Source organism: Plectropomus leopardus, chromosome 18, assembly GCF_008729295.1.
Source record: "Plectropomus leopardus isolate mb chromosome 18, YSFRI_Pleo_2.0, whole genome shotgun sequence".
NCBI lineage: Eukaryota > Metazoa > Chordata > Actinopteri > Perciformes > Serranidae > Plectropomus > Plectropomus leopardus.
Window position 1 is genome coordinate 20,750,375 of NC_056480.1, and position 288,358 is coordinate 21,038,732.

General features: G+C 39.7%; 4 protein-coding genes across 9 annotated transcripts; 2 read left to right on the top strand and 2 right to left on the bottom strand.

Annotated features, from left to right (window-relative positions):
- Positions 1 to 18,995: 18,995 nt before the first annotated feature.
- Positions 18,996 to 138,581, top strand: atxn1a (ataxin 1a). Of its 2 annotated transcripts, XM_042505915.1 has the most exons (5): positions 18,996 to 19,066; positions 53,505 to 53,692; positions 100,370 to 100,485; positions 123,373 to 125,746; positions 129,889 to 138,581. In XM_042505915.1, the coding sequence occupies exons 4-5, from the start codon at positions 123,896 to 123,898 to the stop codon at positions 130,489 to 130,491; spliced, it is 2,454 nt and encodes an 817-aa protein (XP_042361849.1). In that variant the 5' UTR covers positions 18,996 to 19,066; positions 53,505 to 53,692; positions 100,370 to 100,485; positions 123,373 to 123,895; the 3' UTR covers positions 130,492 to 138,581. The 2 variants fall into 2 exon arrangements, with proteins under 2 accessions (XP_042361849.1, XP_042361850.1); XM_042505916.1 differs by lacking the exons at positions 18,996 to 19,066; positions 53,505 to 53,692; positions 100,370 to 100,485 and adding an exon at positions 114,746 to 114,928.
- Positions 138,582 to 141,408: 2,827 nt separating this feature from the next.
- Positions 141,409 to 151,627, bottom strand: gmpr (guanosine monophosphate reductase). Of its 3 annotated transcripts, none has more exons than XM_042505954.1 (10): positions 151,334 to 151,421; positions 149,624 to 149,802; positions 147,667 to 147,786; positions 147,139 to 147,222; positions 146,080 to 146,253; positions 145,904 to 145,985; positions 145,117 to 145,223; positions 143,958 to 144,000; positions 143,708 to 143,867; positions 141,409 to 142,138 (listed from the first exon to the last, which is right to left on the bottom strand). In XM_042505954.1, exons 3-10 carry the CDS (start codon positions 147,709 to 147,711, stop codon positions 141,955 to 141,957), a joined length of 879 nt encoding a protein of 292 aa, XP_042361888.1. In that variant the 5' UTR covers positions 147,712 to 147,786; positions 149,624 to 149,802; positions 151,334 to 151,421; the 3' UTR covers positions 141,409 to 141,954. The 3 variants fall into 3 exon arrangements, with proteins under 3 accessions (XP_042361888.1, XP_042361889.1, XP_042361887.1); XM_042505955.1 differs by having other exon boundaries at positions 149,624 to 149,805; positions 151,334 to 151,409; XM_042505953.1 differs by lacking the exon at positions 149,624 to 149,802 and having other exon boundaries at positions 151,334 to 151,627.
- Positions 151,628 to 161,363: 9,736 nt separating this feature from the next.
- On the bottom strand, positions 161,364 to 183,206 carry mylipa (myosin regulatory light chain interacting protein a). The gene is made up of 7 exons (XM_042506869.1): positions 182,998 to 183,206; positions 181,059 to 181,249; positions 169,212 to 169,397; positions 166,816 to 167,013; positions 166,513 to 166,677; positions 165,061 to 165,478; positions 161,364 to 163,094 (listed from the first exon to the last, which is right to left on the bottom strand). Exons 1-7 carry the CDS (start codon positions 183,082 to 183,084, stop codon positions 162,900 to 162,902), a joined length of 1,440 nt encoding a protein of 479 aa, XP_042362803.1. The 5' UTR covers positions 183,085 to 183,206; the 3' UTR covers positions 161,364 to 162,899.
- Positions 183,207 to 233,674: 50,468 nt separating this feature from the next.
- dtnbp1b (dystrobrevin binding protein 1b) lies at positions 233,675 to 275,641 on the top strand. 3 transcript variants are annotated; one of them, XM_042506586.1, is made up of 5 exons: positions 262,162 to 262,201; positions 262,327 to 262,512; positions 268,764 to 268,931; positions 272,726 to 272,869; positions 274,460 to 275,641. In XM_042506586.1, the coding sequence occupies exons 2-5, from the start codon at positions 262,461 to 262,463 to the stop codon at positions 274,798 to 274,800; spliced, it is 705 nt and encodes a 234-aa protein (XP_042362520.1). In that variant the 5' UTR covers positions 262,162 to 262,201; positions 262,327 to 262,460; the 3' UTR covers positions 274,801 to 275,641. The 3 variants fall into 3 exon arrangements, with proteins under 3 accessions (XP_042362521.1, XP_042362520.1, XP_042362522.1); XM_042506587.1 differs by lacking the exons at positions 262,162 to 262,201; positions 262,327 to 262,512 and adding an exon at positions 233,675 to 233,732; XM_042506588.1 differs by having other exon boundaries at positions 262,170 to 262,512; positions 272,735 to 272,869.
- The last annotated feature ends 12,717 nt before the right edge of the window (positions 275,642 to 288,358 follow it).

Below are 288,358 nucleotides of genomic sequence, written 5' to 3' on the forward strand. Positions count from 1 at the left end.
CAGGTGATAGAGCGGCAGTTCAATCCCTGGCTCATCCAGTCAACATCTAAAAGTATCCTTGGGCAAGAAACTGAACCAGTGAGTATCAGTGTGTTGGTGTGTTTTAAGGTTTAAAACTATTTTGCAAGTGGAACCTTGTACAGTAACCTTGCTCACCGGGGTATGAATGTGTGTATCAATGGGTGAATGTGACAAGTAATGTGAAAGTATTTAAGAGTGGTTGAAAGACGAGAAGTGCACTCTAAAAGTGCAGGTCATTTACCAATACTATAAGTGAGCATAGGTGTAGAAATTTGTCCCCATCAATAAAAACATGAAAGTAGCAAATACATTTCCACCTTGAAAAGATGAAAGATTTGTTAGGAGTTACGCCTGAAGAGAGATACAGTAAGGATTAGAGGTATGTATTGAGGATACTTTTATGATTCGCCAAGTTAATGATGACAGCGAACTGGAAAGATGCTAATTATAACCCAGTGGATGCAGAGACTCAAAGGGGTTTACAAGATGTAATAAATGACAGCAAGTCTGCAACTGAATATGGACATTTTTACACAATGGTAAGTAAAGTTTAATCATATCTGAGGTTTTCATCAAGTAGAATGGCTGGTTTTATAGATTTTATTATATCAAAATATTATTTAAAACAGTAAAATAATGCAAATACTGAAACAAAAATCTATGACCTTGTAAGTGAGGAAGATCTGTGCAAAAAAATGGAATAGTAAATGCCAGAGTAGAAGAAAAGGAAGATAGCTGGAGCTGAGGAAGGTAACAGAGAGAAGAGCAAATAAATCAGAGTTGTTGCCAGTATTAGCAATTATTGTGAAACAACTCCTCCCTTGTGAAGTGAATATTAGATTACATCCTATTAACAGACAGCTGTGTCTGTGTTTAGACAAACCCAGACATTCTCTGTATCGCCCAGCAGAGGGAGTTCCCTTTGAATTTACTGTCTGTCTCTTTGCTCCCCAAAGCTGGCTCTTGATTGGCTCTCAGTGGCCCGGTGTCTGAGGCAGCTCAGCCAATCAGCGCGCTTCTGGGCCACAAACATCTGAAGTAGTAATAATGTGGAATGTGCTGGCTCGGCATGAGCTGTCAACTAGAGCATGTAGTACTATACTATATGCGGATAGAGGGAGGAGACGAGTAAGAGAGGAGGAGGAAGTGGTAAGCACTCGATGACAGAGCAGTAGTCTTATTGTGTGGTGTGTTAATGTGTGTGTGAGTGTGTGTGTGTGTGCAAAGCAGAACTGTCAGCTGTTCTGTGTTGCCTAACATCCACAAATGCACCCCACCCTGAGTGCCTCTCCCTCTTGTGAATTCACACACACACACACACACACACACACACACACACACACACACAAAACCCTTTTTTCTCTCACATGTACACTCTTGCACAACTTGTACCCACACTGACTTGTGAACAATTACACAAAGCCTTTATCTCATGGTGTGTGTCAATGTTATGGGGACATAAATCTGTGAACACAGTCACATTGTGGGCTGTGTACTTCCTTTTGCAGAAAAAAATGCAAGTCACCTTAACTAGAATCATTAAAGTTTACAGTGAAGACTCGGGCTAAGGTTATGGGGGGTTAGGGTTGGTTTAAGTTTAGGGTAAATTTTGGTTGGAGAAAGCTAATTCCTTAAACAAAATTATGATGCACGGGCACTTACTCCTGTTTTTGTATAGACCTTTTACTGTGATAAACAGTGTGACGTTTTCTGTTTGGCAGGGCTTTAACAGTTTACCACAGATGATAGCCAGCGCTAGCTAGTAAGATTTGTTGGCTTGTTTTTCAAAATGGGGGAAGATGATGCAAGTCTTTCTGAATATGTCAGGTGACTGTCTCTCCTGGATCGCAAGTGTTACTTGAATAAGTTAACACTGACCAATGGGAGCAGACTATATATTTTCACTCAGCGAATGGATGATTTGACAGGATTGCTGACGTTGGAATGGATGAACATTTACATGAAATTAAGTGGTTATATTGAAGACAAACTGAGGGCGTACAAGTCCTTAGATGGCTTTAACAATGTCTTAAGCAGTCATATACAGGACTTGGAATACCATTATTTAGCCAATTAGTTTTGTTTTGTGCAGCTGGAAGTCGTGCCCAGCCGGTGGCGAGGAGAGCAGACTGTGCTGTGCACACTTACTGTCAGGTAAGGTAAGTAGTGTTTACTGTAGGCATGAATACTGGATATCTTTGTAATGCTAATTATTTAGCGCATTAGCTAACATTAGCTTTGTTAGCAAAACAAAATGGAGGAAACTTTTTAATTGCTACATTTATCTGTCCGTTTTTCTTTATCATAGACTGTATATAAAGATACTGTAGATGACATGACAGCTCCTCCAAAGTGAAGTTAAAACAAAAATCTTTACAAGCAGACTTTGGTTTTGATGATTGCCACCATCCAGTCCTTACATTATATCACATTTAACCATAATTTTTTTTTTTTTTTTTTGGTGGGCAGTAGCGGCTGATATGTGATCAAATTTCAGTTTTGAACAAATAACTCCTTCTGTGCTGACACCCAACAACACAACAAAACAACATTTTAAGACTCCTGCGTAGCCTACAACTCTGTGGTGGTGATTCATGTTTCTATCCTCCAGTTTCCCTTTGTTTTGCCTCCAGCTAATACTATGACGTCATCGTGACACCAGCCTTAAAAGGGTTTATAGCTTCATGATTACAACAAATATCCCAACTATTTAGGGCATGGTCAGGGTTAGGGCAAAGTTAGGGTTAGGTTAATTCGCCAGGTATGAATGTAATGTCCTCTGAAGTGAGGGGAACAAGATTGCATGTGTGTGTGAGTGTGTGCGTGTGTGTGATTAATATCAACATACTGAACATACAGTACTGAGTTGTGCATCTAATCCCTCAACAGACTGACTCTGCAGAGCATTTGTGTCCTTGGTGAAGCTGTGTTGATACTCGGCAGCTTGACACAGAAGTTTCACAATCCAGGCCCTGACAGCCAGCAGTGACCCAGGATTAGTGCCTCTTCAGTGGGGCCTCAGCAGACACACCACCTGGTTCCCCCTCATGGAGGTATGTACTGTATGCAAGGAGTCCCACAGATCTAAAATAATCCTCTACAGGCTGCTGGTGCAAGCGAACTGTATGTTCATATGTGTAGATGTGTATGTCTGGAGACGGAGAGCACTTACGCATGTTTGGGTTTACTGATTTTTCTTGGTGGCAGTGGTGTGTCGTGACGTTTTTTTGCTGGGTGGCCCAAGTGGGGCATTGACTTATGCAGGGTTAACATGAAGAACAATTGCTGCAGTGGGCACATGCATTTTTGTCTCCACTGCCCTAACATTGCAGTCGCTTACATTGCAGTTTATAGTTTAGTTAATTAGTTAAGATAAATAGACCTATCAATCACAACACAACACGGTGACAACACTCAAATGTAAAATAAAACTTTGATACTCTGGCACTGCCTCTCAAGACTATAAGAGAAACTTCAGTTGACTCGTCAAACAGTTAAAACTGATGAGGCAGATAGCCAATCATAAGATGTGCCTTTTATGCACCTATAGTTGATAACTAGTTTTTAACATAGTGTGGCATACACACACTGTTTTATTTAGGGATACACAATATTAGATTTTTGCCGATGCTAATATTTTCCAACTGATTTTGGCTGATAGCTGATGCCCATGCATGCACTTTTTTTCCATCATGGCAGAGAACATCAAGCCTCTCCTGTATTGGGATTAACATTAATATGCCTACTCTTATGATAATGACCCAGTGGCAGATGTAGATATAAAATACAGTGCTTTTCAGAATGTACACAATAAGTGGACAAAATAAGAAAACTCTTACAAGTGACATGTAAAACATGCCATATTTGTTTTTATGTAACATTTTCATCAAACAAAACTAAAAATTCATCCTACACAGGGCAAATTTGACCCGTTTTGACTAATTAATGTTGCATAATTAAAAGTGTCATCTTAACGGCAAGTCATATCCGCAGAGATGTTTATTCAGTGCAGATGCCAATATTTCATTGTGAAGCCTTTGTCTTCTGACACTGACAATGTAACAATATTATCGCGCATCCCTAGTTTTATTCTGTCATTGAATGTAGATGCACAAGTTGAAATATTCAGACAATAACACACAATAACAACATTTTAAAGTCACAGCACGTGCTTTTAGATGGAGTGACTTGTACTGTGCTGTTGTCAAGTAGTCACATTCTAAATGTCAGCATCAGTTACAGCATGAAATTTGAGAGTAACTGAGCTGATTGTTGCCATAGCTCAACTATTTCCATCCCTCCTCACATATTCTACTGTATAGCAGTTATGTACGGTATGCACTCTAATCATGTGTAGTGTGTTTTCGTGACTGTGTGTGTGTGTGTGTGTGTGTAGAGAGAGAGGGGTGGCAGAGTTACAATCTGATGGGTCATAATCTGGCCTGCTGACTGACACATGTTGTTAATGCAGGGTCAGCTACTGGAAGTCTGATATTAATAGAATGGAAAACAAGCACACTGACCAACACAGGCATACGCACACACAGACATAACACATGTATGCATAGTTGTACACAGGACTCAGATTGAGGTACAACATTCTACTGATGGGATAAGTCTTGTATGATTCAGTTGTTGGCTAAATACTATTCGGCTCAAAATCTCTTTTTAATAGAGGCCTTTATACAGAACATATAAGCTGCCTTCAAAAGGAACTCATGAGCTCAGGCTTACGACATGTCACGACATAGCCTACGACATTACTGAAAATGCTGGCAAACACCGCAATTATTAACCTGCAGCTTTCAAAAAAATTCCACTTACGATTCAATACCACATAAAGAGGATTTCTTCTTGTGAACATGGTAAAAGCGACCCCATTCGAAGGCAGCATATAAATGCACTGAAGAGACAGTTATAGTATATAATGTAAAGTCTTTTATGGTCATAAGTAGCAAAGTGACATCAAGTATAATAGCTGCCAAATAAAGCCATAAAGCTATGAATAGTAATAATGGAAAATTAAATGTATGCGCTCAGGTTTTCAAGGGTTTTGGTTGTCCCTGATGGATGAGCTGTCTCAGTATTAGAAGGCCGCGTGTCTGAACATTTCCATCTCAATTAACTCTGCTCTTTATCAATGCTAGTTTGAGCTCCTCTACCTTCTTTTTCAGCTCATCCCCACCTCTTTCTTCCCTGCCACTGCTGAGCAAATGTTTTACATATTGCCATTATAGTTTGCCATTTCCTATTTTCCCTTTTGCAAAGCACTCTGTCCTTACCGGCCACAGTTATTCCCTGCACTTTGACTTAAAAATCGGTGTCCTGTCCTCCATCAACCTGAGTTTTTTTCTCCTTTGCTTCTTGTCACACACGGTTCATTTCAGGACACATATTTTACAACAGGGAAAGCAGATTTCATAATCTGTAAAAATTGGTACATCATCTCATAATTAGCTGGTGTATAAGGAGGATGTTGAGTATGTATTGGCATGTGATGAAATGTGTCGTTGTCCCACATGTATACATGTAATAATTCTGCCATGTTTGGAGTACTCTGCCAAAGATATTTATAGCAGGCCTATTTGGAAAACCCCTCCTTTTCCACGGTAAATGAGTCATGTAGCATGCCTCAGCACACTCAAAAACTCACACAAACACACACACACGCACACGCACACACACACACACACACACAAGCTGCAATGCATGACCCAAATACGCATGCTATTTGAAAAGCCAATGAGTTTAAGCTTGTGTCAGGTTGCTGTGGCATTTGTAGGGCAAAGTATGCCCTGCGTTTTGTTCTTTCGGCTTCATATCAAATAAAGCCTGTGGCGGATGCTGAAACAAGCTAATGATCCATGATCAGGCGAGCTAGAATACTTATAAAGAGTCTGCATATAATTGAAAATCCCGAGAACTACTGTAAGAAATGAAAGAGGAAATGATCTATAAATAGAGACCAAAGGTTGTTTGAACAGAAGAAGAGAGCAGACAGAAAACAAGACCTGATAGCTAACAGTAATTTGAATTTTACAGTTCATTCTGTATGTGTAACAACCACAAATGTCCTGTGTCTAATAATTCACATTGTATCCTCGTATGAGGACATCATTTATATTTCATGAATCTATTCATCCAGAAATCCTCACAATGCTCTCTGTAAAAACAAACATTTGACCATCAGCTGATGCACATCAGGAAGTCGGAGGGAGTGGAATAACATTCTTGTCTCACTTGATTTCATCTGAATGAAAAACTGACTTGGAATATGATGTTGTGATAGAGCGAACATCCAAGCAACGAGGTGCTGGTGCGTGTTATCAACCAGCAAGCAAGTTATGAAAAAATGATATGTAAACACAGTAAAGATATGCTTTTGCTGTTGTGTGTTACCATTATTGCTTGAGAAGTAGCTTCTCTGTATACATAAGCACCTGATCAACCCTTTGAAATCTGGATCGTCATTACTTTGCCTGTGCTGCATTGAGATGCCTTTTTTCAAGCATTTAAACCTTTGAAACCTGAGCAAATTAGATTCATTTCTTTTGAAAACCTGAGGCAAAAAAGGCAACGAGCATCCTGGCAAGAAATATCACAAATTGTGAGAATTACATAAAATGTGATGAGAAAAATAAGCTGAAAGAGAGAGATAGAATGAAAATGATCAAAAAACTAGGGAAAAGAGCTATATAGTCATATATATTTATCTTAATTATATGTAAAAAAAAATTCCAATTATAGTACAAAAAATATATGTATATATTGTCTTAGCACTTTTTTCAGATTATTTTGTTTTTCTTTTTTACTTTCCTTTTTTGCTGATTTTCATGAAATTTTCTTGTAATTTTTTTTGCAAATTTTTGGGTCATTTCTTGTGAAGTTGCTCATTGCCTTCCTCTTATGTTCTTGTAAAAAATCATGCCCTTTCAGACCCTCTTTGCAACTATATCTCTAAAAAGCAACTAGCGACAGATTTGGTGATTTAATCACAGCATCATGGAAAAAGAAAGAAATATATTGTAATTCATTTCCGAGTAATCACAGTCAAAGGCTCATCCACCATCAGCTCTCCCCGTTTCTCCTCTTGTGCTTGTGCTGTAGGTGTGTGAGGCAGCGAGAGGAAGAGGGGGGACGTTGCTCAAAGTGGGAGTTTAATTGTAGTGACTTTCTATGGTTACTTTGGTTACATTACACTCTCGTTCTCTCTGAATAGATAGACAGAAGAAAGAAACATGCCATGCCATTGAAATGTTATTTTACAGATGAAAAATTAGTGACTTTCCAATGCTTCCGCGAATGCATGTTGACATTACCAATATGCAAAAAAGCATATGGTGACATCTGACGACTTCTATCAACTTTTGGAGCTAGTGCTAGCTACTTATTTGGAAAAGAGATGGCAACACTGACGGCAGCAGTGCTGACAGAGCTAACTGTTTAAACGTTGTGTGGAACCTGAGGGTGGGCGCTACACCTCTGCAATGCTGCTGTCTTGATATTAGCGCAGCAGTTTTTAGCTAGTCAGCTGGATACACACACAGGGACCCACATGCACTTACATGCATGCACAGCCATCTTTCACAACAACGAACAGAGAAGCTCAGATTCAGATCACAGAGAGGTAGCATGACTTCATTCTTTGCTCACTGCGCTGTTACTCCATTGTATCTTTACACAGCAAATGACTCTTTGCTGCTGTATACGCTCTGAATATCATATAGAGCTACAATAATTGTTATGTTAGAGTGGCTTTGCAAATTTTACCATACAGTGGTGCATTATTATACAAGGTCTCAATTTACAGATGATCCTGACACAAGGATGTTGTAAATAATCATCATACCACAAAATGTAGACAGTTTTTTTGGGATAGAGCGTCACATGACTTTTGACGACCGTTTTGCACTAAAATTAACCAGTAAACATGTACATTTACAATCTTGGGAAATGACTACCACACCAAAAAGTAAGTGACAACATTTTCCCACATTTGCTGTAATACATAAATCCACACTCCCCCGTGCACAGATAACACATAAGCACACATAATCACATGCAAACATTAAGGTTCACTGTCATCAGTGAGAGCAGACAGTGAAAACACACTCAGTAACTGCTGGGACTCTTCCTCACTGAGAGAGCTTTTCTCCACTTATGACAACCACTACACATGCAGAGAGAGAGAGACACAACGATAAAGATTAATTGATGGTGAGTTTGTAGAAGTGCAATGTTATCAAGCCTCTTGTGGCTCGGCATCCAGGGAAGCAGTGTGTTGAAGAGAGAGCAACTTTATTGATTCAAGCTTTTAAAAGGCCTTTGCAATCGAGCGTCTAGACGATCTGGCCTTGTGAATGTTTGTGTCCAATTGAACTTGAAGAGTACAGCAGTCTGATAACTGTGGTGGCAGAAAGAGTGAGGGTGACTATATAGAAGAAGAAGTGGCTTTTTCTTGATAAGTTTGCATCACAGTCAGGCATTTGCATTTCACTATAACAAGGGCATTGTCAAGTCTTATTACTGACACAGACCACTACTGCAAGGTTCACTTGAAATGCGTTGAACTGGATGTACTTATAAAAGCTGGAAGATGGAAGAGCAGAAGCACTTTAAAACTTGCTCTGACTGTAGTTACATTTCAGTGATTTAAATAAGAGAACATAACTGTAAAAACAAATTATTTAGGAAAGTTAGAGAAAAAAATGCAGAAAGAAGCCAACTGGCAACAAGAAACTAGAGATGATCTTGCAATGGATTTACACCAGCAGTCATGCCAAAACGGTGTGTACGGTGCAATGGACATGAGAGAAGTGTGTTCGGCCAACACGTTCTCATCTCAGGTTGTCGCATATCGCCCCTTTGCAGTAGATTGCCATGTCTACATATTACACTCTAACTATCTTTCTGCATCTGCTGTTGATGGCCTGGGATGCCACTACGGTGATGTCATTTAAACAAAGTTGCGTGTTGGAGTTTGTTATATTCCAAATTTTAATACTGACAAGACGATTTTCATTTTTATTGTAAATGCATAAAGGTTCCAAATATTGGTCATCGGTCTCATTAACCACTAATGGGTATTGGCTTTGAAAAAACAATATCTGTTGACCCCTAGTATTGTTCCTCTTATCTTACTGTGTGTACGTGTGTATTTTCCAATTTGTTTAAGATGGCTATTACACCATAGCTCTGTATAATGACACCTCAAAAAAAGGATCTTCACTGTATTTATATTGTAAGTCTTTTACTTTATTACATTTTTAACATCAAACTTCTGATTCATGTGTGTTCTTCTCATAACCCTAAACTTGAAGTTTTTGATCTTCACAAAATCACTGAGGGCCTTAATTACCACTCGATGAAAAGCCTCTCTCAGAATGCCAACTTAAGAGGTGTAAAGATGCAAACTTCGCCTCAGCACACAGTACATGAATGTACACAGAAGTCATGTGAGAAACAGGTAGGCAGAGACAGGGAAGAGTAGAGAAGGGTGGCAGGAGGTCACTGTGGACACAGAGGTGGGACACTGGAAGGTGCTAATGATGGCGGTCACAGGGTGAAGCCACAGAAGCAGAATTGATGAGTGACCACGACGCATTGGGATCGATGCATATGGTAAGACGGGGCAATTGCAACAGTCTGCTGTCCTCCAGCTCAACTTGTCCTCTAACAACATTTTCAACATGAGGCTCCAGCACCATTATTGCTCAATCTGTTGATTAAACGTTTTTAGTTTAGATTTAGCCAATGAAATGTCAGAATATAATGAAAAATGACAATCTCAGGGCACAGGGTCATATCTTCAAATGAGTTTTGTCAGACCAACAAATCAAAATCCATAAATATCCAAATTCTAGTTGTTTAAAATGGAAAAAAAAAGACATTTTGAGACTGCTTATTTTTTAATTCTCAGAGTTGGGATGATTGACATTACTGTCTATCTCCAGGAAGTCACTGCTCCCAACCAAACAATAGTTTTGCATCTGACCCCTTGTATAACCAAAAAATTAAACAAATGAGGAACTGTGAGCTGTAGAGGTGCTGGTTGGCACAGGCTAGCTGTTACCCCCTATTTTCAATATTTGCAGATGCTCTTCTAAGCTAATCAGTGGCTATCTGCATAATATTTATCCTATAGATGTGAAAGCAGTATCAATCTTTTTATCTAACTCTTGGCAAGAAAGTAAAAATTTCCAAACTTTTGACAAGTTTACTAGTCCTTTCAACATTTTGTAGGCTTTCATAGGGATTGTTGAAGCCTAAAATGCCTGATTTCACAGCAACTTTTCTAAAAAACTTGGGATGCACGTTGCAATGTTTTTAAGTGTTTTTTTTTTTTTTTTTTTTGGCAATAAAATTTCAGGAGCAAGTGAAAATGGCAAAAATTGTTGCAATTCTTTGGGTATAATTAATTAAAAACCAAAGACAACTTGTTCCAACCATAATAAAGTGGCACTGTTTAAGTAACGCAGGTTAGATTTAGGCAAGTCAAGTTACTGCGGTTTAGGTTTAGGAAAAGAACCATGCTGAAGACACACCTTACCATGACTCAAAGTTCACTCAAATTTCACATGCAGTTCTGATCACCAGTGTTCTGGTGAAGTCCTGGGGTAAAGTCCTGTGCTTTGAGACCCTTCTACTGCCTCCTAAGTGGACTGTTTGAGACCGTTTCCTTCTTTAATACAGTCAGCACATTGGTCTTGCAGTCTTCCAAGTATGTGGGTTATGCATGGACTTCTGGCTCATCATTAAGTGGGATATGTACAAACTTTGGTGCATTGCTTTTGATAGGAAAACATACTGAGAACAGCCTGCCACTATCCATGCATATTTAATGTAACTCACATTGATTCTGTCTGCAAATGCAATAGATCTGGATGTAACAGCTTCGGTCATTATAATTTGTCTAGTCTGTTGTCCATGTGCTTTAGTCATTCTCTGGATGTGTGTTGCAGTAGAAAATGATTTGTTAATCAGTGTGGTTTATGTTCAACCACAGTGTTGCGTACATTGCAAAACAGTTTACATGCTTGCAGAACAACAGAGAAATTACCTTGCTTGGTGCTTGGCAGTAATTTTTGTTAGTAAATGTGAGACATTTGTGTTGTATTTATCTGCCTATCTTCACAACCAGGAACAAGTGAGTTTGGTGACGTTATGAGTCACTATATTTTGGGTAAAAACTCGTTGGAAATGATGATTATGGTTAAAATTACTTGAAAGTTGCGATGATAGGACCAAACTGCAAGGTTATGCAAAATTCACGGTGTTAAATATGTCTTAATTGTTGCAATCAACACATTTCAACATCCTGGTTGAGTTGCTGATCATGGCTACTAAGTTTGAAACAAACAGCACAAAGCCAGTTTAACACATGCTCAGGTAAAATGAGGGAGATCAAAGGGGCTCTCTGCTCTACTTTCCCGTCTGGGATCTTTGCCTCTGTCTCTGTCATTCTCCCTCTCACTTGTGTTGCAGAAAGTAGCTCCTCAGAGTGGCAGTTTCTCTTTCTGTTCCTCCAACACAGTCACACTGTCATACACAAAAGGAAAATCAGGCAGACAGGCAGGGTGTAAGGCGAGTGCTACAGATTTGTCGGCTTCCTCACTCCAGCTCATCTATTATCCAGCTGACTCCTCGCTGACCCCCGCGTTGGTGGCTGTGTACTGTAAAGGCCTGCACTGATATCACTCACCACTGTTTGTATGCATGTGCATGTGCACTCTAGTGTGTTTGTGTGTGTACAAAAGTGTGTCCCTTGCCTGGTCAATAATTAAAGTGACTGCTTAGAAGGAGGAGAGTGGCGCGGGCGTAACAGACGTTTCTTCTAGCCTTATTAATTCACAAAAGATAGCCGAGGAGCGTCTTCATTTATGATACATGAGGGGCTGGTGTTTTTATTTTTGGGGGAGTTCGAACACAGACACCACATTTACAGAAACACCTTTTGCAGAGAGAATTACAATCAGGGTGAAAGTAGAATTGAATATATTCCACCAAAAATGATTTTGCAGTTTAAACAAGAAGTGGAAGGGGTAAAACAACACTTAAGAGTCTCTATAATAAGTAGAAAAACATTCTGTGTCCCTGTAAAATTGCAGTCTCGTCTACAAAGGCAGCAGTCTAATAATAAGTTCTTGGTCCAGAACTAAGAGCCAATTATTTTCTCGTACAGAAGGAACACACACACACACACACACACACACACATACACAGCACACTCTTCTATACTCTATGCCTCTTACTCCACCCATCTTTGTTTTATCAAAAGCAAAACGTGATGCCATTTGTGATCATACTCATGCAATACTCATAGCAACAGTCATATTTCTGTGTGCATGCATGTGACAGAGCAAACACTGTGTGCATGCTGGTGTCGGACTGCACTTTGAAGTGTATGTTTCTCCACTCCAATTAGGTCTGGACTTTTTACACAGATCACATTAAGACACTCCAGATTACTTCCCAAAATCTGCCTGCCCAAGACAGCCTGATTGAATTGGCTGCTGTTAATACACAGATTAGGGAACTCTCTTTGCATCCTAATCCTCCCCGCTCGTTCTCCCCTGTCGCAGAATGGGGAAGGTGTGTGAGAACAGGTTAGCCGATAGCAGGCATTCACTGTAGGATTACACTTGCAAGGGCAACTTTAAGCCTGTGTAATTTGGTTGTTAGAGAGGTTGTGTGAAAGTGGTGGTATGTTAGGAGCTTGTGATTGTAGATTGATTAAAAGGCTGCAGAAGCTGGATTTGAGGTTTTTTTTTTCACGTTTGGAGTTCAATAGACATCACATATAAATCACAGTGTACAGTAACTATGAACAAATGGGGGGAAAGAAATTGAAAGCAATTGGGTGCAAAAAGTAAAGTTCAGTTTATTGTTGTATTTATTATGCAATGAAAATAAAGACAAAATAGAATCCAATGCAATTTTGGACTCCAGATCACACAGCACACACATGCATACAAAACTTTTTTCAAATATATTTAAATATAATTTAGTGATTCTGAACTAGGTGATCTAAAAGGATTTGGCAGTTTCTTGGGAGTACTGTCTCTATAAAAAGTTGAATATGAACATTTCTGCAGAATTAATTATCTAACCCCCAAACACCACACATTGAGAGTTTATTGCAATATTTTTGACCAAGTACACTGATATCAAAATCAGAATGATATTGTAGGGTTGACTATTGGTGCTTTTACAAAATATTTACACAATGAAATCGATAAATATTCATCATTAACGCGGATATTATGACTAAGTGGTTAAAGGCAAATAAAGCAGCAAGAACGTTTTTTTTGTAATGCAGCCTTTAAGACCAGGAGAAGACAACACAATACTACGATATCAAATATCTAAGACGATATTTAGTCTCATATCACAGTATCAATATGATATTAATGTATATTTCCCAGCCCTGAAATAAAATAATGGATAAATAGTTCAAATAAATGAATGGATAAACAGCTGATACAGTTAAAAGTATTGGATAAAGGTTAAAACAGCTGTTATTTATTGACAAACAGTTTCAAATTTTTTAGATACCGGTTGAGGTAATGGAAAAACAGCAGTAATAGAGAGCTAACATGAAGGGGCAGTGGATTCCCATTGTTTGAGAAACATCAAGTGACATTTAATGAAGCTGTGTAATTTAATTACAAAATAGATCTAATTTTAATCTGTTACAGGAACTGCGAAAAATATATTCAATGAAATTGCAGTCGCTAATCCAAATATTGAATATATTCTTTTTGGTAAAATGTAGATTAAAACTTTCATTCTGTGGCTTTGCATGTTTTTTTCCGGGCAGCAGTGACTTCTTTTTGCATAGCCCATTACATTTTTCTGCTTTATTACCCAGTTCAAAGCATTTGTTAGAAAAGTAATCAAAAAGTAATCAAATGCAATAAGTTATATACTTTTGATGAAATAATTAAAATAGTGATTTTACTTATTAAATTTTAGATGGGGTAACTCATAATTTGTAACCTAAAACATTTAAAAAGTAATCTTTGCAACACTTTGACAGGGCTCTTATGGGTATGTTTGATTAAAAAAAAAAAAAAGGTTAGGATCACTGTCAAAAAGAGTAAAGCTGTGGATATTAATATATTTTTCCTAAGTGGATATTACTTCATGGCATGAAATAAAAGAATGAAGAAAAACACTTCATTTATTCATCTTGTGTGGTGTTTGATAAGATGCTTTCTGTTATCTCGCCCTGAAACTTGTAAACACTTCCACATCTGAGCAAAAGGGGGTGCAGTGAGCAGCTGTGAAACACACCATGTCTGTGCACGGAGGGAACTTCAGCAGACAATGAAGCCTTGAAATCTGAAGTGACAGCTACTTTCAAAGCATACAGGATGAGCTTTCCTCTTCGACTAAGAAAGTCTTTGTTGGATTTTGCAGAGAATTTGAAGAGCTGACACGTCAATGCAACTGCCTACCCTTTCTCCTGCTTATTTTTTCACACTGGCTGAGCAGGTAAATGGTAAAAAATGAAGAAAATACAGTCTAAATGTCTGAAGAGCTGAGTTGCTCAATAGCTGAGTGTACTAAGTTAAGTGGCATGTGCTTCAGTCCCTCTGCTACGTTGTTACTCTGCTGTCAGATAAAGCGCAGATGTCCGTGACCATTAACATCTTTGAAAATCCCTTAAGAGCTGCTTCCAAAGGCGGGTGATTGTTAATTATTTATCTAACTCAGTGTGTGTTTTATGTTTGGTGCGTTAGTTATTCATATCCCAGGTGAAGTGTCAGATCCTTTGTTTGTGTATACTTGTCAGTTAAGTGGATGTCTCTTATTTAGTTGTATGGTTTTGGCTGGATACACCCCTGTCTTGGTTTTCTGGTCAGGAGAAGTTAAAAATGAACACAAAAATTGTATTTTTTCTTTTGACAGGGACATATTTCATAATAGGTTGAACAGTGATGCTATAAAATCTCATTTTTAATATTTAGTTTGGCACTATTCGACCCCAAAAGAAAACTTTCTGACAGGTGGAGTTAAAAACTGGCATTGACATTTAAAATATGAGTCACTGAATCTCACAAAATAGCCATACAGGTATGCAGGCTCAAACAGCCAGCCTCCATTTCTCAGGGCTCTTCCCATACGCGCCACACCTGCTACACTTTATTGTCCCTGAGTGTATACTGTTCACACTTGCTACACACACAGATACATCTCAAGGGAGTAACCCAACCCTCCAAGAATCTGCTCCTCCTTTGGGAGCAGTTCTTTATTATTTCTCAAGCACGCCATGGCCTTACACGAGACACACACACACACAACTATGTGTTCTCATTATACTCTGAAGGGTGCAAGTCATTCAAATGAAGACTTTTGCAGACAGGCAAAACTCTGCAGGTCCTTTCCAGCTGCTGAAAGAATCTAACCTGGAGCTTTCCAAACATCGAGCCATTCATCAACTCACTGTAAAAGTGAGTAGGTGTATACGTGTAACTACATGCAGAGACAAAACAGAGAGTAAAGACTGGAGCGAGTGCATGCTTGTGTGTATGCAAATCACTGTATGCATGCACTTCTGTGAGCTAACAAGAGCCTAAGCAAGGCTATTATTAAAGGTCCAGTGTGTAGGATTTAGAGGAATATATTGGCAGAAATTTAATAGAATGTAATGAATATGTTTTCTTAAGTGTACATTCACCTGAAAATACGATTTTTTGTGTTTTTGTTACCTTTGAATTAGCTGTTTATATCTTTATTGGGAGCGGGTCCTCGTCCATGGAGTCCACCATGTTTCTGCAGTAGCCCAGAACTGACAAAACAATCATTATCTCTAGATAGGGCCATTCACATTTTTGCATTTTGGCTGCTGTAGTTGGCAGCTCATCCATGACAAGAGAATCAGAAAAAAACCCATATTTTTTTATGTGTGTTATTTAGTATTTTTATTGGTTTAAATGACTGGGTCCATTTATTTTGGACAAACGGAACGTAAATAGCAGACACAGGATACCTAGAGTGTAATATATAGACGCAGAAGTCCACTGCAAAGCGGCAACATGATTTGGGATGAGAAGATATTGATAATGAAGACTTGCGCTGTTCTAACTGGGAGAAGTTTCAGCTGGTTGCAATCTGCAAACCTCATGACCAGATGCCACTAAATCCCTTTAAGTCTTACATCTTGTTTCCTTTAATCAAAAATCAGGTTGACTTTGGTGATTTATTCAGAAACATGTTGTCAGCTTACAGTTTGTCCTGTACGCTGACCTTGCACATACACGGCGTGGGCAACTCATACTGTATACAATGTGAAAGTGACTCTAGAGGAAGCGCTACAGGGACTTAGAGTATCAAACAGCATGTATACAGTCTGCATTATAAATGGTTGCGAACTGAAACTTTTCACTCCTGTCTCCATTCAAATATCGAAGTCTATTCACTGCCAGACGGTGTCTCTTTATTTCTATGCATCCAGGCCATGAATGTAACGCTAGCCTCCTGGCACACAGGGCAGCCTACCTCTCTCCCTCTTTGTTTGGCATACATGTGACAAGGGCACAATAGAGCGCTGCACAAAAGGCCACTTATTGAGTGACTGGCAGGGAGTGGGATACATCCCAGATCATCTGTCACTCTGCAGCCTTGTGCACCCTAGGCTCATGGTCAGTGTCAGGTTGCACTCTCCTGTGACGAAGAGGCGAAGGCGCTTGTTGCCATAGTGAAAATCTGGGAGAGGTCACAGAGGTCAAAGTGATTTAAAAAAAACCAAACATTGATAGAGGGGAAATGTTAGTCTCAAGCCACAGTACGATTTATAGAGTTTATACAGTTTTAATACGTCATGTAGAGGAAACATTTAAACCTCCCAAGTCTTTTAATATAGTCAAATAAGTGAGTGAGCCACAGAGAGCCAAATAAATTTAGCAGCTGAATTAGCAATAACTGAATCATGTCATGAGTGAACATCTTTCATCAGCATGTTTTCTAATACTGCATATATTTCTGGTTGTGTGTGTGTGTGTGTGTGTGTGTGTGCATGTGTGCATGCGCGCGTGTGTAAGCCTCTCAGATTTTACAACTTGTCACTGTCAGCTGACTATCAGTCAATGCACTATGATGAGCTGATTCTTTCTGACATCTCCAGCTCTCTACCTCAAATGTCTGCCATGACTTCCTGACCTGTTGACAGCAGCTGAGGAACATAACGTAAAGACATGATGGTATTCCCAGCATGCAAAATCAAACACAGGACTGTCCTCATTGCAATTAACGGTATTTCAAAAATTCTAATGTCAAATACATATCTTGAATGCGGACTGTATTCATTTTGTCAAAGAGACAGTTTTGTTTTTCCCGGCAATTTTTGAAATTGCTTCATATATCTGATATTTTAGAATCTCAATACATTTTGTGGTCCCAATTTTGTATATGTATGTATTATTTAGTAACTTTTATTTTTTGTGTTCCATGCGTGATATTGTATACATAAATGGTCATAACAGTGTTCATGTTTTTTAAAGGTACAGTGTGTAGGGTTAAGTGGCATTGAGTGATGAGGTTGCAGAACTGAAACTTTACCCATGTAGGTGAAGTGTGTAGAAGAACTACTGTGGTTAATGCAAGTTGCCCATTAATCCTACATACTGGACTTTTAAGGTTTATTATCCATTCTACACACTATTGTTACTACAGTTCAATTTTTGTGCACAGGATCAAAAGGATGATCCTGTCTTAAAACTGTGATGACAGAACAAGAATCTAGGCAGAAGTAATAATTCCACAATATAAAAAAATGCATTACAAGTAACAGTCCTGCTTTTAAAAGCTTACCTAGGCTCAATAAAAACTACAAGTGTATTATAAGAAAAAATGTACTGAAATTATCAGAGTATTCATTGTGCAGCAGAATGACCCTAGTCAGTGTGATATGTTATTTCATTATTGTCATTATTGGATTATCATTCTACTATACCGTTGGGTACTATAATGTTTAACAATGCGTCACATTTTAGTTCACAGCCAGTTGCTGAATTGTTCAGTGACACTGGATAAAAGTTTTACAAAACTAACTTACTAACTATACTAACAGATTATCAGCATGGCTGATTGTTGGAGCCGATATTTGGCAATTTGCTGATTATCTGTATCTGCGTTTTATTTTAATAATTGCCGATACAATTAATTGATTAAAAATTGCAAAGCCAGTGTCAGCATAGGAGGAACCTTTACTCTGTAAAACATCAGAAAGCAATTTTTATTTATTCATTTTTTTCTTTAAATTTTCACTTGACTTTATTAAAAAAATGCTGGGAACTTGCTGCATTTGATGTTTAACATTTCAGTATTTATTAAACATTTGCTAAAGGCATTTTAACAAAAGTTTTGTGTTGGAGTTTGTAATATTCCAAATTCCAAATATTGACATAAAACTTTTCATTTTTATTGTAAATTTATATTGCTTCCAAATATCAGTTATCGGTCTCATTAACTACTAATAATCTGTATTAGCCCTGAAAAACAAATATCGGTTGACTCCTGATGACTTTTTTTTTTTAGTAAAGTTAGAAAGCTCCTTATCATATTGTATATTTAGAATAATATTCCAAAAATAGATCATACAAACACACACACACACACACACACACACCAACACACACACACACACCAACACCTCTGGAATTTATTATAATTACTGCAGCGCTATGAATATAACAAACACTTGAACTAAAAATGGCATATGCACTGTGCATTCACACGCCCTAGTGCTGTCAGTGAACTTGTAATTCAGTCTCTGTTTGCTCTGCTCCGAGCCCTCTCATATTTTTGCATGAGTAGCTTACAAACTGCTCCATTTTTGAACTTCTCTCCCTTTCTCCCTCTGCCCCTCTCCCTCTCCCTCCCTCCCCCCCTCTCTCTCTGAAGGTGGGGGCAGAGAGCTATTAGCTGCTCGCTGCAAACATCATTAGGAGGGGAGACGCTTTCCACCGTCAGCGCCGGAGCAGAGCAGGGGAGCCCTGGCAACAAGGAGAGACACAAACTCAGCAGCCCGTTACACCCAACAGTAAGTCACACAAAACTGTTCATTCAGTACTCGTTTCGCCAGCCTGTCATTGCTTTCACCGTGACACTTTTCGTCATTTTGGAGCTGTGGAGAGAAAATGGCTGGAAGAACTGGGCAGGGTGGCGCTGGTTTACTTCAAAGCCTCGGAAAATGTTTACTTCGCCCTCTGACCTATTTTTAAGTGACTAAACAGCACGGGAGCATGCGGGGTTTGTGTGCGTGTGCTTGTCATTTCGGAACGTAAATGCAAAGTAGTGTTTAAGTGAGGCGAAAGAGAGCGGACGTTTGGCCGGATTGTGACCGAGCGAGGAGCGCGTCCGCCGGGCGAGCTGGAGTCGGGCAGGCGCTGTACTTTCAGTAACTGCGCCACTCGACCTCGGTTCAAACATTTGCTCTTTGCAGACTGTTTCTAAGCGCTGAACATTGACATACACTGTCAAATAATGTCGCTTCAAGCCGCATGTGTCTTCTTTTGAACTCTTTTCACACTGACAAGGACTGTCAAAGGCAAGCATTACATTTTTATCTACGTTTCACCATCGCGGAAGTGTTTTCTCTACACGAAAAGAGGCGAACAACAACTAACCACAGTCCACATGATTTGTTCCAGTGTTTGCGAGAACGTAGTTACATCTATTTCGCATGTTCGGAGCGTTTTTGAAATGGTGCGTATATAATATGGTACTACACAGTGTCTTACATTGCCAGCTGGTTGTAAAGGACATAGGGGTTTGTGATTGCTGGACTACCCGTGATGTCATTCATCCTAGCTTGGACCATTATATAACGGGACTGTAGGGAAGCCTGTGATAGCAGGCTATTTTTACTCTGTTTACACCTCGGAGTTGCACTCGGGGTAGGCTTTGCTTCCCAAGTGGTAGCCTATGCTTTCACTCACATTATGAATTTAATATGGAATCCAAATGAGACCAAGTGGATGGACAAATGTAGGCTAACTGCTTGAGATTAAAAGCTGTAGCTCTTGCCCACCAGCTGCATTTAGACTTTTAACTTTTACCTTTCTGATGGTGTGTGTGTGTGTGTATTTATTTGGTATTTGAACAAAAAAGTCCTCCACTTTACTAGTTGATTATGTCTCTTCTTATCTTTGGAGCATGCCCTGTAGCCTACTGAGTTGCCTTCCCTTAAGCAATGAATGGACTTGTAACCTTAGGGTGCTACAAGTACAAGTATCTGTGCAAAAGAAATACTCACACTTATAATATGACAGTGTATTATAGTAATACATACAAAACCAGGAATATGGAAATTGTAAACTATTCTGCATGTAAACCCAATACATTACTATTTTAACACATAATCTGGTGCAACAGACAACTAGTATGGAACAGTTTAAAGGGAGATTTTGACCAAAATTCTTCAATATTGTGTCAAGTCCTTTCCCTTTATCAGACTGCTGCACAAAAGAGTCAGAAGGTTACTGGAAACATACATATACTTCTAAAACTTTTTAAATTTCTTGTGCAGCATGTTAGTCTTAGCTACTGCTTTTATGCACAGTAAAGCTGGGCAATATATCAAAATTATGTTGACATCGTGATATGAAACTAGATATGGTCTCCGATTTTTAAATTCCATCATATGTGTTGTCTTTTCTTAATAATTTTAAAGGCTGCAGTACAGTAAAGTGGTGTAATTTTATAAATTTACGAGACTGTTTGAACTGTTTTATTCTTCACCTTTACCGGCTTAGTCATTACATCAACATAATGATTCTTTATCAAAAATCTCATTGTGTAAATTTTTTGTGAAAGCACCATAGTCAACAATAAATCTCTGCACAATCAACATTTAGATATTTGGTTTAGATATTATGATATTTGATTTGATTTTTTCCACAGACAGTGCACCCAAAACACATGTAATTTTGCCAGAATATTGCTTCAAAAAAGATCCATTTATATCCACCTGCAGCTTCTTCATTAACCCGTTGTAATAATATTAGTTTATTTAGCAGAATTCTGGTAAGAAACACCTTTTTTGTTTTTGAAACCTTGGTTTTTCATGTTCTCTATGGTGTCTCTGTTGCAGCAGGTCATAAGGAGGAGATGGAGTAACCAAGTGGTTAGATTGAAATATAAAGTTGAGCATCAACTCTGTAACAAGGATTAATTCGATGTCAAAGACTGGGGAGGAGGTAGATGATTTAGCAAAGTGTACCCAGTAGTAATCCCTGTGGAACACCACGAGGAGGTCTTTGAGATCTTGGGTTTAGATTAGACTTTAGTTCTGCTTGAGAGAGCAAGCAAATTTGTACAGCATAGGTTATGCCAACAAGGCATAATTGTTTTAGCAAGTTTTTTTGAGAAACCATGTTGAAAGCCATGTTTAGAAAGGAGTGGGAACGGAGTTTGAGCTGTTGTCTGTTGTGCTGTGAATTTGAACAGGGCAATTTAGGGGCTGTGACAGTTATCGCCTTGCAGATGTGAGCTAAGCTGAGTGGAAACAGTACATTCCAGGATTTCAGAAAAGAATTTCAAGGATGGGATGGAACAAAAGTTAAACTTCAGCACCAGGTCTGTCAGAATAGGTTGACAGCTAATGTCTGGAAGTATTAAGGGTGGTGAGTACATGACCAGAGGAGAGATGTTAATGCTAAGGGTGGAGTGTGAAGACAGACAGGCTTCTATTGTACAAGGTAGGTAAACAGAGGGTATAGTGGTGATATAGGTGGGAAGGTAAAGGATTAAACAGGTGCTGAGCTTACAGACATGTCTATGAATCAAATGTATAATTATTTAACCCAGTAGAGAGGGTATGAATTGAATATTGAGGGAACAGTAGAGGGAGCAGTTGTAGTAGGTCACCAGTTTTTGAACTTTCAGATTGAAGGAGAAAGGGTGTTGATTAGGTTGATAAGAGCAGGTTCAGTATTTTTCAGCGGGGACTTCTGCGTTAGTTATGATGCTGAACACCGAGGCTTTGTGATAGGGACAGACCATACTATAGTGCTCTATTGTGCAGTCATGCCACTGTGAATCAGGCGTGCTTTTCCACCCACCTACCACACACACACACAGACACACACACCCGCGCGCACACACACACACGCGCACACACACGCACACACACGCACACACACGCACACGTGTACTTTACCACTGCCACCATAGCCTTTGATTCCAACCGCCACTCACTTTCAAATGGTAATGAGAGGCAATTAGAAGCCAATGTGTCCTAATCACAAGCCATTTAACTGAGCTTGGCTCATTTGTCAGAGGCATATGTGCACACAGACACGCGTACTCAAACACACATAAACACACACATCTCCCAGATCATGCTAGAGTCCTGTCTTTGTCTGTGGAATTTACTGCCTATGTAAGGGAAAAGAAGAAAGTTGTGTGTTAGTGTGTGTGTGCGCGCGGGTGTTGGAGAAAGATTTCCAGGTAATGATTGGGTGGAGATTTCACGGCTGAATGAACAAGTGCCAGAAATGGCTTTATGCTCTAACCTGCGAATACAGGCAGAGTGAATGATGTCGAGGCGGGGCAGAGGGATCAACCAATGGCTGCAACAGGTGTTTGTGTGTGTGTCTGTGTATATTTGTAGATAAGTTAGTTGTAATAACAACACTTACTCTCAACATTTGCTCAGATAATACGTTTGACAGGTTACACACTGCAGGCAGAGGTGTTGTGAAGACTGAATACAGCATCCTTTACCCGTATCCCCTAAGATGTTTAAAGTCTGCATGGGTGAGTAACCATCCTCATCCTGTTCTTGTACATTTGGCTTGCATTGTCCTCTGCCAGATCATGGTGTCTTCATGTAAGCAAAGGCAAAAACAAACAAACCCTGCTCTGCACTGAAGTGTGCAAGAGCTTTTAAGTGGTGTCGGGGCAGACTGATAAGGGAGTAGTAACCAGAAAGAACAGCGTGTAAATCATGCAACATCAAACAATGATCTGTTGAGTACAACATCACTTCAATGAGAAACTCTCACTCTTATGTACAGCCAAAGTTTGCTTCATGTACCCTTTTATTGCCTCCATACAGCCCTGACTACAAACTGTCATGTGCACATTGTGCAAATGTGCTATGAGGAGCCATAACAAACATTGACACTCGTTGTAATAAAGTAAACATACACATTAAAATATTTTGTCTTTTGCAACTGAATCTTCAACAATAACACTGAAAGGAGACAAAGCAATGCACACAAACAAATTACACACAAATTACAGGTCTAGAGAATGTGCTTCAGCTAGCCACAATTTTACACATATCGATTAGATATTTTTGTCCCCCTGTATCCTTCCTCCACTCTTTCCTTTATATCTCTGGCTCATGTTTTATACCACTTTAGTCTTTTTTTTTTTTTTTTTTTTTTACTGGGCAAAAACCTAATAACACCCACTAACATCTGGCTTTTGTATTTAATCGGAAAAGTTACAATCAGCACTCCCGGGACAAATGACTCAGTAGTTACAGGTATTTATTAGCTGTTGCTCTGATCAGCAGTGATAGAAATAAGACCTGGGAGGACGGGCAACTTTTAACCCCTTTGTCGGCACGATGCAGTGATATGCATTGAGTTTGAGAGAGAGACTAAATAGCTAAGATATTGTATATACAGCACTGTGCAGAAGTTTTAGGACACTCTAAACTGTGGTAGCTTAGCAAGATCATAATCATTGTATTTTGGTAAAGAGAGCAATGAGAAATAAAATTGTATAATCATTAAAACCTTGCTAAATCACAAAATTTAGGGTGCCCACAACTTTTGCACAGTCCTGTATAATAGAAGTATCCGCCGTAGCATTTTTACTGGCCTCCATGCTGCTTCCTACTCTTTTCTAACCTTTTTTCAGTCCCGTTCGTAATGTCAAAGGTCACATGTCAGGACCTGCATACACGCACTAATTTTGGTTAAAAAAGGCGTATCTGTGTGATCATGGAAATAATGTCAACACCTATTTTACTGCATTCACACCAGACTGTTTTACAAGTTAATCACTGGTTTTCTCCTTTTACACAAGAAACTACATGAGCCACACAGAAAAAAGAAGAACAGCCACGCAGGTAGCATGGGATTGAAGTGGGACCAAAAAAAAGAGTGTGTGAGAAAAATCATTTTGAAATAGTAAAGAGGGGTGGGTGGTGATGGGGGCAGATCAAGAGATTGAGCTGTCTGGTTGAACCATGCAGTGCGCTCAGACCTTTTCAGCTTTTCCTTTCATCCTCCTCTATTCACGAGCGCTCCGAGTACACATGCATGCACACAAGAGAAAGGACACCCTTGCACACAGAATGCTGCTTTTAAAGGGGATCAATGAGAGTTTTTTGTATTTTGTGTGAAAGAACATTCCACTATGTGTGATCGTGTATGCCTTTATCGCTTAGTGCACAGTCTTATGTTTCTTAGACTGCTGTTTGTACAGGACTGTAATAGTAGTTCAGTTGAGATACCACGATGGGCACTTGAATCCGCAATTAATCTTTGAGGAGTGAAAACATGTCATTGGTAATATGAGGGTCAATGAGGCTACATTTTTATGGTCTTGTGAATCACTGAACTTCACTAATGCACTTGTTGAAGTCCCATTAGTCCTTTTTAAAAGTATAATTCAATCAAAACATTCATTATATCATTCCGAGGGGATCTTTGTTCGGTTTATCACTTTAGAGTGCTTGTGGGTTCATACTTTGTGTGTGTGAACATCAGAGGGAATGTATGAATTTGCAGTCTATGTGACCTTGTTTCCATGTTTGCCGTCTTTATTTTGTAGTGGTAATGTAATCAATAACAATCTTCTGAATGACTGAGGTAGTTGCCGTGTCTGAATGAGAAAGTGAGAGAGGGAGAGAGAGACACACACACACACAGAGGGACAGAGGACTGAAGCCATCCTACAAACTTGTGTTACATTGTCGGGGTCGATAAGCCGCTGCATGGCTCAATAACCATGTGAAAAAGCGAAGCTGGCTTTGGGACTTAGTTCAGCCGTGTGTTGGCTTTGGCTCTGTAATGGCTGCCAGTGTAGCTGACATGATATACAGTTGTATATATGCCAGGAGGGCTGCTGTAAAAGGCTAAACTGGACTGAAGTATACTGTCTAAGTGATGAGGGGGTGCTCTTGTCGGCAAATAACAAGCTCTTATGCTACAAATTTGGGTTCCCGCATCAATATTGAATCTAAGTAACTCATTAAATCAGTTAAAATCCTCAGAGCTGTTTCATAAACCGTCTCTAGGAAGATCATTACTGTGCCGGAGCTATACATCAAATGTGATACCTCGTGTAAGTCATCATGTGATAGTTAATTCAGTATGCTACTCTTGTGATCTCGCTGCCTTGATTCATATTTGATTACATTCCAGGCAAAGCTCGGCTGAGAGGAAAGGGTTTTAAGCATTGGCCTTTTGAGGGCCAAGCTAAATGAGGGAGAACCTAACTGATAACAGCTGTTTAAATGGTATTATGGTGCATAAAAGAGCAATGGCTCTTAGCGCTCTCAAATGTGGCGCACTAAATGACAAAGCTACATTTCAGGGATTGGAATCTAGTTTTGTTGCTCAGATGGTTATTCTCCAAGTCTACTCATCTCGCCACTTCAGAAATGTTTTGTTGTCTCATGTATGTTTTTGCCTCTGTTTCTTCAGTTTTCTGTGTCTCACTGCATTCTTGCACAGTTTTACATACTCTTTCAGTCTTCTCTTCTCTTCTCTTCTCTTCTCTTCTCTTCTCTTCTCTTCTCTTCTCTTCTCTTCTCCTCTGTCTTCTCCTCTCCTCTCTTCTCTTCTCTTATCTTCTCTTCTCTTCTCTTCTCTTCTCTTCTCTTCTCTTCTTCTAGTCTTCTAGTCTTCTAGTCTTCTCTGCCTTATCCTTATCAGAGGCAGTAGAGGATTACAGTGGGGAGTTGACACTGACTGGCAGTCAGACAGCTCCTGCAGACTCCTCTCTTCCCCATAGAGCTCCAGGCCTGGGACAGGGATAAGCTGACAACCTGGGACACAGCCAGATAGATAGTGATGAGGATGAAAGATGAAAGAAGAATGCCAGGGATTGGGGTCATGTACATATATTGGAGCACAGATGTAATGATTTCTATTACCTGAACAATAGCATCACATTCACCAGTGTTGTCTGTGCAAAGACTTTTATAAAAGTTTAATGGCAATTATTTATGCTGATTCAAAATTTAATATGAGTTAATTTGAAGGTCCACTGTATAAGATTCAGAAGGATCTATTGGCAGAAATGGAATATGATATAAGTATGTTTTCTTTGGTGTATAATTATCTGAAAATAAGAAGTCTTGTGTGTTGGTTACCTTAGAATGAGCAGTTTATATCTACATAGAGAACGGGTCCTCTTCCACGGACATCGCCATGTTGCAGCACCATGTTTTTTGCACCATGTTTTTTCCAGTAGCCCAGAATGGACAAACCAAACACTGGCTCTAGATAAGACCATTTGCGTTTTCGCGTTATCCACCATAGCTAGCAGCCCCTACGCGACAAGCAGTGTTAAAAAAAAACACTAATTTTTAATCTGAAACTGCTTTATTCAATGTTTTTACCATTTCTAATAATTATTGGGCCCAGTTGTTGTGGAGAGGACAAGACCTCATGTGGGTTATTTGTCTGTTGGTAAAAACCTCCTGAATATCTGGATCTTAAGTTAAAAGAGTAAAAGGTGAGCACACATTAGCAGGTGCTGTGCTAGTGGTCTGTGTCTGACATCCCGAACAACAAAGGAACTGCTACAACTGCTTTATTCAGTGTTTTTATCGGTTTCAATACTGGATCCAAGAGGAAGAGACCTCTGTGGATAATTCAGAATCTGGTAACAACAAAGACCACTGAAGGAATTCCTACCAGTTTCAGCTCATCACCGCTAAATCCCTCTAAATTTTACACACTGGATCTTTAAGGTATGATAAACCTTTATGCTGGATTAAAACATATGCATTTGGGTTGAAAAGGACAGATTATGTGCCTTTTGTACTAAATCTGTTTTAAGAAAGTACCTTTCAGTTCATAAATGACTCTACTATGTCTATTTTTATTGCTGCTTCTACCTCTATTGTTGGAAGTGAAGCCCCCAGACCCTCCGCTGCATGGTGGGTGTGTGGGTATCAACAATTACTTAAGTGTGAGCCAGGAGGATATGCATCGAGAGAGAGGAATTCAATAACAGGAAAATGGCCAGTGATAGAAACAATCCCTGGAATACCAAAACCCACCCTTCACCAGTGTTGATCTTGGCATGAGCTTGCTTTCCATTACTACTGTTTACTCCTTAGGATACTGATGTCCAGACACGGCACATGGCAGTACGGGGAGGGTCGGTACAATGCACCCTCAACATTTCAGTGATGGTTTGTGATGTGGCATGTGCAATGACGTCCTGAGTTCCAGTCTGTCCACAGGCAGTTGTGATCACTGTCCCCCTCTTTCTGACAATGCACTGGTTTGTGACTTGAGTCACCATATGGTCAGGGGCATGCATGGGTGGGCACTGAAGGACAGGTTGAGACGAGCCTGTGCAACGAACCACAGGCAATATTTAAAACAGCGTCTGTAAGGCTGAAACTATTTCCTCTCCGACAAAGCTGTGGTGTGGTTTGAATAGAGCAAGTTCCTGGATGCATGTTTGGATTGCTGGCTCTCTCTGTCCATCTGTGTGTCTGTCCGGCTGGCTGGTGGTTGTGGCTTGGCCAGTTCATCTTTTTTACTGGCTGGATGGTTGGCTGGATCAGCTTCATCTGGGTGGACATGTGGCTGCCTGACTCGCTGGCTATTATTTCTGGCCCTTTCTTTAGCTATGTAGTAAGCTCATGACATTGGAACAGGGACGTTTGGCTATGACAGTCAGGGAGGTGTGCTAAAACACTGCTGACAGAGATAAGACCTAGTGAGCCAGGATGTTCCCTGCCCGTCCATGAGCCCCATGAGTCCATCACCAATTAGCCAACCGTATCAGGACCTCTACAGAGAAAGCCCTTTTCTTTATTTATCTTTCCCCATCCAACTCTTCGATAATATTCTACTTTGACAAAGTTTTCTCAGTGACGTGCTGTTCGATGAGCACCCCTTGAAAGTAACAGGATTGTATACATTGTTGGCTGAGGAGAGGCGACTTAATTGGAGCTATAAATTACACAGACATGTTCTAAGATGGTGGCATCACTCTTGCACAGTGCAAAACAAATATGGCAGGGCATACCTAAAGGAATTCATTTCTGTCTATTGTTGTGCATGGTACTTCAAAGATAAAATAAAGGACATTCAATATCTTGCTGCTCTTGCTCTTAAAAGTTTTTAAAAATTACAGAGCCTATTTTTAAGAAATGTCACCATTAATGCACCTCATATTCAGTCGCTCCAGGATTTTTGTGTGCCGTTTGTGTGTTGTTGCCTGAAATTCCTGGTTTCATGGCAAATTTTTAAGCAAAATTGCAATGGATATTGTGAAGTTTACAGTTAATGATTGTCTAGAAATGTCGTGAGCAAGTGAAAATTGCAAGAAAAGTCATATTGCTGTCATGGATATTGGATATGGAGTCATATTGCAGACTGATTGAACAAAATTCTAGGGTTGCACAGAATTCACAGCGATTGACTGAATGTGCGGTAACTGTCGCTAGAGACTGCATATTACTGTAGTCCTTCTCATGTTTTATAATCATGTTCACTCTCTTACTTTCCCAACTGGCCACCAACATCTCTAAAAGTGGATATTTAGTTTAATTTAGGTTGTGACGTCAGGTGAACAAAATCCAAGGTCAGAATGTCTAATACCAGAGTCAATTTGATGTAGAATACTGACGAAAGATAACGCTGAAATTTTGTTCTTTTTAAGTTGTGTTGTAGAGTAACCGAAACCCAGCGTTTTCCAAACATCTCATTTTGACTTAGAATAATGACGTTAAGTCATGAGGTATAGAGACCAAATGTCTGCAGAATGTCATAATGATAACGTCCACACAACGAGGACTTCTGACTTCATTAGACATTTAAATTATCCTCAACGCAATTTTCATTCCAACCGAAATTCAACATCTGTCCAGAGTTAGTTAAGCAAATTCTGACATCATATTGACGTGCGTTACCAGCTGGGTTGTGTCTAATTTCAGCTGTTATTTGTTACGATACTTGAATTTCAAACTTTAATTCAATATCTTAAAGAATATTGATACTCAATACCATTTTTTGGAGAAGGGCATGCAATTAATTGTTTTTATTAAAAGATAAAAAGCCTGTAATATGACAACAATGACTGTTCTTTTCAGGGTTAATAGCAGAGAGCAGCAGAATGACTGCAGTTATCAATAAGAGTGAGTGAGAAAGCACAGCTGGCACTGGTGTATCAATACTGTGAAAAATTAGTATTGAAACTCTTCAAATATTCCGAATCAATATGTACAGATAAATTGAGATTTTTGACAGCACGTGTGTATGTGTGCATAAGGTAAGACTTTATAGTGTGATTGCAGGTGTTTGTGTCTTCAGCAGCTCAGGCTGGTGCGTTAGCCAGAGAGTGTGTTCATCAGAGAGTGAGTGTGTACAAGGGTGAGGTGATAAGCTACGACACAGATAAATGAGGTTAATGTGAGGTTTCACTGTGGCCCTGCCAGGTCTGTCTCTCTGACACTGTCATCTACTATCAAATGCCACAGTGGGGGAGTTAACTTTGCTGCAAAATTGCTCAGTCATACTTTCTCTTGATGTGTATATTGTTTCAAGTAATGCAAAAGGAGCCACATTAGTACACGTTTATTTTCACAAAACTCGTGATGCTAGAACAAGACGAGACACAGTTATTGACAGGCCTACACAGGGCTTGCATAATATACAGACATTCAGAGCAGCTATTTGCATGTGTGACATACACATAAACACGCAGAGTTGGTGCAGCTGTGTGTATGCTGGTGCACACACCCATTGCAGGGGCTTGCCCAGGGAAAATACCTGTGGTAGAAGAAGAAAGTTGACCTAATGGGAAATTACTAGGCATCCTCATCAGACCAAAATAACTGCTTAATGGCTCTTACAGGAATTGTCAAACTTCCCAGATGTCAGATCTTAATAAGCCATAGTTAGAGTATCAGGTGGTTTTCAAATCATTATCATCATAGAACAAATAGGTATCTTTTAAACTCATATCTCACCTCATACTGGAAACTCAAACTGGAGGTCTAATTTGCTAAATCATATAGAAAGAAATGGTGACGGCCAGTAATTTCAAAAAGACATTTCCATAAATTGAATGTAAAAAACATGTATCACTGTGTGCAGTCTGTTTAATGGTCTGACTACTTTCAGTGTTAGTTTTTCTCCTTGTAGTTGTTTAAGTATTTACAGTTACTCTCCAAACCAACAGTAAGATCTTATCAGAAATATCTAAAGATTTCTTCTTCATATTGATGTTTTAATTCAAGTTTTAACTTGCTCTGAAGTTGAGATGGTCATATGTTTCAGATGATGTTTTCATTGCAACGGCTCCTCCAACCCCTATAAGCACGTAAGTTGCTTCATTCCTACCCTACAGTAAGACTTTTAGAAGCATTTAATATCCGCCCCCACCAATGGCAGTAGATCAACACATGCTCATACTTAAACGACAGAATAGGTGTAAATGACAGGTGAAGGGATACTTTGCTGATATTCAACCAGGTCTGTGTCCCCGTGGTGTGTGTAGTGCAGATAAACAGGGTTTAGTGTTTTTGTGCTGCTAGCTCCCACATCTCCCTGCCTGTCCACCAGCCTAGATTCGCCAGATGACACAAAACACGTCACTGATGGTGCAAATTGATGTGTTTTGCGTAATCTTGTGCATTTTTGCTCAAGGCACAGGCGAGGGAGCTCCAGGAGCAGGTAGCACAGGGGGTGCTTGAACAACGTTCAAGGCTTCAAAACGACAGTCCACAAACCAATGGGTGACATGATGGTAGCTAAGTCCATTATTTTTGCAGTCTGATTTTTAAACATGCAGTTAATGTTGTGAAACTGTTGCAGTTGCACAAAAACTACTGGCTTAGGTTTTCATGTTAAAATAAGTTAAAATAACTATATGTGTTGCTAACCTAACATGCGTGGCATCCAGCCCAACCACCTCCCTTTTTAGCTCCATGTCACCTGACGTCCTCCTGTACTTTCGTCATAATTACTACCACCACTAGGGGTCGCCAACTAAAAATAAACATATATTTATGTTTAATATTTGTCGTAATTAGGTTCTTGTACAAACTACCTATGTGGTCCTATTTTTGGGGGAGGACAGTCTTATCTGTTGTGGTAATATTTTGGGTATTATGAGGACCATAATAGTGGTTAAGGGCCCAACAGATAAGTTGACTAGACTTAACTTTTAGTGACAGTTGTTGATATTTCTTACATGCTTGTTTGCTACTGTTTTTCTCTGATAGCGTGCCCCATAAATGTCACAGCAGTGCAACTCAGATTAAAAAATATAAGTTCCCATGCTGCATTTACTACATTGTTTGATCTGTAATGTGTTCTGAAAGTGCAATATTTCCCACAGCTCTTGAAAACATCCTGGATCGAGGCAGATTCAGAATGGGCTCCTTTTACGCTTGCCTGTCAGATGTGTAGTGGTAACCACTAACCTAAAAAGAAAATAAAAAAACCTCCCCGCCTCCGATCAAACCTCTCACCACCAATTAGCCTCAAAACCCAACACCAGACAATCTTTTTGAGAGAAAATATGCTTTTCTTCCCCTTCATCTTTCAACCAGTGCTTTGGTTTTTGAGGTGAGCAGCGCCCAGCTTTGGTTGATGCTACATAACGTGCCATTAGTTCTGCTAGCGAGGTGCCCCCACACTACCTCTCGCGTGGCTGCGTGAGATGGATAGCTGAGTGTATTTGCAACCTGACAGGACGCACTACTGTAGAATACTGCTGAAAGTGTGTGTGTGTGGGGGAGAGAGTACAGAGGCAGTGTAACCCTTTTAGGAGGCACTCCATGGATACCATTTACACTTACTGAAAGCAAGAGGATGGGTGTGCAGGGAGGGGGAAGAGAATTTGTGTATGTGGGTCAAGGGTGGGGACGTAATGAGTAAGAGCATGCAAAATTCATGTTGTTTCGGGACATCGAACTTGAACAAAATACAGCTGTCAAAACTGCCACCGCTAATTCGGCACACATTACTTCATATGCAGACGTTCACACACTGCACTGAGAATCCTAAGAGTTAACTGTGAGATAGTGGTTTAACTCTTAGATATCAGCTGACTCTTTGAAGGTAAAAGACTGTAAATGAACCAAACAAAATCAGACAAAAGTCCCTAATTTTGTAAAAAAATTCTAAAAGTGAATTTATGTGCTTGGCTCTCAAAGCAATGCAAAGCAATTTAAATTCAACTTATCAACTTAAATACTTTTGAGTTTGTGTCTTGGCTGATTGTTCAATTCTACCACTGTTGATAAAAAGTAGATGATATTCAATAGATTGCTCTGTGTTAGATCCTCCAATGCTCATTCACCTTGATAAATTCTAAGTGAGGTAAATGAAACAGCTGTTTGCTTGGTTTTCTCAGTACTTGAGCATAAACACTCACAGCACTTGAGACATTATCTTACATACTAAAAAGAATAGAGAGAACAGGGCACCTAATGTGCAACTGATCGAAAAGACTGTTCCATTTGTTAAACTGGATGGCACTCAGAGAGCACAGACCTCGACCAAGGCCAAATGCTCTATCTGGTGATGTTGACAATGCAATGTAAGACTTTCAGAACATTAACTGAGCTGCAAACTATTTTATGTCCCCATTAACTAGCTAATCTCTGCCACTCTGCACCACCTTGGCTCCGCTTGCCCACGAGAGTGGCGCTCAGTGTGAGCGGCATCGAATGATGACACTTTTAGCTCTGCTAGCACTGTTGCTGTTGTTAGCATTTTTATGTTGTGTTCACACTACAAGCAACAAGCTATGAGTCATTTTTAATGGAAGATGGTAACATGACGCCCAATACACTACAAAGGAAAGTTGAGCTTGCTTCAACTTTTGTCAGCGCTTCAATGTTGTGGTAAAGCATCACCCAATCATATGATTTGTTTTTAGCAGTGGTACTGTTATTTAACTTAGTTGGCTGATATTATGTTATGATATTAAGTTTTCTGTATATTGCGGTGCACACTGGGATGCAATGGGGTGTCAAAATCTGATGTTAAAATGGTGCTCAGACATTGAAAAAAAGCACAGATATATTTTTTTGACCAAATAAAACTTAAGTTCAGTCGAGGTGCTTTGAGGCACGTAAAAGACACCCAAGCCTGTGATGACGTAACTACTTGAGCAACACTTAAACAGTGACTTGGTGATAATGTAGTTTGTCACACTGTTACTTTGTTGCTCATAGTGTGAACACAGCATTAGGCTGTTAGCACCGTCATCCCAACCCACGGTTGCAAGACAGCCTTACATCACTGTTGCTGTTGTTATCACTGCATTGCTAGCCGCCACCAATGTCATTTGGATCTTTGAAATTTAATAACTTTCTCCTTGGCCTTTGCTTCACCCTTCCACCAAGTTTCACGGAAATTGGGCCAGTAGTATTTCTGTTATTCTTCTGATAAACAACAACAACTGCACAAATCAAACTGAACACATGACCTCTCTGCTGGAGGTTATGATGATAAGAAAAATGGTCAGCCTCTTTGTTCTTGGACATGAGACAGTGCAAGGTTTCTGAAAAAACTATTATGGCAACATGGAAGCAAACACACTGCTGAATTTGAAGTTTGGTCAAACTGACCTGAACTCCATGACCTTTTTTTTCTCAAGAACTACATTGACCCTGACCCCAGTGAGGGCCACAATGATTCACTGTAACACTGAACATCAGCGAAGATCTAACACCCTCCCAGTGGATTAATGCTTAACTGGTTTGAACTTACCGCCGCTTATCATTCCGTTTCTAATGAGATATTCAAGAACTCAATGAGGACATGATTTTGCGAGCTAAAGCCAGATTACACATCCTCCCCATGATCCAGGCGTTGTGTCCTAATAGGTTCACTCCTCTCTGTGTGCATCACACATATTTTATAGTGTGAATATACACTGCTGTACGTAGCGAGGCATGACAGAATTGTTGCTACATAAATAATTGTGCAAGAGACACTGTTTTTAAACCTTACAGCTAATTGCAGATGTTGTCATTGTGCACAAGAACAAGGCAGGTGTTTGTTCTGGAGGTTGGCTGTACGTTTGAGTTTTGAGGAGGCATTGCTCAACTAGGTTACAAAGTATGAGCCATAGTCTTACAGCTTGATAGTTAGTGCTGACTGCTTGTGTTTGTATTTGGCTTCCTGGGTGATGGCTATATATTAATAGTTAGGGAACTTAAGATGTCAGGAATACCTAAGAAAAAGTCTTGCAAAATACTGCTCTGTGTCAATTCCTCTATTTACAGGGCACTGCAGGCTTAGGGCTAAATGCATTAGAAACATGACAACTAACAGGGTGTGTATGTGTGCGTATGTTTCACTTCCTATCTGCTGACCAGCAACAAATCTAGGCTTTGTCAACATGACCCTTAGGCTATCATTTGTGGTGTTGCACCTCGTTTTTCTGAGTATCCAGTGGTGATGTTGAAACAGAAGCACCCATTTTCAGCTGAATGATCAATCAAAAATTGGACACATCCACAAGTTCAGAGATTCACATTGCAAAAGTGCTCTTTGAATCCCCAAATCACAACACAGAAACTCAAGTCCCCCTCTCCCACTAACACCCTATGGTCTAATTCTCGGAAACCTTGCACAAGACCACTAAGAAGCTGCTGGATTTGCAGGTTTTCTATTTGAACTTTTTGCAAAGGTTTTTTCTCCATCCTAAGTGTGTTTGCCAAAAGCAACACATGATTAGTTTCCACCAATAGTAATACTGCTCTGTCCCCTCTGGTCCAGCTTTGGAGAAGAGATTTGTAGGGTTTATATTGTTGTTTACTTATAATCTTTTAAAACTGAGGCACAGTTTCATAATGCCTCGTAAAAGTAGTAAGCTTGTGTCCTGTGCTCATTTATACGCTTTTCTGTTTGTAAGCCCCACGAGACGTAAAGAAAAAGATCTCGACCAGATGTGGCTCAGCTCAGCTTGTCTGGTTTTCTTAGATTATTACCTTTGGCTGCGCACAGTGAAAGATTTGTAACTTTCAACAGTGTCACTTTTTTATTTCCACCACAAAGTAACTGAACAGCTTTTGTAAAATACATCTTTTTTTTTGGCGAACTGACAAATATGATGAAGCTATAAGCCAGTTTTCTCGATGACAGAGATAAAGCATGTACTAAAAACTCAAAAATAACTATACTGATACTGATGTGGTTCATATGGATTTTAGCATTTGAGAAAATCATGCACATGCCAATTTTGGTCCTGTGCAGTATATCTCAGGCATCTCTTCTCACAAATCCATGTAACTGGAGATAATAGAAGTAATTTCAGCCATGTCTCCCAGACCAAACTGCTCTGAGTCATGGAAGATTTCCAGCCTGATTCTTAACATTTGTGTATGACTCAGTTGGAGCTGGCTAAAATATGTCTGACCATCTTTTAGGAGGGTTGTTAAGTTTTGTTTTGTTTTGGGAACAGAGAAAAATGCTGAAGTTAATTCAAGTACTTTGTTCCAAAATATGACTGCAATTCCTACTTACCCAGTCTACTGTGGGTTGAGTACTAAAAAAATCTCTACTGTAGTAAAAGTACAATTACTTCCATAAAACATGACCCAAGTATAAGTAAAAAAATACTATTTTAGAAACCTACTATAGTAAAAGCAAAAAATACTTTAATATATTACTCAAAGTGCAAAGTACTTTCTGGTGAAAAAATAATGAATTTTAATGCGATAGAGCAGGTAGGCTAATCAGACCAATAATGATGACTTTCATCTATAAGATTAAAATTTGAACAATCTCCGACTGTGTTAATCTCTTCCTCTCTAGCCCTCTCTTTTGTATCATAGCATCAAAGATTAAATCACATGTGAAAAATTAACATAGTTAAGTTGACTAGCTGACTACATTTTCACCTTAAATATGTGCAGCTTACTTCAATGTGCTCGCAAAGTTTAGAAAAGGAGCTTGTAAAAGCAGAGATCTCAACATATTTCGGGAGGCACAGCAAGCACTTAATTGTGTTGCTGTTTGTTTCGATTTTGGTATGGAACATGTGCTCAGGGATTGTTGCTGAAGGCTGCCTCTGGGTTTTTCTTTGTCATCATAGCATTGCGGTCAAAAGACGGGTGGTGCTTTTTTTCTTCTAGGCAACTTGTCATCTACATCTACACTCAATCCTCACATTTAGAGCAGACTAGTTGTAACAAAACTATAAAAGAAACATAATAATTACTCATTATTAAAAAGAAACTGCTTTTTAACTCATGTGTTACTACCCACCCCTGCCTATAAAAGTGAAACTGTACTCGATAATTCAGAAAATCTAAAATCATGTACAAAATCATGCATGTACTGTTGCAATATGTCTTTTGGTTATCTAAATAAAAAAAATTGATTTACTTCACCAGAATATGTTTGAAGGTCAGAGTACGATTAAAAACCGTTATGTAAATTCTGTGAGGTCTAGTTTTGGCGCCCACAAAGTTTGCAGATGTTTGCGGTGAAAGGTTCACAGATCACAAACTCAGTGTTCAGATGATCCCTCAACGGTTGAGCTAAAAGTGTTACAGAATATCAGAGTGATGCAACAGCTGCATAATGTCTGACCATGATATTTCTAAATAATATCTCAGTAAGCAGCATTTTGAAATTGTGCATCAACAGCACGACAAGCATCGTGACCACTCATTTGACTTTAATGAGGCCTTTCAATTCCTGGGGATGTTTTTTTAATCCTTTAAATTGATACTTTAATATGTGCTCAGCTGACAAGCTTTGTATTACTCACTTTTAAAATATGCAGTATTGCATAGTGAAACCAATCACTGCTACACTTTAAATTAAAATTTGATATATCACATGCAAGATTTCACAGATCCTGTTAACATATTTTGTCCGACTTGAGGGTTTCCTCGAGCAAGTTTGTGGACCCCCACTCAGTCCACAGTGAGGAACATAATGTCTCATTTTTGGGGTGTTACTGAATGCTGCTATAAAATAATAATGTCCACCATCCTGTTAAGTGCAAAACACCAGGAAAACATTAACTCAGCGGGTCAGTGAGTGGAAAGGAGGTGGCTGATATTTTAAAAATTTGGTCATTTCTTGTGGCAAGCACCAATAACTGGTTGGCTCTTGTGCTTTCCTTTCCCCTGCTGCTCCATCAGGGGAATCACTCAATTATTGAATGCTATGTGGCTTGTGGATGTGTAAATGTGTGTGTGTGTAGCCATGCACACTTATTGGACATAGAGCTTGTTGTATGTGAGTGTGTGTGTGTGTTTTCGAGGTGGGTTGAAAGGAACTGCAGTAATTTCACAGAGTGAGAACTGTGCGCCTGCCCCACTTTCAGTCTTTTAATCATGTATAGACACTCGGGGCACTACTGCGTGAGTGTGTGTGTGTGTGTGTGTGTGTGTGTGTGTGCGCACACGTGTGTGTACTGTATCCGTATAAATTTATGAGTGTGTGAGAGGGTTTTGGTACAGTATGTGTCATGGTATATTGCACTTAGAACTCCCTGAACCTAGACTTCCCTGTGTGTGTGTGTGTGTGTGTGTGTGTGTGTGTGTGTGTGTGTTTTTCTTCCTAATGCATATGTCTTTTCTTGTTCACAGAGAGGCAGAACCAGTCATCGCTGTCCTCATTTAAACTTTCGTAACTGATTTTGTTGGCAGTGATTTTTTGGGTTGAACTTTGTTTGATTGTTATGCCAAAATTAATTAAAAGTTAAGTTTTTAATGCAAAGACTGCAGAGACTACAAGAGCAAAAATGCTATCTAATTGTATGAATTTTGTAAATTAAATAAAGGGACAGTTTACCCCAGTATCACAAAAGGGCATATTTTTTACTCATACATGTAGTGCTATTTATCAGTCTACATCGTTTCAGTTTGAACTGCAGAGTGTTGGACATATTGGCTGTAGAGGTCTGTCTTCTCTCAAATATAATGGAACTAGATGGCACTCAGCCTTTGGTTCTCAAATGGCCAAAAAAACAATGTAGCAAACAAACAAAACAATGTAGGGGCTGTACCTGACTCAGAATTATGTCAGTTGCATCAGATGTTGCTGTTCAATACAAATATTGGACAATTTGTTTTTGTTCCATATGAAGGTTTAAAGTTTGAACAGGTCCAGCGGGACATACAGTGTGACTAGGCATGCGCAACAACATTTTTTGCCAACAATAGGTATCAAACAAAAGTCAGACTTGCTTTTGCTTGATATGACAGATATGGCTGGCTTTGCTACTCGTGTTAAGTTGCTGTGAGCTTTAAAGTCATCACTTCTAAGCAGAAGAGAGAAGATAATGTCATCTGGTGCAGTCTTTTCCTCCTCTGTGCCCCTGCATCATGCATGCACTTTGCAACTGCTTGTAACAAAGAGTAGAGCACTAACTCCGCAGCAAAAATCTGGGAACCAAAACGCCCCTGGAAGCACAGCACACTGACTAGCAAAAAAAAAGAAAAAAAAAACTGTTGGACTTGAAGCCATCTCAGTCGACTGAGTGGTCTCTGACTGCTGGTTTGAATCTCCAACTTTCAAGAGGCAGCCCTACCCCAATACATTTTAAAAACTCAACAGCAATGTCTGTTTCCAGAAAGTATGACTTGGTTACTCAAGATAATCCACAGATCTTGTGGGCAATTACATAAATGAACTATTTTTTTCTACCAACTTACACCCACCAACACTATCACCACACAGATGGATGTGTGCATCTATTCATTGACAAGAAGCTTGTGACAGTGCAAGACGTTAACATTAATGGCGTCCTCTTCGGCTGAGCTGTAACATAAGCTACTTCAGTGGTGCTACGTGAGCTAACAGCAGGTGCACGTTTCCTTCTGCATGGTGATATGGTTGGCAGGTGTAGTTCGGTAGAAAGAAAATATTTCCGATATGAAGCTGCTCACATCAAGGTCTGTGGATTATCATTATTTCTGGAAAGAGAGATTACTGTTGAGTTTTTCAGTTGTATTTTTTTCTTGGTGCATTGAGCGCCACAAGCCGAGTACCATGTAATTTTAACATATTAGAGATACCAGCCGTAGAGATGTCTGCCTTCTCTCACACCAAAACAGTCTAGATTGATAAACACCACTATAGAGGCATAATATGAAATTTTGTTTTTGGGGTGAACTGTTCCCGTAAGGATAGACAATAAATCTCATGATTTCATACAAAAATACAGACTCAGATTGTTGGTCTTAATATTCCACATTCATTATTACTTCAAACAATCTGCGTGTCATTTAGAGTTGGAAATTTAATTAGATGTCAAATAAATTTAGTAGTGGCCATCAGCAACTACAGTCTGTGTGACATTGTGTATGTGTGTGTGTGTGTGTTTGTGTGAGTGCACATTTTATTAGTTGGACCCTCCAACAACGTAATATCAGTATGACCTTGTAGCAGTTTGTAGCCCCATGGTGCCCATTCCTGTGACTAACACCTATCTTAACAAGCTGCCACAAGCAACGGCACTATTGTACTTGAAAAGAGCACAACATAATACATATCTGCTTTAGCATACCACCCCTCTAAGCGTGAAGCAGTGTGTTGTATTTTGTAATATGCAGAGAGATGCAGAAAAAGTGGATATGATATTTTGAATCAGATATTTTTTCTTTAAACATGATACCATGTCTCAGTGGACACCATTGTCACCTTAAGGTATCTATCATCTTTAAAAATGGAGCAGTATTTAGTTCTTACACGATGAAAGTATTGAGCCACGGGTTCCCTCATCAGAGCAGTAGACACACTAAAAGTGGAGTAAAAGGGGAGCTATTATGCTTATTTTCAGGTTCACATTCGTATTTTGGTTCTCTGCTACACGAGGGCTGTATACCGGACTCAGAAATATGCCAGTCAAATCAGATTTGGCTGTTCTATACGAATATTGGATGATTTGTTTTATTTTTCATACAAAGTTTTAAAGGCTGAATGGAGCTCCATGGGATGTTCAGTTTGACAGTGGCATCCATGTCATGGAGTAAACATGCTAACAGAGTTAATGACAGATCGCAAATACGCAACAACATTTTTTGCAGACACTAGATATCAACAAAAGCCAGAGACTGTGTTCTGTTAACTTGCTGTGAGCTGTAAGCTCATCACTTACTCACCTTATGGTGCAGTCTTTCTCTCCCTTTGTGCTGCTGCCTGCATGTCCGCAGCTGCAAAGAGTAGTGTGAGTCGAGAGTGCTCACTTTGCAGCAAAATCTGGGGACCAAAATATCCCCGGAAGTACACTGCACAGAAAAAAAAACGACTGCTTGACTTAAAGCAATTTCAGACAACGGAGGGTCACTGATTAATAATTTTAGTCTCTGACTTCCAAGTGGCAGCCCTTAAAAAAACAATTAATTTTCCTCATACTGTCTGTCCTGGAGCACCTATATTCAATATATGCCTGAGACAGTCCATTTTAGCGCCTGTATTTTTAACCCCCGTCCTCCAACATACCCAGTCTGCTCTGAATTGTCTTGTTTCTGGGTCTTCTGTATCTCTGCATTTCCCCCAGTTTCTCCCATGAGTGTTTCACCAAGTCCCACCGTACTGTGCTGTGAGTGGTTAGCACTGCATGCTGTGATTGGTGAGTACTTGTCACGTCGGTGTCAAGGGTTACAAGAGTACCAAAGTACAAGCCAATCACAGCGGACTTGGTAAAAAAACTATGGCTAGCGTATAGCAGCACTGTCTACCTTAAAATTTCCAATAAAAGCTTCTAAACCAAAATCCTCACAACCTGACATGTTTCAGCAGGAATGCGTTTAGAAATAAGGGAGAAATTAACAACATCGTCAACCAAGTTTCCATGTTTACATGATAATAGCATGTAGCTACATGTAGCAGTGTATGTAATGTAAACACTTGAAGTGGTGTGCCTGGAGCAGATGACCGTATAAGGAAATCCATCACAAGCTGACATCAGCCTGAAAAAAGAGGAAAAACGTTGGAAATGGAGTATTTAGAATGGCCTGACGCCTGAGGATTTTTCTCATATGGATTACTTTTACATACGGTTATGGCATTATTTACACTTACAAATTGCTCAAAAATGATGTGTGGTTTGGCTTAAGGGGGATCTCGCTCTTACTATTTCTTTTCTCCTGTGACATATAAACCAAGTATTTGCTTCCTGGACATGGGAATACATTAAAAAAAAACTAGAAAAGCAACACACAACCCAATTTAACTAGTACATGTATTATTTGTTCTTCTTTACTTCAGTCTGCCAGGGGTATATTTGCATTTTCTCGTGGCTCTTTTGTGTGTAACTGCAGGGAGAGAAGAGGTCACACTAGACGTGTCTGAGCCTGGCCCCTGCAGCCAGGACAGCAGTGCTGTATATCTCCAGCCTGACAAGTATTGACAGTGTAGCTCACTATGGAATGCTAACAGCCAGGCAGGGTGTGGCTGCGCTGTGTTTAGCTGCTCTGACCCTGTGACCTTGGTTACATAACTGATTGTCAGTCTTTTGTAGGAGTGAGAGAGAACAGCTTTTCATGATGTGTCATGCAGCTGACATGACATGACATGACGCAACATACAGTCATAAGAACCACCTATACCAGCCTTAAATGCCACATTGATCTTTGAGTTGAGTTTTTCATTTCTGAGTTTTGTTCCCCTGGGCTTGTTTTTTGATGGTTTTGCACATCAAATGTCAAATTAGCTTGTTGCATTCATACTTTGGCAAAGGCCACCAAGGGCATCATACACACACACAGTCTCACGTACACACATGCGTACATATCTATATACACACACAGCACTAGCAGTCAAGGTTAAACAAAGATAAGCAGACTTTATTTGGGTTAAGGGCAGTGCAGCATGTTGGAAGTGAGCCACGACCTGACACACACACACACACACACACACGCACACAGTACACACACCTGTCAGCGTTGGCGTCTGCTCAGTCCTCTTTCTTGTAGTCTCCCTGTTCCTTTGTCCTCTCTGTCTTGGTCATCAGACCTTGTAGCGGGATCTCGAGGGACAGCTGGTGGGGCAGTGTGAGCACCTGCACTTTGTGTGTCTCTGTGTGTGCATCTTTATGTGTGCGGGGCTGGGAGGGGGTACCTGCAGTGTTCTGGCCAAGTGTCTGTGTATCCATGTGAGTGTGTGTTTAGTGTGTGTTAAGTGTGTGCATGTGAGCACCTGTGCTGCCAGCAGGAACCTGCCACAGCCGTGGTGCTTGATGACGTGTGCTGGTGACTTCCTAAGGTCGTGCTGTGAACCCCATAATGACTATTATCCTCTTCAAGTCAACTCACCTCAGTGTCCAGAGAAGGATGTTAAAGTATTTGGTGCATTACAGAAATATGATAGGTTTGAATTATGAGCACAAAAGCAGGACACAAAGGGCCATTTGCACAATTACAGCATAACTCTTTTTCTTTTTTTAACTTCCAGATATGGGAATTGATAAGATTTACAAGATGAGATTGATTGATAAGATTGATAAGCTATTGTTCAGATTCTTTATCAATTACCTTGTTGATTCCTGATCAGTTTTGTGTGTGGGGAAAAAAGTAGGCCTACACAAGTTTTAAGCATCCATGCAAGTGTTTCATTATCTCTGAGTGTTAGAGGTAAAATGAGAAAATGTTTGAACAGCATTTGTTTTAGGTTTTCTTAGTCAAAGAAAAAAAATCAGCTCAGCCTGTCTGCACTAATAGGATATTTACCATCTGTAACGGACGTGCTGCTTGGTTAGGAAGCAGAGGAACTTAAGCATAGATGGTCAAATACACGGCATTCCTGTAATTCACTGATACTGAACTTCAGGCCTGTGGGCCAAATCTGGCCTGCAGTAGGGTGCCAGGTGGCCCTCTGATCATTTTCTAACTCACATTGGAAAAAAGTCATTCACACTGGGAATTCTTTTTTGTACTTTGAATTTAAATAAGTTGCCAGAGTGCACAAAAAGCATCAAAACAGAGCTTGTTTATCAAAAAAAGTGCCAACGAAGGATCCCCCGACCCCCTCAGACAAAGGTCTGTGCTAACTTCGAATGTCCTTATATCCTAGAAATTGGCCCCTGGTCTCCTGTCATTTTGCAAAAGTGGCTCCCGGGCAAAGCAAGTTGAGTGTTCCTGTTGTAATTTAAGCCAATGTTGCGCAGAAAGATGTTTCAGCATATTTCTGGTGTTTCCTCAGTTACTTGAAATGATCATTTTACAGACAATACAAGCTGCACTGTTGTTATCTTACTTAATGAAATGAAGCCATGCTTTGGGCTGTTTCTTCCTTTCCGCTATGACTTCTTGTTGCAAATTTGCCTGCTGCATAGACGCATGAGTTTGCAATGTGCAATTGTTATTAAAAAAAATACGGGCATCAGTTAAAGGAATTGATAAGGTCGTATGCAAAAGATTCCAATGGATTGGATAGTTTGGAGCCAGTTCTTGTTTCCCTTCTGTTCTACTACTAATATTTAATTTCCTCTAAAATGAATTATTCTTCCACCATTCAAAAACAACTTAAACTCCGTCAGCATATAAAATAGATACATTTTACTCTTCAGAATGAGTCTTCCAACCAATAGCTTTGACCCACTATCACCATCAGTCACGCTGACATGCAAATTAAGTATATTTAGGGTTGTTTTGCATCAGTGTCCTGCAGTGCGTGACATGTTCATTTGACATGGTTTGAGTCTGGTATACTGCTGAACCTGAAATAGCTCCATCTGATCTTACATATTACTCTCTACCATGTGCTGTCTCATTAATTAGATTTGCCCTCAAACAAAGATGCTTTTTAAAAAAAGTTTTGTGCTTAATTGGTAAAGGCAATTTTTGAGATTAGCCCATTTCTTCTCTGATACAAAAATAAATGTGCATGGAAGATTCCACATCAAAGTTTGCTGCCATGACCACAGAGTTTGTCCTTAACCAATGAACTTTAAGACTTATATAAGCAATCTAGCCATCACAAAGAAACAACTCTCTCACCGCCTTTAAAAGCGTGACGGACAAGAAAAAGAGTACAGGTTGACTCGTCATTCAGAGCACTCTGACAGGAACAAAATTGTGGGGGCGAGTGAGATTAAAAGTTTGTGTCAAGGCGCTAAATGAGGTCTCATGACACCTGCTCCTACAGCAGCAGTTTGTATCCCCTCACTTTAATATGGTGTTAGAACATCTGTAATCCGGCCATTATACCTGTGGTCTGCTTTGCTGTCAGATTACTGCTGGAGAGCAGGCCTGTCGCACAAGGACTGTTTACTATCCTTCATATTTAAAACATTTCAGAATGTGTTTTTAATCGGATGGATGGTTCATATTATTTTGTGTCTACTTTGAGAGGGAAGTTAAGTGCACATGATGTTTTGGGCTGGAAAGTACATGTGATCAAGTGAAGAAGGGATGATTGTGTAAAGATGACATTGAGAGCTTTCAATATTAATGTTTTCCAGATTGTGTGTTTGTGTGTGTGCTACATGCACAGTGTTTGAGCGTGAGAAGAAAAAAAAGACTTGAGAAATGATCAAAAGCAGTAATTACTATGCATGCGTGGGCAGCATATATGTCTTTTGAATGTTTGTAAAAATGTTAGTCAAAGAACGCAGTTTGTGTGCGTGTGTGTGTACCTCTTTGAAGATGTGATTGTGTGTGTGTCCCCGCAGGCCCCCCTCCCAGCATATTTCTCCTTATCCTGTTGTTGGGATCTTAGGGGGGCGATCAAAGCTGGGCCCCCTGCGAATCCTGCTTCTTCAGGCCCTCTGCGCTAACGCAGCTCTACTGAGGAATGCTGAGTAATTCCCTCAGGTAGCAGCCTGCGCTCTGATGTTCCACGTTTGGCGTACTCTGTCAGTCTCACTTACACATGTTCACCTCATACCACATGTGTGCTCACAGGTTAATAGTGTACATACATGAAGAAAAGTAAAGGTGGAGAATTCCTCTTTTTTGCTAACTCAGTGTTTTCTCTTCCAGTGATTTTGATCTCTTTCACACACTTTTCTTTTATGCAGCATTCAGTTCTGCTCTGTATTTTATTCCCCCTGTGCTCAAATCTCTGTCACGTGTCATGGTCAGTGTTGTTATGTTGTGATGTGTTGCCCTGGAGAATACTAGTATTAGAGTGGAGGGATGAGGAAAGGAAATGAGAAGAGTAGATACAAATACAAGAGGAGAAATAAGGAAAGGAGAGAAGAATATGAGACTTCAGGAGAGAAAAGAGGACAAAGGAGGAGAAGAAATTAGATGAGAAGGATGTTGGATTTGATTTAAACTTGGTTAGTCCACATTAAAAATCCCCTGGTTTAAGTGTTTGGAACTAAAAACACAAATACAGATAAAAGACATGCACTACTATTAGCATCCCCTCAATACTGAAATCCAAAAGCTAAACTTCACTTGCAGATCTCATTCAAAACATGCTGATTGCTCAGCCTCCAGTACGCAGCAGCTTTCTTGAGAACCGCTCATCCAAAGAACTTCATACTCGACACTGCACTTTTTTGGGTCCTGAGTAATACACCTGTCCCAGCTTAGAGGTGCTTCCGCCTCCTTTCTGAAGTATAACCAGGAGAATCTGTGTAGCTTCGTTGCTGGCCTCGAGCTCTGTGGCCTCCTCTTGTCTTACCCCAGCATTCTCACCCAGATTTGCTCTCTAGTAATGACATTTGGCACCAATGGATTTAACGTAGTTTTTAGTACTGACATAATGTGGTCTGTACCCTTTAAAGTACCACAGTGGGTACCCAATCCTATTAGCAATCCGCCAAGTGTAAAGTTGTTGGATGAACGGTTATCGAGAAAATTAAAGGACAAAGACAGACAGACAAGAACTCCTTTCATTTTGATTTAATTACAAGCAACCTTGATACCTTGTTAGTTCGTTATCAAGTTGACTTTGTAAATTCGTTTGTGAAGTAATGTGACCCCCATCATGGTATTAAACAGCAGTTGTTATTTCATAACAAGTCTAATGACATCAGGAGATGCTCAATAAAAGTCCCCACCTGTGGAGGCCTAATAGAGGGGAGTTCAAGAGTGAGCAAGTTTATTCAGCCTAAACTTCTGCAGGATTTTTCCAGATGATGATGTCTCAACACTGTGTACATGCTGACAAAATAGGAGTGTTTTATGTCTTCATTTATCTCTGCACATCAGTCTGCCTTATCTAAGTTGTGTACAGTGTGTCAGGGTGTCATTGTCTATTTTAGCCACACTACTATCTGTGCTATCTAGGTTGCCAGGCACGCTGTTGCATTGTAAGCATATTGTGTGAATGGTAGTGGAGACGTGTCTGTGTTTATCAGCAGGGTAAAGCATGACCATCAGATACACAGAAGCACATTTGGGTAGCTTTAAAGAGAGCTGCACTTTGACCTGCAGTGATAGTGCTGAGGGTTGGTGAGTGAGTTGCATAACCAAAGAGCTAGTTCATGTTTCTCTCTATGTCGCATTGAACGTGTTCTTTTCTCTCGCTCCGTCTCACTGCTTTTCTCATTTGTATTTATTGAGCATCACAGGCATAATAGTTCACAAACAGTATTGGCAAAGCAGTTGCATGTAATTAATTTAGACAATAATGAGGCCTGGTTTATGTTTGAACATGTGTTGGCAACAAAACAGAAAACAGATGAAATCATTTAAACGGCGAATAAATATGCAGATGTTGACAATGACTGCAGTTGCACGTAGTGCATATAGTTTAGCAAAAACATCAACAGTTCCTGCACCAGTGGTTCCGTTTTGATTTATTGCATTATAAAAATACTTTATTTAACTTTATTATAACACTATTTAAGTAAATTTTAGTATATAAGTATTTTATTTAATTTAAATATCACAGTACTTTGACTTTATTGTAACAGTACTTTATTTTACTTTGTTAAAACAGTACTTTATTTTACTTGATTGAAAAAAGTACTTTCTATAACTTTATTATATCAGCAGTTAGTTATTTTACCATGATGGTACTTTATTTAACTTTATTGTGATAGTTTTTTATTTAACTTTATTGTAACAATATTTTTTTTTAACTGTTGTAACAATAGTTCATTTAACTATAGTAAAACATTATTTTATTTGACTTTATTGTAACTGTCCTTCATTTTACTTTATTATAACAATATTTTACATATGATATATATGATTTTATACCAGTTCTTTATTAGCTTTATTATTACAGTATTTTACTCAACCAAATTATAGCAGTTTTTTATTTAACTGTTTAACTTAATTGTAACAATACTTTGTTTAACTTAATTTTAACAGTAGTTTATTTAGTAGGTGTTTTGGAGTACACATAGTGTAGACAAGATTTCAGAATATAGCGATATATATCGTGTATTGCAATGTAGCCATAAAATACTACAATATTATTTAAAGGCCAAATCACTAAGCCTTCTGCCATGACAGTCAGTGATACATTGTAATGTTACTCTAAGTTTATTAAGCGGAGCTACAACTTTAAATTTGGTCTGTGAGAAATCATTTATAGACACTAAATGTGGAATATGTGTCCATTTCTAACTCTCATTTGTGTAGATTTTTCCTGAGGCTACATGGTGCGTTGTGGAGAGTCTTACACAGGCATGAATCAGTGATAACTGTCTAGTTATCTGAAAGAAGTGCTTCAGTTGCTCGTGCATGACTTTTGTGGATGTAGAAGTAGGTTGGTACAGACAGGGTTGTGTTCAACTAACCAGCCTATTGTTGGCCAGTTTGTTGCTGGTCTTTTTGTGTGCAGCTAGTGAACCCGGAGTCGGCAGTGCAATCCAAGAGCTTTGCAACGCTGCACTTTCCTCAGTCCTTGGAAGCCAACACTTATGACGCATTTTAAACCAGAAAAAAAACAGCTTGTTTGTTGCAGTGTATCTTTTGCAGAATAGCCAAGTAAAAGTCAGTTCTAGTGGAATTCCCTTCTGAGGACAGTTGCCTTCTGGTGCATGTGGTCCATTCCTTTTATTCCACCGTTTTATTTTTTCTTCATCAACACACAAAGATACAAATAAAGAACAAAGGCAGCATAAGGAAGGATATGCCTATGGAGCCAAACAAGCCCACAAGGGAGCACGGAGTGCCCTCTGAGCCTCCTGAGAAAGATTCTAATTAATATTCACATAAATAGAAGCAAAAAAACTGATAATGTGTGAAAACAGAAACTGATCAGACCTAAAATGCGACAGAGATGTATAGGTAAACCTTTCATATGAAGGACAGTGATGAAAAACATGATATACAAGCTCTAAATACCTAGAGTCAAGTTTCTTGTGCTCCTCTCCGTCTAGTAGCGGTGTGGATGTTGTCGACGGTAACAGAAGCATTAGCCAGACAAGCTGGGTCAGAGTGTAATCCTGCAAGAGATACTGCTCTGCTCCCCATTACACAACACACACACACACACACACACACACACACACACACACACACACACACACACCACCACCACCTATGGCTCTGTTGACAGCTGTGCTTGCTGTGTCTCTGGGTGTGCGTGTGTACTGTGCGTGTGTGCATGTGTGTCCAACCCTGTGTGAAACAGAGGGACAACAGACAGGGGACCAATAGAAAAGCAGACTGAAAGGGGCAGGGCACGGTATCATAGGTGCACATGGAGATGTACACACACACACACACACACACACACACACACACACACACACACACACACGGCTGCCAGTATTATTGAGCGTGTGGTGCGACAGACAGGGAACTGAATCCTAGGTTGCTGAGTAGGAGGAAAAACTTGCAGTTGTGTGTGTGTGTGTGTGTGTGTATTTACAAACCTGTATGTGATGTGTGTATGTGTGTGCACATTCGGACCACACTTTTCCATGAAACAGATAGACAAGGTGAATCCAGGTGAAAGCTCTGTCCCCGTATTGATCTCAACCCAGAAATCCAAAGATAGATATAAATTTATAGGTGGAGCTGTGTTAAGAGGATTTAAGAGTTAACTGATCATTCATCTTTTCTTACATGCCAAACATATGTAAAAAAGTATTTTTTACATCAATTTACTGTTTTTCTCTTTCTGTAAAACCAGGTAAAATGGTTTTAAATACTTGATGACTTATCCTGTACTTATGAGCGTTTACTAAAGTTCATTATATAGAAAGAGACTCGGGCGGCAAGCAAGGCACAGCGGTCATATAAAACCATATTTCACCATTTGTGGGCCATAGTAGATAACAGAGCAATATCGAGAGATATAGAGAGAGATTTTTTTTTGGATATCAGTGGGCAAAACCGTTATTTTTATTTCCAAATCATGTGGCTTAGGTCTTAAAGGCTGACCAAACTGAGAAGCATCACCAGCAAAGTGTCTCCAGCAAAGTGTCTCCAGCAAAGTGTCGCCAGCAAAACCATTGTTTCCTTATGGTACAGCATACCTGTTGGGTGCTCCTCTCTTGCTGCCATGCGGTTCTTTTATCTGGCAGTTTTTGGATGCATATAAGAGTTAAAATATTTTCAACTTATCCACTCAAGGTGCAGAGTTGCACCGCTTGTCAGTGTTACTTTTGGCCACGCAGCTCCACGCAGCTCCACAGACACTCCCAGCTGTTTTTCCAGATGCGTTTCCAAGACTTGTTTTAGAGTAGTCGAACATGGCAAGATTGCATCTCGGTGTCATCTGCCCCAAATTTATTTCTCCTCCTGATCTAAAAGCGATGGCATGTGTGTGGAGCCAATAGTCCGCTCAGCAGTGGACTCTGGTGAAGCTCTGTATCGTGCTTAAGTCTAAGCCTGCCCAGTTTTTAGTGGTCCAATTAAATGTGAAGGATTTGATTTAAGAAGTAACGATTTTACGTGTGATTGCAATTTTAGTAAATCAGGCGAATTACTTTCTGAGTTACTCCTTTTCAAGAAGCATAATGCACTACGTGTATTTCCATGTTCAGTATTGTGCGTAACTGTATCAATATTTCTGTTGTAAAAAGTCTGAATTGTCCTTCTAGCTCTGTACACTTTCTACACTTTTAGTGTATTGCTCTGCAGCGTGGTTGCTCTGAGTCTCCACATCAGCTGTCAGTCAGGCCACTTTACTGACTGATGAACGAATCATGCTGTTACATAAGTTCACTCCCCACTTCTGTTTACACACAAAGTTCACAACCTGCATTTTCATGATCCATGCTGGGAACGGTTTAACAGTGCTGTTAGATGAGATCAGGTATGTTTACAATGCTAATGAAGTCTGCACTAAAAGTACAGAGAGTTCCTACAGTTTTAAGTTTGGACAAATAGTCTACTGTTTTAGACAGCCTTTCATGAAAAGATCATCTCTTCAGCAGTGAAATACTCAACTACAATGTTGATCATTTTCACAGTGTCATTTTGATTCACATTAAGTGATGCACGTAGAAACAGATAGCATGACAGTCACAAGCCAGGGAGGATGAGGTTGAGGATCTGCTGATCTTGTGTTTATTATCTAGGCTGTGACAGACAACAGTGCACTCTCTCACAGGCTCAGCATATTGTATGTAGACTCTTAAATAACAAGATTTCAGACAATTAGTGTGCTAAAGCTGCATGATCAATGCTTTCATCGTGTGTTTTTGCTTTTGCAAGCGTTTCTTTGCTGTGGGTTCATAAGTGTGTGTGCGTGACTGTTAATACTGTATGTATTCATTTACGTGTGTATACAGGGTGTTCTACAGGTTTCACACGCCTGCATGCCCGTGTGTTTACCGAGTTTGTCTCAACTTAGTACAAACAAGAAAAGTGTGCTTTAGTATCAGTGTCTGTCCCCTGGGCCTCGTTGTCACATGATCAACTGACCTGATTTTGTGTTGCCAAGGCAATTCCTTGTTTAAGGGTTCAGCTTAATGCTCAGCTCCGCCCCGTGACCTTGGGACATGTCTTTGTCACTATGGTAACAGCCTCCAGGGTTACTGTAAATGAGATAATTGTGTTGGATGGGTGCACCAAGTGTTTTTCTCTGTGCTTGTGCATCAAATCATGCACTTTACTACATTTATTTAAACAAGGAAGATTAACTCGCGCCTGTATGAGAACACCCCGCAACATGGTTTTAAAGTTAGATTCACACCTTAGTGATACATGATACAACCGTCCTCTGCTCAAGGCTACTGTCGAGTGTCACTGGAGTAGTTTGATATTAAGTGCTAGTTGTAAACAGAAGTTATAGCCGTGCTTGAACTGCAAGTGTTTGACCTATTTGACTTAAAATAGCTTTTGTTTCCTTAAATGATGTTTCTGCAGAGAAGAAAAGGAGAAGTTTGATACTGTTAGTATTGTCAGAGACATCACAGGACTTAAATACACTGACTAGTTACACATGCAAAAAATATTCTGATTTTTACCCTTATTCCAAAAAAGATAATATTCCTACTAAGCTTTTTATATGTCTAATGAAATGAATATTCCACTAATATTCCTGTTAACATACTCCCATTACTGTGCCTTAATACATTATTATATTGTTTATCATACCAAATTTGGGAAAGTGAAATAGCTGTCACTTATGCCAGGACTTTTAAAAAAGTTTTCCATCTGTGGTTGACTTGTTCAACATAGCTCCACTCTTTCATATAATATATCGTATAATTCAGCACAATACCAAAATGGAATATCCAATTCAGTTAAATTCTATTTATAAAGCCTAATATCACAAATAACAATTACAACACATGACATCCCTGTGTCCTTAAACCCTCACTGCAGATGCCCCCACCAACCCTCTTTAAATATCAGTTTCTATGAAATGGTGTTGAATCAGTGTATCTTTAATGACAAATTTTGTTGCTGTTCAGTGCTTTAAAGAAAAAAAACCCAAATAACTATTTGTAGCTAAAAAATGTAATTACATTTTAACAACAAGTCTATCAGGCTATGAACTAGACAACAGGAAAACAAACTAAACAAACTAAATTTTGTTTCCAGAGAAATCCTAGTTTTATTTACCAGCTTCCATTTCATCATAATAGCTCTCAGTTGGCTGGAGGCATTTGGTCAAAGTGAAACACTGTCCTCACCACACAGTGAGCCAAGTTCATGAAAGAGACCTAAATGCCTCCAAATGACTATGTTTTTAGTTTTTGAAAAAAGGAGGACACACGCCTCTAACCAGTGTCTCATGCGGGTAAACAAAGCGTGGTTGCCATGCCGATGGGGCGTCAGTGTATAAATAGCATGGGTGTTTGTTCTGAATACTCCTGAGAGAGTGAGAGAGGGAATAGCACAACAGGGAACCAGTGATAGCCACTGTACGAAATCACAGCCACATTTACAGATGCACAAGTCATATAGGCTTGAACAACGACTACTAGCATGGATGTTACTTTTGAGCATTAGACTCCGTTGATCTCTGTGGGACACTGTATAAAGTACGACTGTGGTGACAAAAAACATGCATCCAAAGTCAACAAGTTGTATCTATCAGTATTTACACACATTTAGTCACTTAAGTAACCATATATGTTTGTATAAACAGCCGTTGCATATGCCACTTGTATCTCCTTAACTTTACTGTATATGCTTTTCTTTAGATGTTGATTTACTTTGAATCCGCTTTATTATATATAAATGGCAACTATTTCTGGGTTGCAAGATCAACCTGCTACAATGAAACAGTTGACTCAGAGGTGTACAGGCGTACATAATGAAAGAAATGAATGCACAGTTGCACATGAAATAGGATGTTTTTATGCAGAGATGGACACCTGTAATTCTTTATCTGGCTGAATAGAAAAACAGTTTGACAAAAATATAGAACAACAAAAATGTTGGATGAGCTGTGTCATCAAGGAATATTTGAGAATTATTTAACACGGATCTTTCATCACCATCGAAAAGGAGTGTGTTGGTAGCAAAATACTGTATATAACAATGTATCTATGTTCCTTTTTATGTTCCTGTGTTTGTTGGTTCAGTCCGGCGCTGTGCATTATGGTAGTTGTTTTCTACCTCTTGAGCAAAAGTGAATACCACAGTCGTTTTTCACTGTTTTTTCTGGTCATGTAGCACCAATTTCAAAAGTGTTTGCATCTTTCTTCTGCATAGACAGCCATAATTTTATGAAAATACCATCTTTCCAGCAGTGAAATACTTATATAAATGAGCATATTAGTAGTAGTCTGAGTGTCTCTACCTCACATAATAGTCTGCACAACTGTCATTAAAACTGAACACAGATCATTTTGTGGAAAATAACAGTTGGCTGAAGGTTAATTGCATAGCAGGGGATTTGGTTATTATGTAGTGATAATTGAGCTAGAACAAGCAATAATCATGCAGGAGAAATAGTAGAATACAGTAAGGAACACTTTGAGAATAGTGTTAACGTTATCTCCATCTCTGTGTTTCCCTGCAGGGAATGGTAACAGCACCTGCAGACAGACAGACGTGGACAGTCGGCGCAGGCACCCGGAACGCTTCCCTCCCATCGGTGGAGAGATCCAGACTTCACACCAAGAATTGCAGCTTCAGTCGGTTGTCAGCTCTCAACTGAGCAGCAGGCTCCACCTACTCCGCCCAAGTAGCTCTGCCTCCTCTGCTCAGGTAGGACCGAAGCTTCTTATCCATACTGTGTTTGGTTCAGTCCAACAAACTCTGTTGCATTTGCCTGTTTGGTGCGGTTTGTTTTGGCTGGTGTGAAAGCTGCCAATCAAACTCAGCTTTCACATCACAAACAAACGAACTGCACCAAAATGGAGCAACCAAGGAGTCCTGTGAATTTATATATGACTTTAACATGAATTCAAAAGCTAAACTGCTGTTAAATCCATCTGCTGATGGGGAACCTTTAATGCATTGATCATATAAGCCTGCATAAGAGATGCATAAATATATGCAAGATCATTTGGTAACCATGGTAACACATATTCATAAGCATTTGATGGGATTTGCTGGGATTTTCTCCAATCAATCAGGAAGTTAAAAGAAATTAAAACGTGGTTTGTCGATTGATTGTACTTCAGCAGATTTTGACAGCGAAACGTAGTGACCACAGAGTCATTATTCAGTCATAATAGTACTCTGCAAACCCCCTTTTTAAGCATGTTTCTAAATGTTTGTGTTAATTCATCACATACTAGCTCCAGTTGCAATTTTTTTCTGTCATCTCTCATGTGATACCTGAAAAGAGAAATACATGAGATGTAGCAAAGTGCTGCCTGACCCACTGTTGCTCAACAGAAGAAGATTTTTCAGCATGAGTCCATCATTGCTTTTACATGGACATGAATAACCCATTTATCATTGATTTGATTGATAACTGGAGTACTCTGATGTATACACGTAAGGTGAATAACCTAGTTTCTCTGTGCTCATGTAAATACCATATCCAGAATATGATCATAACCGGGATAAGCCTCATGAGCAGATTATTCATGTACATGTAATCCCACTGCATGTAATGCTGATGATGCAGAATGACATTTATAGAAACTGTCCAAGAAATTAGTTAACTGTCCATATGACTATATGTAACATCATACTTACACCTCTTGGTTCATTAGTCGAAAGACAGTATGAACACAAAAAGGACCAGAACTAAGAGGCAACAATGTATCTTGTTCTTATTTGTAATAAGTGAATGCTGGTAATACAAAGTAAGTAATGCACACCACCCTGAAAATTAAACATACATTACACTTGAATAAAAACAAGGTCCTCCTCACAACTTAAAGGATTTCACAAACAATATCCAGTTCTCCTCTCATTCCTTCATTCCTCTGTTCATCCTCCCCTCATTCCTTACTTTATAGTAAGCAACCAAGATGCGTAGAGGAAAGCTAGCTGAGTAAAAATATACATTTCATGTAAGAAATGTAGTGGAGTAAAAGTAAAAGTTGACAGAAATGTAAAATACTTTATTCCCCGAAAAACCTTAACAGTTGTAACAAAGCATTATTACTTTGTTATATTACACCACCATATATAAGAAGAAGTGATATGCTTTTTTAAGTATTCTGGTTTATGTATTTTTCTGTGGTCTAGAGGATGAACTTTTCTGGGTCTGTCTGAGCTCCTATCCGTTCCTCCTCTCTTCTTGTATTCATTTGATTTGTCTTTTGATTGTTTTCTTGACCCTCCCTCTGATGTCTCTCAACTTTCTCTTCTTCCAAACTCTCTCCCCTCCTCTTCGTCTCTATCCATTCTGTATCTGAGCTGTCTCCTCTCCTCCTCCTCTCTGTATCTTCACCCTCCACTGTATCCATTGAAGCTCCTCCGTCGGTCCTTTATCTCCGTCTCACCAGCTGTGTGTCGAAGCTTCCTGCCCCCTATGAGAGAGAGTCGAATGAATAGAGGGGCTTACTGAGAACAGTGAGGAAGCCAATCCTTGCCTTTCGTCTCATTGAACGCATCTCTTACTCCACTCATGTCCTTTCGTCTCCTCTGTCCTAAAACTCTGCTGTGACCAATCTTGTCTCCTCTGCCTCCTGCTGCGCCTCATGTCTCGGATGGGGTTATCTTTACGGAAGATGCATTAAATGAGAGAAAAAGATACACACAAACACACCCAAAGCACAGACTGGATTTCATTTTTCCAATTTTCGATTAAACTGCTGATATTCAGATGACTAATTGGTTAAAAAAAGAACCCTTAACCCAAAGAGAAGTGTCCTCTGAGTCCCAGTTGCAGCATACCTGCTTGTGACTCCACAGTTTTTTGTTTATCACCCTTCAGCGATGTACGGTTGTACTTGACTTACCAACAGCATCATTAGATTCAGCTGTGAGGTACCTCAGCGTGCTCAGGGACTTATCTTCATAACTATACAAATATGTTTTGAAGTACGGACTAATTAGTTTATTAAATTAACTTTGTACCAATTCAGAGCGCAGTAGCAAAGAGGGGGCATGAAATAAAGAGACCTTCTGAGAGAAAGTATAAAGGAAAGGTAAGATTTAGATGAAACAAATGCAAGGAAAGTAGGTAATTAAATAAAAATGCTGAATATAAAGTAGCCTTCCAAGTAATTTTTTTATGTTTTCTCACTCACAGAGTTTCAACCTCTCTGTGCCCTTCCTTCCCTCCCTCTCTCCTTTCTCCTCCCCGTCTCCTCCTTTCTTCACCCATCAGTCTTGTTGAATGGAAATTACACATTTACACCCCCTGCTTCTTTCTGCTCCCCCTCTCTTTTGTAAATGCGCTGTTGACAGTCGCCTTTCTCTTAGCAAAAAAAGCCTCCGAAATGAGCAGATGGAGGGCTGACAGTCTCGAAGCTCAAACAATGACGCTGGGCGGCAAGTCGTGGCGATCAACACATGTCAGAAAATGGATGTTAATGGGGGAACCATATACAGTCTGTCAGTCTGTATATAGGGGATGGATCCATTGTTGTCTCGCCGCCTGTTGAGGATGTAGAGTCAGAATCCAATCGCCCAACATTTAACAAATGTGTTAATGTGTTTGGCAAGGTTTACAGCAAGTTCAACTTCAGAATAATCACACTATTAAGTAATACTGTACTTTTTATGAGTGGGAGTTGAGCTGGTGCTAATGTGGCTTGTGGTTTGCTTGTGTGTTCTAACGATTGATCACTCTAATATGATTTTTACGTTGAATCCACTCTGAGAAACAATACATATTGTTGTTTTTGCCACATCTGAGCTATTTTACTTTTTAATTTATCTTTTTTTTTAAAAAATATCTTTTTTATAAAGACTTTGTGTTTAGGGCAGAGCAATATGAAAAACAAGATCAACCAGAGGATTTTCTTCTAATAATGATTTGTCTCGCAGTGCCTGTATACTTTTGGAAAATCCCATGTCAAGTTATATTATTGACAGATCGTTGTTGGACTGGAGCTGTTCTTCCCAGCTGCATTTTTAAAAAAATCACTGTTTTTAATATACTGTGATGTTCAATGTGCAAAGAGAGCTGAGTTTAGCTCTGACAAAATGTAGCAAAAGATATATTTAAACAGAAACGGTCATGCGTTAAACATCCTTCTGTGTAAAGCAGGTGCACAGCCTGCTAGTACTGCAGGGTTTATTCAGTTTAATTAAATGAGGCTTCATTTTGGGATAACTAGTATCTTCATTGCCAAAGGAAGTGTCACATAAAAACAAAATATTTAGATACAGTAAGTAAAGATTTTCCAAGATTTGGTTTATATACGCACTGCTGCTGATTAGATAAACCTCTGACACACCACCAAATGGGAGAAAACATACTTCAAAACCTGTTGCACATCGTTTCACCCCTTTTCTAGGAAACATTGATTAATCTGCAAACCATAGCAAAATGATGCTCACTGTTTTGAGATTAAAGGTGCCCTACATTAAGTTATTGTAAGTTGGTGGAGTATTCTTATGCAAGTTAACAGGTTTGCCTAGCCAGAATTGCCAAAAATGATGAAATTTGTGTATATTTAACACAAAAAGTGGTAATGATTTGGCATACATTCTTATTTTTTTCTTTGTAATAGGCTTTGCATATTTGGAAAGAACAGTGTCATCTGTTAAATTGACTGGAGACAGTTTGTAATTATTGCACAGGGCTGTGGGGTTTAATTGAGCTTTTCTTTTAAGGGAATTTAAGGGTGTGTGTGTGTGTGTGTATACGTGCATCTGTCTGTCCCCAGCTGATCTTGCAAACTACTGAACCTATCAGCCTAATGTTTTTGGTGCACATTTGACTCAAACTCCTAACTTTTAACTAAGTTAGGACTTTTCTCAATGGCCGCTAGTCATCAACAACATCACATTGCAAAAGGTATCTCTGGCAACTGGCTAAGCTAAACATAGGCCTGACCCCTCTGCTGCAGGCCAAATTTTGCCTTTTTGTCGTGGCACAAAGACAGATATCCATAGAAAAGTTCGGTCTCATTTTGAACTGCAGAATCTGCAATGAAGAAACAATTGGGTTAGATTTAACTCCTCTTTGTTTATCTACTGGCATACACACTGGTCACACTGCCCTGCACTTTCTGTACCCCACCTAAAACCCCCCAGACACACCTGGTCACACACCACCTTACTAGTTTACCATTGTTTTACCACTTTGTGTTTGTAGCCAAATTGAGTCCTGTCACCTAAATGGTCAGGATTTACAGAAACAAGGAACAGAATCAGCCCTGTCTGCTGTTTCTAGACTGGGAGCATCACATTGATCTGCTCATTAACTGTCTTACATTACTGGCCAACTGTAACTTTAAATTCAGATAATCCCCGGGGCATGTTTGCAAAATACTCTTGGCTTTGATTTCATTATTGCAGAACTGGGCTGTGATACGGGAGAACGAGTAAACTTATTTATGTCTTGCAGGGGAAATCTGACAGCTTTATATGGATTCAATCAATTTTCAGAGATTGATTTTTTTTTTTTTCATTTGAAACTGAAATTACTCCCACCCACTTTCTCTTGGTGAGACTCAATGCAGCCTGCAGCAATGGCTCACAGTAATCTCAAAGATGTCAAATTACCAATTAACCCTGCAATGCTCTCCCTATAATAAAGCTTCACAAGAGCCTTTAGATGTCCAACAATGCCAGGGGGTATCAGTCCTTGAACAAATGCTCACTTTAAAATAAACTCAGCCTAACATCAGAAAAGTTTATGTTGATCCAGCGGCCTGCTGAAAGCTGGCGTTAATACTAGGGATGGGAATCACATTGTTACTCATAATGCGATACTTTCATGATATTGCGATTCTTCGATAATCAATATATTGCGAGATAATTCATCTACGATATATCACAACATTTGTTACTAAAGAAGAAAAAATACCCCTCAAAAGGCAAAAAGCAGTACTTATGGTTTTATTCACTGCATTAAGGAATTTGACAACTGAAATGAAACAACACACAACAAAGTGCATAATCTTAGCATAGTGCCTCTTACACACACTGACTGAGACTTTTCCATGACGTGAGGCATCATTCCAGTGTAAAAATGCAAAAGGCCAAACTGCCAAAAAGCAGAACCGTTCTGGAGTTGGTGTGATACTGCTGTATTTCCACATTTATATAGCACATAGCACATATTCCACTCATTTATGGGGCCTTGCAAGCCATTGTATTGTCAACAACATGGCCCTGCAAATTTTTCACAATAAAATGCCTTTTGTTAACAACTAATGGGATTCTATAAAGAGAAACGTTGTCAGAGAGCTTTTATTTTTAAACACAGATGGGAAAAGTTGAGTAAAGTAGATGTATTTGTATTTCTTCATGTCTGTGATGGGAAAAAACATTGAAACTGTAGTGAAAGGAGGTATAAAGTCAGTATGACCATTAAAACTCCATGTTCACTGTCCATTTTTGCAGAAAACCGTGCATGTCTCTACGTAAAAATCGGTGAGACTCTATTTCTCTAGATGTTCAGCAGTTGAGTAGCAGAGAGTGTGCTCAGTGTGGCTGCTCTAATCTGTTATTACAGGCACCAAAATATAAAAAATAAGTTCTGCAACGCACACATGCTGCTCATGCAGGCAGTGTGGCCCGGCGGAGACTTGGGATGCAGCTACTGATTTGTTTTTCGCTGCTGTCCGCAATTCTTTGCTCTGTGAGTGTTTGTTTTTTCTTCTTCTTCCCCATCTTCCTCTGCTGTTCACTTTAGAGTTTAGAGTGCCTGTATGTTTTAATGAAAATATAGATATTTGGTGCCAGTGTACCGTTAACGTCTCACAATATATTGCAATATCGATATTTTGTCCCACCCCTAGTTAATACAAGAAATTCCTTTAAACTCCACTCATAAGTTTCCTGTAGTAACACACCTGTTACATTCTGTGCAAATTGCTGCCTTCAGAGGGTTAAGCAACCTGAGTAAATGGAAAGGTCCCTTCTGTCTCTCTGTGTGTGAGCATGGATTTCCCCTTCTCTCTTTCCTTGTAATAGCTGCGCTCTGCTTTATTTGATCTGGGCCCCTGCTCTCATAGTGGGATTGAATTGGGTTTGGAGAGCAAGGGGAAACACACACACACACACACACATATACACACACCTGAGACTGCCAACTGCTACAGCAGCTGCCCAGGAATGAAGCAGGGAGAGAGATAGAGAGAGGGAGGGAGGGGCAGGGGGAAAGTAAGATACATGAGGACAAGGGAGTCGTGCGAAGGGACGGCTAATACGGGAGTAAAAGAATGACGAGAGACAAGGAAAAGAATTGAGTGGTAACTTGCATATTAAAATGAAACTTCTAATGTGGTACTGGCCACAGACAGGGAGAAATGATTAAATCAAGACACATTTTAACACTGATTCATCCTATTTTCTTTGTATCTCTCTTTTCCTTTCCTTTCTTCTGACTGCCTTGTTTCGTCTGTCCTCTATTACCGCCCGCCTCCCGAGTGTCTCACTCAGTCTCAGTTTTGTCTCGTCGTCTTTACTTATCATGCTGCCCCTCTCCCCAAACACACTCTCTGACACACACATACTGTGGCTGTCTCTGCACACTAAGCAATTAGTTAATTACCTTGCCCAGTGTCGCAGAGTTCATCCAGACTGCTCTTTTTTTTCTGGATTACTAAGAGAAGAGAGAGGTAGAGAGGAGAGCAGGCAGAGAAATGCAGAGTGGAGGAGAGAATGAAAAGAGTGACGTTCTCAAAAGAGCGGACCTGGGGCTGCCTATTGTGTGTGTAGCAACTCTTAACAAGAGAGAAGGAAAGAGGGCATTTTTTAGGATATTTCACAGATTTGTATGAATGTTAGAAAATAAGAAATACTGTCTCGAGATGGAAGAGTCAGCAGTGCAGAAGAGACGATACCGGAACTAGAAAGTTTTTAACGAGCTATATAAATCAGATTTAACTTACTAACTTGCTTTAACAAGCTTTTAGTGTGACTTCATGCAACTGACACGAAGAAAGAAAAGGATAATACATTAAATACATTACATTTTTTTAAAGGTTGAATTGCAGATTACAATAAAAAACACACAATAAGTTTTTATAGGTGCTAAATCATTGGACTTGAGTTTCTCGAAGACGCTTTCATCCAAGAGGCCTCATCAGATCTGAACTAAAGAGGCTTTTTAGATGAGAGGTTAAACGTCTTCAAGAAACTAAAGCAAGTGCAGTTGCTTTTGATTTAGCACCTAGAATTACCATGACATGGATGATTGAAAATCTTTACCAATACACAATAAGTCGATCGTGATGAATTTTCTCTATCTGAATAATCGTGAATATTGCACCCAAAGAGACTGCTGAGCAACCAACAATTAAAGAGACTTTGCAAAAACAGGCTGCATATGCGCCACTCTCCTACAACGGAGAAGATCTCAAGAGATCATTGGCATATTTCCTTTCAAAAGACATGAAGCCTATCAAATAGATGAAAAGCCTGGCTTCTTAACATAGTTTGTTTTCAATAGAAATGATGTTCTCTAGGAAAGGATTTGAGTCCTATCTGTGATGCAAAACAAATATTTGTTTCTCAGTAAAATGTAAGGTAAAGTGATTCCAGTATGTTTTAGTACTATTTAAAGAGTTTTAAGCATTTGTTGATAATCACAATAATATTGTTACTCAAACTGATTTGAGCTGAGATTTTCATGACATGAAATTTTCATTTGGTCCCATTCCTAGTTACAAACTAACATGATGCATGCATTTAGATGGTCTGGTTGCCATGTGCATACCTGTGTTTCCAGGGCTGTAGGGCTGGATTTATAACGCGCACGCAACTGTTAAGTTATGTTTAGTTTTAAGGTTATGTAATGACTGTTCCCACAGTGGCCAGTTTACACACGTTAGGCAACTATAACAGTAAAATGAAAGGATGCTTTTCCTTTTTACTAGTTAAAAGTTAGCAACTATGGACTGAGACAAAGTAATTTAATCCACTGTGTCACTCAAAGGCTACTGTCGGCAGCTTTTAAGGTGGGAAACTTTCATGCATGTTACTTAGTGTAATCAATCAACACACTTAAATGTCGATATCATAACTCTGACCATTCCATTTGTTTTTTGTTGCCTCTCTTACATGACATTCACTGAAGTGATGATTGGATATTCAAGCACAAAAAAAATTGTATATGAATTTCAAGCAGATTACACGCACTGTGAATACTCTATTTCCTCACTTGTAATTAGAGTTACAAAGAGCAAAAAAAAGTTTATATTTATATATGTTGGTTTTAATTAAGTCACTCCAACAAATTTACATTGAAATCACTCACAATCCAGTTTTAATACCAAGCAACCTTATATGTGGTCCAGACCAGAAGCTGTTTTATACACCTTTTTGCAAGGTTGCAATGCTCCGCCGCACAGCAGCACAATACATCTTCTGTCCTTCTCTATCGCCAGACAAAGTAGTTATGTCATAGTATTGATAAAAACAGCAGTTTTTTTGTGCACAGTTGATAGACTCATAAAAGAGTATTTCAGAGGGTGAAAAAAAGGCTCTTTGTGTTCTGAGAACCACAAAATAAAAATCAAATAACAATTTTACAGTAAACTTCTGCAGCAGCTCCTGATGTTTCATACAGGTGCCGTCTGTTTACAAGAGAGGGATGTTGAAGTCAGGTTTAATAATCATACAGGGGGCCAGTGGCTTCCCCCATAGGAGCTAATCAATGTGTGTATGTCTGCTTGGCTCAACCTCCGTGTTCCATAACACAGCCCTGATAAACATCACTGTGTGTGTCTTTCTGCAAGTGTGTAGTTGTGCATGCCTGTCAGCATGTTTGTTGTGTTAATACAGCATATACCTTCATCTATACGTGTCTGCATCTGTGCGTGTGTATACTGGACAGTGGCGGGGGCGTATGTATGTAAGAGGTAGTTTGTGTTTGTGCACCACAACATGCTGAATGCAGATGTACGAGAGCTGTGAAATGTCATGTGAAGCTGCGGGGTATTGACTGGAATTTGGCCAGCAGCATGGAAAAACATGTTGCTGTAGGTCGTTACTAATGAACCATACATGTGCTGGAACATTCTGTGTGTCTGCAAATGTGTGTGTGTGTGTGTGTGTGTGAGGGGATGGGGGCGGATGCTTGTGTCTGCATTTTTGTGGCGTGTACTGTATCTTTGTTAGAGTGACTTAATGTAACCAAGCGCTTACTCTTAAATTGGTATTTAAGAGCTTGATAAAGTGTGTGTTTTAGGAACTAAAGAGAAGTGTGTGTGTTATTCTACTCTGTGTGGGTGCCATTATTCAAATAAGTCTGCTTTCGGCGTGATTAATCCACTGTCCTTCCCAACTCCAACCCACTTTTGTTGCTCTTTTCTTTGTTTGCTCTTGATTCCCTTTTGCTCCATGGCATTAAGCAATGAGTAATGATGACTGACATCATCTCTGGCTGGGCTAGCGCCGTCTAATTGGCCAGAGCGATCTGATTGCATTAGATGTTATTCCTTCAGGGTATTCCCTGTCCTCCGCCCCCACTTTGAAAGATATCCCTCATTGTTTTCATGGAGGCAACTTATTGCTTTTTGTGTGGCATTTGTTTTATTGTATTCATTGTAGGAATTCACCGGTTGGTTGTAAGCAGGTTGAGAAAATTAGCACTTTTGATTTATGGTTTGTGCGTTTTAACCTGAAAAGTGACTAATGTTTAAAGCTGTGTTTGCTGTCGAGCTTTGACTGGACTTGTTAATTGCTATCATCGAAAATGCACGTCTCAGGATACCTAAAGGATATTACAAACGCGCTACGGGGACACTAATATACCACTGAAATGTCTTTGGTTATTGTGTGGATGCTCTGGGTGCTCGTGAGAGAAAGCAATAAAGGTTGAAAAATGAAGTTGCGCTTTAGATTTACTAACAGCCATGAGAGGCTTTTTCCTCCACTCATCTCTCTCTCTGTCTTCTTGGTCTTCTTCCTTTCATGGCAGCGGCTTTGAGAGCCACCTTTCCAAGTGAGGTAAAATGATTATAGTAATGGATGCCCCCCACTCCAACCTTTCTCTTGCTCTCCTTCACAGTCACTACTCTGTACATTCTGTTCTGTGCATTACCGCGGCCCCGGGGATGCCCTCGCTCTCTGCGGCTTAATGCAATCACACCTCCAGTATAAGTGTGCAGAGAGAGAGAGAGAGAGAGAGAGAGACAAGGGAGAAGAGGAAATAGGGGAGATCTGAAGGGGACGGGTGTGTGGTGACTGGCGGGAGTGATCACATCAGAGGACGATAATTACCTGCACACAGGCCCGACAAGTCATGCAAATGAGATAATTTACAGATTACTCTGTCAGTTGAGGTACCTGTATAGTTTCTTGGCACAAATGTCATCTGTATAATCAAGGAACTACTAATTTCCTGTTGCCTTTTACGAGCAATTTGATTATGATAGTTTTTCATGGTTGGTATGCACAGAATGTCTATGAAACCTGACACGACACACCCTTACACTAGGTGCATTTCCATCTACCTCTTTTTATGCACATTTTAAATTTGTGCATTATAGACTGGAAATGCCAAAATTAAAAAAAAAAACAACAAAAAAAAACATTTATTGCAAAAAATCTTTAATTAGTAAGAATTGTTGAAAGTTTTGGAAAAGTCATGCAATTTTGTTGTGCGTAATGAAATTGTTACAGTAATCTCCGTTAGATAACCCTCTACATAATGTAACATTATGCCAAATTATTTTCTGTAGCTGCTGACATAACATAGCTCTAAAATATGCAGATGTGTGTCAATTTTGTTTTACCATCAGGTGCGTTTCTTAATTTTATCCCCATTCTTTGTCTCTCCCTTCAGCTGATACTAGAGTTTGGATCTGATACGGTTGAAAAAAGCCTGGAAAGTGAGCCAAGACATTTTTTGTTTATGATGAGTCCTTAAAAAGTCATAGAAAGGTTTTAAAAAATTTTGTCCATGGCAATGTGTGGGAGCCTTATTTATGTTATTGAAACAGGTACAGCAAATAAATGATATACCGTCATTGTATAGGCCACTAAAAAGCTCTTAGTCGTCTCTGGATGGCTTTTAACGCGCTTATGCACACAGTGCTGTTACCAAAACTCTTCCAAGAGCTAGCTCTAACAACTATAATATTAGTCTTCTAAAACTCTCCACTTCTATTGTCCAGTTTGCTCTTTATTATTATAATCCAATGCTTTCCTTCATTTGAGGTTTGACTGCTGCTCTTCTCATAACGCTATCTCACAGCGCCCACTTCTGCAGTGGCACCTCATTGGAGAGGTAGCATCACCTACTGCTCATCTTGATGAACCAACTCCCATTTTTACATAACATCAGTGGATGGAAAAGTGCATAAATTCACATTGTCTTTTGCCAGTTGTCTTAAAATTTGGTTAAAACGTGTGCTTCATTTGGATGCGAACACTGATTAGCTGAAATGGTCATAAAATGCTAGGAAAATTGTTTTACTGTAGACTTTGAAAAGGTCACAAGTTCTACAACATCACATTTCTAAAGAAAAAATACCCAAGTTTTGCTTTTCTTTAGTTTTAGGGCTGTACCCAACTCAGAATTATGCCAGTCAAATCAGATTTGGCTATTCAATGAAAATGTGACTATTTGTTTTGTTTTCCGTACAGATTTTAAAGTCTGATTGGGCTCTGCCGTAATACGTTATAAAGTAAACAAGTTTATGGTGCAACAACATTTTTTGCTGAGACAAGATATCACACTAAAGCCCGAGACTATATTGTATTAGGTTGCTGTGAACTGTAAATTCACCATCTTTAAGCAGCAGTTCTTTTCTCTCTCCTCCTCTGTGCCACTGTCAGCACGTCTGCTGCTACGTTTTATCAAAAGGTAGCATTAAAGTCAAGAGCACTCACTCCATAGCAAAATCTGGGGACCAAAATGACTGAGGGAATGTCTGACTGATAATCTGAATCTCTGGCTTTCAAGGGGCAGCCCTATCATTTTCATGTGTAAAATGATGACATGAAAAAAAGCAAACCTCAACTCAAAAGCAAAAAAGCAAAGTGGCATGCGTTCCCAGGTGTTTTAGTATATCATTGTATGCCTTGATGTTCCGATGTAGTCAGGAGTTCATGATGACAAACACTTTCCCTCCAGGAGCAGTTGAGCTCAGTTCAGCAACTTCAGCTTTTAGTGAGATGAATGGGGATGGCCTTTGTGGGGCCTAGGAAGTCCTTATGCTGAGACCTATAGAAAGCTTATTGCTTTTACAACTTGGCTATATGATAAAGTGCCATCTTTCTGACCACCCACTCGCTCCCACCTACAGTTTGCTCTCCATATCTCACTGCCTCTCTGTATGTTACTCCGGCGCTCGGCCTTGTTGCCTCTCTTCCTTCTTCTCTTTTCACCTCTTAGTCAACTTTCCCTTCATTTTTCTTTCCTTTTCATCTTTCTGTGCGTCTCTATTTCTCTTTTATCGTCATGGCTCTCTAACTCCTTGCCACTGACTTTGCTACACTCTCCTCTCGTCTCCCTTTCTTATACCCCCCTTGCAACACTGTGACATTAACAGCCAATGTCAATTCCCTTTTATTCTGTGGTTGGCATGGCTGAGCAGACACTAAGTGGTGTTTGTAATTGGCAAATTGGTTGGCAAGTTTAAGCTCGTGATCTGCTGCTGTCCTTTGCAGTTCAGTTCAGTGGAGTTCAGCTCCAATCACTGCCTCCTACCTTCCTACCTTCTGTGAGAATTACCTTGAGAAAACCAATCAGGCTGACTTACAGGAGGCACAGAGAGAGATTAAGTTTTTAGTTAAACTTATTTATATATACAGCTCTGCTCACACAATAAGAAACATGTCTGTTGTGCTCACAATTGTATTTTTTTTATTAGTGAGCTAATGTTAGTACTATATATTATTGTGTGGACATTTTCAGATCTACATTAGCATCTAGATCTACATCTAGCAGTTATTTTGTTATTCTTCTTATGCTTGTTTTTTTATACTAAGTGATTTTATTCGCTGTTGTTGTAGCATTCATTTTAACTTGTGCACTTGTGCACTTTGGTCAACACTGATTTTTTGTATTCCTATTCACACCAAGGAGACACTTGGTGTGAATAGGGTAAAGACTGAAATAGATTATAGATATAGTTTGTAAAATATGCAAATGAGCCATTATCTAATTAAATATGCATTTATTAACATATATATTTCCAAACCAAAAATATGAGCATTTGATAAAACCAGGTTCAAAATTCAAAATTTTTTATTTTTTTTTTTAGATTTTTTATAGAGGGAATTTTGTCCATCTCTTTTTTTTTACCACCCCATAAATCACAAAATACTGTCCACAGTTATCTTTTCTTTTTTTTTTTTAGGAATAAAATGTAAATATGAATGATGTATTAAATAAACCCTCAGTAAAGACCATTAGGATACAGATAAGAATAAAACTGGAACATCTGGAGTGTGTAAGTGCCACTAATGTTGAGATTTTTTGCTCTGATTGCGAGGAAAAACTAATTTAGAGAAAACAGCATTTAAAGATACGTATTGTATGTTTGTTTTTTTTAAACAAAAAAAAAGACACTAGGGGAAAAAAATTAACCATTTAATACCACCATGAAATGTCCCTACTTGATTCCTACATTAACATAATTATTCTTTGTATTTTTTAAGTTTTCTTTTGAAATTTTACATTTTAGAGGTTAACTAATTAAATATGTGCTTTTTGCATATATTTCCAGAACAGAAATCTGAACTAAAATAAAACCTTAATGTGTATTTTTAAAGTTTTAATTCCAGTGGTCTGAAAGAAGACATGATATGGAAGCAAAATATCCTAAAATCCCACCAGTGCATGAAAAAAGTAATTTCACCAGAGGTGTCTCACCTTAATTGTGTTATATGAATGAACTTATATATAAAAAAAGGTTTTACCTTTGGATTCTGGCTGTCTCTCTCAAAATATCACTCCATTATTCTTGTCCTGTATATTGCTGTATATATATACCAAGCCTTCCCGCCATCACAGAAGTGTTAGTGCAGTCTGTACAGCAGAGCTGATGGATGGCCACTTACGAGTATCCCCATATACTCTCCACTTATGCTGCTGTACTCAATCCTTTTATGTGTGGAGAGGTGTGGGCTAATAGCCCATTGAGCCAAACTAGTTTTCCTTCACTTGGGGGAACAGAGTGAACTTGGGGCTAATGTGGCGCCCTGTGGCTTCCTGAATGGTATAACAATGGCAGATGGGCTTCGGTTGAGGGATTTTAATGGAATCATCCAGGGTGATAGCCAGCAGACATTTTTCAACCTGAGAGATTTTCAAACTTAAGCTATTTGTTTGTACACACTAACAAAAAAAGAATCAACCATGACCACTCTGCATTTGTTTCTGGTGCTCTAGCTCTGTTACCATCCCAAAGAAATGCTGATCACAGTTTTCTAGAGCTCAAAGACACCATCAAATTGCTGAATTCATCCAACTTACAGTCCAAATAATGACAATATTAAATGTAATGTCATATATAACAAATAAAAGCTGTACATCCTCACATCTGAGAAGTTGAAACCAGCAAATACGTGGGATTTTTTCTTAAATTACCCAAAATGGTTTCCAGGTCCAGGTTCCCCACATAATTAGAATCTGTGTGTGGTGGTATCGTCAAACTTTCTTTTTGTGTGTTTGTGTCCCTTTCTGATCATTCTATGTTTCCTCCATGATTTTGGAGGTTTTTTGCTGGTTTTCCATGAATGCAGCCCAGGCAGAACTCTTCATGATTTTTGTTTGAGTTGCAGGGTGATGAATTGAATAGACTATTAGTTTGTGGTTGGATTATTCAGAATGGAACAGATTAGATCGATGGATAGGAGGAGGAGCTTCTGCAAAAAGGAGTTAAAGCAAACTTTTTAACGAAGTGCTGGACTGCGGGGTGCATGGTTTTCATGAGAATGCAGACAATTTCCTCTGTGTGTGAGTGTGGCACTCTCAGAATTGTAGATATATATATATAAGAAAAAAAAAGAAGTGCATCTAATGAACGGTAAAGCTCCTCCACAAATAGTAAATCTATATCTGGTGGCAAATACTGTAATTGGGGCGTTCCGCCACAAATAAATGACTGTTTGGGAAACCCTGCAATTATTATTATTATTATGATGATTGACTAATCAATTGATAAACTTTCCTCATTTTAGCTCCAGCCCAATTATAAGAGACAGGAGTTCCATCACATTGTGCTATTACTACTTGCAATAAACTTCTTTTAAATAAACAATGTTTTGGTCCTTATACCCTCATCAGAGGGTGAAGGAACAAATAATATTCCAAAAGACATGCAGACAACACCTTCTCAGTTGTGGCTAATCAGAGGCCAAGAGCTGTCACTGCAGTCAGTCCCACTGTCAGGGGGAATTTCACCTGTCAGAAGGTGCCTCCCACCATCAAAGGTGAATATTTTGGGCAACATCTGCATCAATATACACATAACATAACATATATTTAAAAACAATCTATCAACACATTATAAAGGGTTTGCATAAGCCTCCACATTCTAGTTTTTATCTTTAGCCCAAAAGAAAGTGCACTGTATCTAACTCTTGGTAGAAGAAATTATTTGGCCTCCGAAGAAATGCATATAGCATCGGCAGCTGAATTATACAGAAGAAAATAAATCTTCATAGCCCTCTTCATATTTTCACCATCTCTCCTTTAAATAAAATGTCTTTGGACCTTGAATGCATTTTACAACACGGCCCCCTTCTCAGCAATAATTCAGTGCTGCGGTGCTACACTCTGGTGGGACTTCATACAGTATTGTGATAGCCTCAGATAGAGAATGTGCTGTACACATCACGGAGCAGCACAATGCCGTGAGCCTGCCACTGTACATAACTGCAGGCTGCGTTGACTGGTGCAAGAGAGGTTACGTAAACATACACAGCGAGGGAGGATAGATCTGCTGTCATGTCACATTCTTAAATATGTGTTAAAGCAGAGTTTGTGGCTGGAAAATGGACAGTGAATCAAATGCATGTGTAAATAGACTGCCATAAATAGAGAGGTGAGTCAACACTGTTACTGTGCAAAGTAAAACATTTTTTTTAAACTGAAAATGATATCTGTTTTACACATTCCTCATAGAAGACTTTTAATAGGTCGTCCCGAAATTAAAGAAGCATTAGTATATATGAGAGCAAAGCAGACCTCATAATTGAACCATTAATTACACTAGTTAGTTATTTACGTGCTGTTGGAGGGAACGCTCCTGTCTTGATTGTGCAGAGATACCACACCGGGTTTTCTCACCACGACTCCAGAATAACCTCTGAGCTGCTTGAAGGCGCTGGCAAGTGTGTGTGTGTGTGTGTGTATGATACAGTACGTACGGGTGTGTGTGCGAGTGCGGAGGTGTGTGTGAATACGTTTGACAGCAAGGATTACATAACAGAAACGCCTGCTGCTGCAGGTCACCGTGAATGACAGCAGAAGACACACACACACTTGTAAATCATTACGAATACAAACGTGTCATAGCTGCACATACTCACTAACACACACACACACACACACACACACACACTCCTCCTCCTGTATGCTATTAGTGTTCTCTCGTCTTTCCATCTGGTCTGTTTGATCTGCCGCCTGATTAGCTCATTTATACATACAGTACATATATAGTGTATATGATGAAACTTTTACCCACAAAACAGTAATATTTTTCTGCTTGTTATCTTCAGCTGGTTGACATTTCGAGTAATTGCTTTCAGGGAACAGTGTTTGTTTCCCTTCTACTGTCTTCGTTGCAAATTTCAGAGGGAAGCTGCACAATTCCTGGAAAGTGTTCAGCATGGGGCAGTGCATGCACATCATCCCATCACACGAGGATGCATGAGCAAAGCTGCAGACATGGCTCTCAGTTGCAGCAGTAAGTCAAGGTTCCAGCTGTCTGTTTCTGTGTTCAGGACTATTGACTTCTGTTGCTGCACACATACATGCACACACACAAACACCCAGGAGTTATTCTGTTGCCAGCTTTGTGTAGGTATTTTTAGTGGGGTCATGGCTGTGTCTGTTTTCTCAGGTACAGAGCACTCTGGACTCTGTAAACTTGAATGAAGAAAAGGAGCGATTATATATAAAGATGTAAAGCAGTCTGTTTCTCAGCCCTCTCCTCTCACTGCACCAGGCATACTAATGAATCTACATAACTCCTTTAATAGTAATCCATGTCTGAGGTGCACTGAGACCCCCATGCACACACAGTCATCCTTTTGTGAGCTTTTGCATAAATGCACACTTAGAGAAAACACAGTGTTTATGAGCCACGATGACGTGCCGTGTGAGGAGGACACGCGGGTCCAGTTTGGGCACAGATTCTATTCTAAATGAAGCAGGAGTTAGTGAATTATTGAAACGCCTGTCCTCTTTCTCAGCTCCCTCTCCATCTCTCTCTCTTCTCTCCCTCTTTAGATCTCATTTTTCTCTCCCTCCATTCCTCTTTCTCACACACACTCTCTCTTTGCTTCCTTCTTTTTTTCCTTCTTTATAGTTCTCTATTAGATAAGCGGTCAGATTGATTTGTGAACCAGAAGCACAGTGTGTGTGTGTGCATTTGTGTGATTTGAGTGATGTTGGTTAATCCAGTGTTGTCCTTGGGGAAAGATTTGGCCCATATTACAGCCTGCTATTACTGTGTCTAAAATCTCCTGTGCATTGAGACAGTCATTATTTACTGTTGTGCTTCGTCCCAACTCCCTCACTAGCATTTCTTTGATAAAGCTCCACCCAGATCTGCAAAAGCAAATACAGAAGGACACACTGAGGCTAAAAAATACTTTAATCTTTAGTTACAGTAAACTGGCAAATTGCCCACTACATCAGTGTAAATAGTTTATGCTGTCTCCATTATTTAAAGAGAAAAGAGCACCTTCGATACACCAGACCTTTATAAGTATAAAGTCTGTCATTTTACAGCTGTACTTAAGCATTAAACATGCTTTCAATAGTTCTGGAAAACAAGTAAATAATCATTTCTTGACCACTTTCTATTTCCTGTTTCCTAGCAGGATAAATTATCTGCTCAAAAAGGAACTTCTTTCTTTTATTGTTTTTCCATTTAAAAAAAAAAGAATAGAAAAAAAGAAAGAAACAACAAATTCTCATACCTAAACAACAGAATAGGTCCTTTGCAGAAGACTCACTGAACGACATATGTCCAATGGTGCCAACCGGCAACCTCAAAGGCTGCCAAATAAAGCCATAGTGCCAAGAACTTTAGCTCATCAAATTGCCATTTTAGGCTGTCTCCAAAAGCTTGATGATCTAAATCATCAACTCTTCATTTCAAACACACACTGCATCAAAGTTCAGACAGAGAGAAACAGAGAGGCGTTGTATGATGACAGTAAAACACACATGCTGTACATGCAGTCTACCTCCCACCATCATCCCAAACAGAGGTCATAATACTACACTGTTTACCACCCACTGGTAATGACTGATCAACAGTCACAGACATGTAGGAACAAGTGGGAAAATACTTTTACACATATTCTTCCCTCACCCCCGTCGTCTATCACCCGGGGCTTATCGCTGACAGCGGCTGTGCCCTCTGCTGTCTCTTCCTGCCTGTCACTCAGACCTCCAGATAAACGCAGGGCGGGCTGGCCACAGTGCTTCTTGTTTGTATAGATTTAGTTTCATGTATTAGTAGCTGCTGCCAATTCAAATGAATATTTGAAGCGTGTTAGATGTATATTGCGGCTCAGTGTTGGCAGTGAGACGGGTCTCTGTCCTTGTCTCAGTGACAGGAGTTGATGAATGGTGCTCTAATAACCAGCACACTCTGCAGGGAATGCATGCTATGTTGAGCATGTCAAACGGCAGCAATTGTGTCTTTTTGCTGATGTTTTAACTTGAAAGGAAAAGATGGAGATGACAGCCAGGATTGATACAAAGAAAGGTTTTTACTCAGATGATGTATGGATGACTTCTTGAAGGTTGTTTTCATTCTTCCTATTTACATAAGACATTCCACAGATTCCAGTACAAACAGCTCAGTAAAGGAAATAAGACCGCAGATCTACTGCTGTCTACCGTTTTATTTCATCTCTCTCTCTCACTTTCTCTGTTTATTTTCAAATACATTTTTGACTTTACTCTGACTCAGATATGGTCCAGCTTCCCAAATCTCAAACCTAAATTTAATATTTAATTCAATATTTAAAATATTCAAATATTGCTTTACCATTACTCAGTAAGCTAGTTCTTTTATGTATATCTGCTGTTCAGTGGGTTGATATCTAAGTTAAATTATTCTGCAATGTGGAGCTTAAATGGTGAAGTGATTATTTCATTAGTCAATCAATGGAAAATTAATCAGCAGCAGTTTTGAAAATCAATCAGTGAAAAAGAATCACAATTTCTCAGCCTCTTAAATATGAAACTTTCCTGCTTTTCTTCCCGAGTAATCAATTTTTGCTCTGGAAACCGGGTGACTGCAGGCCCTTAAATAGTCTTAAAATGCCTTAAAAACACATCTTATGAATATATCAGTGTACATATTTTTTTAAATATGAGGCCATTAAATTGTATTAAATTGACTTAATGGCGTTTTAATTGTCACAAACATTTAATTTAATATCATTATCTATCTTGTAAAATCTTTTTGTTGAAATAAGTCAAGTCCACATTTGTGATGTTACAAGTCTTTGAACCTACCACTGAACCAAATACTGTCTTTGAACTCTATACTTGCATTTACCTGTTTGCAAAATGTAGATTAACCTTACTCGCTCTGACATTTCAACATATAACCTATTTCTGTACTAAAACCTTAATACTTACCCACAATGTTTGAATTAGAAAAAGATGATTCATCCAAAAAACAGTCTTAAAATTGGTTAAAAATGATCTTAAAAAGGTCTTAAAAATAATTAAATTTCAGTGTGTGATAAATTTAGACACTCTGTGGAAAGTTGTAAGAACCATGTTTCAATATTTAAGAAACTTAATAGACCAAACGATTGATTCATCGAAAAAATAATCGGCAGTTTAACTGATAATAGAAAGACATTTTAGCTGCAGTAGTGTTATGTAGGACACTAGAGATTTCCCCTTGAGGCCATGTTAAGATTTATGTAATTTAATTTAACCAACCCTAAACCAAAGACCAACAGCAGGAGCATTGCTTTCTCTTTAATCTCTGCTCTCCAATATTGATACGAGCTGTCATTGGTCCAGTTATTTATGAGGCCCCTCCCTGGTATTTTTCCATTGGCTTTGGCTCCACAGTAAAATTCTTCTCTAGTCAAATCTGATCCAGAGGAGCCTGATTTTCAATTGTGTGTCAAAAACAGAAAGTGCTTTTCAGGGAAAAAAAGCCTATGTACACGTATGGATGTTAAACAGCCTGTTTGCTTTTTATTTCTTGCTTTCCCTTGTTTCTTTCTCTTGTGCTTTCGTTCCCTCCCTCCCAGAACTGCAGCCAAAGACTCTTTCCCATAACCTCTTCAGACCTCTGTGTGTATGCCTGTGTGTGTGTTTCTGCACAGAAGCCTTAAATAAGGGACAGATCGAAAGGCATTCAAGCCATGTAGACACACCCACTTGTGTGCACACACTTATATATACAGTGTGTATATATATATATATTATATATATATATATATATATATATATATATATATATAATATATACACGCACAATCACACACACATGCACAGTACAGGCCTTATTACATAAACCCCGGGGACTTGTGTAGGAACTATTTCCTGTTTGGGGCTGGGGAGAAGGGGGAAGTAATGAGGATGCAATATGACGTAACAACAGTGGTGGTCTTCCTGTGTGCTCTACTAGGGCCTGGGTGTTACCCAGAGTTTAGTTTTCCATGGCCATTAAGTGACCATGTGTACAGCTGCCATTAGCTCAGCGAATTCAGATATCCTGGGACCAGTAAAATGATTGTCACTCGGAAATTATGAATCATGATCTTGCCGTTTATGAATAGTCTGAGAGGCCTGGATGTGCATATAGACTGTTTAAAAGAAGTAAAGGTATCCACGATGGTTTGTGGAATACCAAGTTGAAGCCTCAAGTTGGCATTTTGGCCGTCACCATCTTGTTTTTTGGAGCCAGAGGTGAACATCTTTGGATTAGAGGATGGAGTTGATGATGAAGGATGGGACACTATGCCTGCCCACCCATACAGACAAACTGCCCCGACTACACCTGGCTCCTGGCTATGCCGTGTAAAGTCACTGCTAACAAAGTTAGCCTCCAGATTCAAGATAAACATTACAGCTAAATGTAAAAGTAACCTCATTAAAAAAAACATGGGAAACATCGAAAAACAAGTTCACAGCTATTTAAATATACACAGTGCCATGGTTGCACAGAGCTATGCCTCTATGTGGACTTACGGGACGCTGTGATAGCGACTTATCTCTCATAGGGTAGTTAATGTTACTCTAAATGTGGCCATAATTTACAAAATGAATAAATTGATGCTGTATTGAAGAAGATTTGAAACTAAAGATAGAGACCAGAAACACATTCGGAAAATGATTTTTGCACAGACCTCTGTACTTAAGCATGAGGTGAGAGTGTAGTTGCCTCCTGCTGGCCATTAGAAAGAAGGCAGGTTTGAGGCACTTCAGCACTGGCTTCACTTTTCAGACCCAGAAGCTACATCTACATCTTTTATACAGTCTTAGGTTGCTCCCACATCAAGTCACTAATGCACTTACTTTCATTTCATTCATATATGAATTTTTGTAGTGGTCATGTGACTACTATTGTATAACTTGTTATCAAAGGCATTTTTAGACAACTTAACAAAATGTGTCAGTGGTAGAAAACTCCCAAGTGCTCGATCATATGTGTATTGTTGTTTATAATTTTATGAAATATTTTGTCTAGATTAGAGAATCAACAATTGCTGCCACTTATGGTCACAATTGTTAACAGAACATTAAACACAGATGTTCAGTTAAGTTTGGCATATTTTGTTAAATGGAGACGATCATGTTTTTATTCCCCATTTTCAGCTTGGCGAAGGAGCTATTGCTTTGGTCACGATATTTCTATTGCTAATTTAGGAATTGCCTTTTCTTTGTACATGCTGTACTTTTTGCATGTTTGTGTGTGTGAATGTGTTTAAACACATGAAAATCACTTTTTGAGAGGTGAGGGCATGAGCTGTAAGATTTCCTCTTTTTAGACCACACATCTCCACTGAAAGCAGTTCATTTTATTCTTATATAAGTTTATACATTTCATGTTTTTTATGTTTAAACTGAAGTTAAAAACTTTCGACTTACTTCAAGTCTTATTTTTTTATTACTCTGTTTATTATTGTATGTTTTAATTGTAGCATAAGAAATGCTTTTCAGTTTATAGGCTGTTGTGACCTGTTACCTTTGGAAGTGTTTGTGCAGTGTAATACAGAAATGTTTGAAACGTTCCCCATTTTTATCATGAAAATTAGGGATGCAAGATATTGGATTTTTTGCGAATATCAGATATGGTAATATATATAAAAACTTGTTTGGCCAATGACCAACTTATATCCACTTTCTTTCGCCACCTAATTTTAGTGATCATCTTAGTCTTAGTCGAATTAGCAAAATATACTGTTATTGTGATGGCCCATAAGCAGACAGAGAGATTAAATACGTGTATAATATTCATTCATTGTGCAAACTTAGAAACAGCGTGTCAGATATTTCATTTTTAAGCCAATACCGTCCAATACCAATGAAGTACCAATATTATTATGCAGCCCTAATGAAAATAGTTGACCAGAGTTGCCAGTGGGCAAAATGTTACCTCAGCTCCCAGCAAGACTATTTTTGACACTTGCACTACAAAGTAAAACATGACTTCAGGTACCATTATACCCCAACCTAACAAGCAGGAAGAATAACTTTAACATCTCTAACACCTCAACTGTGGAGTTGAGAATGCATCAAAGTGTGTGTTTTGATCTTTGTAATAGCTTTCAAGACAGCAAAAACCTCCTCTAATTGCTTGTATTAAAATGCACTGTTTTTCAGTATGTGTCATGGTCCTTAACCACACCGAATCCCATTAAAAGTTTAATTGTGAAGCAGCTGCAAATATCTCAAAGGATATAAAACTTGCAAACTGGCAAAATAACCCTTGTTCAATATTTTTGTAGATATCAAAGTGAATGATAAGATCAAATAAAAGTCATTATTTCAGTTTTTCTAACTGTGAACACTACATAAAAGGAAAACATATAAACCACAGGACCCCCCTCCCCCAGCCTTGAGAGTGTCAAATAAAGTTTTACAATCAGGAAATAATTAACAGCAATGAGTTAGGTGACAGCTGCAGTAGAAAAGCTGGGAATCACGATTACAGCAGGCAGGATGTGAGCTCCAGAGACTTCCTCTTAAGGTGTGAAGTCATCTGCTAAAAACAGAGGCAATGTAGCACCTCACTCACTGTGTGGCTCTTACACATTCACCTTGAAACAAAAAAATACACCAACTTGCGCTCACACACTTTTGCACATGCAAAACTGTCCTCCTGTGTGTTCTGTGCAAACAAAAGTGGGAATAAAGTTAGAGTATAGATGGTCATAAAGTAAAACAATAGTACACTGTAGTGCTCTGAGTGGATCTCTATGTGTTGAGCAGAAAGGGAAATATTGGATGTATTAATACTTAGCAATAAAAGCTTTGATATTTGAAAGAAAACAGTAACAGGTGGTATCTCCTGGTTTGTATTAGATTAGAAAGTGTTACTGCACAAATGCATCATCTGGTATTTTGCATGATTGTTCTAACAATTTAAAGCATTATTTGGTCTAATTTGGACTTTTTGCAGCCTTGATTTGCAGTGAAATATCTTCTTCCCTTTTACTGATTAGTTACAGATCAGTAGCAGCAGGGAGGGCAAATAATGAAGAGCGGTAATTAAAAAGCATCTCACAGTTGATATACAGTGTAATGGCAATGCTTGCTATCACAGTTTGTTTGACTCTGATATATGCAGCGAAAAAACACTGGTTACCTTAAAATAGACTGGAAAGCCATGCTTTTCCTCTCCATAGCAACAGTTCACTGTTGAGCACTGACTTGGAGTTGATGGAGTAGATTCTTTCAGCACCTTATTTACTCTGTGTGTGTATGTGTGTGTGCACACTGTATGTCTTCCTCTGAGTGTGTCTTTGTTTATTTGCGGACGAAGAGTTCCAAGACGTTGTTTGTTTGGTTGAGTCCATCTCTGTGGAAACCAAAGAACTAGGAGTGAAACTTTGGCTCTTGCTAAACCCGATAACAAAGTCTTCACTTTCTGCTGTCAGCTGTCAAACCCCCAGAGAGCCTTACCACATATGTACGATATACAGTCCCTATACAATTAGCAATGCGTGCATTTCTGCAATAATACATTTAGGAAGAACAAAATAGTACAAGTAATAATATGTGCACAGTAAAAACAGGCTGTATACAGGATTGCACTCAATTACCTTCCTTTAACTAGGCATGCACATGAACCCAGGAACCGAACTACTGTAGATGACGCTGTATCTATTTGTAGCTTCAGGGTAGACACAAACACACACACACACAAGTGGATACACAGACACACACACACATTGAGCGTGTAGTGTCAGGCACAGCAGGGGTTGCATCTCTCCAGATGGCGGGAGCCGCCCACACACTGCCAGTTGTTATACAATATGTATTGTATAACAGCAGAGAGCAACAGGCCCCCTCCCTGTGCATAGAGAAGCAACACACACAAACACACACATCCAGTCATTCAGGCAGTGAACACATATATGCAGTCACTCTCCATTTACAGACACATAGATAGAAACATAGTGGAAAGTTTTTTGGGTTTTCACTGTAGTAGCCCCCAGCCAACCAGCCTGTTAGTCACCAGGCTCTTCAGTGATCCAGGTATTCAGTCAGTGGGTTTGTCCCCCTGCTGTTAAGTCATTCATGTATTCAGTCAGCAAACTGTCAGTCACACAGCAAGACAGCTGTTCAGTAAACAGCCAGCCAGCCAGTGAGATGGATAATCAATTTGTCTGTTTGCCAGTCATACAGCTGTGCAGTGAGTCAGACAGCTGTTCGCTTAATCAGGTCGTCAGCCATTCACACAGCTGCGCAGTCAGTCAGTCAGCCAGTCAGACACACATTCTCTCACTTGTTAAGTTTTATGTGTAACATTAGTTTGCAAGGTTAGACATTTAAATTACTTTTTATGTTAACTAAGTAGCACAAATACAATCTACTACTTACTGACATTTATGAGCAAGCATTGGACAGTTATCGACAGCAAACCACAAAATTTTAGATTTTTAAAGCATGAAACAAGAAATTTATAAGTATAGTCAATGTAAAATTGTAACGCACCAGATCAGCAAACAGACATAAAATTGCAGCTACAGTAGGTATGCAGAGGAATACTACTGTAGCTGCATACCTATTGTTAAAAGGAATACTTCACCCCCAAAATGAGCATTTGGATATCAATTACTCACCCCATGTTATGTTGAATTCTTAAGAAAAAAAAGCCTTTTTTCTTGCATGCCTCCATGATGACTGGAGAATCAAAAACAGAAAAAAATCTTCATGAATTAAAGTCATAGGGGTCTGCCTTTAACAACAGCAAAATCACATCAAAACATTTGTTCACAATGTCTCACATAACTAGTATAATCAGTCATATGCTCAGTGCTTCCCAAACAGAGAGCCCTTTTTAACAGGAAACTGGACGAAAAGTCAAACTTAATCTATGCTTTAGTCAAAGCCAGACTCCATTGAAAAAAATCTGTAATTTTACTTCGCTGAACACAGGAGCTGCTGGTCTACCGCAGCCTCGATCAGTCAATTAATTTGTGTAATTGTTTTTTTTTTTATGTTTTAAAGGGTTAGTTCACTTTGCTTAAGAGAAACAATAACACAAACAAACTATGATCAAGGCAGCAGTAGACCAGCAGCTGTTGTGACCAGTGAGGTAAAATTACTGTTTTTGTCAATGAATGTGGCCTTGAAGAGAGCATGAATAAGTTTACTTACCATGCAGCTCCTTGTAGGAAAGGGCTGTCTTTTTAGGAAACACTGAGTATACGACCAGATAAATGATACTAGGATTATGCTGCATGAGTGAGTTTGTAATTGAAGGTTTTCATATAAACGCAGTTGACTATGACTTTAATATTTGGTGAGTAATTGACATACAATTTTTTTTTTGGAGGGGGGTGAAGTATTCCTTTAAATGTACACAGTATTATGTGGTTCTGTCAGTTCCTCTGACAGCCGCACACAGAATGCTGGAAGAAACACGGGCTGAGCTGAGTTTCCGTTGCTCTCTCGCTGTTACTTTTGTCTGTTTTTCTGTCTGCCTTTGACTCAGCTCTGCACACTGGCTTCTCTGTTTTATCTCAGCTTCACTTTGTTTACTTTGTGTCTGTCTGTGTCTCTTGTGTCTTTGAGTCACTATGCATTTCTTTCTTTCTTTTTTCTTTCTGTAGCCATAATACAGCACTATTTCACCTCTCATTCATATACTCTGATCTTTGCCACTGCATTGTTTAGTCACTGTTTTGGGTTAACCTATATACAGTAGTTTTACTGTCTGTATCTAGTCAGAAGTGTGTGTGAACGTGGTAGATTCGGCTCTGCACTGTCTCAAAGCCTGATATAGGTTTTAGTTTTTCTACTGATGATAGGGCACAATGGATTTATAGTAATTATATCTCCTTTATCCTCTATCTCACTCACTTACTCACTCACTCTCTTCTTCAAGCCTCTTTTAATTTCTGTCTTTCTCTCTCTCTCCCTGTCCACCTTTCCTTTTTCTTTCTCCTCCCTTGTTCCCTCTTTCCCTTCAGGCTTCTCTCTCTTTTTACGAGCATTAACAAGAGTCATATTGAGAAGTTATTATAAAAGCTCTTTGAGAGTCAACCACTGTGCCCCTGCAATCATATGACTTCATTGCAGTATATCCTCACTGACACATGCACACAGAGACACACAGCTCCAGTTAACACACATTTATCTGTGGGTGTGCAGTGTGTGTCTCTTTGTGTGTGAGCGAGCCCAGAGCACCATGTGATGATGTAATGAGACAGTGAGCAGAGCAAACTGCGGAATCCCCTAAACACACACACACGCGCGCGCACACGCATGCGCGTGCGCGCGCACACACACACACACACACACACACACACACACACACACACACTGAGAGTGAGTTGAGCATATAGGAAATTCCCTCCAGTCAAACACTGAGTTTTCTCTTCATCGGGTATACTGCAATAAATTGTTCTAGTAGCTCCCCTCTGTGCTCTAGTTTTCAGCCCCCCCCAATAACTTTAACATTTACCCTTTACATTATCTGTGGGTGTGTTTCTCCACAACACTGTAAGTCTGAATGACAGCAGCGTCAGCTTTATGATCACACTCTGTATGCTGAAACAGAATATCGGTGTGTGTGTGTGGGTGTGTGTGTGTGTGTGTGTGTGTGTGTGTGTGTTTGGACTTTACAACTATAAACCGGATTGCCTCACCTACCTACTGAATGACGGACAGTGAAGGAAGTCAGCTTGGGCGGAAGGTGTGCTGTGCAGATACAGGGAGGTGAAGGACAGTGAGGGTGGGGAGAGACAGATGGGGGAAGGGGTGGAGGGAAGAAAGTGGAAAGAAGGACGAGTGCAGCATGAAAAGGGAGTAAGAGAGAGGAGGGGAGGGAGAGGAAGGGAGATATTTATGCAGAGAGGGAGATAGGACAGGGAAAATTTAGACTAGAACTCAGTGGGGGGGAGTTAAAAGGAGGGAGTAAAAGAAGAGATGAGAAGATGGCTGTGTTCTCTCTCCATCCGACATGGACATGAATCATGTGCATTTGTGACAATTGAGGACAAGTCCACACGGACACAGATATGTTTTTTAAGTGTTTTCTTTTCACTCCTTTGCCCCCCCCAAAAAAAAACCAAAATCAAAAAAAATTCCATCTACACAAGCACTGATTAAAAAATCCAAATGAAAACACAAACCCATAATTGAAGTATTGTCAAGAGCATGCCAAACCAAGAGGGGGGATAAAACCTTATAGAAGTATTTCAGCAATATTAAGAGCTACCTCATATAAAACTATGATGTCTATGCAGTAAAATGATGCAAATACTTACAATAAATTGGTGCTACATGATTAGAGAAAACTTTTCATGCCTCTTTCTGCTTTTGGAGATTAAAGAGGTAGGTTAATATCGCTTTGTTACTTATTTTTTAGTATGTAGTATGACATCGAGAGAAGATGAGGCATAACAGGAGGACAAATCGAGAGAGGAATGAATGTCATCTAGGTTGCGAGTGGAAGAGGATGGAACAGAAAGAGAATGATAGAGAGGAAATGGAAAGAGAGATATAAAAAGACAGGATTTTACAAGGCTGTTATGTCATGTTGACTTTCATGCAGAGAAAGAGAGAGACTGTGTGGGTGTGCATTATGTTTATGAACTCAATAAAACATCCTCACCATCCCAATGAAGAGGACAGAACACACGCACGCATGCACGCACGCACGCACACACACACACACACACACACACACACACACACACACACAGAGTGGTGTTCACACATGCCCACAAACTAAGAGCTTATGGCAGCAAGCCATAACGACCTTCCATCAGCCAGCGCCCAGTCATAGTAATGATGTCATCCACACACACACACACACACACACACACACACACACACACACACTTAGAAACCAATGCATTATACATATTCAGTCTTTCACATCACTCACCAGACCTCCAACACACCTGTGCAGCATCCTTTGATAAACAGCAGATTAATATCATGAGAGCATCTTCACTGAAGGCTTTTTTACTAATTGAAGTCGCACACAGTGAACACAGGTTCAAATAGCTCATATGTACATAATGCGTACAATTGTGCATGTACTGTATACACACCTTATTATGTCCCTTTTACTGCAGACAATTTGATTTCTTTTAGTAGGAAAAGTAGCAGTCTTACTAACATTAATAATGTGATAGTGTGACAGCGAGCCAGCATTCACAGCAGCAGGACCCTAAACTTAAGCAGCTAAATGGAATTGAGTGAACATTGATTTTGTGATTTACAACTGTGCTTTTACTGTGACATGTCAGAAGACCTTTTTTTGTAGCCTCACACAAAGATTTAAGAGATGCAGGTTGACATTCCTGTACACAAGGTACCATTAAGATAAGTACCTTGTTAAGGTACCATCAGTTATGATATTGTGAGAAACCACATTATATTATATATTATTTTAAGGCTTAATAATATTTGAGAAAAAAATGACATTACTATTACTTCATAATTTTCACACGCACAACCACACACACAAAAAGAGCAGACTCCCTATTAACCAGTTGAAGTGGCTGTATGCAATTGTGTGTATATGTGTGTGTGTGAGAATGCATATGTGTGGACATCAACGTACGTGTGTATGCACAGTTCCCATGCAAATGTAGTCCTCAAAAACAGTGGGGTTATAAATAGATGTGGCTCAGTGTGTGACTGCCGAAAAGAACCCACACTCTTAAAGGAATATGACGCCCATTAATGTGTGGTGGATTTGTGTTTGTTGGCTTTTTCTTGTATGTGTCCCTCCCTCCTGTCTTTCTTGCCTAATATCCAATTCTTTCTGTTTTGACATTTACCTCTATCACCTAGATTTTACTGAAAAAGTACCCTGTTACCTGATTTAAGAGACTGTTACCGGTTTTATTTACACACTTTTTTATGCACTAACAGACAGGAAGCAGGTTGTATAAAATTATCTCTAGAAGTCTTGTAAAAACCTAAAGACTGCTGTGCTACCAGAACATGAAACATCATGGCCTCTTTATATTGTTGCATGTGTGCAGCAACTTAGAAGATGTGCTGCATCAACATACACGTTCTCATCAGAGCACAGTTGCTAACGCTCTGTCAGTTAACCAATTGAGCGTGGAATTGAGCTGCGTGTAAAACATCCTTCGAGTACTCATTTGACAAGTGTGTTCAGTATGCAATAGGCCACACATGAGTAAACGGACTCAGAGGGGCCACGGCACTGTAGTACCTGCAAGCCTTGGGAGTGGAGGGTGGGCCACAGTAAGACACAAAGTGACAAGAGTTTGAGAAACAGTGATGAAAAGGCAGTGAGAGAATTGGGCGGTTTGTGAAGAGAAAGACGGAGACAAAGAGAAAATGCGGGCGGGTGAAACTACTGAAGAGAAACAGAGTTAACAAGGCGTGCAAGAATATTATTTCCCCAGACCAAGCAGCCCCGGTAACAACCACAGCAAATAATGAGCCCGACTTTATCAGCCGTGCAGATTGGTGATAAAGCCATGTACAGCTCACATTTTCACGCTGCCGAGGAAGACTCATCTTTTAAGCAGCGAGAAGAAACACGGCAATGTTAGGTTGTGAATTTTCTCTCGGGGCAAAGGTGCAGAGAAAAAGCAACCTTTGTCAGCTGTCTGGAGAGAGAAGGTTTCTTTTAGTAATGCCTTTCATTCTGTAATTCATTGAAGAATAAAGGATATGATTTTGAATATTAAAACATGTGAGTAAAGATGGCATGAGAAGCATCAGAGCAGTTTTATTTAGCATCTTATTGATATGATAATTACATAAATTCACATCATAGTTTAAATTTTTGGCTTTTATCCGCTTTGATTCTTGTAAAATGCACATGACGTATTGCACACTGGTTTTGCAAACATATCCGACTATAGGCCTGCAGCTGTTCTCCCAAAACATGTCTTTAATACAATTTGTGTAATTTCTTCCTCTTTCCTTTTTTATCATCTGTTTTTTTCTTCCTCAGCCTCTTTCTCTCCCTTCATCTGTCTGTCTGAGTTTGTAGTGTATCATTACTTTGGTTCAGAGGAGGGTAGCACAGAGCTTGTCTCCCAGCAGGGTGTATAGTGTGTGTGTGTGTGTGTGTGTGTGTGTGTCCCACCAGTGTTGGTAGCAGTGTCTCAGGAGTGCTGCATTAGCCTTTGAAGATGTTAGAGAGACAGAGAGAGAGAGAGAGAGAGAGAGAGAGAGAGAGAGAGAGAGACTCAGACAAGTTCCTCATTCTTTTATCATACTCAGCCTCAACTCGGTTTCTTTGTTTCTTCTTTTGTGTTTTGCCTCTTTCTTTTATTCATTCTCTCTGTTATCACCCCACCCTCATCTGCTACTGCGATTTTTTCTCTTCTCTCTTTTTTTGAAAATCTATCTTGGGTTCAAAGATACTCTGTGTTCATTCTGCAGCGCTGCGGTGTGTTTGAGTCTGGGTTTAACTACTTTTGATATTCTCACTTCCTGTGCAGACAGAAAATGAGTTAGGCCACCATCCACACTTTTGAATACTCATTGATAAAATGTGACCCCCCCACAGCCAACCACAGGGATTTACATTTAAGATGACACGCTTATGTAAAAGGAAAAGAACAAGACTGAAAGGTATAGTGAGTAGGATTTATTGGCATTGAGTGGTGAGGTTGCAGAATTGGGGGGATCAATCATAGCATGAAGACTGATTTTAAACAGCTTGTTTTTCAAAATGTAGTCCACAATGTGTGGCCTGCCATGACATATTGGTTAATCAAGCAAATTTATTTCGCATTTTTTCTGTATCTTATGATGACAGCGCTATCATACAGTATGCACAAAACTATGCAGGGGAAGGTGATGCGTTTTTAGAAACAGATGGTAAATAAGCAGAGAAATAACCACCGAGCAACAGGCATTTTCTGCTAGGTAGTCAACATGGCCACAACAAAGAAGTGTACAGTTGTCAGCGATGGCAGCTGTTTTAAGAGGTGGTAAAAGTTGAATACTGTTTCACTCATGTTGCATTTTTTTTCATTTTTATGTGATTTTTTCCTTTTTTTTAAATAACCCGTGACGTGAGTAGCAGGTGGCCCCCATGTGTTTTGACATCATCTAATATAGCCCCCATTTAAAAAGTGTTTGGACACCCCTGGTGAAGGAGAACTGTGGCGGCAGACCTAAAAACATGAATTGCCCTATCAGGAGCCAGTTATGATTTGTCTGCTCTGGGCTGCGGTAGAACAACATGGCGGACTCTGTGAAAGAGGACCCGCTACATATCAAGATATAAAAGGCTCATTCTAGGGTACCAGAAACACAACACTTCTTATTTTCAGGTCATTACGAACTAATGAAACTAAACTAATGGTTGTGATAATTATGTACCATTTCTGTTATTAGATTCCTCTCAATCCCACACACTGGACCTTTAAGAGGACACGACTCTTACATTAACCTGTGAACTTCCCTTATTAGATGGTCAGTCTAACCGTGAGGCTGCACTGCTGCCCCATTTACAAAATGGGCCACAATCAGCAAGAGATTTTATATCATTAGCTACTAGGTTTTTCATTTTGTAATATGTGATCTCAGCGGAAATGAGACCTCTAACCTTGGCTGTGAAATGTTTCATTCATTGAGCATAGAACTAGGTATACATACCCCGCATATCTATCATTTTCTCAGCAGTGGTGCATGATAACACTTAATATTTCAGCTGCATAGGACTAATTATTAAATCAGTATTATAATCATCAAAGCACTTTTCGTGTTTCCTGTTCTTCAAAGGAACAAGAAAGACAGTGAACAGCATTTCTGTTGTAATCTCTCTGGAAAGCTACCAAAATGAGTGTGTGTTTACAGTATTGTTAATAGAGCTGCAGTATGAGATGGCCTCCAGCTGTGCTGAGTGCCTCTTAACTCTTGGTCGCTTTATATCAGAGCTCAAAATCCAACCTCCAGTGGTTAAAGTAATGCTTGTTTCCTCCTGACTATTGCTATTATGACGTTTGTAGTACAATGGAAACTTTCACTGACATATTTGGCTTCAACCCTTTCAATTGCTGTTAGGCATTGTTGGCTCCTGCAAACCTTTCAGACGTCTCACTCTGTTTGAAGTCTGCTGAAGAGCCTGATAGGTCTCAGCTGCTCAGGTGACAGGTTGAGCCGTGATTGTTTTTTGTGACGTGATGTGAGTATTGTGTCTCAATGAGTGGCCATCTGAGAAGCCTTTTGGTGTGTAGGTGTAAGATTCGTAAACTGATAGGGCACGTGTGAGAGGTTGAACAGACTATCTTCTTTCAAGTCAGTCAAAGTTTCTACACTACTGAGAAAAGATGCACTAGAAAACTTTATTCTTCCCTTGATTTCACCAAAGACGCCAGCAGAATTTGCAGACATGCCCCAGAGATAAGCTGCAGACAAGAACTAGGAAGGTAACTTGCAGTAGAAAGAACTGAGAAATTATGGGGGCAACTTGTTCCAAAGTGATCCAGACTGAAACAACCAAACCTGGAGAATAACACACTCCAACAGCGCGCACAAGAAAAACCCCCTTCTACAGCCCGAAGCCCCAAAACTCAAAGAAATGGACTTCAGTAATAACCTGTTTTATGTTTTTCTGAAAAATTGTCCATAATAACTGGCTGCCAGGAAACCATGGCTGCCCAGACAACAGAGGAACAAAGAGTCAGTTTCAACAGAGAATGATGAGCATTTTTGTCTGATTCCTGCTTGGTTGAAATACAGACATAGATATCTGCAGATTACATCCTCACCTGCCATCAGCGCAGAGAAAGAGCAGCTTTTACACCTGCTGCAGCTGTAAATCTGATCCTGAGTTTTGCATTACAAAATGTATTTGCATGTGGATGCATTCATTGTATGTATATCAGTACGCACTGTATGTAAATTCCTACACTCTGCATACATGCAGACATGCATTTCTGGATATTTTCCATTTGACCTATTTGACAAAACTGACTAATAAACATCTGTGCAAATTAAGCAAATTTGAATCACAGAAAATAGGAAAGAAACAGAATCTAGTGGAAAAACAGAGAAATTGGCTGCAAAAATTGCCTAAAGAAATATGATAAATGAATCCTTCCTATTCATTACTGCACACAACACACACTTTGTGTGATTATAACACAATCTAGATAATCTCTGTTCTAATGTCAGTTGTAAAAGACTATTTAACTTTGTTGCAGCATTAGAAGCAGTAGTCGCACAACAATTTAGTAGACAAAATAAGAGCCAGACGGTCAGGCACTGGTGTGCGTGTGTGTGTGTGTGTGTGTGTGTGTGTGGGTGTGGGTGTGTGGGGGTGTGTGTGTGTGTGTGTGTGTGTGTGTGTGTGTGTGTGTAATGTGCTTTTTTTCTGTTTGATTATCTGTAAAGCAGTACAGTATGGAGTGGAGACATCTATATGTACTAGTGCATTACATACACACACACACACACACACACACACACACACACACACACACACGAACATAGAGCAACAAGGTCCAATTGTTGGTTGCTGGGCAATGAGCTCACAGCAGTCGACCATAACAACCCCTCTCTCCATCAATCAGCTATAGAGTGCTCTGCTCTAGTAATGATGTCATCACACACACACAAACAGGCACATGCACACACAGACCACACACTTATCTCATCCTCTTTGTTTTGACCTTGGGTTGCTGTGTGTGTGTGTGTGTGTGTGTGTGTGTCTGTGCTTGTCTGAGTGTGTGCAGAGTGTAAGAGAGTGGTGATTGTCATTGCCTTGCAAAATATTGCAGGAGAGGATGCAATCTGCTTATGATATGGGCTACATTAATCTCACACACATCATGTGCATTACACATGCACACAGAGCTTGTTGCAAAGACTAGACAGTGAGTTTTTAAACTATAATTTCTCTTTGAAAGGTTGTCTAGAGTGTATGTTTTTATTATTTATTTCTTCGTTTTAATCAAAATGTTCCACAGCACACTCAAGTGGTTACACACAGGCACACATTGTAAGCCGAGGAGCACCGTCTCATTTACATGAACAAAAGTTGCCTCAGAATGTAATGTGCACATCTGTTGTACAAATTCACAACATGTTGGTGATACATGCCAAAAGGCATGTGGTGTGTATGTGTGAGCTTTAAGAGCCTCAAGAGTACTGTGGCATTTAACACAAAACAACGGATATAAACAGGGCATGTTTTGTCACACATGCACTCCATGAACAACACAGAGATTATGTAGTAATTATGTAGTAAAAGTCTGTATGTGCATTATTTCCCCCTTCCTGTTAATGCAAAGTGCCCCCCCAGACTGACGTAGGAAAGGATCTGGCCTTGGCATAAAGTCTATATATATATATATATATATATATATATATATATATATATATATATATATATATATATATATATATATATATATATATATATATATATATATTATATATATATATATATATATATATGTATGTATGTATGTATTGGGCGATACATTTTTGGCTAATAATGGGAAATTTAATCAAATTATAGCTTTATTCCAATAATCAAATTATAGCTAATAACCTAACCGTGGCTTCTTTCATATCAGCTGTCTGATGCACTCTAACATTCTCACCTATTATCATAATTAATGCTAGTGTGGCAATGGTTAAGCTACCGTGTGCCAGTCGTAGCGCGCGTGACCGAGGTTGCTGATCCCTGCTCTAACCTGTTGACAAGTCTGTTTTACCAGATTATATCGAAGCATTTAATTTCAATTCTTAGGCAAAATGCTCTACAATATCCAAAGTGTGTTTGGGAAGCTTTTTGGCGTACTAAAATTTGAAGAGTCAGAACTGTTGTTTGTTTCTGTTGTGTTAACAATAGTGATATTAGTTAGATTTGGTTAGGTCAGGACCATGGAGTATTAAATCATTCATATTTTCTCTCTACATCTTAACCTCTCTTACCCCGAGGTGTGCCAAAACTACTGGTTATAAACTTCTGTTCAAAATATAAAAATGTAAAATTATCAGTTATCTAATCAGTTTCAGCCATGAGAAGCAGGTTGTTGGTATTGGCTGTAAAAAACTAAACAAAAAAAAAAAAAACAACATTGTGTATCCCCAGTAAAATCATTTAAAAAGAAATGTGCTCTCACTATCAGGCACACAATAGCTGTCCACAACACTGAAGGTTTTCTTTAACACAGATCAAAGATCAATATTTTAAGTGTTCAATAATTTTTAAAATAATGCCTGACGAGGTTCTTAAAATTATAAGACATCACAGAGCCATAGAAACTGCGAGGAGACTGACCATGAAACTGAGCCTTTGTCAATTGCACACACACAAGCAAATGTGAGGTGTATCTGCTTGAAATGATACCTTCTTGTACCTACACGCAAATGCACAGACACACTCACTCTTGCGAAACTAATTGCTCCAAGATGATGCACACACTACCACACACTCATGCACACATTCTCTGGGTCCAGCTGTGTCTCTGCCAGGCTGTAGGGCAGGGGGCCAGCACAGTGAGGTGAAGAGAGTGGCAAGAACACTAACTGGCAAATCAGTGGCCAATTAAAAACGCTCAGCACTGTGTGTGTGTGTGTGTGTTTGTGTGTGTGTGTGTGTGTGTGTGTGTTTGTGTGTGTGTGTGTGTGTGTGTGTGTGTGTGTGTGTGTGTGTGTGTGTGTGTGTGTGTGTGTGTGTGTGTGTGTGTGTGTGTGTGTGTGTGTGTGTGTGTGTGTTGTGTGTGTGTGTGTGTGTGTGTGTGTGTGTGTGTGTGTGTGTGAGTGAGTGTCCTTGTTTGACTGCCAAGGATAGGGTTGGCACAGAAAGCACGCTTCCTATTCTCTCAGCATGCCCCCTTAACGCAGAAGCTTACACACTAACACACACACAGCCTTGGATTTGTCTTACCCCATTGTCTTTATTTGGGACAAATGAATGCATGTCCTTTCTCTATCTTTGTGTGGGAGCATGCATTTATGTATGTGCGTGTGTGTGCTCCACCCACAAGTAAAGTTGTATAACCTCACAAATTATAAAGCTCAGAGAGTACACTCTACTTTATTATGTGAGAGATTGTCATGAATAGAGAAGGTGTTGGGTGTTGACATAGTGACTGTGTGTCTGTGAATGTGTGGAACAAGTGAAAACAGAAAGTGAAAGAAACCTTAAAGCAACAGCTGCCTCCTTGAGCTGAGTTGTCAGCTCATCAGACATCAGGGTCCAGGGTTGTTTTTTTCTTATTATCTTTTGAGCGATGGAGAGTCATGGCTACAACCTGATCCAACCCACAGCTAAATAATTGACTTTACTTTTCTTTTAAAAACTCTCATGGTTTCTCTTTTTCCCACTATTATGACATGCTTTTCTGCTAAAAATTACAGTAAAGCGCAACGTGATTGATCATTGTCATCTGCTGATTTTGTCTCGAGATGCATGTTTTTTGCTGGACAGCAACACTGTTTTGTCATTTTGAACCACGTTGATAAGTGTTATTTTTCATACAAGTGTAATAATATCTGTAATTTCAGAAACGGTTATGAATTGTTTAAGTTATTTTTCTTGCTACTTACTGGCTATCTAGCATCTCAAATCTATCCTGTCAGTCTTTGGGTTTCCCTTTTTGACTGACGAATATGGACTGCTGCCACCTACTGGCATGAGAGTTATTTCCTCCCACACAGGTGCAGAACGTATGTGCTAGTTGTTCATTGGCTGTACAGTAGTTTTTGCAGTGTGTACAAGTGTAACTTTTTGGCTGAGACACAGGTGATGAAGGTCAAAGTCAGCTTTCGTTGCCAGTAGTTTTTTATCAGTTTGCTATGTGGGCTTTAAAAGGTATACCCTCACCCCTTCATCAACACTACCATGTGTTCAAAACCAGGATATTATAAAACATTAGTATTACAATACCTTTTTTGTGCAATTTTTTTAAACAATATTTTAAAATGTTTTACAGCAGTTTTTTGTACAGTTAAACTGTCAATGTTTAGTTTTAGCCTCACCTAAGTATAAAAGGGTTAGTGGGGATGCATCATCCCACTTTATATACAGTCTACACTTTAAGCTCACTATATCAGTTGCATTAGTCATTCCGTTTAGTTATCTGTTTTAGCAATTTATAAGTAAATTTTTGTTAGCTAACTAACTGAACCATGTCGTTATTATTTTTAGCCACTTTTTAAGCATTTACGTGATACTTTTAGTTCATTGTTTAGGCACTCTAATTACAATACATTGGTTTATCCCCCAACATGCTAGGCTAAACCCTGTTTGTGGTAACCCACCATCGTTCTCCCTCTTTTCTCTTGCATGTTAGCATTCTGTCATGTTCATTCAGGCTATCATCAGTTCCTGCAGTGTTGGTACTCCAACTTGTGTCATTTTATTTCAGCATAACCAAGCAGCCATAGATTCAATCCACTTTTAATACACCCACTATGGAAAAATCCTGGATTAGGTCAGCTCTCATTTAAGAGAGTGGGTGAGTAGCATGACCTCCATCAGTTAAACTTTATGTAGTGTGCCAGTGGGCTGTAGATCACTCTCAGCTTGTAGCAGCAAATATTTGTTAGTACAGTGTGTGTGATTGCAAATATCCCTGATTGTCACTCGCTTGAGCTTTATATGGGAGGATTACTGAGCAGAGAATAGCTATAAATGGTGCCTGATTGGAAAGAGTTGGGAAGTGGAGGGAGAAAGAAGAGAGAGAGAATTGTAAACCTGGAAACGTTGACCTTTATTTTATGTTTGTCTTTATTAAATGATTTGTATTTGCTTTCTGGCTTGTGATCTTTTTTTCTTTTTTTCCTTCCAACGGTGTATCATAAAATTGGATATTAAAAATAGTTCAGGTCAGCAACAGGAATTTTTGTTATGGCTCTGAACCTCACACAGCTGCCACGTACACACTTCCAGTAACTCAGAGAAAGAGTGTGGAATGGTAGATAAAGCATGGCGGTGAGTAAAGGACACTGGTCTTTCCAGACATGTGTGCACCCAAGATAACATTCCTCCCTGCTCTGAGCACCTTGAACCTTCAGAGGGCTGATTCCTCACTTGTGGTATGGCAGATATGTTGGAGTCTAGGAAAATAGGGTTGTGGTTGAGGAAGGCATTTCCCTTACATTACAGTGATGGTCAGTCTACACACACAAAAACGACTCACTGCATTCTTCTGCCTCAGCCAACCAAACAGCTGTCAGACACTACGTCAGCTCCCGAAGTATTCTGTCGGTGTGTGTGTGTGTTCCTGTGAGTGTGACATGATTGATGTGTACTACAGGATATGTAATTGGTCTAAGCAAATAGAAAGATAAATTGAACGCCGAAGGCGTTGAGATGTTCCCTCACTTCACTCTAAAAAGGTTCATTTAGAGAAAGTCAAAATAGTCATCAATACAGAAATGTATTTATTCATTCATTATTCATTTTTCTGTGATCTGTTCCAAGTTTGCGTTTATTGTTTTTCTAAAGAAACTAAAGATGAAACGACGCGTGCTTCCACAGATTTTAAGACTCGTGATTGGCTGCCAGCCCACTACGAGCCAGTGCCATCAAAAGAGACTGCTGTCAGCTAGCGAGTGCACCCATGGAGGTAGCCTGCATTCCCACCGTCTCACTTACCGCAGTTTGGAGACTACAATGCAGGAAAGTTTACTAATCTAGCAAGAAAAAAAATCTGTTAGCTAGGTAGCCTACCCGTAGGAGTACCCAGCGTTCACTTCTTTTCAAAAGTTTGCTTTACTGGTGGGTAGTCAGAGGGCGGCCCAGCCACTCTGTGTTATTGCAGTGTGTGCAGGCAAAAGTCCATTGGAAATCTCTGCAAATAAAAAGGAAACTCTGGGAGCTTGCGGCAATACGGAAAAGCCGAACACCAGAGCTTCCTGCTCCCACCAGTGGCTAAGCGGGTAGCTCTGGGCACATCGTTCATCTGCAAACTTTGCGTACACTCTAATGGATGAGCTTGTTGAAAACCTCAAAGGTTTACTTTTATAAACCTTAGAAACTCCCATTCAGCCAGCAACTGTTAATAGAAACAGATTAACACAGGGGAAGCATATCTATGTAAACAAGACATAATGAAGACAATAAAGAAGGTAGAGGCGGACTGAAACCCAATGTCCTGCCTTCAATGAGAGGGACAAGACGGGGTAGAGTTCCTCAGTGTTTTTGGCAAGGGTGGTGTTCATAGCCATCGATGAACTGAAGCTTTGCCATTTTGCAGCGCACCATGTGCTTTCGTAGCAGTAGGCATTGATGTCTGGCAGCCCATTTTTGCATGATGAAATGATAGATGCACCCAGTTCTACTGTAACCTTTAATCTCACTTTTATCCAGCAAGAGTTTGGCCTCCAACTCTGTATTTTTCACAGTAACTGAGCTACTGTGGGGATTGTAAACTTCAAAAACATTTTTGGGTAAATCTTTTGCTGATGTTAGCCTTTGAACCCAGTACTTGTGGTTCCACACTCTACAGCCATTAAAAAAAAAGACCAGCACTGTTAGGCAGAGCTTGTACAGTAGGCAAAGGATCTGGCAACAACTATGGTGATTGTGGGTGGACGTTTTTTTTTTTTGACTACACTTGGCAAAGAGAGAATGGGAAGAATGCGAGCCCTTAAACAGATGAAGTGATAGTTGAGTGGACAAAAGTATTCATGGTGTAACCACGCCAGAAAGTAGTCAAGTACCGAGAAACACTCACACAGAGAACACTTGTCAGACATGTTGAATATTATCATCACCTTTTGATCCAGATAACTGAACACACATGCACACAAAAATGAACTAGAGCTGTGAACCCATTCACCTGCTGTGGCAGAATACAACACCAGGACATGCACATAAAAGACTATACTATTGTCCCTTTTCAAGTGTTCAAATCACTCATTTGGGCTTTTGAACACTGTGTCCAACATTCAGCTGTACAGGCAAACCCTCACCTGTTATATCGTTTAAAGTTCCTCCTGATGACAAAGTCAGGTAGATGCCTAAAAACATCTTTGACCACAGTGTTTCAAAAGTGAGGTAGATGCCAAAGAAATACTATGCACTATTGCTGTAGGTATGTTTTGGTTATTTATGGACATCTACTGTAGCACTGACTCTGCTTGTAGCTGTTTGTTTGAGGTTGAATGCACTTACTGTATGTTACTTTGGAGTAAATTACGTATCTGCTAAATGAATGTAATGCAATGTTGTGTAGCTACAATACAGAGAACAACCTCAAAGCACACATGACTGACATAAAAAAGCCACAAAGACACACTGAGCATTGCAGGTGCTGGCTGCTCCTCTGTACTTTGCAATTCAATCAGTCACTGACTTAATTTGGTTTACTCTGAACCATTTCTGACTAATTTGGCCTGCTTGATTTCTGGATTGGACATGATGCATTGAGACAAAGTGTCTTCAGTTTTGTGTGTGTGTGTGATAGAGAGTGTGCACTGAGGGGTGGTGTGTGTTTGTTGTAAGACGAAGCTTCTAATCAGGCTGAAAAGCATTTTTATTGCATTTATATCAGCACTGAGCACTTAAAGTCATGTTTACTGCTCATTCTTTTCATTAACAATCAAATTGCTCATCAAAACAAGTACTGGGACTGGTTGTACATTTTAATTGCATTGTCCTTACAGTTGTTATCTTTTATCATCATGACAATTTTTTTATTAGTTACATCATGTATTATGTTTCTCCCTCCACTTTAGACTAAAAATTAAAGTCATTAGACAAGATGCCTTTTTTACTTCCAGCAACCATTTTAATTTGAGTATAATTTAATTTAATTCTGTATATTTTATTTAAGCTTAACCCACTAGAGGCTGTGGTTTATAGAGATTTTAGAACAGCAAACAATGTGGAACATCACTGTAACCCACAGCCTTAGGTGGATTATTAAATATATAAATTGGTCACTACATATTCCTGACAATGTTTCGAGAAATAAGCACACAGTACCAAAAAAAAAAAAAAAACAACCTAGTAATATATTTAGAACAAATAATCATTCTTCTTTGCCAGATATCCAACAGAATTGCCAGCTTGTTACACTAAGTTTCCATCTTCAGTATGACACTGTGACCAAACTGAATTCTGTGGGGCAGGGCTTTCAATTTTCCCTTACCAATCACTAGACACCAAGTATCCGTCTCAATCGAACATCATATTAAGTCTACACCGATTTGTAGTTTTGTCAACATACTTGTTTTGCGGGGGTTTTAAGAGTGGAACAGAGCAAAATAAAACAAAAGACATATTGGGCGATATTGAGCAGACCTGATGATTTAGAGTCTCAAAACTGTGTTTATCATAGAGTGCTCGCCATTATTTTTATTACTCCTTATTTGCTCTGGTGCACTGCTTGATTAGAGCTTGGCACCTGCGTTAGTCACCTATGGTGCTGATTGGCTAATCGAGTACCCCGTGGCACTCATTGGTTATTTTTTATTTTAACGAAGAAACCACTGTTTCATGTCGAGATGCCAGGCAAATCAGGCAACGCAAACTCGGTCGAGTGGGTGTAGACCACCAAGGCAGCATCCGTCCACCAAGTAATATAGCACTTTAGTGGCATTTAGTAGAATGGTTGCCAAGAAACACACAGCGCAGTGGAAAGTGCTGACTGTGTTACAAATATGTGGCAACTTTGAGCCAAAGAAGTTCAACCCCCATGGGCTTTAGTATACCTAATGTTAGGAGTAATTGGGGGGGGTGGGGGGGGTGGCTCTTATCGTGTTGCAGTTACTTTATAACCACATATGTATCTAGCATCTGCAACTATTAGACTCTCATCATTTGTATAAGTGCAGCCTGTTTACTTGGTGGGTAACTAAACTCTTTTGTAACCACAAGTGACAACATAGCGAAATTTATACACAAGTGAGCATAGAATGCTTTGAATAAAAATATGCAAGATAGCTAATGTTTCACTGATGACTTACCGTAGATCAATGGTATAGTTTGTCTGCTTTGGATGGAGATAAGGGGCTGGTGGATTGGGCAGCAGCACCAACAAGTATTTCTCCAACCAAATGCTCCCTAGCTGCACAAACATAAATCCCTGTATGCTTTCTTTGTTTCTTGTGTGGTGGTCTTTTCTTTCATTGAATAACATTGTGTAATTCTAACCGTTCTCATCTTTGCAGATAATAAATGATTTAGGCTTTTCAGGCTCTTTAACTCTGTGTCTTATATGACAATGACTGTCTCAGTAATCCTGTGTGTTTATAGAGTATTTTATATCAGTTTTGAACGTGGCTCAGCCAATCATAATCAAGGACTGTCTATTCTATAATTAGTATTATCTCAGACTGTCAGTATGTTTCCTCTCACAGTCTCATTTCTTAGAATCAGTGTTTTTCTTACATTTGTTAAACAAAATTAATTCCTGTTAAATACATTTCGTTTCTTTTAGTTAGTGATTCGCATGTGTCTCAGAGCCGAGCCATAACAGGTGATATATTTAAAATTGACATCATTAAAGACTCGGGTATCATCGTGTTTTCCCTGTAAGTTAGCAGAGTTTTGGAATGAAACCCTCATTCTCTGTCCTGCTTTGCCCTCCCTCTCACTCTTCTCCTCCTCCTCCTCCCTTTTCCGCTGACATTTTTCAGCTTTCCATCCTCCCCGCTGTGCCTCTCTGACTGTGCCAGTGTTGTCCTCCCAGTGAGTTTCTATCTGCCTCCTCTCCTCCACCATCTGTTTCTCTCTTTCTGTCTCTTTTTCTCTCTGCTTCCCCATCGCCTCTCTCTTCCTCTGTGTCTGCTTTACCTCTTCGGCCTTTCTATTCTCTCCATCTGTCTTCCTTCCTGTCACCTCTGGATCTCCTACTTATTCTCTCTTCTTTCAACTTTTGCTGTTTCTCTCTCTTTGTTGCTGTCTCGTATCTCTCTGTCTCTCCATCTCTTATCTCCATCCCTCTTCCTCCGTTGCCTTTTTAACACCATATGATAGACTCCTTTGCCAGTTGGTGTCTACTAATCCGTGGCCTCGGTACACATCTATTTTTTCTTCTTCTGTTACTGCCTTACACACATTACGAACATCTTTAGAGCACACAGACCCTGCTGCTTTCTGTGTGCCTTCAGCTTAATGCATATGTGCTTACATTCTTAACTTGAGCCTGACAATATACTATATTACTGTGGAAGCATATTGATTTTCCCATGTCTGCCATACTAGACTTTCTCTCATTATGCATCTCCCTCTCTGTCCCATTATCATACCTCATTTCCACCGCAGCTCTCAATCCCCTGTAGAATAAAGTCATCATGCATAACATAAGAAGTGTGCATGGAATGATATATTTCACCATTGCTAATGTAGCACACACACACAACCAGCCACCTGCTGTAATTCCCTTCTCTGTCTTCTTAAGGCAGCTAAAAAAAACACTTTCCCACAACTAGACAGCAACACGCACACACAAACACACTCCTGCCCACCTCTTTCCGTGTCTTCAGACATGTAAGAAGTGGGTCAGTAGGATGTTTGACGTCCCACACACCTCTATACACACGCACAAACCCTCACAAACACACTCACAAACACTGCAGCTGACTAACAGCAGGGAACATGTCTCTCGTTTCCCCGTAACATCCCCATCATTCCACCACAACCTGCCTAATTAGTCCCACAGAGTGTGTGCACACTGTCGACGATCAGCCGGTCTGTCTCTTATGCCGGTGTGTGGGTGTCTGCTTAAGTCAGCTTGTTGCAGATTTGATGTCTTTAAAGATGCACTGGAGTTTCTTTTTTTTCCTCCCCATGAATATGACAGGTCCTGTTTATAATGATGACCTGTATTTGCATTGCGGTTTTTAAAAACAATAACACATTATGCTGACAGCAGCAAATGAAAGCTACAGAATGAAAAGATGCACAGTGAAAATGTCAAACAATTGTAAGGTTTAAAGGGCTTAAGAGAGTGTTAAACATTCAACAGGAAGAACCAAAATGCTTAGAAGCCTGTCAAGAATATACATACAGTGCGTTCTTAGTGGTCTTTCACTGAATATCCTAATCTGTGCCCCATTTGTTTTGACATAAATGACAGTAATAGATATATAAATGGTATGTGACACTTTTTTGATAAAAAAAAAAAGTTTTACTTGATTTTCTGTGCACAGTGATCTGTTTTTATGCTGTGGTTGAAGGCATTATGTTTTCGGGTTGCCCATCAGTCCTTCCCATTCTTGTGAACATCATATGCCAAGAGGGGCTTCAGGAAATTTCTTCAAATTTGGTTCACTTGTACTCAAAAATGAACTGATTAGAATTTGGTGGTCAAAAGTCAAGGTTTTACTGACCTTGCTCATTCTCGTGAATGCGATATCTCAAAAAGGCCTTCGTGAAATTTCTTCCAATTTGGCACCGACATTCAGTTGGACTGAAGAATGAACTGGATAGGATTTGGTGATCAAAGGTCATTCCATTGGTGTAGTGGTAGTTTATGAGGTGGGTCTACTATTAGGTAGATGGGTAGAGTAGTGAGGAGGAAAGTGGGTATTCTCTCTTATATATCCTCGTGGCTTTTTGGCTGGAAGGTGGGTATACTGTTAGCCACCAGAAAAAGAAGTGGGTATACTCTGTATACTTGAGTAAACCCTCCACTACACCACTGGTTGCGTCCGTCCCATTCTCTTGAACCTGATATCTCAAGAATGAAATGATAATGAATTTGGTGGTCAAAGGTCATTTGTCCTCACAAAACATGTTTATGGCCATAACTTAAGAATTCCTCCACTAATTATGACAAAATTTCACACAAATGTCTAATAGAATAAAATGATGAAGTGATGACATTTTATATGCAAAAGGCCAAAGGTCAACTTCACTGTGATGTTCTGCAAAAAACACTTTTCTGGCCATTACTTAAAGTCATATCTCAGTAACAGAAGCAGAGACATTCGGTCAGATACTAAACTGGTGACTCTAATGTTATCCACCTTGAAACTGTGCTGATTATGTAGCTCTTTTGTGCTGCTTGGTTGAAAATGTGTGTAAAGCATCTATGTTTTAGAATATGTTGCTTTGTTCCAGCAAAGCAACATATTGACATGACTGTCATGACATGACTGTCATGGCTCCATATGAGTCTGGACAGACATGGAGATAAACTGTAAATGTAACTTTACTGGTTTGTGGAGGCACACAACCGTGAGGCAGTAATTCTCGCATTTATACGGTTATGTCTGCTCTTTTTTTCTCGTCATGTTAGTTAACTTATCACCATCAATAGTCATCACCGCTGTGCTTTTATAGCTCTTTATTGTGGGAGCTGTACAAATATGTAGACAAAGAAAATCACAGGGCTGTTGTGAGGGACAAATGTCTTGCATGTTGTCTGTTTGTTGCCAGGAATCTGTTTGAAGCAAGATGTGAGAATCCCATATTGTTGTTTATGCTTACAGATCAAAGCTGACTTACATATGTGGCTTTGGTAAATAAACCTTGTGAAGCATGTACAATGATAAGTACAACACAGTAGTGTGTCCTGTCTTGTTATTATCTTTCCTTTTCCTACTTGAGTGTCAACTTTTGTTGTTGTTGTTTCATCCACCAGGGAGTGCTGAGTCCCTGAGTCAACACACTGCATTCTGGGATAGTCTGGAACCCTCTCCATGGGCTGTACCACCTGCTGACAAACCAGGGGGGTCTGGAGGAGTTGTGTTGAATGAGGTGAGATTGTCCCTGCCTGCATTTAAATAATTCCAGTTTTGCTATGTAGGCTGGTTTTATGAATAGATGGAGACATATCATGTTTTTAGTCTAGCTTTATTTGAGGTTGTTAAGCTCAAGGACAGTGGTTCACTGCGTACTGCTGAATCATTACTGACAAACTGCTACCTTGTTGCTATTACAACCTAAAAGCTGCTAGTCTGACTATCATGTTTAATCTGATGTTATTAGTTCTGACATCAAGGACTTTTCAGCCCTTTGTTTTCTTCATAGCCAAGAATCTTGCTTTGCTGATAAACCTGTCACCCTGGTCACAGCCCAGATGCATGTTAAGTAAAGTGCATTTGATTTTATGTGAGTGAAGCTGCAGCTAATCACATGCACAGCTTCGAGTGAATGAACCAAGGTTTTCCTCTGCGTTGCTTTGAGATGGTTCAAATTAATGACTCACTCTCATAATCCTCATCCTCTGTCTTGTAATATAATGGCTCTTTCTAACCTGTGTATGAAAGTTAAAGAAAACAGTAAGAAAAGATAAGAAAGTATCTTTCAGTTACTGAAATGAAGCTAAGTTTGTTTCCTGCATGTGTTGTTATAAGAGGAAAGGCAATTTTTAGGGTAAAGGCCCAGACACACCAAACCAACATCAATAATGTCCTGTTGTGTCACTTCATGTGGCCTGTGACTCGGTCAAAAAGTTTCACCTGAACACATCGCAAAGACTACAGCCAACGGCCAAGAACATGTAAATGTGAGAGGAAATAACGCTCCTTAGCAGCAGGCGGGGGTAGTCTGTATTCATCACTGAAAAAGGGAAACCAGAAAACGGACAGGATAGATTCAAGATGCTAGTTAGACAGTTAGACAGCACATTAACAACAGGATCAGATATCAAGAAAAGAAAGGATATTTACCATGCCTTAGCAAAACAATATCTCAAACAATTAAGAACTGTTTCTGCTGAATATCTCAGTGGCTAAAAACTCAGATCTTACTTAATTAAACGATTTTGTTTTGATCTCACACTCTCATAAATTTGTGAAATTTTGTTTACTTTACTCACGTCCATTTCTCATCTTGTGCACAGAGCTAAAATGCCAATCAGAGTGATTTCATTCAACCTAATTCACATTCAACATGCTGAACCAGCCAAAACAAAGGGGCCGACAAGGGCCAACTAGTGCCAATTGTGTGGGATACACCGCCAAAACTGTAGGGCAACAGACCCTTACTGACTGCCCAACACTGACCAATGGCCGGCCATGGCCTGGTGTGTCAGGGCCCACAGGGGGAAGCTAGTCTACTTAGTGACTGTGTGTTTGTTTATTAGACTGTTTCTGAGCTGTGTGCAATATATTTTCATGCATAACACCTTCAGGAGCCAGTTAGTGAGGGGTCTTCTTGCAAGAATGGAAGCCTTATTGGCAGTGCTTGAGTGTGAAAAACACCCTATAAATAATGTCTCTGTGAGGCCTTAGGAAGGGGAGCATGTATTGTAGTTTATCACTCCGTTTCTATTCATTACTTATGTGTGTGTTTAGATATCTAATTTCTACACATGTTCATTGATGTCTGCCATTCTTTAAATTACAAACGAACCACAAGCTACAACCGCTTTGAGTTTCCTCTGAATTACTTGCAGCGCAAATAGTCTCTTTTTTGTGGTATTATTTATTCCCAGAGGAGAAATTCTCTTTTCACTTTCTCCCCTTCCACGGGGAAGTAAGATCGCAGGGTCAGCTGCAGAATAGCACCTTTAGAGCCGCTGGCGATTATCTTGCTCGCAGACATTTCTGCAGAGCAAATGCTCGAGGTCAAGGATTTGAACTCTGGCCTTCTGGTTGATGGATAGTCTCTCTATTTTGTATAAGGCTTTCTTCCCACGGGTTGAAGAAAATCAATATGAACAAACATTTAAGCAAAGTTTTTCGAGTTCTCTCCCCCCAGATTTCCTTGCGTGTTTGGAGATGAGTCTTATTTTCCACTCTCCTCCTTCCCTGAGGGACACTCTGCATGTCTGTTTACTGCTGTCGTGAGCAATAAACATTGGACACGGATGACTTTAATAACAAACACTAACCAACCTCCACCAGGAGCCTGCACACAGAGTGGAAGATTAATGTTTGACTTTACTAGAGTGTCAGGATACTAATTGGCAGGTTAAGTCTCAAGGCAGCACTGATCTGTCCAGCTATGAGCTAATAATGCATCACAAACTAATTAAAAACATTTCATTATTGCACAGCACAGGCATCAACAGTGCAGATATTAAAAAGTATTAATGGGTGAATGTTCTGAGCAACGACCTGAACTGTTGAGAAAGGCTGAAAATCTAGAAGTGCAGTCACTGCTAAATTAATTTCTCTTTTTAAAACTTAATTTTTTTAAAAATTTTTTTTAACTTTTTTCTGCATTAATGAGTGATACAATTTAATTAGGCTAAGAGAAGAGTGGCTCCCAAATTCGTTGATGGAATAGTTCACCCCCTAAATGACTATTTGTACATTCAATTCCTGTTTCGTGGAATTTGTGAATAAAAACATTGTTTTTCTTGCATGCCTTCAGTGAACAAATAATTCAAATACAGAGAAAATTCTTGATGTATTGAAGTCATAGGGGTCTGCATTTAACAACAGAAAAAATATATAAAAACATCTGTTTACAAACTCTCACATGGCTCTTGCAGTATAATTTAAGTCTTATTCATCCAGTTGTACTCTCAGTACTTCACAGACAGATGGTCCATAACAGTCACAGGATGATTAATTGATAGACAAACGATCATTTGAGTGGTCAAATATTCTTTCAAGGCAGCTTAGTCACAAATATTATTAGTTGGTCAAAATCAGATCTGTGCAATGCTTTGTTAAAGTTCTTTGAGATGCAGATATTTGAGAAAGAGAAAAGCACTTCATGTTCAAACAACCCTAACATGCCATTTTTAAAAGAAGTTTAAATGCCTCATTCTAGGTGATAACTCATTGTGAACGATTTTAGAGTAGAAACCATGCTGCTGCCTGTTGTTCTGTTGCCTCAACACTGGGCGCCTCGCAGTGGGTGTGCACTCTGGTCCTCGCCTTAAACAGACATACTTACTTGAGTGAACTGCCACATGCTCATGTATGTACACATTCACAGACTGAGCACTCTCATTCACCCAACAGGAGCAGAGAGTTTGGAGAGTGCTGCAGTTTCCCTGCTGGAATCTGTCTGTCTTTCCTTCTCACTTTCTTTCTTTGTCTGCTCCTTCTATCTGCCACCTGGTTCATTTCAGTTGATTTCAATGAAGCTTTATTAGCGTGACATACTTGACCAGAAAGAGAGAATTCTGTTTTTTTTCTCTCAACTGAAATTCAAATGTGCTTTTTGGCGTGATTGTGTATGTACAGTACTGCCAAAGCATGTTGTACAAGGTGTGCAATGGAAGTATGATAATTGAGAAAATGTGCTTCTTTCTGTTTGCTTCTTTCACTGTGCTGATTGAAGTGTGTGAGGCTGTTCTTCCCTCCTTCACACTATCACACTCTTTCTTGTTGAATCCAAAGAGTAAAAAGTGTGAGTGCCTGAGTGTGTGTGGGTGAGGGAGAATGTAAGAGAGTTGGTGCTATTCTTGGCTGGTTGGGGAAGTCTTGGCTCCCTGGCGTATGGGAAAAGTGCTCTTGGCAAGTCTCAAACCGAGGCATTCCTTTATGCTGTCCTCTCGAAACACTCACACACAGAGACAGATACACAAACTTGTTTTTGTCACTTAGGTGGACTTTGTATTATCCTCTGAAGGCTTAACCATAAACGCTACATGCTAAACCGAACCCTTACATTAACCAAAAACCAAAGACTTTACCCTTAAATTTAATGGTTTACCTTGAGTGGACACGACCCACAACATGAGTAATAGAAGAACACACCCACACACAAACACACACCTACACACACACACACACACACACACACACACTAAAGGGACTCAAGGCTACATTTACATGGTCCTGTAGTTCGTTGAGTTTTTGCTTCTTTTTTCATTCTGTCCTTAGAAGCATGCTTACTCACACACATACACACATGCAAACACACACACACACGTGCGCACGCACACAGAGGGGAGAGAGAGTAAGTGCAGTCTCAAAAGAGAGATTTCTAGTAGTACTACATTATGCCCCGAGGCCCCAAGCCAGAGTTTCACTGTCACTCAGAAGCACACACGCACACACACACACACACACACACGCACACACACACACACACACACACACACACACACACACACAACACACACACAGACAGCGTTCCGCATAATATCCTCAAATCAATTGCCTAAGGAGGGAGGTTGTCTGCATGACTTCTATCAGCTAATAGATCTCTTAAGTCTCTTTCTCGATGTCCCTTTCACTCTCTCTTTTCTCTCTCTCTCTCTCTTCCTTTGTCCCTCTCACTGCAGTGCCACTACAAGGTGACATCACTGTCTCTCTCCATCTTTTTTTCTGCTCCTCCATCTTGTTATTTTAACCTACTCTCTTTCTCCTCTTCCACTTGTCCTTCTCTCCTCTCCTCTATTCATCCATCCCTCCCTCCTTAGTCCCTCACTTGTTTCCTATGAATTTTTTTCCTCAAACTACAAACGTGCACAATGTCAGTGGTCTTAAAGGCAAAAGTTGTGTTTGGCACTGAGTCAGGGTCAAAGGGTTTTATGCACTGTGTGTGTGTGTGTGTGTGTGTGTGTGTGTGTGTGTGTGTGACTGCCACAGCACCTAAAACATGTTATTTTCAATCCATGAGACAGCTGCATGCATGCAGAAGAATTTTTGCCCTCAAATGTTTTTTTGTCAGTACACACACACACACACACACACACACACACACACACACACACACACACACACACACACACAGCACTCGCTGGTCTTTCCTTAGTTTGAAAAGGTCCGCCCAGAGAATGTCACCAAAATGGAATTTCCTTTCATCTGTGTTTGTGTCTACAATGTGTGTGTGTGTGCGTGCGCATAGGAACTGCTGAAAATAATGATGTTGAAAGAAAGTCAAAGATGAGTGAGGAAAGTGAGAAAAGCACTGTGAAGTGTGTGCAATCAGTGTGTCCGTCTGTCTGCTCTCTTCTTGTCTGTCGCTGCAAACTCACTCAAATGTGCTCAAGTGTGAGTGCACACTTGAATATTTTAACAGCAGTCTCCATATGCAAGATGATTTGTTAAGTCAGGGGGCGCTGGAAGGTGCATAGTTAACCACAAACATAAACTATGGCTCAGCTAGTTAGTTACAGAATTTTGTAATCAAGATGCAAATAAGAGGAATTATAGTTATATTAAAAATTATATTATTATTTAAGTATTAAGGAAAATTGATTATTTCCTATTTAAGATGAGTAAATCTTTGTTTTTATATAGTTATTTAATTTTTTTTTTTATATTTCACAATTTAAAGTCATTTACTGTTTAAAGTTTACTTTTCTCATATTTACTGTAACTGTACAAAGTCCAGTGTGTAGGATTTAGGGCCATCTATTGGCAAAAATGGAATAGAGTATTCATAACTATGTTTTTGGTAGTGTGTAATCATCTGAAACTCAAAAATGTTGTGTTTTCTTCACCTATATCTACATACAGTAAGGGTCCTCTCAGTAAGGGTATTTTACTGTCCGCCACCAAATTCTTCTACTCGCTTGGCACTCGGGAGAAGTTTCAGATCTGCAGCCTCACCACTAGATGGCACTAAATCCTACACACTGGACCTTTAATTGATTTTGTTTATTGTTTAGCTATTACATGTATTTACTCTCAGTAATCTTAAAAACAAAATACTTGTTTACATTATTTGTTCATAGTATAGACCAATATATTAACATCAGTATTAACCTCATAAATTCAGTATCAGTAAAGCCCTAAGTGGTATCACATTGATATTTTCAATGTGATACCATTTAGGGCTTTACTGATGTTTGAATGTAATAACTATAACAACTATACTGCTAATTAATACAATAACTTAACTATAATAATATTAAGAAAGTGCAGTAATAGTCAGTAAATCACTGAAAAACAGATGATATCACTTTAATAGGATTTAGACAGAGACATAACTCTATTGTGTTTAGATGTTAGTGCTTTTTCCTGTTTGTTTTGATGAACTCTGTTTCAGATCTGTCTCCTAGGAATGACATTAACTGTATATACAACTATTTCAAAACTGCAAAAACAGTTTTGGGAAAAGGGTATGCTGAGCAAATTACGTTTTCTATTAACATAATGAGGAAATGTTACTTTTAACATTTTATTTGCAAGTTGCAAAAATTTTAAAACTGAATAAATCAAAAAAATGTTCACTGAAAAGGTATTAAAGGTGTTTTTCAACAAAATAGGCCAGTCTCCAACACAGTAATCACTCATACTGTAACCAATATTGCAGTCTTTTCTTAACCTCTACCACTGTGCTTTTGTTGCCTCAACCTAAGCAGAGAAAGAAATCTGAATGCAAACCAAAATTCTGGTGCTGAGGTCCTGAAATCTGTACGCCCTACTTTCTCCCTAAACACACCTCCTTACGAATTCATGCTGTAGATAAATGTTTTGTTTTGTTACCTGAAAGAAAAGTTGTCTTGAACATAATACAGGCAGTGATTTCGTTGCTACAACGTCATTAAGAAAGCAATTTTGTAACATACAAACATAATTTCTACGAGACAGGTTTGTCTGTGTGCATTCATTTCAAACCCAAATGTATGAAATTACGTGGGGTCTTTATTGCATATTATTTTTTATGTTTCTTTGTCCCTGCAGGACTCTTGTTAAGTGCACACAGTGTGTTCTCTCTGTAGTAGTTTAATGTTCGCACCGGTCACATTTGACATCTTAATTTTCCGTCATATTTTCGCGACTTAAATCATCCCTTTGTTAGTGGCATGTACAGTACATGCTGCACTCTGTAAAAATCAGCGTGGCTTTTCAGTATGATTATATACATTTGATTGTATCGACTGAATGGACGTTTATAGGGGTCTGTGTATTTTCTCAAAGTCTTTTCATCATGCAGCTCTTGGCCCCAGGAGCTGGACACACTGCTGGGCAGCATGCAGACACCTGTGGAGTGTGTTGTGATTGTGAGTTTGTTTGTTTATTTGTGTGTGTGTGTATGTGTGTGTGTGTATGTGTGTGTGTGTGTGTGTGTGTGTGTGTGTGTGTGTGTGTGTGTGTGTGTGTGTGTGTGTGTGTGTCTGGCTGTGGAATTTGTTGTCTTGATAATGGCTGAGTTCGATTCGGCTCCGATGTGTGTACTGCATGTGTGTCCTGTTGAGTCTCGGGTTTTGGATGTGTGTTTGTGTCGAGCAGAGGCCTTTGATGATTTTGTGCAAGTCTGCGTGCTCAGCTAGTGCTGCTGCCTGTCTGACATTTTTGTCCTTGTGCCTTTTGAAAAGGTGGAACACATTATTCCCAGACAAGGACGCATGCTGAGCAGTCGCCCACCTCTCCTTCATCCACACAATGCCCACCGCCATGCCCATTCATGCCAATTAGTGCCAGTCTGCCTGCCTATGCCCATTACAGCTGGGCAGTTCACCTTGAGCGCACATAACAGTGTGGCTCTCTGCCCTAGATGTGGACACATGCAGGCACCATAAGGAAACAAAAAAGGTTTTGCTTCTCAGTCTTTTCTGACATGAAAGAGAAAGTAAAGTGAGTGTGCTGCTGGCAAGCCAATAAAGCAGCATTAGTCTACAGTTGTGTGTTTATTACCATTTGTCTCCACAGGCATTCTGTTTAGCGCTGTGCTCCCTGCAGCACCTCAAAGTTGCACATCCCACACACCTGTCAGCCCGTCCTCAACCTGACATCAGCCGAGAAATTATCACACTCACGTCATCTGATTTCCTGCTTGTGTTTCTCTCCCTGTCCCACCCACATGAAAACATCATAGGAGTTTAAAGATGAGGTGTGATAAACATTTAAGAGGATTTGCTTTAAATGAGCTTTACAGATAGACTTTTTTTTTATGTGAGTACTGAGTGGTTTATCATCAGATTAATCAATAATGAATAGTGTGAGTTGCAGCCCTATAGCTAAAAGAAACAGGGTTTGTCTGACTATTATTATAATAATAAGAAAAAATGCTATTATCACAATCAGGATTTAGGGGGATCTATTGGGAGAAAGGAAATTTAATATTTATTACTATGCATGGGCAGATTATAAGACAATGGGCCACTGGGCACAGAGATACAAATGGCCCCACCGACTCTCATAGGAGCAAGACACAGTCAGTTTCATGTGACTTCATGTGACTGCAGTTCCTTTTCATCACTTTGTGGTCTTTTTGAGTCTCTTTTTGGTCGATGCGTGTTAATATGAATGATACTTTGCAGGCTAGTACATTGTATCGTATCGTATTGTTAAGGTCAGGGGTGCACCTGGGCCTGGGCCTGTGCCTGGTAGGCCTATTCAGTAATCCATGTTTTCATCAGTAAATAAGCACCTAAAACAAAGGCTATTTTTTTGCCTAAGATTGAGCCCTTCATGTCTACATTGCGAGTGGGTCTTCCTTTATTGAGTTCTCTATGTTGTTGTACAGTAGTTTAGAACAGACAAACCAAACATATGCTCTAGAGAGGGCTTTTGCCCCTGCATTTATAAGTTACCTGAAAGTCAGAACTGAGGTGGGTGTATAGTTGGTTGCAATTTGCTGCCAAATCCTACATACTGCTCCTTTAAATTTCAAGTAATGTTTAACTTTGTCATCCAAATTGAAAATTTACACAAAATATAAACTTGGCCCTTTGGAGAAATATTTCATTGTTCTTAATTTGCTAACTGTGCTATCAAAGTATGTACAAAAATCTGACTTGTAAATTCTCTGTAGCTTATTACAATTTTTTAATAGTAGAGCTGTAGCTGTAGCGGTGTACTGTGAAACTGCCATGGTATGAAAATTGACAGTTATCATACTATGTTAATCTGCTTGTCTATGGTTTTAAGAAACAAAACAAAATGACAGTCTAATCTGTGTGTGTGCATCTCCTTTTCTCTTTGCCTGTCAGAATTTTTAAAAAATGCTTCCATTTAAAAAAAAAAAATGGTTTCAGGTTTCATTACATTAAAGTGTTTTTCAACCAAAGAAACCCCTCTGCTTTTATTCCTTCGAGGGTCATTGTTACACACTGAAACTGTGATATTTTCTGAGACAGCTACCGAGCTGTGAAAATCTTACACAGTTGCTACCCTACATGTGAGGCTCCTATGTTGAAGGACCAGACAAAGAGGTGATAGCTGTGTGGGTAGAGTGAATGAGTCGATGGTGTAATGATGAATGGAGTTCGAATTACATTTATCTCTCCCTTTTCTTTCGCTCTTCTTTTCTGTCCTTTACTTTTCTCTTTCCCCTTTTTTCTCCCTGCTTCTGCCTCTCCTCCTACAAGTCTCCCATACTCCTTTTGTGCAGTAACACACATTCTCTGAACAGGATTATAAACACTTTTTTGAAATAATATTTGGGTGTTTATGTCTGCGTTTGCCCTTGAATGAGTGTGTTGGACTTTTGCCTGCGCATTTGTGTGTCTGAGTGTCTGCGATGGCTGCTATTGTTTGTGTGTGTGGGTGTTTGCGAATGCATGCTTTGTATGTGTGTTAAAATGAAAGAGTGAGAGAGAGAGCACCAGTTCATGTTTGCGTGCACGCGCGCGCGTGTGTGTGCACATGTGCACATCTGAATGCAAATTTACGCATTTGTGCGTCTGCGTGTGTACTCAGTAGGATTATACAGCAATAGAGGAGCTTAGCAGTGATTTGCCCATCCATTCCAGTCCCTCCCTAATCCTGCACACACACAGATACACACTCACACATGCACACTTCTTTGTATGTGTGTGTGACTAGCAGGGATCTAATAGTGTGTGTGGATTAGTAGGTTTGTGAATGGGATGTGGCTTGGGCTGAAGTAGCACACTACACTGCCAGCAAGTTAACACAGCCTGGCAGAGGGTTTGTGACAGAGGCAGAGAGGTGAAGGGGTACGCAAAGTGAGAGATATTTGTGTGCACGATGCATGGGGCACTGTTGAAACAATTATGTAACGATTACAAAAAGGTTATGAATGATAGATTGTGAGGAGAGAGTGGACATGATGTGATAAAGGTGTTGTAATAAGGGCGTGACTTTGTAAAGCCAGCCTTGCAGAGTTCATTTGTGGGTGTTTGTGACCATTAGATGGCTCTGCACCTGCTGTCTCTCTCACACTCACTCACACTCACACACACACACACACACACACACTCACTCACGCGCGCACACACACACACACACACACACACACACACACGCACACACAGACAGATGGAAAGACATGGATAAACAAGAGAGCTGAGACTTTCTCCGACAGAGACAGATAGATGGATAGTGTGTGTGCGGTTGTGTTGTCGTAACCACAGTGTATTTGAAGTCTGTGGGGGCGACTGAGAGAGTGGGGGAGAGTCAGTATCTGTGTGTGTGAGAGGGAGGGAGCCGTCTGTGATATGTATATAGGTGTGAGTATATATAGAAGCTTTTCATCAGTTTCCTTAGTGACTGGCTCTGGCTGAGCCTGTTTTTCGGAGAAAGACAGAAATGAAGAAGAGAGCAGAGCTGAGGATGATTTTACTGTACTTAACAATACATTAATTCCTGTTGGGAGGTGGTTATTGACTGAGTTTTGGTGTCATGAGTTAATAATTATTTTGCCTGTATCATGATTGAAACTCACTTTAGTCAGCCCCAGTGTCCAGTGTCAAGTAATCAAATATTTAAATTGCTTCATCAAAGAATTATTTTTCAAACAATGGGCTATAAAGCTAAAAAATGTCTGAAAATAGGCTATGACAAAAGAAGACGTTCCAACTGAATGAATGTTGTCTTCTGCATTTAAACTTTTTACTTAAAAGAATATTCTCGTGTTACCCCTTTGTAATCACCAACATTTTCATTCTAACTCAAATTTAGTTACTTTGTTCACAGTAACCAATCACAATTAACTTTATGTGACTAGTTACTCCCAGCACTGATAAAGATGGATGACATGACTTCTCAAAAGTGAAGCCAGAACATCTTGATTGACCTCTGGTGGCTGGCTGTACTACAGGTTATTATGTAGTCCTGTCACCTACAGATTCTGCATAATTGCAATATCTCTTTATGGAAAAATTTGGGATGTCACCATTCAACAAGTTTGCCATGATGTTTTCATACCCAACCATATTAAAGAGGCCTTAGTGAATTCATTTGATACACACAAAGTCTATCAGTCATGAAGTGGAGATGTAAATTGTGAGGAGGTAACAGCTTTATAAGCCCAGGGACTATAAAACATGGATTTCACTGAAGTGTTGACATCTGATATTACCAAATTATGATCAAGTAGTGATATTCTAGACATTTAGTGATGATCTGCAGTTATTTGCATCCAACCAAAACAGGTCTCCTGGTGAAAATGCTCAGACATTGGGGAAAAAGTGAATAAACTAGATATTTATGTGGTTCTAGAGTATGGGTTGGAGTTGGAGGTTTTCAGAAATGATGGAGGGGTGTTGAAGTGCGGCCTCCTTGACTGGACTGAGATCGTTTTATATGTAGAGACAGACCAACTGAACAAAAAGACATTACTGAAACAGGGCTAAAATCACCATTCAAAGAAAATGTGTTTTCTTATAACTGATTCTCTCTTTCCTCGTCTCTTTGTGCCTGTTCTCCACCCCCTCTTGCTCTCTTGCACTGCTTTCACTTGACGGCAGATTGTAAACAAACCCACACAAATGAATTATGATTAAATGCCGAGAGGCTCCAATTAGCTGCCAAGGCAACGGAAACAACTGTGAAACAAATACACCGTCTCGTCTGGTGTACTCTCAGTCTCTTCTGATTTGGCTTTTTGTCTGTGTCTCATTCTTGTGTGTTTATAAAGTATCTCTGTCTGTGTCTTTTCTTTACTTTTGCCCTCGTTGTTCTGTCTCTCTGCATCCTTGTCTCTTACTGTAAGCTTTAACTTAGACAATGCTCTTTTATAACTTGTTTGCAATGTATTTGAAACACATTGGTAAAAGATATGCTTCTTTTTACTGTTATAACTTTCAAGAGTGCACCAGCAAGCCCTATATTTCATAATAGAAATATATGTTTTTAAACAAGTGCGTGGTGTCGTTTCAAAACAGGAAGGAAATTTTGCGATTTGTTGGCACGGTGCTGTAGCAAATTAGGAACTGTGTCTCCAATATGAGCAACAACAACTAACAACGTTGAGCATTATCTCCAGAAAGTCAAACTTCCCCATCACAAATTTCAAGAAGAGAAATAAACAATGTGAAACATCATTGCTCTGAGTGCTTATCACCCAAAATGCCTTCCAAAATAAAATAAAAAGAGCACAAAGAACACTCAGATTACTACTTTTCAATCCTCTTATCCAGCCGACCCTTTCTGGACACAGTTTGTTAGTTAGTTCTGGGCACCAAAAAGCAAACTTTGAAATATCTCCTGCCCTGCAGTAGTTAAACACTCCATGATTATCCAACGCTGAACATCATGATTGATATCAAGCTGACAGGAAGACCAACCAACACAAACAGGATGTGTTTTTAGTGCATGTTTAGACCCATTTGGTCCAGTGGGAATTATTACAGTTCTGCATTGGTGTGTGTGTGCATGTCTATGTGTGTGTGTGTTATCATCTCATGAGTGAGTGCTCACTTCTTCTCTGTGCGTGCTTCATCTCTTAGCATTGAGGAGCACATTTCATCTATATTTACTTCCAAATGGTCTTTTAACTAGGTCAGCTAACTAACGGAAATAGACTGCTGTACGCTGTCCGTGAGGGAATCAGTCATGACATCTAGTGGTGGAAAGTGGGAAGTGCAGCCTCGTGGAATCTGAGGATAACACCTACTGTGCCTGCAATAGAGGAAAATAGATAGTGGCTGATCTCTTTGTTCTGTAATGACAAAAGAGTGTGCTTGCACATGTGAGAGTGGATGGATTTAGTGTAATTATCTGCATGTATAATGGATATCTCTTTGACTTTTATCTCTAGACGTTTAATGCGTCATACTTATGCATGTTTCTGGGGCTTTTTTACACACATTTTTTTGCACATTATTGCCACTTTCAATGATTTAGCCACTACATTAAAACTTTTTTAGTGTTTCTTTCCACGTCAATAAATATTTTTTGAGTGCCTGGATTTTTTTTGTCTTTTTTCCAAGGGCACCCGACACGCTTTTATGATCTACATTCGATTACACAGAGCAACTAGTCATCTTGTTGTCTTTCTGTCTGCTCCACTTAATCCTGAAACGATTTGTCAACTAATCTGATTGTTGACTGACAGAATATTAATTGATAATTTGTCAACATTTATCAGTAAAAAGTGCCATTCAGTCTCTGGTTCCAGCTTCTCGAATGTGACAAGAAAAGAAACAATTTGAAAACATCCCCCTGGACTCTAGAGAATAGTGACAAACTTGTCACCATTATTTGACATTTTATGGGCCATGATTCTTCAGTAATTTGATAAAAAAAACTAGTTTAATAATCGTTTCAGCCATAGATACATGCATATCTGTGTGTCTACAAGAGTTGTCCATGTGTCACTCTTTCATGTACTCTCTCTCTCTATAATCTCTACTGCTCACTCTCTCCCTCCCTCTTTATCTGTTCCACACTCCCCCTCTCTGCCCTTCTCACTGTAACAACCTCCCACCCTCTCCCTCTCTCTCTCTCCCTCCCTCTCCCTCTCTCGTTCTCTTTTGCTGCTTGTAAGCGGTCTCTGGGCGTGCAGCCAGCTGGCGTGTGTGTGTTTTTTGAATGAATACCTGATGAAGTTGGCCGAGCGAACCGTGGGAGGGGCCCTCTGTATGTGTGTGTGTGTGTGTGTGTGTGTGTGTGTGTGTGTGTGTGTGTGTGTGTGTGTGTGTGTGTGTGTGTAGGGCAGACAGTGTGAGAGCTCTGGCTCACATTCAGCCCCTTGCATAATACACGTTGGAGCTCTGCATGCGGGACTCCCTCCCTGTGGGCGTGTGCAAGTGTGTGCTACCAATTTTATGTGTGTGTGTGTGTGTGTGTGTGTGTGTGTGTGTGTGTGTGAGATCACCTGAGTGCTGTGTATTAGTGGTAGTGAGGGAGCTTCCTGCCTCGCTGTCAAGATTTAGGTGTGTGTGTGTGTGTGTGTGTGTGTGTGTGTGTGAGAGAGAGAGAGTGTGTGTTTGGGGAGGGGGGGTGAGAAAGGCCGAGAGCAGTTTGTAGCACAAGTACACTGAATCAGCTCGGGATTTTCCGCTTGAGGGGGAGAGAGGGAGACGGAGGGAGAGACTCAGGGTGCTTTACAAGGGACACGGCAGAGCAGGAGAAGAGAGGAGTTAAAGGAGGAGAGGAATGAGAGGGGGAGAGAGAGCATGCAGCAGGAGTGGGCTACTCCTGCTACCATGGTAAGTACACTTCACACAGTTTTGCGCTCGCTCTGAATGAAGTGTGTGTGGGAGCGAGAGAGAGAGAGTGTGTGTGTGTGAGCTTGTCTTGTTCTATCACAGTATGTCATTTGTAAGTGCGTACTGCGTCTGCCCTAGTTTCTCCTACAATCGTCGTTGCTTGTTTCTACCATTCGCCCGTCGTCCTGAAGTGTCTCCCCTCCCTGCTTCTCTTCTGCGCTCACATTTCTCTCATTCCTCCCTTTCTGTTGGCTCTTTTCTTTCTCAGGCTCTCCCTGACTGTCTGTCTGTCTCCCCCTTCGCCACCCACCCACCCTCAGGGTTGTTGAGGGGTGAGAAAGTGCAAGTCATGCAACGTTGCCTAAGTGTTTGTTTTCCAAAAGAGACTCTCGCTCTCTTTTTCTCACAGTCATTTGTTTCTCTCCAGCTCTCTCTCTTTGTTTGTGTAACTCTTAACCACTCTCTCTCTCTCTCTCTCTCACTTGCTCTTGCTTCCCTTTTTCACCCCTCCCTCTCCTCTTCCCCCTGCTTCTCTAACTCTCCGTCTCCATCTCCATCTGTCAATGGCAGATCCTCCATTACTCCCTCACTATCTGACCATACTCCCGTGTGTGTGTGTTTGTTGTTGTTTGTGTGTAATCACTAGCAGAGAGTGACAGGGAATAAAGTGGCAGCCTTGTCAGAGTTCCCAGTCTGGCAAGGGTCCCCATACTGTGCACGCCACACGCACACACGTATGCAGACGCAAACACATGCACACACACACACCCACAGGAAAGAAAACTACAGAGAGACATAGAAGAAATAGAGAAGAAGAGAGAGACAGAGAAGTATAAGCCTGCAGCAACACTGTACTTTCCAGTTGATCTATATTTAGCAGTGAGATAACACATCACGTTGGACTTATCCCTTTGATCATGATTATGATTATGACTGGGCAATCATGCACGCACACATACAAACACACACACACACACACACACACACACATACAACAGACATACATAGCAAATTCACAACAGTTTTGATATTATTAGAGCATTTATGAGAGGCCTTTTGTAGATAAAATGTTGGTTTGAAGATGGAAGATGGTTGGTTTGAAGATTAAATAAAAATTCTGTGACTGCTTTGCCTATTTCTCCTCCTCAAATGTTTTCCAAAACTTATTTTAGTGTACTGTTTAGCTGTACAATGAGAAAGTCGGTCCCGTTGTGGGGGTTGCTTAGTACTTTGGTCAACTGTTCCCAACATGGCTGTCAAATCACTAACTCTCTCATTTTACAGGTAAACAGTGCATTAAAATATCTGTCTTAAATAATTGTGAACAGTAAGAAATAGTTAATGTAATAACAGAATCTTGATTCATATTGATCAGCGTTGCCTGGTTTGACAGTTTGACCAAAGTTGACAAGCAGTGACATAATTGACAGCAACATTAGAGACTCAGCGCCTCTGCTTGTTTTTTGTTTTTTGGTGCACTGTGGTAGATTTTAGGTGAATGCCAATAGAAGCAGTTGGACATGATTTTGCATAGACTATCTATCTCATGTACTTTTTTTTAGAATATTATGACAGTTCCAGCAAACATGACATAAAGGTATTTTCATAGAAGTTTATGACTGTAGCCTTTAAGGGAAGTAACATGGATTTTGTCAGGGGACGGGACATATCACCATATGATTACACAATAGCTTTTGCTAAAAACTAAAGCTGCAGAGTTGATAGCATCAACAAAAGCATCAACAAAAGCTCAATACTGGTTGCTTAGAGATGTCCCGTAGAACTGTGAAACCCAGTGTTTGTGTCTCTGAATGTCTGTTGCTGCTGTAAACAGTTCATAATTGTAGTAAATGACTGTAGTTACAGTGCTGTCGGCCATACCACTGGCGCCATTTCCACAGGACACCCCATTACTGCTTGAAAAAAGTAGAAGCATTTATAAATTATAGATTTCCATATAAGTTAAATGCATCAGTTAGAGAGTATAATGTGTATAAGTGTAACTTTGAAAATGTCATTTTTATACATAATTTATACATGAAGGATTGGTTTGATTTGTGTCCCTGTGGAGTTTTAATCACAAACATCAGACAGTATGAATACTTCACAATTCATCCAGTAGAGGCTACTATGTATCTGTGTGTGTGTGTGTGTGTGTGTGTGTGTGTGTTTGTGTGTGTGTGTTTGAGTGTGAAGGAAAGAAAGGATGACAGATACACACCTCCACTGTTTTGACCATAGAAGGACAATAGTATAATGCACGAGTGAACGATTCAGGTTACTGACTCACACATGCTCACACAGACTGTGGTGAGGTGGATCATTGTGTTTGTGAATGCATGTGTGTGTGTGTGTGTGTGTGTGTGTGTGAGTGAGAGAGACAGAGAGAGAGAGCCTGAAGCACATGGAGGACAGACGGCTTGGGTTACGGGTCATCTGATATCAACACACACATTCATTCATTCTCACTCTCTCACACACACACACACACACACACACACACACACACACACACACACACACACGCTGCAAACTCAGCAAGATTCAGGTGGCATAGCTTTTCAGTGAATGTGTGTTTGAGTGTCAGTTTCAGTGAAGCAATACGCTCTCTCTTTTTGCAATGTAGGTCAGTTAAGCTCCCCTCTCTTTCTCTCTCCCATGTGTCCCAAGCCTTTCCTCACTCCCTACCCCTGTTCTCCCATCTTTTTTGCATTCCTGCTTCTCTTTATCCATCCCTTGAATCCCTCTGTCAATTCCCTTCAGTCTTCCTTCATTAACTGGGCTGTTTTTTTTTCTTTGTTCAAAATACTAAAGTTTTCTGACCTGCGTGCTCGAAGGGTTAATAAAGAGGGAATAATGCCCGCATGGAGTCTTGTTCTCTACTTTCACTCCATCTCTCTCCCCAGGCGCCAACCTTTGAGTCAATCCTCATACATGCTTATGCTAAAGTGCCCAACTTTACAGCAGAAATAAACAACTCTTACAAGAAACTGTTTTGATCTATATAGCTTGCTCTTGTAGCTGATTTATGATAGTAGTACAGGGGTTAAATTTGTATATAGCTATTAAATGTTTTTAAGGCTTAAAGTTATGCATAATTTAAATCGGCTGCTTTAAGTGACATGTTGTCAATGGATAGTGTCGTCAGGCTCTCAGTCAGATCCACACCTTGCTCCTCCACAGCGCCACCCTCTCGTCCAAACACGGTCACTTCCAGCTCCAAAAAGCAGACAGAATTTCAGACTAGAGGCTTCTAAATATAACTCCACAAACCAGTAGGTGATGCCATGGTAGCTATGTCCATTACAGTCTATGCTTCTCCCTCACTTTCAGCACAGTTTCTTTATTTTCTTTCTTTCTGTCACTAACACTGCAGGATAAAGTAGAGAAGAGAGTACCATAGTTTGAAAGTTCACATTTTCCCCAGGATTATTGTATGTGTATTTGTTTGAATGTACTGTATGTTTGATCTGCAGTATTTTAGTTACTAAGCTGCTCTTATTAATATTTTCATATTAACGATGAATCAAATGACTAGGTGACCCGTCTCTTCACAAATTTAGTGAAAATAGATATTTTTTTGCATAATTTTAACCCCCCCAGAAATGATTTTAAAAAAAGATGGGATTTTCGTTAGGGTCTGTACAAAACAGGCACGTTCCCTTTCTTTTGAAATATGATTTATGGGCGAAGGAATCTGTGTAGCACCACAGTCTTTCATTTATGATATATTGTGGCATGTTTTATCTTTACCAAATAATTGCAGCTCCTATAATTTTGATCTTGCACTTAGCCATAGTGCAATTTTGATAATATGTCAATAAATTGTGCAGCCCTGTTAAATCCCAATGTCTCTACCTTCACAGCACCAAACAGCAAACAGAGTTAGAGACAAAGTGGTGAACATAACAGCATTTAGCTGCTAAAGACCCAGATATTTCTTTCAGAAGCTGGTTGATACTGACATAGAGCTTAAAAGGAAGGTGAATATTGGTCTCACATTTGTTAAGTTTGGTATATCAACTTCATTAAATACATCAGTTATGTTTGCTGCTTGTTTCTGCTGCCCCCATATGGCTAAAAGTCAGTTATTGCAGGTTAAATTCTTATTTTCCTACTTTGAGCAAATTTCCTATCATATACTGTACCTCAGCAGCCTCGCAAGATGACAAAACACTTGTGTAGTCATATACACCTCCTCTGTTGCAAAGACAATCTTGCTAATAGCAATTTCTGCTTTTTTGCAAACACTGTAACAATAACAGTACAATGTTTCCCATTACACAATGCCTATAATATTTCTCCTGATAGTCTCAGGAACCCTTTTCACATGCCAGAGTGAACTGTCAGAAATACTGTGCCCCGCTCTGAAGATAAAAGCAACCATAGATGGCAGCATGAACAGATCTGCGGCTGATGTACAGACACTGTCAGTGTTTGATGTGACAGCTGATATGAAATGTCTCTGATCTGAGAGCTCTCAGACACATAATATTTCTCCTATCTCAAAGTTTTAATTTGAGCAACAGCTTGTTGAATATGAGTTTGGCTTATTTTCTTTTAAATCTATCTATACTGACTGTATATTTTGACACGGCGGTAACAGAACGCTGAATGAGAGGCAGTACAGGAGAGACAAGTAGGACATTAATGTGAAAGGATGCCAAGAGAGAAGAAGCAAAGAGAGACAGACGATTAAGGACATAAAACCAGTAGATGGAAGAATGATAATTGAGAATGGAGTTATGAGGAAGGAGAGGTGGACAGGCTGAGGCAGGAGAGGAGTCGAGCGGAGGTAGAGTGAAGGAGGGAGAGGCAAAGAAGAGTGCATCTCAGTGCTAAAAGCTCACCGATCAACACACCTCTGAGTCATGCCTGCTTGATTGAACAGATGGTGCGTGCTTGAGAAAATGTGTGTGCTCACTACAATAAAACAAAGCCTGTATGTGTGTACGCTAGTGTTCTTGTGCTATATGTGAATTTGCATGTGTGTGTGTTTACTCCTACGCCTGTCTCTGCAGTTGTGTTGTAGTAGCAATGCGACACTTCTTAAATCACAGAAATCTGCTTGATATGCAGGATGTCCCTCGTCCTATAGAGCACACACACGCACACACACACACACACACACGCACACACACACACACACACACACACAACTGCAATTGGTATCCCTCTGCAGGAATTAGCAAATAAGCCCCAGGAAGTCTCGGAGGTGTTGACCCATTCATTCTGGTTGAAAGATGAAATCTTTTGTGGCTTGGCAGCTCAGAGATCAGATAATCAGAGTCATCACCAATAAAAGAGGCGGCATTATGGGGACCAACAGGAGGACCGTTGGCAACGACCAAAGTCTTATATTCTTGTCTCTAACCCAGCAGCATAAATTACTGGGTTTCTGAATGCACAATAATAAAATGCTTTGTGGGCATTATATCACGCAAGAGGCTTCCATTTTTACGTCAAGATACTTCAACAGTATGAAGATACGTCTCACACGACTGCTTGGTAGAGCAACGGTGGAGGGCAAACTAATAAACAAATTTTATTAGAAAATGTATATTACCGCCTTTTTTAACCAAATAACATAAAGTATCTTTACGTCAATTTTGGTAGATTTTCCGTATTTTTCAGCCTCATTGTTTTCTTAGATCACTGAATTTGGATGATGTGTAGAAAGGCCTTCTATGGGTTGTTCACAACAGACAGAATCTATAATCCTGTTTATACTTTCTATTAATATTGTCTTGGGTGATCACAAGTGGACAGCTCCATGTCTGTCTGTTCACAGCTGGCATTAGAATGTGTCTCCACATGCGTCTCATGTGACAACTTGTGATCCCTTTCCCGATCTGTATGCAAATAAACATGTAACACTCTGTCACCGTCACTGCTGTTGCCCTGGGTTTCAGTAAGAATCGTCCAGTTTCTGTTGTACTGACTTTTTGGCCTATATGGGAATCAGACAGTGTGTTTTATGTTCACTTAGTCCTGGAGAATCCATTTTGCCAATATAAAAGGACCAAATTACAGTGCACAAATTTCCAATTTCACTGGAGTTGCATGTTGTATAACTCCATGTGACAAATAAATGATTTATTAGGTAGGCATTCTTTCAATGTGGCCCAGGACCCATGATCATACACACTACTAAAAGAATGTGGCCTCATGTGGCCCAGACCACCCCTAAATGTGGTCTTAGCCCTCGGATCTTAAGACACATTGAGGATTCATTGGGTGCATTCATACGTGTACTTAGAGCTTCTTAACTGATCACCCAAAACTCTTGTACAAGTGTAAACAGAGCTTTGACTGGAATTCACATGTGTTTATTTTTTTTATATGATTACTTATTTTAGAGTGAAAATGCATTTTTGACTTTATTTTACCGAACAAATATTTATTAGTTTATACATGTATTCATTTACAGTACTAGATGTAAGATAATGACTCCTTCCTTTTTGGTTCAGACAATCATTTTATTTTTTGCTGTAATGCTCAAGTATTTCTGTTTATTTCAGAGTTGCATGAAATGCACAGGATGATGTAAACTTGCTGACTTTGCAAACTTTTAACTGAGACAAACCTTGTATTACAGTCAGCATGTTGTTGCTGTAACAACAGTTATGCCAGCTGTGCATTTTTTAGTGCAAGTCTGTCGTGTGTTTGTCAACCAGTACTCGGTCACCTCTGTCAAGTGTGCAAATGTGACGAGTCTCTAAGTAGTGCGGTGGATGTGTGCTTTTGTGCTCCACCGAAAGAGAGAGTGTGTGTTTGTGTGTGAACTTGAGCTGTGTGTCAGGAAAAGAACATGTGTCAGCATAATTGAATACGCCCAGGTGTCAGGTGGTGTGTCGCTGAGAGTATGTGTGTGGGTGTGGGTTGGTGCATGTGCTTGAAATGCTTCTACATTATTTATGAGATTCACACCAAGCTTTCCATCTTTTGCAGCAGGGGGTCCTCGCGAACAGATGGTGCACACACACACACACACACACACACACACACACACACACACACACACGTGGTACACGCTCACACATACTTCACTGAGTACAGCACACACTGGTTATTAGATATCCAGCAGGTGCCGGAAACTTCTTGGAATTGTTTAGATTATTATTGTTAGGGGTGCAAGCTTCTGGAAATCCCATCATTTTGCTCACCCACTGTTGAGGCAACACATACCAACCAACTTGCCACCTGTTAGTTATACAATAGCTAGTTTTACAATACACTCTGGAGTCAAAAGTCATGTTTTCTGTGTAGCCATTTTCAGATTGTTTGTTTTTTGTTAGTTGACCTCTTGATATCCTTGTTGCAGCACATCATTTTGTCAGCTCATGGCCTGCTTTTTCATCCTTCAGATAAATGTTGTTCCTTTGAACCGCTTTTTTTTCTTGAAAAGCCCTGAGTGTCTTGTTGCGGAGCGTCCTTGTTGTCAAGTCCATGGCATCACTTGTGTTTTGGCGCTGTTGATTGAGCTCCACAGTTTGTTGATGCAGGCTGTCATTTTGTTGGCTCATGGCCTGTTTGTCGACCTTCATTGCAGAAAACATACCACTCATCAGATTCTCTTCTTGGAGCTGCTTGTTGTGCCCCCAAACCTCTTGGTGCAGCACATAATTTGCTTGTACATGGGGATCCACTATGTTTTGTTTCTTATTTTCATGCCCTGTTTTTGCTGGAACCATGGGTTTGTCCTTTAGTCTTTGAATATAACGTAAACCCAGTTTCAGAAAGTGTTCTAGTGTAGTTTTAGTTGATATATGGATGTTAATAAATGGTTATTACCAAATAGTCAAAAGTTTAGATTTACGTTTACTTTGAAAACTTAAGGCAATCATGAACTTATATTTTATTTATTTCATTTTGGCTCAGTGTATGTCAGCAGAGCTCCTTTGTGGCACCCCACCCCCCAAAAAAACAGGGATACTTACTGTATGATGCACTGCATTCAGTGTGTCAGCTTATTTCATTTTTATTGAAAAACAATTATCTGATGCGCTTGTGCAGTGTTAGACAGTAGGAATTTGGTGGCTTAGCCTGTCATTGTAGCCCTTTTTACACAGAGATTGTGCTATTGGCCACTAGGAAGTCCCTTATTTTTGCCATTATGCTGTCAAAACATCACCCGTCCCACTCTTGGTCCCATCTTGCCGGTCGCTGTCCCTTTTACACAGACTTCAATTTAGAACTGCTATTACCTCTGTCGCCGGCTTAATGACAAGAATACTCTGTCCTCCCATTCAGCGATACAGAACAAAATGGCGCAATATTCCCACCTTGAACAGGTGGTGGAAAAAGGGTTTTTGTTGCTGTATAGGTGGAAACATATGGCACACATACAAAACTATAAGTATCCTTAAATTTGTATGTACTTACCTGTTCATGTGTTTGAGATCGAAACCTTCTCCTAACTGTCTGCCTCTTTTCTTCCACAGGTTTGTGCTGGGTGTGTGCAGGCTTGCTTTTGCAAGGAAATGATTCCGCATGAAGTGCGACGCACTCGGCCCCCCGTCGTCCTCGGCGGCAGCAGCAGGTGCGACGTCGTGACTCTCTCCCCTACAACACTGAGCTCACCCTCCAGCCGCTAAAGACCTCTGGACCAAACAGACCGCCCTACCCCCCCTCCCCTTTAACCACCCCTCCATATCTTCATCTCCATCTTTAATCCTTCCTCACCTTGCTTGTTAGGGCCTGGATTTTCTTTGTTATCAAGACCTGATAATCAACGGCCTTGGGTGAACTGGATAGAGAGGGAAAGAGAGAAAAGATTGGGAAGTTAATACATAGCTAATTAAAGCGAGGCAAGGGACAAGAACATCAAAAGTGAGAACAAGAGACAGGAAGGTGAAGTAAAAAGTCAGAGTGGGAGAGAACAAAAAAAAGACAAAAAGCTTTAGAAGTCAAAAAGTAAAGAAAAGATATAGCAAGTACTGCTGAGGGACATCAGGCAGAGTCAGCATGAAGTCCAACCAGGAACGCAGTAATGAATGTCTGCCCCCAAAGAAGAGGGAGATCCCCTCTAGCACATTACCTTCTGACAATCGCTCACCAACCATCCCACCTGCCAGCGACAGCCAGCGCACAGAGAACATGGCCTGGCTTGCCAGCGTGGCTGGTGGGAATGAGAGTGGCATGGGTGGACACCGTAGCTCCAGTCAGTCTGACGGCCTCCAATATAAATCCCTTTTCTCCACATCAGACTCCTCATCCTCCTCTTCCTCGCTGAGGCTAGTCTCATCTCTTCCTACGGTGTACACGTCCTCCCTGCCACAGTCCACAGTTGGAGGAACTGTCCATTACGCCCAACTGCCCCCCAACCTGCAGTTTATAGCCTCACCCTACACCGCCCCGTACGCAGGCTACATCTCCCCCCAACTACTTCCACCTCCTCCTCCACCTCCCCCCCTCTCCTCCTCGTCCTCCTCTCTGGCCGCACAGAGACACTCACACACAGAGACGGTCTCCGCTCCTTCACACGCTTCCAAACACGACCAGCAGAGAGCATCCACGGGGCGCACCTCCATGCCCCCCCCTTCTACAGACCCTGCCCCTCACCACGTTCTAATGTCAACTTCCCCACGGACTGTGCCGTCACCGCATCACCAAGCAGGCATCCACCTTCCTCCCCAGTCACTGCATCACCACCACACTTTAGGACATGGGATGTCCCAGCTTGTGGTGCAGTACACGGACGGACCCACTAGGAAAGAGGAAGGTGCAAGACCCAGAGAGCTCCACAATGGAGAGCTGGAAAGGGGGCGGCGGTTTGGAGCGTCCCCAGAGTCCAGCCTCTCTAAGCCGGTGAGCAAATCAAGGGACGCCACTTCATCTTACGAGACCCGCCAGCTGGTTGTGCATTCAGACTACTCTACCCACGATCCCTCAGGGCTGAGAACCTCACTCATGCTAATGCCCAACAGCCATGGGGACCACCAGCTGGTACCTCCTAGAGCCAGCCCTGAGAAGCTGACAACCTCTGCCTCCGCACACCTGGAGAAAGGTGGCATCATCCTGGGCAAGCCTGTCAATCGTACACCCTCCTCCTCCAACACCACCTCCTCTTTCACGTTTCCACCCCCATTAAGTGTCGACAGCCTGAAAGCTGCTGTCAGCACCGTGTCACCCCAGACCGTTATCCACACCACCCACAGCGCCACAGAGTCACTGTCCATGGGGCTCCCCTCCACCAGTATCTACCCTCAGTCACCCATCATTGGATACATCGCAGGGGGCAGTGGGAGCCAGCATACGCCAATCAGCTACCACACCAGCCTACAACAACACTTACTCATTCCTGGCGCCCAACAGGTCATTATCCCTGTTAGTGGAGGCGGAGTCACCGCGGTGGAACCTGTAACCTCCCACGTAACATCAACCACACAAGCTGCACCGTTTCCTAACACACTCCCACACACATACATCGCTGCCACTGCCCCCAAAGGAGAAACACTAGAATCCGCCAGTGGCTCGTATCATCAGGCCGCTCCAGGTGCAGTGGTCCAAGCCCAGCTCCATCTCCCCATTGTACCCGCTCCGCCGGGGCTGGTGGCTCCCTCTGCTCCTCCTCCACCATCCAGTGGGGTGGTGCCCCCCTCGCTTCCCCCGTATTTCATCAAGGGCTCTATCATCCAGCTGGCCGATGGGGAGCTGAAACGTGTGGAGGACCTGAAGACGGAGGACTTCATCCAGAGCGCAGAAATCAGCAGTGAGCTGAAGATCGACTCGTCCACGGTGGAGCGCATTGAAGGGAGCCACACCTCACCCAACTTTGCTGTGGTTCAGTTCTCCGTTGGTGAGCACCGTGCACAGGTGAGAGACAGCGGAGCAACTTTTATTAAAGGATTGGTTTTAAAATGTGGGAAATATGCAGCCTTCACTCTCTCGTGAGAGTTAGGCAGGTTGACTTCTGGTTCTAGCTCTATAGTTAATGCACAGACACAAGGGTGATATCAGTCTAACATAGCACAAACAGCAGTCTGGCTTTATCCACAAGTTGAGGAACTCAGCTACCCACCTCTAAAGCTCACTTATTAACATTTAATCTGTTTTTTTTTTAATGCTTACACAAATTGAATCTCTGAAGAGCTACATTGTGTTCAGATGATGAGGGATACAAAATGTTTAATGTTGAAAGTATTCTCTGCTGGATTTTTCTGAAAAACAATATATAGAGACTCATACAGAAGTAATCCCTATAGCCATCACTTAGGGCCCATTATAAATGTGTGGCGGAACATTTATCTGCAGAGACTCCGTCCTTCTCTCCCTGTTTTCTCATTGTCTTCTTATTTCGCCGTGGTCGGGATGTTTCTGAGCACAGTGCAAAGGTAAGCAAGAGGCTTTATAAAAAGGCAGCAACCAGGTGCCAGTAGAGCTGCACCAATTGATCAAGCAGTTGTCAACTATTGAATTATTTACAAGTAATTTGATAATTACTTTTGATGATTTTTAAAGAACAGGTAAAAAATTCTCTGATCTCAGCTTCTAAAATGTCATTTTTGTCTGGTTTCTTTCCTCCTCTTACAATAAACTGAACATCTTTGTGTCATGGACAAAACAAGACATTTGAGGATGTCTTTTGGAGCTTTGGTAAACACTGATTGACATTTTCCACTATTTTCTGCCATTTTATGGACCAAACAGCTAATAAATTAATTGAGAATAAATTAATTTACAATGAAAATAATTTCCAGTTGCAGTACCAGTTGCCAGATCACAAGCAGCACATATCCAACAGGAAAGTATGAAAGTATGAGGTTGGCTTTCACTTCCTTTTCACTTGTGATATTGTTTACAAACAGGAACTGGCAGTCCCTGCATAGTATACCTTATACCTAGGAGTGTTAGTAGCTAGAAGTAGTAGTTTATGGCATAACTTTGGAGCCTAACTGGTTCTGTTGGCTTCCAGTCTTTATGCCACACTAAGCTAATCATTTCATAGTGCTGTCTCCTTTGTTAATGCAAAGACATGAGGTTGGTATCGATCTTCTCGTCTGACCCCCGATAAGAAAGTAAAACTGTCCCTTTAATATTTGCACTTGCTGTGATTTCAAACAGTTTATGAAAAAAAGTGAAGATGAACAACAAAAAAGGGATTCATTTGAACAATTGTTTCACTGCTTCATCTTTGCTTATGTTTATGTGTTAACTCACAGTTTGCCTCTGTGAGTGTCAATGATGACTTTCAACAAGATCTCTAAGAGGGCTTTAATGCAGGCTGGTGTTATTAATGTTGAATGACAAGTGTTGTGCTGCACCCTTATTACTGATTCTCTTATGCTGAATCTCACAGGACTCTGCTCCTCCCTCCGCAATTACGTTCAATGTACGAGAATGACAGTCATGTTCCAAACATGTTCTCATTATGAGCTTTAGAGGAGTTCAAAGAGTCGAGTGTTGGAATCTACTCATCAAGTATTCAGTAAAGCCAGGAACGTTAATTCACTTGTACACGTTTCTGCTGCTTCATGTAGTACTCTGCTGTAGTACTCTGAGAGGTTCCATAGGTCACAAACAGCTCTCACTCTTTTATAACTCCAATCTCTCAGCAATCGCTGAACATCTAAAACTACGCCTCGATTTATCTATTTTCTGTCTCCGGTTAGTCCCAACTTCTTCAAACACAAACACACACTTCTCACCGTCTTTGAGGGTGTGCGTTAAAGCCAGTTAATCTATTTCATCTGTCCACGCTGTGACTCGTCCACCCACACAGCACATCTCTAACCATCTCTCCCGCCCCCGGCTGCTCTTTGATACTGTACCCCACAAAAGCTGACAATCTTTCAAAGACTTATATCTCTCTCTCTTGTACTCCATCAGTGGCTCCTCGTACTTTTTTTTTTTATTTCCCTGAGAGGTGGTAGCAGCTTTGAGTCCACACTCAGAGGACTCACTCTGAGAAGTCAAAAATTACATAATACGGGAGGGAAAATATTGCCTGACGTTTGCTTTGAGAGGGTGTTTGATACATCTTACGCTTGTATCGTTCTTGACATTGTTCTCTTTCACACTCACTTCCTCACTCCTCTTCTTGTTCAACCCTCCCTCCCTCTGTAAACTCGCCTTTTCATCTCCATCCCAGTAACTTCCTTCCCTCCCACCTTCCCGTTCTCTCTGCAATATTTCAGCGCTTCCTTCTTTTCATCTTCTTTCTCCTCAGGTTTATTTTCTCCCTTGCTCTGCCCCTCACATCTCAAAGCCTCCTCTGCTTCTATCTGTCATCTGTTCATTCTGTCGTACATACAAATGACAATGCAGACCCCCAATCAGTGCTACAAGTTCACACTGCAGAATTCCAATCTCTTAACCATGAATACGTTCCATCCTTTTCATTGATTTTGTCTAATGGACCACAATCCTTCATTTTTTAGGTCATTTTTCTCTTGAAAGTTTTTAGCCATTTAGCCGGCAAGACATTTCTCCCTATTTGTATTAATTTTCTACTGTGATGCCAACATTCTCCAGCTGTGCCTCTAACAAACTAATCAGAGTTATTACATAATCGTCTCGCTGTGTTTAAGGACAGCATGTCCCAATAGTTCTTTCATTCGGCCAAATTTAGACACAATTAAAGTCCTTGTAGTTTTCGACAGGCCGCCATCCCTCTGTCCTTGTTTGTAAAAAAAAAATACTGTCAACTGTCAACCAAATCTGATCAAGCAACACCCACACAGTCCTGCAGAAAGTTTTTGTGTGTTTCCTAAAATTAGATTGAACTATTTAGTGTTTGGGGAATATTCTATGGATTTGAAACCAAACTTTTGGAGGCGTTAAAGGTTCAGTGTTTAGGATTTAATGGTTTTAGTGGTGCAGTTGTAGAACTAAGCTTCTCCCGTGTGCCAAGCATGTAGTTGAACATATCATTTGAAGATGACACATTGGGTTCTAGGAAATAACACGGTTTTACCATTTTATTATTAATTTTTTTTTTACATTTTATCGCCAAACAGTTCTTTAGGAAACACTCAGAAACTTTCTTTAGGACTCAATGAATAAGACGTCATCCACCATACTGTCATTTGCTTTGTCACTGGTGCCCCTTTCAACACCTGACATTGTAACCTGTTTTCTCTGGTCAGCTGACCATCACTCCACGCTGGGCTACAGATCCACTGGTATCAGTTCATTGTTTAAACTATTATTGGCGAAACTTTTCCTTATCTACACTAACTACTGAATATTCCAACTATAACTGCAATTTATTTTTGGCTGTTATTCCAGTTTTTATTACTTGTAGTGACTAGAATAAGTTACAAAAGATGCTAAAACTCCACACCTTCATTCTATTACCCTCCTTTAATAACTCATTACAAGCCATAGTTAGCCATAGAAGCTCAATTTGCTTCTCTTTAACACAGCATATACTGCTAATTAAATGAGCACCTTTACAACATGTAACCCAAAAATAAGCAAGAAGCTAGTCAAAAGTTAAGATAAGTTAAGAGAAAATTGCAGAAAATAAGCAGAAAAAGAGACGAAAAAACCCAATGAAAACAAACAAGGAAATGACCCCCTAAAAAGTGCAGAACATAAAAAAGAATATATATATTTGTAGAATTTTTTTAGAGCATAATTTTAAAGGTAGGATCATAATGTTTATAAATATAGTTTTCTGGACATTTTCCCCTTATTTTTAAAAGTTACTAATAACTTATTTTAAATAAGTAATTTTCAGGTCATTTTCTTCTCACTTTTTAAAATTTTGCAATTTGTGGGACATTTCTTGCCAAGGTGGTTATTGCCTTTCCCCCCATGTTTTTTAAGAAATCAAACTAATCTGCTTAGTTTTAAAGGGTTAAATAGCTGAGGTGTCTGAATGCAGCTCAAGAAAACTGATGTCGATCCAGGATTTTAAGGTTTAATAATAAAAATAGTCATTAGTTGCAGCCCTGTCCTGTATTGAAGTGTCTCTGTGTTGACGTGTCTGTCCATCACTCCCTCTCCTCCAGGTGAGTGTGGAGGTCCTGGTGGAGTACCCCTTTTTCGTCTTTGGCCAAGGCTGGTCTTCATGCTGCCCCGACCGGACCACCCAGCTTCTGGAGCTGCCTTGCACCAAGCTCTCTGTTGGCGACGTTTGTATTTCACTTACCCTGAAGAACCTGAGGAACGGATCCCTGAAGAAGGCTCAGGCCCTGGAGCTGGCCACCCCTGCGTCTGTCCCAGCCTCCAGCCACGGGCACCTCAAACCCCCCCGAGCTGTCTCAGACGCTCCCCAGAGCTGCAGTGGAGGAGGCTCCAGGCACAGCGAGCGGGAGAACGGAATCAGCCAGCGAGGGAGGGACAGAAGTGGGAACGGGAGCGGAGGGAGCACCAATGTGGAAAACGGGGATCTCATGTTTGGGGAAAGAGGGTCAGTTAAAGGTCAGGTAGCCAGCAGCGCAAAAGCTGGCTCCAGTAAGCCATCAGGAGGCAGGAAGCGGAGATGGTCCGCGCCGGAGGGTCGAAAAGTAGAAAAATCAGAGGAGGAGCCGCCCTTGACCCTGCCTAAACCTTCTTTCATCCCTCATGAGGTGAAAGTAAGCATTGAGGGAAGGTCAAATATTGGCAAGTGAAGGCTAGCAGGTCAATAACCATTGGGATTTTGGAGAAAAAAAACAACATAAAAGGATTCTACAAAAAAACACGAATGCCCACATTAATGTTTCATTTGTCTTGGTTTTAAAGTTTTCCGTTTTTATTTTTCTATCTTGAGTACTGTAGAGGTAAATTTACCCTACATGGTATCACCTTAAGTCCGTGTAGTTAGTAACACTTTTTTTTAATAGATGGATTTAATATCACACAAGCAATCAGTGCCGTTTTGGTGGTTTTCATGAGATGACTTATGGTGAGGGATTTGCGAGGCGTGCTAAATGTCTATTGGTGGCTGTGTGGCACACGGGAGCAGTGCTTGATGGATCTTCTTGGCTGGCTACACATTATGTAAATTTCAAATTGAATTAACTCACAGTTTGGCTCCTGGCAGCGTTTTCACTCCCTGTGCGCTGCTAGTGAGACTGTGTGGACGGAAACGCCTTCCCACCACCTCTTGCTGCGCCAGTGGTTTTACACAGGAGTCAGATAACATCGTGGCATGAAGGATTTGTGGGAGAGATGTTCTAAATCACAGTTGGAAAAGCATTATTCTTTGTCTGGAGTATAAATATAGTTTTCACAGTGTCTTCAGGGTGTGCCAGTCCTGACCAGTGATGCCATCAAGTGGTGCCAGTGTGCCGCACAAAAGAGAGGGAACAACACTTAACTCTGTTCAGTTTTCAATTCATCTTGAGCATTTTTCTTTTTTTTTTCGTAAACCCCTCGTCTTCTATCTCACCAGATAGTCTTTTTCAATGATTGTCAAAAACCTTAATCAGGGGTCATTTTAGATTGAACCTAGGTGGGTCAATGTTAATGTACAATAAATGTGAGATACCCTAACCTAATACATACAAGTGCAAACACACTGGGTTGGTGAACTTCACTTTGAGAAAATGTCAAGAGGAAGACTGCATACAATCCTCATCGTTTTTTTGATGAATTACTTTATATATTTTTTTACGGAGAGAGGCTGTGTGAGAGGAACCGAGAGAATCTGCACGTCAGTTCGGGAGAGGGTCAGGATGTTTCAAAGCACTTAACACACCTGTCACACTCACCATACAGCCGACAAAATGTTTTGTTGTCTCTTTATTTACGCAGTACTGTATGTTTTTAGATATTTTAAAAAAAATTTAGACAAGGGTAGAGAGTAGCAACAGCACTTTGGAAAGGTGAAGCTTTTTTTGGAAAAGTGAAGGGGTGGTTTGGTAACGTGGGAGTGGATGTGCCATGGGATCACAAAGAAAGGGATGATTGGAGAACATTTCCAGTTAGTAGATGGTTTGAGAAACATTTATGATGACAAAAGGAATTATGACGGGTTTTCAGCATGTTGCTCGTACAGCCAGCCATGCAGACGTCAGGGGAAAGTATTTGAACGTGTTTTGAAAGTTCGGAATCTGGCATGAGGATTAACAAGGATCAGGCTTTTGAAATATCCCAACGATGTTCCGTTAGACCGAGAGCATCGATGAGAAGCTCACGCCACATAATTTTGAAGGGTGTCATATGTTTGTAATGTGTGTGTGTGCTAGAGTGTGCATGATGCTGGTCCATGTCTGTCTGTACACACATGCTTACACACACATGCTTACTCACAAACACCTATAATATGTACTGTATTTATGCTTTGTGGTGCATATTGTCCCTACTGCAAAGACACTAGTTGACTGACATTGGATTGATGCACACTGCTAACAGTACAGTTGTAGAGAGTGCTCTGTGGTGTGTTTGTGTACGTGTGTGAGTTTGCGTGCGAGTGTATGTATATTGTGTGTAGGAAAAGGTTAAACGATATATAGAAAATGCTAAATGTCCAGTGTTTCTACTTGGAGTTGTACTTAGGAGAATCTTGCAATTTGCACATCAGGAGGAGGGAGAAAAGGTGGAGACGTGATTTTTGTTTTATTTTTTATTTTCAACTGCCCTGTCCTGAAACGAGCCCTAGACCACGTAACACACTGGAGGAGACCAGGGTTTTTGTTCTTCAACAGGCACATTGTAGGGGAAAAGTTCCTACATCAACGCAGTTAAGGCCAAATTACATTTGAATTTTTACAAACATAGCTGTAAACAAGAATTTTAACACGTGCCTGCCTACTGAATTTACTGACTTTGAAGATATACAAGTAGTAGTGTATCTGAAGGAAAATTTTGACTTTTTCATCCACTTTTCCTGCTGTTGAAACCAGGGTGTAGGGACTAGGGTTATGTTTTGAACACGGCCTGTGCTTTCAGCTGAAACCCTATTCTGTTAACATGCAGCAATTACCTCAACAGATATGCCTGCTTGGTTGGCCCGACATTTAGAGCTTTGTAAGCGACTGAGTCAGAAGTTGAACATCCTCACAGGCTCTCTCTGGCATATAAAACCCCACATTTTGTTCTTTTCCTGAGTTTGGTGTTCCATGTGTAGTGTGAAGTGTGGGGGGGGCTGACCTGAAACCAGTGGAAAGGAAAATTCAAAACAAGATCTCTTTTTTGTCCAGTCTCCCTAGACCATTGCTTCCCAACTGGTCCACTCACAGTGTCCAGATTTGTCTGTAGTCATTTATGGTCCACACGTTATAAATAATCATGTATTCAATTTGAATTCAGAAATCTAAACAACACATTGGCATAGAACGCAAACACAGAAGACATGTTGCAAGAATAAGCAGAAACTTCACAATAAAAGTTTTTATTTGACTGAAACAATTAGCTCTTAAGAGAAATATAAGATCCGAAAGCAGGGTTTATTGGCTTATTTATTAGCCTTCACATTTTCAAGTGTCAACTCTGTGTATTTTATCTGTTCTCTCTTTGGGATCAGTAATCTCCACCATAATTTTCCTGTGGGAATGCTTCAAAGCTTCACTCTTTGCCATGGTAATCAAAATATATGTGCATTACTGCAAAAAATCCCCTCAGTTAAGTCAGCATTCATTATTTTTAGTTACAGTCAGACAAGGACATTTAAGCTAAGTGATAGTTTTGTAACACTGATTTTTTGTCATCTAACTTTATTCCCTAGCAGTCCAGCACTACTGAAACGACACAGTTTGATCAAATGTGATATTCTTTCAAACACTTCAGCGAGATGTCAAAAAAGTTTCTGCAATGATTTAAAAATTTACAACGATAACCCCCAAATTCGAGTGCCAGATACACCACAGAAATTTGGTGTGTCAAAATCTGTAAGTAAATGCTTAGCTATCTTACAAAGAATTCTTTTTTTTCTAGCTACCACGGCTGATGTGCAGCATCCGTGCTAACAAAGCATCTAATTTTCACTGATTATGACTGATGTCCTTGTCTTTCATCACAGCAACAACAAAAAAAAAAAACACACTACCACCACCAAAGCTTCAGTCAGTGGCAAATCTTTCTCAATTAAGCCTCAATGTCCCAAAAACTGGTATTCGGAACAGCCCTAGTGTGTTTCAGTCACAATCCCTATAATGCTTATTAAAAAAGTGTAGTTCATTGGTTCCCAACTGGTGGGTAGCAGTCCAAAAACAGGTCACAGGTCCATTCTGAATGGATAGTGAATTTCTAGCACAAAGCTTTTATTTTGAAGTGCTGTTTTCTGCAGTAGAGTGAATGAATAACTGACAGCTACTTTGCAGCGACAGCAAACTAGCTCGATGACATGGCCAAATGCAAGTATGATGCTGAATATATTTAACTGTGTGGACCTTGACTAAGAACAAATTTGGACTTTGTGGCTGGACCAGTCCGTCTCTAATGTCAGCGTAACTGAGACAGACTGATGATGATATGTTCTGCATATGAGAAAAAAAATGAGGTGAAATCAGTGATGGTGGACAATGTGCTCGGATTATATGATGCCATTCAACCACCTGCATGTGACATTTCAGCGTGATCATGCACAGCAGTTAGATCACATGCAGGTTACTGGCACAGTAGTGTTGTTAGGGAGGTGGAGAAGATGAGGCTTCCTGCGGGCATATCTGTTGAGCTTTCCGCTCAGACTCTGTTTTAAGATGATGTTATACAACAGAGTTGTTTTTGAAAAGTGGATCAGGCGTATTTTCATCCCACTGATAATATTTAGCTGTGTGGGGCTACCCTGTTTCAGGTGGTGGGAGTTTACCAGGGTGATGGCAGGATAGATGTGTGCTCAGATGGTTGAGGAATGGATGGATAGATGGTTGAGTAAATGGGCAGTTGGATAGTGATGGTGAGTGAATGAGTAGACCCCATATGAGATTTGAAAATGCTTTATTTTTTTATAATAAAACAGGGTTTCTCAGATCAACACCACCACAGTTGTACATTTTCATTTCCTCCTTTTCCTATTGAAACATCACGATCATTACTGATAAAAATAGTCGTATGTGTGCATGTTTTGCAATCTGTGTGGCTGTATGTTTTGTAAATGTACATACATGTCCATTTTATTTTTTGTCCAACCCCCTTCCCAACAAATGAAAAAGCAGAACCACAACATCGAAACAAACCTGGTCTGCTCCTCAGACCATCAAAACTTTTACTGTCAGTCAGGTTCAAAACATTTTTAGCCAAAGCCAAGTGATGCTGACGTTGCTTTGGTCACTTTAGAAAGCAATATGTGACTATATTCAGGCACTCTTCTCGCATATGAGTGAAACACACACACACACACACACACACACACACACACACACACACACACACACACAGTCATTCACTCTAATTCTCTGCAATAAACATTTAACAATAATGATCTTGCATTACAACCAAAACTTCCTTCCCACAGAGAAAATACGATCTTGCCATATACAGGAAACATTTCCAGAAGCTAATATACCTGAACACAACTCAAATCAGTTAGCACTATTCCCCTTCTCATAATTCAAATCTTAGAAAATTGCAGTTGCAACAGTAGCTGCTAGCTTTTCAGGGAAGTGTCTCATATATGCAGTAACTGACCCCCGAAACCTCCGCTGTTCCAGCTGGTCAGAGTCATAAACTCTGTTGCAGGTGAGCATGATGTCACTTACCCCCATTGCATAAAAATGAAGCCAAAATATCCTGTATACAGCCACTGCCAAATTGCACTGGTGACATCATTTGGAGCCAGAGTCTGGGCAGTAGCAACGTCTGCACTGGTTGTGTTCCCGTCCGACCAATCGCTAGCAGTGACATTGATCGTGAGCAACATTGATTGGCACACAGCTGTCAGTCATGACGTCAAGTCCCCTTTTTATATCATCTAATAACTAATTAAAGCCAAACTTAGAAAAATAAACACCTGAACAAACATAAGGGTGATAAGAATGACCTAAAATGACAAAGCCCATTTTTGGGGGAAAGATTTGATGCTTACATAGATTTTTTAATTTGGTCCATTCACTAACATGGAGGGGATGGGGTTTATGACCCTTACTGCAGCCAGCCACCAGGAGGCGATCAAGATGTTTTGGCTTCACTTTCGGGGAGCTGTCATGTCCATCTTGTTTCTGCAGTCTATGGACATAACCAGCAGACGTTTGACTCCGCCCAGTATTGCCACGTTGCCACGACTCCCGTAGTGACCTCGTTAACTTTGTTTCAGGTACCCAATCATAGCCAGCCAGCCTCGCACCTCCTCCTGAGGCAAAGCAATCGATTAACCCTCAAACAACCGTTAGCTACCTTTAAGCGTGGCCTGGGCCGCCTGTTCCCCTCCTAACATCGTCTTTTGATATTCGGTCTCCTTTTCCGCTTCTAAAGGTCACTGTGTTTATACTTGAGTGGAAATGCATGCTTAGTAATAGTCTATGAGACAAAGCAATCTGAAATGTAGACACATTCTGAATGCAGGAGAGGGAACGGCACATCACAGCAAGGTTTCAACATTTTTTGGAGGGTTTGGTGTAGTTTTAATTTTGTTCACATCATCCAAACCTTTTTATCCCCTTGAAATGTACCACAATGTGCAATACTTAAATATTGTTTCCAACCCCTTTGCTGTGCCAAGTGTATGTAGCATAGTCCTACTCCAGTGTCTCATCCTTGTTGTGTATTTTACTGTCTGTCGATGTGTGTGTCACATCTGTAAAACAAGACTTTGTGAAGAGAAACAACGGAGAGTTTGTCCGTACCTCTCTTTCCCCTTTTGTCCTCGTGGCCTTCCTAAATTTGAGTGTGTGTTTTGGTGTGTGTGTGTCTGCACCATGTGTCGTTTGTGTGTGTGCTTATGTACACCTGGTGTTCAAACGTGTGTGAGCGAGTTAGGGTTTGAGCGTATGTGTGTGTGTAACGGAGTGTTTTCTCCTCAAATCGTCTGTGAGATCATAAACCCTGACCCTCGACGGTTCACGGTGAGACCCACAGAAAAAAAAGAAACCTCATTGCTTTAGTGGGGACCACTTTTTGTAAAAAAAAGGAAAAAAAGAAAAAGGACAAAAAAAACAAAAACAACCAACCAACAGAGATGCACATGTAAGTAGATGTAAAAGACTTGATAATGTTTCAGCACTTTCTAATCCTAGGACGGGCTTGGTCTAACCCCTCTGTCTCAGACCGATACCTTCCCTAGGGGCAACATTCATTCAAAACAGACAGAGAGAATGAGAATGAAAAAAGGGGGTGAATAAGGATGAAAAAGAGAGATGGCTCAGTTTAAGTTTTTGCACATCACCTTGCCGTAACCTTGTGTTTATCTGTCTGTGCTCCATCTCGCTTGGCGCCCGGCGCGTTCTTGGGTCCAACGGGCCGAGGTGTTAGGTGGTTCCTTGGTTCTTTTCTACTAGGAAAACCTTTTCTCATGGAATGCATCCCTTCTTTTGTTGTGTTCGGGTTTGTTTGGAATCTTTTCCGCCATGCACCAACCACGCTGTGCCGTTAATTAGGTTTTCTTTAGTTCAAATTTTGAGATCTAATTTGGTAGACGTGTTTGCGAGGCGCAGCTCGGTTTGGTCGTGCGGTGCGAAAACGGTGCGTACAAACCTTTTGCTTTGTTTGCATTATCTTTGGTGCAGGAGCTTTTTCTGTGTTTTTGGTCCCCTTGTAGCACTCAATATAATGTCAGGGGACTGAAAACTATGTAGAGAATGTGTCATTGTTGTTTTTATGACAAGCTTCCTCACTGGAGGAACACTGCTAATGTCGTCTTTTTTTTCTTTTTTTTTTTTTTTTTTAAATTGGCTTCTTGCACAATTTTACAAATAAAATGAATGTTGGTGTGTGAGCTTTGACTTTTCGATCAGAAAAAAAGCATGTGTGCTCTTTGTTTCTTGATGTATGTACTTTCATTTTTGCAAAAGGATGTTTTTGGCACTTTGTTGTGTTTTAAAAGTGAACAGAATTCGATCAGGATTCCTTTTTTTTTTTTCATTTTTTTTTTTTTGTATGACGTCTCGTCAATGTCCATAGCGCTGGATAACCAACTCAGGCAGAAAGAAAAAAAAAAAACTTGTTAGAGGCCCACTTAACAGTTTAGTTTCACCCCAATCAATTTACATAGTGGGCTGTTTCATATGGGTTATAAGATATGTAAATTTATTACATATGATTTGATATGATTAACAAATGTCATTATTGACAATTAACTATGATTTATTATTATGATATTATGTGTATTATGCTGGAGATGGCTTGGATTACTCTTCAGTGTACTGAACGTCGTTGTTCTGCCGCTCTGTGCAAGGCAACTAACACTTCAGCAGGGGACAGGCTGTATGGTTCTTGACCTCTGACCCTGCCCACTGCCACGGAGGGGGCGGAGCTTATCTGTCAGCTGTGGCTCAGTTGATTCCTCCCCCTGTTCTGAACACTCAGCCCTGAGGCTAGCAACTCGTCTGTGTAGATGTTTCTCTGCTAACTTGTGACACCAAGTACTGAACTGAAACTTTTTGGCCCCATGAAACGGTAGCAGAGAACTGGACATCAGCACAGACCTGCTCGGACAGTCTGGCCTGCAGGGGGCCGCAGCAGTTCCCAGCCAACTTGTTTGTACTATATTGTACTCACCAAGTCCCTGTGTCTCACCACCCCTTTCCTCTATAGAAATGGAGAAACCCTGTTGGTGTATGTATTTGACATCTGTACAAATGCACCTCTTTGAAAAAAAGAAAATGAAACCTTGACATATCTGGAATAAATGGGTAACTTGTGTCTTTATTTGAACACCATAAAACACCCTCATACAACAACAAATGTGATATAAAAACCTACCCACTGCACAAACATTGGATCTGAAACCTTATATCATGAGCTATGTGTATAATAACTGTCCTCTGAAATTGAGCAGAAAACAGCCCCCTCTAGTGTACAATAGGCTGCATGACATCTCTACTTACAACAATTAAGACACCAATTATTGTAAAATATCTTGTCACAGAGTTCAAAAATGTCTTATGTTGCACTTTAGATAATATTTTTTATGATGGTTGTCTTTGACGATTTTGCTCTGCTGTCCACTCATTCATGTGGCACAAACTTGAACCCTGAAACCTGAACGAATTGGTTTATTATTTTTCAAAATTGTGGGAAGGCAATGAGCAACCTAACACATGATCCAAAAACAGCAAGAGAATAGTAAAAAAGCTTACAAGAAAATTACCTGAAAATAAGCGAAACTAGTAAGTATATATATGTATGTGTATGTATTTTATTCCCTGTATCATAATTTTAAATGTAAGATTAGAATGATTATAGAAAGATTATAAATATATTTTTCTGGATATTTTCCCCTAGTTTTTAATTTTAATAAAAATCAAACTACAGAATTAATTGCACAAGATAATTGATTTTTGATGACAATAAATTGTCTCTTAAGTTCAGTGGTGTTGCTGGACCTGGGAGCCCAAGGCTTTTCAGCCCCAAATGTTTTAGAAATAGCCATATACATTATATCTATAAAAGAAATAGCTATATATTTTTTTCAAAAATAAGAATGAGTCTAACAATAACATACTTTCTGTTCATACTTTGACTTGAATCAGTGCACTTATTTACATTTCATCACTTTTGTCATAAATACATATATTTCACTATTTTTCCAACTATTGCCTAAATATGTTGAATGATGGCACGTGTAAAGTTTATATATAATCTTTAGAGTAACAACAAAAAACAAAAAAAGCGAAACAAAATGATAACGATAAAAGTTTCGAAAACAGAAACTTTTATCATTTCCTTGGTCCATTTTGTAGTGTCATTACTGTGACAAATACGTTTTGTGTGGGGGCCCACTTGTAACATTAGAGTACAAAAATGCAACAATGCAATTAACGAAGGGTTGACGTCATGACAGCGCGCCCATTCTAACCCGGATCGCCCCCTGGTGTTTGACTGCAGTATACATAAGTACAGCAGACATAACGCCCGCCCCTCCATGCTAGTGAATGGGACATATGCCAAACTACTAAAAGCTCAAAGTACACACTTAAAATGATTTTTTTTTTAAAGATGTTTTTCTGACACTGAAAGAAGTTCTCATCACCCTGATGTTTGTGCAAGTGACTGTTTTATGAAATTTTATTTTTTTTAATGTGTAATTCAATTCCACAAAAAAAGGGGATGATTGACAACTGTGACAGCCAATCCACGCGCTCGCATTGAAAGGGACTAGTCGCGATTGGTCGGACAGCTGTTTGGACGGGAACTCCCCCAACGTGGATGTCGATTCTGCGCAATCCGGCTCCGATTGACGTCGCCAGCTAGCTAGTAGCGTCCCTATGCCGTATCCGGGATATTTTAGACTCACTTAAGCACAGCTGGGGTAAGAGAGGGCCCGCCGTCTACCTGTACATACAGCCTATAATCACCACCCCGCCAGTACCTTAGGTGACTCAAATTAAACACACCCTCACACCAGGTGCATGCCGAGTGTAACATGCTAAACGCTGAAGTGCTCGTGATTTCTGCGTTCAATGAGGGACTTTTACCGTCACTGAGGTGTGTGAGGACTTTCCGCTGTTTGTGAGCGCAGAACAAAACTTTGGGACAAAGAGACCGAGTGGACTGGTTATACTGGGACAGAGAGACCGAGTGGACTGGCTGTATTTTGCGCTGAGAAGTTGAACCTACGCAAGGTGGAGAAGGACATGGCGCGCGAGACTGATAGAGCGAGAGCGGTGAGTACAACAACAACAACAACAACAATAACAACAATAACAACAACAACACTGAATAGAGAATGTCAACATCAACTGCTTGCTTAGAAACGTAGCGTGCAGCGTTTTTTATGTGTGTGCTCGGCTACAGTGAGTAAATAATAGCCTAAATGCTGTCCTTTGCTGTGATGTGTTGTGGCTGTGGTGTTCATACTGTTGTTCGTATGTGTCAGTATGTATGTAATAACTTTTTAAAGTACATGTCATCCCCTCTCACTGAGAAGAAGTGACAGCCATCAATGCTGGCTTTACAATGCGTGAAGAAAATGGCCCTAACTACAAGTTATGTTTTAGATAGATAGCAACTTTCCTGCAGTGTCCAAAATAGTCTAAATAGAGAACCTCTAAACCAAACAAATATGCAGTGTTCAGAAAATCCCACACACTGATCACTCTAGGATGCATCTGGGTTTATTTCCACCATTCTCTCTCTTCTTTGCACTAATAATGGGACTGTCTAAGTGCTGCTTTTCCAGTATATTAGAGTTTTAATGTAATAGTGTTTAATAGTGTTGTCTATTAGCAGGATTTTTCCCTGAAGTTTGTTGGTAAAGTACAAGGGCTGCAATGCAGTAAAAGCCACAAGACGGCCCTTGATTTAAAATGTCAGGCACAGTGGAATCATTGACTACACGTGACTATTTAACATGCACAGCAGCATAAATCAAATATGTCAATAGTTTGGTGTACAGAGGTCATCATGTTCAGCTGGCTCAGTCTTCCTGAAACATGTGAAATACATGTGCACAGAGGACAGATATGACAGTTCAGGATCACGATTCAGACTCACAGAATGATCGACACCACTGAGGAAGTTAGCAGAGGGTTCTGCATGCAGTTTATTGCGACATGATTTCTCCAGCGACGGTTAAAGAGTGGTGTCTCTGGATCTTGCATATTTATTTGCACGTTCATTCCAACATACAGTCGAGCAGAATAGTTTCCCAAAATGATCTCAGCACGAGTATCATCCTCCTCCTGCTGAGTGTGTTTACATGCGATGTGACTTCATTTACAAAAGTTAAGAGTGTTTTGAAAGGTCAGATCTGAAGTGCACATGCCTCAGTAGTCTTGCTTTCTTATTCCCAAAACTGAGAAGAATTCTACATTTCCATTTCCCAAAAAAAACCCCGAAATCTGGTATTTTGAAAAGAATATTACGGTGTATGTAAGCATGTAAACGCACTCGCTGTAGGATTAAGTTGATCAGAGTGATTCCTCTGGGAGAATGTTTCAAGTCAAATTTTCGTTAATCACAACCTGTAGATTTCTGACAGCACATATCCTGAGAGAAACAGGTTGGGTCATCATGTAGAAGTGTCTGTGTGAATGTGTGAGGATGCATTTTTTTCTCTACGAAGTGAACATTTGGCTGGACTGTTGTGTGACACGAATGAAGGTGGTTCTCCTGCTCAGCTCTTTGAGCTTGGCGGCGCCCACATAGGTGCAGGTGGAGCGCAGGCCCCCCAACACGTCACGGATGGTGTTCTCCACATCTCCTCTATAGGGAACCTCCACCGTCCTCCCCTCAGACGCCCTGAGAGCAAAGCACAGAGAGAGCAAAGTAGGAATTAGGACAGTTTGCAGTTAAAAGTAATAGTCCTTAACCCTTTGGAGCCCGCTTTAATATTAGACTCTCTAGTATTGCTTAGTGCACAAAATGTGCTTTTCAAAAGGAAGCTTTAAATAATATTATACATTGTTTTTTTTTACTTTCATTGAGTTATTTTTTTAACCAACATCAGTCCTAATCATGAACCCCAAACCCTGCAAAGAATTAATTATTTCAATATGCTACATGCATAGAAGATTTTGGGATATGTCAATGATTTTCAGCAACATTGATTATGACCTAGTATAAATGGCATGTATTTTCTCCATCTGCCAGATATGGTAAAAAAAAAAATCACGTGGAAAATAGTAAAAATTACAAACTCCAATTCAGAAGCCGGGAATGACACCCAGAAATATTACAATGCATGTTTTATGCTTTGATGGCTGTGGGATCAAAAATTGCAGTTTTAATGGGTTTCACTGGCGCATTTTTTTGCACTTAACAGTCTAAATGTAACAATTTTGTGTTTTTGAGATATACTGTAGGAGCTGAACTGCAAATTCCAAGATCAAACAAAAATACACCATCATGCTAAAACTTACATCATATGCATATGCATGTGCATAGCACATAAAATGCCCCTAACAGCCCCTAAGGGTTAATCAATAGTTATATCCTATATTTTACATCATGTTGGTGCTAGAAAAACGAAACAGTATTAAGTTCTTGATAAGAAAGCGCGACAACATCACCACTGCAATCTGCTTTCCAAATACAAAATGTTTAGCTTTCACAGATTGATTACATTTTCAGACATTTGTTTAGCTCATAAAATACGCCCTCCTGTATTGAGGAACTCGATCTGACTTTACGGCCTGCTTCCAGGGGTGACTGCAATGTTCCGAAACAAAGACCTGCTTTCACCCAATCAGCCTTCTCATACCAGTAAGAAAAACTAGATTTTGATCAGCCATGTCAGCACTAATCTGAGATAGGCGTTAGAGGTTAATGTAAATGTTATCCTTGTGGGTACGTGCGCTGCTGTCCTTGCCACCTTACAGTGTAGTTAATTGTGTATCTTGCATTGCACTTTGTGTTGTGCAGTGTGCACTTCTTGTTTTTATTGTGTGAGGCATCTGCACTTCTAATTGGTCAATTTAAAATGTATTTATTGATATTTCATATTTGTATTGTGCAATGTGCAGACTTTTACAGTGTAAGGAATCCACACTGGAAACTTGATCAATTTTGCAATGTTGTTATTGTGTGTGTTTCATACTGCATTTATTTTTGTGCGATTTGTAGTTACTTATTATAGTGCAAGAAATCTGCATGGGGCACTTAAATTGAGGTTGTTGTGTGTTTTTGTGCCAACTTTTGTTTTGCAAGGTGTGCACTGTTTGCACAAGTAACTTGGTCACTTGTTCTTTTGATAAATTAAATAGACAAAAACTAAACTATCAAGGAGAATAGGAATCCTTTTTGAAGCGCGCTGATTTGGACAATTGATGGAACCAAATGCATGAACTCCTGATTTGCTTAGTCGCTCACCTGTATTCAGCAACTCCACCCACATATTTCTTCATGGCTGTGTCCGAGCTCATGCCGTAGAAGAGTTTGTATTTCTTGCCGTTCTTCTCGATGACCTCCCCGGTGCACTGGTCGTGCCCTGCAAGCATTCCTCCCATCATCACAAAGTCCGCCCCTGCACCTGGGGAACAAAGGCAGAGAGGTCGTGGTTGGATTTATAAGACATTACAGCTCAGTCATATATTACCCAGTATTGTGGTTGAATACTTACCAAAGGCCTTTGCTACATCACCTGGGCAACTGCAGCCACCGTCCTGAACAGAGAAAAAAAAACATATATAGCCTCACATTGAATCACAGATCATCAGTTTTTGAAGACTGAGGATGCCCTCTTGTGGCTCCAACCCAGTACTTTTATCACTGTACTCATGTTAAAATAAATGCAATCACTTCTGTCATTGTGCCTTAGCAAGTAAACCTCTCTGAAACACTTACTAACCACGATTATTAGGCTATAATGTTGATTTGCATTATAGAGTCGGTGAGGAATCTTGGATGTTTTTTGGACCCTGTCCTGTGCAGACAACTCAGTAGCTTAAAGTAACATTATGCAGAAGTTTTGGGTTGGTGCTTCGGTCTGACCATCAAACGAACGCACCGGTATTTGACGACTTATGAATGAGACTCAAAAATCAACTAAAAGTTGCATAATGTTTCGTTAACATTAAAAATGAGTGCTCACTTTTCAGTGCAAATCACTAAATGCAAACTATGTTGTTGTACTTTCATATTTGTCCTTTAGCTGTCACCAGCAGTACTATAGGTGGGCCATTGGTTGGTTGCTCAGTTCCTAAGAGTTCCCCACCCTTTAGTCTTTGCCCTGGGAAACTGAAATTTGGTATTGAAGTTGTGTGTGTGTGTAAAGATGTGTGTTTGCGTTCAGTGGCCAATAAAGAAAGGTGCATGACTTCCAAATAGATTCACAGACTTAAAAAAGATTTTCTTAAGAAAGACTGGCCATGAGCAGCCTCCATGTTGAGGTGCCATGCACCCTTTCATAAGTCATGAACCAGTTGTTGCATCACTGAGCAGGTGACTAAGTGTTTGTGAGGTTGTGTGTGTGAATGCATGAGCATGTGCAGACATGCATGTATGTGGTTGAGGCTATCACACATTTGCACTTGTTAATTTTAGCATTTTCTTTATCTGAGGCAGATTTTTGCTGCAGTGCATCCTTGACGGGTCCCTGACCTCTAAAGGATGGACTTTTACCAACTTGCTCATTTACCTTTTTTTAGATTTCCTTTCCACACAGAGAGGAAGATAGCTTTAAGAAGTACACTGTGCCTAATATATACTAAATACATAATACTAACATTAGTAACTTTGGCTTTACTTTATTATTTTTCTGTGCTGTGATGTGGACTTACAGAGATAATGTGTCCTTTGAGTCCATGGGCTGAGTCTGCACACTCTATTACAGCACTGAGTTGTGGGTAGCCCACTCCTGTCTTGATTCTTGTCGTGCACACAGACCCTGCAACACACAGTTCACAGTGCACACATTCGAGAAGTCCACCTTCATGCAACCATCCCTGTCTGTGTTTAATTACTGCTGCTGTAGCTACAGGAAGCTGTTGTCTTTCAGATCTGGTGCTGTTAGTACAGGTGGCTATTCTCCAAGATAGGGACAGATAACACCAGATGTCTCCCACCATACAAGGAACAAATGATAAAAAGGGAATGCAATGTTTTTTTTATCCAAAACAAAGTAATGGTCAGAAGCTTGCACAAAGCTGACACACTGATTGCATGGCTCCGCGAGCAGGAGAACTTAGCTGTTTCAGTAAATACATCATGGACTGAGAAATTAAATGTTAATAATATAATATAGTATAATATAATATAATATAATATAATATAATATAATGTATCATTATATTATATTATATCATCATATATAGCATCATGAATAATTATTATATTTTGGACATTTTGCTATTGTTTTATGATACTTTTCTAATAATTGTGCCTAAGTAAAACTACTACAAGTGAAGCCTTGCTGTTTGAGGCTTGTGTGAGTTTGCGTGTCTGCATTTCTCCAGTCTGAGTCCTATCTGTGTTTGCATGTGAGGCCCAGACAATTTTGTGTTGATTCAAAGGAAGCACACTTCTCAGACTATTTGCAGACACATTCAGACAGTGGTAACCACCCACCTGGCCCGATGCCCACTTTGATGATGTCAGCGCCGGAGAGGATGAGCTCCTCCACCATCTCCCCTGTTACCACGTTACCGGCCTGCAAAGGCATACAACGTCAGCCCCTGAGACACAGTCTTACACAGTATGTCCCACAACACCTGCCAGCCAGAGTGGTGGACCATCTCTCTTACCATGATGGTGTGCTTGGGAAACCTTTCTCTGACCGTCTTGACAAACTCCACAAAATACTCAGAGTATCCGTTGGCCACATCCAAACAGATATACTTGAGGGCGGGGATGGCTTCCAAGATGGCGCACAGCTTCTCCAGATCTGCGGCACCGCTGCCTGAGCTGGCGGCTACATGCTGGGGAGAAAAGCCGCAAATGCCTTTTAGTAAAAGACCCCTGTGAATAAATGTGCGTAATTATGTTCCTGTTACAAATGAGGAACAAGCTACTTAAAGGAGTGTGTTCGACATTTAGAAGATTAATTTAGCTGCAAACAGCTATTTGCTATGTGAAGATAAAGTGGAGTAATGGTGTCTTGAGCAAAAATGGAAGTCATGCTACTTTCTCTGTGTTGTTATCTGATCCTCTTAGTTTGTTGTTTTGGTAGACGGCCTGGCAGTGCATGCATGTTTGTCCCAAAGTCGTCAGGGGCTGATTTTAAGACATAAGGCACGTCACATGTTTGTACAGCCAGTGGGCTTGTAGAGCAGTAGGCTGGCCATGTCAAAATAACCAAGAATTGCTGCAGCATTCTGTATTAACAGCCCTCTGTCCCCGCCAAGTCCTCTGTATCCATTTTCATGATGTTACGATTCAGGACGGTGGGTGGCCACTGTGCTCATGTCGCACACATATGTAGCCTACTCATTGATTAATTGGCGCTGGTATTTTAGATTAGTGTGGCACATTGATTATGAATATTGTCCATCTAAAGCTCAGGTCTTTTTGTTCAGGTTTTCGCTGATTCATCACCAGCCTACTAGAGATGCAACTGTAGCAAGTCTTATTTTAGGAAGCTTCCCATTATATTCTGCTATAAAATAAGCCTGAAAAACTGGAAATCAGAACAGAGGGACAGACAGCTGTCTTGTTTAGTGCCATTGGTGTCTAAACTGGGTTTTAGTCGCTAAGCCGTGTCTATGTTCAGAACCATGTGCAGACAATTCTGTCCTAGACTCTGAATCTACTCAGTGAATTTGAAACACAGCTCCTTTAAAAAGGGCAAATATTGGTGATATTACCTCTAAGCATTCAGGATGATTCGCAGCAAAGTTTTTCCAGTCCTCTACAGAGTAGTGCTTATGAATGGCTGTGAAGAGAGTGTGCTAAAGAGATAGAAAGAAAATTAAACAACAAAAGACGGAGTACAGAAATGATTTAACAAGCATAAACATTCACTTTTTGTCTGTTTATTTGTCATATAATGGTTTCTGGTTTGGTTCAAATGCGGGAAATTGCTTTTTTCTGGCCTTTTACATGCAAGAAAACAATATGTTGTTGGGCTGAGTAATAAAGTTCAAAAAAAGATTTAGTTGGTACAAAAGAAAACAAGCAGCATCCCACAAGGCAGCAGATGTCTAACTGCTTCTAGGACAAAAAATGGCTATTCAGGTTTTTTCCCATGGCTCCTCACAGCATCCTACTGATTGTTACCTGATTCTGTGTCAAAAACTTGCAAAGAAATCTCAGTGGACGGATGCACAGAGATCTTGGCAGGCCCACACAGAGGCAATGATTAATTTTTCATTTATTCAGTTATGTTAACTCACTTTGCTGAGGACCTGTGCCATCTCAAACGTCCCCGTGGTGTCCATGTTTGCAGCGATGATGGGGATGCCAGTGTAGGTCTGTTTGGAGTTGCGGAATGTGAAGGTCCTCTGAAGGTCCACCTGGGGGGGACACGAGTAATTCTGGACACTTCTTTCGTCAACATTAATTATAGCCTGCTGGGAAAGTGTTTTATGGGACGGATGACTTATTTTTTCTCTCTAAAGCTGAATGAGGGACTCATGTGGCTCATGTTCAGAGTCTTTATGGGGATGCACTGAATCATTTAGATCCAGGGGTTAGCTCAGCCGGTGCCGCTGTAATGTGATAAGCTACATGAAACAAGCAGGGCCCATTGTGACATACTAGCTGCTCCCTTTACAGGAACGTATCTGTGCCGATGATGCAAGTCATAGCTATAATTCCATTCAAACAAATCTGCTATAAATAAATCTTATTCCATAAATGTTGTTATTCGCAACTGAACTGTTAGCTGCTCAGTATCAGTGGAGTTTAGCCACATATTTCCCTTTTAACACTTTGAAGCATAAGCAAATTAATAATAACAAATGAATCTAAATTGTTTTGGTGTGAGTTGCAGAGTGTTGGAGATATCGGATGTTGAGATGTCTGCCTTCTCTTGAATATAAGGTGTCTAAATGGGACTTGTCGTGCTCAAAGCGCCCAAAAAATAGTCCTACATTTGAAAAAGTCAACAGCAACGTCTCCAAATCATGACCCGGTTACTCATGATAATCCATAGACCTTGTGAGCAGTTTCATGCGGGAACTATTTTCTTTTTACCGAGCTTCCCCTGCCAACCAAATCAGTGCACAGAAGGAAGCGAGGATCTAATGCTAGCTCACCTAGCACCACTGAGTTAGCTAAGGTTACAGCTCAGCTTAGGAGGACGCCATTAATGTTTACATTTTGTGCTGCCACAAGCATGAGCCTCTCGTCCATGAGTAGATGCACCTGTCCTTCTGCCCGGTGATACGATGGCTAAGAAGGTTGAGTTTGGTAGAAACAAAATAATTCCAACTTGAAATTACTCACAACAAAGTCTGTAAATTATCTTGAGCAACTGGGTCATGATTTCTAGATATAGACTTTGCTGTTGCATTTTTCAAATTTATTTTTGTTTTGCGCTCTGAGGACTACAAGCAGAGTGCCATCTAGATCAAAAATATTCAAGAAAGGGCAGACATCTCCATGAGTGATATCTCCAACATTGAAAAACTCACACCAAAACAATTTAGCTTGATAAGGCAGGTTAACTGTCTCTTTAAATCCAACAGTTTTGCAGTGCTGCAAGCTTTTTCTCTCAAGAGCCAAGACATTTATTATGCAAATCTACTTCCGTTGTGGAAATAGGCTAAAAGCACAAAGTGTGCCATAACCTTCATGGTGGAATAATTTTCAGTGCCACAGCAAAAATGAGGCTATTACTCATGATGGTGGGAGGAAAGTGGTGAAAGGAGTATGGATGGGAAGGGAGGAGCATCCTGTTGTGCATATGCATTGTCCTGCTGGAGCAAATCAATACTTGCCTCTTCTTTTAATACAGAACACTGACTCAGCAGGATTTTCCAGTCTGGTCTCCAATAAATCATGACAAAGAATGACATATGGATCCAATTGCCTCATAAAGCATTCCTAGGATGTATGTTATTTTGGTTTGCTCTGGGTACATCTGATTATTACTGTTGACAAAATCTGTAAATTGTTGCAATTTCCTTCCACATCGGTGTGAGTACAGTTAAACATTTGTGTAATGCATTAAAAGAGGGGGTTTTGGGTTAGAATCTCAAAACATCTGGCTAAGCCTATGCAGATGCGCAGCCATAGAGCTTGAAGGGTGTAAAATATAGTGTCATCCTTTATTTTTTGGCGTGTTGTAGGTGTTTTTTAGTAGCTCCAATCGTGCAGTTAAAATCAGCATCAGCATCTGCAACTAACTTGATGAAGTCCAGATTGAAGGGACACGTTTAGTGGTACATCAGTGTTGATTACAGACCATCTTCCCAAATGGTCTCCTGTTATTGATGCAGTTTATCTTCCATGAGTTCATCCCCTCCCCTCCTCTAAACAATGGTGGATGTCTGGTCTGTTTGCCTTTGACAGGTGGATTTCTGCTCCTGCTAAATGCAACAATAGTTCAAATAAGCAGCAAGATGGATGTTTTCAGAGGGTGCCTGACATCATATTTGGCTGCAGTATAGTGACATGATGCAATGAAGTCATCTTGTGTACACTATTGACATCTGACATAATATCAGCATGGGCGGATTACAAGATAAAGGGCCCCTGGGCACAGATGTGTAAAAGGCCCCACCACCTTTCTGACATTGGAGCAAGAGAGACAGATTTTGTGGTGATTTTGCATTTCTTTGTAGTTATCTTTTTGTGGTTTTGTGTCTCTTTCTGTGGTAATTTTGTGTCTCCTTGTGGTTTGTGTTGTGCATTTTTGAGGTAAACTTGTGCCTTTCTGGGTTTTTTTTTATGTGTCTTTGCAGTTCCGGGACATCTCTTTGTGGTCATTTTGAGTCTCTGCGAGGTTGATATATGTTCATTTTTATGACATTTTGCAGATGAAGGCCAGAGGTGCCTGGAAACTTTGGGCCCCTGGGCCTGTGCCTGGTAGGCCATTTTTTAATCTGTCCATGCATATCACTTGTTTGAGGTGCTCTCTTTATTATTTACAAGTGACCGGTAGGATTATATAGAATGTAAAGAATGCAGTTATAATATACAGAACTGACATTTACTTCACACAGTAAGTATGCATCATACTGTTATCTACATTACTGTATCATGAGTTATCCTGTTACCTCTGTGTTATATGGAATGTGCTCTGGTTGCCTCTAACACACAGGACTATTTTTAAACAAGTTTTCTGAGAACTCTTCAGTGTCTCATATTGCTTGGCCCCCCTTGGTCACCAACTCCCACCCACTTCCACCTTCCAACCCTGATGCAGTGCCACCACACCAGTATCGTGATCTTGGATCAGCACCAGTCCCTGGTCTAATGACAAATAACTAAATTGAGGAAGTTGCAACGATAAAAAACAAAGAGAGGGTTGTGTTGTCCAAGAGAGACAAATCAGTGGTTGCTAGATACACTGCAGCCAGTTATACCAGCGTAAAATGACAAAATCAAATCCATTCTGATCTTCTTTTTTTATCTCTAACTCTATCTTTTGCTGTTGTTGTTTTGTCTGCTTGCTGACAGTTATTGTTTGTAGCCTGGCGCAGGCTAACCTTGTTTTCTGTCACCTTTAAGAAGGTCACTCAGCTGTTACGTGCTCATTCAGGGTGGCCTTATTGCTCACCAAAGTACGGAGGCAGTGTACACCTCGCACAAAGCAAGACGCCAAGGAGAGGCACTCATATAGAATTACAGTGACTGTGCATTTTTCAGTTTTAGTGAGACATTCTTACCTAGCAATCATGGATAAGTGCCCCCCCCCCCCCCAACGATCCGTCCCCATGTATAAATAGTTAACTAACCCTATTGCGTCACCCGCCATAGAGGCGTAAGCGTGAGTGCACTTCCTGAATGCAGCAATAAACAGATTACACTCCCCCTGAGAAGTAACCCGCTCTGGTGGTTGAACTGTAGCTGTAATATTTGGATTACAGAGTACAACTAATTAACAGCACCCACCTCTGAGCGGCTCTTCAGGCTGCTCCTCTTGGGTCTGAAGAGGACATCCTTAAAGTCCAGCTTGAGGTCTGAGTCCACGCGAGGCATCTTGTCTGCCCGAAACACTGATGACCAGGATGAGGTTGAAGAGGATGATGAGTAAACGGAGGAGACTCTCTTGAGGAAGGCTGCAGCAGCAGTGGTGGTCGCTGGTCCCAAGCCCCAACCACCAAACCCGAACCTCCAGGCGGCCAGCGTATTTATAGCAAAGGGGGGCCCATCCCAGCCCCGGCCCCCATGGCTTTATTTGGGCCTGGACTCTCTCTCACCCTCTTCCTCTCTCTGTCTCTCTTTATCCCTCCACTCCTCCAGCGTCCTTTCTCTCTCCCCCCGCTCCTTCAGCAGAGTGGCAGGAGCAGCAGTGGCCGAGCTGGCAGGCACGCCTGACGCATACACACACACACACTCTTACACACACAGCCATGGCAGCACTGCAGTGGGTTGTGTGCTGCAGTGCTTAAGAGCACACCTGCTGTCCAGTTGTAGCATTGCTCCCTGAGCTCGTGGCAGACAGCACAGAGGGAGGGAGGGGGCTAGACGGAGGGAGGATGACAGCAGAGAAATGAGGGAAACGTGGAGACACAGAGGAAGAACAATCAAACATTTATTAGTCATGGTGGAAAGTGTGCAATATGGGACATAAAGCTTTGCTGTTTCTTTATACGTATGTTTTTGCATTCATCATTCCTTGATGAAGTAACCTCTTCTAACCCTTTGAAACCTGGAGTGACATCACTTTTACTGCGCTACATTCAGATGCCTTTCACAAGTATTAAAACCTCTGAATCCTGAGCAAATAGCTACGATTTCTTTCTAAAATATAGGAAAAGGCAATGGCCAACTTTGTTATGAATATTTCAAAAAGTGCAAGAAATTAGTAGATTTAGACAATTATTTTTTTTTTATAAAAGCTTGGGAAGAAAAAAAGCTAGGGAAAACATATTTATAATAGTAATAATATATAATACTAAAATAATAGTAATAATATATATAATACTAATATATAATATAATAATATATATTCAAAATTGTGTTACAAAAGTATTATATTATCCACAACTCTACTCTACAACTCAAAAATGTGTTTTTATCATGTTGCTATTTAAATTTGATGTCTTTGATGACTCTTTGACGTTTTATCCAGTTTTAAACTTGAAAAACTTTAAATTTGGTATTGACCATGTCTTTTAACTGGATTGGTTTCTATGTGACGTGGATTTTAAGTTCTTGGAAGAGTGAGAACACACGTCTAATCCCCCTCTTGCTACTGTCAGGTGCAAGCCGACTGTAGTGACATTCTTTTTATCGATTGTGGGGTTACTTTTATCTTTTTGTGCTGAATTGATTCTAAAATTCTTTTAATAAGCCATAAAGCACGACACAGACTGGCTCAGCTCTATATTTCTGAATTATTGTATTCTCTGGTCACAGTGAGCTCACTGATGTATTCTGACCTAAGCCCTCTAACTGTCCTAAAAGTAAGTCTTAAAACCAAAGGGACCACACTTTTGCAATTGTCACTCAGATGTTTTGGTGAGTCCGTGGACATTTGTCCTTAAGTAAAAGCACAAATTTAATAGAAAGTAGTTTTCTTAAGTACCCCCAAATTATGAAGAAACTCAAGTTTGCCTGTTAGTTGGTCTTAGGGTAATTTTGAAATAAAGATTTTTGCTCAGCTTTATTGTTAATCGATAAAGTATAAATTCTCTCTCCTAACGTCCACATTATTGCTCAGTACGTCATACATACCCGTAATAATAGAATAGGTACACAGTAGTTAAAGCTACAGTGTATGTTCTTTGTAAGATCCAAATGTATTACCTCCTTAATTCAGAACTCCACATGATGTTTCCCAGTACCTACATGTACTGGTACATCCTGCACTGCTCCACCATTAGTACAAGAGATTACAACGTGGAGTAATTATGCTTTATGTTGCAGGCTATACTCTTAAGCGTTACTCAAGTTTTCACTTTGTGGGTCTTTAACAGGCGGTCAGAAACCCTTAGATCCTTAGACTTACTTAAGCAGGGCTACCAAATTATTGTTTGATAATTTTTGACAATTCTGTTAAGTGAGAACTTTTTTTCCCCAAAATTTGAATATGTCTGAAAATAGACATTTACCTACCTACCCTTAAATCTTTTCTTTGCCTTTTGCAACAGCTTATCTACTTATGAAGCAAATACAGGTAAAGACTCCAACCTGACAACTTCCATCCACTTATTTTAATATGCATTTATACAGTATTATGTAGTAGGGGGTGTCTGCTCTGTCTCTCATTAAACAAATAGGTCCTTGGTTTAAAAAAGAAAACATTCAAGACCACTGACTTAATTTTTGTTGTAGTACCTTCTAAAGGGGCCTGAAAGCAAATGCAAAACTCAAAAATTACTTAAATACGGTCCTCTCTATATTAATGAGGATTACAAATCAAATGTAGGCCTGAAAAGCCATTATAAAGGCACAGCTGTACTTAAGCAGGAGGACAATTGCTGTGATCATATCCCAAAAGAATCAACTAATCAATGCTGAGGTTATCTGCAAGTTTAAGTCAGCATTTTGAAATAATTTAGTCATTATTTTTATTTAAATGAATTCCAAGATAAGTATGTCCATTTGGCATTATGTGTTATCTTTTTCATGGCAGCAGATTAAAGAAAATCCCCCATAGTACTGGAGATGTTCATCAGTGTACAGTACTAGCAGGTTATCTGTTAGTACAAAGTCAGACCAGTAGATGTCAGCACAGCTGAAGAAAACAGCTGCTTAACAAAGAGCAGAGTGAGTGCCAGGGTCAAAACTCTTGTTAAAGTGTGTCCTGGCAACAAGCTCTGCCTTTGTGATATGCATGCGTCTCTTTGTCACTGCCTTTACTGCTGTTATACCGTCTCCAACTAGGGTGTCTTTGTGTACGCTCTAGGCAGGAAGCAGTTTCTCCCAAAAGCATGAAAATTGTGAAAATGAACTTTTTCCACAAACATGCTCTCATTTCCTGCGCTGCAAGCCTGCAACAAAGACTCAATGTGAATGGGGTTTATTCATCAGGGCATCTCAGTGTAAAGTCTGCATTTCCATGTGAATAAAGGAATCAAGTCAAGTAAACGTAATTTGATTTTATTGAATTGGTAACAAATTGACTGAACTGAAACAATGTCCTTGGTGGAAGTAAACTGACTGCTTTAAAAGTGCAATCTAATTATAAAAAGTTTTTTTTTAACAGAGACCTGTTGTACACAAAAGTTAAAGTGCTCTGTTAAAAAATATATATATTGTTGAAGCAATACTGTAATCATGATTGGTATTGGGTCTTCAGATGTCCAAGCTCATGCCTCATTAACCCCTAAAAACCTGAGCAAATTGTCTTTATTCCTCTCAAGAACATAATCAGAGGGCAATGAGTAATTTTACAAGAAAAACAAAATATTATCACAAGTAACAAGTAAAAATTACAAGAAAAATACCTGAAAATTTGCAACAAAAATTTATTGTTTTCCCTACAAACTTATTGAATTAATACATTTAATAACTTAATTATTTTTCCTAGTTTTTTTGTAATTTTTCTAATAATTTCCTCTCTCTTCTGTTTTTCAGGTCATTTTTCTTGTCTCGTCACCTTTTACTAACTTCTTGCAACTTGCAGGACATTTCTTGCCAAGTTGCTCATTGCCTTTTTTTTCCATGTTTCAAAATAAAGAAAAACGATCTGCTCGAGTTTCAGAGGTTTAAAAGCTTGTGAAAGGCATCCAAAAGCAACACGAGAAAACTGATTTCAATCCAGGTTTTAAAGGATCAATACATAATAGACGAGATCTGAATAATCCACAACTATGAGGTTACTCAGCTGCTATAAACCCAGTGCTCTTTAACCTGGTGTGCATGTCACACTGAACTGTATTGATAAGAAGGTGCTGAATAAGGTCGGCCCTTAAAAGCCTTTAAGGCAGTAACATTGATTAAAAAAAAGAACATTTTGGACTCATTTCTGTGTACTTAATGTATCCTGAGTCAGCTGAGGAGTCTTAGGCGTTTGTTTAAGTTGCAGGCCGAGGTAGGAAGTAGGTGAAAGTTCAGCAAGTAGCTATCTCTGTTGGTGCATGCAAGCTTTACTGCCTCTGTGATATGGGTCACTCTTTCTGTTCCAACAAATAAACAATACATGTAATCTTTAACTTCATGTGTACAAACCGCCCCATATAAAAGTCTGGTTCACACAACCTTTTGTTACTTTTGTGGTCACATGACACTTACTATAGAGTGATTTTTGGTTGGCAATTTGGTCAGTTGCTCCAATTGTTTAGATTGAAATATCTTAACAACTATTGGATGGATTGTACTGACATTTTGAACAGATGATGGATCCTAGTGACTTTGATTAGCCCCTAACTTTTTCTGTCTCCCTCTGAAAATTGTTGTAACTTTGTTGATCCATAACTTTTTTTTTCATCATTGGGTCAAAATTCTCTTTGTCCAATACTGTGGTTTATGACTTAATATCTGCAAAACTAATGATATTCCCATCTGTGTCTCTTTGTGTTTAGTGAATTTGCAGCATGCTTGCACACTAACAATAACACTATGACAGGCGTGGTTGTTGTTGTATGCTTATGCAGGTCTATAAGCACTGAGATTGCAGTTATTCTTTTTGCTGGCTTTTGTTTGCCAATACCTTAAAAGAATACTTCACCCCTAAAAATGATCACTTTTTTTTATCAATGACTCACCCTGTGTTGTGTTGATTTTGTGAAGAAAAGTTTGTTTTATGATGAAAGGATCCAAAAATAGAGACTTTATTTTTTTGATGAATTGGAGTCAACGGTATATACATGTAACGCATAACACATACAAGTAGCGCACCAGGGTCCGCGCGTATGTTTGAACTCTGCTTACGTTTTCCATTGAGCAAAGTTCAGATGCACATGCTTGCCCAGGGGCACGACTCATCTGTGCATGGGACTGTTTATGCAGCGGTGTTTTAAATATTACGTTTGAGCAAAAATGCATATGTTTGGGAAGTACTGACCATATGACTGGATAAATTTGTCTTGGATTATCGTGCATGAGTTGTGTGAAAGTTTTTAAACCAATGTTTTGATGTAGTTTCGCTGTTGTTAAATGCAGAGCCCTTTTACTCCAATTCTTCAAAGATTTTCCTAGTTTTTGAATTCTTCTTTACCTTAGATATATGTAAGCAAAACAGTTTTTATCACAAATTTAACATAACATAGGCTGGGTAACTGAAATACAAAAAATCAATTTTGGGTGAAGAAGTCCTTTAACCTTCAGGGTCCCTGTGGATCCCCAAAAATAAGGCCTTCAATGGTATTAAACTGACCTAAATCAATCTTTTAAAAGTCTTACTCAGGCATGGAAAGTAGGATTTTATGATTTATTTTTTTCTGATATTGCATTGTAAAGTCTCAAAATAATTGGTAACATATTTTTTTGTTAAGTAATTGAATGAATTTCTTTTCCTACACTCGTTGTGATGGGAATCCAAATAGTGGAATCTCACGTGCAGACTGAGAGGCACAATATAACCCATAAAACTGCCCAGACATGTCAGATAGAAACCACTTCTGTTGGTAAACTACATAGATACTTTTATGATAATATAGTGTGTTTATTGTCTTCCAAGTGTTCTCCAAAAAGAGGTGTTTTTTTTTTTTAAACATTTGACAAAGCTAATCTAACTTTTCTTTCAAAAGCCATTTTTTATATTACAATAATTCGGGCAAAATGAAATTATCCCCCTTTTTTGGTTTTGGAAAATTGGCCCAATTCAGAGTGACATTAAAAATTCAAAAGCTGTACTTGTTTTCTGTAGATTTAAGACTTTGATAAGGAAACAAGTTGTCATCATTTTGAAATAAATCATTAAAACAACATTTTCTGCTAATTTTACATTTAAACTGTTAACATTTGTCGAGTTTACACAGACAATGTAAGGCCCTCCCAGTCTATAATAGCACCAGCCTTCACTGACACGGTAAAGTGGACGTGCTAATGACAACACATAAATTCTCTGCATGGAGAACATTGTGTAGCCGCCTGGCACTTGCAGGCTGTTTACACCCATCTGAAACCTCCGAGAGGCATGCACACACACACACGCGCACACACATAGAGCCTGTATATCAGTTACTAGCTGATGATGCCATCAAGAGCTGTTTGCCTGGAGGAAACTTATCTCAAGCACATTCGGTGGGGCTGCGTTTCCCTCGGCAGTGTGTCACTGGGCCGAGCAGATGTGAAAACCACACGGCAGTGGGTGGGTGAAGTTGTAGAGAATCTTTGATGTTCGTTTCCTGGCACGAGTTAAAGTGATGAGAACTTAAAAATTCTATTTGTTTTCTAGCTGAGTGGCTCAGGTAACGAGGTTGAAGAAGAGCCTCCTCCATTGGGGAATATGCGGTGCTTCGTGTTGCGAGGTTTTAAGCGATGAACTAGAATTTGAACGCAGGACACGACATCAGGCTGAATGTGTAGCACTTCCTGTCCCTCAGTAGGCTTCTGCGTGGACTACATTTAAGCCATGTAAAAATAATGACAACAAGCTCCAACTACAGAGAAGTAGGTCAAATGACATTAATGGTTAGCAAGAGAAAATGGCAGGTCTCCAGAGACACAGATTGACAAGAGGAGGAATGGGGCAGTCTTGATTACTTTCTACTTTGATTACACACTCTCCTTTCCTTTGTGCCTCATAAGTATAACATTATCTTGTTATATAAGTGGATTTACATGCTTAACCTGAATCTGAAGTATGTTTCTTAAAGGTGCAGTCATTCTACTGCAATTCATGTTTTTCTGTTCTTTGTTTTGACTGAAAAAAAATCCAGTGTTTAGACATAGCCCTGACTCTGTAAATGGAAAATAAACAAAATGGCTCAGACTAAGCAACACAAAACTATTTCTGCACAGGTCAGGGGAAAGGCCAGGAAAGTAAAAAGAGACAGGCAATCGAAATGAGAGGGACAGTAAATCTGGCACATGACAGGGAGGTTATTTGTTGGGTGTGGAGTTCAAATATCAACCATCTTTCTCCAGATTCACTGACTACTATGCAGTCAGTGCTGGTTAACGCACAAGCCTGAGATGGTCTGTCACCACCAGCGGTTTTGCAAATGCATTCATTGAGACTGTGACGTCATAATGTTCTGCAAATAACCTTTTCTGGCCACTACTCAGGAACACTTAGGGAGATATTTGGTAATTCTAGTTTGCACTTAATGTTACAACCAGCCACCTTGTTAGCATGTCGGTCAGAGAATCATTACCCATTCTAGTTAGGAAAAAAGAACACCTTGCCCGATGGCTAAGCTGTTACTCGCAATTTTCAGGTTTTTTACCAAGTGCATTGTAGATTTGTGCTATAGCAGTGTACTTTGGTATTTTGGGTGTTTTTTGGTGTGGTTGTGTGTGTCTGGAAGCCTGTCATGTGGTCAAACTGTCCCAGTTTTATTAGTGCTGCACTAATGATGACTGACATTAGATGTGAGCGAGTCAGAGTCGCAAAATAATCACAAGTTTAAATGACTTTGTCTGAGAATCACTAAAAATAATATAGGCCTATATATAAGCAGAGCATTCAAATAATGATTTTGACAGTGATTACCATGGCAACAATCAGAGCTTGAAAGCATCTGTGTCAGCCCTGTAGTCACCACATACTGTAACACCAGTGAGTTTTGTCTGAATCGGTTGAAATGAAAGTGGCGTTTTGTTCCAGACTGACCTTTTATTCTCTGTCATGGTGTGGTGGCAATGTGGAGTCAACACTGGACAAATAGCCAGGTTAGTCATAGATTTGTCCGATTTTTCCGTCAGAGGTAAACAGACAGTGATATTCGCTCTCAGCATGCGCCTGTGAAGTAACTCAACACTGCACAGACCAGTGCAAAACATCTCCGCCTGGGTTTGACAGTGGACGCAGAGGAAGCACTCTGTTCGAGCCAATAAACACACAGGAAAACAGTGCAACTGTTAGATATGATATAGATGTGTTTTTAACGCTGTTGGGATTTCATAAATGAAAAAATGAAGGAAATGGCTGATAGTTGCTGCATTGTTTACATTCCACAATGCATATCCCAGCTGAAACTCCTTCCTGTCTTTTATATACACACATATCAAAAGCATTACTTCTAGATGTGAATCCTGCTGCAGCTTTTCATCCAGAGGACAAAATGTACTGTGGCTCACAGTATACTATAGTGCATAAAAGTGGGTCAACAACCACGCCTGTATCAGGTTTTATTGACTATGACTCTGGGCTACAACCACACAACAAAAGGGACATTTGCAAACTAAAGCCAATACAACCTGATACAGTGGAATGCATTGTTTGTGAAAATGTTTTCAGTAGAACATTTAAAGAAAAGTCTGAGATAAGCAAATGTTTTTTTTTGACAGTGAATTGATCCTTTAATTGTTTAAAATCATTTAAAGGACTGTAAATGTCCCACATACCAGGGATATTTTATTGAAACACAATTCCAGTAAAAGATAAATATGTTACAGACTAATCCAAAATCCACAGTTCACACTTCAATGAAACCACTAAACCCTTTTTTCCCTTTTTCTATTTTTCTCTGACATTAGCTCTCACGTCACCTCCCACTGCAAAATCCATATTTCGTTGGCAATTTCTCAACAAGAGATTAATGCAGTTGTGTGCAGTATTATAGATATATTTCGGATTAGTGTGACACAACAGGAAATGTTCTCAGGTTTTCCAAGAGCTTAACGTCTCTGCGGTGTTTCCATGTTTTTCCCTCTGCATGCTTTAGAAATACGTCATAACACCATAAGCTTATCTACCTACCTTTTTCCTGACACGACTAATAATTTTCCTGTTTGTGCTTTTTACTACATGTCATTGGGTCAGGGCAAAGGATCAGTGCAGAGGCCATAATATGACCCGCCTGGGCCTGTTGTGGCTACATGTGCATGCAGACAAGAAAACAGTTGATTGATCACAACAGACGAACACGTGTCACTGTTCTCAGGCCGCAGCTTGTCCCATTTACAGATGTTTTTCATTATGTTTTCTTGTATCTTACGGTTAAAGTTTAACTTCATAACCAGGGTAAGATTTTTTATGATGCTTCATAATGTGTTGTTGTTTTCCAGCCTGCAATGACACAGGAGTTCTGCTTGGCTGACTAAGAGAAATCACAGCACTCTTCCTCGTGCGTCTCTCTCCCTGTTGTCATCAGTGTCCTTGGAGTGTGTTTAATGGCAGTGATGCATGAGAGCAAATAGAAGAAAGAGAGATAAGAGGAGAAAAGGGGAGAAAGAGAGAAGCATCCAGAGGGTCACCGAAGGACAGATAGGTTCAGACAGAAAGAGTGAAGTCTGACTAATCAATAACTGCTGTGTTAAACTCGAATTTGCGGACCTCAAAATCACAGTCTAGTGGAGCTTGTCATTTCCCATCAACGTACAGAGTTTTTATCTCAGACTGTGCAGCTCTAAGCTACCTTTTCCGGTCTGACAGTGACACATGATGCATTGACCTTTTAGAGGACGATTCACCTGGGGTGCTGGAGAAGTGACGACTGGAGTCACAGCAGCCTGACAGGTCATAAGAAAACACATTTTGCCCTTTCTGTCACCACGTGTCGTCTGAAACCGCTGAGGGCTGATTGTTTAAAGTCAGCAGGTTTATCGATTTACCTTGATAACTTTGTTGAGTAAAACCAAAAACAACTCGTGAATGAGGTCAACAACGGTTCAATTTAAGGGATTTCCAGATTTTCAGATCAGTTTCTAAATCTGTTTTTTAGAACAGAGGCATGATGTTAATGTGGAAGTGTCATGATGAATGACAAGTCAGGCAAGTGCTGAAGATCCTAACATGTTTTGCCTGGTTATCCCCTTAAAGCCATCGTCAAAGGTCATTGGCTTGGCAGAAATCATTTTTGAGCAGTTCCAAAAACAGCAAAACAACACACAAACTTTTAAAAAATGTCCAACTAATCCAAAGTATGTTTTTAAAAAACAACTTTATTAATACTTTCTCTTTTGTTAAAAACAGAATATATAAAAAAGGATTTAATTCAGAGTTATTTTACAGAGCGTAGTGGCTTTTGCTTCATAAAACAGAAACAAATCGCTACTTGTACAATGTGAAAAATAAAAGTCCTTCCCCTGCAGCGACTGAGCTTAATCGAGTCAGCGTTAAAGAAATCAAAGTTTTCCTTTTCTTACCAGAAAAAGCGTCTGTGGAAAGTTTATAATAAACATGGTGTTGCTGCTACATTAAGGCCAAACCCCCTACAGACGTGTGAAAAACTTCCTTGGTAAAGTGACAATGTTGTTCTTTTCTTAAATATAGTCTTTGAAATTAAATAAAACTTGAAAATGAAAAAGCTTTTTTTCAAAAAGCAAGCAAGTATTGCACGGACAGATCTCCTAGTACCCTTTAAGAATATCAAAAGGAACTCACTAGTACACCCCGGAAATTTATAGCTGAGGTTTTCAGAGGAAGCAGCTGCTGCTGGACAAATTCCTATTTTTCTTTGTCTATAGCCTTGTGGTTCTGTGTTTAGCAGAAGAGCATTTTGTGCTCCTAATTCCCAACTCTCTGTTGGCATGGAGATAAAAATGTAAAAGGTGCATCAGTCTATGAAAGCGGGCTTGTTGTTTTGGACAAGTGGCAGTTAATCAACAAAACCCGTTTCAAGGTGAAGGAGGTTGCAGGAGTGTCAACAAGATACTGCATTTCACATCCAAGGTCATAGTTCTGGTGGGAACCTTCAGGAACCCATTTAACCCAGAGATCAGAAGAGCAAAATGTGTGGCCTTAGCACCTGGTGTGTCTCATTAGTATGCAATGCTTGGTCCAGAGCAGTGCTGCTTAGCCTCTAAATACCCCCCTAATTGGCATGGAAAACATGGAACATGAAAAACAAGAAATAAAATATAAAAAAATGCATCTCACTCTCTTACACTGTAAAATTCAGCTGTCAAATCAAAAAAACAGATAAGATTTAAAATGTCAAGAAGCATTAAAAATGAAAAAAAAAAAAGACTCAACCATTATGTACAGTGTTTAGCTATTCTAAAACACAAACGCTCATCATATGGTTCTGGGGCTAGGAGACTGATATGGAGCAAGGAAAAATATTTGACACACAAATTCAAAAACATAATGTTTCTACTCTGTATCAGGTCAACTGATGCAATAATTTAAGAGCCTAATCTAAAATAATCTTGTGGCAGGGGACGTTTAAAACAAACACGATTTGGACAGAATGACACGCAAACCAATAGCAACAATACTGAGAACCAACCAGACAAACTGGCAGTCCAAAGGGACGAAAAGTGAATAACAATATAACACACAAACACTAGTTGAGGGAGTGGTTCGAGTGTGTCGATCTTTGATTCAGGAGTTTGGTAGTTCATTAAGTCCAGGCAGGAAACACAGACAGCCCAGAAATGTTCCTTCTTTATGAAACCTTGATCTGGCTGGTTTTACATGTCAAAGTGTTCATTACGGAGTTTGGTGGAGTCGTCTTTATGTGTGGTAGAGCTTGTGCTCGTACTCTGTGGCAGAGCAGCTGTGAGGAGAAGCCATTTCTCTGTGGATGGGTGCGGGGATGCTGCTGCGGTGTTGGTGGTTGTCGGTCAGTGTCAGGTTCAGCAGGCTGGTGCAGGTGGGCAGGTAGATGTGCTGCACGTGCTCCACGTCTGACCGACACACAGGACACAACTGAGGGAAAGGAAAGAAAATAATTAAGCAAGGAGTTTATTTTTTAACTAAAACTTACAAAGGTCAAAGTGATACAATGCCAGCAGCAGTAACCTGTACCTTGAGTGAACTCTGAAGTGGGTCAACTATTGCATTACAGGGGAAAAACAACTAAATTATGAATTTCAACAAGTTATTTCCATGGACTAGAAAAGTTTAGTTAATAATTGTATAAAATAAATATAAAGTCTGGAGCTGCTTCGCGGACAATGAATGGGAGCTTGATTTTTGGACCCACTGTGGATTGTTTCTTTTAGGTTTTTTCTTCTTTTTTTTGAATACCCAAATGAGCTTTATTCTTATTATGTAGCTTTATCGGTTCTGAAACTGAAAATGTGTCAGCATCGCAGAACTGTCCCCTAGGTGCTCTCAGTGTCATCTATCACCATGATGTTGTGCTAATACTTCCCATTAGACAACCGGCGATTGTTTTGAATTGTGGAGATTTGTGAAATTGGCAAACTTGTTTACCTCTGTTTTCATTTTCAGCCGTAACTGTAACACTGACCTGATATTTCAGCTATGCTTATGTTATATAATGTGTTGCTTTGTCTTTGATGAACAAAATCTACTGGCACTTAGGCTGAGCAATGTACTGCTGTGGATGGGGGTTGCAGCAAAATGTATTTTATCCACCTATAAAAACCCACCTAAAAAGGGTGAGTGTAATATTAACAGTTAAAATCCATGCTATATTTATTTTCACCAATTTACAGTTCACACTAACTGACAGAGAGAGCGGTAAACCAATAACTCCGGTGTTATAAAATTACTGTTTCAGCAGGGTCTGGTGGCTTTGAGATAACGGCTTCAGTTCCTTGTGGGGAATTGCTGTCTGATGGCAAGGTTAAGTGGTAAAAATCTTGTTCATTATTTTTTAAGTTGGCCTTTTTTGAGTGGCTAAAAGCTCAAACTGAAGCAGTGTTTGCTCAGTGCTGTTTTATTTTATGTATGTGACAAACAGGTTTTCCACCCAGAACTTATTGTGAGCAAACAAGATAAATTTGGAGTGAGAATTAGTCAAAAACAGTTTTGTAAAGCATGAAAAATTGAAAACACACACGTTGCTAGCAGACATGACATAAAGCAGGAAGCCAGCGAAAGAAAATTGCAAGTTATCAGAATATCTAACCACAATCACACAGTGCAGAGAGTCACGGTAACCTGCTGTCTCATCAGATGAGCCTGGGACAGCACTGCCATTAACATGACTCATTAGTCAACACTCAGGTCATCTGAACAATCTTTATGTTAAGACTTAGGGACACTGGCAAAATATTTAACAGAAACAGGCAAGACAAGCTTAATGATGAGATGTTGAAATGATGAAATGTTTCCACAATCATGCTGAAAGCAGTTGAACTTTCCTTCTCTCCTCTCGTCTCAAGTTTCTCCTGACTCATTCTCAAGTCCATTAGCTGGGTCACGTTTCTTAGTTGAGTTAATGGAAGTAAGATTTGCCTGGCTGCTATAATCCCTTCATAAGACAAACTCACACACACACGCTCACACACACACACCATCTGCTTCCGCAAAGATGGGCAACATTTAGCTGATTAAGCTGGGGGGGACAATCAGGTCAGCAGAGTGCAAGTGAAGCTTTGGATGTTGTTTAAAGGACCATAAAAAGGATAAGAAGTTAAAACTTGAGTATAATTAAAGAGCTTTCCGTATAGCTAGAAACTTAAAGTAGGCTGAGGTGCCCTGAGTCAAGCAAAGCACAAGCTCTTGCCTTGGCTTTTTTGAACACACTGCTTCTAAGGTATTGTTGACGTCAGCTTTTGCCGTGAAGCAAATGCCAGCAGTTCTGTCATTTCAAAGTGTATGTGACACAAGAAAATGCTAACCACGCTAATTAAGACCCCTGCGATGTGGCTGATAAAAGTCTTTCATAGAAAAGTCTACAGTGAGCGGTTAAGAGTCTCACCTGCAGCTGATTTGCGCAGGTCTGGCAGCACACCATATGGCCGCAGGGGCAGAATGCAGCATCTATCTCCTCCTCGCAGCAGAGCATGCACAGCAGAGCCTCTCTGAGCTTCTGAAGCCGCTCCTGCAAGGCTCGGCTCTGCTGGCAGCTGCCGCAGTCCAGCCCCTCATCCTGCTGGTCATCTCGGCTCGGGGAGCGTGAAGGAGAGGAGCGCTCGCCACTGCCAGGCACCAGGTCCACCACGCCGGAGTTGTAGAGGGCGCGGCGGGCGTGGTCGTACACTTCCTTTGAGGTGCGTCGGATGTCGAAGACGTACTTCTTGCCCAGGTTGATGTTTTCATTGAGGAAGAGTGAAGCTAGGTGGCCCTTGAAGTCTCTGCTGTACTGCATCATGACGGCATTAGTGACTGTGTCACACCTAGAAATGAAAATAAGATGTGATTACTACCGTCAGAAAAATCAGAGCATTTGACCCAACAAACTAAAAAAAAACTCACATTATCTGCAGTAAGACACATCTGCCTGTTGTGAAAGCCATGTCTGTTTGTGCAATATCCCCCCTGCACTGTTTATTTAGGTAACAGTTAATGTTCATCCTGTTCTGATTCCTCATTCACCACTGTGAGATAAACACTGTGCACTTGTTTCTGAACAAGCAGGACGAAGACATGCCTGCAAAAAAAAATCTGCAGACTCCGAGCTAAAACTCATCCCTGAAACAAAGGGACAAGGCTGTCTTTTGTACCTTTGTACTATTGTGACTGACTGACAACAATTTCATAGCTCAGCCATTTGAATTGTCCCTGCTCGCTGCCAATTTTAGACACACACAGTCTATGCAAAGGAAAAAAACGCCACCTCTACCCACTGAAGATTGTCCTGCACAATCTATATTCCCATACAAACTCATTTTACTCATTTATGTGCCCGTGTGTCCCACTTTGCATGTATATGTACCATTAAAAGTTTACAAGGGAACAAGAGCTCACTTAGTCAATGTGTAAAAATGTGTGAGAATAAACTCAGGAATGACTACATGCCAAGTGGAGCAGAACAGTTGTTTACACAACAAAATTTAGGTCACGCTTCTCCCCACTTTTTTAATATATAATTTATCCTGCTTTTATTGAAGGATGGTGAACAATTAACGGCTTTATATGAGTAAAATGTGCTACAGTGACGGACAAGATTGTTCAAAAGCAGGTCAGATTTGTGAATGACTAACAGCATTCGTGCAGTAACGCAGAACTGAACCTAGCAGCAGAGCTTAAAATTTTAATCTATACATGTCTTTAGTCCCCTGCTCTAGCTTGACTAATAGTTAAGGGCAGTATTGACTTTGTTTAACAGTGCAAAGTTATTAAAAATGTCCAAATCTCATAAAATCCAACTACACAGCTATATATGGCTTCAGTTTATGTGTGATTCATAGATCAAGGCTTAAAGATTCACCTGTAGAAGGCGTGGGTCTCTGTGATGGCCCGGTACAGACCACTGGCAGCCCGATTACTGATGAGCTTGAACAAAAGCACCACGCTGTCACTTGTGTCCTTGGTAACCGTCAAGTACACACTCTTCCCCGACTGGGTGGCGATCTGAATGATTGGATAGCTGATTCTAAGAAGAGGCAAAGAGATAATTAACAGCTAAATACTGAATATTCTTATATCTGACATGTAGCTTTTGAGTACAACATGGAAAGTACCACCACTGTAAGAACACGCAGTTTTTTGCTGATGTCTAAGTGAAGCATACCTGTTGACTAAGCTGAAATCCTCCTTGCAAATGGCGATCCCCTCAGGGCCGACTCCTATAGCCAGCCGTTGCCCGTTTGCGTCGCGAGCCCAGTGCCACTCCACGCCGTAATGCTCCAAAGACGAGACCAGCTGCAGGGCCTGATACTCCACCGAGCCCTGGCTCAAACCTTCCAGAGCTTTGTGTCTAGATATGATGCTGCAACAAGGGAGAGAGAAGGAAAGGAAAAGACAACCATTTCAGTTTATTTAGCTCTTAAGCTGGAAACGACATTATCTGACACAAGCTTTATCACACAGATAATCAAAGAACGCCCACTGCGACAGCCAGGTGTATTATACAGGCAGGATACATGCAACGATGGAGTGTGTTTTAGCTGTCAAAGTTGAACACACCCGCAGGCACAAAGCTCTGATGCTGAACTGGTGCTCTTCTGACAACTATACTTATGAGATCAATGCCTGGGCAGCACAGCTGAATGCTTATTTTAGCCAGTGAAGCCTGCAGGTTTCTACTGACTGGTAGAAAATGCCTGATTGGCCAGGGCTGGAAATAACAAGTTACCTTTACTATTGTTACTGTGACAAAGTCCAGTGTTTCTTGTGTGTGCAAGTGTCCCTTTAATTTTTTTAACCATTGTGTCCCCCCTCTTAAATTCTGATTTTTTCTTTTTCAAATCACTGTGTGTCCCCTCTGAAAATTCAGATTTTTTTTGAATCAATGTGTCCCCTCTCTAAATTTGGATGTTTTTATGGGTCTGGGCAATACTTGTCATTAAGTCATGAGATTTTTCTTCAGCAGCAGTTTGTAGAGTTTGAGTCGCAGGGATAATTAATCTGTTGATCCGATCAGAGCTGATCAGATTGATGGATGAGAAAGGCAAGTAAAAGCAAACTTTTACACCCAGTGAAATGAGCGGTTAAGTTTCACTTGCACTGTGCCTGGTGTTCTGCTGCTCAGTGTGTGCCCAGAGTACACTCTGTGTGCCTACATTATATATATTCCAATAGCCCTCCTAATAAATGTCCAGCTCCAAAAACATAAAATGAAGATATGGCGGCAGATATTTTAATCCTGCCTTACTGCCACAAATAAATTGTGTGGAGAGTCTTTATTTTTGTGTGTAGGCTACTTGTACTTTGAGTATTGAAAGAAAATCAGTAATATTACTTGTACTTAACATGTCTCAATGTGAAATTTCTTTAGGTAAGAGTACTTTTATTTTTAGTACAATATTCTAGTATTTTTTTCGTCCCTGCTAATTGCTTATGTATACCATACAGTTTGACAGTAGGGAGATCATTCTATGAGATGTATAGAAGATAATTGCAGAGAAATGCATGCACCTGCACACACAACAGGCTGGAGGTGAGTGTAGGTGTAGCAGTGAGCAACAGTATCTACTGGCTCTATAAATCACATGGATAAAGAGATTAATGTTGGGAAATTGGGCCTGCTAATGTTTAAGTGACGACACTGCATATGACGAAGAATTTCATTTGCTCAGCAAAATGGTTCCAGTAGGCTCTCCAAAGCCTGCAACTCCAAAATGGAGACCAAGTAATTCTTGGATACACTCCCAACATTTGTAGGTGGGACAGGCATTGCTGTGGAAAGTGCGGTGTGGAGTTTGCATCATGCAACAGGATCCACTTTCACAGACTCTTTGCAGTAGTGAAACTGTGTCACCCTCCTCTTGTTTACAGAGAAAACATTCAAGATGTACAGTGGGAGGTTCTGTCAGAGCAACTCTGCAAACACATGCTATCTGATTTCCTGTCAGCTGCTGTTTGGCTGATTTGTGTGTGTGTGTGTGTGTGTGTGTGTGTGTGTGCGTGTGCGTGCGCACTGTCACACACTGGCTGCGTGTGACGTATTCTTATCTTAAGTCTTTCACCTCAGATAAATAGAGAAAGACGTTGCAATTTATGTTCAACTCAGTGTAGCATTTTTGGTATTTTTTGCTTAAGATGGCATTTTGATTTCTTTTCATTTCCTTGAACACCAGCTGCCACATTATACTATCCATGCCTCATTGCCTTGACACATTTTATTTACTTTTCTTTATGGGTGATACCATCTCCTTCAGAGACAGTGCTGGGGCAGAGATTTGGGAAAATTGACACTGAAAACAGGTTTCAGTGTTTAGCCAGGGTGTGTTAATTTATAGGGCTATTCAGATTACGTCCAAATTCCAGTTATCTTGAGTAAACTAGCCCAAAACACAGACATCATTAGGTCAGGGTAGGGTTTTTATTACAGTCAGATGTGGAGGAAACAAAAAAGATTCTAGGCCAGCAAAACAGTACCTTTTTTGTGCGTGCTATGTATTTACAATCATTTCAATTTCCTGCTTCTTTTGAGGGCCATGTTTGGTTGCTTAAAAAGGGTCGTACCTGTTGATAGTGGTAGTGCTGGGCTCCTCTCCGCACAGCTCTGAGTACCAGTACTTGGCTGTGTTTTGGTTGTAGTCGCCAAACTCGGCCTGTGCCAGGAGTGCGCTCAGCTCCTCCGCTTGTTCGGAGCCCATACGTAGGTGCCCGTTGTGGAGGTCTTCCTTCACATGCATGAAGAATACGTGTCTGTTGGAGCAGAAGAAAACAGAACAGGGGAAATGTTTTAATCCATGACAGAATCGTTACATTTATCTGAACAAGAAAACAAACAGGTGGTCATTACTGGGCTTGGCAGCAGATGTTTTTGTGTGTGTTCCACAGAAGGAAAAGCAACTGTGACGTTTGTTCAATAGTAACAGTGACTCACTTTCTCTTTTACTTCCTCAAAATGAACTATTAGAACTTCCTTTAAGTGTATATTCACTGGAGGCTCGAATAGTGGAAGTTGAAAGAGGGTGAGAAGTGACAAGATCGAGTGGTTTGCCTCAGTAGAGGCAGTACACGGACGTTTAACTTAGTGACTCAGTGGGTAACTGTGCTTAAAGGGATAGTTTTTAAAGGGATAGGGGTTTTTTTGAGTACTGTTGTTTGGTGGTACTTTGTCCATAGTTAGTTAAATACATACAGTAGATGTCAGGCCGCAAACCTCTAGTTTGTAGAGGCAGACTGGAGTCCCAATGGAAAGCTATGCATCTTACTGCTATCATTTGCTGTGGATGGGGGTCAACAACAAAATGTATTTTAGCCACCTAAAAACAATCAATATCAGTTTGGGTGTATGCTGTATTGATTTACCTTTCCTTCAGTCAGTTTTGATGACATGCAATAGCTCAACTTCCGATTGCATTATCTGTGTGTTAGTCTGATTTTGAGAAATTCAATTTAGTCCAATTTTAGTGGTAGTTACATGTTTACATGTAAATTTCTAGTTTTAGTTGGATTAACACAATAATTCAACTTTTTCTAACATCATGTAAACCTACTGAAAAAAATTGTTTTCTCAATGGAGTCTGGCTTTGAAGAGAGTGCTAACAGCTTCACTTTTTCTAATGGAAACACTGTCTGACAATAAGGTAAAGCAGTGAAATTTTTTTTAATATAATGTACACTTAAACTGATGTTGATTTTTTTCATTTGTTATATGTATATGTAATATGTTTTGTTGTTGGCCCCCATCCACAGCAGTAGATTACTTGGCTTCCACATCTTACTACAGCCTGCTTTTCCAAACTGAGGGAGTGCCGGCTGACACCTCCTGTATTTTATACATGGACTATTGATTAGTACCTCATACAACCACAATTCCAAAAATCTGAACTATCCCTTTAAACTGTATCTGCCTGACCACAACTGTGTGTTGTTAAGCGATAAGAGTGTTGAATGTTAAATCAAGACTTAAAATGAAATCACAATGGCCGGCATCCTGTGTGTGTGTCTTTTGCACTGTTGCCCATTGTCCAAAATGTGGTTAAGCAACCTCAAAAGCAATATGCCTCCCCTTGTTTAGTCTGACACATAATTCTTATTGGAAATGAGGTAGTCTTATGGAGTGACATTCGGGAAAATAGCTCCAAGATGAAATGGTGGTCAAAAACAACAATTGTTATTGTTTGGGCTGAGAACACAAAGTTCTGGTGTGGCCACGAAAAACAGCTAAATTCTCAAGACAAAAAATAAGCTGTGGCAGGTCCTTTCCATTGTTTTGACCAGAAGATGTGAGGAATTCTTTTCTTCTAGCAGCAGGAGACAAGACGTGAAAAGGAGAAACACCCTAACTGAGTCAATCTTTACATCATGAAGAGCGCTGAACTAGAGTAACCTCAGCTGATCCTTTCTAGAGATTACCTTTGACATGGTAACCTTAAGAAGATTGTACAGGCGAAATGTCTGCTTACAGTCACCTGCTTGTGTGACAACGAACCTGCTGGACAGCTTTCCACAGACAAATGTTGTTTACTTGTTGGGATCTGCTGGTGACTTCAATTCTTTAAGTTTAACATCTTGACTTTGCCATTTGTCTTCTTTCATGCAACAGCGACCATGCATGCAGTGACCCACCGTAGCCCTCCTGATCTCTATACAGGCTTTAGACCTCATTCGATGATGTCAGAAATGAAAGTATGACATTGGAACGGTTAAATGTCTGAATGTGAACCACCGCATCCTGATGTGATAGACTAAAAGCAGACTGCGCCAGAAACTTCTTGCTATTTCCGCAAAAGGAAAAAAAAAATCACCCTTTGGCTACAATTCTCTTTGAAGCATGATGCAAAGAGAGACGTTTTTTATTTGTGCAAACTGAAAATCAGGTCATACCGTGACTTGGGGGTATTTTAGAAGGTTTAGAGGGACACTGAGAGGAAAGGGGGGGAGGTGGCACTCTTTTTATTCACCCCTTTTATTAGGTATAAAAAAAAAAACAACAAAAAGACCCCATTGTGATTTGTTTATGTAGAAAGCTCATGTGCCATGATGCCTTTTGGGAACTGCAGGGGACCAGCTGGAGGTGACGTTTCCTCTGTCATCTTCTGGGACTAAAAACCAGACTCTTGAGGGAGCAGCACACGTCTAGCGGCAGAATACGCACTTGTGTATTGCCTCAGTGTAACAGAGGGCGCACCTCGTCCAACACACAACTGTGCTTCCGAGGAGTAACAACAGCGGCGAAAGCAGCTGTGAGGCACGCAAACAAAGTCGGTCTCCACTGCCCCTGATAAAGCCAGACCATAACAACGAAGCCCCACAGCAGACTAGCCTCAGGCATAACAAACATCGCTTTGATATGGTGTTAAACATCCCATTCCCTCCAACGCACACACACACACACAAACACTGCTCTCTATTGTGTCAGGCCCAGCAGGCGTCATGTGATGGAGCGCTGCTTGTTAGCTACCTGCCTGATGCAAACAATAGAGCTGACTGGAGTTTACTACAGGGTGCCGACAAAGGGTTATTATAGGGCAAGCTGCGGAGGTTACTAAAGTTCATGCGGGGATTTGCAAAGGTTAATATCGGTCACTGTGCCGCTGGGCAAGGCATTTAATATCCTAAAAAGATGCCTTTAACACAAGTCCCAGCCTGCTGTTAGTTTGGTTTTGTGACACCGCCAAGGTGAGTTTTAACCTCAGCGTTATTTCACTTAACCAACCATGTGTGACTGTGTCGACTGTTTGATCGCCGGGCTGCTGAGCGACACATCTGACTCCTGCATTCCCCGTGTTGTGCTGTTACCACATGTGTAAACAGGTATGCGTGCTTTGCTGAGCACTAGCCAAAATTCCAATTATCATTTGGAAGAAAACCCCTTGTATAAGCCGTGCAGTAGTGCAGGTTAACAGGCCTGGCAACACAGAGGTAACTTCAGTTCAACGATAGCTCCCCGAGGCTGAATGAGAGCCATCAGATATGCAGCCTGCCAAACACCACAAAAACATGACTAAAAATCCAAAACATTCAGCTGTTTTGCATGCAGTAGGTAACAATTTCTCCCACTGAGGCTCCCTGGGAAAGGAGACTGCTTCTGTATTTGCTCTAAACACCAGCTTTGTGCAGTTATGACATCCAGCTACATTATTCTTGTTTGGACAACAAGGGCAAACGTTTTGTACAGATTACCCTACTATCTTCCTTGGCCTCTGTGTTAAGTAGATAGCGTCTCAGACAGCTTTCTCAGGATCATTCTGCTCAGGTGGTGTACTGCTGCCTCAGCACCTGTCAAGGTCCATCCTAAACTCAGAGTGTGGGAGAGACAACAGTCTATAGCCCCTTTTACACTGCCTGTTCAAGGCGGGAATATTGCGCTGTTGCGCAGAGTTGCCTTAAAGCTGCCATGGGAGGTAGTAACAGTGCCGAAAAGGTGTCTGTATAAAAAGGACAGCCACACATCTTAAAAGTTGAAAAATACAAAAAAAAATCTCATCTTGAATTTATTAATAGTCCATAGTACATATATATAAAAATGACTTAGATGTTTTCTTCACTTGTACGCACTGCTATCTCTCCTGTACTCTTCTGCTGTAGCGTGTCACTCAGCACTGAGAATCCGGCCTCCCTGCACAATCACGAACCTGCATTTATTTTGACAGGCTGTTTTGTTAGGATGACTATCGCACATTCATATCTATACTGTGGTTAATGTGCATAATGGTATGGTGCCGAGTCATTGAGTCAACTGACAAGTCGAATTATTGCCATTATCACATTATGAATTTTGCGCATCGTATTAAAAAATGATTGTGGTATTATGGTGGACATTATGACACAGGCACAGCTATATGTCTATGTCACACTAGAGGCAGATGCTGTTTTTTGACATGTCACACCTGTCACACGTGTCACACCTGTCACACCTCTTGATTGTGCAATGCTGTCTTTGTAAAAATGTAAAGGCTGTGTGATGAAGGGACTTCGTAGCGGCCCTATGGTACAATCTTTGTGTATAAAGAACTCTGAATTCAGGGCACGGCTGAGACAACAGTCTATAAATCCATCGTCTTTCAACGTGATGTTTGAGACCGATTGGTTGAGACAGACTAGAAAAGAATTTACCTCCTTTGACTCTCCTGAGTGGACGCATTTGAGACCTAGCAATGTGACGTGACTGCATTTGTCCAGACACACGCACACAGACAGAGAGAGAAAGAGAGAGAGAGAGGTTATTCCTGTACAAACCCATCACCTTTACACAGGCCCGTAACCAAGGTGACAAGACAAGAGACAACAGAATGAATAGAGGACCCCCATGCTCAACTAAACGGGCTGCCACTCTCATGAGAGTGACTCAGCCAAACAGAATCACGGGACTTCAGATCTGTCTGTTGTTGGAACGTGAGGACGCCAAGCTGAATCGTGCTTGAGGAGCTGCTTGTCTGAGGCTAGACCCTCTCTTCTTGTGTGTGCTTCAGCCTGTTTCATTCACCATGTCAATGACTAACACACATTTGCACATGCATCACAACAGGGTCATCCGGGAACACTGTAGTCATCATCACAACATTGTGTCCTTTTTTGGACTGTCTCTCACCAGCCCATCACACTGACTGATTGCCAGGAAGTCTGAGCTGGGACGAAAGTCTCCTGGCCTACTCTGTGTGCATCTCATCATTGCTTTGTCCTTCTCAAGAGACAACGCATAATCAAAGTCTTAAGAGGCTTACTTATATACAGTCATAATATCCCTGTATGCTAACAGCATAGCAGAAATGATTCAAACCAGTGGTTGTTGTGGGGGAGGGAGAGGTCATGTTGGGTGCTGCAGGAATGTTTGAACACTTGATTGCCTGGCTGGAATAATTCAATTAAAGCGGGCCTGAACCCTGAGACAGAATATTTGAAAATAGGTCACTGGCTACAGAGCTGAGCTTAGGGGATGGGGATGAGATAATTCAACTTTTTTGGCTGATTTCTTTTGCCCAGTATTTGAACCATTCATATTTACAACATCAAAGCATCCCAAAATACTGTGTTTGTACATTTCAGGGTTGCAACGATATGAGAAAAAAATCAGGGTATCATGGTATCACAGAATTATTATTATTATGACCCTTAAGTGAACGACAACAGAAGGGTTAGTTTTGGTTGAATAAACATTTTATTACTACAATTAAAAGATTTTTTTATGGATACGTGTAAAAACTCTCCCTTTTGAATAGAACTAAAATAAAGTTTTGATTAGATTAACTTTATTAATCCTGAAGGAAACTGATCGGCCAAGCAGCTCACAGTAAAACGAATAACACATAAACACAATAAAAACAAAACATAAAAAAAAACAGCCTAGAAAAACAGTTAACACTAAAACCTAAAATAAAAATCAGAGGGTAGAGGGTCAACAGTAGAGAGCAGAGCTGAGATTCTCCATCCAGTTGCAATTTGTCTAATATTATAGAGAAAGGAAAAAGGTACACGGTATGATAACTGTCAACTTTCATATCACGGTATACTTTTTAACGGGTATATCCCTGCAACCGTGGTGCTTTTTGAAGCAAATTCATGTCCAACTAGGATTTAAGCACTCTTAACAAGTTATCATATGTACTTCGGTGCCACAGAAAAAAAGAAAAACAGGCGCAATTTTTCAAGCAGACGGACACTCATTACCAAGTCAGCTAAACCCACTCCAGTCTGTTCCACCCGTCTATAAAACCATTGTCTCATTTTAATGTTTTCTGCCCCGACCCAGTGTCTATTCTCCCAGTAGGCAGAATGTCAGCCGCTTCACTTCACAGAAGAACAAAACGTCCCCACAAACTGAAACCTAACACCTCTGCCTAGAGACTGCACCTCCAGCCAATCACCAGTAGACTTTCAGACCTCATCGGTTGGGCTCTCAACAATGTGGTTTGTAAGCTAGTCAAATGACACACCGCCAGAAGCTGTGTGCTGTGAGGTTACTAGCAGTCATTGAACTATAGTAAACCCTGCTGAGCCATCTTCTCCCAAGGTGAGGGCTGAACGGAAAGTCAGACTAAAGCGCTTATCAAAGTTTTAATCGTTTAATTTATCAGAGTTGCTAAACAATCATTCCAAGCACAACATGCAACTCTATGCCGAGCTGAACTGAAAGCTATACAGCAATAAAACAAAGAAGCCGTTTGTATGCTAAATACTTTTGGTTGCAGGCTGGTGCTCTGTACTGGATGGTGAAACAGTGATTAAAGCTCAGCATCAATCCAAAGTTCAGGCGCCAAACAAATAAAACAATTCTGCCGTTCTTGGGCAAGAGCAAATGTTATGACTTGAAGCAAGACAGATCAGGGCTAGGTTACTCGAGTGCACAACATATGACGGAGGAAAGGAGCTCACAGGGCTGGTAAAAGCTAATAACTGATGATGGAGCAGGCTGATAAAAACCTTGGGTGGTGTTTTTGAACACTTCAGACCCACAGGCATCTTCTGTGATCTTTGGTTTGATCGTCTCTGTAGCGCACCACAGTGAGCGAAACTTTCTAACTTGTGTGTGACTCGAATAAATTACCTCAAACTTGTTTTTGCAGAGCATTCAGACGAAGAGGCAGAGAGATAATGCTCTTGTCTCATGGGTGAATTAATGCATGATAAAACTGCATTTTAATGTTGTATAAACAAAGCTGAATCATGGAGGATAAAAAGTGTGGTGGAATTAGACAGAAATGTGGCACAACTTTGATTTCACAGTGATTAAATGTTAGTGAATCCGTGCAAAGTCAAGCCTTTTATTGTAAATTGTCAGCTGATCCATTCTGCAAACATAGGATTGGAACCTTTCCGACCATACACTGGGGGAAAGGCGAGGAAACACCCTGAACAGATCGATATTCTATCGGAAGGTTAACACACGCACTTACCTCAAAAGATCGAGTCTCCTGTGACCCCTGACCAACATGTCATTGAACTATCTAACATTACGAAAGGAAGAAGGAACACTGTCCTTAAATGCAGTGACATCGATAGAGACAAGTTCTTCAAGTTGGATTTAAATATGGATATAATCTGGAATTATTTCCAGTACTGTGCTACATCACAGAACAGACTGTTTTGTATAAATGTGACATGTTTGACTTTGAGAAAGACTTGTTTGATGACTCAGACCCATCTGTCTCATCTTTTAAAGCTGCAGTTGGAAAATTTTATGAAAATGACTGTTACATTTGCTAAAACTGTCACTATATCCACACTCTATAACAAGAGACAGATGGTCTTTGAAAATTCTCTTTCTCCTCAAAGTACTTCTAATAGCATTTGCTATCTTCTACCGCAGCTGTTGGAAAACAACCAATCACAGCCCAGGAGTCTCGAATTCAGCTGTCAATCATGTCAATCACTACTCATGAACTGCAGTCAGACTGTTCAACTAGGTAGCGCTGATCACATAAAAAACAAGATTCTGTTACTGCATTGTTACTATTTCTTGGCCTAAATATTTTTAGAAACATATTTTAGTATACTGTTCAGCTGTAACATGAGAAAGTTTGTAAAAGCAATTGAGCCAAAACAGACTACCAACCATAGGTTAGTGCAAACTTTCTCATTTTACAGCTAAACAGTACACTCGAATACATTTCTGAAAACATTTAAGGCAAGAAACATGCAATTTCACAGCAGAATCTTGAATTATATCTGATCAACACTTTTACAGTTTGACTGTAGTTCATGAGCAGCGATTGACAGCTGTTAGAGACTCATCGGCTGTGATTGGTTTTCGTTCACGTGTGATAATGCCATTAGAAGCAGAGAAACATTATTTTTCACAGATTATCTGCCTCATGTACTGCTGTCAGGATATAGTGACATTTTTAGAAGTTACTTTTATAGAAGTTACCAACCACAGCAGTAATTTGAGATGCAAATGGGGAAGAAACAAGTAAACTTGTATGCAAATAGATTGAGATGTAATTACTAAAAAGACAATGATTAGACTGATTTCTCCTTGGTTAAAACTCTTTGGGCTTTTAGTTTGGATTTAAGTTGAAGATAAGCTCAACACCTCAGGAGGTAAACAGTTTAACAATGAGGACCTCTGATAAAGCCCGCACTAACAGCTGTGCCCTTTCAGGATATCCAATGTTTGCCTGATCAGAATGTTAAATACGAGTACTAATGAAGGGAAAAAACACCCCCCAGCAAGTGCTGTTTAATGATGCAGATAACACAGGCTGTTGTTGAGGCCCTTGGGTCAGAATCCCTTAACCAATGGAAAGTGTTATTTCCTTCAGTTTAAGCGTCATGGAAATACAGATGAACGCAAATCAGATGTTTTTAAGCCACTATAGTTTAGAGAACTGTTTTTTTTTTTGTTTTCCACTGGCGTGAAAAACTGAGCCAAGGAAATGTTGGAGGCATCTTGCAGCGCAACTCCATTTCAAGCCACTTGAAGGTTTGCATGGCTGTGCTTTGTTCAATGTGGCCCCTTCAGCTGCCCAAAATAGAAACTGGGAGATGAGGATGCCACACTAAAAGACAATTTTTATGCGGAAATACTAGATTTATAAAACAAGCTTGGGAGAGATGGGTTAGTGGAGAGTCTCAAAGCAATGAGATTAAAGAAAAAAAGAGTTTTAAAGCAGGGGATACGGCTGCTGCAGAATCTTTGCAACTCAAATATATAAAAGTCCTGCATTTTGGTTTTGTGCAATCGAAAAAAAAAAAAAAAAAAATATATATATATATGTGTATATATACTGAATGTTTATATGGGTATACTCAGTGGTGGAATGAAACTAAGTAGATTTATTTTCAATGGAGAACTTTTACTTGTAAGAGTATTTTCACAATGTGGTATTAGTACTTGTAGTTAATCAAAGAAGGTAAAGGATCTGAATGTGGGTCCATGCTGGATAGCAGCACAATTAGGCCCAAATATTCAGCTGCATGTGAGCAAGAACACACAAATGACCTGTGAGGCTTTACGTGGCAGCAGAGTACACAGCGGCTTATATAAGCAGCTCTGTGCGTGTTCAGTCCAGTGTAGGTTATGTAATAAGGCCTATAAGAAGGGCGTAGAAAAAGAGGCCCACCCCTCCGCTCAATAGAGCACTGGTCCCATAGAGTCCCTTTTCGCTTTGTCCATACGCTTCTGAGAACATTGACTCCAGCTCACATACATGTGTGCAATTCCTTGTGACTATAGAGTGAGAATGTGTTGAGAGGCTCATGTTGGATTTCAACTTCTGAAACTTGTTTACAGACTGACATCATCTTTGTTTTTAACAGTAAAAACAGAAAACATGCTGTGTGTACACTGATATTTCCGTAGGCAAGAATTGGACACGGTTCTAGTCATGTGAGGCCCAAAAAATGTGCAATGTGTTTGCCATGATGAGGCGTGCCTGCCGTCAGAACAAGTTGTGTGACTGCAGTAGCCTAATGTAGGTCAAAGGTGAAAGCACAATAATGAGTGAATTGGACATTATCTGATCCTCAAAGTGCTATTTTATTCCAATTACGAACCCGAAAAGTCAAGTTAGAAATTTTTAACACAACGTCACATAAATGCCATGTATAATTTCATGACCCTTTTAAACAAAGTATAGCAGTTTCCCAGAGCCGAGTTAGTCCTTAAAATGCCACCGCTGTGCACTGTCAACATCTTCCCCTCATCTCTAAAACTGACGCCACTCTTTGCTCCCCCACCACTTATATTATCACATTTGAGCAGATGGATGGCACGAAAGGCTGCGCCAAAATTAAACACATAACTTGACAGCATGCTGCTGTGTGTGAGTTTTTATCAGTGGCAACTCCTCATACCCTTGACTGCCATCTCACATCTTTATCTCACCTTTTTTAACAACCCTGTGACCCCCACCTGACGCCAGCCATCTGTTGATAACCCCCGCTAATCTGGTTGAGGTCAGGGCGCAGGCAGCCAAGTGTCTCCCATGCTCACACACTCTTTGCCCCCACTGCCTTTTACTTTTTTTTTTCTTCAAAAGGTTGCCAAATATGGGCCAGAGTGTCAAGGGGGATGGGGGGTGGAGGTGGACGTGTGAGCAGTGGGGACGGTTTCAGCGATAAAAAAATATGGCAACAGAACAAAGTTGGTATCTTCATATCTGATAGAGCGCGGTAAAGACAGGACAGAAGTGAGAAACAGCTGAAGGTGGAGCAGTGGGTGAACTGGGGAGCGACTGAGAGCTTACTGGAATGCCGGTCAAATCCTGGCCAAGGCAGATACATGTCGGTTTAATGAACAGTTCTAGTGGCGTGCTGTGTGTGTTTGCGAGCGAGAGGGTGAGAGCAGCGTGGCAGAGCTTAAAAAGACACCAAACAAATTTCCCCTGAAGTGAGCCCTCTGTCCACATCCACGGTTCCAAACCTGAGGTATCAAACACTCGTGGCACTGCCTGGGGTGAATATAACATTCACATAATCACACCAGACACTGTCCGTAAAACAAGTTTTTGGACAGGTTCCGAGGGCTTTGAATGCTATTTATAACTGATGAAACTGGAGCTGGGGAATACTGAGTCAGGATCTAGACTTGTCGGGGCTTGTTACTTTGTTCTGAAGAGTTTTTTTCTTTAAACTAATTTGGCAGAGAGAAGAGATAGTAGGGGGAGATTTGACTCCAATTTTTTAGCTGTGGTAGTCAGTTTGTTTTGCTGGTCATTGTGTTTCTAAAAAAAATATTATTAGCATTTCAGTTACATGAGATTAAAAAATGTGCACACAAAATGTATGCTGCTTTAAAAAACAAACAAACGCATCACTATGAAAATCAGCTGCACCGGAGACTTATGACGACATATTCCCGTGAAAACAAAACCTATGGAGGAAAACACCCGACACCAGGCCCGTCGCACAGTTTCCAAACAGCATCTGCAAAAACCCCAAATGGAGGAGCAAGCTTTTGTTCACACAAAAATGGCCACAAACAATTGAAACAAAAAAAGCACAACAAAAGTAATTTTAAGTTGAATGGGGGCAGTGACAGAGGTCCTGGCTGTCGCACAGAGGGTCCCTGGGGGCAGGAGCTGAGCGACACATACCCCCAGAGCTGCTGGATCACATTTCCTGCCTGGAGCTCCAACAAAACGACCTTTAGTAACCCGGGAAAGGCTCAGGGAAGAGGTTACTACAGTTCATTCTACTGTATGTGATCAGATAATGCTCCAGGAACTTACTCAAGATGACTTCTTCTTTTCCTTTTTTTTTAACACATTCAAATTATATGTTACCTGCAGACATTAAGTAATGAAAACCAAAACCAGATTTCATTTTCACGGACCTTTTTCAGAGTCGATGAGCTTATATGTGGTTACTTGGCAGAAAACGCGTAATAAAAGAAGCGTTCCTACGCCCATAAACAAATGTGATGAGTTTCGTTTGGCAGATTTGCACGTCGATGCCAGCAGTTGGTAAACATACCTCGTCTGTTCCTGCAGAATGAGATGGGGCTCCACAAAAAACTTGACCCGCAGCCTCAGTCGACACGGCGTCACATTATCCATTTGCTGGCAGATGCGGTTCCTCAGATTCAGCCACAGGTTCTCTCCTTTGCTGCCTGTGAACTGCAGCCCAAAGTAGTCTACCTCAATTATGCCCAACTTTCTGCAAACCTGGAAAGAGATGAAAGTCACAAAAATTGATTTTGAGAAAAGAAATTTAAAAAGGATCCTAAAAGCAACTGTGTTGGAAAGAGCCTATTATGGGAGATCATTTAGGCTACTGTTGTCACTTTATCGATGCATATTGATTCTGAATATTTAAAACATTTTCAAGTCGTTCTTCCATAGGAGTAAAAGCGGAACTTTCTTGCTCTCTTATTATTAATTATCTTATTATCTATTATAGTATTTCTTTGTATGTTGCAGCCTTGTTTTACTTTTTTTTAAAATAAAAATAATTAATTTTAACCCTTAAATGTTGTGTTAATGTTTGTAAAAAAAAAAGTATTAACATTAATAGTATAGCATGTTGGAAAGAAGTCATAGCATAGTATGTGGAAAAAGAGGTCATGGTGTAGTATGTAAAAAAAAACAGTTTACTATGTCGAAAAAAAACCAAAGCACAGCATGTTGTAAAAATTGAAGAAAAAAAAAACAACAACAAAAAATATGGTATAGTATGTCAAAAACAGTCATAGTCTAATATGGTGACAACGATAGTTCACTACTTTAGACAGGGGAAGTTTTACAGCTTCTAAAAGTTTATCTCTTTGCAGCATGGTAGTAGAGAGGTCTCCATACATCTTAAATTTTGGATTGTAACAGCAGACTAAAATGTCCTCGAACAAGACTGTCCATTGCTTTGACCTCCCTGCAAAGGGTGGCAAGAATCAACGGAATCACCCAACAGGAATCGATACATTTTTGCAAGATTTGCAGGAAGCTAAGGAAATAATACAGCGTCTATCACATTGTGCATTAGTTTTGTCAGCTGTCCCAGTGCTGCAGATAAAACCCAATCAATATTCTACAGCTCAGGATTGGGTGGAAGTAAACTTGGAGGCTCTCCCGGGGTAAAGGGGCTCATCAAACCCACAATCCCACGCCCCCTCAGCGGCGGCGGCCATGGGGTTATTACATAACTGCTGGTGATCGTCTGCAGGGAGCCCGGAGGCTGAGATAAAACTCATTCATACTCATTTCAAGTTGGGGATATGGCGTGCATTTGAAGTAGTTTTATTAGCGGAGAGAAAACAACAAGAGGCTACTGATGAAAAGGTAGCATGCAAAAGTTTCCTTCCGTGTCCACTTTGGAGGGAAATATGTGAATATGTTAACAAATAAGCTGAGACTGAAGTTTCGGTTTGAATGGAGCGTGGAGGCTGAGTGCTGCTTGCAACCACACAAGAATGAACTCAAGTAACCTCGACAAAGCCATCTGCCTCTGACTAAGCCGTGCAGGTAGAGGCGATTGCCGGTAGTTTAACCCCATTGTAGCAAAACTTTCCTACATGAAGCCAAGTCATAGTCAGACAGATCATGAGTCAACATTTTTAAGACATCATTGCTTCAAACGGATGTTTTCTTTTTCCTGCACGCGCGCAGCAGAACATTTTGTTTCCGCCGTATGTACAACACCGTAATACATGTATCGATGATTTTGTTTACTGATTAACTTGGCTGTGAATTTTGTGCACAGTTAACCAGCGAAAACATCTTTTGTATAAGAAACTGTGTCCAATTTCTCTCATTTACCGGAATATTGAAGACAGGCTAAATAAGCGACCGAGCTGAAGTTTGGGATAATAGAAAGTCCTAAGTTTCGCAGGACAACCAGAGTAATGCTACCCTGTCTGCCCATGACCCTTGTTTCACAATAAAAAAAACAAAAAAAACAACCTGATGTGTATTCCACATACCTTATTCAGACAGTCCTCACCGTTCGCCTTCGCATCAACTTCCACTTCCATTATAACGGAGTCCGGACGAGTAACGTGGCAGAGCATTTTGGCTGTGTATCTGTAAATCTTTGGTGTGCCACACTTTAAAATAATAAAACACTTCTCGAGCCTTCTTTAAATCCCCCTACATCAAGCCTTCGTCACTTTCACAGCCCTTCCACTCTGTGTGGCGAATCTGTAGCCACCAGTTGTAGGCTATATCAATGAAATCCGCCTACTTACAGCCGTCCAATGAGGTTCAGTTTGGCACAACCCCTGCAAAACTTGAACCAATCGGAAGTCGCGTTACATCCGCACGCTGCTCTGGCTCGAGCTCACCTCCCGTGCCTGGAAGTGTGAGGAGTGCACTGCGCCCTCATCTGGCTCGCCTGTTGCAGGAAGCTAAAGTGGCTTTCAACTCACCTGCTCCTAATGAATTGGACATTTCAGTGAACTTCAGCAGACCTTGGGGTGAGTTTAATGGCTTGTATACGGGTTCCCTCCTCGGTGTGTGTGAATAATGTATGGGAATGCAGTCCGGAAATAGCTGCGATAAGGGGAAAATATCCCCACTTGCTGGTATGCAGCTGCTGCCCAAAGCTTTTTTGAGTTTTTATGATGGCTTCTGTGTTGTGTTTCCAACTCCACCTTTTCCCATAATATTCCTGCTTATCTAACATCACTTTTTGACCTTGAACCGAAGACACGTTTGATGAAATGATAGTGTACATGTTTTAATTAAAATGATACTTTATCAAGGCAATGAACTAAGATAAAATGGACTTAACTTTCTTCAGCGCTGATAGGAAGCATAATCAAATCATAATGAGACTGTGATGAAAGCTGTTTGGCATCTTGACATTTGTTGAACCTCTGACCTTATTTTACTTTCTTTTTTTTTTACCCATACTGCTGAAATACTGCTTTGCCCCTGCCCCCAGAATCAGACTGTTGAATACCAGGTAGTCTTTTTTCTTTTTAACGTTTTCTTTCTTTCTTTATTTCTTATTTTATTTTATTCATTTATTTATTTATTTGTTCACAAACGATTGGCATTGGTGTTTGGAACATACATCAAAATGTCCAGTGTGTAAGATTTAAGGGGATTATTTAGTGGTATCAGGAGGTGAGAACTGCAGATTGCAACCAGCTAAAAAATCTTCTCCCATTTCGGTGTTCATGTCTCAGGAGGTTTTTACTAGTAGCCGAATGATCCACAGAGGGCTTTTTTTCCCTCCCAAACAGTGATTTAAACTGGTCAAAACACGAAACATTATAGTTTCACTTTACAAATGAGTGTTTCTCTTATGATTTTTGGCACATCAGACTGACTGCTAGCCGAACACCTGCCAGTGTGTGCTCACCTTTTTACTCTGTTAACTTAAGATCCTGAAGTACAGGAGGTTTTTACTGCAAGCTGAATTGTCTTCAATTGTCTCTTTCTCTCCAAAATAGACAGACATGGTGATTTAAATTGGTAAAAAGACTGAAAAAAGAGTTTCACGTTTAAAAATCGCTGTTTTTCCACGCTGTTCATGTCAGAGGGGCTGCTACAGTGGCTAATGCAAAAACATGAGTTGCCCTATCTAGCCAGTGTTTAGTTTGTCCATTCTGGACTACTGTAGAATTATGGCGGTAGACTACGTGCACGAGGACCCGTTCTCTATGTAGATATAAATGGCTCATTCTAAGGTAACGAAAACACAAAAAAATCTTATTTTCAGGGGATTATACACTAAAGAAAACATACTTGCTATATAATATTGAATTTCTGTCAATATATCCACCTAAATCCTTCACACAAAAGCAAGCGCGGCAAAAGTAAAAAGAAAAACAAAACAGACAAACAAGAAAACCTTAAATATAGAATATAAAAATTACAATAAAATATGAAAAAACTCCTATAAAATAATGTGCAATATATCTGATTCGAAATTAGAGGAACTTGCAGTGGATGTGCAAAAGTTCACAGTATAGAAAATATGGGCAATGTAGAGAGATAATGGTGCAGAAGATGTGATTGAGTGCATTGGTGACCACCTCACTGACTTAGAGAGCCATTTAATAATTAAATGTTTATTCAGCCTCATCTCTCCCACAATGGTAACTCCTTTATGATATATTATTCATCAACAAAGTGTTGTAATTTTCACAGTGGGAGACTGCCAAGGCCTGAAGACACTGCAGAAAACTGCAGCCACACACTCATGCTTACACTAGGGAGGCATGGTGTTCAGCCAAGCCCCGTGTTTGTCTGCCAGGGGACATTTTAGGGTAGAGGCAGCGTGCCTCTCCATATTTTTGTGCTCTACCACCACTGCATTTCTGATGAAGTATTAGTAACTCAGATACAGCAGGTCCCACAAGGATCTCCTAAACACAATCACTCCATTGTTAAGTTACAGTAATGAAGTATTTACATACAGCGAGTGTGAGATTAGATTAAAATTTACATGTTTTGAAGATGCATTCTGTGTGCATCTTTGTTTCTTTATCTGGATGCTTTTTTTAAAATTTGTCAAGTGAAAAAAATGTGCTGATAAAAAGTGACTGACACCTTTTTATTCAAATGAAGTTATTTACAGGCATATGGTGAAAAATAGCAACGCCCACATCTCCAAAATCTTTAACAATGTATCAAGTGCACTGTTGTGGAAAGGATCCAATACAAACAGTGTTGACGCTGATGATGGCTTTGTAGCTGAAACATGTTTGTTGCTGTTTGAGTAAATTTGTCTGAGTGCCGGTTTTCTGTTTGTTTTTGTCATTTACAGGCAGCCTGTTTTTGTCTGTAATAGGCTGGTCTTTATTCAGATTTCCTATATTCTTCTTATATACTACCTGTGTGAGTGTTTAGCTTCCAGCTTGTGGGCCTTTGCTCCATGTCATCCCCTCTCTCTCCCCCTTTTCATTCTTATATTCTGTCCTTTCAGGGGCAAAAAGCTCAAAAAATAATCTTTAAAAATAGATTTTAAAAAAATATTAAAAGGAATTCCATGGCAGATGTTTTTGTCAAGATTTAAGGACATACAATCCCTACCATAACGGTCCATGGTATAAGGCTTATAGAGTCATCATGTAATAATGGTCTGAGTCTGAAATAAAACTATTTAGAATGGTGTCCTCATATCTTATATATATCGCTCTTCGTTTCAGAGATATGCAGCCCCCTGCACACCAAACTGACTCTTGAGATTTTATCAGCTTTGACACGCGTGTCTTTCTGAGCGATAAGGTCAGCAGGTCGGAGTCTGCAGTGGCTGGTGTCACTCTGCCCTGAGGTGATGTAAGAATGTGTACCATGGACGAACAAAGAGACGTACAGTCTGTGCAGCCGTCATAACCATAAATGGAAAAGCAAGGAAGATAGCGAGTGACCTAACATCCACTGTCGACGTGGGACAGGAGGAACTTAGTGAGCAGGCAACAGACACACACGCAGACGTTCACTTATGTACTACACATAGAGCACCAGCAGGTATGCACAGCTGGTGTACCTGCTGGTGACTGACTCACTTTACCTCTCTCATCCCACAGCTTTCCAAAACATAACAACGGACATGCATGCAAATGTTAACAGATAAATAAATACATACATAAATGAATTATTATCTGTGATGCGATTAAGCGCCGTCACACAAGAAGGAGTGCTATTGTACTCACTACCAACTCAGCACAACCTCAACGGTGACATTGGCGACAACAGATTATTATGTCTTTATTTATTTAGTCTTTTTTTGGCTCTGCCAACATAAACAGTTCTCCTGCTGGACTGGACTGTTGCTAAGCAACACACAAACATTCCTGCATGCTAGCCTGCTACCTTCTGTATCAGGCGGCCAGCTACTTTGTATCATATGCATTTATCTGTATGTTTCCAGTTATTGTGCAAGCAGTGACATAAGAGTCCGACAGTTGCGTCGGTGGTTTGCTTGATTCTGGTGAGTTAAGAGTTTGAACAGACAGCGTGTTGCGACATCGGCTCATGTCATATGAGCACACCTGGAGGTTTGCAGTGAAGCACCTAGGCTTCTTCCTGCCCTTTGTCCTTTTCTGACAACCACTCATAATTTAACTTGTATTATTTGCAGAAATATGTTCAAAATTGTTCAGAGTTTTTTATGATAACTGTTAACGTAGATTAATTAATGGCTAATGTAATGAACAGTGTAGAACAACTGTAAAGAGGAGTGAAAGATACATAGTTGAAAGTCCCAGTGCTGTTATACACTGTATCAGCACTCATGGAAAACCTCTAGTCCAAAGAAATTACTTCATCAAAACTGTTTTTTTTTTAATGAAAAACCTCTGTTGTGGATAACACTGTTAGTGGTTATTATTTAGTATATGTCCAGGGTTCCTGTGTATCCTAAGTTTTAAAAGGCGTTGAATTAATTAATTTAAAAATGTGGCCTACTTGGTATTCACATTTTTTAAATCTTCAAGAAGTCTTAAAAATGATATTGGAAGCAAGGTATTATGCTTTTTTTTCTGACGTTGCATTGTAAAATCGTAAAATAATCATTAACATCTATTTTTGTTTTATATAATTTACTGAAGTTCTCTCACATTAATGTGACGCAGATCAGCATGGCAGAGCCAACAACACTAGTACATTTACGACATCCACTAAAATGAGAATATATGTTTTTCATGGAAAACCAAATATATGTGATAATATTGTACTGCATGTTCATTGTTTTCTGTGTTCCACTCTAGACTTTCTTTTCTCAAGATCACATCTGTTTTCCTAACAGACCAAAAAAGTAATGTTTTATGTTACAATAAACATTTTGGCACGATTCTACCTAATCCTAAGTAACTGATGCCCCTTCATGCTTGCTTTTTTCTTGAATTTTGGTATTGTAAAATTGGCCTTCAATTTCAAGTGGCGTTAAAATAGTCTTGAAAATTTTCAAATTTAGCTTCCCCATGACACCTGGATTTCATTTGTGTACACTTAAAACATTATAGAAACACAGCTGTTTCTAGAAACTCACACATGGATAGTACAAATTTAGAAACTTGTACATAAGCCTTGCTGCACCTGTTAAACCTGGATCGACATCAGCTTTCTTGTGCTGTGTTAAGACTCCTTTCAAAAGTTTTTGATCCTTTGAAACCTGAGCAAATTGGTTTGATTCATGTTTTGATTCCTGCGCATTCTTCTTAGCAATGACCATGGCAAGTAAAAGACCATAAATTGCAAGAAATTAATAAAGGGGGATTTAAAAAATATGGGGAGGAGAGAAATTTATCACCAAAATAGGAAAACATGTCCAGAAAACTATATTTATAATTATGATAATTTTATATTTAGAACTATTTTACAGGAAAAAAATGTAATAAAACACATTAAAATAAATTTAAAAAAATTTTCAGCACTTTTTCTTGGTGATTTTTTTCGTATTTGTAAAACATTTTCAGCTAAGTTGTTTTTTTTTTTGTTTTTTTTTGCATTTTTTTTTCCAGTTTTTGGGCCATGCCTAGTTAAGTTGCTCTATGCCATCTTCTCCCTATGTTTTTGAAATAAATCAAACCAATTTGCATAGGTTTAAAAGCGTTCAGATAGAAATAAAACACTAATAAATAACTAAAAAAATTAAAAAGATTATTCGGAATTGAACACCTATACAACTATAACTGCAAAAACAACGACCAAAATGAAGGGAACAACAAAAAAAGCAATATTTATCTATTAAGACTCCTCTTGCACATCTAGGTCAATTTTGGGGGTAGGGCATCTTTTTCACCATCTGGGCTCTCACACAAACACAGACCATTTGCAGGCTCCTGGTTCATGGCTAGGTATGACATCATGCAATGTGACATCACTTCCCTCTGAGGCAAGTCACCGCTCACTCGACTAGAGCTTGAACACATAGCCATGCAGGGGTTTCTGAGTGTGTGTGTGTGTGTGTGTGTGTGTGTGTGTGTGTGTGTGGGCACATGACATCACAGCGTCATCACTGCCCATCTCCGTAGCCAAAGCTGTGCCTCTTGAAGCAGAGATTATGTCAGAAAGTGCCATGCTTGCAGAGCTGCTGCGGCTGTGGTTGTTGTTGTTGTGGTCGCCTTGATTACACTCCTTTTGAGTCTATCTGCCGAACGAAGAGTAGCAAAAGGCAGCTGACATTAGGCAAAAGGAGGGACTTGTTTTCCCCAATATGAGGAAAGGCCAGAGGGCGAGCAGCTCCTCTGAGTCCGAAGAGAATCAGCGGTCAACGGATTATAAAGAGCAGTCGTCACCACGTGGATGCTCATCAGATGAAAATTCATCGTCCGATTCAGATGTGGAGGCAGAAAGTGCAATGAAGAGGAGCCAGAGGTTCAGCAGCTCTTTCAGCTTTGGAGAAGATGACCAGCTACAATCAAAAAACAAGGACAGAGAAGAAGAACCATCGCCAAAGAACTCTAATGGAGTAACAGAGCTGGTGGAGGCAGAATTAGCAGCAGAATGCAAGCAATTGGAGAACCGGGACGCTTTTTGCGACACACATCAACCTCCAAGGTCAGGTTTGTTCAGGCCTCAGCAATTATGGCTGGCAATGACAAGATGTCTCACCCTCCGATGGCCTCCCTGTCTGTCCATTAACAGACAAAGTAGCAGAAAATTAGCCTACCAAGTGGACCTGGACCAATCAGAGGACACTCAGTCGTCTGTCAGCTCCGAGTCAACCAATGAGAGCTCTTCAAGTACATCCACCGGCGATGATAGAGAAGTGACACTGGTGAAACACGAGGAAGAGGAAGTCCGAATTAGAGGGGTTAAAAGTGGTCCACCCACTTGTCGCGGGGTTTCTCGTTCCTCCCCGAGGCTGCCAAGAGCCAGACAAGCTACAGACTCTGTGTTAGCTTCATTGATCTTGGAGAAAGAAATGTTCCTGAGGATTGAGCTGGTAGATTCGGGCGCTGAGAGGGATGATTTACGCTACCGGGCCGAGTGGAAGCTGTCAGAAAGAACTAAGGAACTGGCAGAGGGAGTCTGGCTCTCTCGAAGCCAAAGAATTGATGGATTGACCTATTAAGTTAGAGGTCTGGCTGCCTTTAATGGGGGTAGTCTCCTATTATTCCCCCATCAAGTAAGATTGGTTATTGCGACCATCAGTAAACTGATTATTATAATCATCTAATCTTAGTTTGTGTGACTGCTGATTAGAAGTGGCCTAGATTTCGATGAATAATCAGTCAGGTTGGTTTTGCATGATGGCTGTGTAAACCGCTGTGTGCTGATACAAACTGTGCTGATACAGTGCCGTGACGGGAGCTAACTAATTAGAAATGCTATTTTCAGAAATGCAGCACAGCTCACTTGGTGTTAACGTTTATTTTTCTGCCTTTCTGAGTCTCTCGGAGAACATTTTATACATGGCTGGTTCCACGTGTGGGAGGCAAAGGAGATCTAATAGAATATGTCATGTATTTATTAATAAAAGCCTTTTTGTGATACTGGTTTTATTTATTGATAAGAATCTATACTGTATTGGTGAAATGTCAGTGTTGGAGAGAGCAACCTGTGTTGCCAGATGAGGCTCAATTTTCCCAGAAAAAAAAATCAATATGAGGATAATTTGGATTGATTTGGTTTCTCATGATTTGTCTGCAGAACAATTTTAAGTGTGCTGGAATTTTACAGCAAAATAGGATTAGGGTACTGATTGTGCATTGAAACAATAACAGAAAAGCAATGTGTTTCTATACAGATAGCAAAGAAAAAACACAGATTACAGTCCATGCCAAAATTTGAATTTCATGGTCAGTGTGTGCTGGCAGTCTATAGTAAATCCCACTTTTTATTCATTCAATGAGTTGTGTTTTAAAAGTCTCAGAGGGCATGTTTAATGTCTTGGGGGTTTTGTGAGTATGAGCATGATGGGAATTATTTAAATGTAGTTCATGTCTGTCAGAGTAACTACATTTCCAAAGTGCTTTAACAGTATCTCAGCTGAGAAGAATTATGAGTAGGCTTTTTATCAAAGCTCAAATCTAAAAGCCTTTCATTACAACATTATGAGACAAAAGAAATGAAAGTAATGTAATTTCCTCAAACTCTGACAGTCAAGCAGTTAGGCACCCTTTGAAGCCATGACATACAATGTGACAATGTGTGGCTGCATAATTATGATTTTACACTATGAGTGCTATTATAACTGCTGCTTTTTCAAACAGGAGCACCCCTCACAGTTTCTATGCATAGCTGTAACCTATTTTCAACATGCATGCACACGCTTAACCGCTCTTTACATAACAGAGCTATGCTATGGCCAGTGTTATGAACTGGGGTATGCAGAGTATGCACACAGTCTAGAAAAAAAAAAAAAAAAGCAGTAGTATTACGTCCAGCTCTGCCACTTTTGAAGTACAAATAGAATGTTTAGAATAATGTAGTGACTCTGACAGCACCCATTGGTTTGTGGACTCTGTTTTGAATCCTTGAGTTTGGCATTGTGGCCATCACCATCTCGGATTTTTGGAGCCATAAATGGATATTTCTAATGCCGGATGCTAGCTTGTCCAGCACGGTTTATTATAGTTTACAGATATTTTTAAAATACTAATGCTAATTTCTTGGTTAAAAAACAAATGTATTAAATGTATTGTATATTATTGTCTTTTAGTTTAAATTTCATGAACTGAAAACAGACTGAAATATCATCAGTTTAACTACACCTACACTCTGTGATTCTGGGGATATGCCATGGTTACGCTACTTAACCAACGTTGGCTCCGTAGTAGTAACTTGTCAATGTATGGTACCCACCTGCTACTTAAAGCGGCCATGCCTTAATTATGTATAATAGCCTTAATGACATCTACTGTATACGGTTGAGTTAGAAAAAAGTCACCCCCTGTACATTAAGCTATAGATACCAAAACCCATTTTTTGTACCAAGGTGTAAATATGTTTATTTCTGCTGGAAAGTTGGATATTTTAACACGAGTGTCCATGAGGACTGATTTACTCTTGGAGCCAGCCTCAAGTGGCCATTTGAGGAACTGCAGTTTCTGGCACCTCTGCATTCATACACAGTTAACAGATTCACCATCATTCAATTCACTTGTCAAGTTTTCATTTCTATTTCACTTGCCTCCTGTTTCTGTATAAACATTCATAGCTGGCAGTACATCATGCAAATAATATCTTGTAACAAAACAATGCAGCAAATTGTTCTATCATTGAGACATTTCTTTTTTTTTTCAGTTTTCTCAGCCTTGTGACTGATTGTTGTAACCATAGGAAAGTGGAGCATATTTGCATTGAAGAGCTAGCATGGTGTGTGGAGGCACATAGTTGTTTGGCTCGGCTGCCACTGCTGGTTACCATCATCACTGTAATGAGGAGTGCTGGGGAACAGGAGTGCAAAAAATAAGGAAGATGGGTGCTAACAATATTGGTTAGATTTCTTTTTTTGGTTTTTAGAAATGTCCAGCATGTTGTATGCATTCTTTTTGTGTGAATTGGTTGGCCCAGAGCGACATGTGTATGATAAAAAACAGGAGGTGATAATGAAGAAGTGTCCGTAAGGCAATGTTTGCATATTTGAACAGGATCAAGATAAGGAAAGAAATTAGTGTCATCTGTTGTGAGCCAGGACTTTCATCCCTAAAGCCACAAAACTGGCAACCCATCATCACTAATGACTGCCTCATTAGCCGAATGATACATGTATCACAGATGAAGACAGTCTTACTGCGAGTATTTAATGATAACTTGATTCTTCTTGATTAAATACTGAATGAAAGGATACAGTAAGTATGACTTCTTAAGATTAGTTAACAACTTTAAGTGGTTTATGCATTTAAAATATGTGAATTCATTCAGACAATTACTTTTTCAGATCAGTCATTACGAGGTAATTAACTTTAATTGACTGATATTTTTGATCTGAAACATATTTTTCCATATTTTTCGTGTCTAAGTGATTCATGGGAAGAACAAGTTTTGATCTTGGTCCGGTATTGAGCCAGAACGCTGCTGCCACGGAACAGGCTGCAGTGTAACCACTTGGGGCATGTTAGCACCGGCAATTTACACCCACTGAAAGTACTTGTTTTTGCCACTGACTTGCTCAGATTATTGTCCCAAGTGTCTCACAACATTATGGAAAGGATCCCTACAGAGATGGACCTTTTTGTTTAACCAGAAACAGCCCAGAAATCACCCTCACCAAGTGCACCAGGCTCCATGTAAATGAACAATAACTTTAGTGTGTATAGAGTCAGCATATTTTCACATCTAACTAGGTGAATTCAGGGTTTATAGCAAACAACCCAGAGTTAGTCATTGTTAGGACTAGGGGCTCGGGGTTAGGGTTAGAGTTGGTTTTGTGAGTTTTATTTTATTTCTCTCGACAAATAATGTGTTTTTTGTGATGATGAAATGACTGTCTATTTATATGGAGTTTGGTAGTTGTGGTAAAAGCAGCTTCTGGGATGTCGCTGCTGCCAGCTCCTGTCCTCTCTCTCAATACTGGACCAATTAAAGAAATTCCCTCCATTAATTTGAGACATAATCATCAGAACTTTACCCTTAAAATGATGCATTTTAAGTGATACTTTATATAGCCCTGTGGAGAAATCCATCTGCCTTTGAGCCACTCCAAAAATGTAGGAAGAAACTCTTGGCTTTGAGCCTAGTTATGAAACAGCAACAAGCAGTCCAAGCTCCTAAACATTTAACAACTTAAAATAATTGAATCATCTTAGTGTAGGAAATTGTGTTGGACAGCACCCTAGATAAAATAAAAAGTTAATGAAATTAGATTCCATGTTTTATTTTTTTTTTTTATTCCTTTTTGGCAGGGCTGTAAAAGTCAAGTACATATGTTATAAGTAATGAATGATATCAGTTAGGTTAACAGTCTTACTTCTGCACATTAAATATCTCATAACTCTCTGTCTGGCTACTCCAGACACTATCAACAGCCTGACCTCCTTTGACAGGAAGCACTCGAGATGGTAATGACACCATCATACCCTGGCAATCGTCAAGACTGTAAGATTGAAAGAGAGAAGTGTTCCTCATCCGTCTTCAGAGGAGAGAGAAAGCATAGAACGGCATGTCCCTCTTTTCCCGGTTCATCCTCTCAGTCATACAAGTGCATTTGTAAACTGTGCTGGAAGGAACCGTCCCCAAAGATAGTTACATAACGTGGTGATGGACCGCAAATCCCAGCAGAGGACACACGTTCCAGTCGCCAAAGGACAAATGTGACTTCATGGAATTTTGAGGTTTTAGGAGGCTCGTCCGACAGTAATTGCTTTAGCTCCTTGGCCTTTTGGTTATTTTCTATTAGATTTTAAGCTTTTTAGAAAAGCTGTGTGGCATTACTTCCAAATGTAAGCACACTACTGCTTTACAAATGCATTAGACACACTTCATATCCTCACTTAGATTATCTAATGACCAAAGTCTTATACAGGACAAGCGTTCTTACACACTTACATAATGTAAATGTTTGTCTTGGCCTCTGCTGCAGTGCATAACTTCTTTAGGAATGTACAGTGACAACTGAGGATCTCTGTCCCTCATGAAAGGCTTCAAATAAATCAAGACTACAGATTATTAAAGAGGTAATTCTTTGCCCACAGCAAATAGCTCCTAAATTCAGTTTTCAACCACAGTCTTTTTTTCATGAAGTTTGTCTTCATATGGTCTCCTGTGGTTTCTGCCCAGATGTGCAAGTTAGATGCACTTGAGACTCTAATATGTAGCACATAGTGTCACTGTTTGTGTAAGGCCTGTGAGGATGATTTATCACTGAGATGTTTTCCCTTTTACCATTCAGTGTAAACAAGGTCACCTTTTCAAACAGATATCTGAATATGTATACAGAATCTGCAGGCAATGGCACAAGAATTTGCTACTGAATACTTTCTGGTGTTCATTTTTCATCAGTAGTATTGACCAATCACATTTGAGCAGCAGGTAGAACCAACTATTACTACTACCACAACTAGAACCATTTTTTAATTCTTTTTTTTTACTCCTCTATGATAGTAAACTGAATATCTTTGGGTTGTGGAAAAAACAAGACCCTGAAGGACATTATCTTGGGCTTTGGGAAACCTTGATTGATATTTCTGATTATTTAATGGACCAAACAGCGAATTGCCTAATAGAGAAAATAATCAGGTAAACAATGGGTGTGGAGAGCAAAAGAGGTGGATCGCGTTGGCCAGAATGATATCTCAAAACCATCGGCTATTGTCTGTTGATGATTTAGCTTTTTATTTCCTTGGGTGGATTATCAGCTGGCTACACTGGAAGACCCAAAATATTGTCTATTTTCCCCAGAGGCTTATTGTTGTCTTGTCTGAGGTTTGACACAGACAAGAATAAGATTAATACTTGTAGTTAAAAAGTACATATAATTCCAATCATAGGCACACTCCTGTCAAAAGTAATTCATTAAAAATATTTAATCTGTAGTACCCCTATTAGGCTCATTTACACAATTACTGCATTTTAGTATAATGTTTACAGCATACAAGGAGGAAGGTATAAGATAAAAAAAAATAACTTAGTGCATAATGAGAGAATGTGTACACAAAATACTTGAACATTTCTTTTTAGATAAACACACACTCACATGTATAAACATATAGCTTTTTGTGCACCTGCTGTTGTTTAAGCCCAGGTATCCCATGCATGTGTGTATTCTGCAAATCTATTTGTATAGATTTAGCTAGCTACATAATTCCCTATCTGTAGCTGTGTAAACATTTGTAACCAAGTAAAAGTGTTTCATTTGTGTCAGTAAGGGGAGATTAACCTCTTCATTCCAGCTTGCTTTGCTTCCCTTGTGTATTAAAGGAGCATTTTATCATTTGTATGTGTGTGGCACATGGCATGCAGATGAGACTCAACCTCAGGTGTGAGCTTGCTGAAGTAAAATAATAGCAACGGTGGCACAAGAGGGCAAAGGGGACACTTTGCAAGTTGAACACTTGACTCAGGATGATAAATTGGAGTTGGGAGTCAATTTGTGTGTGTGTGTGTGTGTGTGTGTGTGTGTGTGTGTGTGTGTGTGTGTGTGTGTGTGTGTGTGTGTGTGTGTGTGTGTGTGTGTGTGTGTGTGTGTGCGTGCGTGTGTGTGTTCACGTGTGTGCTGTGGAGGACAAAGGACAATGTGATTGATGATTCCAGCAGGGCATTTGTGATGATGGCCAAGATTAGTCAGCCTTGGACACACACATGCACACTCATCAGCAAGCTTTACAGAGGGCTAAAAGTACTCTACTGACATCACTGGCTGTGTGGGATTCTTATGAAATGTGTTCGTCCTTGTTGGTTCATAGTGTGCTGCAACCATGTGCATGGCATACCAAGGTGGACTGGAGTTATGCTTACAGCATTCTGCTTGTTGACTGAATGATAGATTACCATCATGAGACTCCTCAGTGTTCCTGCTCGGTGCCACCTGCACGCACACACATAAACTTTCCTGCAACACTATGTTAGCAGTGTAGACAGCACACAGTGGTGTAGTGGGCATTTTTTCTCCCCCTACTTGGAGGATTTAGTATTGGTTGGTTATTATTATGGAGCTGCAGTAATCACCTGAACTTTGTCTGAGAAAGCTTCAGATAGCGATTTTGTGCCTCAAAGCCACACTGGACAGTGCTGCAGAGAGGGATGGGCATGGCCGATTTTCTCTAATAATTCTCATTAATAATGCCATTCCTTCATCCTTTCCCGTGAAATCCAGTAAGCCTGAAGCAACTGGATTTGCTGTGTAGTAACAAATGTAATTTCTCCTCAACTGTGAAGCTTAATCATATTATTTTCCCTCATGCAGCCTTTTAAGATGAGTGAGTGCTGATATCTCCCATGACCTAGATGACAAAGACCCTCTTAATTTTCATTAGGGTTGAATGAAACTTGCTTAGGGACAGTTCACCCCCAAATTAAAGCTACATATTTTTATCTCTTACCTGTAGTGCTGTTTATCAGTTATTTAGTGTGAGTTGTTGAGTGTTTTAAAATTTCAGCTGTAGGAATGTCTGCCTTCTGTCAAATATAATGGAACTTTATGGAACTCGGCTTGAGGTGATAAAAGTGCTAAAAAATGAATTAGAGAACGTTACCAGCAATGTCTCTCTACAGGAATCATGACGCTAAGATAAGATCAAGATAATCCATAGACCTTGTTATTTGCAGTTTCATGTTGGGACTATTTTCTTTCTACTGAGCTACATCCACCAGCTCTAACACCACATAGACAGAAGCGTGCATCTACTCATGGACGAGAAGCTTGTTACCACACGAGATGTAAACACTGCTAATGTCCTCCTAAGCTGAGCTGTAACGTTAGCTAGCTCAGTGGTGCGAGGTGAGCTAGCAGTAGATGCACACTTCCTTCTGCAAAGTGATTTGGCAGGCGTGTGTACTGCAGTAGAGAGAAAATAGTTCTTAAATGAAACTGCTATAGATAAGGTCTATGGATTATCTTGAGTGACTGGGTCATGATTCCTTGATAAGGTATTCAGTTCCTGTATCTAGCAGAGTGAAACAGTCAGCTGGTTCAGGAGAGAAACTCACTGTATACTACATGCTCAGCACCAAAAACAGACAGACAAAGCCAGCAACTAGCTGGCGAACATAGTGAAGCATTTAGCACCGCGTGATATTGACCCCTCTGGTGATGTTTGAGACCAAAACAGAACATAAATGAGATTGAATATTGGACTTGCATTTGTCAGGAAACAGGACTCCTAATAAGTTTGTTATTTCACCTTAAAATGGGGTAATCTGACAATCTTGTTTACAGCTTGTTTCTGCAACCCCTAAATGGCAAAAAAAACAATTGGCTTTTTTAGGCAGAACACGAGTAACCTAACAACCTGCTCAATATTTCTTAATAGCAGAGAAATAGTCCACTTTTATACTCCACTTAACACATGAGCGCATGGGAACACTATATTATTGCAATTAGTATGGAATTGGTCCATGATGTTTCTTGGAACTACAGTACGTGAACTGTGTGTCTAATCCATCTTTCTGATTCCACGTCTCATAGTCTCCAGTATTCACTGCATAAACTAAAGCTGTGAAACTCCTGTAGGTGATTGTCCCCAGTTCAGTGGTGTGAAATCTCATTGAAATTCATACCTCAGTAATTTTAGTAATGTTCAATTCATAATATTTCCATAAATGGCTGGAAGCTGCGGCTGTTTTGATGTCAGATTTATATACCAGCTTATTGTTCTGAGTGTGTCATAACAGTAAGTAGACTATAGGTCCCGCAGATTGTAAGAGGGAAACTTTTGAGTGCATAAAACACCACCTTGATTGAATTGGTACCATGTGGCTGAGCAGCATGGATATGGTTTTGTTTTTTAATTGATTTTGAAGAGATCATGCACACTTTTAATTTACAGTATGGCTTTTCATGATGTTCTACATTCAGAATTCCAAGAAGATGAGAAATAGTTATCTGCACTCTTCTAAGAGAAAAAAACTGGTACCTTGGAAACAGTCAACACAGTTACTCATAATTTAAGGATCCAAAAAGTCCCTGCAGAAATCTTATTTTATGGTTCAGTGTGACATGAGTCAAGCCAAGACAATCGATTCTGGTCAGTTGCTCAAAGAAAGCCTTTTTGCAAGACACTGAGTACCATATACATTGATATGCTTGGGTGATCATTTACAGAGGCTGATATCAAGGAGTAGCCTCATTTTTCTTAGAAATGCCTCACGGGGGCTTCTAGTTTAACAAGTAGTGCGCGTGAAAAATCTGTTGTGTTACACTGTGATGTCAGACATGTTACAGGAAGGGAAATGCATTGCTAGACATTACTTAGCCTTTGGGAAAATGTGACAGTCTCTCCTTTAGCATGTGTCTAAATGTTTCTCTCCGTTTTCCTCACATAAATCACACTCAATAATAGCTTTTAAAAATAAATTACCTTTTAAAATGTATTATTTATTTTTTATTATTCGATCTTGAGTCAGTGTTGTGTACTTTTTGTTGATGTTCATCGAAAGTTTTGAGAATATCAGTTTGCTCCATGATCAGTGTTCTGGGCTAAATGTATATTATAGAATCTAGAAAGCTTTTTGTAAGCCAGTGGATCATTTTGAACTCCCAAGGAGAGACTATTTAGGCTATTTAGTGTCGCAGCATGCATCATTTCAAACATTTATTATTAGTACTGCAGCAGTCATCATTTCACTAATAAACATTTACTCCCGTAAAAAAAACAAAAACATTTGAACATTTGCATGCTACAGCCGTATAAGTAGCTGTAGCAATAATTATAAAGTAGCGAAAGCATGAATGCTATGGAATGTAAAATGTTTGACACAAGACATTCACCAAATACAAGACTAGACATTATGACTATACAGTATACTATACATATCTAAACAACTAATAGGCTTTGGTGGTATCATGGTATTACGGTAAACAAGGGTTATAAGAAATCCCAAAGGTTTGATTTTTAATACCATCAAAAATACCCCCCTGCTCTTTTTATTAAACTGACACAGAGAAGCTGTATTAAGCAATCTGTGGTAGTGCACAGCATGCACCACCAGAGGTCAGTCTTACTGGTGGAACAGACAGCTGAGCTGAGTAAGATGGCAACATCCCCCATTTAGGAGTATTTTGTGTTTAGCCCTGATGTGCTGTGCTATTGTGTGTGTTATTTGTCTTGTGTGGGTCTTTTTTTCTCTTCTTCTTGTACAACTTTGTATTGTCATGTCATTGTGCTGTGTATTTGTTGATGTTGTCTTGTGTATTTGCTGACCTGCCAAGGGACTGTAGATATGAATTAGCCCTGAGCTATAATCTTGTACAGTGCAAATGTTAACATTTATGTTTTGAACTGTACATGGTTCCTTTTAAATAAAATTTTAAAAAAGTAAATAAGTAAATAAATAAAGGAAACAATGACAAAGCTATGTGCACTACTTACCTCAAGAAAGTTGTAGCTAAAGAGAGTAACACTTTAAACCTTTATTCACTCTGTCGCCACCACCCGCATATCATCCGTTCAGCCCACTCATGTCAGTATCCAACTCAGCAAGTCTTATTGGGTCCTGAAGAAAGAATCTATGAATGAAGGGCTGTTTTTCTCCTCTCTATTTATTATTCTATTGGACATTAATATTTCAACTCAGCACTTTTACATTGTTTTTAATTTTTTGTTAAATTCTGCAAATACCATCATATACTGTATACTCTAAAATGTCAGGAAGGTATAAAAAATAGATACCGCCTAAGCCTATGAACTAAACTAAACTTTAACTTAACCAACTAACTGACTAACTAACTGACTAACTGACTGACTGACTATATGACACAATAAATAACTAAGATGATGTCACCTACAAGGCACTGTCTATATTAAACATGCAATATGTAGAAAGGCTTTATAGTGCGCAATTAGAAAGCTGTCCTGCGAAGGCAGAGAAAAGAAAGCTGATTAACAGAAAGCAAATATTTGTTTATAAACCTCTACAGCCCTTAGGATATTCAATTATTTATTCTTTGTTTCAAGTGTGTTAAAGTGTCTATGCTCTAAAGCGCAACTATGTACCAGTGTGGCAGCCAGTGGTGTAGGATAACAGCACATTGAATATATCAAAATTTCCATTAGCCTACATTAGCCACTGGACATACAGAACTTAACAATGAGAGACTACAGCAGCAAAACACCCGAGTGTGTTGAACATATAAGCAGTAAATGTCCCCATCCTCAGTTCAACTCCTCATTAGTATGAGAAACAGTGCTAATGTTGTTTCTTAAATCAAAATTAGACAGGCTCACTCTAATGAATGCGTCATAGCAGTACAGAATGCAGCCATGACAGATATGAAAAATGGGGCACAATGTATCTTATGAAATGCCTGTGAAGAGTCTGATTGTCTGATTGTATTGAGTTTTAAGGGTTCTCATGATGCTTTTACTGCTTCAGGGCTAACTGGTCATACAGGAGGCTTGAGTACTTTATGTGTAAGAGAATCACAGGGTCAATATAATTCTGAGCTGCAGACATAGTTCAGTTTAACCCTGCCTGTTCCCAACAAGATGCTCTTATAAGTCTGAAGGGTCTTGAGCAATCCCATCACATTTGCGTGCCTATGCTTTTACTTGGCTCCTCGTGCTAATGCTCGCTCCCGTGCATCTCCATCCCTATTGAATTCATCTGGGGCTTGTTTAAACACATTCACATCTGCCCCACTGTACCGTACGCCTCAGTGAACAGTGCATAGTTCAAAGTATGTTACATGCACTGCCCTAGGGAGATTCTGACATCCAAGCTGAATGCTCTCAATAGCAGCCATAAATACAACAAACAATGAGATGCATTCTTTCAGTGAGCAGTGAGACTCATGAAATAATGTTATGTGCCAGTTCACACAATCCATCTTAATGTAATAATAATCATACTGTTGACAAACATTTTAAACATAAGTTTCGTCTGATTAAGGAGAAACATGACTGAGGGGGTGGATATTATTTTTAGGCAGGGTTGTGTAATGCCTTGTCTTTGTCATTAGGACACCAAGGATCAAGTGGCAGAGGAGGGCTGGACTGATGAAACATGTGGATGTCCTCAAGTGAAGAGAGGAGAAAGACCAGATGGGGCCAAATGGCCTGGCAGACACAATCAGGACATGGTCAACAGAGGGGTAAGTTTCAGACATCCAGTCATAGCTAGACAAGTGGTTTTGTGGCAACCATATTAGTATAAAGTAAATAAATATGCACATAAATAAAGCACGCCTATGAAATAAAAACTTGAATAAAGATGCCTTGGAAACAAACCCTGAAATACATGATGTGATAAAAATATCAATAAATGTGAATAAAATACATAATTAGTTTTTTTATTTCAAATATTTTAAAAGACTACTTTATTTATTTCATTGGACTTTTATTTCACTTTGCAACATTCATTTGCTAGCTCTTTTTATTTCATTTCTTATATTCAGATATTCCCTATCTGTTCTTTGCAAAGTCACCCTGCAATGAATGTCACAGCTACATGTTGTGTATCCTGAAATTTCCCTGTAAGTGTCAGGAAAGCAGGGAGATCCAGTGCGTCTTGTTTTTTTTTTTGTTTTTTTTTGTGAGAGTGATTGTGTTTTATTATGCGTATGTTGCATTTTTTGGTCAGCTTTTAGCAGTGAGACCTGTTATAATTAATGAAAATATTTATTCATGGACAACATGATTGCTTTGTTAACTGCTTGCTGTGAGTGACAAGGCGACAAAAAGTATATGATATGATTACAACACTTACACGCATGAACTTGGTTTGATACAGAGAATTTTGCCCAAAATATAGTTACTTTATGAGACATAAAACTAAAGGAAGCTCTGGTCAACATTCAGAGTATATCTAAGAGTGTGATTCAGGTTGTCTGCACACAATTCTCAACATGGAGGTGGCTGAGCCAGCGGGGGGGACCACAGGGTAGTCGTTAAACTTCTCGATGACACCGTGGGTCAGGATGGTGCTACTAACCGTAGTAACTGCAGTTTGAACGCAGTGCAGAGCAGCACTGATGGAATGCATGCACAAGAGACTCACATGCACTTACATGCATGCACCGCTGGACTGTCTACCACAACAAAAAACAGAGAAGCTGGGATTACAACACACACAGGGGAAGCGTGACTGCATTCTCTGCTCAGGAGGCCATAACTTAACTATATCTTTACATGGCAAATAGTTGCTTGCTGCTATATTAATGCACTGAATATTGTATACAGAACCTTTGACAAATACTAAAGATGTCATATTTCATAATTTTGTTTAGCTCAGCGCCGTTGCCACATGTCATCTATGAAGGCACACTAATTAAGTTTTACCCCTTAAATTTTTGGTATCAGCAGTTTCAGCATATGGCTTAGCAGTATCAGTGTGTGTGAGTGATAAATGTGTGTGCAAATGATATTCCAGCCACAACTACACACACAATTACACAATCAGCACAAACACTTTCTTGCTGATGCAGTCTGTTAGGAGATGTGTTCCCTCACCCAGGTGTGCAGCTGAAAACGTGTAGTATACGTTCACTATCTGAAAAATACCTGTGTGCCATCAGAATAAATGGGCTGTCACCACACCAGGCTGGATACTGTCAGCTTAGCAGCATTATGTGCAAGGCTGAGAAATGCAGGAGGTGGGCAAATCAATCCCTATTTTGTGTTATTCCCTTTGTATTTTTGTCCACATGCAACACATTTAAAACCTACACACGTACGGTAATTGGAAAGCTTTGATAAAACTTTTAGAAAAGCAGCAGTGTGGTTGTTAGGGAAGGTAAGAATGAACTCTGTGAGCTACAAAGATAGATTTAAACATCCAAGCAAAAGTAAGGCACACTTTATGCTGACTTCAAAAAACGGGTGTGACAGCTTTCATGGAACTTATAAGAAAGTGAAATCTCCAAGAGATAGCAGGCCGTTTTATCTCTAAAGGCAGCCATGGTCCAGGCCCAGAGGCTCTGGGGGAAATCAGTAATTTGTGTGTGTGTGTGTGTGTGTGTGTGTGTGTGTGTGTGTGTGTGTGTTTGCGTGCGTTTGCGTGTGCATGCGCGTGTGTGTGCAAGACTGTGTCACAAAGTCATTGTCAGAAGTTTTTCTTGCACTATCTCTCACACTCTGACGTGCTCTTCCTCTCAGCCTCTCTCTTGCTTCAATCAGACTAATCATTTTCCTTGTTAATTGCCTCTTTACCCAGCAGAGCTGTCATGTCTCAGACGCTGTGAGGAGAATAGTGAGTTTTAAGATCTGTGTCTCTGCTACACCTGCTCCAATATACCACTGTGTATCCTGATGTGTTGTTTACATTTAAAGGTCCAGTGTGTAGGATTGAGAGGGATATATTGTCAGAAATGTAATATGATGTTATAAGCATGTTTTCTTGAGTGTATAGTCACCTGAAAATAAGAATTGTTTTTTTTGTTACCTTCATGAACTGTTTATAGGGAGCGGGTCCTAGTCCATGGGGTCTGCGTTTTTCTACAGTAGCCCAGACTGAACAGACCAAAAACAGGCTGTAGATAGGGTCATGTATGTTTCTGTGTTGGCCACTGTAGTTAGCAGCCCCTCCGCAACGAGCCAAAAATCATAAAAAAATCTCAGATTTTAAATGCTGCTTTACTTGGGTTTTTTTTAGCAGTTTAAATCACAGGGTCATTTGGTTTAAGAGAAGAGGATACATCTGGGGATAATTTGGCTCGTTTTGAAAACCACCCAAACGTCTGGGTCTTAAGTTATCAGAGAAAAAAGGTGAGGACACATTCGCAAGTGTGGGGGTAGAGGCCCGACTGCAATAAGCCAAATAGCATAACACTGATTTGTCATGTTAAACAGTTTCATTCAGCACTTTTACCAACATCTGCTCCGTTTGTTTTGGAGAGGAAGAGACCTCTGTGGATAATTTGGCTCCTGTTAAAAACCTCCTTAACTGAGGGAATCCTAACCGAGGTTGATGCTTGGCACATGGGAGAAGTTCTAGCTGATTGCAATCCCCACTGCTAGACACCACAAAATCCTACACACTGGTCTCTTAAGAGTAACTGATCTAGAACACTGGCTCATATTTTGGCAGGATCCTTGGCATGAAAAAAATGTTTAAAGCTTTTAACAAGGCACTTAGAAAAAAAATTTTGGTCACCAGCAGAGTAATCGATCTGTTATGTCACTCACTCTCAAGTGTGTATAGGCCACGTGCAGTTACCCTGGATAGATAAAGTGGTAATCAGTGACACATTGACCTGCATGTCGTAACTGTATTACGTAACAGAATCTGGGATCCAGCCATAGTCTCTGATGTTTGTTAAATCCAGCTAAACAGAGTATGTTAATGACATTCATACGCTTGTCTATATCCTGATTATGCATGTGACCTATATACCTAAACACATCGCTTAAGCAATAGAGCATCCTTTATCTTGCAGACAATAAATAATAATGATGTTTTCTAATGCCTGCCTATAATGCACGTGACTAACCAGCTAACAGTATATCATTTTTGGAAGTGAAACATAATTTCCTTAAGATAGTTTAGATGATGTGTCGTTCTGTGTTGGTGGGTGTTTTGCACCAGAATTATCTCCATCCATCTCCAGACAGAAATCCCTTTTAAACAGATTTTCAAAAGAGGTTTATTGATAAACAGAAATCCATAGAAGCACATTAGCTAAAGCTGGGATAGCATTAAAAAATATGGAGTAGATTATTATGAGAGTTTGAATTGTGGAACTAACTTAACACTGCCAAAATAGCTCATCTCTAAAATCTAAGGACAGCAGTTTTGAAGAGGCCAAATTTTCTGCTTTGTGTCTGTTTTAGACGATCCCTTTAACACTGGTATTTGAAAGACAGACAGCATATGTGTATCTATGCAGACAAATACTGGGACTATAAAATAAGATGAACATGGGCCTTGACAGTTCAGAAATTCTTCCATGTAAGAGTAAAAATCAAAAGTGTTTGTTCCTAAACATGATGTGAATCTACTGCTAAAAGTACTCTCGTTTTTTTTTTTTTAGTCAGGACACGTTGAAATTTCACATTTATGTTTTAGTGATTTAGCTGACACCGTTAGTTCGGGGTGTGAGCAGGTAACAGGTCAGTGTATTGCCCAAGGACCCTGTCATATCACATTAGCTGATGTCAGGATTTAGTCTGAGTCCTTTGAGTCACAGCTCTTAAAGCAAAGCAGAAGCGTCACTTGCTCTTCCAGCAGCGGGATCAGGAGACGGGCACACATCTGCATGAGCGCTGCCTCGACACTGGGCAAAGACACATGGGAAAATCTCTGCCCTGCAGCTAAACAAGACATCACTGTCATATCTCACCCATTTTATCTATCACCCCTCTCCTGCCTCTTTTCACACAGCCTAAGTGCTTCTCAACTCCGCTGTCAGACCTTGCTTTGTTGCCTACACCCTTCCTCGAAGATCTTTGGTGTGCAGAATCAATTTAGGATAAGAGTTCTGTAACGGTGGCTGATGGGCATCGAAAAGATGGTCAGAGATGTATAGTTCAGAGCTTAAAAGCTGCGTCTGGATACATTTTTAAGTGTATTCAGTGCTTTCTACGTCATTTCACCTCAGGACACACACAGAGAGTGAGGGGGAAATATTCATGACTGGATAAGCATCAGGGAGAAATGGAGCAAAAATTAGAAATGGATGATAGAGGCAGTATACATGCCTCCACACTCATGTGAGCGTGTTTTTATATATGACAAATAAGCATTAATGTAATTTTGTTACCCTTATATACATTGATTTTAATGATTTGAAACCAGGAAACCATATCAGTTCTTATCATACCTTTGCTGTTGGCAATCATAATATTTTGCTTGAAAGCACTCGATGAAGTTGTTATATTGTCATTGCAACACTAAAATGTGGCACAGCAAAATTTATTTACGTGTTTGGTGCAGGGAGCTTTGTGTCTCAGTACTTGTGTTCTTGATTGCTTCCCAGTCAACTGCTAAACAAAATTAATTCAAGGGAACATACTGTATCCACACTCATTTCACTGACTGAAATTGGACTGTACAACACAGCTTAAAATGATTTCAAGGATATGAAAAGAGTCCCAATATGAAACTAGGCCGTCTATGCAGCAAAAAGATGCAAATACTTTTAAAACTGGTGCTACGTGACCAGAGAAAACAGAGAAAAAACTGTAGCATTGTCTTTTGCTCAAAAAGTAGAAAACCTACAACTACCAAAATGCATTGAATGGACGAAGTAAGGCGAATTAGTCCCTTTGGATCTCGTGTTACAGCGAAAACTGAGGCAAGAAATATGAAGTGCAGTAACACAGTATTGGTTTTCATAGAGTCAGCGCTGCTTACTTTTGCTGTTTTTAATTCCGTTTTTTTCGACCTACATTTTCACTGTGCTCAAAGCAGTATGGCACCCACTTGCTGTTCATAAACTCTCGTCATTACAGGAAAATGAGGCAATAAAATACACCTCTGAAAACATTTTAGGCACAAAATAGGCAGCACAGTAACATAATCTTCATTTGTATTCAATCAGCAGTGCCTATTTTTACCGTTTGATAGGATTTCAGTCTGAGTTTGAGAGACAGAGAGAGTGGCAGGGGTGTCTCTTCAGCTGCATACTGTTTTGAGTCTGTGGTGGCGGCAGCATTGGTTGGTGGAAAGTACGAAAATGCATAACAGCCTACAGCCTGTAGTTCAAGCAACAGTCCAGAGACTTTTACTCAAACTATTACTGTTACCTCAAGGCACTGGTTAGATGAAGGGAAGTGTACCACACATACTACCCACATTATTTTAAAACAAATCTGGTTGAAAATTTGCAAAGTATCCCTTTAAAACCATTGCTTCCTTCATTTGGACCCTATTTTTTCCCCTGTCGTAAAGGTCAGCACTGTCAAAATTGGGTCATATTGGTCAGTGATGCAAATTTGTGGGTCAAAAGTCACAAAAGTTTAACTATGCAAAATCTTTATGAAAATTTACCTGGCTCAGAAAGCAAATCCATTGACATTAATTCATCCTTTTCCAAATCTGACTGTTATAAACTCTAATATGACTCAAACTCTTAATGGTAATTTCTTATAATAATAGGATATTGTCTCTGGCTTTCACTGTAAATATGCAGTTTTGCTTCAGCAACCTTTAACCTTGTATTTTGTTACAACGTTCTTGTCATCTTTGGCATTAATGGTGCACAGAAACACTAAGGCTCTGCTTGTTCCCAGTTTTGTCTCTGTCTTTGTTTCCTGAGGAATCTGTAAGAATAAAGTGCATAGAGCAGGTACACACAAGGTTTTATTTAATAAATTAGCAGTGAGAGCACTGTTGTAATACAATACATTAAAACTGACAGGAAACAGGATTCACTCTGCATCTTAAGCAGTGTGTTTCAGGTTGTTTTTAGAATGTAAATGAAAATGGTTAAGAAACATGATGGCTTCACAGTGTTACATTTGTTAAACCTAACACTATGTTGTATGTTGAAGTGTTTACATTTAGAATAATTAACTAATAATACAGCATAGGCACTCAAAGTTTACTTTTATTCACTGCTGCCAGTCTTCATGAAGCACAAGTTGACAGCAGTTCTAATTAATACAATGTGTGCCCAAAGAATTAGCTCCACTGTCTCTTGCTTCCTCCTGGAGAGTGATTTGAACAATTAAGACTCGTAAAGTCCAGGTCATTTGCAGTATTACTGGCTCCCTAAAAGGAGGGAAAAACCTTGATAATCCTGATTTTACCCTTAAAGGAAATGCAGTATACTACTCAAAACAGAAATAATTTACCCAGGAAACAGCAACTATCAAATGCTTGGTGAGTTAGTCCATGCATCCAGATTCATACACTTCTTCTTTTTTACTTTCAGTGTGTACTGCAGCTTCCCTTTCAAAGACTGTTGCATGACTGTTGCGCCTTGAACTTTGATCCTTTTGCTCATATGCCCTTTGCAGTCTGTAATGTGAAATTTAAAGTACAAAGAAAAAGTTTATGATTTGGAGTGCAGCAGATCTTAACATTATTACTTAGCATTACCTTGGAGATACAACAAAACGGCACTCGCTGAGTTGCCAGAGACGGAGGTCAACCTGGAGAGCTCAGCTTTACAGTGTATGTAATTAAAGGTAAGGCAGCTGTATTTGTATAGCACATTTCATACAGCAGGGCAATTGAAAGTGCTTTACAGAGCAATAAAATATGAAACATAATACAGGATAAAGGTTTAAAATAAAAGAGTAAAGAGATAAGATATTAAAGGTAAAATTCTAACTAAGAGATTTAGAATTTCATTAAAAAATAGCAAAAGTGCAGACAAGAGGTGCAGAGATTATTTAACTCGCTCTAACATCAAGTTTAAGAATAAATTTGTATTCATAACCAGGTGGAGTAGGCAGTGTAAAAAAGAAACATTTTTAGCTTTGATTTAACAGTGGTCAGTCGGGGGTTTACCTAACATCATGTGGGAGGTTGTTTCCAGGTTTGTTCTGCATGATAATGTTAAAACACTGCTTCCCCATGATTTTTTTTAACTCTGTGGCTGTATATCTGTAATGTGGCCATGTTTCCTAGTTTTTGTCAGGACCCTAACAGCAGCATTCTAAATAAGCTGAAGTTGTGGAACAGCTTGTTTTGAAAGGCCAGTGATAAGACTGTTGCATTTAAAGTTAAAACAGCATACATAGTATATTTGATTGTTGGTTTTAAGGCCCAGACACACCAAGCCATCATGAAAGGGCCAGTAGCAATGAATGCTGACTGTTGCTTCACCTCATGTTGCCTCTGTCACAGTCAGAACGTTGCACCTGAAAACACTGCAAAGACCACAGCCAGCGTCAAACTAGCATCAACTTTCCCTGGCTGCGTGAGAGGAAATAACTTTCCATATCTGCAGACAGTGGTAGTTTAAATTCATCATTCACAAAAGGGAAAGGGGAAGACTGACAGGATAAAATCAAGACACTAGTTAGCCAGTTAGCACATTAACAACACAGCCCGATGTTGAAAGAACAAATGAGATTTCCTGTGCGCTAGGAAACAATGACACAAACCATTACAAACCTCTTTAGCTAAAGATTTCCATGGTTAAAAACAAAATCATACCTTATATAACAAGTTTGTTTTAGGTCACGCATTGTTTGCTTTCCTCACTTTCGTTTCTCTACTCATGTGCTGAACTGCTTGTCTGAGTGTTTTAATTCACTGATGGGCTCTGCTGTCACTGTAGCGGATTCAGCAACCTGAATTTGCCAAAAACAAGCCGGCAGGGGCCGTCTAGCGCCAACGGTGTGGGACAGACTGCAAAAACTAACTGACCAATGGCCCAACATTGAACAATGACAGACTGTCTGCTTGGTGTGTCAGGGCTAATAGTCATTGCTGCTTCTGTCAGCTGTCAGTGAGCTGTCCTCTGCTTATGGCTCATTCAATGTGATGTCCCCTCCGCTGCTGGACAATTGTGGGTCTGAATTGCTAGAAAAGCATGCTAGCTTGCATACTGCAACATGTGGCCAGATGCAGTGGGACATCCTTCTATTTCTGGCATACTGCATTTGACATATGTATTGTGACACGCTAAATATTTTTTTGAGCATACTAAATAGAACAGTAGTATGGGAATGCACGATTATGTGAACCACCAGGTGAATTGCAAATGTACATACACAATGACTTGGTCACCTTCTGCGATGATGGAGGGACAGAAACTGTTCCTGTCTGATGTGTTGTGGTGGCTCAGGTCCAAATTGGCACACCTTCTGGTGACTGTGACAGCTGCCAGCACTGCTGCCCGTGGGGCAATGTGATATGTGCGTTTACAAAGCACAAGGCCACATATCAGTCTTTTCACATTGTGCTGAAGTCCCATGGTACATCATCCCTTCGGTCCAAGATTGTTTGCTATATCACAGCCACAAATTACATTGGAAAGGCTTTGCTAATTCACTGACAAAGAATGAATGACATGAAGATAATGTAATGGGTAGTGAAGACTGCTAAAGTTTCGTAACTGAAGATGTTTACCCTTAACTGACTTACATGACCTGCAATAAACTAGTGTCCTGAACTTACGTACTTGCAATTTCCCAGTGTATGCTGGGATAGGCCCCATGATCCTGATCAGGTATAGAAAACTGATGGATGAATCGACCTCGGAATATTAAAGTTAAGTTCAAGATTGTGTGACAGAGACACTGGTGGATTAAGCAACAAGAGATTTAAAGCTACAGTATAAAATTGCAATTTCTTGTATCAATCTGCTAAGATGATGATCTGAGCACTGTCTTTAAGATAATGAACTGTTTGTGCATCCATCTAATGTTTCATTACATTCTGTAATAAGATGGAAAAGCAGGGAAAGCATGCCTGTAATCCATCTCAGTCACTGGAGCCTCTAGTCTATCCTTAAATGCACTGGGCACAAAGGCAGGAAGCACTTTTGATAGGTCAGTTCATCACAGCACTAACACAGAAACACAACTCATTGTATATTCATGCTATAAATAACTAAGTATCCAGGAGTCCATGTTTTCCTAGTTTGACATTTGTACACAATATAGAGCAGGGTAATGATGGAAAAAAAAGTTGTGATAGAACCATTAGTTGTCACTTGCCAACTTAATTTGTTTGATGAGATTTCTGAGATCTTCCAAAAAAAAAAAAGGTCATAAAAATGATTGTTACACTAATATTTCAGTTTACATGCAGTGGTGCATATTCCAGTTAATGGCCCCTAACATTTTATCAAGTCAAAATATGGAAAAGTGGAACAGCTGGAGCCGCTTGTGCCATTTTGCTACTTTGAATCAACCTGTTGATATCCAAGTCTCTCATAATGTCTGAAAGTAGATGTGATTTAACCTCTGACTAGAAATGTGGAATCTTCTTTTTGGCATTCTTTTCTAACCCACATGTCTTAATCTGAAAATGCTACAATCAGAAAGAGGCCTAATGTGGAATATCCAAACAGTAAATGCTTTGTACATGACCGATATTAAATTCTGAACATTGATATATTCAAAACTACAGTGGAATATTAGTGTGCATTTGATCATAAACGTGCCAAGCTGGCAGGGGAAAATCTTGTTTTATAATCATCAAATTTGCGAAACTTCCTAGTCTTATCTCATCTTTTACATACGAGTATATATAAATTGGCAATTTAACAATGGTGTTCCTCAAATTTACATGAAATATTATTTAGAATCTCCGGAAACACTATCAAACCTCAGTCCTTCTTGCTGTGAGTCAAGTGTTTACAAAGCAGTGCTGCCATGGGAAATTATCATGGCTGACTTGTAGAGTCATGATATTTTATTCATGTATGTGACGTATAACTAGAAAAGTTAATTAAAATTCCACTTGGTGAAGCAAGTGTTCCAAAAATCCATTACGAGGCAATTTCTAATATTAACGCATCACTGAATTTGTAGGCACAACTGGAATTTGGGTCACTCATTCTCATGATGAATATTTCAATCTGATAAATGTTTGTTTTTGAATGTATTAGGATCAAAGGTGGAAAAAGCCTCGGCCTCACCATCACACTTTGTACAGAGTAGGGAGGTCTGACAGCAGCAGCTCTGATGTCATCATGAAGTCACATGTGGGCCAAAGAGTAAAACTGTCACATCCACTGGGCTTCTCCACGATAACCTCACTATGAATATGGAGAACTTTTCTTTTTAAAATGGTAGTAATAGCACTTGAGTCAGTCCACCTGCCCCACATTCCCCAGAATGAACAACAAACTATGAGTCCTTTCCGACAGATGTAGCGTACGCTTCACTTTGGATCTGAGCTCACTGAGTCAGGAGGATATTTCTAGGTCAGTGAAACAGACAAGTCGTAGTAGTAGTGGTATACATTTCAGATGTACTGTAGATTTCACCCATCTCTCAAAGACAGAGAGAGTGGGTCATGCTTTATTCAGCTGCATTATCTGTTGGCTCATTGGACCAAGCTTGTCCTTGTTTCATGGCTTATTCATGACTAAATCGACATGTCAGTAGTAAATGTTTAATTCTATAAATGAGGAATTAAGAATGTGTGCTATTTTTGGCCAGAATTAAATAGTTAAACAGAGCAAACACTGTTATTCAGAATCAGCTCATGCATACAGTACATACATACATACGTGTGAATTCCCTGTGGAGAAAGGAGTATGTCTGTAGATAAAAGACGTCACTAACCTTCAAACAGCTGTTAATTTCATTTTACAGCATACACTTATAACGTTTTAACATTTTCTTTTTAAACATTTCAGGATTCAGGTTGCTTTTTTATGCTGCATTTAAGACACAAGACACATAAAAACCCTTAGAAATGCATTTTGTACAAATAGTAAACGTGTATCAGAGCAGTGCTCACACAGAAACTGATTTCAGAAATCTGAAGCATGTAGATTATTTGTTTTTGTTTTCTAGGACCAATCACTGCACCCATCAGCCTATCATCGGTGACTTCTGTCAGCTGACAACTAGTCAGAATTGATGCAGGCAGGAGCAGAATTATTTTGACTTGTTTTATGAATTGAATCAAGTGAGAGGAGCTGAGCTGATTTTTAGTAAGCCATACTGCCCTCATCAGGTATTCAGAGCAAAGACCTGATTCTGTCAGATTTGGAGGTGGCTCTTCAGCCTGCAGATCACACAGACTGTGAGCATAATCAAAGTGTTTGATTGGTAGAGCTTGTTGGGCAGCCAAACTGTTGTATGAAACGCTTGGTTCAAGGGCAACAACATCTCTGAAGCTTTGCATTTTCTTAGGGGGAGTGGCATGAAGTGGGCATGTTGCTTGATACTGAGCTTGATGTGCTTGAAAATGAGGGAAAGAGTCACCCTCTGCTGGTACACTTCATACCTCAAAGAGAAATGAGGCCTAACAAACATGTTGAATAAATTTTTCCCTCCTCATTAAACAATTGCAAGGATGATTTTTTTTGCCTTGTGAAAACTTTGATACTGAAATTGTTTTTTGTTTTTTTTCTTTTTGCCTTTATTATGCATAGTCAGGACAGCTAAAGCGTAAAAGGGGGAGAGAGGAGGGATGACATGCAGCAAAGGGCAGTAAGTTGGAGTCAGACCTGCAGTCGCTGCGACGAGGACACAGCCTCTGGACATGGGGCACCCGCTTTTAACCAGGTGAGCTACTGGGCTTCACTGATATTTACATTGTCTACATTCATGTTTACTTGTTAGCCGTCTTTGCTGGAGCTTTGCTGCTTTCCTCTGTGCTTTACCACCACAGAAGTAAGAGTGTGAAACCATTGGCTATACAGTGTATTGCGTCACCCTTGTCTGCTTGTGCAGCAAAACTAAATGGACAGGCACTCATAAAAACATAGCATCACTGCTGGTCTGTGCTTACGGATGAAACATAAACTTGGTATTTAATTTTTTTTGTAGTTTGTAGTTAATTTCTATCCATCTGATTCCTATGAGCCTGTTATTAAGTTGTGGTAAGATTTTTCTCCAAATTCGCCACTAGATATAAAGACTTCTGTCTAGTCGCTAACAAGTCATTGCAGGGAAAAGGGCAATACAATACATTACAGTAGATGGATTTGCTGTCTCCTGTACATTTTCTGCACTTTCCTCTTTTTAAATTTAGTTACTTGATGTTGTTTATTTAAAGCTCAATATAGATCAGATATTTGTGGCATCTTTAGATTTAGATAGAGCCCTTAAAATAAACTTTTCTATTTGTTTTCAAGCTGTTGCTAAATACATTAGACTTACACAAAAACACACAGCTTTTTATCTGTTTGTTTCAGTGCCACCACTTCTATGAGTGTAGACAAGATTTATATAACGACATAAAGTATTTCATAGTAGGCAAGATAACCTGTCAGCCCATTCACAAATAATTATCCAGCTTTCAATGATTTTGTGACACCTTTGCTGCTGAAACCTTAGGCTGATAAAACTCTCTCCTACTACAACATCAAACCACTAGATGGAGACATTGATCTATTTAAATCCTGTGATCCAACATCATCCGCTTTCTCAGTACCACCTATTTGTTCCACTTTCATAGAGTTGAGCTTTCACCTCAGAGCTGTGACGAAGCCCAGTCTAAATATTATTTACTCATGGTTTAAGAAAGATTGGGAATCTGGTATCTTAAAGGTCCAGTGTGTAGGAGTTAGGGGCATCTATTGGCAGAAATTATATGTAATATTCATTATGTTATTATACTATGTTTTCTTTGGTGTATATTCACCTGAAAATAAGAATTGTTTTGTTTTTGTTACCTTAGAATGAGCTGTTTATATAGGGAACTGGTCATCTTTCTTGTAGTCTGCCACGCTGAATGGACAAAAACAAACACTGGCCATTGGCCACCATAGTTCTCCAACTCGCTTGGCATCCAGGAGAAGTTTCAGATGGTTGCAATTTGCAAATTCACCACCGGATGCGACTAAATCTTACACACTAGACCTTCAGTGAGTGATGACATGAATCTAGCTTGACACAAAATGATTAGACAAATTAGAATATGAGAATACTGGTCTGATGACAATAAATGTCAGGCTGATCTGCTGTAGCCAGTGGATATCTGTGCCAAGACTTCCTCTTTGGACTGTTAACCTGTCGTTCAAACGTGAATGATCAATACTGCTCAGATTACAAATGAAAACCGGAGCACTTTTGACATCAAAATCTTCTCCCATTGACGACCGTGGCAGACTACTGTTTATAGAGATTAAAGAATATATCTGTCAAGGGCAAAGGGCAAATGTGGATTAAATAAATTCTCTTCCTCTGCTTAAATTGTGTGTGTCAAAATCCCACTTGCAATAATCAGAGGGAGTATACCTAATGCAAAAAAGGTCAATGTAAAGATTCAAACAGGATTAGATGAAAGAAACATTTGTACACACCCAGAAGTGTCACTGTGACCTTGTTTTTTCACTCTTCCTGACCTTTAAACCACAGTATAGATAAACAATCATGCTGCAAGTGTTTATATACCCCCCCCCCCCCTTCTTTTTTTTGTGTGTGGTGCGTGCATGCGCTGGTAGAATGGACGTGCAGGAGTTTTGATTCCGACTATGGCAGGGCAGTCTCAGTGGACTGCACTGTGACACACCCTCTCTGGCTGAGGAAAAGATGGAGTCTGCTCGCACAGAGAGCCTGAGGGACAATTTTTCCTAATCACTCCACTTTTCGTTTCCTTTTTTTGCCTCGTCATACTGCTCACACACTCAGCTGGAGTCTGTTGAATAACAACATTTTCTCCTCTCCTAATGAGAGAGCATACACAGACACGCATGTGCACAGATAAAGAGGCACGCACACGCACACACAGACCCACACACACTCATCCTAATCTCTCCTGCTTTGAACACTGACTTTATCCCATCTGACTGAGTAGATCTTTATACAACCTCTCTTCATACAGTCTGTGGAGATGGTAATAGGGAAGAGTTGACTTTCCTATGAGCTTTCTACAGCAGGAGGAGGAGTGATTGGGGAATATGCTGCCTCTGGGTATAATGCTTCAATAAGCCAAAGACACGATTTATGTGGATCTGATTCTATTCCTCCAACATCCTGCTTTTTTCTCCATTTCTTAGTTTCCTTTGCATGCTTGTATTTTGACTTTGTCAACTCTGTTCATCCATTATTCTCATGAAATGGATCGGGAAATTACCTTTTTTTCATGGTTTAATCATTTGTTCTTCGCCAATATTGTTCACACTCAGACAGTTGGACAAATTGTAAATTGGGAGCAGGGAAGTTTTCTCCAGTTGGCTGTGAAGGGAGTTAAAAGGTTAAGTATCTTGCTTAAGAGCACCATCAAAATGAACTATTTCTAGTTCATGTTAGATAAACCATGAAATATGATATTTTACTAACTTAATATTGTGAGATTTAACCAAGGTGTGAAGCCAGTGTGCAAGTGCATTAAACCTGCATTCTTTTGAATGGCCAGTGGGGGGCGACTCCATTGGTTGCAAAAAGAAATCCAGTTGTATAAGACTGTCGCTGCGTTTCAGTAGTCGTTCCACATGCCCTCGCTGACTTTCTCTCTGTGCTTGCCCTTGGGGGAATCTCCACTGCCCCCATGAGTGCCGTTTCAATTGTCTGAAAAGCTGGAATGAACTTGGTGAGATCAAACCTTGGAGAGCTGAGGGAGCAAGTAAGCAACAATGGTCACTCCAGAGGTGTATATCACCCACAGTACATTGCAGGCATGCATTTGATGCAAGATTATAAATCTATGTTTATGTGGAAGTAATGTATGCAATTTTAATTAATACATAAATGAAAATGAAATGAAATGCATTCACTCTCTGACATCCCTTTTAGTTTCACTCTTTCTTCTATACCTTATAGGTTGGTATATGTAGGCTGTGCATGAATACACTTGTCTTTTAGCAGATAGTTTGTCAAGAAATTCTCATTGATGGCACTGGTATTTTATTGAATACTGTCTTATTACTAATTGCAATCAATATTTATGTATACTATTGTACTGCTCAGGTTGTTTGATTTCTATATTCCCAACATTGTCTGTAAATGCATGCGAAAAAGTTGCTGTTTTGCAAGATATCAAAAACTCGTAAAAATAACAGTTATCACGATACAGATCTCAAACCGAAATTTCTAAATTAGAAATGGATGCAGCTAATTACTGAAGTGCCTGCCGGTGTATTGCAATTATCTGCAGGAGACACCTTCATCTCACACCACGGACTCTGCAGGTCTTTCTTATGATTTGCAGTATAGCAGTATCCCACAACTGGTGGTCAATCAGTGATAGTAGGGCTGAAAGTGAACAAGGGCGGGTGTGTTTCATTTTCATCCCTCTGCTCTCCAAGTGGCCTCTGTGAGACGTAAGCTGTTGCGTTACACCAAGGGTTGATGGTTAAGTGAGTGAAGAGAACTGAAACTACTACTACTAAGATGCAGCAAATAGAAAGGCCCAACTTTTGACTTGATTTTTTAGCATAGTAAAGATGAGTTTATGGATTCAAACTCTAGTGTCAAGTCTTTTTCAGAACAGCATAATGGGTTTTTTTTTGTAAATTATGGTACTATTTAACATAAAATATATGTAGCCTCTGTTCATGGGCACCCGCTCTACCAACTGAGCCACAGGGTGCCCCCAGATCCACCCTCTTGTCCAAATGCGGTCATTTTTGGCCCCAGAAAACCAAGATTGCGACAGCCAAAATGCTAAACTCTGTACTATGAATTTAGCCTGTCAGTCTTTGAGTTTCCCCCAGTGCTTCTTACATTTAACAAGTGATTTAACAATTGTTCTGTCTAAAGATATGTGATATATCACAGATATGTCAGGAAAGAAAGAAATTGACTCTCATTATATTTTATGAGAACACAAACTGGATTGTCTAACAAAGCTGAAATGATGTATAATTGTAATGTGTGGTGCAGGTATGCAGCTTCTTGATGGAAGCAATGCGTATACACAGCATCATGTGATTGACACCAGATCTGATGCTTTACTGAGTGGACCATCACATGTCACGTACATAAACAATGTCATACGTGTGACATGAGATTCTGTTAAGTTTTCATATTACATTTACATCATTTCAGAATCCAGAAAAACGAAACATATGGTTTCAGGTCAGGAATTAATGTATGCTTATATCCACACCTGCAAACTGCTGCACATCAGTAGGCCGGCCTGTGCTGTACGCCCCGCTGCCTGAATCTGTCCACAGTGCTACAGAATATATGAGGCGTTGGTGTCCACACAAGACTTCTAATTCTGCAGAAATCCCCGATCGCACAAATTCCTTTAAGACTTGTCAAATTCATTTGAATATCAAACATAAGATAGCTGCTCCACTTTAAATGAACCTACTGCTACATTTCAGATAAAAGCACTGTTACATAACATTGTCGGGGGGGAATATGTGTAGTATAGTGCCAGCCATGCTTTCTGGAAGAGCGAACGTGTACTGTATATTTAAATGCTCCGTCATTGATTCTCCAGACTACAGAATGAATGAATATGAAAATAGTGGTAAAATGAACAGCTGTGTGCCCACGATGCAGTAAAGTTGCTGTGAGGCCAGAAAGCCAGTCATTATCTAATCCTCTTTTTGACTGAGCCACTGGCAACTTTGCCTGAATGACAATGCTGCATTCAAGACAGCAGCAGGGAAAGCCAATCACTGGCTCTGTTTTGTATTCATGCCACCTCTTCCCACAATTGTCTCTCTTGCTGCTCAGCATCTTCTGTCAAGTGATATTCTGTGGCTTGAAGATTTTATTAATGTAATAGCCTCTATTGTCTACTTTTGAGTACTTTTGTTCTTGCGAAAAATTTGAGTATAGCACTGATGTAGAATTTGTGATTTGTCTACTACATTAAAATAACATTTACTTTATTTCCTGTATATATGTTATCCTCATGTCAATCAATATAACATTTCCTTCTACACTGATAGTATTTTGGCAGGAAATGCTATAATTTAGACCAAAATTTGCCTCAGACAGTATCTTTTAAACCCTTAGAAACCTGGACTGACATAATTTTCTTGCACTGCATTTGGATGCTTTTCACAAATGTCTAAACCTTTGAACCCTGAGCAAATTGGTTTAATTTCTTTTAGAAATTATTTAGAAAATTATTTTTAAAAAACTCAGGAAAAATGTTGAGAAAACTATAGTTATTATTATCTAAATTATGTTTTAAAATCTTTACAGAATTATTAGAATTTTTATGCACTTTTTTAGAGTCATTTCCCTTTTTTTCTAATTTTGAGGTAATTTTCTTGTACTTTTTGTGCAAATCATTGTTTATTGCCTTCTTCCCATGTTTTTGAAAAATATCAAGCCAAGTTTCAAAGGGTTGTATACTATGCATATCACAGTATGTGGAACCATTTCACAACACCTGAGCAACAACATCTGGGCAATTCTGAGAAGTTGTACTCTGCTCTTTATTAGTGTATAAGTATTTTGTTTTTCTCACACAAGTTGGGGCTACCCTATGACAGAAAGTATCATAGAAAAGGTATTGGTACTACCTTTAGCTGATTGATCCGATAATGTTTTGCATATATAGCCAATCAAATTAAAATTGTGCATTGACTTTGTGATATTTTACAAAGTATACCAGTTTTTGATTGTCTGGTTTACTGTTCATGCAGCTTTCTTTATGGTTTAAAAATCAACTTGCACCAACTTCATATTTACTTGCAAAGAAAAATTAATCGCGAATAGTGAGTCCTGTCTGCTTTTATTTCTATCAAAGTTAATTTCAGATATTGGTCATGCTAGCTAGAATTGTTGTCTGATTTAAATGCTGTGCACTGCATTACTGCAAAGTAATTACATAACCTCTGACAATAATAGGAGTGGACATGATGGTCACTGGGATGGATTATCTACCGTATCCTAAAGAGGCTTCAAGTCCGTACATGTTTATTTTTATACTTTGCTGTTATACTGTATGTTTTCATATAGTTTGTACCTTGAGAGGACCTGACGATACTGTAGGAACAAAGACAACGGCTGCTAATCTCTGATTCCATCACATCTCAAACGTTTTTTGGGGATATTTCAGAACCTTGTGGGAAAAAACAAAACACAACACTTTGTCTACGAAATCAGTGCCATTAATTCAGGGTTTCCTGTACAAGTCTTCTAACACTGATGACGTTAACGTCTACTTAAACATGTTCAGTAACTGTGCAAATCAGAAGACCAAAATAGGGGAAAAGGAGAGAGCCAAGAACAGATTGAGCAAGTCAGTTCCCTATTAGAGTGTGCTGGAGGTCAGAATATTGTTGGGAAGCATCACAGAAGCATCAGGTAGAGCAAGTGGAGTAATTAACTGAGATAATCCTCACTTTCAGGTTTTCAGTGGAAACCTTAAAATTTGCAGCAGACCTTCAGGGCACATTTTCGCATAGCACAGCGAGCTGTGCAATGAGAGTAATTACCAATCCCCTTTTTTCTCTTCTCTTTCTTTCTTCAGGAGACCTGGGACCTGTGTTAAAGAGCAAATTTTATGGTACCACACAACATTGTTTGGATTGTAATATTGATTTAATTAGCCTATTCAAATTTTATCAGCAGTTGGGACAAAGAATAAAACACAGCTCATGCATTTTACATAAGCAATTATCATTTTCTCACTTTTATAGTGTTGTGTTTTTAACTACTTTCTGTGTATCCTTGAAATAAATTCAGGGGAAACTATTGATACCATTACGTTTTGGGACCTGCATTACTTAGATCATTGGTACCAGGTTAAAGTGGTATTTCTGAGTTGAAAGACTGAGCTGGTCTCACTCTGATTTGATTGAATTTGTATATTCTATGTATGTTAGTACAGTAGATACTTATGATCCCAGTGGTTGCAGCACTTTGCCATCTAATATTATCCCATCAAAAAAGAGTCTTTACTAGAGGAGGAGCCATTAACCATGGCAGCTCCTGGACCACCTTTAAAGGGGGGCAACATGAGGGGGGAGGAAAATCATGTCAGTTCTAAAAGGCTGGCTTTTTATGGTCTAATGTAGTCCATCAAAAAGGCTCCCTGTAGCATGAAATGGGGAAAATTCAAAGTGATAACAAGGGTAGTGGCACAGGTCAGTTGTAGCCTGGAGCAGTTGTGGTTGGTAGTAGAACAGAGAGATGGTACTGTACTTTAAAAACATGAGAGGAAGAATGTGGATGTGTAGGACTGGGTTTAGGATGTGGTTTTGCAGGGAAATGGCAGCAGGCTTGTGAAGGGAAGCCTTTAGTGGGAGCAACTAACATGTGAAAACCTCTTAAACTTCAATGGCCAGCTTGTTCACTTGGCAAACCATGTGGCCAAGAAGAGACTGCACATATCATGTGGTAGGATGACAGAATTTATGTTTTATTCTAAATTTAGATAGATATACAATGCTGAAATAAATAAATGAATGAGCTCAAATCCATCCATCAAAATTTCATGCAGCCAGTTGTAGGGGTGGGAACCCCCACATGTCATGATTTGATGCTATCACGATGCAGTGATTTGAAAACACTTGATACATTGAAAAAAACATCTATGATACATAATGTCTGTTTAACTGAAGAAGAAAAAATACTCATAAAAACTCATAAAATTTTATTTATTCACTGCATTGTATTATCAGTTTCACAGAATTTGACAACTAAGAAGAAACAATGAACAAAAGGTGCAAGGAGTCTAGTGCCTCTTCAACACACAGACATTATAGGCTATCTTACAGTTATGGTATGCTAGCAACCTTCTCTATCACGAGACCAGGGTGATGACAAATCAGATGGCAATGCATGTTAATGTGTTGCTTGTGTATATACTTTCACAAGACAGTTCTTGCATATTGCATAGTCATTACTGATTTTGTTGGGAAAGCTGGTGTGGCCTCAGACTTTTGACTGGAAAGATGACGGTTTGTTTTCCCCAACTGTAAGGATTTGCACTGTTCCCCATTTTTCCTCACGAGTTTCTTCACCACTGCAAGATAGTTAACATCTGTTCACTTGACCTCCATTCATTTGATAAGTGCCACTATTTGGAGTAAAGAAGTAGTGACTCTTGTAGGTCAAACTTAGAGAATCCTTTTAGAGCACCTGCATGTTTAATAAAAAACAAACAAACAGATATTTGTGTATCAGTAATGTATGGCAGGAAGAAGCACTGGCAGATCTTCCTATAGGCGACATAGGCATACCTAGGGCCAAAAAAAAGTTTTTAATTATCTTTCTAATTTAATTTTGAATAAGGGCCAACATTACACAACACAGACTTAAAATTATTTATTATCTCCACATCTTGAAGAGTGTATGAAAGATAAACAAGTGTTAGCCTTATCCAATGTTTTCATCAGTTGACAATGTGTTGTTGTGGAACTCAAATGGAAATGCATTTGAGCTGTCCAAAATAAATGTCAGGTCCTTTATGAAAAACTAGTGTGAAGTGGCATTAATGATTGTAGTATAGTGTTGATGATAAATTATGTTTTTAGTTAATTTTTGCATTCTTATACTTAAGTAATTTTCAAAAACTTTCAAAAGCCTGCTCACAGTCATCTCAGTTTATCACACTGTTGTGAAAATGGGCTATAAAATTTTGCTTTCTTGAACAGATTGTGAATAACAAACTGTCCCCACTTCCCTCTTGCCCAGTGGCTCATTTTCAATGGAAATGACGAAGGCTTGTGATTAACATGGGAGCCATATTGCATCCTTAATGATTCCTGAGTTTATGTCTCCTCGAATTGGCCGGTGCAAGAACAGATGGCCCCACGGGTGGAATTCAGACACGCGCGCTGTGCCTGTGACAACTTTGAAAACTAAGTGTGTGCATGAGTCAGTTTATGTCTGAACATTTGTGTATATGTGAATGTGTGTTCACAGCGTGTGATGCATTTCTTTTCCAACATTTGCTCCTGCAGGCTATTGCTCTCAATAAGAACGTGCTCTTAGTCAGCTAGTGTGGTTACATAAGAATAAGAAAAAACAGTGTGTTTGCATGTTTTAAGAGGTTTTTTATTTTTATTTGTGTGCCTTGCCACTGTTAAAACATGTCTGTGAAGTTCACTTGGGTGTTGGGAGGATGTGTACACTTCCTGTTGGTAGATTTTTTTTCCATCTGCAGGAAACAGGTACAGGGGTCTCTATCTTTATCACTTCCTCTAGTTGTTTGCTCGCAGTCTGCCAGCCCACCTCCAATGTTTGACAGAGCTGAGTGGTAGAAACTGTTATAGGTGTTGTACAATGTTGCACTCAAGCCTCTAGGTCATACCCCCAAACCCCCAAGATGATAGACTTGTTGATGTTCGAGATGCCAGACAAGGTTATGACAGAAGCAAAAATTTTGAAATCTAAAAACAGCATCTGTTCCCTTCTACACCAATTTTTTGACTCTGTCAAGCACAGACATGTATATGTACATACCCATACACATTAAAATGTCTATGTTAAGTTCACATAACACTCTTCCGCTCTCAAAGAATGTTTTAAATGACACCATCACCTTAAGATGCTTGTTTTGTGATTGATATATGATACGATACGATACGATACGATACGATACGATATACTTTATTGTCCCCATGGGGAAATTTGTTTTGGACTCGTATGCTGCGCACAACATGCCTCCACAGTGTGATAAAACAAACATAATGAATTGCACATAGTCAACATTGTACGTCACAATATAGCTTCAGTAACCCTACAATAGATAATTATAAAACAAGACAAATGAAAACAAAATACATGCAACTTATCCAGAAGTGTAGTTATGTTTCTATAGGTAAAGGACAGTACTGCAAACTAGGGCTGTTCCCAACTGAGAATGATGCCAGTTGAATTGGATTTGGCTGTTTAATACAAATATTCTACAATTTATTTTGTTTTCCATACAAAGTGTTAAAGTTAAGTGTCAATTATGTTATAGTCATTATTATTAGGTATAGTCAGTCATCCATCAGCTCTTTGGCATGTCGGCATGTTGATGTCACAAAAAACATGATCTTATTTCACTGCTTTTCTGAGCAGTTCTCTGTGCTGCTAAAAATCTGTTTTGGAAGTGAACCGTAGTTGCATAGCAAAAGACCGGGAGTTGACTTTGAGAGCTGGAAACAAGAGAACTGAGTGTTCGAGTGTTGTTTACATTCTCAGAGTAGACACTGACTCATTACCCGCAAAGTCAATCTTGAGAAAGTTTGCAAAATATGAAAAATGAAATCTAATTTACCTTGTTTAATGTTTTTACAGGATTTTTGTCTTCACATGCAATACTGTTTCAATGTAATAGCAATATTTTGTAATCCAGATGTGGTTCGTATAGTAATATGTAGCTAAATCTAACATTTTGTTTTATTTGAACACTTTCTAAAGAGTCTTCCAAGGTTCTCCCCCTGACTTAACTATCCATCATACACTTCTCTGTCTCTTCTCTTAACTACTGTTTGCCCAGTCCTTGTCTCCCGTCCTTTGTTGCACCCACCTTTCCCTGGATCCAGTCCTTACAGTCCTTCCAACCTTCTGGGCATCTCAGCTATAAATCCTCTGTCTGTTTTTTATGTTTGACTTCACTGGCAATAAGTTACTCTGGGGCTATGAACTAGCATAAAACTGCTCTTATTTTGTGGTGATGTCAAAGACTGTGTGATCCAACAGGGGGGGAAGGAAAATAAAGAGAAGTGCCTGAGGTTTAGAGTTGCCTGGCAACAACTTCCCACCTTTGTGTGAGTTGGCCTTCATCAGATTGCAGAAAAGACATTTAGAAACACTCCAGTATAAAAGTTGGTTTGCACACACTGGTGAGAGGCAGGGACGAGACAACCAGTAGGAAAAAGTAACATGTTACCATGTGGAATGACAAACTCTGACAGTCGGGTTTGGGCATACAGCACAAAGCCAGCAATGGCCTTTGTGTCTTCATCTACTTATGAGTTTATTTTTCATTCATCTAACTGGACCTCTTTCTCTGGGTTCTGACTGTCCCTTGAGTCGAGTAATTTTGCAATCTTTGTCACTTTCATCCAAGATATGTCAGCTAATGGAGACTGGCGACCCCTCCAATCCACTCTGCCCCCAAAGCATCCAGCATGGGGCCAGCTTACATTGGCATAAGCCGTGACCTCTGTCTTCCTGTGCCTTACCTCTGGCATTCCCTTACCCTTGTGTTGTGGTGTTTTAGGGCCTTGGTTATCAGCTTTCCCTTCACAACAGTCTGTTTTTCCACCCAGTGGATAAGTTCCTCTTACCCTCTGACTCAAGGTCAGGAAAGTCTTGTTGCCAGTTGTTGTTACCAGTTGGGCCGATCCACCCCTGCCACCATTCGTCCATGCTCTGCTCTTCTCCTGTACTCCTCTTCTTCAAAAGGGTTCCTTGTTGGCTCAGGGGTGGATATCCTCAGAGGTCTCCGATTTTGGACACTTTACTACCTTGTACATGGGGATTCCTCCTCTCAGGTTGTTTTTCTTTGACTACTTCACCTTCTGGACAATTTTTTTACTCTTCTCTGTGGAATTTCTATTTAAAGAAGTGCATAGGACTGTGAGGGTGGGGTGATCAGGACTGAGAGGTGTGGTAGACTAAGATGGTGTGTTCCCTCCCTATCTACTTTTTCTCACCCTTGTATAGAGGAGCTTAGGCTATGGTTTTACATCCTATCACAGCAGTTGTATACATGGTTATTTAATTGTTTATGGTTCATGCATATATGGGCGTACATCTCAGTGTGTTTAGGTTTGTTACCACTGATCCCTTTTCTGCCTCCTGCACAGCCTTTTTCTGTTCTGTCCATACAGCCGGTTCAGCCTTAAAGAGTAGATGTTTCGCTTGAAGGGTTAGGGCAAAAGGATGCACAACACTGTTAAATTATCCATTTACAATCCGAAATATACAATCTAACCCACCGCTGATTCACTTTTGACAAAACTAATGAACCTAAAAGCATGTATGCACTTTATTACAGAATCCAGTCAGTAGCCCAAGGAGGAAGAACAAAAAAGTGACAAATTTTATACTTAAATGTTACAGCGTTATAATTATTAAACCCTGCTCCCCTGCTTTATATTAGCAAGCTGGGACATTAATGTTTGGCAGTAGGGCTGGATAGTATATCTATATAAAATCAATATATGGTGATATGAGACTAGATGTAGTCTTTGATTTTGGATATCATAAGTGTTTTCTTTTCCTGTCTTTAAAGGCTGTATCACAGTTTAGTGATATAATTCCTGAACTTACCAAATTTTTCTTGTTGTTCTATTATTTGCCTCTACCCACCTAATCATTATATCAATATTACTGAAGATTATGTATCAAAAATGTCTTTGTGTAAATATTTAGTGAGAGCATCAATAGTCAACCCTGCAATATGATCTCATTTTCAATGATTACGTTTTTGGTAAAAAAAATATAGTGATAATTGATTTTCTCTGAATTGCCCAGCCCTTTTTGACAGACAGTGTTTTGGTAGTTTATTTGCTGTACTTTTTCAGTGCATTTAGATGATACAAAGATACCCTACATTGCTGGCATGAAGTCTCTGATGCATTCCTCTAGTAATAATGACCCTTTTTTCAGGCTAGTTCCAACAACATCCATGCAAGCTGCTGCAAAAACTAATTATTAATGAACTGCTTGAAAATACTGCAGAGCAGAACCTCATAGAGGTCACAGAAAACACTGTTCTAATGGCAACATCTGGTTGTGACTGTCAAAGTTAGTAGACTTCAATTAAGCCATATTTCTTTAGGATCAGGCTAAATTGATTTACAGTGTGAATGATTGAGCTCTTAGCAAAAGGTATTTGTCCCTGTTATGAAAAAATCCCTAGCAGGTACATAACTACACTGTCAATGAACTAGAATTTTATTAGTCCATCCATTCAATTTCGAGTCAAATATCCATCCAGGTCAGTCAGGGTCATGGTTGCAACAGATCAAGCTGAGCAACCTAGCTATACCTTCCCACATTGATGTCCCCCAGGTCATTCTAACATTTTCAGGGCAGCCGGGAGATGTAATCCCTCCAGCTCTGCTCCAGAGTTTCTTCTAGTTTAGTCATGCCAGAAAACTTAAAAAGAAGCACCTTACAAGGACACCAGGTGGTTGAACCACATCAGTATGCTCCCCTCAGTGTGGAGGAAGCAGTGGCTTGACACAAACATTCTCCCAGGTTGGCGAAATCTCTCTATAACAAAAAGTGAGTGCAGCTACCCAGTGGAGAATCATCGTGTTGACCACTTGCATCACTGAGCTAAAATAATTGCCGCTGACATTCACTGATCAATGCCACTAAATCTGTAGTTGCTTTGAAGCTCAGCTTTCTCTACCACTACAGCATAGCACAATGCCTGTAACACTGTAGCTCTGTAATTGTAACAGTGTTTTCTGTCCTTCCACAGACATTGTGCTCAATATTTGGCTCTTAAACTGCTTTCAGGCTGTGTTCAGACTTCATGCAAATCAGATTTGTTCCTTAAGTTAGATCTCTAACACAGACTTTCCACACTGCCATTTGCAAGTAGCCCGATTGGATTTGTTTTCCCAGACATCACCAACCTATCTGCATGAATTGCTGTTAAAACAATGTAGGTCCATCATTTCGTCCTCAACAATTTTATTTCGGTGTCTGTCCATGGGGTATGCTTGGAACTTCTATCACTCTGGATTTTACATTGTCATTGTGTGTCATGTTATAAGTGACGCAAAATTAGATTTGAAAGGACACCGCTTCCAGACTGGGACACATCTGTAGATATGCGATAGGAATCACATTTCAGACCAAATCCAAATGTGGTTTGGATCTTATTTGCAAAAATTTCATTTCATGTGGTTCTTTGCTTTCCAGACTTTGTAAAAACAGTCTGGATACAATGTGGATATTCCAAAAATTGGATTTGGGCTGGCAGTCTGAACAAGGCCTTAAAGTAGGGGAACAGGTGGTGAGCTCAGTAGATTAAAAGGCTGGATACTGAAATCAGCTGCCATTAAGTAACACATTTCAGCCAGTATTCACCTGTTGGCTGAGTGATAGTTTGTAACTTAAGTGTAAATAATACTGTGTTTGTGTCTTATTATTTAGAGTAAATTACAAACAAGTGAGTTGAAAAAAATAGTTCTTGTGAGAGATATCAGAAATTTCTGACAGCTACAAAATCTCCCATTTGGTGAGAAGAACTACAAATGTCTCAACAGACAGATGGCAAAATAGCTGCAAAGCCACCATCACTGGCAGTTACATCTCCAGCAGGATACTCTCCAATATTAAACTTCTCACAGTTTTTATTCTGTCTCACCTGTTAGCAAACAGCTACAGTTTCCAGTGAACATATACACTCTCTTAGCACTGCCCTGTTTCACATTCCTACAAACAGGCATTAACACTGTCACAATCAATAATGCCACAGTTACTGTTCTTTAGTGGGCAAATTAACAGGGGTAAGTGGTTATGTGCTTTGTCCAAGGGCACCTGAGTGGTAGCTGATGAAGGGGGAAATCATGCCGTTCATCCAATTTGTGCATCTATTTTTTTTCTCAGCCATCTAAAAGAATCAAAGCAGTGGCTTTCTGGTCATAAACACACCTTAGGCTTTCAAGCTGCCACTGCTGATTTACACTTATGTTATTTAAACCTCCAGCTGTACCATTAAGTTGCCTGTGTTTAGGTCATGTTTAGATCACAGTTCCTCGCTGTGTGAATATAGTGTTAGTCTGGAACTGTATTTACAAAATATCCTAGGGCTAAAAGTAACTTGTAAGTTTGGAGAAACTACTAAAAATAAAGGGCATGTTAGTCTGGACTGACATTTTTTTGGTTTGAGAGTTAGTCTCAATGCATTTTTATTGGAGAAGTTTGATACATAGCACTCCTGAATCACCAAGACCTGCTTACAATTAGTCTTCAGGTAATGCACCTCGTCACTTCAGGTTTTTTGAAAATTTATAATAAAACACATATTTTGACAGCGCTAATGAGGATCGAGTCAATGCAACAACACATTTCGACATTTCAGTAACACCAGAGATGATTGTTTGCACACCTCTGCAGTATTTGGACAGCAAAAATTCAGTTTGCAGTGCTGATGAACTTGAAATATCTCACACTGTCAGTTATTCACCAAACCAAAAACATGCTTTTCAGACTCCAGTTTGTTGGACAATTTATGAAATGAAAAAAAAACACCTAAAAATATGAATTAAAAAAACAATGTTTGATGGCCATCAATGATTAACCAGTAAAAGCGGTCATTTGGATAAACCCCATCAATGCTCCCTACCTCAGTCTTTGTCATTCTATCTCTATCAATTAATTTGTGCTTTTTATTCTTTTGTATTGATTAATATTTTATTTGACTTTCACTGACACAGATGAGTACTGAGTAAGTTAATTCAGAAAACATGTGATCCATAGCAACGGGATCAACCCGCCTTCTTCTACCTTTGCCTGATGTCTACATTGCTGAACTGCTGTGACTTGCATGCATCTGGTGTCCACACAGACCGCATTGCTGCTGCGGTGCTGCTGTGCGAGTTAACCCTTTATAAAAAGCCACAATAAAAGCCTTGCATTAACAATTCGAGTTTATTTTCCAACAACTGCACAATGGCTAGCAGAATGCCAGTTGAGTTGGCACCAATCTTCTTCCATCTTACGTCGATGTTTACCAATGTTTAGCTAGATGAAGTTGGCAGAAGGTGAGTTACAGACTGGTGAGCTTACTCTTGACGATTACTGTCAAAAGCCAACCATAAAAGGCACCATAGAGACGTGCAAAATAGACATAAGAGCATCAATTTAGCACAAATTTAGAAATGCTCACAGAGAGGTGACTGGAAACATTTGCGTCTACATCATAGGGAAAGATATTGAGATGGGATAGAAATTTAATCAGCTTAAGGCTCTAAATGGAAGTTAGCAGGAAACCAGTAAAAGCACTGAAAATAATCACACATTTTTTAGTGACTATGGTTACTTGAATTAAGTATTTTGAGAAATGAATATTCCTTTATATTTAGATTTTTTTTTTTGTTTCCTATTGAGAGTAGATTAGGCGAGCTCCCCAAACAATTGACAAAAAAATATGGCAAAAAAAACAGAACAGCACTGTTCCTCTCCCAACTTTTGTTAGGCTTTCGGACAAAAGAGTTGAAAAGTTTATGGATGGCCTGGAGAATTTGGCATGTCTCCGGATAGATTACATAAAACTGGATTGCAGGATGTCAGTTTCCAAGGCAACTGTATTTTTGTGTCTTTGCTCTCATTCTCATCTGTCAGTTCTCTCAGTACACTTGGCAGTTTTTTTGTCAATTGAGGCCTCAGTGTGTTAGTAAGCTTTAGTAATGGTCGGTTGAGTGTCAAATAGAAAGCGTGTTTAACAAAGGCCATGACTGCACAGGAAGACATGAAAAAGCTGAGATGATGAGGTGATCTCTGTGTGTAAAATGAAGGATGCACAGAAAAGGAGAGAAAAAGAGAGAGGGAGAAAATGTTTAATTTCCATTCTATTTGATAAAAAATACTTCTCTCTCTCTCTCTCTTTCTGTGTGTGTGTGTGTGTGTGTGTGTGTGTGTGTGTGTAGGCATGCATGCATCATGCTAGTATGAGTTCTACTCAGGCTGCAGGAAAATCTCATTATCTGCCAAACAATGCTGCTTAATAATTTGTCTGTTACAACTGTGGCCCTCAGAATTAAAAAGATGTGAAGAGAATAACTATAACTCAACAACCCTGTACAATGTTTACTGTGAGCGATGAAAACTGGCCAGTCGTGATTGCAGCTATGCTGCAGCTATGGAGGTAACTATTTTACATTGTGATCCATAAGTCACTCTAGTTGTTAATTTGCTTTGGGCAAAGTATTTAATTACATATTCAAGTTTACAATGCATCATTTTCTCCTCACACCCACACATTTTCACACCAGTAAGTGTGTTGCCTTGTTGCAAATATTGAATAAAGCCTCTGTACACTTTCCGATGAAAGTGAAAAATGTGAATGGTTGAGGCAACGGAGCCATTTTGATTGGTTTAGTTAAAATGTCTATGGGGTCAGTGCAGGTGCTCTGACTTTACATGCCAAGGCTCCTCCTCCGAGCTGCATTGTGAATGGAGATGGGGTAGAGAATGCTTCTTAAATCCCATCCATTTTTGCTCCTATAGCAGTTGATTAAGCTCCAAACATGACAGATCCTCAGTCAACTTAACCTTTTATTGTTATACTCAGATATGCTATATGCTAGGCTCATCTGTAGCCCTTTTTACCCAGGGATCCTGCTAAAGGGCCATTAAGAAGTCCCGTCTTTATACCTCCTTTGCCTTTGTACACACAACCAATCAACAGCGACATCATTATTCTCCATGTGGAATGATAAGAGGCTCTCCCGTCTCCCGTGCTGGGTCGCACCATAGACTGTAAATAAAGATGGACAACATGACAGTTCCCCCAAAGTCTAGCTTTTCAATCTGGATCGCCTTCTGGTGTCTTGTTGCCTTATAGGTCATAAAGCCCGCCCCTCCATGGTAGTGAATGGGACATAGGTCAAACTAAATACATAGAGCACATGCCAAATACATTTTTCTAGAGAAGGTTGGTCTGACTGGTGGACAGTGCTTGGCACTTCAGTCAACTGTATCCATGATGGTGGACGAGTCAAACTTTCTCATTTAGTAGCTAAACAGTGCACTAAACTATATTTCTGAAAACTTTTTAGGTGAGAAATAGGCAATGCAGTGCAGAACCTTGATTCACAGTTGGTCACTGCTGCCTCATTTGACCGTTGCACTGCAGTTTACAGCGTGATTGAGAACTGCGTTAGAGACTGGGAGAAGGACACAATGCTATGATTATCTATCTTCTGTACTTCTTTCTGAATACTGTGACAGTTTCAGCATATATGACACAAAGTTATTTTTATAAAACCAATTGTGGCTTTAAAATGCAAATAACCAAAAAAATACAGCAAAAAAACATTGTAGTTAAAGTGAAAATAGCTCATTACCTGATTGTTTTTAATGTTTAAAAACAATTTTATTTTTATGAAGCTGAACAAAGAAGTTGCTAAGTAACACGTACTGTAATAACTGTTATTACTAATTAACTATTTAAGTGTTTTACTCAGGTTCTTAATGTGAAGTGATCATCTGTTTATTAATTTGTGGTCTTCCACCGCAAGATGATCTGGGAGTCCATCCTAAAGTCCAGCCAGTGCACTTGTCACCCCTCCCAGCTCATTCAGTGCCGGAGTTATAATCACCCATAGCTAATTAAGGAGCTTATGATATTTCTGCAGAGTTCCCCGTAGTGTGACTTGTGCAGCTGTATCCAAATGCTATTGATTGTGGCTTCTGGTGTTTGTATCTTGTTTTTCTTGCACAGTGGTCCCCCAGGCTTTGGGGGCTATGATGTGTCATAAAGATGAAGGCTAGGGTTGACATTATGTGGATTTGGTGTGTGTGTGTGTGTGTGTGTGTGTGTGTGTGTGTGTGTGTGTGTGTGTGTGTGTGTGCGTGCATGCATGCTTAACCTTGAGGATTTCATTCTCTTCAGAGTGACTCACTCCCCTTTTTTTGACTCTTAAGTCCTATGTTATTTGATTAGATATGCATTATTCAGGCCTATTTTCAGCTGATATTTTTCCACTGCTCTGATTCTGACATTTACAAAATTGATACTGCAATGACGTGTCTTTAGTGGTTTCCACCAATTGCACTTAACATGCATTGGAAAAGGTGGGGCATTTCCAAGGAGGAGGGGAGGAGTAAAGGACGTAAGGGAAGGAGACAGAGCTAGGTGGGACTGTGATGCTCTTCACAGCATCATGCTAATGAGGAGGATTATTATGTCCCCCCCTCAGGCAGTGGAGGCAGACAGAGTGGGTGTGGGCGCAAGTGTGTTTCACTTTTGACCGTGAGATTTGTGTATGAGGCAGTTTGTGTGGTGAAAGCAGAAAAGAGAAACCTAACCTCAGAAAAGTGATTCTTTTTATTGCTTTGAAGTCTTTACTGTGTTTCCACTTTATTAGGTACTCATCCCTATTTATGAATTTAGCTTGCTCCTCCAGCCACTGAGTCATATAAACAAAGAAGGTGCATAAAGTATGCAGACTGGGTTAAGAGGCACTGGTGTGTGTTCAAAGTTCAGAGGCAAATGTGCTTGTGGGTTATAGAAACAAATGCAACCACACACACAAACTCATAGTCATCTGTGCTTCTTGTTTCTCTTCCTCCCTACGCACACACCCTCTCTCCCACCCCCTTTCTCATCCTCTCCTCCGGTCCCCCTCCTCCCTCTGCTCAGCAGCAGCCAGTGGTATGCTCCGCTCGTCTTCTCTCCTCTCTCTCCACTGTCAGCCTCAGCAGTCTCCAAACCGGAGCTAGACACTGGTGCAGCAGCGATCCATACATACATGCATGTTTGTTTTTGGACAGTGCTGGGCTCTTGACAACGCTCACCATTCGAGTGCGTGAAAGTGTGCGAGCTGATCTGCATGAGAATGTGCGTGTGAGCCTTTTCTGGAGCATCTTTTGTATGGAGGAGCATGTGCGCAGAGTGAGAGACAGCGTGAGGATGCGTGGTGGGCAGGTGTTGTTGTGATCGGTGGAGTTTTTGGTGTACTATCGTCGTGCTGTCTGCCCCCACCCCGCCCCCCCTCTCCCTCCCCCTCCCATTCGGTTATCTTGTGAGGGCAAAAAGCATCCTGCTGGGATGTCCACCTCGCCTGGTGCAACAGACGGGAGCCAAAGGAACTCTTGTAAGTGACTTTTTTTTTCCCTTTTTTGTAATAGGGAGTGGTGATCTATGTGTGTTTCAGTGTGTCAGATGTGTGTGTGGTGTGGGGTTTGTTTGAAACCATCCCTGTGCTTTCAAATAGGGAGTCTTTGTTTTAAAAGGAGAGTTTGCCAATACAGGGGTATATGTAGCTCAAGGTAATGTAACAATAAAAACCTTTATTATTGTAAATATAGTCATTACAAGTGAAACAAAGAACGCTCTTTATATTGGCAGCAGAATGATAGTGAGTGGCAGTGAAGATGCCAAGAGTTTGATTGTGTAACACAGTATGTATAAGCGGAGATGGTATCTACATTAATAAAAGTAAAGGAGGGTAATGCATGCTTGTTTGTGCATACTTTCACATGTTTACATGATGGAACGAGAGCTCAGGGAGGGGCGTAATGTGGGAGTGTGTGGGAGCATGCCTGAGTGTGTTTACATATTCCCTGGAATGCCTCCAGTTGCCGAACCATTGGAAAAGGAGCTGTGCATCGATTGACAACCAGGCCAGCTGTATCTTATCAGTAAAAGGAAAAGACTAGATGACTTGCTGATGCTATTCACTATTGTCAAAGTGATGAGTATTTTTTTGAAAAGACAAAACAGTGTATGTTGGATTAACTATAACCAAAAAAAAGAAATGGTTATTGAAGGATTTAGTCTTATGTCTTTATTTCAGTCTCTGTTTAGCTAAATTAACAATTGAACAAAAGAAATACTGTACTGACTGCCCTTTGCAAGTATGTGTGTGTATCTGCTTTATGTCTTTACTGTATCTGTAGTGGGGACTGATATCGTTGTTAAAAATAACAACTTGGCCGATATCAGTCCCTTTTTTTAGCTTGTTTGTTTATTTTTATTTTTTTAATTTTGTTTTTGTAGTTATTTACTCTAATGTAGTGCCAGGGAAAAGAAAGCTTAATTATAGAAAAAACTGAACTATTTTTAAGTTATTCAGCCCTTCAATATTCTATTTTTGAATGTGAACAAATTAAATCATACATATGTATGAAGCAACTCTTAACATTTTTTTCATGAAAATCATTTAGATATTTTTGAATAACTGCTTCAAAAGCATTTTAATTATGTATAAAAAAATCAGAATTCTCTCTCTAATATCTTTTTTTATTGCTGCAAAATCAACAACAAATTTCCTCAAACAACTGTATCTTCAAGTTTTTTTTTACCAAAAAACTACATTTTACAAGATTACATTGGAACACATCATGATATTGTTATAATTTACCTTCGCCTAATACTTATTTTTACTGAATGGAGCTTGAACGCATTATAATTTAACCAACCTCCGCTGCTGTTAGTTCCGGCCACCAGCAGCGAACAGCTAATGATAACTAGCTCTCTTCCTGCAAATTTTAACATTTGTTGTTCACAATATAGCATTATGAGGGAAACAATAGGGCTTCCCCTTGTAACGAAGAAGTGGATTTACTGCATTTTCTTGTCCCAACAACATCTCTGGAAATATCTCTGTTCCCTGGTACACTTTTAGTCTTGAGCCCCGCTGTTTAACCTGCGCAAAATTTATGACACAACAGAACAAACGTCATGTCATCTTTTTTTCTGTAGGCCAATTGCAGTCAACATCGCGAATATCGGCTGATACCAATGTTTGGCCGATAAACCAGTGCATCCCTAGTCTGTAGCAGTAACTTTGCAGGGATCGTGATAAAGGAATATGCCACTATCGTTATAGTGCAGCCAGTAATTCAGTGGGCGAAAGTGTGTGGGACCGCTCTGCAGTTTTAATGTTTGACTTCATTGTGGCCTTAAGCAAGGCACAAGCTCAAAACCACACACACACACACACGCAAAACTAAAGGATTGCTGTACTGTAAGTGGGTGATTGATAAAATGATGTGACTCATTTTGACTCATCTGAGAGCTCAGTGGGAGCATACACACAGAAAATCTCTCTCTCTCAGACACACACACAGACACACACACACACACACACACACACACACACACACACAGACATACACACTGACTGCCTTGACTGAGGCACAGATCACATCTGGGAAAATGGGTCTCCTTTTATTGCTTTCATTATTATTGCACCATCCCCCCCTCTCTTCTCGCTTTCATTCCCTCATCTCCCCTCCTGTTATTTTCAGGATGTTATTTACTGCCCAACCTTGCATATAACTCGCTTGGAAACCTTTTGTGTGGCTGGGTGATGAGTTAATGATCACACACTGACACGCCCACCCACAGCAGATACCTATTGTGTGTGTTTATGACTGTGGGCTTGTTGAAAACAATCACATCACTGTGTGTTCAATTATCCGGCAGAGTAATATCTTATTGTTGTATAACTCTTCACTCTCACATGTTCTGTTCTTGGCTGTGTTGTTGTTGCACTTGACCAGTTTGTTCCTTGTCAAGACGCATCCGTCACATTACCTTCTCATGGAGCAGTGCCTTCGAATGGAAATATCAAGTGGCCTCTGGCTACGATTACTGATTTACTAACCGTAATGTTACATAACCAAATGCTGAGGAAACAAGTTAATAGTAAACAGAGATAACTGCAGCTGGAGACTGAACAAATAAAGAAAGGAATGATTTAATTAAGCCAAAGATATGTCATATTTTTATTTCATGAGTTATGATGTACTGTGTGTCAATATCAAAGGAACACGCTCAAATAATGCCAGATAAGCAAGAATAATTTATGATATAAACTCATTAAAACATCAAATTAAAAGGCTTACGGTGCTCATTTTGCTGATTAAAAACTGCAGCACACAAGATATAGTAATTACACAATGCTACACCACTTGATACAAAAAAAGAACATGGAGTATTTGTGGACTTTTGTTTAAATCCGTTTATTCAAAAGGCAGTAATATTTTTAGATAAGACAATCAGTAGTGTTTTTTAAATCTCTGCTCCAGCAGCTTGACTCAGTGAGGTTTTATGACAGTGTAACGCCGCTGCAGAGCTCTCTCTCTCCTCCTGTTAGTTTGTGTCCTCTGTAAAGGACCAACAGCAGGCACCTGCCACTGAGATGGATGTGCTGTGTCATCACTTCTGCCAAATGATGGCTTGCTTCACCTCTCCTCTCCTCTTTGCTCTTCTCCTTGTCTGCCCCCCGCCCCACTCCCCACCTCCTCTCTGTCCTCTCCCCTCTCTCTTCTTTCTGCGCCTGGCTGCTGCACACATCTGCTCTCTTCTCTGCTGGTGTCTCATCTGTTCCTTAATCTCCTCTCCTCAGTATTTCACTGCACTCCTCCTCCTCCTCTCCTCCTCCTCCTCTTTCTCTCCTCTTCTTCTCCTCCTGTCTGGTTTATCTGGGTTCACATGAAACTTTAATTGCATGTAAATCAAAGCGCTGCAGATGTGATTAGTCCTTTGTGCTGCTTTAATGAGTGGGGTCTGGACTATTGAAATATGGTACAGTAGCTGGCTCCTGTGCTGCCTCTGATGGCTAAAGCCACAGGCAAACTCAACTTTTAATGCTGCTACAAGAAACTCTTTTCTTTTTTCTCGAAGAAGTGAAGTTTTAAGCAGAAAGAAATGTTGCTGAGAAAATCTTGGAAAAATGTGCTCATTCTTAAAGGTTAATTTATCTTGCAGTTCTACTCACTGCATGAAAATCAGTCTGAATATTCAGCTTTTTTCATAAAATGGTATTTAATGGGTTTTAAAAGTGCTCATTACAGCAATATCAACAAAGTATATATGTGTATGGAGGCAGTCTAAGGATAAGAGAATCATGTTTGGCTGACATTTTAAAATGGTAATTAGCATGCAGTCTTCTCATTCTGATAAGAAATTGGCAAGTAATTGAGTAAAGGTAGCAGTTTCGGAGAAGTGACATTTAGCAGGCAGCACAGAGGGTGTTTGAGTTTTTTATTTTTTCAAATGTTCAACCAAATATTTGCTGTTTGTTTTTATTGTTTGTTTTCTGCTGAAAAGTTTAAACACTTACTGTAATTGACACAGTTGCTGCCAAGTGACGATGTTTGTGTTAACTTTTTCATCTCCCGTGACTGAGTCACTCAGTGTGTACGCGTGCATACATTTCTCCATGCACAAACAACAAAAATGCAGTTAACTTTCTAATTAGCGTCCTCAGACATCATTCACACGGCATGTAAACACAGACGCCAGTGTGTACACGAGCGGACGCGTCTTAATTCATCTGCTCATTTTCAAGGGGGTCACGCTCCCTTTGAAGCCTCTGAAGGAGATTGAGATTGGGATTTATGGCATTAATTGTATTTAAAGATGGATTTTGTTCAAGAGATGAAAGAATCTGTGCTGTCAGAGGAGAAAGTCAAGGACAGAGCACCGCTTGATGTTCACGAGACAGAACACATTCTAACTCCACTTTTTGTCGTGAGTGACATGAAATTGTAATTTGATCTGTGCGGGCTTAGGTGTCAGTATTTCAGTTCCATGTGACAATCTCTGTACAGCATGCTCCCACTTATGCATAACTGATGCATATGTGCAGTGGTAAAAATATGTCTTATTCCATGCACATGGCCACAAAAATGCAGGCAGAATGCATACACAAGTATATAAGCCACATTCTCTTCACTGATGCAGTGACTGTTGCAGTGACAATAGTAGTGCTGACAGCATTGATATGTCAAATGGGATGCGAATAACGTATCTTTTTTTTTTTTAAATCGCGTAAATCTAGAGGCTGAACGGGGCTGAGTTTTAAAGCTAGTATGATGATACTGGTTTCATATGAAATTGGAATTCAGTACCAACCATGTCATGCTAGCTTCCCAGGAAGGGAGATGAATAATGTTCCAAATTTAGGTTAAAATTTGGCTATGGAAAAACAGCATGATCATTTTTCAGGGGTCCCTTTACTTCTGACTTTACCTCAACTGATATTCGTTTTTCAGGGCCAGTACCTATTATTAGTAGTTAATGAGAGTGATAACCAATATTTGGGAGCGATATGCATTTACAATAAAAATATAAATCTTTCTGTCAGTGTTTAGAATTTGGAATCTAACAAACTATTATCAAAACTGAGACTTTCAACAACAAAGTTCTGTGGGTACCCATGAGTCTCTTCATGTTAGTCCCATGCAGTGTTTTGCTGTCAATTGATTCCTAATCAAGGCTATCTGGTAAGAATTGCGTTACTTTGTCAATAAACTGTTTTGTAATGCAAAAAATGAAACTAATAACATGATTGAAAAATGTGATTAATTGTGATTAACTACTGAAATTCATTAAAAGTTAATTGTAGTCCACTCACCCATTTACTTAACCTCCTAACCTCTGCTCTCTCTCCAACCTGTTACCCCCTCTCCTCTCTTCACTCTGTTGCAAGCGGTGTCCACCTGGCTTAACAGGTGTTGTTGGCAAACCCTGACTATGCTGTCTCCCCTCTTAACACTCATATTGTTTACTCAACTGTACTACTGCCAGGCTTCCCCAGCTATCTTTACACTAAGATCATCCTTGCTCAGTTAGATTAGAACGAACAGTCTCACAGCAAAGATGCTTTCAGGATTCTTGCAGAGTGCCACAGGAGAAGAAAGAGAGTGGAGACAAAGGGAGGAAGATGAGCAATAAAAGACTGAAAGGAAGGGAGAGATGGAGGAGGGGAGGGAGATGAGGTGGTTGGGTGGAAGAGAGAAGAGGGAGAAGTAAAAGAGGGCACCAAAATGAGGAGATGAACAATGAAGAGGGAAAGAGGATGACGGAGCAAAGAAAAGATGGCAGAGCAAGAGGAGAGCAGTGCAGCAGACGAAGGTTAAAATAGAGAGGGCAAAGATAGCAGGTGGAGGATGAAGGAGAGTGGGTGAAGAGACGGAGAATGGGAGTGACTTGAGAATAATAGAAAGAGAATATTGGTAAAGAGGAGAAATTAAAAAGACGGAGCCAAACCAAAAAGCACATTACAGATAATGAAAAAGAATAATAAAAAGACGTAGGAGAGTAAGACAGGCCTCCACACTATCTGGGAGTCTGCTAATTGGTGGTGGTGGTGGTGCGGAGGTTGCACACAGATCACACACTCAAGAAAAAGGAGAATCTTTAGCCTTTTTCCCATCTGGAGGACAATACATTTCATTCTTATAAAAGAAAAACGATTAATGACAGTGGAAACTGGTAAAAATAGGATCTTGTCACATATAATAAGTGCTGTAATTATTTTAACTGTAACATTGTTTGAGGTTTTGGCTCCATGCGCTCCGTAAGGTTTAAGTGGAGATTAACACATAAAATTTAGTGGGATTTTCCAAACCACAACCCATATTCTCATGTTTGCTGGCAAATTTAGAACATAATACTCACTGTTTTGATAATACTGGCACCGCATTTTTAATTAAGAATCATTGAGCAGATATACAGACAGGGATGCAGTTGCATTAAGTCTGAAGACAGATAGATAAGGCAATTTTTGCGTCAACCCCTTCTCCTAGAAATTATGTTTGTATATTAATAAATTGTATTCATGTGGTGAAAATGTACACAAACTGCAACACCAGGAACACAGGTGCACGTCCAGACTCTTGTCTTAAGTTTAGGCAATTAAAGCATTTAGGTTAAAGTTAGGGGAAGATTGCGATTTTGGTTAAATGTTAATAAAAAAAATTAATAAAAAAACAGAATGTATCGCAAGGTTGGCTATATTGGCAAAAAAAACAAATGAAACATGAATGAAACATTTTGCTGATATGTTCAGTATCAGCATTTTGAGACTTGCTGGGTACATTAATTACCAACTCTTTCTTTATATTAAAAGAAAATATTCACTCTTTATTTTGTTTGTACTTGCTGATTTTTTTTTGGCTCTACCTTTTCACAACAAATTGATGATTTGATCTTAACCTATAAAATGAATATTGCAAGTGCAAATTATTGCTCACTTAACCCCTCACCTGAACTGCTTATCGTATAATCATAGCTTAGCAACCATAAAGTAATTAGGCACGGCAGGCCTGTGAAAAGTTAAAATGTATTGTGAAAAGTATGAATGACATTGTTTGGGGGGGAACTGTTAGTTTTAGGCTCAGAGTTTTAAGATATGTTTTAATAACTCAGCAGAAAACATCAACAAAAAGTAATTCAGGGACTATTGCTGCATCCAAAATTGCATACTAAGCATAACATACTCAATGTATAGCATTGTTTACTATGCTTTTGTGTATTTTTGTGCTATGATGCACTGAGCTGTAATTATCACATTCCTTCCTGAGAGCCCTCTTGCAATTTGGAGACTCGTGGCCATGGTAACCCATGCCGACCCTAGCTCTATAGGTAATTTAAAAATAATTTGAAAATTATATTTCTCCTTATTTGAAACATTATTGACATGACAGAGCTGTCTCACTTGTTGTGTGTTATGAAGTGACCAGTGTTTGCATACTGAAATATTTCACCAGAAATAGTCACCAGTCCTGCATAGTATGGTTTCATACTAATGTTTTGGACATACTAAAAAAATATCCCACAAACTATTTAAATATATTGAGCGTGTTAGTATGAAATTTTGGCGGAAGTGTGTATTTTTAACTAACTCATGGAGTTAATGTTAGCTTAACACTTTGAAACCTGGGCGAATTGCCCTAACTTCTTTCATAAACATGGAAAGAATGAATAGAGCAACTTAAGAAGAAATGAATAAAAATTAGCGAGAAATCAGTAAAAGGTACAAGACAATTACCTGAAAATTTGCAAAAAAAAGAAAAACATGAAAAACAAACAAAACATCAACAACAAACTAACAGGGGCATGATCTAAAAAAGCGCTGTTCTGTAGTAAAAGTTGTCACGCCAGTCAGTAAAACTGATGGTTGCTGGCCATTGTCTGAAATCAAGGATCCATTGTTTTGTTTTTTTTATCAAAAAATGATCAAGAATTGAGACTTGAAAGCTTGCAGGGCATAGCAGTTGTAACTGAGGGAGGCGGGGCTTATCAAACTGTCTCTGTCCTGATTATCATAATGAGAATAAGGTCATCAACACCAGGGTTGCTGCGCAGTCATTAGACATATTGATGCATCTAAACAACTCATTGAGATTTGTGTTTTTTTTGTTCAACATGCATGTCAAAGATCTCCAGATAGGCTACGCTTTCATGTAGTCAAACATCAATTAATATCACCATAATGGTGAAATCTGCATGTCGCCTTTTTTCAGTATCACAGCTACAAATAACTTCCCACTGCTCGTCATGCTGAGAAATTATGCTTCGAGCTGTGACAAAAGAATAAATACTTGGACAGATCCACAAGGAGCATAATGATTGTAATTAAAGGGACAATAGTGACTGGTATATAATTTTACACACACAGTTATGGCAGTTGTTTTGTTTTAAGGGTGTGCCCCAGTTACTTCAGTGATGAAGAAAGAGTGAGAGGGATGAATCTGAATTTAAGTCTGTCAGATAGTTTCAAACACCCCCTCAAATCTGCCTGGGGACGATGTGAAACTGGAGGACCAAGATGACTTAAATTATACTGCACACAAAGGCATATAAAAATACACTCAGCAATGCGCACACACAGATGAACAAAGACCACCATGCATTCTCATACAGACGTCTATCTATTGAAATGCAAAATCTATTTCCTAGTCGAAAAAGAAGCAGATATAATCAGTGTTTTTGTCTCAAATCCCGGTCACAGATGGTTTAGAAATTGCATTTTCCACCACCGTGTGATGTACCTCAGCAGGTGGGTTATCGCTTTTTTTTTCTTTCTCTCCTCCCACTCCTCTGGGAAACGGAGAAAGAGAGGATAGAGAAAAAAGTAATAGTGTGGTCAGACAGCCAGAGAGTTGCTCTAATTAGGTCCATGGTTGAACAGACAGTATTTACAGACTCAGACAGAGAGGGAGTCTGTTACAGAGATTGTACTGGCTGGTCCTGTGGGTTTAATGCTTTTATATGTTCTTTGCATTTGTGTTTCTGTTACCTTATGCAAGTCTGCCTGTGTTTCTGCTCTGTGACATGAGGTTTTTGGGAGCTTGTGTACATGCTGAGAGCATCAATGCTTCTGTCCCTGCTGCTCAGGCTCCTATAGCCTTCCTCCCAAGGTTTCCTCCTGCCTCTATTCTTCCTCTGTCCCCCAACCCCCTGCCTGCTGCCTTATGTAAGGGGAAATAACTCAGGTCAGCCAGAGACAGATAAACCCCTAAAGGAGCGTTAATTTGGACTGAGGTCATAGAACACATCTCCCTCCACTCTCTCCTTCTCTCTGTCTCTGTGAGTTTATACCTTACTCTGCAGAGGAGAAGCCCATGTTATGTATGTGCTGATATCAGTGAATCTGTCAGTGTATTGTGTATTCACATATTTGTAAGCTGCATGTGTGTGTGTGTGTCAGTGCGAAACAACAAAAGGAGACAGTGAGACAGGTTGCTGCGGGGGAGGGAAGGCTCTCCCGCTGCGAGCCAGGTGACTGTGTGTGGCCCAACTAGAAGTCAGATACAACAAAAACAACAGATGGATTTACAATAGAGCATCATCACTGGGCCACTAATCAAGTGTTTCATCCCAAGGTGTTATGCTTTTGCTAAAGCCTACTCGCCTCAGGGAGAGAAAACACTACCTCACATTGAGTGTTAAACGTTTAAAAAATATTTAAAAGTTGCCTCTACAGAATGTTTAGGATGTATGATACTGGTAGCACTTTTTAAATAATGCAGATCTCATACACTGCAAAAAATTGCTGTAAAAATATGACCAAATTCTAACAGAAATGTACCAATTTTTCCAAACTGCAGTGAAATACCATAAATCTTGATGCCTTTTTGAGCCAAAAAACCCCACTAACAGTAGGTTGTATGATTTACAGCATTATGCATTTTTTATTTTTACCAGAAGTAGGCTTAACAGAGGGACAGAAGCCACAATCAACAGTCCTCAATCGTCATATTACCCCCAGTTTAGCAACAGTATTACACTGTAAACATCACATTCTGCTGTAGAATACTGTAATACATTTGCCATTAATATACTGTTGAAGTAAATTACAGTAGCAACACGGTACAATAGGATGCTGGCAGCTACAGCTGCTAAAAAGGTAGAGCAATTCATGTGTTTATTTTTAATCATGAGGATTTCTTTGTTTCTCTGTCACAAAAGGAGGAATAAATAACAACAAAACCAAAATATTTCAGTATTGGCCATCAGCCAAATTATTATTTTAAGTACTAGTGTTGGCCCATAACTTCACAGTAAGTGCATCCATCGTAACTCTTCATAAGAGATGTGTTTAGTCGCCTCAGTTCTGCCTTGAATTCTGGCTCCAAGGTTTCAGTTGTACAGAATAAAAAACTGTGAAAAATTGCTTTTGATTTAGAGGTGAGTGTGCATCACATGGAGTCACAAGGGCGCTGTGGCAGAAATATTCAGACAGCAGTATTGTATCACATGATCAAGATGCAGTAGTTGTACTCTAATGCTGCAGGATAGATAAGTATGCCCCATGGCATTAGAGAAAGAAAGAGAAACAGTGAATTAATATGGGGAAGATGAGAAAGAGGGGAGTACAGTAGGAGACATGCCCAGGGGGGTTCTCTCTCTCTCTCTCTCTCTCTCTCTGTGTTTTAGTGTGTGTGTGCATGCATGTGCGCTCTCGTGTTATGTTGCCTCATCTCTGCGCGAACGCTCTTACATTCTCTCCCCCGGCCGAGATCAGGCCTTTAAACAATTCATGCTGGGGCTAACAAGAGGGCACACTATGGCTGCAGATAAATGAGGGGGTAAAAGAGTGAAAAGCAACTAAAGAGGGGTGAGGAGGAATATGTGACAAATACACAGTGACAGAGAAGAGAAGTGCAGCTTGGCAAAACAAAGAGATGTTGCTGATGGCTTTTGATATCTCTGTCGGGGTCTTACAAAAACACCCTTGAAATATTTATTGGGAGGCTTTAGTGCAGATGAGAAGAACAAGCTCTCTGCCCGATAGTTCACCCAAAGAGCTGAAAGTGTCGAGCTTACGGAAAAAGAATCTTGACGGTACAACTCCTGTTAAGCTTCACATCATTACCATGTCACCTTGAAATCAATAACTGGCAAAGTACAGTATAACTATTTAAAGAGTAACAGTCCTTCAGGCTGAACAAGAAATGCTTTATGTAGGAACACGATCCTTTCATTTTTTGCTGATGGGTGTGTTTACATGGCCTGTTTGCAGTGACATTGAAATGGAAACTGCAGAGAAGTGCACATTAGCTGAACATCTCACAGTTCTTTACTGTAGCTACAACTAGAGTTTAGCACTTCACCATGACAACCTTCATTTTGGAAGTACCAAAACTCCACTACTTGATATCTTTAGCTTACAAATTATCCACAGTTAGTTTTTTTTTTGGCACCTTTTTTTTTTTCTTTTTATCTTGAACCAGGGTTTGCTCTTCTTGGCTTCATGGCTTCATGGCTGGGTGGAGGTTCTGTAGAAATTTCTTCCATATGGATAATAGGAATGCGGCTTCGGTTAATTTTGCCTTGGATAGCCCAACGCTTATTAACCAGTAACTAACCTTTTAATTAAAAAAACAAAAACAAAATGACGTAAGTCAGCTGCCCAAAAGTCAAACATTCAGATCGTCAGCCAGCAACCTCTCAGTCCACTGGCTTTGCAGTGGTATGAGATTTTTATGGTACGATAAACATATTATATTATAATTATAATGATCTACCAGCATATTACATAATTACCAATATCATAATCTGTTACAAGGACCCTTAAAGAATTGAAAAAAAAGAGGGTTTTTCCCCTCTCTCTCTCTCTCTCTCTCTCTCTCTCTCTCTCCCTCCCTCTCTCTCTCTCTCTCTCTCTCATATACATATCTATCTGTCCGACCGTCCATCCATCCATCCATCCATCCATCCATCCATCCATCCACCTTTCTCTATGCCTTCTGCCTTCTGCATACAAGTGGTGGATTTACAGCTCACAGCAACTTAATACAACACAGTCTCTGGCTTTTGATTCAGACTTCCCATTGGTAAATAATGTTGCACATTTCCAATACGTCATTAGTATAGTCTGCACACATTCACTCAGGGGGCTGACTGGCTCGTTTACTGTATGAACGTCAGCCTTAACATTGGACCAAACTCTCAAACTCTGTATCAGAAAATAGGAACAAATGGTGTTATTTTCATATTAAATGACAAAATCCTGTTCCATTGACACAGTTCGGGTCGGATACAGGCCTAAGATGATGAAAAATTCTTTCCTTTCCTTTTAGTCTGGCGCTCCATTGACCCAGCGAGCTTGAGCAACGCATTTGAAAGCACTATCTATTTAGAGGTGGTTACATTTAATGTTTTGTGATGTAAAATTTTTCTTTTCTCTTTTATTTTTTGTTAGCTTTGCTGATAGACAGCTCATTCCCAGTAAGAAACATCCTATCAAGTTTCACCTTTGAGGTGAACTGCTGAAATGATTCTAAGCTTGAAGGACATTGGACTAACATGAAGTCGTTTTTGAACCACCTGGAAAGGATAAGAAAAAGAGGTGCGTTTTCCTGCTGCAGGTAGCAATTTTAAAGAAATAGAACTGTAGGATAGATTGGTCAGTGGTGAATGATGTTTACCACCATATCTCTAGCTTTTTTCTTGACATGTCTCAAAATCAGTCTGGGATATATTCGAGGTAAAACACTTAGCCAGACTTTGGGCACTCTATTTTGGTAATTTTTACTCTCTCTTTTTTATTGCTAACTGGGTTGAACCTTCACTGAACTTATTTTCAGCAGCACTATTTTAGTATCCATTATCTTGTAAATTAGACATTTTCACCCAAAAGACTGCACCAGACTGGATTGTGTTGTGCTTTTTTGCATCATTTTTGGTAAACTGTGATATTTTAAAAACAAAACCTTAAGGTGGATGAACTTGCCTTACCCCGTATAAAAAAAAGAAGCTTAAATTATGCATCATGACTTCTGTAATTGGTTCCTTCGACAGTAACTGATGGAGGAGCAAGAGGAGCTATCTGCATTTACTCAGATATCTAAAATTATGTAATAAAATTGATTTATCAAGGTCCATGGACTATAAGTTGGAGAAATAAATAGAAGTTGTAACCACTTTGTTGCTGCCTCACTTAAACACACACACAGAATATCTCAGTCTCTCCGTTTACTCAGTCACCACAGGATGACAGTAGGCCGGCTTCTTAGGGACATGAAGGAATCACATTTATAGATTCATACAATAGTTCCATTATCCCACTTGGCTGCCTCTCAACCTAAGTCTATACACGCATTCCCACCACCCCCTGTAGCTGGAAGCTTCTCTATTGTTGCTGAGCCGTGCAAATAGGAAATGAGATTGCTAAATAAAGGCAAAGGTTAGGGATGGCAGGGGTCCAAGAAGACACAAAAATCGGATGCTTCTCCTGAAAGCAAGAGTAACAGTTGAATTCGACAATAAGATGGCGAGCCTGTGGAATAAAAAGTGAACTATAAATATTAAAAGTAGCACATTATAACCAAATATCAGTAATTCTTCAAATAACAAGAAAAAAGAGGGTATATAATGTGAGTTTTTTAAGTTAAAAAGCAGATCAGGATTTTCAATAGAAATTGTTAGAAATAGAGTGTTTGAAGAATGAACTCTCAATTTTAGTACACAAACACTTCCCTTCCAAGTGTTCTTTTCAATAAACCCCCCCCCCCCCCCCCCCCCCCCATTTTGTTTAGTGGGTTCTTTTCCCAAATGTAGTAACAAAGACAACATCAGTCTGCACGCCTTTTGAGATTCTGTAAAAAAAAAAAAAAAAAAAAAAGATATCTTGTCAAGCCAAACTAAAAGTCTTTTGGAACTTGGTTCAGAAATTAATATTCAGGAATTTTACAGACACTTTTTACAGTTCACAGAGATGTATTTGATAGTGGTGGTGGGAGCTAAAACCACAAAATAAACAAACTACAAATTTTATAATATTATTACAGAAAGCTAAGATCAGCAGGTGACCAACAGTTTTAACGTCACTAATATGTAACCTCAGGTTAAATATGTAAATCAATCTATTTTGTTGTCATCCCTTTGTTTCTCCACATTACCACCAGTATAGCTTTAAAGTTTTTGGAATATATAAAATAATTTCACACACAAACCGTAAAAACAAACAACAGAGAGACCCAAACTGTGGGGGGACTACAGATTGCAGTGTTAATTCCCTCCCGTCCTCAGAAGCCTTTTAACTCATTCCCCAGGTGATCCCAGAAAAATACATTTGTTGCCAACCAACCTACCCAGTTTAAATTAACTTTAAATAATAGGAAACAACCATGTTGGCACATATGCCCAAAACACACCTGCTTGAGATTTTCACTTGCGGTTCTCAGCAAGATACCGAGCATTGTAAAAAAAACTAATCTATCATTTAATCAACTTTCCATAAAAGAAAAAAACCCTACATACAGTACTTGTACACCAATTCAGGCTTGCACTCATGAGTGCAAATGAAATATTGATTAAAGTGGTTGGGTGGTGTGTATATTGTGTGTGTGTGTGTGTGTGGTGTGTGTGTGTGTTGAGAATAATGCACAGATTATTAAATGAAGCTACCTCTTATCAAGTTGTATTAGTTGAACCCAAGACGTTTGTTAAATTTTTTAAAAATGGGTAATATTAACTTTGTCAAGGTTATTAAAATGGTGGAACAGGGCTCCACTTTAGTACAACTCTTTTTTTCAAGGTGATTTTTACATTTTTTTATGCTTTTGTCATCCCACAATGTGCATATGCTTGACTGGAGTCATACTCTACTTTGTGCCCGTCTTAGCTATGCTTGTAACCGCACACTACTCCCACCGTCTGTCGATTGATGGTTCTAAAATTTAAACAGTGTAGTGTTTCATTTGAACATTGGAGGGACACACAAGTTAAAAACAGGGGTTTTTTGGGGTCCCTCTGCCAGAAAATTTTAAGCATCAACACTTGATTTTCCCATATTCTAGTAATTTTTTTCTGCACCGCTTTGTGCCTTTTCCACATAAATTTTTGGTGCAAACATTTTCAAAAATCAAAATAAAAGTCCTCTGCTACTACCATGTTTTTTATTTTTGAGGGTACAAATGTACATCTTCTAAATCTACACCTATGTAAAAAGGGTGTGTTTTTACCACAGACTGTAAAAGAAATGTAAAAATAATATACATAGCTGTCATGACGTTATTGGTTTGTAGACTCCTGTTTTGAAACCTCAAGATCGTCATTTCAGCTGTCGCCATCTTGGTGTTCTTAAACCCTGGAGTGACATATTCTGATGAGAGGCTGGAGCTGTGTAGGAGGGAGGGGGGAATCAGACTGAGAAGCCAAAAAACAATTTGCCGACAGCCTGTCACTCAGAGGCCCAGCTTGTAATTTTTTGTGTAACTTCAAGCCTTGAGGAAAATTTAAATGGATAAGTCATATAAAACGTCACCCCCCTGCACAGTTGTCATGAATGTAGAAATTAGCTATGGACAGCAAAGCTGTTTTTTTTGTACCAGGCTGTAAACATGTTTCTCTGCTGGACATTTTAGCATGGCGGTCTATTGGGGATTGATTAGTTTCTGGAGCCAGCCTCAAGTGGCCATTAGAAAAGCTGCACTTTTTGGCACTTCCATAGTGGCTTCCTTTTTCAGCACTTAGGGTTGTTGCTTGTTTTTTACCAAATAGGGTGATGTTGCAAAGCCCCCAAACATGATCTTTAATCATTTTTTTTGTATAGAGAGCACTGCATAGCTCAGCTATTATTTATTACATACAGCATACCGTGTACAGACACTGGCCGTCTCATGTCAGCACTGAGGTGAGGGAGCTGAGTTTTTATGTTGTTGAAAGTTCAAGTTTTGACTTACAGCTTCAGATACATGCCAGCCAACATCTCTGTCTCCTGTTTCTCTCTCTCTCCACTTTCCTCTGCTTAGTAAAATAATATATATATATATATATATATATATATATATATATATATATATATTTATATTTATATGAAAAAGTGAATAGGTCGTTCTTAAGAGGCGTCTTTACTGAGGGCTTGCAGAGGGTTTTGCTGATGTAAGGCTGTATTTATTGCAGTAGGGAGAAAAGAGGAGATTCTTGCATAATGCATCAAAGCCTTTGTGAATCTTCTAGAAATCTCACACATTTTTTTATCCCAAAAATAAAACAGTGTGTGCATGTCTCAAAGACATGCGCATATTGGATGTGAATATCTGTATATATGTTATCTCTAAAGTGAGATATCTGCATGCAGCATGCATATACAAGATTTTGATATCAAAAGCTTGTGATGTGCTGTGTGATCAGGATTTTTGAAACCTGCTCCGAGCCACACCCCATTATAAGAGCCACCCACTCAAATAGTAAACAAAAGCATCAATCAGTGACCCGACCTGCATAGTGGCTATATTGTACACATTAAATGTATTGTCATTTCCAGTGAATATCACAATTGAGGAAATCGGTCATTTTACTCCACTGAACGGCAGTCTACCACTGCCTCAATCAGCTGTTTTGCAAAGTAAAGCAGAGCAAATATTCAAATGCAGTATATATTGAAATTGATATTGATTTTTTATCCTTTTGTGGCTAAAATATGTTTTGCTGCCCCATATACAGCAGCACATTGCTTAGCTTTCATTCCAGTAGATTTTGTTTATCAAAGATGTGTGCAAAGCAACAGAGTTCATAAAATAAGGCCTTTAGAAACGTCAGATCGGTCAGACCACAGTGTTTAACACTATATTTTTTTTGTTACAGTTACGACTGAAAATGACAATAGAAATAAACAAGGTTGCCAAATTTACACATCTCTGCAATTAAAAAACAGTAGCCAGTTTTCTACCCGGAGGAAAACTTTTGTTGTTAGTGCAACTTCACAATCTTTCGGTGTGTTTACCAATCAGGTTTTAGCAGGCTTTGGATGCATGCTGGAAGACAGTCTGTGTGAAGAGCAAAAACGGCAAAATGCATTTACCAAAATGCTGTTTTAGATCCATTGATTGTAGTCTGATGACAATTTAGCTTTTTAAAAGCATTTTTCTAATGTATCTGCATCCATATCCAGATTAGTGTTTATAGAGAAATGGTTGAAACATTGTCTAGACCTGTGTCAAGATACTGAACGCACTATAAATAATAAGTGATGAACAGAAGAGGAAATCTTAGCCTGGATATCAAGGGGCTTCACCGGAGCCTCTGAACTATTGGCCGTCACACAACAGCCAAGATGCACACGCATGCAGCCTCTCATTTTCAAACATCATGTTCACTTACAAGTGATCTGCTTGTTTTTTTTTCAAGGCTTTGGGCTTTAACCCAAGTGCAGTGCCATTCTATCGTGAAGAGCTTTTTCTTGTCCACAATAGCCCTGCTGCTCAGGTTAAATTGCACAAAACACTCGAGGGCATGTGATCACGCTGGTTTCCTCTCCCCGGCTGCGTTTGTTGTGTTTTTCTGTCACTAGAGCCTTCTAGAGATTTAACCTGCCTCCTCCTTGGTGTGAGTATCAGACTGGCCAGGTTTCCTAATTTAGATGCTAACACGTAGTCATTAGCACGTTACCCATCGTTAAATCAAGACATCACCCTTATCGCTGTGAGTAAAGCTCCCTCCAAGGCAAGCAATTAACCTGTTAGAAAATGCCTCTCATCCTCACTTTTCTCCCTCTCCTCCTGCTTTTTACCTCCACAGTCAGCCTCTATTAAGAGTTCACAGAGGTTTTGGTGATGTAAGCATTTTTAATTGTCTCTCTTGGGAAGCAGGGTAATTTTTTTAAAATCTGTTTCTAGCTGCAGAGCATGACATACCTGTGCAATATGTTCATATGGGTAAAGCCTCTATGAAGGTAATACATTTGCATCCAGCTCGGCCGTCGTTCGATTCCTCATTGTCAGGTGCTTAGAGCCCATTGGCTGATTCATTTGGCAGCCCAAGGATTCTTCTTCTAGCATATTTATCTCAGCGCACAGGGAAGAGTATGGGAAATTTAATTTTTCATTATTCATTAAGACACATTTAATCCCCATTTGAAAGGATGGGTTTAGCAGCATTTGAATGGCAAATGAAGCAGGACTGGAACTGCAAAATTTTGATTAGCCCAAGAATTCAATTTCCACATATTAGGTAACACCATTTATCACTCAAGCCTCAAACATTAGTTACAGTGGGTTCTCAAGATAAAAGTGTGTGGTACGCTCAATATCCTTCCAAGGATCGCCAAATGTAGCCAGAAGCAGTTGGCTATAACGGCATCAGTGAACATGGCGAGCGTTCACGTGGGCAGTGCATTTTGCTGGCAAACGAGAGAGATGTTTTCGAGCAGATTGTGTGAGGTGGGCAGTTTGACAGGCTTGTGAAAAGCTGGGGGACCTCTGACAACATGTAGACCTCCCCCTTTCCTCCTCGCTCTACTTGATGGATGAACCCCTATTTGACAATGTACTGTCAGGTGCTGTCAGATAGGACAAACTACTCTCCATCTTTCTGTCTTTCTCTGTCAGCCCTTATCGAAATGTGGGTGCAAGGCCACGGAGCCACTTTATACATTAGACACAAGCATTATGTTGAATAATTTGCATGTTTAATTAAGAGGAAAAGGCTACTACAGCAAATGTTTATTTAAATTCCATCATTCTGTGATAAAAAAAATGAATATGTAACACATATTTAGTATTCATCTATTTATGTTACATTCATCCCAATGTCTTTGGCATTTTTGTTGACATTAATTGACCATAAGAGTTATGGTGTTCATATGCATTTATATTGAACATATCAGAGAGCCTTTGGCCAAACTCCTGACAACACTTTCCCACTCCTAACTCAACAAATTTAGCAGCTATTTGTTTATTCAAATGTTGCAACCGTCACTGCCCACGTACTTCCATGTGTGCTTTTATGCTGGCAGAGATACACCCGTTAGATGGCATTAGCAGGAAAAGTCAAAAGTTTGTGACAACAAATGTGGCGATGGCGATGTTCACTCTTGTAATAATATGTACTTCTTAACGTAGGCAGTGTTGTAGCTGACGTTGGTCTGCAAGGCCATTAAATACATCAACTTGTTAACAGAGAATTATTTTAACTATATTTCAGATTCCTTTCATCACGGCATTTTCAAAATGTCTTCGTCGTGTCCTGTGGTCATGTCTCACTTGAACTACAATACACTGACCACATGATTTTCCGGTGGAACTGCTCTGTTTGTCTGTATTAGCTTTCAGAAAACATGCACAAATATCGACGACGAAATGTGGGCAGAGTACGGACAGCCCTGTTTGTTTCTTTACATCTATCTATCTCGTTTCTGTCTAACGTTGAGTATAAATGAGCCTTAAGTTTCCCTCTAGTGTCATTTTTGGATGCTTATGGGCAGTGTATCAATCTAACCCTAACCCCTAACCCTTCACCAAAACTACTTAAGGTTTAGGCAACAAAACAACTTGGTTAAGTTTAGAATTAAACGTCATGTTTTGGGTTAAATAAGTATGTTTATTGAAATAAGTAAGAAAGTTAACATATGTTATGTAAGTAACGTGACACTTATATCAGGTGTCCTGGACTACTTTTTAAAAAAAATAATCCGGGACACCAACAGTGGTCTGCCGGGTTGAAAGTCTTTCATTTGTTTTAATCATCTTCCTGCCTGCTCAGACTTTGTTGCAGATATTACTATGTCATTGCAGAGCACATACACTAAAGGGTGCCTTGTGCATTGCAATTAAATGCTGATGGTGACTAATCATACCGTCATATCTGACACGCTGGGAATGAGAAAAGGCTCTTTCTGAACAGTGAAATGTTTCTACTTTTAAACTCAAAAGTTCCAACATCAGTCTCTGCTGCACAGATGCAAATTTTCAAAACGCTCCTCCGGCTCCCTCTGCTTTAAGTTGTTTTATTTGTACAAATCCACCAACTATTCCCTCTGATTTACCCAAAGTGGCTTTTTGTCAAGCATAATATATTCTCTTCTTCCTGAATTTCCTGCGTTGTGTTTATGTACATTCATATAACCAGCCAACGCATACTCTGGATATGTTCCATATCTCATCTGCCATTGACCTTTACCCATCTGGCCCCTGCTAGGTAAACGTGTTTCTCGCAGCCTGCCTGTGTGTGTGACTGCATGCTAACATACACATGTTTTGTGCACTTGAATATACACATTTAGAAAGGCCAGATGCCCTGCAGCAATGGAAATGTTTTGAGGTAAATGTCAGCTGGCAGTGGGAAGCAAAAAGCTAAAAAAAAAAAAAAAAAAAAAAAAAAAAAAAAAAAAAAAATATATATATTCACATTGCCTCCATAGAGTACATTTGCAGACATTCCCCTCCATTGCCTCTGCTTCAGGCCTTTTTACCCACAATATTTAGATTTTGAGCTCATTCACTCCAGAGCAAAACAAGCAGGCAAACATGGACACACATCCCAGAGCTAAGTGCAGCTGCTCAGCGTGTGCCCCGGAAGCAAGATCATTTGAGATCATAAGATGGTCTCTCTTGCTTCACTGTTGTGTCAAATGAGATCAAAGTTTGCAAAATAATAAAAACATCTTACAATCCAGGATGCAGTCATCACAGTGTGTCATGTTATGTAACCATGGCTGTGAGGTTGTAGTATACAAATTTTGTTCAAGCATTTGCATCATTTACACCAGTGATTTTTTTTTTAACAAAGTGATTTAGGTAATCTGTTACGTATATCACAAAGTTTATTTCAAAATTGTTGTGGTCATTTTAAGGGACAGTTCACCCTAAAATTAAAAATACATATTTTTCCTTGTACCTGCAGTGCTTAAGTAATACTAGATTGTTTTGGTGTAGAGATTGCCTTCTCTCCGATATAATGGAACTAGATGGCACTTGGCTTGTGATGCTCAAAGCCACCAAAAATACATTTGAAAAACTCAAAAGCCAAATGCCTCTTTCTAGAAATCATGAACTGGTTACTCAAGGTCTGCAGATTATCCTGAGTAACTGGTTCATGATTTCTGGAAAGAGAAATTGCTGTTGATTTTACCCTCATGTGTTTTTTGGATGCTTTGAGCAGTCGAGTGCCATCAAGTTAAATTATATTGAAAAAGAAGGCAGAGATCTCTAAACACTCACACCAAAACAATCTAGACTAATAAACAGCACTACAGGTAGGGGGAAAAATATGTTGTTGTTTTTTTTAATTTGGGCATAAACTGTGCCTTTAAAACTCAGGTCAAGTCTTATTTTGGATCTCACCGAAGCATGTATCTATATTCCACCCAATAAAGCCCAATCTGTAGATATTGCTGGTTCTTTGATTACTTTAGAGCCAAAGTGCTCTGTGAGCTGCCTGGGTTTTATCAAATCTGGCTTTAAGCTCTTTCGATGATACAGACTGAAGCTGCATTTAAATCCCCTGCAGTGCATTCACTGTAAAATTGCCAGCATCCCCCTGGTGTTCATGCATCAACATAAGAGCTGAGGAGAGGCCAGGGCAGTATAGACAACCATTAATGTTTCATCACTTGGCCAAAAAATGAGGATCTTATATGAGAAGTTTACATTTTAATGAATTATTAAAGTTATTCACTATTAGCATTAATTTAACCGATGTGTAGTTAAAAATATTTGACCAGAGAACTTAATAAAATCACACAGAGTTTTAAGCAGTTTTCATAATGCAAAAGGACATTTTCCTTCACCCCTCTCACATCTAATTGGTACATTCCTAATCCCCCCATTGCCTTCTGCTGTGGATGATTGTGCTGAGAGCTGACACCTCTGATTTTTTGCTCGGCCTTGTCGTGACCCGTCCGCTTTACCTATTAATATGTGTGTCTCAGCACGTGTTTCAATCTGTCTAAGCAATTTATGTCTTTCTATCCTCCTGTTCATTTTGTGTGACTTATCGTCAGACAGCAGACCAGGTAAATAACAGTGGCAGCTTGTTGTTTTGACACATTAGTTAAATGTGTTCATATGTGGAATCAGTCAAAAGGAATTAATCGGATCACTTGTGGCTGTGTAATGGGCTGTTACATTTTGTATGGGGTCTCTGAAGCTGTATGGTATCTCTGAACATATAATAAGTCATCATTTCCAATGAAAAGTGTTCTCTCCCTCATTGGTGTTCAAGCTGTGAATGACTTAGCAGGAAGAAACCCTCCCACTGAGCTTTGCCTTACATGTTTGTGTGTGCAGTTGCTTGGTTACATGTGAAGTTAGCAAAAACTGGTTTAATGTGTTTTCACTCCCACTCGAATAGCATGATGGTTGCTGACAGAGAAAGAGAGAAACCTTAGTGTATGCAGTCATGAATCATGTGAAATGAGCAAATATTTAACAAGACTCTTGCCCACATCTTTATCTTCAAACACAGCTTCCAGCATCAAGACTGTTAGTCTTTGAAGTGTAACCAGACATCACCACAGACTTTTTCTTTCCAACATAATTCACGATTACAGATTACAGATTTAGCATATTCGACATGTTCCCGCAGCATTCTCACTATTTTATGGTATTCATTTCCTCTCAACGAGGCCCCTCATTAGATACCCATCACTGACTGCCGCATCATTACAAACACTCATTTGATTAGAAACCAGTGAAATCTAGTTTCTGCATCTTGCCAGCTGTGAATGCTTGGCACATAACAATTTGCACGCCACTACACAGCCACATTAGTGGGCTTACTTTGACAGTAAATGTTTGAAATGTCTGTCCTGAAGACTGGGTTTCAGTGCAGTAAAGGAGATATAAAGAGATGTGACTTCTGTAGTGATTAGATATAATATAAGTTGTAGTAGCAAGCTGTTCTAGGGATTTTATTTTATGCTTTGTGGTTATATTTTTATTTTCTATAACACTCGACGCCTCCAGTAAAGATGTTACAAGTAGAGATATCGCTGATCCTCATTTCAAATAGAGATGTCTCCTTGTGCAGTTCCACTGGCACATATTTTTATTCAAAATTGTGTTTATTGTGTGCACAGACTAGCATGTATTACAACCCTGACTCCAAAAAAAAATCTTAGAAGCTGTGTAAAACAGAATACAGTGATTTGCAAATCCTTTTCGGCCTTCGGTGGGGAGAATAATACATCAAATCTTTTTTAACGAAACATTTTCAGCAGAGTTATTCGCATGAAATTTCCACCAGACATTGGTTATAACGCAGTTACACTATACTGATGAAGACATTGTAACATTTTAATCTATTAAAATTATGTGCAAGAAAGTAATAAGATGCAGAAAAAAATATTAAACAGGCTGACTGAAATTTATTTAATATTTGGAGAAGTCTTTGTTTGCAATGCCAGTTTAAAGATAGTTCCTGTATGAAGAAACTAATCTCTCACGGTGTTCATGTTGGATTTTGTCCCATTTTACCACAAAGACAGTCTTTAAATCTTAAAGATTTGAAGAAGGCAACTTGTGAATCCTGAGAGAAAAATTTCACCTCCAAAACATCAACCATTAGTGTCCTTAGTTCCCAAACGCTTACTGAGTGCTGTTCAAAGAAGAAGTAAAGCAACACAGTGGCAAACTGGCTCCTGCACCTACTTTTTTGGACCGTATTATGCATCAAATTCAGAATGAGTGTATATTTATAAAAAAAATCAATAAGCTTATCAGTTTAAACAATAAATATCTTGTCATTATACTGTCAGTTGCATGTTGGTCAAAGGATTTTCAAATCATTGCATTCTGTTTTTATTTATGCTTTACGCAGCGTCACTACTATTTTGGAATATTTTAACTTTTAAAATATCATACTACTGAATCTGAAGGTAAAATGTTTTGGGGTTTTTTTTCTGATAGGAAAATAAATAAATAAAAACAAACAGCAAACCACAAAGAAATCAATTGCCCTCTGTTGCTGTAAGGTCAAGGAAAACATGAAGGGAACACAAACTGTGTGGTGAACTGTTCGACACCCACACTGCATGTAGTACACAGTGTTAGCCCACTCTGCAACACAGCCCTCTGCTGTATCTTAAATGCCGCAGTCTCAGCATAACTGACAAACAATTGCAAAAGCAACAGTAATATGTACATGGTGAGAATGTCGACGTGTCACAACAGCTACACATATTCTAAATCAACCACTTTTGCCTCAGTGAGAACAGGATGGCAGCCATGCTCCTCTGTCTTTTCTTTGTCTCTTTGTGCCCTCACTTAATTGCCTCATTTAATTCACACATGATTTTAGTTTTAATGTGCATTTCACGTAGATTTCTTATTTTAATCCAATTTATAAGACAGTTAATTCCAATTAATTTTATTTCTAAAGCCCAATACCACAATCACAATTTGCCGCAGAGGGCTTTACAGCATACGACATCCCTCTGTCCTTGGACCCTCACAGCATTTAAAGAAAGCTTGTAGCTACTGTGAAACATTTTCAGATAACATCTTTTTTCAATATTGAAGAAAGCCACTGTAAAAGTTTTGTTCTTGTAAATGTCATCGCATCCAAAAAAGAGGGGAAGAATTGTAGTTGCAGTTTCAGTCTTGGATCCCTAAGGCAAGAGTTCTTTAGAAAACCAACTTATACTACAAAGTATAACAATAACACTAAAATGCTGGAAGGTTGTCGGAGACATGAAATTAGATTTTAAATGTGCTGGAAATGTGGAAGGCAGCTAATACATACGGTAACTTTGATATTTGAAGCAGGATTTTCCTGTAAAACAATGTATAGACTCATACAGAAGTAAATTCTCTCAGTTAACACTTGTGACCCACTAGAAGAGTATTTTTCTGCAAAGACTAAAACATGGTGAATAGTGAAGCATAAACTGTGAATATTCATATTTAAAATGAAGCTGTTTTTTTTTTTTTTTTTTAAATAAAATTGATAAAAAAGGGGGAAGTATTTGATCATCACTTCCCCCTACTCTTTTTCGGGTATGAAATACTTCCGTTGTTTGCTGAATATGTTTTTTTTTTTGGTGTTTTTCTTCTTATTATTATTTTATCCTCCCATTTAATTTGGCATGTTCAAACTAAAGATCTAAACTTTTGTGTCTACTCCCACAGTGCTCAGGTGAGGTCAGGCACCAGACCATAATGCAAATACGTGAGGCGAAATGCCAAATCAGATTAAAACTGGGGTTGGCTTTTACTTCCCCTTCCATTGGCCAGTGTGTTTGCAAACAGTAACGTACAATCCTGCATAGTATACCTTAAACGATTTTGTCTTTCTTGATCTAAACGTTGATTAAGAAGTCATCACATTATTTTTTTAATGAAACACAAAAGACCAAACATACTTTTCCAACTTCACAGGCATCCGTGATTGATTGTGAGAGCGCATGAACTCAGCAGCAGATATTTTACAGCTTACAAAGACTGGACAGAAACCTCATGAAGCTGCCGGTGCTTTTCAACAGCCAGAGCGACAACAGACAGTTGTTATCGACAGGAAAGAAGAGATAGACCGTGAAACAGGGACAGTAGAGACTGCTGGGTGTATGTGGAGGGAGATGAACTGTAAATGTGGTGTGTGTACGTGTGTGTGTTAGTGAGCCACAGAGCGTGAGGACCATCGTTTGATGATAAGTGTGTAGGCACTCTAAGGCCAGCAGGGTGTGTGTGTGTGTGTGTGTGTGTGTGTGTGTGTGTGTGTTTGAGCAGCTATTTGCACGTTTACTTTAGACTATCTGCAGCCAATCAAAATAATTACAAGTAAGTACTCCAGTATACAGCTAAAGCCTGGAGGGTTCATACACTGGTAAATCACACTTTAACTACAATAATGACTCACTCCCTCTCTGTTATTTTGTGTAATTTCCCCTCGTCACCTGTGCATGCGTAAGTACGTTTCATTTGCACTCACAGTAAGTTAATCCAGTCCCTCTGGAAAACAGTTTTGGTATCATGCACATTTTGTCACTTAACATGCAAGTAACTCTGATGGGTGTGTGCGTGCGACAGAGAAAAAGAAGTCATTGTGTGTGTTATTTACAGCACGGGGGCTGCCTTTGGCGGAAACCTGAGCACTTGAGAGATAAAGCGAGGCGGACAGAATCTAAAAATACCACGGCTGAGTGAGCAGGGCTTAAGAAGAAGAAGCAGTGGCTGTCTCCACTGTCAGGCCTGCCTCTTGGTCTTCAGACTGTGCTGCTGTCTCGGAATGAAATATTAGGCCTTTTATAAGCAAACGGAAACAAATCCATCTGAGACCAGACAGCTAATTTAAAGTGATGGGTAGAACAAGGCGGATTTTATATCAGATATTGAACGTTTGATCTGTTTGGTGAGTCAGTGTGATGTAAAGTGTATGAAACAACTATAATGAGATCGTGGATGGATTGTTTGAGCGTTAATCAAAATAGGGGGGAAAAAAAGATAATTGGAGCTCGTGAGTAATATCAGAGTGTTATTCATGCTTGAAAAATGCCACAGTTTTTTAAATAAATGCAGCAAGTCGATTAAAGGCGACACAGCTCTTGACATCACATAAGTGTGCAACGTTTCAGTGTTTCAAAATTTTGTGATCTCTTCAGCTTTGAAGGTCATGCCCTGTGGCCTTGGTCATCTCTTTCTCTGAGAATAAATGAAAACATCACACTCTACACATCCTGGATCCTACTTTCCATTCCTCTTTCCATCTCTCTAGTCCTTTTTATGTGGAGGGTGTGCTATAGGGCTGTATAGACCTATAGGGCTATATAAAGTCCCCTGAATTTGCATTTTTACACAGAGGCAATCAACATTGGCAGCATGCTGCTCCAGTGTGTGATTACGTTACAATAGGATACAGTACGATATATATTTTTGTCCCTTTAGAGAACTTTGTCTTGGACTCAGATGCTGTGCCCATAAATGTCTTTGCAGACACAATAAAACAAACCACATATAAACTAAACAGCACTAGCTGTACCAGATTATCCTTATAATTTGCACATAATCCAAATTGCACATGCAAAATATTGCACATACATTGAACGCAAGACATGTTGCACACACCCTATTATTAGAACATTATCAATTTAGACAGCATGCCTGCATCATGGAAGAAAAAGAGGCGTGATGTTTAACACAACAGCGTCAGCCTCTAGTGTGACATATAACATACGCATTGGCAGCACTTCATAAACAATAACAGTGGTGTAACGTGGCAATAACAATCATTTACCATCTCAGTTGTATGGCGGCTCAGCTTTTCCTTTGCTCGGAGGGTAAGGAGCTCCAAGACCATGTTGTCATTGTTTTCTTAATTTGCAGAATTTGGTAGGTCGCATGCATAACAAGTCTTTAAAATATCACACCCATTCCACCCATTATCCCATCTGGCCAGCTCTTCCTTTTACGCAGACACGCATCATCACTGTTATTACTTCCTTTGTCAGCTTAAGGGTGAGACAACTCTGGAACAGGCAGTGTAAAGGGGGCTTCTGTGTACCCCTCTGTCATTCTCGCCCACACACACAAAAAGCCTCAGAGAGAACCATTACATGTCTAATTCTGTCTGCACACACAGGGACACAAAAGCTGGCTGTAGTCCCAGGCCTTTAGCAGGCATTAAAGCCAAACTGGCCACTGACACTTTCATCCATCCATCCATTGCTTTGTGCACCAAGGCTTCAAACATAACCTTCTCTCCATTGGCACAGCCTCCAGCAGCACCTGATATGTGAAGTACACTACAAAGTGTAAATGACTGTGGACCAGCTCAGCGGTGACTTGAATTGGCTGTTGATGACTCCTAAAGAGATATATTTCCATTTCAAAGGAGGCTGTTAGTGCTGCTTGTTATTTACGGTCATTTAAATGGAGCCTGTCAGTGCTTTAACTCAATATTCTTTATACCTAAGAAATCTTGCTAAACAAAATTCTGAAAGCGCTCTAATTAAGATTAGTGCTTCACAACCTCTGTTGAAAAGGAGACACAAATGTTCTCAATGAAATAAAATTAGTTCCTGTTGCAAGTGAGCCTAAATGAGCATTTCCTGTGTAAAAAAAAAAAAAAAAAAAAAAAGAGATGTGTTGACCAAGCTTGCATGATGAATACTTAAACCTAAGATTTGTATTTTTTGCTCTGTGGAAAATGAGTCCATTTAGACGAATCTAGAACTCAAGTTGAATCATAAAGATTTGAATTGCCCTTAATGGCTTGTTTCCTGTCTACTTTTCAGCTGTGGTCCTTAGCTGCTTCTCCATTTATACAATAGGTGCAAATAAAGGGCAAAGCCAGAGCTGTGCTTCTCTATAGGCACACACATTCACATGACGTATAAAAGAGCATTCACAGTTCTGCCTCAGACACAAACACACGCACACACACTTCTGAACACAATGCATATAAAAATATGAAGTGGGTATGTGAAAAAAATGCAACCACAGATGCATTATCACCCACACATCCATGTAAGCAAGCAAACACACGCATGCATGCTGACACATACACACCCTGACACCACCAGCCTTTTTCCTGTGGCTTCTGCTTCCTGCATTTGTAGAGCACACACCAGACGTTTGTCTACAGCTGAAAACAGACATGAGAGTAATTTCATTAAAAGTCTCATTTCATATCGATCCATTTGCACAAATAGCCACCTGAACAAGCAGAACGAGATTATTTAATGTTATTTCTTTTATTTTATTTCCCTTGGGTTTTGGGTCACGCAGAGGAGAGGTGAGAAGAAGAGCAGACAGCACTTTGCGAGTACATGCTGTATACTGTTGCTTGCTGAGCTTCCAAGCAAAAGAAACAGCCTGTGAGGGGACAGTATCGCTTTTTATTTTTATTTTTTTTGGCCTGCATGATGATTGTGGGAACAGATGCAGCAAGTAACACAGCGAGCAGAAACTCAGGTAGTACATCAGAGTTTTCAGATAATTTGTTTTTGTAAAGCATTTTCATTTGAGAGTATCTCTTTTCAGTTTGAAAGTAAAACTGTTACAGGAAATTCATTGCTAGAGACTTTGTGACCTCATTCAGGCGTTGATTTTGTCTTCTTCTCAGGAAGGAAATTTCTCTTTGTGTTCATTTCGGGAGAGGTGGTTCTGTTTTAGATTGTAGCAGCTATTCAAAATGAGTGCCAAAACATTTGTCTTTGTAATTGAATGAAATGATCTCATTTCATTTGACATCATCTCCTGGGATTACGATAAAACAATTGCTTTATCTCCTATGAATCATCACCAGATGTGTACCTCTGTGTGAATGCTCATCATTCACCGTTGTACATATGAATTGTTGGGGATATTGTGTACACCACTGTACGCTGTATGCTACATATTCTTAAGTATCTTGTTGTAGATTACATTACTATGTGGTGCTGCAAAATAGCCATTTCTGTAAGCAGTGGTGCCCCCCAAAATTATTCATATGGGTGGCCAGATGAGGCCACTGAAAATCTTGGGGTGGCACACCAAAACCAAAAGCCATAACTGATTTTAACTTGCTTATGTTGCTGATGTACATAGGCTAGATGAAAACTATGTCAATATGATTGTTGAGGAAATTACATACTGATTATACTGTGGCTTCTTGTTTCACAGTCGAAGTTCTGATTATTTGATGTACATTCAGTATTTACAGCACTGTTAACATTTTGAGTTCCAAATCAATTCTGTTTTAAAGTTATGCATTTGCACGTGATACAGAGTTTCTCAGGCTGGTTGTCCTTTGTCTTAAAAAGACAAATATGCTGTCAAAAAAGAAAAACAAAACAAAACAATACAGTGTTTTAAGTTAAAAAAGGTATTGTCCAGGCTGCCTTAAATTTTTAAGTTGAATTTTAGAAGACAAATTGAATCATTCCAAAATGACCTCAACCTGTTCTCTCAAATTCAGTCAACAAGGCAGCTCAGACTCTACCTATTTAAAGTTAAGAAAATTAGTGATTTCTTTTCACGGTGCAGCTTTAATTTAAAGGAGTACATTGATTGTGAGGAGTAAAACATTTACTGGGAACAAGCTTTCTCAAGTTTAGGGGAGACTGTGGGTCCCCACAGAACCCATTTTCATTCAGATATCTTGAGGTTAAAGTTCAAGGGACCCCTTTGAAAATGGTAAATTCTGCCTCTTTGGAGTGTTATTTATTCCCCTTTATGACAAGCTAGCATGCCATGGTTGGTATCGATGGATGCCTACAATTATGTACTTCCACACAATAAAACTATATACATGTTAGCATAAAATAAGAGCATGCCACAGCCTCTCAACAACATTAATGTCAGCCTTCAATTATTTTTGCCAAAAGGTGGCCAGTGGAGACACCAGCAATTGTATTGAATTGTAACCCCTGTATCATGATTATATTATATTGCCAGATTCTTGATACACAGCTTGATACATGTCCCATAAGTGCGTAATAGACTGTTTTGTGAGGCTGTTTGACCATTTGTTTTTGAATGGTGCTTTTAAACCTCTACATGCATGCATTCACATGAATCTGAAGGTATGCCTGTTCAACTGCTGTGTGCGGCACAGCCCATAAGCATAGAATTTGTCTGACTTAATGACTTGTGCTCCTACACTAAAGTCATCAGTGCGAATTTAATCCTGAGGGCTAAATATGAGCGAGGGCTAAAAATAGTCCCAGTAGCTACAGTAACATGCATAGAAGGATATGGTTGTCATGTAGATGATAGTGAAGAAAAGACCGGGACAAGGGAGGGGGAGGAAGGAGAGATTAGGAAGAAAACATGTGGCATGAAAAGAGAAATGTATATGACAGGTGGTTATATGTTCCAAAGAAGCCAGGACAGGTAAAAAAAAAAGCTCATAATTAAAGGTAGAAAATGGCATTCATCTTAGTGTTTGAAGGGAATACTGACATAAACCACCACTTTTTATACTTAATGTCTTACTTAGGTTAAGAAGCTTTGTGGTTTTATAATAATGTGGCATTTGGGAAATTTTTTTATTTTTTTTGTTCATATTTTTTATATTTTGGAAGTATAATTTGAAAAGTATGTGGCATCTCCAACTGTCAAAACTGATTATATGTAGATTTGATGGACAAAGGAAGGACAGATTTAGACATTAAGACTAGCAGACAGACAGATGTGCACTCAGTCAGTAGGTACATGGTCTAAATAAATGACAGCTCGGACTAATAATGGAGGGAGAATTCGATTAGAGAGTTGGAGAGATAAAAAGACAGGATCTAGCTCCGTCATTAATGCTGTCTGTCCGCAAACCCTAATTATAACTAAACACACTGCCCTCTCTCTCCCTCGCTCTGCCTCTACCCTCTGTTACTAACCCCACACAATGCTCGACAATCCGAACAAAGCTTCCCAGAGGCCCCTAATCTAATAGAGCAGTCTCTACAAGACATCCACACTCACGTACACACACACACAGCAGCCAACAGAGACGGTAGGACAGAGTCAGGAGGGAATGATGAGGGAGCGGACTGGTAGTCAGATAAAGGAGATAAATTGGACACTGAGTGAGGAATGACACAGACAGGGAGCTTTTATTTTCCAAGTCTCTGAGGGCTGCAGTGTGGTGTTCATCATGAGGGAGCTCTGGTGGGACCTCATTGTTCCCATCTGTGTGTGTGTGTGTCCATGTACTATGAACCCCTACAGGCTTAGCCTGTTTTATCATATCTGTGTGTGGGTGCCCACTCTGATCTTGCAGTTCAGTTAGCACTCCTGAAGCAGTGTATTGATTTTGGGGGGTTGGTGAACACAGAGAAGAGGCAGAGACTGGTGCAGAGCTGTGTAAGATAGACAGGTCAATATGACCTGGGATGGAAATGCAAATAGTCATAAGGAGGTAATGTTCAAATCGCACCAGACAACTGACCAAACACTAACCTTTGTCACCATCACTGGTTGTATACTGACATGTCACTGTTTTTTGTTGAGCTGTAGGATGCTGTCAGGCTTTCAACATTGTTTTATTATCAAGCAAGAAAATGCAATACCTAAACAGTACTTCTACTTCCATTATAATAACCAAAGTGTTGTCAGTGGAGGATTCAATCAGAGAATCTGAAGTGAAATTTAGAAAAACTACAGGCAACAGGCTTGATTTCTATTAAGGGCAGTTGATGTCTAGTAGAGAAAATGAACAGAAGTCGATTCAAATTGGCATCTTTTTAAGCTCATTATTTCCCTAATTGGATGCTCTTTTGTCCATATTGACCCAAGATAAAAGATACTGGCAGGGACGTGCACAGACATTTTCAGGGTCTGTTGCTTTAGCCTGAAAGAGGGGCTGAATACAGCTCTGCAAAGTTATGCTTCCCTTAGCTACCTCCCTCAACTCTGTCTCCCTCTAACATATTCTGCCTATATCATAGCCAGCTAGCTAGCTATGATTAGTTTGTTTGATAGCATAATATAAGGCAATATTGCGTGACGTGATGAATATGTGAGAAGCTGCGCATTGGTCCGAAGCACGCAAAGTTTTTATTCCCTGGGCATCTCATTGGTTATACCATTAATGATAATTTGAATTTTTTTTTTAACCAACCTAAAAAGACTCTATACCCTACAGCAACACCAGTGTCAGATGATGGGCTTTTTGCACAATATGGTCAAACTTAAAGAAATAATTTGCCGATTTTTAACCTTTTTTCTAACCGATTTTTTTTAGGTAGTATGTCTAGGTGAACTGCAGTAAACTTTCCTCCATCTAACCACTGCCAAGATATCCCGCCTCCCCTCATGGCAAAACGTAAAATATGTAATCTGGCAAAGTTTAGCTGGCTTCTGGGCTGTGGCTTGAACGCAGACTTACTTATGCATTTTTCGAATTGCTTGCTGGAGCTGGATCAAGAGACTTACCCGCTCCTCTCTCTCTTGCTCTCTCTCTAAAAGTCAGACTGATGTCTGACCAAACAGTAGAACTAGGCAGAGCTGACTGAATATAAATCAAGATTATATCAATACACTGCCCATTTCTCTATCTACATATTTTAACACCCTGTTCAGCTGTAATAGTGAGAGATTATGAACAGGAAGTGGACGCCCTACTGCTTCCTGCACAGTGAAATTAGAGGCAGTAAAAACTGAGATCAAACTGTAAAACTAAGCAGCGCTGATTAAATACAAACCAAGATTCCGTTACTGCCTTGCCTATTTCTCACTTCAGATGTTTTCAGAAATATGTATTTAGATACCGTTTAACTGTAATACCAGATTCAGCCAGCTGCCGTTGTCTCACACGGACCAGTCCACATTGTGTCACCCACCAGTGGAAGCGTTCAGCGGTCTGATACGGCACACTGCATTTTGGCAGTTGTAGGTTGTAGGTTTCCTACCTCTTGAGCAAAAGCGTCCTTTTCCTCTGTTTTCCCTGGTCCCGTAGCGCCAATTTCTACTGCATAGACAGCCTAGTTTTATGTGTAGACCCATGTTATATCACAGAAATGCATCTTTAAATAATTAAAAGCAAGAATAAAACTGTTTTTTCTTTTCAAGAGGGGGCAGCCAAGTCAATGAGCTGGGACTCAGGCAGCTTTAGCAAGTACCTGTGCACGTCCCTCGATTCCGGACACATCAGACATTTCATATGCTGTGGTCTGGTTCTTGCCACAGTTATTAGTGTCAGCACATGGTCTTATATAATGTTGCCATCTATCAGGGGGAGACAGTGAGCTAAAGAGACAGTCCTTCTGAGACTTCAAGCTGTAGCCATGCCCAAACACACACACACACACACACACACACACACACACACACACACAGACTTTCTCTATCTGCAGGGTCTTTCATTCTATCACCACATCTCTTAAATCTGCTCCTCCCTCTGTCCACTCATACATCTTATACTGCCAGGACTGGGCCAAAGTTCAATGTCCAGGCCAATCACAGTCTGCCCCAGAGTCATGCTTGGACAAATAAAAATCCAGTAAATGCCTTGGAGTAAGGCCAGGGGGAGCTGTAAATTAATGATTTGTAGGATATATATTATTATTATTATATTATTATGCTACCAATGGGTGTTTTGCAGAAGTGTTTGCAAAAAGAATTGCATGTTATATAGGAGAGATACATCTATCAGTGCAACCCGAAATCTAATGTCCATGGAGCAGTTCCAGAATTTGTTCTTGATTGCAACACACTTAAAGTTTTAGCATTCTAGTTTTTGATTTTGGGAGAGTTGTTCACATTTTCTAATAATTTTGGACTGTCTTAGATGATGGAATAACTTGTATGAGTTTTGAGTTTTTTACTGAGGATACAGACAGCAAGACATGAGTCTTGGTTTACTGAAAAGCTTGCAGCAGAGGGCGTTTCGCATAAGACTTTAGTAAATGTGGTCCCTCTTGTGCACGCCACAGGAAGCAGAGAATTGAGTCACTGAGGGTCGGATAAATTGCAGAATATGTGAATGCTGTGGACAACTAAAGCGCTAGACCGTTCTGCTTCAGTAAAGATTAGCTGCTTTCTATCTGCCATAGCACTCCTTAATTTCCAATCTATTGGAAATTATTTCCGATTTCTATTCCAACTGCAAATAGGTTTCATTTCTTTATTTATTTATTATGTGATTTTTAATTTATTTTATTTATTGATTGATTTATTTTATTGAGAATATTACAGAGTAAAATAATAAATGTGTAGTTGAAAATTTAAACTAAAAGAAAAAAGTAAAAAAAAATAGGAAAAAAAAAGATAAAACAAAAAGGGCAGAGACAAAACTAAACAAAAGACATGAGTCCAAGCACACCTACATCCACACACCTGTATCTAGCTAATTTACAGTTAAAAGACACATACACTTAACAAAATCTCACAAAACCAGCCCTTAGTCCAGCAGGGCCTGTAAATCTGTGAAATATGACAAAAAGGCTACCATATCTGTTACCATATCATCTATTGTGAAACAGATGGAGGGCTAGGGGGTGAATAGATTTCCATGAAATGTAGTGAACAGCAGGTAGACCTTGAGCCAAGAGTTGATCAGATTTTTCTGTTATTCAGGTTTGAGACATATTTTAGACATAACTATGTATCTATTGTTTCTAAGAATTGTTCATTTTTGGTGGTTGCTTTCTCTCTTTACGTGCTTTCAGTTTTCCATGTTTTCATGTCACATGTCCAGCACCTAACCCTATCCAAAACTTTAAAGATGTCTTTTCTATTTTTCCTAGTGGAGCTAGAGGCGGAGCACGCACAGAGAGTCCCTGGGGCAGACCAGGGAGGGGCCCCAGCCCCACAGGTCAAGCTGAAAGAAAGGCAGAAGTTCTTTGAGGAGGCCTTCCAGCAAGACATGGAGCAGTACCTGTCCACTGGCTATCTGCAGATCGCTGAGCGGAGAGGTGAGGTGTCAGAAGTCCTCAGATGCTATAGTCATGAAGCTTGAAATTCAACATTGCTTTCGGTCTGGGGCCTGTAGAGGGAAAAAGAAAAATGTTTCGGTTTAGGTTGTGGTGTCTGTTACTTATCCAAGGGTGAATGCAAAGCCATCCAGCATTCAAATGAATTAATTCCACAGTCCTGATACCATCAGCTGAAACCTTCACACTTCAGCTGCATATCACAAGATTGAGCCATAATAGCTTTCTGCAGCGAGGCTCCGCACTCTGAGTGCCTGTCGCTAAACACACAAGTAGAGCCATTACTTTGAAAAATGCCACCGCGCCATAGGGATTGTAATAGAATCCTGCTGCAGTTTACCCCATGTATTACTGCCAAACGCCTCTGCTAAAATACCCAAAGGATGTGCTGAAATGAGGGACTGCATGAGATATGCACCCTGCACTGAAAGATGTATTGGACTCTGCTGGCCCAGAGTTTGTAATGTGATTTTTCTTCTTCTTCAGCTCATCTATCCTGCTCCCTTAATCCTCTGGAAATGGCTTATTAGAGAGGATTGTGGAGCAGTAAGGAAGGAGGAGAGATGAAGCGAAAGGAAAGAGACTTAAGGAGGGGGACAAACTTATATCTTCACTGTCACTCAAAGCAGATTTTTGTTTTTTCTATCAGTGCAGTGTTTTTCATAATCTCCACAACAAAAACAATCACCTAGGCCATGTTTGAGGTGCAGTGTGTGAAATTTTTACAGCTCATTAGCTCATAGTCAGAATCTTTTGTCGCCAACATTCATTCATGGTAAAAAAGACAGAGGAGATGTTTAATTTACGGTACAAAGGCAAGAGTGTGGGCCGCAAAAATCCACAGCAGACCAAATCAGCCAGTTATAATTGCTATAAGAATATTTGTAATTAGTTACAGGGGAGGCTCGCATTATAATTCTGTCGGAATACATCTGTAAATAAGGCTATGGTACGCAAGCTGAATAACACAGCACACTACAAGTCATTATCCTTCATGCAGCTACAAAGCCCTACAGCAGGGCGGCGCCAGTGTAGAGCACAGAAAAGCTGGAGACAAGACGAGAGACACAGAGAATAAACTGAGAGGAGATATTAAAGAAAAAGAGAGAAAGGACTGCGGATGTCAAGCCACTGAGCCATCAAAAGATAGTCTCAAGGGTCTTATACACACTCGTGCACACACACACACACACACACACACACACACACACACACACATATATATATATATACCCTCTGCAGTTTCACTACAGGCAAAAAAAAAATCCTTCTCAGCAGGAGAACCTTTTAGGCAAGGTCACAGTAGGGCTAAAAGAACATGTTAGAAGCAGTCACATGGAAACTATGTTCTCAATGCAGTACTTTCTGGACCGAGACTTTCACAACATAGCCATAGTGTTGGTTCAAGTGTGTATGTGTGTTGATTTTTGTTCATGTGCTGGAAAGACAGCTCCATTTGGGGGTGGAAACGGAATCAACATTGTGCACACTATGTTTTACGAGGCTGAATAGCTGCTATGTGGTGGTAATTGCATAGCTGACAGGCTAGATATAGAACTGCACATGAGAGGAGGCTGTGTACTGAGAAGTTATTAGTGAGCATTAGACCCTTGTTCCTCTAAGATGTGTCTCTTTCTTCTGCTCTCCCTCTTTGTGCCGCCCTCCTCTGCTCTCCTCATTTCCTTGAGGTACGGTAGCCAATGGCTTCTTCTCTCACTGCTATGCGCCGACCAATCATCTCCCTTCTTCCTCTTGTGCTCGAAACTCTGCCCCCCCCCACCCCTTTTCATCCCAACAGTGCACTGACTGGCTGTTTGTGACGCATGCAGCACATCATGATGGTCAACTAGGGAATTTGTACCCCTGCAAGGCAGTGAATCCAGGACTGTAATAGTTAGCATATTAGTTGGGGTGTAAGAGGAGTTTCCAGTGATTCTGTTGTATACTTGAGTAAAACCAATAAACTAAAGTGAGTCCAGTTGCCTTTGAAACCACACCTAGGACTACCATAACCTGGATGACTGAGAATCTCCACTAACCTGTTTTAAACCACAAGCTATTTTGCCAGTTTTTAATGCTTGATCAGCCACATTAATATAGAACATATAGCTAGACCTTCAGTCAGCAACTGTAGCAACTTGATTTCAGCCAAACCCAAATGCTAGGTGTCAAAGCTGGCTGGTGGCCAGTCAGGGTTGTCTGGAATCAGACCCCCAGCATTGGGGTTTGTGCTAGCTGAATCTGAATTCCTACAGCCACTAACTGAAGGTCCGTGCCTGTTCGGCCATTTGAAATGACATGCTGTGATTCAAAGCTCTAGCTAACGTCAGTTACTTGAAGTTAAACTTGAATTACCTGCAGATGTGAGCCTTTGGCTATAAAGTTTGCAGAAGGTTAATTTATTATTAGCAGGATTTCTCTCCATCTCTGAAACACTTTGGCAATGAACAAAACAAAACATGCCAATATCAGGAGTCTCTTACAGACCTTTTTTCTGATAAGTTTGTCTTTTGTCTTTGGGTTGCCCTGCAGTGGAAGCAGATGTTACCAGTGCTGGAATAGCAACTTTTTATGAATGATTTTCCTACTATTTAGTCAGGCTCTCACTGTCTTAAAGGATGTGCACCTACATTTGTAGAATATTCATTAGAAATTAGAAATGCCCTCTCCCTAAAATGACCTGTGATTAGCCAAAGTCACCTGTCATGGGCTAGATCTTCTAAAGGCCCAGACACACCAAACTGACATCAAACAACTGGTGGTGACGAGGGCCGCAAAGACTACAAAGATAAAAACAACTAGCACAAATGTTCTGCACCTGTGTGGTCGTCTGTATTCATCATTCAAAAAGGGAAACCGTAACATTGTTAAGATGGATTCAAGATGCTAGTTAGCCAGTTAGCACATGAACAACACAACACAGTATTGAAAGAACAAAGCATATTTACCATGCGCTAGCAAACAATAACACAAACAATGACAAACTGTTCCTGATAAGGAGCTCATTGGTTAAAAACATACTCAGGCCTAATACAAGACCTAACAAGTTTGTTACAATCTCATGCTCTCTCCACTCTAGTCATTTGTTTGCTTTTCTCGTTTTAATTTCTGTTTCTTTTCTTGTACACTGAGCTGACCTGCCAATCTGAGAGATATCATTCACAAAGACCAATTTAAAATGCTAAATTGGCCAGAAAAAAAAAAAAAGCTGTGAAGGGCTGACGAGGGCCAACGATCCAGGGCCCACCGCAAACACTGGGGTGACGGATGCTCACAGATGATGTGACACTGACCAATGGCCGACTGTCGGCTTGGTGTATCAGGGCCCCGAAGCTTGAAAATAGAGCTCAGAAAAGGCGCAGAAGTCTGCTCTTCTCTTAGTGCACTTGAAAGGTTATTGACAGATTTTAGCCTAATGATATCAGAATAAACCTGCCTACCCCAGCTTTAAGACAAACTTCAAAAAATGTGATGCTACCATTTAATGATGTTGTAGGTGTTGCCTGTCGCCTTCATGTACAGCTTCCTGCATACAATGACACCTGGCAATCCATTATTTGTGGTAATGCTTTGGATCATAAGGTAAACAAAATGTCCTATATACGCAAGCTTACCCATTTCAAATCCCATCCAGCTTGAATGTGCCCATTTGCTTCTGCTTTGCAAATTTTAGAACTAATAACCCAAAGTGCTCGTCTTCCTGGACTCAGCCCCTTGCTGCTGCCCTCTTTAATGACATACGTGGCTAATATCTTTGCTGTTTCATTCGTGTCCAGAGCCAATAGGAAGCATGTCGTCCATGGAGGTGAACGTGGACATGTTGGAGCAGATGGATCTGATGGACATGTCCGACCACGAAGCCCTAGATGTGTTTCTGCACTCTGGGGGAGAGGACAACAGCGCCGCCTCGCCTGTCGCAGGTCGGTGGCCAAACACACATGAAATATATGTACCTAAGCTAAATGTATTTTAACCAAAAAAACATGCACAACACCTAACTACTGACGTGAAATAACTTTCTACAGCTTATCCATATCAAAGAATTTGCTGAAGCAGAAATATGTGACTCATAAGATTGACAGGAGCAGCGTTTGGACACGATGCACCAACACCATCTGTCCACATCTGCTTGGAAAAACTCCTGCCGCAGTGAACAACCTACAGCATCAAGCTGACAGCTCAGTCTTCTCCTAAGAATAATTTGATGCAAGAACCTCTCTGCTACAGTTTATATGTCTGGAGGCAATTTAGTTTGGCCAAATCCTAGCAAATTTAAACAAATCCTATTAAGTAATTCCAACAATTAGAACAGTACCCTCCGTCTATTTGCAGCTGTTGGCAGAGTTTGTTTTACTTCACTTGCTAAGTCAGTCATGTAAGGTAGAAATTTCCTTGCCGAAAGTCAAGTTTTACTTGACCTTGTACAAAGCCAGTGTTAATGTGTTAATCGCGATGTGATTAATTTCCGTAAATTAGGTGTTATTTATTTATTTATCAATTTTTTGTGTAAATCGCTGTCTGACATTCCAATCTTTGAGGCTATACTGTGCTAAGTTTTGAAAATAGAGTCACGATGCTGGTGTCATATGAAACTAGAAGACATGATGCCATGCTAGATTCTTAGGAAAGGGACTCAATAATGCTCCAAAGTTAGACAAGTTAGAGCAAGATATTTAAATGAAAATGTGTTCTAGGGGTAGCCATAAGTCTCCTCTTTACAGACATGCTCACTTTATGCTTTTCCCATTCAAATTTTTGCTGTTATTTGATTCTTAATCAAGACTAACTGGTTAGAATTGCTTCACCTCATCAATATGGACTTTAAGACTGGAAACTGGAATTGAAAACGTGATTAAAAATGTGATTAATTCTGATTTACTATAGCGCTTCTGTGATTCATCACAATTAAAGAAATGAATCATTTGACAGCCCTATATATTAGTGGTTATCAAATAAAAGCAACTCAGTTTATGATAGTTTTTGCTGTCAAATTTGTGGCAAATTGCCACCCAGTTCCACCCAATTAAGCTCCTGTTTTCAGGGTAATTTAAATGCACGCTTGCGCTTCAGCTTATAAATTTTGTCTTTACCTGCTGCCATTTTCTTGTGAGCACCCAATAGGTACTGCTCATACGCAGTCTCAACAGAGATGAGAGGGAAGCCAGATGACTCACTCCTTAGCTATTTCCATCTTAAGCTCGGAAAAAGTTAATTTTAAATTTAAGAGTTAATTTCTTTTTTTTTTACCACTAGTTTACAAGCCCAGCATGACATTTTCTTATCCCCAACAATCAGGCCATTCTTATTATGTAGCTCTTGTTGGTCTAAAAAAAACAGATAATTAAGACTATGATGGAATTGTCAAGGTTTTTTTGTATTGTTTTAGAGAAAAGGGTTGAATTCCCCATTGAGGAGAGGAGTATACCACTGCAGCATCAGTTCCTCTCCCAACCTATCCTGTTATGTGACTTTTTCTTTTAAAAACAAAGTGTGACTCCTCTTTGTCACAGGTCCAGATGTTGAGTCCTTCACCACTGAGATCAGTCTCCAGGTTCCCACCCAGGCTGAGCTACGCCACAAGCTTTCTTCTCTGTCATCCACCTGCACCGACTCAGCCAGCCAGGACACAGAGGCCGGGGATGAGGATGAAGATGACGAGGATGAGGAGACTGAGCAAGCTGGAGGCGGAGGTGTTGGAGGATCAGAGGGAGGAGGAGGAAGGAGGAGAAAGCCCCCCGTGGTGGTGACCCTGGATGAAGAGGAGGTGCACCCAGATACAGCATTGGTGGATGGGGTGGGTCAGGAGGATCAGACCAGCAAAGACAGTGAGGTGAGCAGGTCGAAGATTTGAGGACACACGGACTGGATCTAAACACAAACACACAGAACTGCGAAATTTAAACTGATATATAGATATAGATATATATCTATATATATCTATATATAGATATATAACGATATTGGCTTCATTCTCAAACTGTCATACAGAGGAAAAGACACTGAGGTTGCACTAACTGCCACATGACCTTGCCTTAACAGACCACTGATGTGAGTCCTCAATTCTAATTGAATCCCTTGAATGAATTTGAGTTCCCTTTAGCATAAAAGCACTGAATGGCTGAACATGCACATAAATAGTTTAGAACTGTTCAGAGAATGCTACAATATTCTGTTTCTGTGTTTGTGCATGTTGAGACCAGGAGAGGCCCGTCACTGATAAGTATACACAAACAAACAAAAAAACATCCATGTGCCCTTATTGCACTTCTTTGTTTTCATGTTACATGCTAACATAACTACTAAACTGTAACTGTTAAGCATTAATATATGTGTTGGAGACTTGTGAAACTTTTGCAGAATATAAATGATGATGTTTTGTACCACCATTGTCAGGGTTGTGGCATTCTATTTTTAGAACTAACTGAAAGCCACATCAGTGAAGTCAGTAGAAGAGTGATTTTTTTTAATTGCTCAACGTTAGTCTCCTTTGAACTGCATGTTGTCATGCAGTGATTGGAAAATAAAATTCTTTATTAGATCTGCCCAGCTTTTGACAAATCCATGTGTAATAGAGTGCCCCTGTAATGAGTCCTAAACCCAGAAATAAATTAACATTTTAGCGCTCCAAGTTTCCTTGTCTCAAAGTTTTTTTAAAAAAAATAGTTTTTTGCTTTGAAGCCTTAAGTAAAGTCTGTGGTTAACACAAGCTTAAAAGAGTTTAACGTTGGTTTTTCTACGACATAAAATACATTAGTAAATGCGGTACTCATGCATATTAGAGCTTTTATGTGTCTTAAAAAATGTGGTTGCTAACAAGTGGCTAAATAAGACTACTACTACATCATACCGAACATTGCTTTATAGCCCTGTTGTGGTGGCGATGTTAAGTCATGGGGCTGTAGTGTAGTTCGTTTATAGGCTAACATTAGCTTTTTAAAGCAATTGCATTTAGCTTCAAAAATCCTAAAAGCTGTGTTTATTTGTAAAACGTATCTTGCTGAACAAAATGTGTAAATATCATGAATGTTTTTTGTACAACAGAGCTTATTTTCTGCAAAAATCCAAAATCAATGGAAAAATACCATCAACTTTTTAACGAGGGAACCAGGTTGGTGCTGACTTCTGCATCTGCCTACAGATGAATGTCATCCCTGGGGCTCTCTGTGGAGATGAAATGAATATTCTAAATATCTCTTAAATTAATCAGAAAATTACATTTAAAAGAGCAGAAGTTTCCATTGTTAGCACTGCACTTCTGGCTGCCATTATTTTGGCTTGGCCACCTCCGTGTTTGCTTGTGATACCTGAGATGAAAGCCATGCACTATCCGGGCCCAGAAAATGAAAACTGTCAAAATAAAAATAATTAATGTATCCGCCCCATGATGCGGATTCACTGGATTTTTCCACAATTCTGGTGACAAAGAAACAAATGCACAATTGGACAAATGCACCAACCAAGCCAGAAGAGTGACCTAATGATGCCAAGCATGACAATGTTTTTGTTATTTGGGGGAGATCACCCTTTAAAAAACACATACTAAATAATTAGCACATAACACTTGAAAATGATTTGCAGGGGGCACATGGATTTCTTTTTTTATGACTTTATAGATAAGCTGAATCCCCAAAGTTTGTTGCATTTCTTTAACTGATTTATGGACCAGATTCTACAATATTTAAATACAAACTACCAATTATATGATACTTTTTGTGCCATTGGCTTTGATAAACACGGCAGGCACCTGGCAGTGGGTTATATAGCCTACCACTATATAGTACTGTATGTCTGACAGACTGGCCAAGTTCAGGTACCAGGATATGAATCATGTAACACACACATGCACACACACAGGAGAGTCACCCATTGCCATTTCTTTGACCAATAATATTTGGGCGAACTTCTCCTATTGAGCGAGGACCAAATCCCTGTTTGGACTGAGTGCTATGCACCGGACAACACCCAGGAGGTTTAACTGTATCCAGATTTTTTTTTTTTTTGTAGAGAAATGTTGACATTTGTGCAATGTGACAGCTTTCTTTTCCCCTGCCTACAACTTCTGACTTGTTGGTAATAAATGTTTCTCCCCCAGAATTGTTTAATTTTCATTGAAAAAATCAAAAACAACCCGCTCACTCACAATATAACTTGTTGAAAGTGGGTGCTGAATCCTAAAAATGGATATCAAAGCAGTCAAAATAGGACAGCACTCCAATTATAAAATATTTTATTATTGCCACACGCCCTTCTTCAGCGTGCACAATGGCAATAACGCAAAGAAAATCTGTGGTGTGATTAATTACATTCACAAATGCAAACAACACCAGTACATCTCAGCAGGGAGAGCCAAAGTTTTTACAAGGTTTTTACAAGAGGCAGAATCACAATTATATTATGAAAGAATAAACAGATAAATAAATAAATAAATAAATAAATGCAACAAAGAGACAGTAGAAAATAACATTGATACTGATCATACTACTAGTAATAATGATAATCATAACCAAATCATGTTAAAAAAAGGTGTGTGTGTGTATATATATATATATATATATATGTGTGTGTGTGTATGTATGTATGTATGGTATGTATGTATGTATGAAAAAAATTTACATGATTTGGTTATAATTATCATTATTTCTACCAGTATGGTCACTACCATTGTTGTTTGCTACTGTCTCTTTGTTGCACTAGTTTTATCTGTTTATTCTTTCATAATATTACTGAGATTTCCCTTTTGTAAAAACTTTGGCTCCCCCTGCTGGTATGTACTGGGTGTTGTTTGCATTTGTGGATGTAGTCAATCACACCTGTCAGATTTTCTTTGCGTCACTTTCATTGCGTCCGTATGGAAACAACAAACGACGCTATGATCGGAGTGCTGTCCTATATTGACTGCTTTAATTTACACTGAAGCATTTCAGGATCAACTGGAAGAATGAAATACCAGCAGAATTTAGTGTTAAAGCCTGGTGACGCTCCCTGTGCGCTCACTCGTGATTTACAGACCTGCCTGAGCTCTCGACAAATGGAAAGCACACACGGGCGAGGGAGTGGATATGTGGTCAGAGGGAATGGGAAAGGTAAAAATTAGTAAAAACAATACTGCTTTAATGCTGATAGTACATGGTACATAGGAGATGCGTTGGGTTCATTGTGGATAGTAAATTGCTTGTGTTGATGCGTGACAGTTATTCCAGCGCACTTTAATTGAAGTTATGAAGAACTGCAGGGCTCTCAACAATTTTGCAATGAGATGCGTGTGAATAGAGTGATAAGCTCTGTGTTCCATGCACATAATAGCACATCTAGCAATTCCCACACCTGCTGCAGCTTACTGTGAAACTTGATAATTGTGGTAATGGTACAGCCTGTTTGCAGCCTTTACCTTCGGACGAAAGTTCCTCACTGTTGTGGTATGATATTTGTTTTATAAAGTGGCAGGTCACAAAAAATGACAGCAAAACATTTGTCATTGACCTCTAGTGGTGTCTTCATAACAGTGTAGATAGTATGGGTTTTAATTTCACCACTAGGAGTTTTGCCTTCACCGCAATACATTTTGGGTGCTTGGTGATTTGTTCATGGTGTTCACAGCATGTGATTAATGACCACACAGGAAAAGTATGCACACATACATTTTTTTAATCTTTTTTTCTCTTACTTCCACATTAAATTACCGAATCGATCACCTTAATCTGAGAGCAATAGCATGCCACTGGTTACCAGGCAACCAGTGGCTCAGATACCTGACAGATGTTTGTTAGGGGGGCACAGTCTGGCGCAGTAGCTAAGAAGTATTGTGCATGTAACTAATGCAAGTAAAACTTCAAAGGAGCCATGGTTATTAAAGTATTGTAAATGCAATTCACTACATTTTCAGGGGCCACACATAATGTATCTGATGGTCTAAAGTATAGTATGTTGTCGAAAATATTTTTAAGTCAGTATAGTTATACTGCCCAAAAAAGAATGAAAAAGTAAAAGGAAAATATGTCTTTAAAAATAGATTTTAAAAAGTATATACCATGAGTTTTTCATTATTTATTTGACCACTGGACTATACTATGACTTTTTTCATGGTATTTTGGACATCATACTATACTATGGCTTTTTGTATGCTATTTCAATTCTTTTTTGGACAACATGCTACACCAGGATGTGTTAATGCGATTTTTGACAAAATGTTGTGCAATGACTTTTTTAATACTATTTTCGATGACATACTTTACCATGACTTATTATGCTATTTGGGATTATATGATATGAGTGTAGTATATCGTATAGAATAGTGTGTGTGTGTGTGTGTGATATATATACACACACACACACACACATTATGTATATATATATAATATATATATATATATAAATATATATATATATATACACACACACACACACACACACACACACATATATATATAACTATGAGATAACATATTGTGTCATGTCTTTTTCATTCTATCTTGGGTGACATATCACACCATGACTTTTTAATGCCATTTTTGACGACATACTATAGTATGACGTTTTTGGGTCATTAGAGTTTATTTCATTTTGAACAAATAAAGATAACAGCAGAAAATAATAATGATAATTAAAAAAAAAAAAAAGTGTTCCCATCATGGAAACAAAACAAAGAATGTGTTCAAAAAGTAGCAGGAGGAAGCAAAATGCTCATCTTGCTCTGCTCCTTCTTTAACCATCTCATATTTAGATTTTCATAAATCAAACATTATCAATACCACCTTCATACTCTTCAATGCTCAGACCATGTTGTAATTACAACCATGTCATATTTACATCCTAATAAATAAATAACATCTAATTGCAATAACAACTAATAACATCATAATTGCATCTTTATCATCTGCAATACTCCATACCATATCATAATTACATCTTCATAATCAAACAATATCATTATTACAGCTACACAGTTGGCAGTACTCCTTGGCCAGTCTACATAAATAACTACTCATTTGGATCACTGAATCATTAATTTTTGGCATCATTAATTTCAAAAGCCCTCTCCGCATTTATCTACCTTTCAAAGATTGTTATTTATATTTATTTGTAAATTGTGTGACGTTATTTCTTTGTTTGATTTCTTCGTCTAGTCCATTCCATAAGATGACCCCACAAACTGAAATGCACATGCTTTTAAGAGTGTTGTGGACACGAGGCTGTTTAAAGTTAAACTGACCTCTTACCTTACCTCTTTAACCTTGAACATTTTTTTGAATGTTACCTGGAAGCAAATTATTTCTTGCTTAAAACATGACCTGTGCAGTTTTAAATTTCATTAGATTTCTAAATTTCATAATTTTTTAATTCAAAAATAGGGAGTTGGTATGTTCACTATACCCAACATCATTTATTATCCTTATTGCTCTTTCTTGCAGTATGCATATCTTTTGTAGGGTGCTCTTGTAAGTATTACCCCAGAACTTCCACACAATGATTCTTATATGGTAATGACAGTGCACAATAGAAAGTGTGCAATGTTTTATGACTCAGTATATGCCTTGTTTGACCCAGAATTCTCCGAAACTCCTAGCTGTCTTGAAACATAGATATTTCATATGGGGTTTCCAGCAGAGCTTGTGGTCTAGTACACTACCCAGAAACTTGTTTTCATACACTCTTTCTATCACCACATTATCAATTTCGATTTTAACATCTGCATTTATGTTACAATTTCCAAACAACGTACATTTGGTATTGTTCAAGTTTAATGATAGCTTATTTTTATCAAACCAACATCTTAACTTAATATATTTCATTTGAGACCACTTTCAAGAGCTGCTGCAAGTCCTCCCCAGAACAATGTCATCATCAATGTATAGTATAAACAGTTTGGGGCCCAATACTGACCCCTGTGAGACACCACAGGTAATTTTTAAACATACAGACTATCTGTACAAACTGCTTTCTATATTCAATATGTTGTCAACCAATGGAAAGCCACCCCTCTGGTACCATACCTTTGCATTTTCCTGAGTAAAATTTTGTGGTTAATTGTATTAAATGCTTTTTTTAAGTCAATAAATATTCCAGGTGCATATTTTTTTTGTTATCTATTCCCCCTCAAACTAGTTCCATTAATGTCATAGTTGTTGATAGTAGTATCTGATGTTTTTTTGGTCTTCTTTTTTCTCGACATTGCATACTATAATGTGTCTCTACAAACTAAAATATGTTGTTTTCAGCCATTTTTCTGACATGTCAAAATTTGACTTTTTTGACATACTATGCGATGGTGTTTCCTGCCATTTTTTCGACATGCTAAATTTATGGATTTTTTTGCCATACTGAACTTTGCCTCAAAACGCTCAAAATATTGACTTTTTGGACTTTAACTTCTTCAGGCTATACTATATACGTCCTAAACAAGCTGTCAAAATTTGACTTTTTTGACATACTATGCGATGGTGTTTCCTGCCATTTTTTTCGACATGCTAAATTGTCATGTTTTTGGCCTTTTTTTTCGACAATGTATACTACGATGTGTCTCTACAAAATAAAATATGGCGTTTCAGCCATTTTTTTTTTTGACACATCAAAATTTGTCATACTATACGATTGCGTTTTCTGCCATTTTTTTGACATTCTTATTCTTTATGATGTTTTGAGCCTTTTAATAATTTAGAGCCATCACTTTTTTGACCATTTTCGCTGTGCTATGGTATGGATTTTTTGCCATCCCATACTTTTGCTTAAAACGCTCTATAATGACTTTTTTGGACCGTTTTTTTCAGCAGGCTATACTATAAACTGCCTCCACATGCTGTATTATGACTTTTTTTTTTTTAACATTTAGAGCAGTCACTTTTTTGAACATTTTTCACTGTGCTATAGTATGGATTTTTTTTTGCCATACTGAACTTTGGTTCAAAATGCTAAAAAAAATTGACTTTTTGGACATTCAGTTCATCAGGCTATACTATAAATGATCTACGCAAGCTGTCCTATGACTTTTTAAAGAATTCTGAGTCATGACTTTTTCGACAATTTTTACCTGTGCTTTCGTATGGCTTTTTTCCCCATACTAAACTTTGACTCAAAACGCTCAAAATATTGACTTTTTTTTACAGTTTTATACATCAGGCTATACTATAAACGACATAAACAAACTGTCCTATCACTTTTTCAAGCATTCTGAGTGATGACTTTTTTTGACAATTTTCCCTGAGCTATAGTATGGCTTTTTTTTGCCAGATTAAACTTTGCCTCAAAACGCTCAAAATATTGACTTTTTGGACATTTTAATTCATCAGGCTATACTATAAACGTCCTAAACAAGCTGTCCTATGACTTTTTAAAGAATTCTGAGTCATGACTTTTTTGACAATTTTTCCCTGAGCTATAGTATGGCTTTTTTTTGCCAGACTAAAATTTGCTCAAAACGCTCAAAAATTGACTTTTTGTACTTTTTAATTCACCAGGATATATAATATAAACGACATAAACAAACTGTCCTATCACTTTTTAAAGCATTCTGAGTGATGACTTTTTTGACCATTTTTCCCTGTGCTATAGTATGGCTTTTTTTTGCCAGACTAAACTTTGCCTCAAAACGCTCAAAATATTGACTTTTTGGACTTTAAATTCATCAGGCTATACTATAAACGTCCTAAAACAAGCTGTCCTATGACTTTTTAAAGAATTCTGAGTGATGACTTTTTTGACAATTTTTCCCTGAGCTATAGTATGGCTTTTTTTTGCCAGACTAAAATTTCTTACAAAACGCTCAAAATATTGACTTTTTGGACATTTAATTCACCAGGATATAATATAAACGACATAAACAAGCTGTCCTATCACTTTTTCAAGCATTCTGAGTGATGATTTTTTTGACAATTTTTCCCTGAGCTATAGTATGGCTTTTTTTTGCCAGACTAAACTTTGGCTCAAAACGCTCAAAATATTGACTTTTTGGATTTTTAATTCATGAGGCAATACTATAAACGATTTAAAGAAGCTGTCCTATGACTTTTTCAAGCATTCTGAGTGATGACTTCTTTGACCATTTTCCCTGTGCTATAGTATGGATTTTTTTGCCATACTGAACTTTGACTCAAAATGCTCAAAATATTGCCTTTTGGATGTTTAATTCACCAGACAATACTAAAAATGACCTAAATAAGTTCTCCCATGACTCTTTAAAGCATTCTTAGTGATGACTTTTTTGACCATTTTCCCCTGTGCTACAGTATGGCTTTTTTTGCCATCCCATACTTTGCCTTCAAACGCTCAGAATATTGACTTTTAACATAATGCACTATGACTTTTTTGAACATTTAGAGCAATGACTTTTGTGACCATTTTTCCTTGAGGTTTGTTATTGGTTTTTTACCATAGTGTAATTTGGCTTAAAATCCTCAAAATATTGTCTTTTTGGACCTTTTTTTCAGCAGGTTATTGTAATAATCATCTCAACATGCTGTACTATGACTCTTTTAACATTAAGAGCCATCAGTTTTTTGACCATTTTTTCCTGAGCTCTTTGGCTTAAAACGGTCAAAATTTTTACTTTTTGGACTGTTTGTCAGCAGGCTATACTATAAACTGTCTCAACATGCTGTACTTTGATTTTTTGATCACTTTTTTCCCTTTGCTATAGTATGGCTTTCTTTTGCCATACAATACTTTGGCTGAAATGCCCAAAATATTTATGTTTTTTAACTGTTTTACATGCAACTTCAAAATTCGTGTGTCCAGTCTCAACCCCATCCATCCATCCATCCATTTTCTTCCGCTTATCCGGAGTCGGGTCGCGGGGGCAGCAGCCTAAGCAGGGAAGCCCAGACTTCCCTCTCCCTGGCCACTTCGTCTCGCTCTTCCCAGGGGAACCCGATGCGTTCCCAAGCCAGCTGAGAGACATAGTCTCTCCAGCATGTCCTGGGTCTTCCCCGGGGCGACCTACCTGGTGAGGTATTCAGGGACGTGTCCTGAACACCTCACCAGGGAGGCGTTTGGGAGGCATTCTAGTTAGATGCCCAAGCCACCTCATCTGGCTCTTCTCAACGCGGAGGAGCAGCGGCTCTACTCCGAGCCCAGCCACCCTACGGAGGAAGCTCATTTCACCCACTTGTGCCCGCGATCTTGTTCTTTCGGTCACTACCCAAAGCTCATGACCATAGGTGAGGGTAGGAACGAAGATCGACCGGTAAATTGACGGCTTTGCCTTTCGGCTCAGCTCCCTCTTAACGACGACAGATTGGTGCAGAGTCCACATTACCGCAGACGCTGCACCAATCCGCCTGTTGATCTCCTGCTCCATCCTTCCCTCATTCGTGATAAAGACCCAGAGGTACTTAAACTCCTCCACTTGGGGCAGGATCTCTTCCCCGATCTGGAGAGGGCACTCCACCCTTTTCCGGCTGAGAACCATGGCCTCGGATTTGGAGGTGCTGATTCTCATCCTGGCCGCTTCACACTTGGCTGCGAACCGATCCAGTGAGAGCTGGAGGTGACGGCATGATGAAGCCAACAGTACCACATCATCTGCAAAAAGCAGGGACCCAATCCTGAGGTCACCAAATCGGATCCCCTCAACACCCTGGCTGCGCCTAGAAATTCTGTCCATAAAAGTTATGAACAGAATCGGTAGCAGAGTGGCAGAGTGAGGGTTTCCAGTGAGGGTTGACAGAGTCCAACCCTCACTGGAAATGAGTCCGACTTAACTGTCGGCAATGCGGACCAAGCTCTGGCACCGGTCGTACAGGGAATGGACGGCCCGTATCAAGGTCTGATACCCCATATTCTTGGAGAACCCCCCACAGGACTCCTCAAGGGATACGGTCGAATGCCTTCTCCAAGTCCACAAAGCACATGTGGACTGGTTGGGCAAACTCCCATGCACTCTCAAGGACCCTGCCAAGGGTCCAGGGCTGGTCCACAGTTCCACGACCAGGGCGAAAACCACATTGCTCCTCCTGAATCCGGGGTTCGACTGTCCGGCGGACCATCCTCTCTAGTACACCTGAATAGACCTTACCAGGGAGGCTGAGGAGTGTGATCCCCCTATAGTTGGAACACACCCCCTGGTCCCCCTTCTTAAAAAGAGGGACCACCACCCCAGTCTGCCAGTCCAGAGGGACTGCCCCCGATGTCCACGCAATGTTGCAGAGACGTGTCAACCATGACAGCCCCACAACATCCAGGGCCCTAAGGAAATCCAGGCAGACCTCATCCACCCCCGGGGCCCTGCCACCAAGGAGCTTTTTGACCACCTCGGCAATCTCAGCCCCAGAGATGGAAGAGCCCACCCCCGAGTCCCCAGGCCCTGCTTCCTCACTGGAAAGTGTGTCGGTGGGATTGAGGAGGTCTTTGAAGTATTCCTTCCACCGATCCACAACATCCCATGTCGAGGTATACCATACACAATGTTGACAGAGCGCCGCCTCCCCCTCCTGAGATGCTGAATGGTGGTCCAGAACCTCTTCGAAGCCGTACGGAAGTCGTTCTCCATGGCCTCATCGAACTCCTTCCACGCCCGGGTTTTTGCTTCGGCGACCGCCATAGCTGCACTCCGCTTGGCCTGCTGGTACCTATCTGCTGCCTCCGGAGTCCCACAGGCCAAGAAGGCCCGATAGGACTCCTTCTTCAGCTTGATGGCATCCCACACCGCCGGTGTCCACCAATGGGTTCAGGTAATGCCGCCCCAACAAGCTAAGACCACCTAGGTTGATCTGATGCCAAGTGTGCATATGGACACCCTTATGCTTGAACATGGTGTTTGTTATGGACAATCTGTGGCGAGCACAGAAGTCCAATAACAAAACACCACTCGGGTTCAGATCGGGGGACCATTCCTCCCGATCACACCCCTCCAGGTCTCACTGTCGTTGCCAACTCGAGCGTTGAAGTCCCCCAGCAGAACGAGGGAGTCCCCAGAAGAAGCACTCTTAACCCCTTAGTGAAGAAAGGTTTTCCAACGTCCGTGCAAAACTTATACTGTTTTGCCCTGGCGTGGCATAGAATCTTAATGTTTGGCCATAAAACAGGAAATTTATTTTATCTGTATGTAATAATTAACTTTTGTAATTTAATTTTACATTGTCTTATCTGTCTGAAACGTCATATGTTTGTTAAAGGTCTGGCCTTGAACACATCCGTATTAGAATATTCAAAATCCGTAATAGCGCCACCTAGGGGCCACAGGAAATAATGTGTTTTTATACTTTCACGAACTTGTCCTACACAATTAAACCCAAACAGTTGAAATTCTGTTTGTATGATCTTAAGACTTCTTAAGAGTGTCAGGCCCGTTTCACGCAGCGCGCCTCAGAAGTGTGTGACTTCAGCCTCGCCGAGCAACAGCGTATTTCATGCCTGTGGTGTTCACACATGCAGCGTTGTTGCAACGTTGCTGCTGCGTCACGTCCCGCAGATATTAGAACTGTATTTCCACATTTATAAGCACAAAGTCCACTTATTTATGAAGTAGTACAAGCTTCTGCATCGCTGACAACACGATCCTGTGAATGTTTCAAAATAAAATGCCTTGTATAAACAACTGATGGGATTCTGTCCACAGAGATGCTGTCAGAGGGCTTTTGTTTTGAAAGAGAAAGCAGGGAAGTTGGAGTAAAACAGCCGTCTTTGTATTTACTCATCTCTGTAACAGAGAGAGACTTTTACACTGCAGTAAAAAGTGGAATAGAGTGAATATAATCATCAAAACACCATTTTCACTGTCTATTTCTGGTGAAAAACATGCGCCGCGTAAAAAAATGGCGAGCCACCATTTCTGTAGATGTGCTGCAGCTGCCATGCAGCTGAGACGCGCCTGACAAGTACTGCTCAGGCGGGCAGTGTAAATGCTCTAACTTAATAACATGGGCGCTGAAGTAAAAAAACAACACATTCGGCGCTGCTCACACATTCCTGACACCCAATGCATAGTGTGGGTCTTAGGAGGTTTCACTCAGTGGGTAAAGCAAGCAGATACTGTGTCTAAGGTTAAAGGTTCGAGTCTTCTCTAAAACCAACTTTTATTTTTAAGACTGTTGTCCAAATGAGAGTGTCAAATAGAACATCCAAAACTTGTATTGTGTCGGGGTTTGGCTCAGTGGATTGGACGGCTGTTAAGTGTTCCTGTGAGTGGTACAGTTCAAGCCTCACAGTGGAAGTCCTTTTGCAGCATCATAAATTAATTTTAATAGAAAATCCAAGAATTGGCGAAAATTATACATATATAAGACAAGCATTAGCAAAGCAGACAGATATCAGCCGATATTTTAGTTTACCTATGCCATAAAATATAATTTAGCTGTAGATTCATACAGTTTAGACACTGTGATACTGCAGAACAAATAAAGGCACATAAAGTTACGTGATATATCGTTTTGGCCAATAAATGAGATGAAGTGGTCCCGAAACAGGTAAAACCAGTACTGGCAGATGCGTCTGTTGAAATCAAGGAATATCGGCTTGACTCATACATCAGTCAAGTTTTCGACAGATGTCACTGCCGATACTGAATTTTCAGTTTCAACACCATATGACCCTTATATAAGCAGAGAAGACGGATAATAGCTGATATATTTATTTTATTTATGCCATTTCGTATTTTGGTGGTTTCGGAAATGGGCGTAGCAAAATGGCTCCACACGACCCCCTAATGTGTAGCCCCTATGATCAGTTTCACCTACAATTACGAAATCTGGTACACTCATGTATCATGCCCAGACGAACGAAAAAGCCTCTTAGACCCTACTGGACGCTTGGAAAAAAGTCATTGTATAGCATAAAAGAAGATTTCTATGCCTTTTCATTGCATTATTCTTTTCACCGCATTTTCATAACATACTTTACTATGACTTTTTTAATTTATGACATGCTTTACTATTATTTTTTAGTCACCTTTTCCTGGCATGCTATACTATAATATTTTCCACCCTGTTTTCACCACATGGTATACTGTGACATGTCGCATGACCATTTTAATGTTAATATTTTCATTGCATTTTTTAAGACATGCATTACCATAATTTGTTTTTCATTGCCTTTTTGCAACATGCTATATTACGGTTCTTTTTTCTTTTTTGCAACATGTTGTACTATTATTTATTCATTGCCCTTTTCCCCACATGCTTTACTGTTTTGGTAACATACTATGACTTCTTCCATTTCATGCTTGCAACATGCTTTACTATGACTTTTGTCATTACATTACTTTTTTCACTGAATTTTTACATGTCATAATACGACTTTTAATTGCATTTTTGTGACATGCTATGACTTTTTTTCATTGCATTTACAATGGCCCTTTTAATATCTCTAGACACCAGCAGATACTTGTACTTGAAATCTAAATCATGAAGGTGTTAATCCATTTGCACACAAAGAGACAAAACCGGGTTGGAAAGAGATGACAGTGAATTGTCGGTAAGTTT

What these genes read in the sequence shown, in the direction of transcription:
- atxn1a (XM_042505915.1), top strand. Translation starts at nt 123,896, where the DNA reads ATGAAGTCCAACCAGGAACGCAGTAATGAATGTCTGCCCCCAAAGAAG. An exon ending in TTGGTGAGCACCGTGCACAG is followed by an intron (nt 125,747 to 129,888) that starts GTGAGAGACAGC and finishes CCTCTCCTCCAG; the next exon opens with GTGAGTGTGGAGGTCCTGGT.
- gmpr (XM_042505953.1), bottom strand. Translation starts at nt 151,420, where the DNA reads ATGCCTCGCGTGGACTCAGACCTCAAGCTGGACTTTAAGGATGTCCTC. An exon ending in GCCTGAAGAGCCGCTCAGAG is followed by an intron (nt 147,787 to 151,333) that starts GTGGGTGCTGTT and finishes TGTCCCCCCCAG; the next exon opens with GTGGACCTTCAGAGGACCTT. An exon ending in GGTGGAGTTGCTGAATACAG is followed by an intron (nt 142,139 to 143,707) that starts GTGAGCGACTAA and finishes CTTTGCTCTCAG; the next exon opens with GGCGTCTGAGGGGAGGACGG.
- mylipa (XM_042506869.1), bottom strand. Translation starts at nt 183,084, where the DNA reads ATGCTCTGCCACGTTACTCGTCCGGACTCCGTTATAATGGAAGTGGAA. An exon ending in ATTCTGCAGGAACAGACGAG is followed by an intron (nt 169,398 to 181,058) that starts GTATGTTTACCA and finishes CTGCTCCAACAG; the next exon opens with ACACGTATTCTTCATGCATG. An exon ending in CCTGCGCAAATCAGCTGCAG is followed by an intron (nt 163,095 to 165,060) that starts GTGAGACTCTTA and finishes CCTTTCCCTCAG; the next exon opens with TTGTGTCCTGTGTGTCGGTC.
- dtnbp1b (XM_042506586.1), top strand. Translation starts at nt 262,461, where the DNA reads ATGATGATTGTGGGAACAGATGCAGCAAGTAACACAGCGAGCAGAAAC. An exon ending in GCAGATCGCTGAGCGGAGAG is followed by an intron (nt 268,932 to 272,725) that starts GTGAGGTGTCAG and finishes ATTCGTGTCCAG; the next exon opens with AGCCAATAGGAAGCATGTCG. An exon ending in CGCCGCCTCGCCTGTCGCAG is followed by an intron (nt 272,870 to 274,459) that starts GTCGGTGGCCAA and finishes TCTTTGTCACAG; the next exon opens with GTCCAGATGTTGAGTCCTTC.